Source organism: Saccoglossus kowalevskii, chromosome 2 (assembly GCF_978046115.1).
Source record: "Saccoglossus kowalevskii chromosome 2, keSacKowa6.1, whole genome shotgun sequence".
NCBI classification, from domain to species: Eukaryota; Metazoa; Hemichordata; class Enteropneusta; family Harrimaniidae; genus Saccoglossus; species Saccoglossus kowalevskii.
Window position 1 is genome coordinate 15186598 of NC_140642.1, and position 284122 is coordinate 15470719.

At 35.5% G+C, this 284122-nt stretch overlaps 8 protein-coding genes and 1 long non-coding RNA gene across 11 annotated transcripts; 3 read left to right on the forward strand and 6 right to left on the reverse strand.

Moving 5' to 3' along the window:
• Window positions 1-5032: 5032 nt before the first annotated feature.
• Window positions 5033-12038, forward strand: Gsc (goosecoid transcription factor). 3 transcript variants are annotated; one of them, XM_006820168.3, is made up of 3 exons: window positions 5033-5428; window positions 8635-8849; window positions 11227-12038. In XM_006820168.3, exons 1-3 carry the CDS (start codon window positions 5272-5274, stop codon window positions 11521-11523), a joined length of 669 nt encoding a protein of 222 aa, XP_006820231.1. In that variant the 5' UTR covers window positions 5033-5271; the 3' UTR covers window positions 11524-12038. The 3 variants fall into 3 exon arrangements, with proteins under 3 accessions (XP_006820231.1, XP_006820232.1, NP_001161560.1); XM_006820169.3 differs by having other exon boundaries at window positions 8638-8849; NM_001168088.1 differs by lacking the exon at window positions 5033-5428 and having other exon boundaries at window positions 8648-8849; window positions 11227-12030.
• Window positions 12039-37918: 25880 nt separating this feature from the next.
• On the reverse strand, window positions 37919-39930 carry LOC100370860 (serine/threonine-protein kinase pdik1l-B-like). Its single transcript, XM_002737774.3, has 3 exons — window positions 38871-39930; window positions 38614-38779; window positions 37919-38185 (listed from the first exon to the last, which is right to left on the reverse strand). The coding sequence occupies exons 1-3, from the start codon at window positions 39928-39930 to the stop codon at window positions 38146-38148; spliced, it is 1266 nt and encodes a 421-aa protein (XP_002737820.2). The 3' UTR covers window positions 37919-38145.
• A 5150-nt stretch (window positions 39931-45080) lies between these two features.
• LOC102808649 (cation channel sperm-associated auxiliary subunit gamma-like) lies at window positions 45081-104213 on the reverse strand. The gene is made up of 23 exons (XM_078011821.1): window positions 103977-104213; window positions 102665-102999; window positions 100946-101156; window positions 99460-99718; window positions 99196-99270; window positions 97361-97489; window positions 96909-96980; window positions 96624-96711; window positions 95935-96055; window positions 95506-95655; window positions 83849-83943; window positions 82911-83130; window positions 82362-82499; window positions 82029-82143; window positions 81106-81215; window positions 80226-80360; window positions 79330-79486; window positions 78372-78528; window positions 76954-77136; window positions 51825-51924; window positions 46743-46890; window positions 46552-46626; window positions 45081-45275 (listed from the first exon to the last, which is right to left on the reverse strand). Exons 1-23 carry the CDS (start codon window positions 104211-104213, stop codon window positions 45160-45162), a joined length of 3426 nt encoding a protein of 1141 aa, XP_077867947.1. The 3' UTR covers window positions 45081-45159.
• LOC102800872 (uncharacterized) lies at window positions 52792-57163 on the reverse strand. The gene is made up of 3 exons (XM_085492002.1): window positions 56905-57163; window positions 56220-56332; window positions 52792-55022 (listed from the first exon to the last, which is right to left on the reverse strand). The coding sequence occupies exons 1-3, from the start codon at window positions 57159-57161 to the stop codon at window positions 53431-53433; spliced, it is 1962 nt and encodes a 653-aa protein (XP_085348128.1). The 5' UTR covers window positions 57162-57163; the 3' UTR covers window positions 52792-53430.
• LOC146748231 (uncharacterized) lies at window positions 58819-63916 on the forward strand. The gene is made up of 6 exons (XM_085495881.1): window positions 58819-59003; window positions 59384-59524; window positions 60086-60434; window positions 60727-61121; window positions 63070-63149; window positions 63875-63916. Exons 1-6 carry the CDS (start codon window positions 58838-58840, stop codon window positions 63914-63916), a joined length of 1173 nt encoding a protein of 390 aa, XP_085352007.1. The 5' UTR covers window positions 58819-58837.
• A 370-nt stretch (window positions 104214-104583) lies between the features above and the next one.
• On the forward strand, window positions 104584-121766 carry LOC100368486 (activator of 90 kDa heat shock protein ATPase homolog 1-like). The gene is made up of 9 exons (XM_002737758.4): window positions 104584-104753; window positions 105423-105502; window positions 108147-108257; window positions 109128-109213; window positions 115259-115379; window positions 115558-115646; window positions 118295-118432; window positions 121067-121168; window positions 121351-121766. The coding sequence occupies exons 1-9, from the start codon at window positions 104674-104676 to the stop codon at window positions 121573-121575; spliced, it is 1032 nt and encodes a 343-aa protein (XP_002737804.1). The 5' UTR covers window positions 104584-104673; the 3' UTR covers window positions 121576-121766.
• A 4445-nt stretch (window positions 121767-126211) lies between these two features.
• LOC102802213 (ubiquitin carboxyl-terminal hydrolase 34-like) lies at window positions 126212-207926 on the reverse strand. Its single transcript, XM_085492011.1, has 78 exons — window positions 207648-207926; window positions 206343-206430; window positions 201580-201892; window positions 200929-200979; window positions 200635-200784; window positions 199616-199683; window positions 196116-196308; window positions 195571-195629; window positions 190186-190264; window positions 189787-190005; window positions 189440-189584; window positions 188574-188773; window positions 187838-188412; window positions 187172-187383; window positions 186497-186615; window positions 186007-186134; window positions 185817-185906; window positions 183289-183384; window positions 183118-183200; window positions 182256-182410; window positions 182035-182145; window positions 181523-181622; window positions 181061-181223; window positions 180112-180235; window positions 179578-179868; window positions 179080-179274; window positions 178881-178991; window positions 178144-178293; window positions 177286-177351; window positions 177110-177187; window positions 176840-176926; window positions 176015-176218; window positions 174400-174520; window positions 172549-172593; window positions 171768-171895; window positions 167510-167656; window positions 165740-165912; window positions 165378-165498; window positions 164820-165012; window positions 164519-164682; window positions 164067-164282; window positions 163579-163635; window positions 163057-163134; window positions 161728-161822; window positions 158431-158594; window positions 157928-158160; window positions 157188-157241; window positions 156990-157091; window positions 156117-156257; window positions 155043-155156; window positions 154242-154322; window positions 154058-154140; window positions 149455-149536; window positions 149016-149102; window positions 148255-148329; window positions 147712-147906; window positions 147295-147399; window positions 147075-147119; window positions 146329-146436; window positions 145737-145884; window positions 145404-145501; window positions 144972-145053; window positions 144275-144360; window positions 144028-144111; window positions 143370-143476; window positions 142943-143120; window positions 142547-142704; window positions 142108-142186; window positions 141732-141858; window positions 141060-141167; window positions 140706-140810; window positions 140375-140493; window positions 139331-139454; window positions 132737-132816; window positions 132472-132609; window positions 131866-132000; window positions 131444-131600; window positions 126212-127531 (listed from the first exon to the last, which is right to left on the reverse strand). The coding sequence occupies exons 1-78, from the start codon at window positions 207694-207696 to the stop codon at window positions 127242-127244; spliced, it is 10362 nt and encodes a 3453-aa protein (XP_085348137.1). The 5' UTR covers window positions 207697-207926; the 3' UTR covers window positions 126212-127241.
• Window positions 207927-217632: 9706 nt separating this feature from the next.
• LOC102808880 (uncharacterized) lies at window positions 217633-233452 on the reverse strand. The gene is made up of 8 exons (XM_085492016.1): window positions 233319-233452; window positions 231466-231521; window positions 228273-229127; window positions 226467-226679; window positions 224699-224861; window positions 221957-222113; window positions 220245-221231; window positions 217633-218811 (listed from the first exon to the last, which is right to left on the reverse strand). The coding sequence occupies exons 2-8, from the start codon at window positions 231491-231493 to the stop codon at window positions 218623-218625; spliced, it is 2592 nt and encodes an 863-aa protein (XP_085348142.1). The 5' UTR covers window positions 231494-231521; window positions 233319-233452; the 3' UTR covers window positions 217633-218622.
• A 29346-nt stretch (window positions 233453-262798) lies between these two features.
• On the reverse strand, window positions 262799-269184 carry LOC144357804 (uncharacterized). Its single transcript, XR_014931254.1, has 3 exons — window positions 268994-269184; window positions 268278-268325; window positions 262799-262877 (listed from the first exon to the last, which is right to left on the reverse strand). It is a non-coding gene; the product is annotated as an uncharacterized LOC144357804 (long non-coding RNA).
• Between the last annotated feature and the right edge of the window lie 14938 nt (window positions 269185-284122).

The following is a 284122-nucleotide window of genomic DNA, read 5'->3' on the forward strand; positions in this document are numbered from 1 at the left end:
TTTTACCTGATTCATCATCTAGCACGTTTAGAAAATTACAGAACCAATTACAAGCATTTCAAATTACATCACAATTTCGTGGATCAAATCAACTTCACCGGAACGCCTTGTCATATTTCTCAATTGATCTAAAGAAATTCACATTTTCTTATTTAATATGCATCTTACATTGTTTACAGATTAAAGCAAATGTCATCGGAACATTCACAGCACTAAAGTGTTTAATTTGTTGTATTGAAATTCATTAGTAATAATTAATATAGAAGCATAATAATAATAATAATAATAATAATAATAATAATAATAATAATAATAATAATAATAATAATAATAATAATAATAATAATAATAATAATAATAATAATAATAATAATAAGATCAGTATTTATAGTACTAATGTGTCACTTAGCAGTATAACAAGAGCGCGTGGTGCAAAACCCATACTATAAATGGTCAACTGGTTCCTAGTCGAAGTAAGAAATTAGGGAACTCTTGCCAGAACAACTGCACAAATCATAAGGACAAAATAACAGCTCCTAAGGATGGTATTCCAACATTAACACAAGTTGTTCATGACATGTAAAACATTAAGTCTCAACTCCTATGAAAGGACCAGTGACAGAGAAAGCTACTCACTGCTAAAGCCACTCATCGAAAAAGCCATTCATTGCGAAGCTACTAGTTAGTATATAAATATTCCTGTGGCCGAAATGTCAGGGTGGTGTCATTATGTCCTCTGCCATTTTTACTGGAACCACCCGGACGTTTCGTACTCTTAGTTATAGCTTGATACCTCAAACATGGGCCTGATTTTGGCTATACTTATGCGATTTACCAAATTAGTTTTTACCTCAGACCACTTTTTCGTGGTCCGACTTTTTACCGAGAGATCGCGATTACCTACAATTTGCAGATCGACTGTTGAATGGCCTCCATGGGGTTTAATTTTAAGCATTTCAAATGTCTCTCCAAGCTACAGTCATAATTAAAACAAAATTAAACCACTTCAATTGTATTTCAAATACAGTTTATAATATACACAACTATAAATTAAGGCCGCATTGAGGTTCGGTTTAAGAATTAGACATATAATATGATATGATAACTGGTGTTAATTTACATAATCTCACAACTATTTTTTTCTTATGACAGGTTTCTTCTTTTCGTTGTTTTTCGCTAAAGTTGGAGTTGAAACGAGCATTTACGGACATTTCGACCGCCGACGTCTCAGCCCGGACATTTCGGACGCAGATGTCTCAGCCCGGACATTTCGGCCACAGGTTGTCTCAGCCCGGATATTTTGTGCAAATCTTTCCATATTTGCCGATGTTTTTGCAGGGTAGATAAAATAAGCATACACAACATATATTGAAACCTTTGCAATGCTTTCAAGTAACGTGCAAACTAACAATCTTTATTTACACTTATACGAATGAATAAAAAAAAGTGGTTGGCATGGGAAGACAGATAACATATTGTAGGCGACCACAGTCACAACAATCTACGTGTATAATTTTCCCGATAGCGTTATAATACTGACAATTTAAATAAAACAAAGTTCAGATTAACACAAAGAGAAAACAAAACTATTACTAGTTTCCTGCTTAGAATATACGTCGATGTATAATGTCGAAGTATTTACTGTGTTTTATCTAGCGAATATTCCCTTAGTTTTGAAAACACCAGTTTGTGAAAAAAAACGATACATTCTATTTATCTTTACGTCGGGATGATTGTGCTCTCCACCGAGTTTTATAATATCACATTTTGCTAACAGCGAAATAAGCGAAAAAATATCACATCAATATTCAGTAATATAAGAAAATATAGTTTATAGGTAAATCTTTGTATCCACGACTTTATCGGGAATCTTAATCTGTGGAATCTCGCGTATTTGACTGGGCACTTTGACTGGTGGAAGCTGGATGTTACACACATTACATTTGAAGTGCCTGTGAAATGCCTAGGTTCTAAATTTCAAAATAGGCAGCTAATATGAATATGAACATGTGTTGGACGTTTGGACAGCGTTATAATAATTATTTGATATCAAAAACACCTTTTTTATATAGCCGGCTTGATGAATTCGAGCTACTATATGCTTCGCAAAGTACACAACTAATTGCATATTCATAAGTACATCGTGACGTTACACCAGGAACACAACGCAGAGGCGTATTCGCTGAGCTGCACCATTTTAAGGTTTGTAGCTACACAGACATCGAAGTTTCGGAGTCGATTTCTTCTCTGTCGATTTCTGGAGAGTCCGCAAATGATGACATAGCATTCATAATTAGAAATAATGAACGATTGAACCATATAGATTGGCATGTGACAAATTGCTGACATCTTCAAGTGTACATTTGACCACTTACAATGAAGACAATTTAGACATGTGCATTTTACAGTTTCATTGCCCCTTGTAAAAAGAATTACATCGGTAAATAACAACACGTAAATTTTAGTTTCATTTCAGTGTGATTATACTGTTTATAATGCGTTTAACACTATGCTATGGGTCTCTTATGCGACTATTAATGAAATAAAAAATTAATTGCATTACTTTGTGTGTGTGTGTATGTGTGTGTGCGCGTGCGTGGGAATCATTGCACCATAAGAATATAATTATAATTAAAGACATGTTTCAAGTAAGCTTATAAATATACAAGATAGATTACATAACCGTGCAACGGAAGCCAACATTAATTTGTCTCCACGACAGGAAGTTGTGCACATAAGTGAGATGCACCATGGGAGTACTACGGTATATGTAAGTAGCAACAGTAAGATATTTATACAGGTATATATCAATATTGTTTGCATTTTCACTTGAATTTACCGACGAACGAGAGCCAACAATCACAGTACTTAGCGTACGTTGAACGTACATACAGCTATTGCCTTTATGTAAAATCACGAATAAAATAATTATCACATAATTTCAATCTTTCATATTGAAAAATACACCTGTCTCAGTGTACGAGTGCATATGTGTATGACGTCATTAAGGTTATCACGGTGTATCTGATACAAAACGGTTCACTCATGTGTGCATGCGTTGGTCTCCATTAAATAGCAAGGCATGCATGTCTAAGTCCTGCATAGTTGTGTATTTCAATCGAGTTGTTGTACGGTACGCCGTATTTGAAAGTCAAGTGAGTAACACCATAGGAACGTTACTTTAATGCATTCTTTCTACGATCTAAACATTTTTCACTTTATATGTTTGTGAGGTTCGTTGTGGATAATGCTGTCTATTATTGTCCAGTCGACTGTATTATGGGACGGTAGATACGCAGGCGAGGTGGAGACGGCGCAAATCTTCGTATTCCCCTTTTTTGATAGGACAGAAGACGAATTAACTGCGTGCAAGGCAAGTCTGCATATACTGATCAGATCTTTAGAATGATCACCTAATTCCACAATGGTGCCTGCCCCGGGAAAGGCGCAAAGTACTAATTAATAAATCACTTACTGCGATTTGCAAGGAACGGCTTCTTTGAAGGCAGATCGGAGCATAACATTAAAGATCTATGGTAGTCGGTCATATCTCGACTAAACTAGCCAGCGGGTGAAACCTACTCGATTGCTGATCGGACGGAACCCTTTTTGCTGTGAATTCACTTTGTCCGAAACTAAGAAGGAATATCGGAAACCGCTAAAGTCGACTTAGCTGTCTCAATTTGATAAATTGGAACTCTTAAGGTGTTTTTTTTCTAAACTGAATCCTGCGCACTAAAAGCCACCCCTTCGCGTGATAATACGGTTTTCAAAAGAAAACACCCACTTCTAGTCTCTAAAACAAATTTTGCCAGGTACATGTATGTGAATAAGTAAAACTGTTTTGGTCAGCCTCAGGCTACTACCCGATGCACTGTTCTGACTCGGCAATGGTAATCATTCCCTGTTCGCGTAAGTGCCGTGCGAGTTTGTGCTCATTGGTCTCTTGCAAACGAATTTCAATTCCACTGAATAGAACAAAGCGCACATTACACCATGGAAGCAGCATATTATATTGACGAGGCCTTCCACAAGTTTGTGTACATAGCTGCATTACCTTTGCAAAGCAGATTAGTTCATTAGTAACAGTTCGTCCGGTTTCCTATGAACCTTAAATGCCTTCAATGTCCAAACCTTATAAAGACATATTGTTTGGGAACAAAGCACCTAAACAGGCTAGTGTATTTCTATTTTGCATGCCCAGTCCAAGTAATGTAGCAGTTAGTGTTAGAGGGCTTGGATAATCAGAATTACTATATATCGCCAAATGTCCGGTGGTCATGCCAGGGTTACGCTATTTTATTTCGAAGCGATTCTTAGAGCGCGTTAATCTTCTCAAATATTGGACCAATTTGAGTCGGTATTAAAATGTAATTAATCAGAGCCTTCGCCACCTCCTCAAACACCCATAAGTAGCCACACAAGGGCACTACAAGAAAGCCTTCCCTTGTCTTTCGTTACAAATTACAGTCACCGACGAAAGAAATAGGTTCATTCAGAAACTCTGGTTTTGCTCGAAGCCATAGAAATGAAAACCTTAGCGTGGAAAAAATAGACAAACAGCCCTGGTATAACATTCATGTTAGGAACACCGCTACGCATTCAGTCTGTAATGTACACATTGTGGACTTGGTGCGGAAATCGAGTGGGTTGGGAAAACCCATCAATCAACGAATTTAGCGATAAAGGGAGAAGAGTCGAAGTAATTATTGGTGTTTTGTTAACAAAACAACTAATCTGATTCTGACATGCTTATATTTATAATTACCCTTCGCTAAACAAGGATTAGATTTTGTCGCTAATGGGATGGGCTGTACCTTCCTTACATTCTAATTAGATATGCAAAATTCCACCAATAGCATTGTAGCACCTTTTCAACTCCGCGTCAACTGGGAGGCTTATACTTTAGAACAATAACACTTTATCCATTGACGTGACGTGCACTGTGAAAATAAATTACTGTCAGCCTCTTGTTGGTATTAGCGCTATTTTCGTTTACAAATACCCTGTTACGTGGGATAAACCTAGACATTCTCAACTCGTACGCAGACCACGCCACATCCCAACCTACTACATACTAGCACCAAATATAACTGGGCAACTGACGACACCTTCACAAGAATACATAGACGTTGTTGCCGGAGTAAAAGCGACCCGACACTGTTTATAAGTGATAAGTGAAGTCATTCGAGTTGTTTATTCTACCGCCGAGAAGATCTATCTCACACTGGTTCTTGTAGTGTTAGTTGTATATATTCGTCGTCAAGTAGCATGCTTAATATGACCAGCGCATCGCCATCAGCTTTTACGATTGAAAGTATACTTGCACCAAGACCCACGCTGATACACGCTGCCAGACCTGCGCCGTATCCGTTCTTTCCACACCCAGCACACCTACATACGCTACCACCAGAGTACCATCACTTAGGTAAGTAGTCAAAACACCTTACTTTGTCATTTCACCAGTGTTGGGACTTCCCATGATTTAGTGTATCACAGTTTTCCCACAAACAACGAAACACAGTGGGTGACCTCCCCCCAAAACAAAACAATGAAACCATGTAACACTATCATATGCGGGACACCCTTTTTTAAGTTGTCAGTTTTAGGTGTAGGTAAATCAGATAAATATGTCTTTTCTGTATAACTAGTGGTATGTGACGTGGGAGTGTGAACGGAATAATTTCTACCACAAATCTTACCGCTCCAATCCGCCATCTTTTTATTGGTAGTCACAGCATGGGCTCTACTCACTAATTAAGAACTAGATTTGAGTCGTTTAAATGAGCCCGTGCGGGAAACAATGCCACAGAAAACTAGCTTTATTGTCACGAATTAGCCCATTATTCTATTAGAAGCCATACTTGAGAGTGAAACAATTCTTACAAATACAAAATGCGCGTACATTAGCAAAATCGGTTTATTCTCTGACGCGTTTGTGATGTTCTTTCCAACGTAGAAAGATGCCGACATTACCCCCGCCTCAAGGGACGATACATATACCTAAATGCGGCTTTGTAAGCAATTCATTTTCATAATATGCGATGTTCTCTGTCATAAAATGAACCCATTTTCTTTACTAGTTATTTTTAGGACGTGTGTTTCTGTATTCGCATCTAAAACCTATAGTTGTTTCGAAAATGGGGCAGGTAGTTCCTGACATTTTGAAGAAAAAACAGAAATGTGAAATGATCAATTATCCAATGTGTATATATATATATACGGTTATCGGCTGCGTAGTGAACTGCATGTTTTATTTCATTTGGACTTTTAAATTGTAACATGTTTATTTATTCCTAATCGTGTAAAACACTTCTGACGGAGGGTGATTCTCTTTGTACGACCCATTAACAAATAGGTATTAATGTTCTTACCCTGGGAATCGAAAAGACCATGAGATGATTAAATGTTGTTTTGTTTCTCTCGGCGATTCTTGCAAAAATGGAAGAAGAAAACGCAGCCGTGGGTGTAGGTAATAATCTAAAATTGAAATAGTACATCCAGAGTAGCAGAGAGTTATGTTAAAACTTGTGTGATGAATTACAGATAAATACGAAAATATTAAAAAAAATAGTCGGAATATGACAGCGATGTACAGTTTTGAGTTGGTGCCATAAAGGCACCTAAATGGATATGGGGACCCCGGGAGATAAACCATAAGGAGACTGAATTAATATGTAACATAAACGAGTATTCGTCACCATATCCTTGAAGTGGCTTGATAGCACTGAATGTCAATTTAGAAGAGAGCTGAACTAAATTAGTTTATGCACTCTGTATATGTAGCAGTTGCACCCGACGTGGCGGTTCAGAAAATATTACACGTCCTCTACTCGCTAAGACTGTGATTAGAAAAGTATAACAAGCCGATCACAGTGCAAATTCGCAAGTAATATTATAGATAAGGCAAAAATGAAGACGAAATACGCCTCTGTCTTTAAAATGTGTGGTATTATTTTCACTCTGGTGAGCACCAAGCCTTTGAGTGTTTTCTATCTTGATGACGATTGTGTGGGTCCCTTCTCCCTCTACACTATCAAGGCACATGTTATACCTAGCGACCTTGTTTACCAAATTATATCCCGATTCAGTCTGCCATAATCCAGTTAGAAATGTTCTAACATGATTAACACATGCCGTTGTCAACTCGGCGAGACACGTTACGTGGGCTAATAGAGCTTGCCGGATATGTTGAACAAACTATCGCGACTACAGCTTGCGAGAGTATGATGACATTTTGAACGGGAGCGCAGGTGTGAACACCTGCCAAAAATTCATTCATTTCAACATTATAACAAGAATAACAAACGAACCATGCCGTTCTGGATCAAGATACGTTTTTATAAAAATCAATATACGTATAGCTGATACCATTTCATTCACAGTGTTTAGTAGATAGTTTCTGTTTCATGGGTTTAACACAGTTGTCGATACACATGTTTAAATACTTGAACCACGAAATGGTCAAATACATTTTAAATCGATGTTCGTTAGTGTTCGAACACTCCAGACCGCCTAACTGGCAATACATCACGCCGCTGTTGATTTTACAATTACGTTATCTGCATTTTAATAAATAGTCATATTCATGAAGGTAAAATATAATAGTCTGCCTCTTTATTCCTACCTCCATCTCATATTCGAGTGAGTTCACAGAATTTTTCATTCACAGTTCCATTTTGCAGAAAAAATCAAACCGTAATTCAATCGATGTAGAAATAAAAAAGGCGTACATGTATACTATTTGCTACAGTTTCAAATAATTAAACTAAAAAGATAAGCTCAGATATGCCATAGACCATCAAGAGTACACCATTAAATGTGAAAAAAAGTAAAGTTTCAACGCTCGTGTTTTACTTGAACAAGTGTGATTTCTCCAGATCACCGCGTTACGCCCGACAAATTCGTAATAAAATGGTGGCAATTTAGGTGTAAAGTAACGAAATTGCTATGACATTAATCCTAGTAAACATCTCTCACATATAAAAAAATGAAGGACCCCGTTTTATAATTTATGTAAATATCTGTCCCTTTTTTTAGACAAAATTTCACAGGATCCATCCTGGGACGTCAAATTCATTAAATAACACCATCCCCCCAATCTTCACTGTTTCTGAGCTATGCTTCCTTGCCGAACGCCACAAGACTATGTCATTCACAGCGCAGATAGTCGTAATATAATATGCGAATCCGTAGTCTTGAGATAGTAAAAAATGTTATATGATATATTACGTATATTCACATAACCTAAATTAATAAAGTTGGCGGCAACATATGTTTAACAAACCAACGATTTAATATCGAATTATAATCCATATCAATATTCGGCGAGGCTTTAATTTGCGTCCGAGTATAGTATATATCAAGTACAGCCAGAAGATATATGTTACATGATTGTATTGAAACTATACATAAGTTATTTTTTAAAACGCTCGATGCTAGTATGGACTTGCGTGAGCTGCAATTAAAAGGCTTTTATAATGTAAACAATAAAAAACAGTATATCAAATATATTTGTGAATTATTTTTTTAATTCTTAATTTCTAAAACAGCTTAGCGTGTTGTATAAATTAAATACATGTAAAATCGCGTTGATTCTTAACAGTGTTTCAACTTGTGTTTTTTTTTCTACAGCAGCGGCGGCCGCGGCAGCTTACCCGGCATTCCATGGATACCCAGCCTTGGATTTCTTTGGTCGTAACCAGAAAAGGAAACGTCGCCACCGTACTATTTTCACCGAAGAACAACTAGAGGAACTGGAAGCAACTTTTGATAAAACGCACTATCCAGATGTGATGCTACGAGAAGAAATAGCTATGAAAACAGATTTGAAGGAAGAGCGGGTGGAAGTAAGTATTAACCTAATTCTTAAAACACCGTGTTTGCTGAGCAGTTGTGTTCAGCTGGCTTGTTCAATTCACGCGTGGATTCGGTGGCACACCCACGATCGGAAAGATCGTTTAATGTAGACGAACATTGACTGGTGCATTTACTACCGTGTAGTTCAGCGTCAATTATAACGCTCGCCACCGCTCACAATGATGCTTCACATAACGAATGACCCACTGCATTCTTCCTACGCGAAACAAACAGTTTCACAGTTACGACGCTCTGTTTTTTTTATTTGGATTGGGGTTGGTTAACAAATTAGAGAAATGATGCGAATCATTTAGATTATATCTTGACGAAAGCACTAATTAAAGGTACATTCTTACTAAATGAATGTTGATAAACAATGACGAATACATTTTCCCTTCTCCGAGTTTCTCGTCAAAAAGGAAATAATACTTTCAGATGATTGATTCGATACTTAGATTGTCTTAAACGGTGGGCCGTAAAGTTATTTTAAACGTATCTTGGTCGGTCGTTAGTTAGTTATTCTGCCCATAGTAATGTTGAAATTAACCTAGTATCTTGCTATTTCATTCATTACCTGTCAACGATGGTTAAATAAATAACTTGACGACCTACGCCTTGCCCTGATAAACATCGGAACAATACTATTCCATTCAATTTTTGCATTTGCATTCCGGATTTGGGTCAACATGACGACCATTCACTAACTTTGATTTGTTTTAATTTATCTAAATCCCGGACGCGGGTAACGTGTTGGTGCTAATCCGTTGGGCTGAACAAAAACGAAAGGATAAGACAATAAGCTATCGGTAATGTGTTAATAGGTCCATTTGTCTGAGTGGCTCTATATGAATAATTAAAGCTTGATGCTAAGGGTTGGTCCATAATAATCTAAAGGCAAACATTTTAAATTCGGCTAACAATCCCAAACGCAAACACATACGTTTGTGTAAGCTGTCACTCAAAATAACTTTAACTTGCAGAGAGTTGATTTTGATCAAAATTGTACTCGTGGGAAAAGAAAATGCGCATGTGCGACGATGCCAATTTCGAACCACAAAGACAAGTCACGGCCTTATATTTCGTTCACAGTCTGTCGGTATAAGCAGAAAAAAAGCGTATCATGGGCACTGCAATTATATACATCACATCGCTTCGGCAGCTTCGATATAAATTATAGAATTAAGAAAAACAACTATGATAAGAGAGTTAATGATACATCCAACATCATCTCGTTAAATCCAGATCAACGATTGTTGAGTTCAGAAACACCTCGTCCGTGAAATTACTAGTAATTCAACAATGTTTGCTTTAAGCGGGGAGGCATATGTTTTTTTTCTTTGCTGTAAACATCCCGATTGTGAACATGTATACTCATGGTTCCACACTAACCGCATGTACTTAAACTGGTAATATTACTCGATTCGCTTCTGGAAATCGTAAAAATAAATTTAGTAATTATACCTTGAAGGAGAGAGTATTTTTTAATCAATTAACTCTGCCGGTTGTCTAGAGTTTCGCGATATTTTTTTAAAATTTCAACAACTCGGCTTCTCAATTAATGAATTGTCATTATAATAATAATTCTTATTATTATACCAAATTATCGGCCATACTATGTGATTTATTTGGTACACTTGAAACGCTTCGTCTCAAAAAGTAATTAGTAATTAGTAGACAGTAGTCTAAAATATTAATATAAAACGATCTTGTCATGACAATTAGAGATTTAATTCTGCGGAAAAAAATTGCTTCTGTTTAAAGGTTTCACAAAGTCTATCTACTCGTAGGAAATGTTAACTGTTATAATAGGATTTTTTCATGAGAGCTTGCATAAGAAAAAATAACTTATTCTTTTTTTAAGCCTAATCATACTAAAGTTTTAATAATTACGAGTGTTTTAAATACCGGTTGCATTTTTGAACGACGATGAGAGTAAAAACATTGAATGGCTTCATTGACCCTCTTATATTAATACCATTTATCTACAAACTAAGATCAATTGGCATTTTTTGTTGCCTGTAAAATCTCGATTCTAAATACACTAACATGGGAAGTCTTCTGATTAGTTCGGTCACGGTTACTAACCGTGGTTCGGTGTATTTCAACTTCCAAAACCCGAATCGCGATGCACTGTGGGTAAGAAGGTTACAGGGCAGGCAATAATGCAATTTACTTGTAAATGTTAGCAATGTCTTCTGGGTGATTACATACACATATGACTGTACAAGAGCAGTGATATTTAATTCCCACCAGTACATTTAAGCTGGAATGTAGCATTGCAAAAAACTTAAATATTGTCAGACCGTCCACAAATAAACTTTAGTTCGTATATCATTATTAATAATTTGTGGTTTTTATTATGTCCAGGTATGGTTCAAGAACCGTCGAGCAAAGTGGAGGAAACAGAAACGCGAGCAACAAGAATCAATCAGGAGAGCAGCAGTAGAAACCACATCACACAAGAAAAGCGCCGAAAAGGGGTCACAGTTGCTCGGTTTATCGTCAACGACAAACGCCGGTGAATTGGACGAAGATGAAAGTAACATAGAGGTCGTCAGAGACACGGAAGACACACGTGAACTCGATATGAGTTGTAGGCGGAAAGGTTCAATTCTTGGCAGCGACTCGGACATTGAACATTCAGTATCCAGTCCGTGCTCGTAATATTCTTCAAAGTATATAGAAAACTCATCTGAATGTATTAGTGATGGTTGGAGTAAATGAACAACACACTACTAGTCACATACCCCAACGTTATGCCATCCGCATAAAACGAAGTCCTTTGCACTGCATTCTACAACGACGTATTTTCTCCACAACCATACCGATTCGCTTTATTTTAAATGTTTTTTAATGTTGCATTGACATTATAATTGCTGCAAAGTCGAGTTCACTATTATTCAGTATTAAGGACAGTTTATTTCATTGTATATTAAAAGTCGGATCATCACAAATATATCGACCGGGTAAAAGTTACCATGTTTAAATCACTCTGCTTCAGCCGCTTTATAAACAATTCGTTAATTGTTTTCAACATTTCATACAGACTTTATATTTTCTAGTTATTTTTAGTTGTTATTGTAATAACAAGAAAAGTTTAAATATTTAAGGACTGCCCAACGATGTAAATATTAGAAAGAATAAAAATGGTTTGTCGTTACTTCCCATGTATATTGTAATGATAGCGTTTGTAATGTTTGTACTCTGTGTGGTATTATGACGGGTCTTGCAAACATCTTCATTATCACATAAACAAAAAGTTATTAATAAAAAAAGATTGGAGTAGATGATCCAAGTTTAAGAACTATCGAGTGCACACAAACTCGGCATTGATCATCGGTTAGCCCCAGGTTAAAGTCGAGTTCAATTGCCTGTGTAAGAGGCGTCGGAACACGCTTACCGCGCCTAGGTTACTCTTCAACAACCGTTTGATCCGAAATGTTCGCCTTTGTACCATTCGGTATTTTAGTGAATCGGGGAGGTGTATAAGTTACATATCAGGCTATTGGAGCGCATTGCGTGTGGTCCAATGAAGGGAAGTTATTCCATCAAACTTGTCGACAACTTTGAAAACAGTACTTGACTAAAAAGCACATAACCCCGAAGAGACCTTACAATGGGCTACGGATAGAGTCATTGGTTTCTTCTACGGCGAACAATAGAAAGTCACTACACCTGGGACACAGGGACATGCCAGAATAATCAAGTTTTCAATGGCCCTGTTAATTATTTGGGTGGTGCTGCACGCTTTCCAATGCCATTTCAACACAATAACATCCTGTGTTCGTATACACCAACGCAAGTATACTTGTCTAGGTGTGTTGTAGCACGGTTCACCGAACCAGTTTTATCTGTGAGACACCATAACATGCATTTGGAACGATTATTCCACATGTCCAACACCCAATCCACTCACCAAGAGAGTTCACACGGCCGCAGAAAATAAGATGAAAATGCATTATACCGGTAATGAACAATTCATTGATTCTGCTCGTCCCAAGTAAACGACTAATACTGCGTGCTTTCACAATATATGCACAGAGACTATTCAGCTGCTGATATTGGATATTTTGAATTTTACATAATCCCAATTCAGCCATAACTGTCGACTTCAAAACTATATGTAACATGGTAACATATTAATTTTGTTCGGTATTAATCTAATGCATTTACTGCCCCCAGCTTATCCGGCTTAAAACAAAGAGAATCATATATTTACCAGTCCGCAGTAATAATTCTATCTTGTTATTAGAATGGGGATTGCATACAATACGCCAATTTTGTGAAAATTAATTCAGGTATAGTATTCGCAGATTACTGGAGCCAGGCACCGCCGTGGGAACCTTGCGAACCACTCTGAATTAGTAGCATTTTGTATGCGAAGAATTACTAAATTCGAGTTGTAACAGCAGAAACGACCGGGAGGGTGGGACGACATTATATACACACGAGATGGGTGGTGGAATAGGGTACTTTTTTAATTCGATTCCAGCCAGAGGGAGAACGCCTTTTCACACACAAAAACTCAAACCAATTACTGGGTGAGGAGTATTTTCTATTGGCGGTAGTGATACACATTACATATAGGTGCCGACAGCGGTAGGTGCATTTCGTCTTACCGAGTTAAGTAACGCCCATGTCAGGAGAACGTAGCAGTGAAAAGAGATCCCAGACGGTGTCATTTTACTTCAAATATTGAGAAGGGCGACAGTGTTTCTATTCAATCTTTGTGATTTTCCCCCACAAGGGATGAGCGAATGAAAAAGAGTGCGGAGAAACCAGAGAACTAGCCACAAGTTTACCCGTATTAAAGCGGCTAAGACTCTGCATTAGTGTGAATGAAACGGCAAATAAATTTCAGCTTAAGAGATCAGGACCTTGCACTTAAAGCATAGTTCGTCGCCCGCAGACTCATTTCGAGATGCAATGGGATATATCTATAACCGTATGTGCATTTATTTGGCCCCTCGCTAATTCATTGTTTTCTTTTACCACATCACAGACACCCATATACATTAAAAGTATTATCCGGTCAACGGTGAAGGATCTTTGCAGCTCACAATAAAGCAATTACGTAGATACGTTATATGCATCTTGTTTTCAGTTTGTTCGTAACGAAACTCATTTGTTTCAATATTGACCAATACGATGAAGCCAGTCAAGGACCACAGTAACGTGCACACAGGTGTTCCTGAAATATTACGTAACTTGTTGACTAAAGTACTTTACTAGTACTTGATATTTATCGCATTGAATCTATAAATGTAAAAGTAAAACTGGCACTACCTGTCAAAAAATACGATTGACAGTTGCATGACAGGAACATGTTAGAGGTCACAGACGTAGAGTAAATGTATCATTGCAAAACATTGCTATCATTGCACAGGAAGAATACCTATAATGTGACTGTCGACTAATGACAGTTCAAGATGACTCTGTCCTAAATATGGCCAATGTAATGGACTTTTGATGGACGTGAATTAGGGTAGCTGCCGAACGATCTGGGGGTCATAACAGCTTCCCATTCTATGCTTTAATGTCAGCTCTAGAGTCGGAATACATGAACGGCACATCCTGTGTTTGCGATTGAGAGAAGTCTTGGGTGTATGTGCTTTTGTAGCACATATGCGATTAATTTTCAAGACAAATTAAGAGCGAATTTAGGACCATTCAAAATGGATATGTTTGACTATTGTGGAAACCATGGTGGAGATAAGAAGAAATGTTATCTCGATGTTTAAAACTCGTCGACGACGCGTAGTTTATTTGCGATACAAGCATCGATTAAGCCTGTATGCCAGCTTTACCCGTTTGACCGTATACTAAATTGACACTCATTAACAACTACTGAAATTCAATACACTCTATAAAATGAGCTCAGTCTGTTTCACCTGCCATTGTTTTGAAATTTCCCAATGACTTCCAAATCATGTAACAAAATCAGATATATCAGCGGTATTATAGTAGCAATAGAAGCCAAATGGAGTGATCAGTAAGGGTAATTCGCACTTCAGTTGGCGGCAGGTTCCGATTCGTTATGTCCCACGCATATCTCATCATACTATACAACTCACTCATGCCATTGCTTTCTACACGTTACTTTTAAAAGCTTATCGATCTGAACAGTGTAATCGGCAAGGAATGTGGCTGGTTCGGACAACACAGCCCACTTACCTATGCCACGAGTCTCTTCGCGCATGCGCACTGGCTTTCTTAATACTGATATCCACGTTACATAGAAAGACGACTTAATGACAATCTGTAAAATGTTCAAACGTTTCGTTTTTTTAAAATTATCACCTGTAAGTTGATAAATATTAATTACGTTTATTTTCGTGCCCAAGACCTTGCCGAATTCGACAAATTTCGTTAAAATTGCAATGTCACTTCTACGGCAAGCTCGAAGAAAACAATGGCATGAGTTCTTCCAATAAACACACCAGAGTAAATTACCTACTAGTCACTAGGATTAAAAGGGAAACTTATCCAACATTTTTCTCCTCATTGACGCTATTAAGAGCCAGATGTCTGATTGAATCAGAAGAGTATCGATCTGACTCAGTCTTGATTTGAACTCTGTGTTCTTGAATTAAGTCGTTCTCCGCCCTGTTTGCTCTGTTTGTGACGCGAAGCTTAAAATGGCCGTGCTTCATTCTTTCAGTTCTAAGCCATCATCATAAGAACTTTCTAAATAACATGTTTAGCAGTCGTTACTAAGAACACAATTTGCAGAAAGTACTTATAGAGAGGTGGATACATATTGAGTTCTCATGCCAGCGGCTAGAGTACGATCTTTTTATTTGTCTTTCAATTTGCCACCTTTCTTGCGAGTGCAGCTGCTCGGCGATTGGATTGATGGAGTTGTCTTTGTACAAACGTTGCCGTCTCCGACAAGTCGATAGAAGGCAGCGTAGCTGATCGCGTTTCAATATTTCGCCGGTAGTCCCGTGAAACTGTTAGGGAGTGTACCCACAAAAGCCTTTCGATGATAATTGATTTTGTGGACTGGGCTCCGCGTTTACCGTGGTGCAATCCATGCAATCGATTGGCGAAAAGAACAAAAGTCGGCAGGTCTCAGTGTCTTGCAGGTTTCACTCTTCGTATCCCGAAGCGCACTTAGCAACGTATGTTGACAACAGTCTTCGATGGTGAGCAAGCCACTTATCGTTTTGTGTCAATCTTTAGTTTTCTAACGGCTAAGTAGATATTTCCTTCGTTTTTGATCAGCTGGTTCGTATTACAAGACCGGCATGCCGTGCTCTGTGTGTTTCCTAGCAAGTTGCAGCTGATACGGCAGTCTGTCACACACACCCGATCTTTTTCTCTAAGGTAGTAACGATTATTTAAGCTTTCGGGAAGATAAGGTTTTTGACACCCCTACACTCGAGCTACAAGGATTTTCGATTGCAATTATAAAACAGTATAAAGTATAACTTGAAGTTAACGTCACATACACTGTGGGATTATTAAAGGTAGCGTTTATTAACATGAACCGGTTCGAAAAATGAGAGAAGTCCTCTCAAGTTAACACAATATTGCGCTGTATCGCCGTGGCACCTCGACACCGCATGCTCACATGAGTACAATCGTTGTCAACTTACTCTGCGACCATGGAAATGATGTCATTATCAATATCTCAATTGTTGATATTTAAATCATATAAATTAGTTCGCTAAAAAAATCGTTGGGTTATTTTTAGTTTCCATTGACTGTGAAATAACAAATAGGTAAATTGTTAAGGATTCACCGGAAACCGAAACAAGAAAGTTAAATGACCAGAGGCGATATAAAATTGAGAAAAAGGAAACAAGTTGAAACATTAATTACTTTGTATAGAAGAGCATTTATCTGCATCACACCTTTGTTAATCTGTATCACTTGCCAGGTGTTTTGTCAAGAAAAAAAAACAGATAAAAGACTTCACAATTTAGCCACATATAATTTGCCGCGTGGCTTAAGGGGCCCTGTAGGTATGAAGTCACTTTTTATGGCATTAAACATATCGATTTTCACCAATATTCGCCAAATGGAAAATCATATACGTCGCGAGTATCTTTTGTTTTTGTTGTTGTTGAGGAGAGACAATATTATTTTGAGCTTTGTCTACTTTTCTATTTTGTTTACGATCGTACTCGTCACTGTGCTTCATATTAGTGAACGGTCTGAAAGGCGTGTGTAGATGGATTTCATAACAAGAAACAAGAAAGCAGGGAAGTGCCACACATTTCGATTATCTGATTGATATCTTCTTGTCTCCTGAAGGTCAAACATACGGTTGCCGTGGTTCTACGGACACACGCACAGTCTAAACTCGGGAAATTTCAATTCCTATTTCCCTAAACAGGAACCACGTGTTAATCTAATTGTTTCACGCGAAACATTTGAGGTAGAATACTGCTGTTATTATACTACTGTGTATATACTAGTACATATAGTAAGCTACTATCCCATAAAGTACCTGGGTGAGCGATTCGTAAGGTCATATGACAATGACGTCATTTGGTTCACATGGTCCATGCGGCGAATTCTTACGCAAACTCAAGTAAGACGCAATTTGTCCTGACGTTTACTGATTGCTACCAATCCAATCTGTCCAAAACTATAAGTTACGAAAGGGGATAGTCTGCATATTTTCCTGTCTTAAATCTAGCAGATTACAAAATGTATATCCGTACAATGAAATTGAATATTTCCGGATCAAGTTAGCATTGTGTTCGCTGGTAATTCTAGAAGAAACCGTTTATAAGTTATTGGAGACAAAAATTCCTAACATTTGGTATGTTGAAAAATTATCCCACTTACGTATAGTGCAAAATAGTTGTCCCGAGTCGTTTTACCCCGTCTATCTTTTCTCTGTCTAAAAAATAACGAACGGTTCAACAAAGTTTGTGAAACTACTATATCATGACCCATCGTTTATTCCGCATGAGATTCACTGTCAAAAGAAAACAAACTCACAGTACACTACAGGCTGAAATGTATTTGCTAACATAATCTTATAGACAATGTATACACTCACATTGAATTTCAATCGTGTTCCGTGCAGTGACATGAAACTGCAAGGACCTATTCGAAATTCAGTGGCGGATCCAGCAAAATGTATTGGGGGGTCCAAGCTTCGCTTAAGATATACGGAGCGTAAATCGCAGAGAAGCTATGCGTAACCCAGATGATATGAATCATCATGCGTTTGGAAGGGGCCATGGCCCCCCTCTGGATCCGCCACTGTCGAAATTTGAACGCTGAATAAAGCACTGTTCAGTCAACAGGATATTCGTGGTACAAAGTAGAAACAGAACACTGAGGGCGTCCTTCGCCCAATAGGTACAGTTTGCACACTGGTTTAATTTGAATTACCTCACCCAGTACATCAAAATGACTGTCTATGTCACTTTCAAGCCCAATATATCTGCATGTATTACTCAGATTAGAAATGTATCATACAATACCTGGCATTCTTTACACACCATCCATGACAATACAAACATATCTCAAAAATATTTACAGGACTTGAATGACATTTAGGAACAAGAATCACGAACTGTACGAATTTACTAGTCGTGAGCTTATGGGGAATGGACTTTTAATCAATGATAATATGTTTATTTTTCCTGCAACAAAAAGAAATCCATTGTCTGACTGGTATCACATTCACATAAAAAACTAATAATACTATGTATCAAAGGCGATTTATAAAATCACTCTTTTTAATTTTACACAGTATCAATGTTGTTGTCAGTAGAATTACGAGGATACCACCCTATTGTGATACTTATTAATAGCACTGGTCGATTCGAATGAAGCCACGGCTGTATTATCCTGGAATTTGAGGTGGGTGTAATGCGTGATTATTTTAACGATGTTGATCGACTTATAGAAATACCAAAATAGTTTATATTTTAATAGTATTTTAATTTAGATACTTTCATGTTATTCATATGTTGCGGAGTTCAAAAGTTGATTTCAAGTGCTAATTATATTACATTATGTGGAAGTTTTCAAACATAGGTGTTTCTCCTTTGTGTGTACCCTTTCCTTCAGTTCGTTTTACAAACTACATTTATTTGTTGCTTGTACATGTAAATAAATAAAATGTAAATCGAATATATTTTGAAAAGTATATCATATGACAAAGACCAACATGTTTTGGCGGATGTACATATACTAAACAATGAATTATGATTTTGTTGTTGTTGTTGTTGTTGTTGTGGGAATGTCTGTATCATATGTATATGCCCACAAATATCTTTTTGAGAACTATATACACCCAGTTCCAATAAAAGCGAAGCTTATTTGGGAGACTCTAAATACGGACTGTGAAATTACTGCAGTACCATCCTGCAAATTCAGTCCAACTAGATCATGAGAGCGTTCTTTAGGAATGGGTTTCTCGCCCAATTTATCAACCCTTCGAACTGTTGTCACTCCTTACCAATTATACCAGCATAACGTTTTCCCGTGTTTTTTTTTTAATCAACACAATCGGCAGTCTGAAATCCCAAATCAGCAAATATTTTATAGAAAATACAAATGAATGTGAAAATTCGCAGTACCAACATTGGCTGTAGTGGGGGGAGGGGTTATAGAGTTCATTCACAGGGCGTATGATTACAACAGAGAAGGACTGTTTGGTGTATATAGGAACAGTAAGTCCGGGTACCTACTTTGAGCTTTAATTCTTGTAGACGTAGATTAGACATTATTTCGAAAAAAATCATTTCACATATGCTTTCTTAACGTTTTATATAATAATATAGTATTTCGAACAATAGCCCACAGAACGTGGGGTGAAACTTTAAATGTTTGGATAGAAATTGACTCGGTGTATTCGAGCGACACGCGTCAGGTTGATCAAGTAACATTGGAGACTTTAATAATCGGTCATTACTGCCTCTCATTACGCAATTACCTATACTTCCGTATGTCTAACCGTCCCACGGGTTAATCCTTCAAAGGCGAAACCGAAAAGTTGGATCAGCTTCAGTGATCAAATGCATTCAGCGAAAATGCGCTGTTCAATGGGAAAGAATACAGCCCGAAGGTGACGTGGTAGTGTGAAATGGATTGGTCGGTAAATGGACATACTGGGATGTGAACATGTTTAATGAGAGATAAATTCAGTAGCAGGGTCATTTTTTTATCTAAAAATTACATCCAAAAGCTTTTGTTTGTTATAAATTACCACGCAACTATTTTATAGCAAACATAAAGTTATGGAAAACCCCGGACAGAAAATATAAGGGCAATAGAAAATACTATTTTTAACGTGGAAATAATCAAAGAACGTCACTAATAATTAGACTTAATTGAAATATTTGCCCGGCAGAAGAAACACATAATCAACCAATCGAACAGTCTTGTTATGCTGTCCTTTCTGGGAAGATACAGAACAACAGTTGGGGGTATCATACTGATGAAAGAACATTTGTATTAACCCTCTTCGCTTTCAATATTAAAAAGAAGCTGAAATTTCCATTTGCATCACCGCATTACAATTAAAATGTATTTGCATCCTAGCTCCAGACAATAGAAGATGTACATTTTCACTATCTCCGAGATTCTTCTTCAAGCCGACGTTAAACCGTGACATATTACTTTTCTGATTGATTTTTTTCACTTAAGCCAAGTTACAGTCTAAGCGGCTATTATACACGTTTTAGTGGATTCAATAGAGGGAGTGGCTTTTACACTATGTTTCAATATATTATGGACAAACGAAAACCAAATACAACCCAGAAAATGAGCTAGATTTGTTTTGCCCATGAACAATCAATCTATGTCAGCTATACAAAATATCGTGAGGGTAATGTCCATATTGTATTAATGAACTTTTGTGGGTGATTTTGGAAACAAGAGTGAACTATTTTAATGTTATCAATAAGTGATAAAGTAATTTAAGCGATATAGTAGCCACCTATTAACGTCATAGTTTTTTTAATACACTGCTAATTGCATTATTTCAATACTATCAACCATTAGAAAAAGACAAAGCTGTGTGACTGAGGTGTGAACAATAAAAGTACGTACTTCACAACAGTAACAACAAAATCATTTACAGCCAATTATCTGTGAAACACGCGACCTACGGTGGAATTCTTGGGCTATTTGGACATCCGTTTCAAATATGTTTGTGACAACTGTCAGTGGTGAAAGTGATATTTTGTTTTGCGCTGGTGGTAATGTATTACCGGTGACACAACGTGTTTTATTTGCACAAAAAATGATACAGAGGCTTTCATTTCAGGCGTCCAAGTGGTAGGTTAGGTGAGTTACATCGTGGAAGGTAATACTACTTTTCATGGTTACACCTTAGTCAATTAGTCACACATATACAATCGTACACCCAAAACACTGTCAGCGTGTTGGCATATCTCTATGCAATCTCTTGCTTGTTTTTTTAACATTTTTTAAATAAAATATTATTTGAGTGTATAAATGGCTTTCGCCAAAAAACAAACAAACAAGAGACTGTATGCAAGCCTAACCACCACCCCATTTGCCATAGTTATTTATAGGGTTGATAGTGGCACCTAATATGCATCTATAATTCTAGAATTGGTGACGCTTTCTAGCTGGAATCGAAATTATTACTGTCGCATGGCCATATCGTTTCCCATTCCATCTTTTATTTTGACAATAACATTATGTCGGTTTGAGTAATCATTGTCGTTGTCTCTATCGTGACGTTTATCCAGTCGTGTTAGTAAGTGTCACTCTGACGTCAGAATCGATAGTGATAGAAAACACAACACGACTTCGTCTTATAGTCTTATTCAACATGTGACAAGCCACGCGATGTCTGCCTTAAAATCATATCATAGAACAACAAATAATAATGCGCGTTCGGTCGACCTACCACAATTATAGAACGTACGCACAAATACAGATTGTAGACCCATCTGAAAAAACGCTTTACCGCACTGTGCCAATTACTACGTGGGGGCCTAATGAGATGACAAAAGAAGCAATGTTTTCAAATGATTTGTATGCGAAGTATGACCATTCTTTGCTGGGACAATTTAACAGTAAACACCATCTTCATAATGACGGCTAATTAGTATGATTGGTACACGTATTTAACGACCCATTTAACAGGGTGCTCCACCATATTGTCTTTGCTCACACATCATTGCTGTATTGTGAAGTGTATCTGCGAGTCCCCGATTTAAACAATTATTACAATATGGTCGCCCAAGCAGGACCTGTGTATGTTTAAATACTTAACATTATCGTTGTTTGTAAATTATTAGGCGGACTCTCTGTTTAAGCGGCGGGTTTGTAGAACCAACCCATCGAGAGGTCACAAATGAATAGATATTTTGCATGTCAATTAAGCAAGGTGTGAAGTTCAAAATAGCACGTCTTACTCGATATACACAAGTACATCGGCGGCTTTTGAGATTGTAAATATCTACCCACTAGACATATCCCCTTTTTCGTGTTTGGTCTTGACAAATATACTAATGCACTTTTCTCCTCACTCCTTAAGTCGGTGCCCAAGGCGTTCCACTCTGCTCACCCAAACCACTATTAGTCCCATGGTAGTGATGGCAACAATATGCATTTACATTGTAGACCCGTAAAAGCCCAGCCCTTGGACGTAATAAAAGTCTCGAGGCATGCTTCACTAAAGTAAATAGTAATTTTTTTGAGAATAGCGTACTGAAAAAAAAACACCTTAGGTGGTCTCATCGAATGCTTTTATTGATAGTCGTTACCAACTTTTTTTAAAAACATCGGAACACGGGTATTACACATCATTTCAAATTTTATATATCCGAGATGACTATTTTCTAACATTCAACATATTGAATATTGCGTCTCTCGGGGCATTGAGGGCGCCATTGCACACTGATGTGCCCATAGTTTTGCACGTTCCAAATACAGTGATTCTGCCTGTCTTTCTTTCCAATTTTCGACAATATTAAAAAATAAACTACTGTACATCATGCCATAATATGACGTGCCGCTACAAAAAGTAAGATCAGACTAATATAAAACATATAATATAAACCGGCAATACGACAAGCAAGTAGGTACTAAAAACAAAAAAAACAATGCAATTAGTCGCTAGGGGCGCTATTTTCAAGCACGACTGTATGCACGTATCATCATTACACGAGTGTATTCATGTCTCACAGCGAATGCTCGACCTTAACCTTTCAGTGGTCACTCATAGATATGATTTTAAACTACAACTAGAGTTTGTATTAATACGAATGTAATTCTCTCTAAAAGAATATATAGACATTTGCCACGGTATACGATACTTGTAATCCGAAATTCTTTAAAAATGTGATACAGAATATTAAGTGTTAGATTTGTTATGGGAATTTTAGTGAAAAACCAGTAAGTTTTGAAATGGCCGCCTAACGCATCTACAGCGATTACTCAGCTGGTTAAACTGCCATTTTTGTGAGCATTAGTTTGATATTCGCCTTAATTTGTTAAAGCAGTTAAAGACCGATATAGTATATAAACAGGCGCGGGCGGAAACTACAGTATTATTCAAATGAAGACATCCTCTCCCGTAACAACAACTAAAATCTGTACAAAGGCGACTAAAAGCTCCACATGAATACGAGAAACAGCGATTCATTACAATATATTTTCTATTTTTCAAAAGTTAATGGCGCAATGAATGTTCTGAGAAAGCATAAATAAAAATAGGTGTTAATTTGACAGCACGACCATTTACTTTTGCCGAGAAAATGCATTTCAAAACTGTTGAGATAATAGCAGTGTTTACTGTTTGATTTTAACAATTATATAAACTACTCTTATTTTTTTTAAATAGTGGATATAATTGCAATGTAATTGTTTTGTAATGTAAGACCTGTGCCTGGGAACATGCCTCTTTCATTATTTATGCGGATGAGTACAATATAATGTCACGTGGCCCATGGCTGTGTGAACTTTTAACAATAACCAGATTTTGCTACATAGCCAAATTATAAACACAGTCAGATTCTGTGATGGAATCAGATTCTGCTACATAGTTTTCATGACAAATCGGAATATGTGACACAGTCGGATTCATTGATAGAATCAGAATCTGCTACATACTTTTCATGACAAATCAGATTATGTGACACAAACGGATTCAGTGATAGAATCAGATTCTACTACATACTTTTCATGACAAATCGGAATATGTGACACAGTCGGATTCATTGATAGAATCAAATTCTGCTACATACTTTTCATGACAAATCGGAATATGTGACACAGTCGGATTCAGTGATGGAATCAGATTCTGCTACATACTTTTCATGACAAATTGGAATATGTGACACAGTCGGATTCATTGATAGAATCAGAATCTGCTACATACTTTTCATGACAAATCGAAATATGTGACAGTCGGATTCAGTGATGGAATCAGATTCTGCTACATACTTTTCATGACAAATCGGAATATGTGACAGTCGGATTCAGTGATGGAATCAGATTCTGCTACATACTTTTCATGACAAATTGAAATATGTGACACAGTCGGATTTATTGATAGAATCAAAATCTGCTACACAGATTTCATGACAAATCAGATTATGTGACACAATCGGATTCAGTGATAGAATCAGAATCTGCTACACATATTTCATGACAAATCAGATTATGTGACACAAACGGATTCAGTGATAGAATCAGATTCTGCTACATAGTTTTCATGACAAATCAGATTCTAGGGTATAACCATATTTTGCTACATGGATTATGTGACACAGTCTAATTCTCGGATATAATCAGATAGATTATATGACACAATATAATCATGTGATTTAATCAGATTCTGCTACATAGATAATACGCGACAAATAAAATTCTGCTACATAGAATATGCGGCACAATCAGAGTATGTATTAGAAGATATGTGCTAAAATCAGGTTTTGTAATATTATAACGAGTTATTGTATTATGAGCCACTGTACGTAACTGTTTTGTTGGTGGTTAATATATTATGAGATACACATTTACTCGCAAATCACGGTTACACAGTAGACTGTATTATAAATTATTGATATTCGGCTTTTCCCGAACTTTATCCAAGAGTATGAGTAGACATCTAATTTAAGATAAATATAAAGGTACAACATCGCATCTCAGTGTATTCATTAAGTATTTTGATGAACGGCTTGGTGGGCATTGGGCACAACGATTTCAATGATGCGTCGTGGTCAAATAAACAGAATGCAAGAATGTTCAGGTTGAAAACAGCATTTTAGTAAAAATGTCATGGCTGATAACCAGTGACGGAGACAAGATAACAACGGTATTGCTTACGTTGGTTTGCACGTTTCCATAAACGCGTAGCTATGTCTGGTGAAAACACACGTTACTATTGCTTATTCAAATCCCCCAATCTGTTTTGTTTGAAGATAAAAATAAATATCATATTTCCCCCATACTGAGGTTGGTGTCAAGCGAAAACAATTATTCGACGTTAGATAGAGGTGCCGACTAGACGTAAGTCCTAGACACTGCAGGTGAATTGTGAATACCACTATTTAGAGCACACAGACATGGTGTCCAGGGATTTTCAGCATCGCTTGAAGAAATCACGTCAGGATGCGACAGCGAGAGAGAGACGGCGCGTTGCAAAACTGAATGGGGCTTTTCTGGAATTACAGAAGATATTGCCAGCTAAACTTTTCAGAAACAAGACTCCCAGTAAATTGGATGTTTTGCGAGCAGCTAGCACTACCATCCGAACATTGGGAAACTGTCTCGCTGAGAAGTCATCGACGTCACCAAGTGCCATACCAAGTCTACCAACACCAATGAACATGGGATTATGTGGACCAACACCAAACATGCAATCAGTCTGGCATCGGGCATTCCCAATCACTGTTAAGCAAGGATTTAATTCACACCCAGTAACCCACATTATCTACAACGCATTCGATTCGGATTTCTCTGACAGGTAGGTATATGTACTGACTACAAAAATCAAACTGATGGCATTTTAAAAATAAATTGAGAAGAAGCATATACTATTTATGTTGAACGCAGGCAAGTTTGATTTCACAGAGGCCAATTATTTGGGGAATTATAATGTAAAGTAGAAGGCTTGACTATCCGCCCGATATGATAGAATCGACTTGTATATGTCACATTTCGTAAACATGTTATATATTATAATATTTGTGTTTTAACATTAATATTGTTATTGCTTTATATTTACTTGCCGAATAATCGTGTTTGTCAGGTCTATAATTGAGTTTTTGCCTGTTGGTCGAAATAAAAAAAATCTATGTGAACAGGTGATGGTATTCGCAAGTTAACTACCACCGGGTGTAGCTAGGAAATATCCAGACAACTCATCATTTGGCAGAGACTGTTAATGTGCAAATGCACCAATGCATATTCATCATCTACCCTGTCCTAAAATAAAAACTGTTCGAGCGAGATGCATTTGTCAACACCGCAATTGCCAGACATTAGCCAGATGTAGATATCTCCTGAAATGTATCGCCGTCGAAAGTCAATCAAACCAACGATATGTGAAAAGGTAGCAATTTGAAACCGTTCATCGCGAATCGTAACTCGAATAATCACTCAGCTACGTGTATATACCAATCACAGCGTGATTATACGTATCTACATGAAATAAATAATTGCGACCCCTGTGGTTCCACAGCAACAGTGCACTGTTCACAGGAGAAATAGTTACCAGACCTCAACTTCCTGTATGCTGAATATCACACGTCCACGTATCACATACCTGGTAATGGTGTGTGATACGTGTCTGAGCAAAATATCAGACATTTCTGAGCATTTTTTGATCAAATTTATTACATAGGTGTTTTGGGGGTAATACGCAGACATGATTATTTCAGGGCCATGTCGATGCATACTAAGTAGCGAATTTGCATATTAATTATCTCATTTCAGGCCATGTTAGCCTGACATGGAGGCATGATTGGCACCTTCGCCGGCATCAGACCCCACAAACCTGACATGTAGGCGTGAGTCGCGCCTTCACCGGACGAACGGCATCAATCCCCACTAACGCCGTGTGTTGGGTTTAGAGCACCGCGGAGGGCGCAACTCACGCGACATTGTCAGGCTAAGCCTATGTAAGCAAAAGCTCAAAAACCACCTAGCGGATTTGGGGCAAATTTAATACATTGTTGCCGTGGGGGTAACGTGCTGACATGAATGGTTTGGGGGCGATTATTAAGTAAATTATGTGCATATTGTCTCAATTTAGCCTGTGTAAGCAAAATCTCAATTTTTTTCATAAAACATTGATTTCTTATATTTTGTATTCACATAGGAGCTTTGCAGAGTTTAACGTTGATTGAAAAGTTCGGTGACTTGTTTGTTTTATTTATTAAATATATGTTGTTCTTAGCACACCCTTTTCATACATTAACAAAGTTGTATATATTGGAAAACAGTCGTTGAGTAAAATAATAACACATTGCTCTCCAGCATGAGGTCGGACCTTTTTTTATTTTTTGTAATAAATAACATACAATAGAAAATTCTTTGCGTATGCAAACAATGGAAAATTCTCTCAATGTTTTTGTGTCACATTATGCCAATGCAAGCTGACTAATCCTGTTTTTTTAAGCAATCAGATACGGTTGGATTGGTTTACGCATTGTGAAAGATAAAAGTCAACAATTTTCAACGACTTAATAAATGCATTTGTAATTAGACATGTTATCACGTAATTTGCGCTCACGGTGGTCACGTGTCAGATTTATAGCATTGACGTGCCAAAGTTTGCCATTAATATATGGTGGTATCACTGAGAAGGTTATATCGGAAGTATGGGATGTCCTAACGTTCATTTTCCCAGGGAACGTTTACACAACTGCGCATGTCCACCCTTCCAGGTCGATTGGGAGTACCATGGACCCAGGTGATTATGTGTAGCTCTTACAGGCTTTCATTCACAGAACCAGTAGTTTGAACCGAAGAAGTCCACGCTTTTCTATCAAAACAGTGCTTGAAATTCGCGACGTCAAAATGACGTATAAGGGTTAAAGCATTATCGTTCAAACAGACAACTCTGTTTGGCTACGTAGTCGTTCATGACTTATAATATAACAAATCGACCACGGACAGTAGCAGCGGCACAGGGGGAGGGGTCGCCCCTCCAAAATCAAGCTGAAACCAATTGTATCAGCAAAATTCTTGTCGCTAGAGGGCGCGACACATAGGAACATGAGTATTGAACAGTTAGTTGTTCTGTTCTGTTTCAGCAAGAATGCAAATGCACTACGATCGTCGGGAGACTTCACGGCTGACTATTTGGATGAATTCTCCGAAGACGACGTGTCTGGGTATGGTAAGTGAGATATATCTTGGCTCTATGTTGCGAGAGAAGTGGTGGTTCTAAGATTTTGAACTGTTAAACGAATTCTCGTATACATGTACATATATTTTCATATTGAGATTTATACCATTTTTATTTTTTTGGGTGCATAGTGCCACCGCTAAAGGAAGATGTAGCGAATCTGCCAAAAGCCAACGTGTACTGGAAATAAACGACGACGCTGCACGGCCGACGGAGAAAACAAATACAACAATGGAATAATAATATATTATCACCAAGACGAGGCATTTAACTTTGCTGATTATGAACACGTTAGTATTTCCTTAATATGTAGAGATGTTTTCAGATATTTGAGCGCCTGTCTGCACACGTTCAGCGTGTGCAATATGGTACTGGCTTACTATTTCTCAATATTTTGCATTGATAACAACTTGAAAGCAAAGGACTTGGATTACACATTTATTGTGATTTTCGGCTGTAATCTGTGAAAACAAATCCTTACCAAATATAATGAAAATGAATCGCTACCGCGATGCAGTGATTGTTTCTTGTTATACCACAGGGAGCCCAGGAACTATGATCAACTGTACGCACTCCCTATGAGCGCGGGGGGGGGGGGGTTATCGGCTGGTATCTAGTGTAAGAATTAGACAAGGGATGAAGGCTCCAGCCAGCTAACATTTTTTAAACTCGATAAAACAGACAAAAAGAATGAAAAATAAAATCTAAAAAAAATACCAGGTTGAAGAATATTAGCTGCTCCTTCAAATTTCGCCAAAGCCTTACCTACATTTTACCGATATATGCAGAATAAATCAAGAAAACTACACAAATTTACTCCATTTAGGAATTCCTAATGGTTAGTCCGAACGCACGACACAGTTGGAGGCGTGGCCTGTTCATCATTTGTCAACAACCAATCACAAGACTGGTTACGAACCACATCGAGGTCACGACTCGGTTAGCCTTGCTCAACTGGTTCGTAACCAGTATTGTGATTGGTTGTTAACAAATGCTGAACAGACCACGCCTCCAACTGTGTCGTGCGTTCGGACTAACCGTTAGGAATTCCTAAATGGAGTAAATTTGTGTAGTTTTCTTGATTTATTCTGCAGATATCGGTAAAATATAGGTAAGGCTTTGGCGAAATTCGAAGGAGCAACTAATATTCTTCAACCTGGTATTTTTTTTAGATTTTATTTTTTATTTTTTTCGTCTGTTTTTAAAAAAAATGTAAGCTGGCTGGAGCTTTCATCCCTTGTCTATTTCTTACACTAGAAGATACCAGCCGATACCCTCCCCCCCCCGCGCTCATAGGGAGTGCGTACAGTTGATCATAGTTCCTGGGCTCCCTGTGGTTATACAAAGTTTTTATTTATTTTGGTGAATAATTTTGCCATGTAAAAACATTTACGTACTAATATTATAAAATCGCATTAGTATATATTTTGAATATTTGGTTGTTAGTTTAAACATCAATATCCACATGTATTGTCTGATCAAGGCTAATATTTTTTTATATCTACGATGGCCAGTTCGTCGAAATATCTTTTAACCGTATATACCAACGATTGATACCGTGACATAGCTGGGCCAGCCGTGGCAATTTCGCATCGGTCACAAATTGTATCATATAAAACAATAAAATTGTCATGACTGGGCCAGTCTAATCATGACACAGTATCTTAATATTTAAGGGTAGACCACTGAAAAGTTCGGGGTGAGGACAACATGATATCTACGCTGATAAAAATATAGAAAAAAAAATGATATACAGCATAGTCATCCAAATTTACACAATACTTGGAGTAAGAATAATTTGTTATGTATTTAAGTTTATTTACATGCTTAGATTTCCGTCCATCACACAAAAGTAAATTGCAAGATAATCAGTGTGACATTCCAAATGACCTATCAAAACGTTCTTGTATCTTGAAAAGATTTATAAACATAAATTGATAAATTAAATATTGTTTATCGGCAGTTTTTGAAACAAGTATTACAAAACATTTTTCGTTAGCAGGAAATATTCTGAAACAGTTATTCCGCATAGCTAGCCTTTGCCATCGTTGCCACCCCGGTATTTTTGAATTGTCAATCCTACTTATACGCGGTTTACTCAATTTTATTAAAATCTGATGTATTATACGCCGTGTTTGTACCATGTTTAATTGTATTATTTGTAATTATTTTTATTACAAACATCTGTTTTTGTATTATTTTAACTACCACGGGCTTTCGTGGTTCAACAAATTATCTGCAAATTTGAATTAAAATAAAATACATGACAAACAAATAATTACATACATATTTTTAAAAATGAAACATTTTAATCATTGTGCATATACAAAATAGGAATTTATTTTGCACAAAAAAGTCAGTAATCCTGAAGCAGAAGATAAAGATAATGTCAGTGTTTTTTTGTTTCTGTTTTTTTAAATTGTTGGGATTATCATATTTACGAAGTTTAGATCATTTTATCGTTCGTATGACATTCAATATGATCGTTTATCATTGTAATGTGACCTTATAATTATCTTATCGTTTTAAATAGAACGCAAAATAGATATGACACGTGTTTCGTGATTCTAGTTTATTTGACCCCAAAATAATTCAGAAATACACTTTTTTTTATTCTTGAAGCAGCACGGATCTGACAAAACTCGGGCCGAGTAATTTCATAAATGACCCCAAGATATTGCGCGCTAGTCCCATATTGTCATAGGGTTGGCCATACGGTCGTCGTCAGTTGCAAAGTTTTAGATATGCTCCATTTCTGCTACTCATATATTCGATATTTTAGAACCCAGAACGTCGCATGTCGTGATAGACTGTGCTAGCAATATAGTAACATTTCCTGGCAAGTTTATAGCCTAGACCAGCAGAGCAAAAACAAAACAAAAGACGTGCCACTTCCTAGGGATAAATGTGCAGCCATGTACTTGAAGACAGGGGACGGAGATGTTTACATATAACTGAAAAAGTTGAAACTGGAATAACGTACCTAGGTGTGTACGTCTCCTTGATGGTAAATGATTTAAACCAAGCCAGGATGTTGAGGCGGCCATCTCGTCGGCTACCAGAAACAATATGACCAAACAATGTCTCGACGTGAGAAACACATAGTATATATATATATATATATATATATATATTACTTGAATTATCTACTATATTTGGTTTTATTATATACCGTGTGCAATGTTCTATCATTGCCAGTGGTGCAAAATTGTTGATTGGGAAATTTTAGTAATCTTCAAATACTTGTTATTACACCAAACTTTTAGGTCGATGTAAGAGATAAAGTGATTCACGAGATTCTTTACAGAATTTGGTCTATTCCATGGTTACGTCCAAGGACATACTTTTCAGCCATGAGGTCGATGTACGTAAATACTGAAAGTGTTTGGCCCACACATCGCCATTTTTAGTGTAGAATGTGTTTTACCTACCTTTAACGCAGTCGCCACGTTTTCAAACGTTTTTGTTGTATATATATATATATCAGAGCGTGAAATGGAAATTACCCAAAACAGCGGAAAACTAAACCATATCCTAAAGATATACAGATAATGAGATATGACAAGAACAAACAAAAACATTCATGGACAGCAGACTATTCATAGACTGACTTAACGGGGGAATTATCGCTGAATAAAGCACCACCAACAAAATGTCGTTTTCATAACGATACGACAATGCAAACAACAAACCAAACTACATATAGTCTGAGTAGCAGTCTAATCTGAGTTTAGTAGATCAGTAAAATAGTTGTACACAGAAAACACGTAAAAATAGTCAAAGAAGACTCCGGAAGATAACGTTGTCCCTCAAAATCGTTATTTGTAATCCCCGAAGAGTGATGTTCTTCACATAGAAGACAGCAGACGATGTCTCAGTCACGGTTGCAAAAGAAGAACGCAGACGACACATTTAACCTGGCATATACGCTACGCGTAGCACACGAGAAATTAAATGTCGCTTGAAAAACGAAGAAACTACCAAACAACAACGAGAAAAGAGATATTGGCAGACAACTAACACCCAAGAATACAATACAACATACAATCTGAGCATTGATCAAAATAAGAAAAATGGAAAACAATTTGTACTGCCACAGAACCATCAGGAAAGTTTATATCGTGACGTTGAATTAGCCTCGCTTTCGTCTCCAGTGCCCAAATGCATGCTGGGTAATGAGTTTGTTGTTTGCGCGTGAACAGCCTGAGGATAAGGCCAGAATTTGTTTATTCCTTGTTTCTCGAGTTTTTATAAGGCATTTAGTCTAAGGCGGAAAAAATAAAATCAATTTTTTGTTTCCATTGGATTTGTTGAATTCTCAAAGAATTGTAAGTAAGATCATTGATCGGAGAGAAGAAATGAAATAAAATTTTATTCTATGTATAACCGCGAGACTTCGGTACTTTGATCATGATACTCAATGCAACTTGGATTTTTTATGCGGCGCCGGTAAAAACATGAAGATAAAAAAAATATTTTGTTAGCATATTTTTGCGCTTACAAGTCGGCGGACTCAAGAAATTACGCTGAAATAAAATTATATTTTTATTTCATTTTCGGCTTCTGTTCAAGTTGTTTAGGTTAACGTCTCAGTTGGCCACGTCTCTGTATTTTTGTTGCTTGGGTGTCAGTTAGCTGCAAAACTGCAGTTCAATGTGCATGTATCATCACCAGTGATATAAACGCTAACTTCTCGTAAGTAAAGACGAACACGTCACAAAATCGTCACTGGCCTATGTACAAAAAATTATGGCAGTAGTCGTCGCGCCACGCATATGAGAGATATGTGGGTCTCATCATGGAGGTTATATTACGGTGATTAGTGCAAGTCGCGCCCAGGTCAAACCTCATACTTGAAGAGCGCATTAGGTTGTGGGAAAATCAACACAAATTTCGCACAGAATCGAAACAACCACGTCCGTAAGGTGCTGGATCGAATTGTGCGACGTCAACGTGACTATATCGATGTAGCCTGAGTAGGCGTCGAGTATTAGAATTGTCGAGGCACTAGTCATTTGCACTATCCTGTGACCCGTAACTGTTTCTCAATCATGCCATGCTCTTATTCAGTTCGGAAATGTTGCCTGATATACACTGGACATAGTTGGGACAATCCTATACTCCGAGAAATGATGTCGGGCCCTGGTGTCGAGGCTTGTTTTTGAGCAAATCCCTGAAAACCTCTGGCCCATTGTCACATTGTCACTACTGCATGTACTACGTGTGTTTCGGGCCATGTGTATGGGATTCTATGGAGGTTCAAGTTGGCCATGGATTGGAGTATACTGCAATGGACAATCGGATTACCCTTAGCACACATTAACTTAAGTGGGTCAATATAGCCATTTTGTATCGGTCTTTAGTCTTGTGATGGTATTTTAGTCATTTCTGATTCATTTTGTGTCTATATAGATTTGTTGTTTAGATATTAGACAAGCTATGGTTCCTGTTCTTGTTTTATTTGCGATGCAATTTGGTGTCGGACGTCTGTATTACGCAAGTCATGTGAGGAACCATATACAAAGACAAAAGGCCGAAACAAGAAGAACTATGGACCCACAGCTAATATTTACCTTACTTCTAACGATTATCCATCGAATAATTTTTAGATTTTTGTCTTACTTACATTTACGAATATCAATTACAGCGAATTTCACTGTCCCACATTTGAAATAATCACAAAAAATGACAGTTTAGGTTAAAATGACCAAAAAATTAGAAGTAACGCATTATATGTGTTTATTTTGGTTTACACATGTGTAAACTCTTCAAATAGAAAAGTAATTCAATTGACTAGGCATTGATTCACGTCAAGAAAGTCATTCGACCAGTCTTCGAGAGTTTCCATAACGACACGTGTCTTGTGATCTGTCAATTTGATGATTTTCCAGCTCACCAGAAACTCACTGGTATGATCTTACATACTTAGATCGCAATTTCCACATTTCTCGGGGCTTTGTGCGATATGAGAATGTCCTTATTGCTATGAGCTGCCAGGTTTGCAGGTAACATGCTGAATACTACCCCAACATTTACGTACATGTCACTCACCCCGGTTTTTTATATCTTGGATTTACAAAAAACACACGGCAAATGGTAGTTTTTAACTAGATAACAGACAGAAAATTCTGAATTTAAATATGTCATCACATCATTCCCACTACATTACTAAAACAACGGATAACTATTTTCGATATGTGCCATACTAGTATTTAACAGAGGCGGCGACACGAAATTTTGCATGGAGCGGGGGGGGGGGCTGCTCACCATCCCTCGCACCAAAGGCGTCCATGATGTATATTTGAAATTTTAATCAAATCAGAGCTTAAAGCGCGGTAGTCGTCGCGCTGCGCATGTGTGACATTTGTGTTGGTGAACATTGATTTCCCACAATCAAATGCGCTCTTCAAATGGAAATTACAAGTATGAGGTTTGACCTGGGCGCGATATGCACTGATTACCGCCGGTGACTCTTTGATACCTTCGAATGACATGAAAATTATTTAATTAAAGCTTGGAAACCTCTCAGTTCATACTCGTTGATCTGTGCAACAGTCAAAGTCGCCATATTTGTTTATATGAGACCCATATATCTCGCACATGCGCAGCGCGACGACTACCGCGCTTTAACTAATCTAGCATTCTGGAGATTCGCCCTGATCAATATATGGTACATGTACATGTCAAACCCAATGATGATAAACGCTGTGTAGAATGTTAGTTCACTTCACTTCACAGCGAAATTAGTTCACTTTCACAAATACAAGTCAGATCTTCATACATTGGTAGGACTAAATTAAAATAGTCCCAGTCGGCTATCTTGATTGGATAGGGAAATAAACTCATGTGCGTATATGCGACGTGTGACGTAAAGTTTACACGTAATCAGTCAACGCATGTCATTGTCAGAGATATGACGAAAAACAGCATTCGTCAAGGTCGTGTATCAATGTCCCTGATGACCGATATGTGCACGGAATTGCATATTTTTATGCATAATTGAGATTTTGAATTAGAAAGACAACAATGTTTGATTTTTATGCATTTTGGTAGTAAAATGAATTGGCTCTTGTGGATATGTGTGATATGATGTATGAACTGAATTCGTTCGGCCATTTTGAGTACGATTTGTGAAACAAAATAACCTGCATTATTATTCCATGATGTAAATGAGATCCGTAAAAAACACATGATTTTTCAGCACAAAACGGCTGCCATCATCATTCAGCCATCTTGCATTGGATTATGAAACGAATGTGAGTGCATATGTATCCCAAAATGTCTGACATACCTGACCAGTCCAGACATATCCTAGACAAGGCACTAGGATGGCATACACTAAGACAAAATGTTGACCATGATGTTGAATCTACAGGGCAAAATGATATGCATCCAGAGTTCCACTAATGTTCAATGCATGTTCATGTATGAACGAAATATGTCAAGACACGACTGAGATCTGGTTTTGAAATCCTGGAATTACTTGATTTTAAGAAGTATTAATAGTAAAATGGCCGATATTTGAAAACCTTGAATCACAAAACAATGCACGTGTAAATGTATCCCAAGATATAGTATGAATATGTGTAAATTGAACGTGGTCAGTAAGGGCATGTCCGAGATAAGTCATCATAAATTTATAACTGTTTTATTTCTTTCCTTCAAATGATATATACAGTACATTAGAATAGAACACATATTGAACCACTTTGTTGTACAAATAAGAACGAACCATTATATTTAAATCGCAGATCACCTGCTGGAATAAAGCAATATATATACATTTGTTTCGGCTAGCTATTTACATTGCATAGATATTATACGCCATTAAACCCCGTATATTCATTTAAGTAAGCTGTTAGAATGAAACAGAGCATGATAAAAAAAAAAATAATGTTTAACAAGTTGACGTATATGCATACTATTATTTGATGTGCGTGAGGTCTTATTTGATATTCGTCCACATAAACAGCAAACACGCCAAAGCCTCCATTTGAGTAAACTACAATCTGATAAAAATCCAATATATTTTTTAATTTCTATGTTTTATTTATTGTTTTTGTATTTATGAGCAATTTTATGGTTTTACTCGCAATATCATATCTCGGCGACCATTCTCCTTATCGCATTAACGCCCCTACCAAAGATTTAGCTAAAATCTCCCATAGCTAGTTATTAGTTATTCCGATCGCACCTTTTGATTTATCCCGTGCGAAGCCGTGCGATCGGACGATGATATGTCACCGCAACGGCTGTCTCTTGGACATCTATTTTGGCGAAGATCTCGATCACTTTACTAATAAAAAATATGGCAAAATACTAGGGTCGTCGGATTCCAATCTATGATTCGTTATTAAACCAAGCACTGTGCAATAATTGTAACTAAATCATAGTATAAATGTTGCTGTTTGAGCAGGGTCAACTGTATTCTACGTTTGATTTTGTCTAAAAAAATCTCGTTAACGAGTTCGAGCATCCATGTAAAAAATACACATTTAGTAGAAGTATAAATCGGCGTGGTTCACAACCCAGTAGCAAACAGTATAGTTTTTTTTTTTTAGAAAAATGTATTTTGCCGTGGGCCTCGATCGCTCTGCTAATATATAATTTATAATGACTGCATGTGTCCGATGTGTGGGTCTGAATCTTTTCTGCGTCTAAACCATGTGTAAAACGCACATTCGAAACATATTATAATATTTGCTGGCGTAGCTAGGTCAACTGTTCATGGGTCGGCATCTTCCGGTTTTTCTGACGATACCATTACTTATATTTAACAAATCGCACTCTCTATCGATATAGCGCGTAGCAATGCGTATAGACAGAAAGTTGTTTTTTTGTGAGGGGGGGGGGGGGCTTGCTAGCAGGTTTCCTTAGTTATTTTGTTGTTACCATGGCTTATCTTAATATTTTACATTTATCCACATTTAAGATATAACACAAACGGTCAAGATACTAAACAAATAACAAAGCGAACTAGGGTGACGTGAGCCTGAGTAAGATATCGATCTACCAGGTTCGTGTTGCTATTGTTAACAATTTTTTAACATTTACATGTTATGTATTCGAGACAGATTGTTTATATATTGTACATTTTGCTTAGCTAGTGACTGAAATGTGATAAAAAAACAATTGTATTTAGGTTTTATAAACATTTATAGACATAATTATTTCATTCGAAGGAAACATTGCACAATGTAATATATATAGGAAACAAATCATACTAACATGACGTCACATCACATAATCATAATCAAATGTTCCATCATAACGTGTTTTCACGATTCCCCCGCCAAACATCAGATGCGCATTTACGGAGATATTAGTACATTCCAAAAAAGCACATATGACGTCATAATTAAATATAACCAGAAATGCTTGAATATCCATATTAATAAAGAAATTAATATGCACCAATATTAACATGTTGATTGCATTGATCGCTTATATGTATAAATGGGGCTAGTACATGTATTTAAATTTATTGCAATGATATAGATGTGTCGAGTGGGGTACAGTATGAACAACCTGAAATTGCCCAGAAACTTTCATTTCACTAACGTTTAAATTTATTAAATTGTCAGCGTGTAATTGGGCGTCCCACTAAAACTACCCCGAGAAGCGACAGCGAAGTATATCTGTCAAATTAAACGGTTGCCAATCATTTGCCCCATATGAATCAGAGATATACTTTATTTGATTGCCATTTTCCATAAAATATTGAAATATATGTTGTATAAATATATAAAGTGTGCACGGAATTCTATCCGATTTGTGTAACATGAGGACATTAAAACTTACAATCAAAATGAAGTGCCACGTGAACTTAATATCTGCATAAAAAAGTTAGCTTTGATTTTAAATCAGTTTGAATTATTGCGTTTGGGGCGTAAGTTTTATATTGTACACCGCTACCACTCTGTTCTTGTACTGGTGGTTTGCATCATTCTTCCAGAATACACATAAAATCACACCTAAGTCCATAAGATTCCCCACACAATGAACAGTGACATTCTGAAATAAAAAAATGTGCAATTGAAATAATCTGTATGTGTGTGTGTTGTATTGTACTGATCAAAGGCATGCTCGATTGTGAATATTACCATCCATTAAATCCGACGTGGTAAACGCGCATACATGCAAGACGTTAGTATGTTTTGTCCCCGCATGAGAATACGTCACAGTTGACAGTCATGGGTCAAAATCTGTCATCATCAGTCACATTTACCTTACTCTGCCTTATGTTAGAGTTGAGGGTTTATATCGTCAAACATATATGCTAGAGATTAGAGAATGATCCTGCCTATCGTCAAGTACACCTGTACCCCATACAAAGCCCCGTAACTGATAACCCAAGTCAAGAGGCGAAGATTTTGGTCATGAATTTTGGTCATGCTTTGAGAGGGGTCAAACAACAATATACAAGATGAAGAGATACTCACACAGACCAGAATAACAAGCACCCACTCACTCCAAAACATTTGAGTCTTACAGAAGGGTGGCAGATATCACACGGCGTATCTGTGTTTTCACTGGCAATCACCATATGGGTTGGCCTAATTCGAGAATTGACCATCTTTGCAGCCCTTACCGGAGCCTTTTTCGATACTAAAATATAACATTAAAAATATTTAGAGAGTATTGGCAATAAACATGAATTTGATGATTGCTGAACGTCAATATGATGTGTCCCTATTACCTGGTGATATCGGCACAATGCAATCGGGCACTGACACCTTTCTGTGCGTACGCGCTTGGTGGCGCTTCTCATCACTGTTGATTGAGATGGGATTAATTTTAACATCGGAACATTTCCTCTTCGAATTGTCGTCATTTCTCAAACACTGAAAATACTCCTTTGTTAGTATATACACTTGTTCCGCTGTAGGTCTCCTGTGATAGTCCCGGAGAATCATTCTGTTGATTACGTTCCTGATAGGCGAACTGACCGAGACTCTGTAGTCAAGAGCTCGGGTAGCTTGGGGGTTCTGAAACATGACCTTGCCGATGTAAGGGGTGTCAATATTATTACGATGCATGGCAAATGGATCATAATAAAATAACGCTCCAAGCCATTTTGCTTGGAATGAGAACGGTTCAATCTCTCGTTCAAGCATAGCGAGATAAATCACACCTAACGAAAATATGTCAATTTTACTGGTATAATGGCTTTCATAAACCTCCGGTGCAATGAAAGCTTCCGTCCCCGCGCCATAGTTACCATATAATTGGTTATTTGAACATTTCAAAAAGTTCACATCTTTGTTTACGGAGGAAATAACAACTCTTTGGTCAATATCAACTATTTTTGAAATACCGAAATCCGAAACTTTGATAACATCCAGCCCATCACTTCGTCGACACACCAACACATTGTCTGGTTTCAAATCTCTATGTACAATCTCGTTGTTATGAAGAAAATGAACAGCATCAGCGAGCTGAATCATGAAACGTGAATGAATGTGTCGATTACACGGTCTCTGCAAAAGATACTCCTCCAAATTCCCGCCATCACAGAACTCCATCACCAAGCATAGTTGTTGTTGGTCCAAATATCCATCGTAAAACTTCACAATGTGGTCGTGGCATGTAATTTTGGCAAACGCCTCCAATTCTTTGATTGCGCTAGTCTCTGATTTTTTGGTCCCCAAGCTGATTTTCTTGAGGGCGAATTCCGATCCATTTTTCTTCTTCACGAGATAAACGGAACCAAAAGCACCGGCTCCCAGGAAACGAAGCTCTGAGTATTTAGATGACATCAACTGTAAAATAAAAGTATAGTTCATATATAAAGTGCACTAGTATGTGTCAGATTAAAACAAACACCATCAGCTGTGCACATTATTTCTGTCAGCGAGTTACATTCTGATGCATTGAAAGTTTCCATATTGTCAATTCTTCTTTATTTCCTCAGTGAGGCCCGCTGCGTGACAATCCCTGATTGAAACCCATGTAACACTGCTAGCATTGTAGCTCGATTTCCCCCCAGTGTAATGGCTGTCGTACACTGTGTTGTACGCCAGTACGACCGAAGTCGATCAATAGTCTGTCTGAGAATGGATTTTTAGTTGCAATCCATTTTAAAGCGGGGGAGTCGTCACCTACGCATGCGTCAGGTGGCGATAGCGTGTATTTGTTTACAAACAAGCTTCTACCCATGAGCCTTTGCGTTCTTAGCGTGTGTGGTTATCATCGCTTGGGACTTAATCCCGTGCGTGCGCAGGTGACGACCCTTCCGCTTTAACTCAATGCAACGATTATCAACAAAATCAACGACCTGCGGTTAATACCTGCTTGCCGTTGAGCCTGGATAGGACTCAATTTATACACAAATACATATTATTACATTAATATATGAGATAAATATATACAATGATATTTAAAAAGAAAACATTTGCCTAGACTCAATTTCACTAGTCATAATATATTTTGTAACAGCAACAGCGATCTCCGTGATAAAGGAACGGAGCATTATATCTGGCGTGCTGGATGTGTTACAATTTTAAAGCAGACCACCATTTGTTTACTTGATAATGCGTATTCTAGGATACTTGGCGATCTGAGTGCCATAAACTTTTCTGTCAAATTGTTGGTGCACCATTCTGATGAATCGCGCCCTCCAGTGACATATTGCTTCTGTGACGCCATAATGACGTATATAGGTGAAGGAAATGTCGCTCAAATCGGGGGCGTTGTTTGGATGCGTAGTCGTTCGTCATCTGGAATATATTTAAATCTCACAAGAACATAATTTTAATTGATAGATGACTATTTATCAAAATGATATCGACGCTGTGAACGACCTTTGACCCATTCACGTCATCGAAGTAACCTTTACGAAAGGTGCATTGTCTGCCATATTTTGTTAGCTAATTATTATTATGATTCTAGACTAGTCAGTCCAAGCTTTGATAATGGCTCACTCCTGACTAGCAATGGTCGAAATTCCGGGACATTGAATTATACAAGGCTACCGCTTGGTGGCGCAGTTGGCTACGTAGTTGGACACATACAGTTGCGAAAACTATAGGAATATTTAATCGACAGTCCGGGTAAAAACTATAGCATTGAGATAAATAGAGCACACAATTGCTTGAAATTGATCGAGATTATAAATATAGTTTTATGCACTAAGATACATGGAAATTTAAAATATTTTTTGCACTAAAAATAAGATTACATGGAAATTTAAAATATTTTTTTTTTAAATAAATTTTAAAAAATTAATGATATCTTCATGTTATCCCACGTGACACGCCGTGCGATCAGAAACAATGTATGAATTCGTCGTATGAACTGCCCTGGACGTGTTGTTGGCCAAAATGCAGTTAAAAAGAATTTGACTTGTTTTATTCAACATTCTCATGCAGAGTAAGGCATGGTCGTTGGCCTGTATAATCTTAATCCTACACAGGCTGCTTTGCTACTTACTCCCGGCATGATAATGTGTATAATTCAATAACGAATTTAAACTAAAACATCACCAATAAAAGTACATGTGTTGCAATGTACTTATATTGACAATGCCACTAACAATGAACGATACTTACATTGTTGCACGTTTCGCTTTGAGTTGAATCCAAACAATTATTTGAAATATAATTTACGAATCCTGCCGCTGCGCTGGGACATCATTTGTGGTTGATCGTAGTGAAATTAACAAATCTCTGACCTCTGTCGTCTACTTAAATTAGCATAATATACTAAGAGATCGGCCAATCACACAGTGAAATAATTTTTAATCTGTCGTATTTAAATCCCTAAAATGCGTGTCTGCCACCAACTAATAATTTAAACTAAAAACAGCTTAGCTATAATAAATAATAGACGCTTCCAGTGCATTGGATTCGCGAAACTTTTATTTTCACAACGTATATATAAGCGTAAATAACGATGAATTAGTTTATTATGTATGCACTCTATTACTCTAAAGTCATAACCCTTCTGTACTTTTACTAGTATAAATTAATTTACCCACCTTCAAGATAATGGAGTCCAGTCTGGTCGACGAAACAGGCGTTGTACACCATACAGACTATAGTACGAATTTGACGTATCAATCAGACTTTTATTCAGTCAAGTTGCTACTTCTATTGACTGCAGTATTGTTAGTAAATATATTACATGATTGTCATTAATATCGGACTATATCCATCAAGCACACAGCTGTTGCATACCGCATATACGCATGGTCTTTCAGGAAGAGTAACTCAGTCGAGTACATTCACATTTGTCATGGCAACCATAGTCGCAATCAAACTTAAACCTTCGATAACCTATTGTTATCTGCAATTTCGCTCGATTTATTGACTGTTTTGGTGGGCTGTTGTTTTATTCCGAAAGTCAAAGAGAACAGATTGAAAATATCCAGTGCACGGAATAAGCCGCGCCCGCTATAGTATGGCTACGTCCCGTTAAACACTATGAAACAAAATCACGTTCATTTGTTTATGATCAGCGCTAAGATTGATGTAAAGCTCCCCTATACAGATTGCTATTTATTGGAAGTTTGATCAGTAGTAACGCTTTGTAATTTGCAATGAAACGTCGCATATCATTATCACTTCGGGTAGCCAACCAAAGCTGTAGAAGTTTAACCGGTGGCGCTTGCATATTCATTTTAAAAAAGGTATTAAATTGGTAGTGGAAAAACGTGATGAGCTTTACCATGTGGAAACTGTTGAATATAATTCTATAGAAATCGTTTATTGACCCACGTTTAATGGCAACGCCCAGGCTACGATAGCAATATTATACATTTCATATTATCAAACATCTTTCCCGCCCTCAACGGTCACGGTGTCCGCTGGGGTGCTATTTTGTATATCCGACTTTCCAATTAACGTAACCATCAGATAGTTGGATTTATCATTTATAGTAATGTACGTCAATGATATCATGTATTTCTGTGAAAGATCTAAACATCTTGATAAAAACACAAGTACCTGAAGTTGAGTTGAACACTAACAATAGTATAATGTGCAGTAAATACACACTTACAAGGACTAGCTGGACATGCGCAACTCACAGTAAGCATAATGCTAATATTTCATTTGTACTAATTTTGAACGAGTATACTAATAAAATGCACGATTCTCACATGCCATCACACATTGAGATTCTTTGACTGTAATTTGGGGGCTGTCACTGCAGCATGCACAGCCTTGCTTGGATAACACAGTCTTGCCACAGTCAATGCTACTGACTGGTGTTTTGGCAACAATACTTATGTCACCCACTTCCAAGGTTGCCTTAGTGACCTCTCAGATGCAGTTACCCTGTTGTCCATGTCATGATGCAACTCAAATGACTGAGGTGCATCATGGGACTTGGCCACTAAGACACCTGCGTATGCAGGGAGAGACCCCTCTCCTTATACTGGCAACCATGCGTCTTGCATCTTTTATTCTTCTCACATCACATCACAACAATATTAAGTTATCTCTAACTGAGATTTCCACTTGTTACAAACCCCAGTGATTGCCAGGATGCCAAAGTGTATTGAAGGTGTTCAAACAGGATCACCATTGATGGATGATGCAGAAACCAATCGTCTACATACAGGTAATAGAAGATGTTCCTTGCTTTTGTCTTATCTACCACTTTCATGAGATCAGTGGGACAGATGTGCGGACGGACACACAAACTGCAAAGACTCCCATTGTGTGCTTTGCATACAGGAGTTCAGAATTGAACGAAATACCCTGAAATGGTATATCGATTCCTCTGATGCAACCTTAGAAATGGCTGTACTAGTCTAATAAGCTTGCACCAAAGAATAAGCTTGCACCAACACCGTAACCTCAGGGTTGTTTACACACACTGGTAATAACCAGCATGTAGGAAACAAGGCATCAACCAAACGATGCCTGAAGAAAAAGTCTGATGTAGACTGTTGATGTGGAAAATCAAACTGGCAAATCACTTGTAGCAGCACAGTAGACACTAAAATTCAGTAAAGCCAATAAATGGATAGCTCTCATATTTATTATAAAACAAGTCATTGTTCAGTTTTTAGTGACTGTCAACATTAGCGTCAAATAATTATTTACATTCATATGACAGCCATGATACAAAGTGGAGCCAGTTTATTTGTGTGATTCTTTCCGTTATTCTGCCCATGGCAATCATAATTCATTTCCAGCACGAACATGATGATTAACTTTCTTGAATCAGATTCTTAAATAAATGTATGTGCAAATGTGTTGCATGATGTTAGAACATGATCAGCCCAGCCATGTTAGCAATATGAATCCCAAAACAGTATTTATTGATAAACAAAATGGTCATCAGTCAGCCATTTTGAATCAAATCTAGGAATAAAATGATGTGCATCGATTATGATTAAAGAACATAACAAGTTTGAATGAATTATGCCCATGCACGACTGAGATCCGGTTCTGAAATGGCGAAAATACCGGTACTTGATTTTGATGAATTTTTAGCACTAAAATGGCAACCATTCAGCCATCTTGAATTGGACTATGAAACAAATATGTATCATGTATGATTTTATGCGTTATGTATGTGTTAAGTTTGAATGTGATCAGTCAAAGCATGTCAAAGATGCATTTGGTAAAACAAAATGGTCACTATTCGGCCATTTTCAATTCGATATGAAAAAAAAGATGAACATCAAGGACCTATTATGTTCAATGCACAACCGAGGTCCAGTGATTGATTTTGATGACTTAGCATTAAATGGCCACCATTCTGTCTTCTTGAATTGGATCATGTGTGTGAGTTTTCGGACTATGTCCCAACAGGGACTAATTAATGGCCCTTCCTGGAGCTGGGAAAAATGATGGAAATGTACAATGTTCCTTGTATTTACCAACATGCAATGATTTTGCAGGGAAGACAGGATAAGCGCATGTACCTCAATTAAATTATATATGCAAAAAAAATATAAAACAACACAATTCATTTTATTTCAAGTTCAACTCTGGAATGTAACAAATATGGGAATAAAAAATAAACATGATGCTTTATAGATTATGAATCCGTTGTTCCTCCAATTTTTTCTTTAAATTTCTCTTGTGAAGAGACGCTGCAGAGTCAGATGCAGCACCCCTGTCAGAAACATGTAACTCACTTGTACTTCCTACAAGATGAAACATAAAGAAAATATAACTCATGTTGAAGAAATAAAATGGAAGAAAAGTACAACTAAAATAAAATACTAGGTAGGTAGGATAAACAAGCAGCCTCTCGGCTGAGATAGCTCCGCTGTTAGCAATGCACATTTCAATTAAAGAACAGAAGATATCATTAGAAAATGAACAATATGCATAGTATCAATGCAATGGGACTTGCTGTTTTCAACAAGAATTCAAAAATATAATTTTTAACCATAAATTATTGTGGTTTTTAACAAGAAGAAAATATCACTTTTTACCAAAAATGACAAAAATATTCACCAAAATTAGAAAATTAAAGATATCATTACAAAATGAACAAATCTGAGAGAGATTCACATGTAGTACCTATATATGTAATATCAAAGCAATTGGACTTGCGGTTTTTAACAAGAAGTCGAAAATATCACTTTTACCAAAAATGACAAAAATATTCACCAAAGTTAAAGAATGGAAGATATCATTTCAAAATGAACAAATCTGAGAGAGATACACATGTAGTACTTATATATGGAATATCAAAGCAATTGGACTTGCGGTTTTTAACAAGAAGTCGAAAATATCACTTTTTACCAAAAATGACAAAAATATTCACCAAAATTAGAGAATTGAAGATATCATTACAAAATGAACAAATCTGAGAGAGATACACATGTAGTACCTATATATGTAATATCAAAGCAATTGGACTTTCGGTTTTTAACAAGAAGTTGAAAATATCACTTTTTACCAAAAATTACAAAAAATATTCACCAAAATTAGAGAGTTGAAGATATGATCATGAAATGAACAAATCTGAGAGAGTACATACATACAAGGTACATATACACCAAGTACCAAAGCATTCAGGCTTGTAGTTTTCAAGAAGAAGTCGAAAAAGTAAAACATTGACATGGACGACTGACGCCGCCGAACAATCACTCATATGATAATCTCCGCTCGACATAGTCGACAACAGAGCTAAAAAACGAGATGAATGGATGAATGGACAGACACACAAAGATATACAGAAAAATGCCTGTAAATGTTGCCATTGCAGAAAATTTCCACTAATCTGACCATGAAAGTCTGAGGACATTTTATTTTAGGTTGTTTTCATGATTGAAATGGCTGCTACTTGACCAATTTTGATCATATTGTGAAACGAAATGACATGACATGATGCCAATTTTGAGTATTAACCTTCTGAAAAAGGGCTATGGACAAAGATACAGACAACTACGAAGTATGAAATGAGCATACCTTTATTGAAGTTATCCCTGGATGGAATGAGATGATGAATGGCTATGACTTCTTCATCACTGCTATCATACATATCTAGTTAAATGGAAAACAACTTATTTATTAAAACTAGAACAGAATACAAGAAATCTACATATTTAACCCATTTTATAAATAACAACTTAAAGACCTGAAAAATTTGCTTAGTTTACCTGAGGCTGATCGGGACTCAGATAGTGATTGTTCGAGCTCTTCCAGCTCCATTTCGACATTTAAAACTTTACTCTTGAAACGCTTCCAAACATATCGATTACATATCAGATAGACTAATATATAACTACAACACAAACCAAAAGTTACCTGTAAAATCAAATAACAATATTTATATATTATTTTCATTGTTCACATTCGTTACTTTATTCATTCAACTTGTCTAAATTAAGGATTAATTAAGGTAAAAATGTCTAATATCTAATACTGTTGCATGTTTTCATGCATGGAACACACACTGGCGACATTGGAGATGCTATGGGATGTGTAGCATGTTTTCATGCATGGAACACACACTGGCGACATTGGAGATGCTATGTGATGTGTAGCATGTTTTCATGCATGGAACACACACTGGTGACATTGGAGATGCTATGGGATGTGTAGCATGTTTTCATGCATGGAACACACACACTGGTGACATTGGAGATGCTATGGGATGTGTAGCATGTTTTCATGCATGGAACACACACTGGTGACATTGGAGATGCTATGGGATGTGTACGTAGCATGTTTTCATGCATGGAACACACACTCTGGTGACATTGGAGATGCTATGGGATGTGTAGCATGTTTTCATGCATGGAACACACACTGGTGACATTGGAGATGCTATGGGATGTGTAGCATGTTTTCATGCATGGAACACACACTGGTGACATTGGAGATGCTATGGGATGTGTAGCATGTTTTCATGCATGGAACACACACACTGGTGACATTGGAGATGCTATGGGATGTGTAGCATGTTTTCATGCATGGAACACACACTGGCGACATTGAAGATGCTATGGGATGTGTAGCATGTTTTCATGCATGGAACACACACACTGGTGACATTGGAGATGCTATGGGATGTGTAGCATGTTTTCATGCATGGAACACACACTGGTGACATTGGAGATGCTATGGGATGTGTAGCATGTTTTCATGCATGGAACACACACACTGGTGACATTGGAGATGCTATGGGATGTGTAGCATGTTTTCATGCATGGAACACACACACTGGTGACATTGGAGATGCTATGGGATGTGTAGCATGTTTTCATGCATGGAACACACACTGGTGAAATTGGAGATGCTATGGGATGTGTAGCATGTTTTCATACATGGAACACACACTGGTGACATTGAAGATGCTATGGGATGTGTAGCATGTTTTCATGCATGGAACACACACACTGGTGACATTGGAGATGCTATGGGATGTGTAGCATGTTTTCATGCATGGAACACACACACTGGTGACATTGGAGATGCTATGGGATGTGTAGCATGTTTTCATGCATGGAACACACACACTGGTGACATTGGAGATGCTATGGGATGTGTAGCATGTTTTCATGCATGGAACACACACTGGTGACATTGGAGATGCTATGGGATGTGTAGCATGTTTTCATGCATGGAACACACACACTGGTGACATTGGAGATGCTATGGGATGTGTAGCATGTTTTCATGCATGGAACACACACACTGGTGACATTGGAGATGCTATGGGATGTGTAGCATGTTTTCATGCATGGAACACACACTGGTGAAATTGGAGATGCTATGGGATGTGTAGCATGTTTTCATACATGGAACACACACTGGTGACATTGAAGATGCTATGGGATGTGTAGCATGTTTTCATGCATGGAACACACACACTGGTGACATTGGAGATGCTATGGGATGTGTAGCATGTTTTCATGCATGGAACACACACACTGGTGACATTGGAGATGCTATGGGATGTGTAGCATGTTTTCATGCATGGAACACACACTGGTGACATTGGAGATGCTATGGGATGTGTAGCATGTTTTCATGCATGGAACACACACTGGTGAAATTGGAGATGCTATGGGATGTGTAGCATGTTTTCATGCATGGAACACACACTGGTGACATTGGAGATGCTATGGGATGTGTAGCATGTTTTCATGCATGGAACACACACACTGGTGACATTGGAGATGCTATGGGATGTGTAGCATGTTTTCATGCATGGAACACACACTGGTGACATTGGAGATGCTATGGGATGTGTAGCATGTTTTCATGCATGGAACACACACTGGTGACATTGGAGATGCTATGGGATGTGTAGCATGTTTTCATGCATGGAACACACACTGGTGACATTGGAGATGCTATGGGATGTGTAGCATGTTTTCATGCATGGAACACACACACTGGTGACATTGGAGATGCTATGGGATGTGTAGCATGTTTTCATACATGGAACACACACTGGTGACATTGAAGATGCTATGGGATGTGTAGCATGTTTTCATGCATGGAACACACACACTGGTGACATTGGAGATGCTATGGGATGTGTAGCATGTTTTCATGCATGGAACACACACACTGGTGACATTGGAGATGCTATGGGATGTGTAGCATGTTTTCATGCATGGAACACACACACTGGTGACATTGGAGATGCTATGGGATGTGTAGCATGTTTTCATGCATGGAACACACACACTGGTGACATTGGAGATGCTATGGGATGTGTAGCATGTTTTCATGCATGGAACACACACACTGGTGACATTGGAGATGCTATGGGATGTGTAGCATGTTTTCATGCATGGAACACACACACTGGTGACATTGGAGATGCTATGGGATGTGTAGCATGTTTTCATGCATGGAACACACACACTGGTGACATTGGAGATGCTATGGGATGTGTAGCATGTTTTCATGCATGGAACACACACTGGTGACATTGGAGATGCTATGGGATGTGTAGCATGTTTTCATGCATGGAACACACACACTGGTGACATTGGAGATGCTATGGGATGTGTAGCATGTTTTCATGCATGGAACACACACTGGTGACATTGGAGATGCTATGGGATGTGTAGCATGTTTTCATGCATGGAACACACACACTGGTGACATTGGAGATGCTATGGGATGTGTAGCATGTTTTCATGCATGGAACACACACACTGGTGACATTGGAGATGCTATGGGATGTGTAGCATGTTTTCATGCATGCAACGAGGTATGTACGACCTAGAAATAGTGCCGTATGCGAGTACCAAGTTGCGAGTCGCAAGTAGCAAAATATGCCATATGCTAGTGGTAAAAACGGCATATGCGAGTGGTAAAATGTATCGTTTGCTAGTAGCAAAAAAGCCCTATGCGAGGGGTAATACAAAGGCTTGTAACGTTTGCTTATAATATAACAACGTACGTTCAATTGTGTTTTATCACAGTAAAATCAAATATTTAGCATGGTTATGAAATGATGTGTAGATGGTTGGTTGAGATTGGCATGATGCTGTATCAAAAAAGTTCGTTCAGTCGTTTGCATAGAATCGATGTCTGCTCTTCACGAAATTGCACAGGAAACGTGAAAGCTCAATAATTTAATAAACGGCCATGACCAGCCTGCACACTCCGCATAACATGTGAAAATTGTTTTTTCTTTCGGTAAAATTAGTATGAACCCGTGGTCAGCGATTAAAGAATCATAGAATTATAAGTGTAGTTAGTAACGGGTGCATGTTCACCGAAGGGTCACAGAATTCTTGTGTGACGCGCCGCCGTTTAAATGAAGACAATGGCAGGTTTCAAAAGTAGTCACACCTCGGAGAGGTGTTAAATTTGCCACAACCCAAGTGTTAACTAGCACACAATTCCATAATGCATAGTATTCAAATTTGATCCCGGTTGCGTGTAAATACATTCCATGTGTGAGGGACGTCTCGTAAACATGCGGACTTACCACTCAACATGCACTTTATTTCTTTATTACGTACTATGTATTATGGAATTGTGTGCTAGTTAACACTTGGGTTGTGGCAAATTTAACACCTCTTCGAGGTGTGACTACTTTTGAAACCTGCCATTGTCTTCATTTAAACGGCGGCGCGTCACACAAGAATTCTGTGACCCTTCGGTGAACATGCACCCGTTACTAACTACACTTATAATTCTATGATTCTTTAATCGCTGACCACGGGTTCATACTAATTTTACCGAAAGAAAAAACAATTTTCACATGTTATGCGGAGTGTGCTGGCTGGTCATGGCCGTTTATTAAATTATTGTGCTTTCACGTTTCCTGTGCACTTTCGTGAAGAGCAGACATCGATTCTATGCAAACGACTGAACGAACTTTTTTGATACAGCATCATGCCAATCTCAACCAACCATCTACACATCATTTCATAACCATGCTAAATATTTGATTTTACTGTGATAAAACACAATTGAACGTACGTTGTTATATTATAAGCAAACGTTACAAGCCTTTGTAGGGGGGGGGGGCAAGGGTTATTTTCGTTCAACGTAATTGCAATATTTTTTTGTTCGTACTACGTAAATTGAAAAAATAAATTCCGTAATTCTGTAATCACAGGCTAGACGTACAACGTAATCGATCAACTATTTTTTTCGTACACTGTAAAAATGTGTCATTTTTCTCGGTACGTACAAGAATTTACATCCAAATAAAAAAAATCGTAAAGAATAATCCAGGGAAATTACATTATAGAAACTGTAAAACGACTAGATGACAATTCACTACAAAATTGAATGTCAAGACGTAAAAGGCCCTCTAACCGAATGAAGAGCATTACGAGGGTAATATGCGCGTGCATCTCTACACACGGCGCAGCAATGGCGGAGAATTTGAGCCGGAGAGCTCTTCGGACCATTCAATGTTCCTTTTTTTTAACACTGTAAACTGTAAAAACGTCTTTTTTTCCCTTGTAAATTGTAAAAAGCCCTTTTTATTTTCCGTAAAACTGTACCAGCTACCCCCCTTGCCTCCCCTCTTTGTATTACCCCTCGCATAGGGCTTTTTTGCTACTAGCAAACGATACATTTTACCACTCGCATATGCCGTTTTTACCACTAGCATATGGCATATTTTGCTACTTGCGGCTCGCAACTTGGTACTCGCATACGGCACTATTTCTAGGTCGTACATATCTGATGCAACACACACTGGTGACATTGGAGATGCTATGGGATATGTAGCTAGATGACATTTATATACTCACACCAACAAGGATATATGACAGATGCAAACTAGGTCGGAAACCATGAACTCGAACTATAAAGTGAATTGTGTGTTCACAGAAAGTAGAATCATCTATGTCTCTAAAAAAGAAGGGAAAGGAGCTGTGTTAACTGACATAATGATGGAAACCTAAGTTATTTTGTGTTTATTGACATATTTATTGTCTTCATTCAGGGTTACTAGAAGAACGGTTAGGAAACTCTATTGTTAGATATGCTATTTACCAATGACTTCATTTTGATGCGTGTCCAACCATATTGCTAGCGTCGTTCGTTTTCTATGCGAGTCCACTAAATTGAAGAAATAGGGCTCATTAAGCCGTAAGATAGACATATAAGTGTCACTGACTTCTGTGCGAATGTTTTGTGATACTCAGGGTTTCATTGTTCTCGAAAAAAATGAAAATACAGATAGTTTGTTTTGTTGACAGATCCCTTACCGAATCAGAAGAGAGAAAACACATTTTAAACATGTTGAAAATGCGTTTAGAATACATTTAAATCTCAAAATGCCTTTTAAACACATTTGAAATGAGTTTATTTGAACACAATATTTTTTGTAAAAATGCGTTGGGGGGAAAAAAGGTGTTTTAAACATGTTTTTTTCAATCTCTAACGAAATAGCACTCACTGACTATGAGTGGAAGTTTTTCAATGCATTGTAAATGCATTTTTAATACATTTATTTCAATCTTAGTCTGAATCCACCCACAATGGTGAGCTCAATGACAAAGTCCAATTCAAACACACAAAAAAATACATTTGAAATGCATTTATTCCACACTTTAATTTTTACGTTATTCATGATTGCTACTTTTATATTCTGTAACCTCCAGTATGACACAGACATGGTACTTACTGTATGTGCATCAACAATTTAAAAGTGAACTACCCCCCCCCCCCCCCCCCCCCCGGTAAATCGCATATTCACAAAGAGAGCCTTCAATATTAACTTGCATGTATATATTGACAGTTTATTCAAAATAAAATCTATGAATTTGCATAAACAATGGAATATTAAACATGTTTATATTTGAATGAGTCTTAAGAAAACACATATGCACCAAGTATCAAAGTAATAAGAATTGTAGTTTTCAAGAAGAAGTTGAAAATTTAAAAAGTTGACATGATCAACGACACCGGATAATCACTCGAATGATAAGCTCCGCTCGACAAAGTCAACAGCGGAGCTGAATAGCACAAAATAGGACATGTAGCTTCTACACGTATGAGAAATGGTGAATTTTTGGTTTTGAATTGTTCAAAAAGAATGGATGCTACTTCTATCAGCCATTTAAATCAGATCAGTGAACATATGTATTGAAGCCTCATGTTTGTAAAATCTGAACGTCCAAAATATATATGTACAGGTAGGTACAACTGTAAACAAAATGGCCTTTTCAATGTGTGATATAAATACACATAAATTGAAGATGAAACAAGTGACCTGATAGTGGACAGAACTCATGTTATTGCTGAAGCAGTGTTATTGTCAAATACATTAACCAGACAAGACTAGTACAGGGGTATGCCATAATTCATTTATTCATTACTAGATTTTGGGATTTTAACTAAGTTCTCAACTACTCATTCTTTTTCAATATTGTTTGGTATAAGGCAAATAAACTCGCACTCTCTGTGACCACAGTTTACAGATATACAGCACTGTGTGATGCTGTGAATTGGTATTGCACAAGGAAAGGTGTTCTCTCTAATGACTGGGATTATATGTGGCAGAGTAGCCCCACTTATATCATCATGTACCAGATGTACATCATGCTTTATAGAATACTTATTAATGATAGCTCTATATACTGGGTTCAAACATATACAATTAGAATCGCATAACACTTGGCTTGGGCATTTCAAAATACACTTTGCATAATATTTAACCTGACCATATTCAAGACCATTATCTCCGTCATACTGAATAGTATAGCTATTTCGACGAGTAACTGCTTTATAATCTTGACTGTGAATGATACTACCATGAATTTGGGCTCTTTTAAACTTGAATACTGTATGAATATCCCCAGACCTTATGCTTCTTCTCAAAGCTTGCACCTCAGATCTAGAGGGATTTATTTTCTCCATCCCACCAACACTACAAACACCATTTGAAATTGTTGTTTTAGAAGCAACTATCTTTCTATTTTCAGTGAGTTTTTTGTAGAAATCATAATGAAGTGAATCAGGAGGTAAACAAAATTCTAGTTCTGGTATTTTCTGTTGAATGGAAACTCCTGTGACTATTTGTTGCGGCATGCTTTGAGTCCCATGACAGAGATTTCGCAACTGTCCGTTGTAGTCTTCATAGTAGAAACATGACATGGACCAAAGAGGACCTAAGCATTCAACTCTTTGAGAGAGATGCAACAATAGATGCACATTTGATGTTTCATAGCGTGCTCCATAAAGTGTTGAAATTTTGAAGCAAAAGTGCCTTAATAAACCTGATGCCTTCTTTAGTTGCATTGGTGATATAGATGACTGTAGCAGAATAAAAATAGCTTCAACAAGTAAGCAATAATGTTGGAAATATTCATTTGGCAAAATTTTCCATAGCACAGGGATGGAGTAAAAAAGAAGAAAATTTCTAAATTCAGATGCCTTCCAATGAGAAAGTTCATTAAAAATGTTTCTTGGAGCACGTGTTATTACATGGGGTGGTTTAATTCTAAGAATTTTTGTATCAATCAGCTCAAGTTGATTTCCTACATACCATGGGTTGTCCTTATTTGTTTTGTCAGTCCAAAGGATTAGCAACATTTTTGTTATACCCAAGCAAACACAATGCATATAATCTGCACCCATGCCATTGATCATATCAAACTTAGGGACATGCAAAAACCAGCTAACTCCTTTTACTCCCATCACAGCTGAAGAATTCCCTTGCTGAGATTTAGTGAATGCTTCCATAGCATGCTGCCTTGTTTCCAGCAGAGTTCGCAGCTGGTCATGTCCAGTGGAACTGTTATCAGTGTTGAAGGGATAAGCCAGCATATGGCCCTTTTGGCCTGTTTTAACAGTTGCTCCCTTTGTTAAACAAAATGGGCAACCGAAAAACCCATTGAACTGATTCAGTTCCATGAAAATACATCGCACAGGTGAGTCAAACACTGAGCTGAGGAGAATGCCCTTCACCAAGACTTTCTTCCCTTTAACTGAAACACCAATTCCTGAAAAGAAAAAAAAAACATGGCTTTGAATATAAAAGCTAGATTACATTTAATTTTGTGATAATGTCAATAATGTCATGATAATGTCGGCTGTATAATGAAATATCATTGAAATAATATAAACAACTGTGGTTTATGTTGCAGCTTCTAACTGAAATTTAAAAAAACCCACAAATATTCAAGAAAATTAATGTCACGTATATCAAATTTTAAACCATGAGGAACGGTTTCGGGAAGAATTATGCAGGGGTTTCACAAATGCATTTAATAGCAGGCCATTATCCTGTAACAAAAGGCCAACAAATAAAATAAAAAGGCTCTAGGCAGTGTGAAGAAGCGCTGCAGCGAGACCTGTGTTGGCAGTGGGGTGGGGGTGGGGGGTTATGGCAGAAAGTACTCTCATGTCCCAAATAAACATACCCTCGGCCAAATCTTCAAAATCTAATAAACATTATTTGTTATAAAAGTGTTGCAATTGTTGATTACCGGTAGTACTCAGTACTGATTATAATAACGTATAAAAAATAAATTTGTTGAATTGTTATGAAATGCAAGTAAAATTCAATTTAGTTTTATCGGAAGTGAATGATTTTAGTCACATGTAAACACTTGATGCAATATGATATCAGCCATATTTTTCATGCACATGGGTCCTGAAACAACTGTTTTTCTTCATCTGATAGGTCAAATCGCTAATTAACCAATCAAAATGCTGGAGGGTGCCGACATGTTCGAATTACCATAGCTCATTTAAATATGTTAATGCAGCTCAGCAACTTTATTGTGAATACAAAACGGAAGAGATTTACCGATGTTTTAGTGAGATCTTTTGGCTTTGATTTCAATGGGAAAACGGCATGATTTTTTTTTTAAGCATGGAATTTTTTAGGGAAAAAATAAACGTTCTGGTACGTTTATTTGAGACATGAAAATAGAGGGCTAATTTGGGCTTGTAGCCGGCCATATGGCCGATGGCTGGCACTTAATGAAACTCGTGATTAAGTCCAAAATATTGGTTTTGATCAAAAGATTTAAGATATTGATGAGGAAACCATACTAAACATCAAAGCACTCAGGCTACTGGTTTTCACGAGAAAGATGAAAATTGTTGATGGCCTCCAAACAGACACCAGATAGCAATGGAAAATGTGTCATCTTCAATGACAGTGGAGCTAAAAAAAATAAAGAGTAACTTACCAGTTGTAAACAACTCTTTAAGGGACACAGCAAATGGTTGCAAAAATGTTTTACATTCTGGTTTCTTAAAACCAAACCAAATACCAGCAAATATCTTGTTACACCTTCGATACCTAAAGATAAATGAAATTCAGACTGTATTCAAGTGTCTTGCAATTATTCATAGAAAAATTATTAATTAATGATAACACACAACTCAAGCCCTGAATACCACACATGTGACCCTATGATTGAAAGAGCTTCACTTCACTCTTCTACTGTAAATGAAATACTGTAAACTATTAAATTTCCACTCCAAGCAATTTTCTTGTTCTGATGATATTATGGCAAAATTTTGTGAATGACAACAGAGAAATTTTCACTGAAATTTGTCTTTTGCAGAATTAAAGCAATTTGAAGTATAAGATATTAAGTAATAACACAAACACAAGAGATATAAACACATTACAGTGAGGGCGAATGACAATTTCTGTATTACATGTATAAGATAAACACATTTTAACAAAAACAAATATATTTGTATATTTAATTTAAAAGCATTGTGAGTTTCTGTTTTGGAGAAGAGATTGAAAATACAAGTTTCAAATCCTGGTTTTGACCAAAAATACCCAAAATAATTTGTTTATACATGTACACCTCGTATAACACCAGTAATAATATTCTAGGATTAGAAAAAACAGCCTACCTCTCAGATGGCGGAAGCTCATTTATTGTATAATATACTGGCCATATGCTGAACTTCGAGGACCGGAATAGAGCAACACCATCAAAGTTCATCTGCAATGACAGATGTAATTCTGTTTTTTTCTGCTCTGCAGTTGAATGGTGAAAAAACCCATCCTCAGTGAAATGTTTCTTATATAGAATTCCATCCATAACATCTTCCACATTGTGCCTATGTCTCTTCTTTCTCTCTCTACAGTAGTTCATTTTATCAAGCATTTTATCTCCTGAAAATTAAAATAAGTCATTGTCAATGACAAGTCCCCAAGCAGTTTTTAGTGACTGTCAAAATTAGGGTCAAATAATTATTTACATTTGTGTGACAGACATGATGCATCAGTTTGAACAAAATATGTTTATGCACGACCAAAGATATGGTCAACAATATCCTGCTTGTAAAATGAATATCAATATTGCACAAACACTGTAGCAGATTCAATGAATCATAATTCAGGAAATTATTACAAACAACTTCAACCTATATGATAACCCTTAAATTTAGAATTTACATGTACTTGCAAAATTTAGATAAAAACAGATTGAGGCAGTAAATAATTTAGTTTTAATTGACCGCAGAAAGTCTGAACTAATAGCAAATTTTCATATTCAGTTTTCAGTAAAATTAATGTCCATACTTTGAGTTGCAACACAATTAACATTTAAAAATGCCCCGTGGTAATTGTATTCACATGAAAAATTAAAGTTGTTGATGAGGTCAAAAATAACAAATAAAGGTACTCACTTCCTAAAATACTCTGTAGTTGACTGAAGAGAGGCGAAATAATGAAGTAGCTGGATGATCCTTTATCCACTGTGTCTTTCAAACATACCAAACAGTGGTCAATAAGCGTCTTCCCTATGTACACCCCACAGTGTGGACAAAAGTAATGGCGTTGTATTGGTGATTTCAAACTCATGAAAAACGTCTGAAATAATTTCAAACTTGTCCGGCATAAGTTGGGTAACAAGCAGTGTAGTTGAATAAGTGTCAAGAGATCTGAAAGGGCTTCACCACTAAGACTGTGACGAATAGCAAATGATATGATTAGGAGCATACTGGCACCTACAGTAACTGGGGAGCCACTGTATAAGGGCATGTTTTCATCTGACTCGGACAGTGACGAAGGTTCGTCGTCTATATCCAATGGAGCGTCATCCAAATAGTTTTCCCAGAGATGCTGTTCTTGGTGTCCCTCTGGGGAAAACAAATCATTCTCGAAATTATCGGCATTTGGCTCTCCAATGTCACTGTCAGTAAGGGTGTTTATTTCCGGGCTAGATTGCTCGTCTGCACGTTCGCTATATATGCAAGAAATGTCAGAATTTCTATCATCCACATTAACGACCGGGAATCCTACACGCTCACTACAAACTCCATTCCCGAAATCAGAAGGACCACTAGCCTGAAAAATGGTGCTTTCGACAGAGTCATTCAAACTGGCGCGAGTATTTACAGTCGTATTCGGCGTTAAGCCGCGGCGGGCAGTGCTCGGCCAAACTCTTGCAGTCGAGCGTGGAAGTGCCACCGATGTATCACTGAGATACGACAAATAACGTCCCCGTTTTCTAGTTGATGGCTGATCGATGTGTTCATCCATGACTACGCGTAAAAACGATAACTAAAGTTTGTAAACCAGTAAGTTTACAAGTTCACAGACTAGTTTCTCAAACGCAAGTGACAAAGTACAGATGCCAAATGGCGGCGTGACGTCATAATTCCTCAGGATGAATCTTTTATCTTTTTAAATTTACTACTGAGTTAATTATGTATGTTCCCTTTTTATCTGATTATTATAAAAACAATTTGAAAGTGTGTACAATTTTGTAAACAAAAAAAAACAAAAAAAAACTCGCCATTCCGGTTCCGCTCAGCCAATCACAGCGAAGAAAACGAAATGACCCCATGTAATGACCTTACTTTCTTTTCCCGCTCTTACAATACGCGGTATTTTCATTCAGTCTATATTGTTAGTCGCTTGCATTTGAATAACAATTCGCTGCATACTTATGTTATGGCTGTTGCAAGAAAAAGACAACCACCAGCACATCTCAGAGATGAAGGTACGTTGCTATGTAGTTACGTTTATGAGAGATCTGCTATTTTTAAAAAGAATTATTGAATGCACTCTGAGTCATGATTCGACCAACTATTGACCAACAGAGGGTTCATTATTTTATCAACCCAATTAATATATTTACTCACGAACGTGCCATATACTTTTTAGAATTTGTGATGTTCTGAGAAAATTAATGGCAGCTTTACGTAAATGCTATAAACAGAAGTATGTTTGTTTGGGGGGTGGGGGTGTCGAACTATTATTTTACCATCTAGTATTTCAAAGGAAATTTAGTTTAACTTTTCAATGTATGTTGCCTTATTTTATCTTTCATTCTTATGCATTTTTAAAACTTTAATTGTCATAATTATAAATTCTTTTCAGATTTTGTCTTAGTTCAGTTCACTCAAGACAACAAATATCTTGTTGTGAAAGAGAGTGGTCTGACAGTAAATGGAGGTGTTACCACAGCAGTGTGGCCCAGTGATAAAAAGCATTATAAATGCTTAGTTCTCGGTAAAAGTGGTGAGTATTCGATAGCCTTTCTTTGTCAGTGCATGTTCTCCCCAGGATTTTGGTCACTGGTTGTTGCTAATTTGCATGGTAATTAACACACAAGTTAAATAATTTATTTATAGTGTTTGTATATTTTTTTTCACTTTTCACAAGCTATATATTGGAAAAACACTGAATGGTATCAGTGAAATGGCATTTATCATGTTTTGTCTATTAGAAGCGCATGAACTAAAATATATGTCTGTGTGTCTATAATGCCAAATACAATTCATATTTTAACATTACTAGAATTAAATTACTTGAATTAGAATGAAAATGACATTTTTCCAGAGATTGTCAGCCTTTTCTTCTAAATCTGTCTCAATTTATAGTAGTTTTTTTTCCTAATGCGTTTTCATTTGGACTTTTCTTTTTCGTCTTTGATAATTTTTTTTCACTAACCACAAATGGTCATTGTTAGGCACATCAAAATAGAACTTCATGACTTGGGTTGTGTTGTGAGACTTGTTCTTGTCACATTGATGCCTTTAAATGATTTTCTCTGATTTGACTAATGAATTTATTTTAAAGATGACAAAGATGATTTGCTACATCGCAAGTCAGTAATTGAGAGAGCCTTGAATGGTGGTAAAAGAAAATCACAACTGATTTCAACCAATGAATCTGACAAAAAGAAGAAGTCGGAGAATGTGATCCAAAGTAAAGATTCTGGGGAAAAAAAACAGAAAACTGTTGTGGATGAAGTAAAGAGAAAAGAAAAAGTGGAAGCTCAAGAAAAGAAAAAGGCAGAGCAGGAACTAAAAAGAAAAGAGAAAGAGGAAACCCTGAAGAAAAAACAAGAAAAAGAAGAGAGAAGGACAATTAATTTAAAAAGTTGTGATGATGCTTTGCAGCAGATGAAACAACAAGGCCTCTTCAGGTAAAGAGACTGTCTTCAATTGTTGTAGAAGCTCAAAAAACATATTTTCCAATTAAGTCTGAACTGCCTCTCTAAACATAATTGTAATACAATCACCAGCTTCCAAAGCACACTTCACGTTTTACAAAAATTATTGCACTGAATCATTGTCTGTACTTGTCTGGCAGCTTTGCTATGTGTGTGTACTTTTCTTTCATATGACTTTAATATTATTCACAAGAGCATATTTTTTTCTGCAGATGGCTTCAACTTTGACACAAAAGTGTAAAGATATTTTGTACATTATTTGCAGTTATGCAGAGTCATCTGTGGATGTTTTTGATGAGAACCCATTAATTACTTCTATGGATGATAATGATACTGATGTTGATGATGATGAACCACACACTTTACAAAACTTTTGTAGTGATGACTTGGTGGAAGAATCATTAAGCCTTTTAACTCCACCAAGAGAAAAACCAGCACACAAATCTCAACATCAAGATGATAGACCAACTCAAGGTGGTAAGGTGCCCCGTGCACATTTTTTAAAACAGGGTACTACTGGTAATGAAACTAATTACTCTGAACTGAGCAGGAAGTACTCAACACTTCTTCAGAGATGTGAATCAATGAAATTGGATAATGACATTCTGAAGAAAGAAAATGCAAACCTTAAAGTTCAGCTTGCAGCTGTTCGAAATGAACGTAAGTTACATTGTTATTTTCATTGTTTACTTCCCTTACAGCAAGTCTCAGAAGTATTGGGGCAGCCAATTTGCAAACTCGCTAGCGAATTGGCTAACTGCTTGGGTTTTGACTAAACATGGCTGCGTCCACTCTGAGCGAGTCTAAGTTGCATTAGGGAACATAGATGCTTTTACATAGCCTGGTAGGAGCATGTCTAGATTCCCCTGAATGATTTACTTTGTTACGAGGCGTGATAATGTAAAAGTAGTAAGCCTGAAAATGGCCTGGTAAGCCTGAAAATGGCCATAGTCAGCTGGCGTAAAGCGATAATATGATAAATGCGATTAATCCGCCGATATTTACTATATGGGGTAGCCATCTTGAACACTGCTTGAAACTAAATAAAGAGACAAGTTGATAAACAATTTCCTACAAATCAGGAAGAAAATGACAAACTTTCACAACTAAATGACCCCGTCAGGGTAACATTAGCCAACTGCTAAAAAAATCGTCATCCCCTGCTGTTATTTAGATTCGCCCAGAGTGGGCGTGACCACAAGACGGCGCCAGTAAGATTCGAAACCCAACTGTTTAGTCAAAACCCAAGCAGTTAGCCAATTCGCTAGCGAGTTTGCAAATTGGCTGCCCCAATACTTCTGAGACTTGCTGTAAGGTTGCTCAATACAGTTTCACAAAAGTATTTGGATTTTTTTTTATATTTATGAATTATTGCTACATGGTCATATGTGAAAAAAATAGGGTGTACATACCTAATTTTTTAGATAAACATACTATTACTTTAGATGGATTATGGAGTTAATACATGGGGAAATTATAATTACGTGATGAAACGATGCATCTGGAACTACATTTGTAAAGATACGTGGGTTTCAGTGATTTGCCCTATGCCAACACATATGGGTGACCCACCCATGTTCAAGACTGCATTGAACAACCTTAAAGACACTCGTGTTGAGGGCACATTTGTGCATTTTCATTTTTTAAATTGAATTCCTGTAAACTGCTCAAATTTCAAAACTATGAATTTTCGTTATTTGATAATATTACTGTAGACGCAATTTTTGGAAAGTCACTGACACAAAACTTCATGATTTTCCTATACACTACATGACAGTATAATGATCACAGGGCTTGAACTTCAGAGGCTACAAAGCAATTGGCACAATGCCCAATGAGTTTGCCTTTGCGCCTAGTGAAAAATAAACATTTTCTCAATATTCTTCCTTTATGTATTTATGTATACAATAGTTTTAATTTATAGATTGTGGTTCCTACATGTGATACATAAGCTATTTACTATGCAAGGGTTGTGGGCACCCGTTTTCATGACAAAAATTGTTTTGGACTGAATTGTAGAACTTTACGATATTTCATAGGGCACAATTGACTTTTTATAGCCATAAAAAACAACAACACAGAAGTGAATTGATAAAGTACTGTTAGCGCCCATGCCTGGTCTAGGGCCCACATCCCATTTTTGCATAATTTTTATATTCGGGGTCGCATTCAGCAAAGCACCTATTCTTTCAAAATGCCACTAATTTAATTTAAAACTTGGTCTTTGATAATTAATGATAAAGATTTTGGCTCTAACATTTTTAATCTAGATAATTTGGGTGGTATATAATTAATATTGTTATAAAAATGTGCATATTTTTTGTGACCATTTCTGTTATTTTATTGTAAAAGTCAATGAAGACGCAACTAATTTTGTATTTTTATTTTCTCTGAAAGACGTGATATCCCCCTCAATCTGTCACATGAATTAAAATTTGTTCTCTTTTCCGAGGGGGTGCTCGGGTATGTGCTCATCCTTAAAAAATCATTATTTTCCGACTTGAGTACGGTACCACTGAAGGCAGGTATACGACTCAATTTTATAGAAGTTCCAGTGATTGAAGTTGCTTTTTGCATTTTGTGCTGAAAATATTTTTTATTTATTTAGAACTGGATGAAGAAGTTATTGAAATGGCATCAACCCCAACTGGTGGGAAAATAAGTAAAGAGGTTGCTCGTTTGTTCAAGGTATGTTCCCCTTTTTAGCTCCGCTGTCGAAAAAGTCATTTCATGTCAAAATCTCAAATTTTCTATTTTTGGTGAATATTTTTGTCATTTTTGGTAAAAAGTGATATTTTCGACTTTTTGTTAAAAATCGCAAGTCCAATTGCTTTGATATTACATGTATAGATACTACATGTAGACCTTTTCTCAGATTTGTTCATTTCGTGATGATATCTTTAATTAGGGGCCCAAGCCTGTAGGGCGTGGCCCCTATTCTTATTGTTCGGTTTTTTCTTCTTTCTTTCTTTAGGGGCCCAAGCCTGAAGGGCGAGGCCCCTATTCTTATTGTCCGGTTTTTTCTTTAGGGGCCCAAGCCCGAAGGGCGAGGCCCCTATTCTTATTGTCCGGTTTTTTAGGGGCCCAAGCCTGAAGGGCGAGGCCCCTATTATTATCGTCCGGTTTTTTAGGGGCCCAAGCCCGAAGGGCGAGGCCCCTATTCTTATTGTCCAGTTTTTTAGGGGCCCAAGCCCAAAGGGCGAGGCCCCTATTCTTATTGTCCGGTTTTTAGGGGCCCAAGCCTGAAGGGCGAGGCCCCTATTCTTATTGTCCGGTTTTTTCTTCTTTCTTTCTTTCTTTCTTTCTTCCGTAACTTTTTTCGTCAAGCCGTTTGAGAAAACCACTGAACGGAATGGTCTGATAATGCTCTATACTGATAGTCCCTAATGTGAACTGGTGCAATATGCTTTCAGAATTTAGATTGGGCAATTAGTTTTGCAGCCATATTGGATTGAAATAAAACCGGAAGTGGCTGTTTGACCACTTTCTGAGGGTCTAGGCGTCTAGATTTTTTTATGGTATATAGTACAACTCATGTGTAATAGATATCAGCAATAAAAACTTTAGCGGTCATGTGAGTTTTCCCGCCATTTTGTTTTTCCTAAAAACGGCAAAAACTACTAAAAAATCTTCTTCTTCAGAACCACCAAGCAGAATGCTCTCATATGTAGTATTTAGCTTCTATATATGAATCCCATTTACGTTTGAAAAAATGTTTACGATTGGTCACGTGGTTTGGCCACCATTTTGGATTTCTTCTAAACAGGAAGTAGTTTTTTACTCTGGCAACACTTGAGGGAATATTGTCAATTTTGCTTCATGGCATCTGTGTATCAAGCCCTTTCAGAAACCTAAAAAAAAATTCAGATCAGTCACATGGTTTGGCCGCCATTTTGGATTTTAAGCAAAATTGACCAAAAGTTTAGGTATTTGTTTCTCAGAGACGATTCAACCAATCTACTAGATGTTTTTATATTTACCATGCCTGGCCTTAGCTGCATACGACAAAAATAATATTATTTTGATCAGTCACGTGGTTTGGCCGCCATCTTGGATTTTGTGAAAATAGAAATTATGCAACTACATGTTTTGTATTAGTCTGATTTCTTTCAAATTTTGTATGTGCATTTGTGTCATCAGATGCATCATTTTGCCCCAATAGCACACTGTTAGGCCACGTGGCTGGTCACCCATGGGGTGGGGGCTTCTAACCTCATTAATATGCATAACTGTTATAACTCAAGCACTGTTGTAGTTAGGATGATGAATCCTGTGTTATTATGACAAACTTGAACAAGAGATTCGATTAAAATAACAAATGACCATATATGGTCATGTGAGCTCATTAATATGCATAACTGTCACATCTCAAACACTGTTGCAGTTAGGAAGTGGAATCCTGTGTTATTATGACAACATTGAACAAAAGATTTGATTAAAATAACAGATAACCATATATGGTCATGTGAACTCATTAATATGCATAACAATTATATCTTAAACACTGTCGCAGTTAGGAAGATAAATCCTGTGTCATTATGACAACAGTGAACAAGAGATTTGATTAAAATAACAGATAACCATATATGGTCATGTGAACTCATTAATATGCATAGCAGTCATATCTAAAACACTGTCGCAGTTAGGAAGATGAATCCTGTGTTATTATGACAACAGTGAACAAGAGATTTGATTAAAATAACAGATGACCATATATTGTCATGTGAACTCATTAATATGCATAACCATTATATCTTAAACACTGTTGCAGTTAGGAAGATGAATCCTGTGTTATTATGACAACAGTGAACAAGAGATTTTATTAAAATAACAGATAACCATATATGGTCATGTGAACTCATTAATATGCATAACCATTATATCTTAAACACTGTTGCAGTTAGGAAGATGAATCCTGTGTTATTATGACAACAGTGAACAAGAGATTTGATTAAAAATAACAGATGACCATATATGGTCATGTGAACTCATTAATATGCAAAGCAGTCATATCTAAAACAATGTCGCAGAGCAGGACATGTAACAAGTGTCATTATGAAGACATTGAATGAAAGATGTAACTGACATTAGAAATGGCTATATATGATTATGTAATCTCATTATTAAGAACATGGCTCATTATATATCCTGAAAACCATATTTCGATAACCAAACCAGGTAAATACATGGTACCAACTTCATTTTGACCTCATGTTACTGATAATTCAAGCTACCTGATTGTCTAACATGTGACCACATTAATTATGAAACAGAATCTTGTCAGCTTGGGCCCCGGTGACGCCGCTTGCGGCTTTAATTTCTTCTTCTTTCTTCTTCTTCTTCTTCTTCTTTCTTCCACAACTTCTTTCGTCAAGCCGTTTGAGAAAACTGCTAAACTGAATAGTCTGAAAAAGCTCTATACTTATAGTCCCTAATGTAACCTAGTGCAACATGCTTTCAGAATTTTGATTGCCCAATTAGTTTGGCAGCCATATTGGATTGAAATAAAACCGGAAGTGGCTGTTTGACCACTTTCTGAGGGTCTAGGCTTCTAGATTTTTTTATGGTATATAGTACAACTCATGTGTAATAAATATCAGCAATAAAAACTTTAGCGGTCATGTGACTTTTTCCGCCATTTTGTTTTTCCTAAAAACGGCAAAAAACACTTTAAAATCTTCTTCTTCAGAACCACCAAGCAGAATGCTCTCATATGTAGTATTTAGCTTCTATATATGAATACCATTTATGTTTGAAAAAATGTTTACGATTGGTCACGTGGTTTGGCCACCATTTTGGATTTCTTCTAAACAGGAAGTAGTTTTTTACTCTGGCATCACTTGAGGGAATATTTTCAGTTTTGCTTCATGGCATCTATGCATCAAGCCCTTTCAGAAATCTAAAAAAAAATTCAGATCAGTCACATGGTTTGGCCGCCATTTTGGATTTTAAGCAAAATTGACCAAAAGTTTGGGTATTTGTTTCTCAGAGACGATTCAACCAATCTACTAGATGTTTTCATATTTACCATGCCTGGCCTTAGCTGCATACGAGAAAAATAATATTATTTTGATCAGTCACGTGGTTTGGCCGCCATCTTGGATTTTGTGAAAATAGAAATTATGCAACTACATGTTTTGTATTAGTCTGATTTCTTTCAAATTTTGTATGTGCATTTGTGTCATCAGATGGATCATTTTGCCCCAATAGCACACTGTTAGGCCACGTGGCTGGGCACCCATGGGGTCAGGGCTTCTAACCTTATTAATATGCATAACTGTTATAACTCAAGCACTGTTGTAGTTAGGATGATGAATCCTGTGTTATTATGACAACGTTGAACAAGAGATTCGATTAAAATAACAAATGACCATATATGGTCATGTGAGCTCATTAATATGCATAACTGTCATATCTCAAACACTGTTGCAGTTTGGAAGTGGAATCCTGTGTTATTATGACAACATTGAACAAAAGATTTAATTAAAATAACAGATGACCATATATAGTCATGTGAGCTCATTAATATGCGTAATCGTTATATCTCAAACACTGTTGCAGTTAGGAAGATGAATCCTGTGTCATTATGACAACAAGTGAACAAGAGATCTGATTAAAATAACAGATAACCATATATGGTCATGTGAACTCATTAATATGCATAACCATTATATCTTAAACACAGTCGCAGTTAGGAAGATAAATCCTGTGTCATTATGACAACAGTGAACAAGAGATTTGATTAAAATAACAGATAACCATATATGGTCATGTGAACTCATTAATATGCATAGCAGTCATATCTAAAACACTGTCGCAGTTAGGAAGATGAATCTTGTGTTATTATGACAACAGTGAACAAGAGATTTGTTTAAAAATAACAGATGACCATATATGGTCATGTGAACTCATTAATATACATAGCAGTCATATCTGAAACACTATCGCAGAGCAGGACATGTAAGTAGTGTCATTATGAAGACATTGAATGAAAGATGTAACTGACATTAGAAATGGCTATATATGATTATGTAATCTCATTATTGTGCATAAGAACATGGCTCATTATATATCCTGAAAACCATATTTCGATAACCAAACCAGGTAAATACATGGTACCAACTTCATTTCGACCTCATGTTACTGATAATACAATCTACCTGCAGCTGATTGTCTAACATGTGACCTCATTAATTATGAAATAGAATCTTATCAGCTTGGGCCCCGGTGACGCCGCTTGCGGCTTTAATTCTTTCTTTCTTCTTTCCGCCGTAACTTTTTTCGTCAAGCCGTTTGAGAAAACCGCTGAACGGAATGGTCTGATAATGCTCTATACTGATAGTCCCTAATGTGAACTGGTGCAACATGCTTTCAGAATTGAGATTGGTCAATTAGTTTGGCAGCCATATTGGATTGAAATAAAACCGGAAGTGGCTGTTTGACCACTTTCTGAGGGTCTAGGCGTCTAGATTTTTTTATGGTATATAGTACAACTCATGTGTAATAGATATCAGCAATAAAAACTGTAGCGGTCACGTGACTTTCCCCGCCATTTTGTTTTTCCTAAAAACGGCAAAAAAACACTTGAAAATCTTCTTCTTCAGAACCACCTAGCAGAATGCTCTCATATGTTGTATTTAGCTTCTATATATGAATCCCATTTACGTTTGAAAAAATTATTACGATTGGTCACGTGGTTTGGCCACCATTTTGGATTTCTTCTAAACAGGAAGTAGTTTTTTACTCTGGCAACACTTGAGGGATTATTTTCAATTTTGCTTCATGGCATCTGTATATCAAACCCTTTCAGGAACCTAAAAAAGATTTCAGATCAGTCACATGGTTTGGCCGCCATCTTGGATTTTAAGCAAAATTGACCAAAAGTTTGGGCATTTGTTTCTCAGAGGTGATTCAACCAATCTAATAGATGTTTTTATATTTACCATGCCTGGCCTTAGCTCCATATGAGAAAAATAATATTATTTTGATCAGTCACATGGTTTGGCCGCCATCTTGGATTTTATGAAAACAAATCTTGTGCAATTACATGTGTTGTATTGGTCGGATTTGGCTAAAATTGTATATGTGCATTCTACTCTTGAGATGCATTCTTTTAACCGAATGGCACGTGGCTGGGTTTTGTCGCTGGGCGCCTGAGGGGTGGGGCTTCTAACCTCATTAATATGCATAACTGATATATCTCAAGCACTGTTGGAGTTAGGAAGATGAAACCTGTGTTATTATGACAACATTAAACAATTGATTTCATTAAAATAACAGATTACCATATATGGTCATGTGAACTCATTAATATGCATAACCATTATATCTCAAACACTGTTGTAGTAAGGAAGATGATTCCTGTGTTATCATGACAACAGTGAACAAGAGATTTGATTAAAATAACAGATGACCATATATGGTCATGTGAACTCATTAATATGCATAACCATTATATCTTAAACACTGTCGCAGTTAGGAAGATAAATCCTGTGTCATTATAACAACAGTGAACAAGAGATTTGATTAAAATAACAGATAACCATATATGGTCATGTGAACTCATTAATATGCATAGCAGTCATATCTAAAACACTGTCGCAGTTAGGAAGATGAATCCTGTGTTATTATGACAACAGTGAACAAGAGATTTGATTAAAATAACAGATGACCATATATGGTCATGTGAACTCATTAATATGCATAACCATTATATCTTAAACACTGTTGCAGTTAGGAAGATGAATCCTGTGTTATGACAACAGTGAACAAGAGATTTGATTAAAATAACAGATAACCATATATGGTCATGTGAACTCATTAATATGCATAACCATTATATCTTAAACACTGTTGCAGTTAGGAAGATGAATCCTGTGTTATTATGACAACAGTGAACAAGAGATTTGATTAAAAATAACAGATGACCATATATGGTCATGTGAACTCATTAATATGCAAAGCAGTCATATCTAAAACACTGTCGCAGAGCAGGACGTGTAACAAGTGTCATTATGAAGACATTGAATGAAAGATGTAACTGACATTAGAAATGGCTATATATGATTATGTAATCTCATTATTAAGAACATGGCTCATTATATATCCTGAAAACCATATTTCGATAACCAAACCAGGTAAATACATGGTACCAACTTCATTTTGATCTCATGTTACTGATAATTCAAGCTACCTGATTGTCTAACATGTGACCACATTAATTATGAAACAGAATCTTGTCAGCTTGGGCCCCGGTGACGCCGCTTGCGGCTTTAATTCTTTCTTCTTTCTTCCGTAACTTTTTTCGTCAAGCCGTTTGAGAAAACCGCTGAACGGAATAGTCTGATAATGCTCTATACTGATAGTCCCTAATGTGAACTGGTGCAACATGCTTTCAGAATTTTGATTGGCCAATTAGTTTGGCAGCCATATTGGATTGAAATAAAACCGGAAGTGGCTGTTTGACCACTTTCTGAGGGTCTAGGCGTCTAGATTTTTTTATGGTATATAGTACAACTCATGTGTAATAAATATCAGAAATAAAAACTTTAGCGGTCACGTGACTTTTCCCGCCATTTTGTTTTTCCTAAAAACGGCAAAAAACACTTTAAAATCTTCTTCTTCAGAACCGCCAAGTAAAATGTTCTCATATTCAGTACTTAGCTTCTACATATGGAGCAGATTTAGATTTGAGAAATTCATTATGATTGGTCACGTGGTTTGGCCGCCATTTTGGGTTTGTTCTCAACAGGAAGTAGTTTTTTACTCATGCCGCACTTGAGCGATTATCTCAAATATTGCGTCATGGCATGTCTCTAACTAACCCTTTCAGAAACCTAAAAAAAATTTCAGATCAGTCACATGGTTTGGCCGCCATCTTGGATTTTAAGCAAAATTGATTAAAAGTTTGGGCATTTGTTTCTCAGAGGTGAGTCAACAAATCTACTAGATGTTTTTATATTTACCATGCCTGGCCTCAACTGCATATGAAAAAAATAATATATTTTCGATAAGTCACGTGGTTTGGCCGCCATCTTGCATTTTGTGAAAATTGAAATTATGCAACTACATGTTTTGTATTAGTCCGATTGGAATAAAATTTTGTATGTGTATTCTACTCTTTAGATACATTCTTTCCCCTGAATGGCATATGGCTAGGTCATGTGGCTACACGCCCATGGGGTGGGGGCTTCTAACCTCATTAATATGCATAGCTGCTATATCTCAAGCACTGTTGCAGTTAGGAAGATGATTCCTGTGTTATCATGACAACAGTGAACAAGCAATTTCATTAAAATAACAGATTACCATATATGGTCATGTGAACTCATTAATATGCATAACTGTTATATCTCAAGCACTGTTGCAGGTAGGAAGATGATTCCTGTGTTATCATGACAACAGTGAACCTTAGATTTGATTAAAATAACATATGACCATATATGGTCATGTGAACTCATTAATATGCATAACTGTTATATCTCAAGCACTGTTGCAGGTAGGAAGATGAAACCTGTGTTATTATGATGATGTTAAACAAGAGATTTGAATAAAATAACAGATGACCATATATGGTCATGTGAGCTCATTAATATGCATAATCGTTGTATCTCAAACACTGTTGCAGTTAGGAAGATGAATCCTGTGTTATCATGACTATGTTGAACAAGAGATTTGATTAAAATAACAGATTATGACCATATATTAATAACCTTTATATCTCAAATAAATATATGGAACCAACTGCATTTCGACCTCATGGTACTAATCATTCAAACTAATTGTGTATCATGTGTATCATTTGACATTATTTATGGCATGTATACTTGGGCCCCTGTGATGCTGCTTGCAGCTTTAATTTTGATGAATATTTTTGGTAAAAAGTGATGTTTTTGACTTCTTGTTGAAAACCGCAAGTCCAATTGCTTTTATATTACATATATAGGTACTACATGTAGACCTCTTTCAGATTTGTTAATTTCGTGGTGATATTTTGATGATTATTTTTGTCATTTTTGGTGAAAAGTGATATTTTTCCCATTGCTTTGATACTATACATATTGTTCATTTTTTAATGATGTCTTCTGTTCTTTAATTGAAATATGCATTGCTAACAGTGGAGCTATCTCAGCCGACAGGCAATTTTGCAATATTCAGTTGTCTAGGAGTGATCAGAGTGACAAGTCAAAAAACGAAAGGATTTCCATGTTAATTAATAAACCCACTTAGCAGCAAAAACTGTGTCGGATTTCTGTTTTGGGCTTATCACAAAGATAGCTGAATTATAAAGTGGAGTGTATATTTTACAAACTTGATAACACCCCTAGTTTTATTTTATGTTAAGTGTTAAATAACAGCTACATAATGTGCAATAACAAACAGCAAATTGTGTAGCCATTAAAGATTGAAATGAATATGATACACAGGTTCCCCATCAGTCAACAATTTAGTTGCTGTTTAGTGTAACAACTCTAAAGATTGTTGTGCAGAGGTAATTTTAATGTTTTTGTTATTGTATTATTTGCATAGATGGTAGAATTGACACCTGGTGATGGTGTTTATATAACACAGAAAAACTTGATGAAGGCAAAACACAAGCTTGCTTCATCGCCAACTGCTAGCGCACTGTTCCTAGCACGAACAATGTTCACAGATAAGGAGCTTATGAACATGAATATACGTGGAGTTAATGGGAAAAAACCAATGGATCCAGACATAAGGTCGTCCATTATTGGTAAGTATATTGTAATTATTGATACTAATGCATTGAAAATAAAATTTGTTTTTTTGTGAAAGTGAGTTACAGCTTATTGCACAAGTCAAAATAGCAATAGACATTTCATCCTGTTGATTGAGCTTCCATCTATGAAATATACAAAAAAATGGCTTTCACAATAACCAGTGCAGATTGTATACTTGTGAGGTTGACTGATTTTGTGTCTCAATGAAACTGCACAATGAAGGCATCATACATCAAGGTTTCGCATTAACAAACCTTTGTTCTGAGTCATATACTTAAAACAATGAATTGTTTTTAATGCATCAGTTTAAATAGGGGACACAAGTCACATGTACAAACTACACATTTTATTAAGAACATGCATCTCATTGAACTTTTACTCTATTTACTGTTTATTCCTCAACAGCTTTCTGTATGAGTGGACCAAAATCGACACCAGAAGCATCCATAAACCGTGCATTGGGCACTATGATATCAGGTTTACGGTATCAAGACACCAAAAAATGAATATTTGATATCAGTTTAGTACCAGTAATAAACTTTTTGGTCTGTTTATTCTATATTAAGTAGTAATAATTATGCATGCTTGTTAAACTTTTGAGAGTATATTACTTGCAAATTGTTTATATACATTATTTCTGAGCGTTTATACTTAATTTTGCCATGTACATTACTCCGGATTCCCAATGTGCAAGGTTGTAAAAAAAAAACATTTTTAATATTTATTTTTGTAAGAATTTTACACATTTACACATGTATCATTTGTAATAAAACGGATTGTTATTGGTATTTTTTTGGTATCAGTTCATTATTTCCCAAGTACATTTACACACACAATCTGGTGAATGAAGATGAACCAGTTCAAAATGCATTTATACTAATTGTTCCTGAGACATAAATATCAAGTAAAATGCATTTTAATAATTTTATAAATAAATGCGTTTAAAATACATTTTAAACGCATTTATTTATAAATGCGTTTATTTCCATTCTGATATGGCTCGATATAATAAATGCATTTAAAACGCATTTAAAATGCATTTATTTCCAAACGTGTTTAAAACGCATTTTGAATGCATTTAAAATGCATCCACCTCATCATCTCAAGTGTCGAAAACTTGGCAGTTTAAAAGGCGTTTTTTTCTTGTGTAAAAGGCGTTTCTAATACATTTTAAACACATTTATAACATATTTACAGTGCATTGAAAAGAGTGAAAAAAAACACATTTTAAATACATTTCAAATGTATTCTTATTTGGTAAGGGATTCGCTGTCTGTGAATCGAAATTGACCATGGCATTTTCCCAAAAAACTCTGTCTGGGAATGTTCTAAAATGTTAGTATTCGTTACTACAATATTGTTTGGGTATGTTAATGTTTCAATCTTAATTTTAGACAAAAATGCTTTTTTTGTTCAGGTTAGCGACGTCAGCCATTTTGTCTGTCTTTGTCGTAACAGTTCGAGAAAAATGCTAAAAAATCAGATTAAATATTTTAGTATAATGCATTGTTAAATTAATATTTATTGTTATCATTTCTGCGGGTTAAATACTAGATTGATGTAGAAAATTTTCATTGTTTCAGTAGATCTACGTCTGCTGATATCCAACATGGCAACGAAGATTTGTATCCAAAAAATGCATCTCTGAACGTTTCATAAGTTTATTTTGTACCTTGAATCATACTCTGCGAGTCTTTTATGAGAATGTTATGATAGTTTAAACAATATTAGTTTCAATTTATCGAAGTTTGTCGACATTTCACTTCCGGATAGCAATGTCGGCCATCTTTTTTTCCCTGACAATTGCCTGTGGCAGTGTAAGTGACACAGGAAGTTGTAATAAATATTATTCAGTGTTCATATTTCTACTAAATCCTGACAATGCTGTAAAAATTTGTTACGAAAAAAAATTACAGAAAACCCCAATCGATGGAATCGTTTTCGAAAGAATATGTAATTTTATGCAAATTATGATCACCGCAATGACGGCAGTATGCTAATTCCCTTTGTTTTGAATGTTTACCAAGACTTGCATCCTAACAAAAAAAGTGAGAGAGTTTCCTAACCGTTCTTCTAGTAGATCCAATAGATCCAATCATGCATTTCTATTTTGAATTCTGCATTGAATGCACACTAAAACACATCTAACCTCTGAGATAGTAGAAACATGAGTAAAAAGTAATTGTGTACAATCTGAAGGGATGGCTATATATACAGGAAAAAATCTATGATAGACCAATCTTAAATTTGTATTGTTAGTAAATTCTTTTTAAGCCACTGATGTGTTCAATGGCAGTGATAAATAGCCAAATTTTTTGAGTAAAAACTGAAAATTGACTCAAATTTTCATTTCCAGAAATAAATGTCAAGTGAAAAATGTACATAAATCAATAACGATCAATAATAATGTTCTGGATAAGGAAACGTCCACGTCCAATTTCTTGGTCGACTCAGAACAAGGCTTCTACTAGAGAACCTAATTAGCATACAAGGGTGATTTGTGACGTCATGGGGGTTAATTTGTCATCATTTCACAATGGCCGCTATAAGCATGCAGTGCTCGAAAAGCGACACAGAATCTATCTTATCATCGTCTGACGAGAGTTATGAGATCGAGAAATATGATGACAACAAGAGATGTCACGATTTTGTTTTAGAGTGCCAGGGACAAATTGGCCCATACGGGTTTGAACCTGCGAGAAAAGTACGCGACCGTGTACCTCCCCAAAATGACACAGCTTGCTGCAGCTGTATCTCCTCTTCTGCAGTCATCCATTTTCAATACTGTTGGCACTGCGTCCGGTTTCAGTTTGCGCCGTTTTTCATTTCCGAAACTCAAATAATTCATAATGATTTGGGCGTAAAATGGGCACTGCAGATAACATTATAAGGAGAAGGTCCATCCCAATATTTCCTGGTGTTCTTGACGGCTTTGGTCCACTGATTACGTAAATTTGAATCTTTTGGGAACGCATAAAAACTTGCGCGATTGCTGTGTGTGTTGCTACACCCGCCAACAACACAGCGTTTCCCCATAATAACAATCCTGGTAGCTCGTTGTATATGCTGGTTTACTAAATGTGTGCATATGGAAAATGATAAACAATCCTGTCTGCTCCTGCTTTATGGTCACGTGTCCCGATTTTGGAATATCATTGACTGTTTACCCAATTTATATACCCTTTTCACTTGATTTTTTTTTATGGTCGCGTGTCCCGAATTTGAAATATCATTGACTGTTTACCCAATTTATATACCCTTTTCACTTGATTTTTTTTTTCATAATATTGTTTATAAATAAATTTTGCACACAAAAAAAGTCAATTGGCCCAATTCAGTTACACTTTAATTGCATATTACAGCCCCACATGGAAACTATTAGAGAATATACACTGGTCTAATTGGAACACCCGTAACATTCTCTAAGAAAATAGCCTCAAAGGGGTCACCCCCAGGGCAATCATGCGGTTGAGGCCCTCCGTCATGAAAGCAACACCATAACTTTCATACTTTTTTTGCCCTAAGTTACACAAAATGTAAAGGGTTTTCAGCAAAATGTTGCCAACATTTCACATTCAATTCTGATGTTGTGATATCATTGATCTGGAAAATCTTCTGATTGCTGATAAGAAAATCGCACATGTGACTTGCTAATCAGCAGGCTTCTAACCCAGTATCTTGGAAATGCTGTAAGTGTTTTTTATATGACAAAGGCTTACAATAATATACAGATGACAATATTGATATTTACACTTAAGGATGCTGTACACGTTTTTGGTATTGATTTTCTAAACTGATATTTTCATATAAAATATTTACTGAACAACACAAAGCTATATATTGATGGAAAGTTTATTTCACACTGGATATGAAATCGACAAGATAGTGTGTGTATGGACGTGTATAGTCACGTGATCTCTGTGTAAACACAGAAAGCCATTTTCGTTAAAAAAAATAATTGAACCAATGAATAAACAAATTTAGTGGAACATTGGCAACAAAACAGTTTTTCAGATGACACTCACCACCATTCCGTGTTAATTGAGATATATATCTACATGATAGTTGGAGAAGAAATAATAATTTAGCTATCTTGAAAAAACAATGCGATCTGGTTCTTTCCGGTATTCAGAAATTAGAATGTAATTTCGAAACAAATAGGAAAACAGAAAAATCCCAGCGCGGCTTGAGAGGTAACATATCGAAGAGTGTCTGTGCGAAAAATTAGTATAATGCGTCCACTAAAACTCGAGATCAAAGGCCTGCAGTTGTCATGAATCGCTGTTTTGTTTAACCGAGAAAATGGCAAAAACAACTTAGCAGTAACGTATCGTCGGCTAACTCAAAATTCGTTTGTCCCATGGATCAAAACAAACTCATAATGAATAGTCATGGTATTTGTCTGTCATAATCACGCAGATGTGTGCATATGCGTGGTCGCAGATGGTTATTCACTTTTTTTCCTACTAAGTGTTTGCTCCTTGTAGTCCAGCATTGAAAAATACCAAAAAGTAGAATTTTGTGTTTCAAAGCAAAAAAAGGTGTACAGCATCCTTAACAAATTGAATTTGAAAGATAATGAATGAATTTGGTAAACCCACCCACTACTTTTTGTTATATATTTTATGTAACATTTTTCCCCTATACTAATACTTATGAAAGAATGACTGTATTTATTTATTTATTTATTTATTTATTTATTTATTTATTTATTTATTTATTCAGTCATACTGTATTTATCACTATCTTACCTATTTGATACTTCAATCAGGAAGTAATACTCAGGTGCATATGGAAAGGCTAAAGGAACGTTACCACAAGGTGACTGTGCTTGACAATGCCATATGATTCCCTTTGTCTGGTGTGTATATATAAACATACCATCATTATCTTGTTCTGAAGTGTTTTTTCCTACCATCACAGGAGTCGCGTGTCTGATTGTAAAAGAAAATGGTTAATGAGAACTGACACAAAAAGTGCAGGCAGAGGATATAGTGGTTACCAGCGACAGTTTTTATGTGCATACTTCTGAAGCTGTGATAATAATACTGTTCTGGAAGAAACATATTGTGAATTGCATTCTCATTTGCATATATGATACTGTAAAATACATTATTTTAGCTGGAATTAATTTTTCGCTGAAAAGACTTTCTGAGTGTTTTGTATGGAATTTATTTTCACTGATTTTTAACAAGTTGAATGTAAAATATAGAAAAAAAAGGTATATTCACTGAATTTTATTTTCACTGAATCATTCCTTTATCGATAATAGCGAAAATTAATTCCAAGCGAAAATAAAATATTTTACAGTAGATAAATTATTATAAATTCAACACTCATCAAACTTGTTATGTGTGATGGTCATACTGATATTGATGTGTAAATTGCATGCTGATTTGCATATAGGAATAATATAATATAATAATATAATCTATCATCTTTGAAACCTATATATGATGGACATACTAATATAGATGCGTAATGCTGATTTGCTAACCCTCAAACTACATGACATGTACTCTCTAATTGATATGTGCACTAGTGTTACTGATATCCAGTTAGAGACAGCATCAAAAGTTTAATGTAGGATAAAAAACTTATCTCCTTTAGTTTTTTCCCAAACATGGTGTCAGACTACATTCACAATTAAATACAAATTGATAATCAGACAGTAGTATTGCATAGCAGTTGGTTGTCGGGTGGGTGTAAAAAGACTTTACAAATGCACCTCATTTGACGCACATATTTACTCTTGGATCAAACCATTTTCTGGTCTTGGATATTTTTTTTCCCATTTTCTGTTATTTCTGTCCATGATTGGATAGAAAAAAAAAACGATCTACAAATACTCCAAGATTTTTTCGACTTCATTAAAAAATAAAATCGTTTTTGTAGGATGGAAACTAACTTTTTGAGGTCAAAATGCCCCCACCCCCAAACTAAAGCAAATAAGTTTTTTATCCGACATTGATATTTTGACGCCGTCCCTTACAGTCCTCCAATCAATACAGTGACCTCTACCCACTCCTTACGAAACAATTCCATCTTCTTCAACAGGTAATTTATGTAAGTGTGATTGTTTCAAATGGAGCAAACACAATACAATTCGAGATTTCGAGATATGCTTACAATTATGGTCAAAGAATTCCCAATAAATGCATATACTTACGGGCGATTAGAATTATACATTGCAATCTCATTAGAAGAGTAGTGTGTTATTTCCAATATAGAGAGACCACCACCAATGATTTTCATAATATATTTGCCAGTGAATAACTCTTTATGTCCTGTTGACATTTCTTCAATGTAGAAATGAGGGTAGAATCCTACAAATATACAGAAGATGATGATATAATATCACTGATAATATACCTTACTGTTAGAACCAATGAATTTCCTGATATAATGAACACATTGCATGTCTCCAACTCATTATATTTAACACTCTAAGAAAATGATTGTATGTCCCCAAATAATTTGATATAACACAATTACAGTGTATTTTGATAGTTACTCTAGATACCTTAGATCACAGTCCCTCAAAACCTGGTTGGGAAACGTTAATACTTCTTTTGTCTCAATGCGCGTTTCGCCTTCGTAAAATTGTTTATTCGTTGTTTATTCGTTAATCCGACGACCGAGTGTGAGCCCAAGCCTACTTAGCTTTATATTAACATAAAATTAGCATAGGGTATAACAGAAGCCTTTTCGATTCACTGCTACGCATGCATGCACTTTGTTTTGATTTTTACTTCAACGTGAGAGACGATACTTATTTTAACGAGATGTGGGAGGATTTTTTAAATTTCGACGACAGTGACATCGATTGGAATGATATATTGGAAGAAGAACCAGATTATGTTGCTGCCGAGTACATGAAAAGAGACGTAGACAAATCTGAGTCGGAGGCATCGTCGCAGTCGGTGTTGAGGGACTGCGCTTAGATGTATGTGGCTACTTGCAAAACTAAAAGTCAGTTGCAGTTGTGCAAAATTTGTCAAATGAACAAAATTTGAATGAAGAGCAGAATGGAAAAATTTAGGGAAAGATCAATTAGAAGCATATCTTGTAGTTTACCGGTACTTACTAACAACAACAACATCAAATCAATAACAGTGAATACTCACCATTTTCATAATAAAGGCATGGCATCTCAGGATCAGAAACTGGACAGTCATAAGCAACTTCACTGACAGAGCTTGAAAAGTCTAAGGATTGCTTCATATCAAAAATTAAATGCTTTCCTGGTGGACACCCAAGCATAACATTCATTACATAGCTGCCCTAAGACACACACAGAAAATAGGAAAAATTATACAAAGTGTATTTAAATGTGAATTTAGTGAATAAATGCCTTGTATAATTATACATTTATCACTGTACCTACGTAAGTTACAATGTTGTCATTTTGCAGAGAATATCTGTTTTCTACCTTATTAGGAAGTCTGAATGTAGGATGATTATAGGATATTTTAAGATGGTGGGTATGTTTTTCACCACCATGCCCAGTTCAGAGCTTCATACCACATGCATGCAATTGACTGCAAAGATAGTAAGGTTGTGAGAAGATTTGTAAACTATGCACTCAAACAGTACATGTTTGCAATCAATCTCCGCCTTTGTGTATACTTTGTGGCATTCTCCCAATAATCTCATACTAATGTCAAGGATTTATAAGATTAGGGTAGATCATACGAATTGAAAAAATCATGCAAAATACAATATGGTCACAAAAGTGGTGAAGAAATCATGCAATACATGAATTTTGCATTTTTGAATGTGGCGATAATCTCACACAATGCAATCAAACATTTTCAAGCACCAACTGTGTTCTATGATGCTACTGGTTAGAACTAAGTTTGATTGCCATTGCACTGACTGGGAATGCTTTCAAATGCAGTTCACTGCTCATGAGATCTTCGTCGCATATCATCATACGTGATTAGGAAAGTTACATACCCTAGTCTTGTAAAACCCTAATATTAAGCAAGTTGAATCAATAAGTTTTATTTAGCCACTGTACCTCAATGTGTTTTTCGTTAAATCTATGCGTGATGCATTTAAATGCTGAGTTCCATATTTGTAACATTAGTGATATTGATTTAGCTGGGAAATGACTGACCACACCAACCTCTACATCCGATTCTTGCACAGTGACCTGGTAGAAAAAAACACACAATATCATGCTTGCGACAATACTAAAAAAGTAATTAAATAATTAATTATTTAAATAAGTAAATAGTGGGGATTTTTTCCTATTATTCTAATGTATTTTTCCAAGACTTAGCTAGACATTATACTCCAACCAGGATTGAAAAATTGCATATTGGTAGCATTTAATGACAACATACAAGATTGAGATAAACTATGACACAATTGTTCAAAAATAGCTTGGTCAGGTCAGCTTGTGGTAATATAATACAAATGTCAAGTTGGATATACAATTCTGTCAACCCAAAGACAAAGTCAACAATATTCTCTGAGGGGATACAACCATGGCCAGGGTTGACATTTTTGTTATTATACCAAATAAAACACAACATTTCCCAATGACTACAACCATCCATGCCTTTGTACAATAACATCCCTGTTATAATGTTTTGTTGCAGTTCTGATGTCAGTTTTATGACTTTATTACAAATACGATACACCCACACAAAGAAAACAACATTAAATGTACTCAGACTAAGATACATAGTATGAAACACCTCTCCCTAAATTAGAAGTAAAAACAAGAAATAGTGGTTGTAGCTAAACCTATGATAAACTTTGTGGCAATCAGCCACCTGTTGAATAATAGTCTGTTGGTGGGGAACACTACAGTAATTCAAAGTAGCAAACTAATTAGCACATTCACACATGGCACACACACCTTTCTTTCATCTGATTATAATGTACATTACCTGATAAATCACAGTGTTATTAATAACATGTACTTGTCTTTCAGCAAAAACATCCAATAATTGGTCAGATACGTCTATCTGTACTTGTGTCTTCTGAAGAGCAGCTGTGCCTATATCAAGATAATAATTCCTGTCAAATATATGTATAAAGCCATTCTTAGCCTCAGCTTTGATCGCCTAATACTACACACGTAAAACAATACTAACCATAATAATAGCAAAGTAAATCAAAGAAACAGAGATTTACTCTATGCTATCATGAATACCTGTCTGGGTAAGTTGCCAGACAACATTATATGATCAGAAATGGATAATCTTATAAGGGCATGCAAGGAGGGTACTATGTGATGAAATTCTCATTGATTATAAGAAATCAACTGTTTGCTCACATGTTTATAATTACCTGTCTGATATTCCATTCATTTCCATCATCATCATCATTTGTACTAGGTTTTTAGCACAAATAAAACAAAAATGAACTCACTCCCACCAGAAATAAATGCCATGGTCACATATTTTACATAATTATTAAAAGGCACATTATTAAGCAGCAGGTTCACTATGATACTTGACGGTGACGGGCGTCCAGGACCTTCTGCAATGCAATCACCACATGAACTTTGCATCACCTGCATGTTTTATCCACTTCTGATTGTATGTATTAATTTTACAGTGATTGTATGATGAATCCATACAAACATTGTTATTTACTATTTTAACATTATAACTATTGTAACAACTTTTACTGAACCATTGTAACTATTTAACAAAGTAACTAATTGTAATTGTAACTGTCATCTATTGTAACTGTAGCGATATCGCAACTAAAATTGTTACTAATAAGTAACTAACTATTGTAACACTGTAACTATCAATTGTAAATAACTATAATATTATTGTAACTAACTATTGTGAGACTTTACCTGTGTTGCAGCTACTATCATCTACTGAAATCCTAAGACTAAACTTGTAGGACTGATTTCTATCTAAGTATATCGTGTCTGGTAATCTACCTGAAATACTGTCTTCATCATATATCTATTTCAACAGAGATAACTTGTATAAATATGTATTCCTGTCTGCAAATTTAAATGCAGTGATCTTTCCAGAATTATGGTCAAACATGGAGCTTATAAAAACACCTTCTGAAATCGGCAAATTAAGATATGTTATTATGTTATGTGAATATCACTATGGTATATAATTTGTCGACACTCCATGAATCATATCATATATTTGTTGTACAGAGACATTACCTTGTCTGTTAAATGAAGCGGTACAAACAATCCATCCAACAGATGGTTCCAGTGTAAATAACAATAATAATTACGCAGACTGAGGTGTCGCTCTCTCCATTTTTGAAGTGGATTTTCATTGTAAGGATTTTGATATGTCTGTGGATGGTAAATGATTAGTACTTTAAGCTGGGCTTCTGCTAAAAGTAACACAGTTATAATGCAGTATAGGAAGAAGATGATATTAGCTGCTAACGAATTATGGTATATAAAAACATATATTATGCATTAATTGAAATGAGCAGTTTCAAAGTTACTCACTAATCAACATGTTCAATTAAGATTTACAGATTATCACCCATCTTGCCACCATGGAATTCATGCCACTGGTAGCTATTTTTTAGTGATCAATGTGACATCATTTTTTATAGCCAAATTGAAAAATTCACAGGATTTTAAACAAGGTTGGTTGATACTGGGCTATCAAATTAAATTGGCATATGGTAATACAATTATCATCCAACGATTGACACATCAAATAAAGTCAGGAAATATGGCATCTGAGATTACCTTTGTATTAGCACAGCACTGCTGAATGATTCGATGAACCAATCCTTGATATACATACAATGCTTCAAGATTACCTGCATACTCGTACTTATGACATGGTGCTTCATATGTGTATTTTTCTATTCTACTGTAATTTTGACTGATTGGTGCCTCAAAGCGTATATCTATATATGGGCATGATCTAGAGGAGCATTCAAGACCATCAATTCCATCATTCTGGCTGTTGGTGAAATTTAACAAATATTTAGTTATATTTTTATCAATGTAAATAAAAGATGGATTAAATCATGATATGTAAATTAGATAATTAGCATTAGCATACAAAAAGAACAATTTATTTCCATTTAATAAATATGCATAACAAATCCAAACCTTGACATTACATAAAGCCCCACTGATATTTTAAAATAGTCATATTTAATCAATCTAAAGCACCTTCAGCAGTTTGTTTGCCTTTAAATTACTTGACATTAGTTATTAGCTATCAATGCAGTTGAATTATTTACAATAATGCATGAAACCATTCAATATTCACCAACATTATTTTATCTCTTATTTTATGCCTTGACCGCTCACATTTAAACTAACAAATAAAATATGTTGCCTGAGATGCAGTTCTGGAATTGCAGAAATTCATCTTAATCGGATCATTAAACAAATACATGTATATAAATATGACATGATGTGTGATGTTCATGTAAAATTTGAACGTAATTGGGCTAGGTATGTTAAAAATACTGCTGCAAACAGATGCACGGAGGACAAACTGACAGTTGTGTAAAAATCAGTTGTACCGTATATGTAGAAGAAGAAATATTTATAGACAAATTGACACTAAAGATTCAGACAAAAAGATTCATTCACAGTTGTGGCCACCTATTAAATTAAATCATTCTGAAAGTTCAATAAAAAATTGTGCAAAATAAAGTAACACACACCTATCTACAAAATTTTGACCTGTGATGATATCTGTCACTGGCACCAGGTACCGACTAATGACATCTGTTGCATTGTAAGCACTTAAAACCATTAACTATAAATGGAAAAAAAGAAACTTATTGAAATCAGATTATTGCAACATATTTCATAAAAATTCAATAAAATCTTTATATATTTTAAAACTACAAAGACCTATTCAACTTTTGATAGCAGCTTGGGATGCAGGTCATGATATGGTAAAGCAGTATATAAAAAAATTATTCAACAATTCATAATATTGTTGTTGGTTTAAACTTTTACCAATAAAACATCTGGTTTATTATTAAATACAGCTCTCAGTTCTAGCACATGTAGTACAATTTAAGCTGTTTTACACATATCCATGTAAAATAAATCGATTTAATTTGAACATCAGGGAAGAATCACAAATTTGTTTTAGCAGTGGCGTCATTTCACTAGGATCCTGGAGTCATAGTAAAATTCATATTTACTGTAAGTCACATAATAATGTACAATTATGAACCCACCATGCACATTAATACATGCAGTAAAAATCGTGAATTATCAAAATTTGCAAATTTGATATAGCCAAATTCAAGGATTAAAAATTTGATGTTCTCTTCAAACAAGCATCATATCACCTTAAAGTGCCTGTGCAATGCCCACCCTCACGTTTCCCATTTTAGATCTGTATCCCACTGAAATGGGCAGTTATTGATTTTTTTGCTGAAAATGATTACTCGTATCCAAGTAAATTTGGGATATTTCTCGTGTTGTAGCCACGCCCACCTATCCTGAAACGGTCGACTGTTTCCAGATTTCCGACTCTCGTCGAAAGTGCGCCACCAAATGCCAAAATGTGAGAGGAAGTCATACCCCTGAGCCGTAATATACATATACATTTTTTTGTCGGCGTTTTTTTTCTTTCTTTTTTTGTTTATTTTCTTTTTTCTTGAGAGAGAGAGTTTTTAGATATTGTGTTGTGGGCAGTTGCAGTGAAACGTATAATCATAGTGTAAGTATTCACACGTTTCTAATCGATCCGAAGGTGCGACATCAGTGGACAAAAGCCACTTAACCTCAGATTCATTTTTTGGAAAAACTGTCCTCGTCCATGAAAAAAATCAAAGAAAGCTTAGAAAGAACTCCCATGTGCTGAGAGTATTGGAGACACATTAAATATAATTCGAAATTACTTAGCTGAAAACTAATTATGCAAATCAGAAAATTAATATGACCAGATTTGAGTGTAAAACTAATGAGGTCTGCGCAATGTAACAGAAAATCTATGTCTCCAAGTTTAATTGAAATGTGATTAGAACCAAAAAATTATGAATTATTATGCTTATTAGGGAATTAATATGAACAGATTTTTACCCCAAACTAATTAGGTTTGTACATTGTCCTAGAGCATCTTTGTACTAAGTTTCATTGAAATGGAATAATTAGTATCGTGAAAACTCCAAAATTTCGACCCCTCTAAAAATTCGATTGGCTATTTATTTGCCGGGTTTCGGTGTTTTATTTACCTCCAAATTTTCGACTCCACTAAAAATTGCCGACTCATTCTTATTCGAAAATTGCGACCAGTTTTAGTTTTCCCCCAAACGAAAAAAAAAACCGATGTGAGCTTTCAAACGGGACCTTCCTCGAAGGCATGAATCTGGGTTTCTGATTGACTGAGAGATTTTTATTTTATTGGTAACGAAAATATATTCTAAATAAACGAAGTTTCAAATAAAAACGAACACAAAAATCTCGGCATGCTGCGTTTCTGAATTGTTGATTATTACTGTACTCAGTAGTGATTATAATAATGTACACAAAATAAATTTGTTGAATGGTTATGAAATACAAATAAAAGTCAACTAAGTTTCATCGTAAGCGAATGATTCCGGTCTCGTATAAACGTTTGATGCTGTAGGATATCCGCCATGTTCTCTTAGGTCAAATAGGTCAAATCGCTAATTAACCAATCAAAAAGCTGGATGATGCCAACGTGTTCAAATTACCATAGCTTATTTAAATATGTTAATGTTATTGAACGCAATGTGAAGAGATTGATGTTGTAGTACGATATTTTGGCTTGGATTTTGATGCGAAAACGGCATGATTTTTTTTTAAATAAAAAAATTAGTTGTTTTTAAAAAATAAACTGGTCATCTGAAGAATAATTTAACATTGTTCACAGTGATAACAGCTCATTCTCGAAAGGAAGCTTACCCGCTCACGCTAGTCACGATAAAAATCATACACGTGTACTCTTGAATAGACAGACGTCAATGACTACGGTAAAACTTAGACTCTATTTTAGCCGGCAGGATTGATTGAAATGTCCGAAAAATGACGCCAAAATACACCTTAAAAGTCCCATTTTATTTTATTAAATCCCATTTTATTTTTTAATCCAAGGGCGAATTTACGGCAGAATTTGGTCCCTCAAATAAGGGACACGTGAGCTTTGATTCTAACCGGATACATTGCACTGGGTCGGGGAGATAGTTTGCTAAACTTCCATGTATCTTTTGTCCAATGGGTACCTGTACTTCGAACATTCGCAAGTTTTCCTAGGTAGTGCGAGACAGCTTTGTCTTTTGACCTATTAGTTTTGTGCTGACCTCTTCTGCGCGTCTTGATGTTTTGTTTTGCTTGTCATAATACTCACTGATTGATGACTTTGTTTAGATTTTGAGTTACAACTCGGCCACGACTCTAAAAACATGTCACATTTCTAACGCCAATTATTTAAAACCGGTCGAAATTTTGGAGTTTTTACGGTACTTTAGATATCAGTGTGAAAGCTTAAAATTGGTTAATTATGCAAATTAGGTAATTAATATGTACAGATTTTAACCCACAATTATTCAGGTCTGTCTATTGTCCTACAGCATCCATGTACATTCATTGATATGTGATGTATAGTACCTGAGATATCAGTGTGAAAGTTGGTTAATTATGCAAATTAGGTGATTAATATGCACAAATATTTACCGGAAACTAATTGGGTCTGCATAATTCTAGATTCATTGAAATGTGATGATTAGTACTTTAGATATCAGTAGAAAAGCTGAAAATTAATTATGCAAATTAGGTAATTAATATGCACAATTATTTACCCTAAAACTAATCAGGTCTCTGCATAGTCCTAAAGGATCTATGTACCAAGTTTCATTGAAATGCGATGATTAGTACTTGAGATACCCATGGAAAAGCTGAAAATTAACTAATTATGCAAATTAGGTGATTAATATGCACAAATATTTATCGAAAACAATCAATCTCTGCATAGTCCTTGAGTATGTAAGTACCAAGTTTCATTGAAATGTAATGCTAACTACTTATATCAAATGCTGAAAATTAATTAATTATGCAAATTAGGTAATTAATATGTACTGATATTACCATAAAAACTATCAGGTCTGTGCAGTGTCGTATGACATCTATGTACCAAGTTTCATTTGAAATGTGATGATTAGTACTTGAGATATCAGTGGAAAAACCGAAAATTGACTAATCATTATGCAAATTAGGTAATTAGTATCCACGGATTATTACCAAAAACTAATCAAAACCTAGCATTAGTTCAGAGCATCTATGTACCAAGTTTCATCAAAATCCAATGAGTGGTTCTTTAGATATCAGTGGAACAGTCATAGAACAGCTAAAAATTAGCTAATTATCATGCAAATTAGGTAATTAACGAGCATGGATTTTTACCAAAACCTAATCAAATCTGCGCATTGGCCCAGAGCATCTATGCACCAAGTTTCATCAAAAACCGATGTATGGTTCTTGAGATAGCAGTGGAACAGTCGGACACACATACACACATACACACACACATACACACATACACACATACACACATACAGACACACTAACTGCAAAGACTCCCATTTTGTGCTTCGCACATGGGAGTCAACAACTATGTTTAATGAGAAACGCCGACAACATAAACCTGGCGCAACACTTTTGAAAGAAATAGATTCCGGACCATGATCACCGAGGCGGATTTCAGAAGAGAGAGAGACATCCGGCAAGTGTTTCAAATGAGTTGACTTTTTTGCGATCCTGATTAACGTTTTATAGAGACCATTTGGTCCCTGTTAAGTAAAAGGTAGCAATAATTTTGACAGTGACACGAAAACGAAGCGCCAGACAAACAGGGAATTACACAGCCCTTACACACGGCTAATTGTTTTCATTTTCGAAGGCTAAAAGTTTCTGAATTGTTTGGTGATTGGTGTTGTATGTCGAATTCATACCTCTGTTCTTTTTTTACCTCCATGCTTGCAGCTTGATCTGCGTAATAATTTCTGAAATAAGAATCCGGGCTTGGTCAATGTGTTTCCACCAAATGAAGTTATAATATGTTATAATTATGACAATCACGCCATGGATCACACTAACTCAAATCCACTCTGAATTTATCTGTATGTGTGTCGATCTTGATTATTTTTGTTATCCAATTAAGGTAGAGATGCAGTTTATTTGGCTTGCTTTTTAATTGAGTAATTAGACAATGAAGATGGTATTATATATCCAGCATGTTATATATTTTCTGAAAGCTCATTATACAAACTTTGTAAAACTTGTCTTTATTTTAAATATCCAGAATGCGTTTTTGATTTTGGGTCAAAAATATGCTTTTTTGGACACAAGTGGTTTAAAAAAAATTAGCTCAAAAACTTCAAGTCCGTTTGTGGGTAAAATTACATCACTGGATACCTTGGTATACTACTAGTTCAAATGCGTCCACTCATCTCTCTAACGGCTTTCAAAGTCGCACAGCATGACCTCAAAGTTCACTCTTTTCTATTTTTGCATAATTTATATATCCATGTTAATGGCGGACTTGTTATTTTTGCTCCACTCGCAGTAATAAACTGTCCGGACGCATTTTGAAGGGGGAACACCTTGTCAATAATGTGTGAAAAATTCGAGGCAAATGGCCAAAGCGTCTATCAGCTATTTTAATTTAAAACCCAAGAATTCACCAAAAATAGAAGACGAGAAAAAGGCTAATTTGCATATTTGCGCGTTAAACCGGGAATTACTGCTTTGTCATACTTTGTCATACTTTCTACACTATTGAAATTGAAAGTTAACGTATAGACATAGACATTTTATGTAAAATTGTTGGACCAGAACAACTGCTCTTGAATATATAAATCAGAAACACTTCATTCATACCAGAGTTTTGATGGAGTCGGTAAAAACACGTGTTAATGCCCAGTAAACATGATGTCATTTCATGAATTATTAAACAGGGGGCAGTCCTAGGAAGGTGACTTTTTATCACGATCAAAACATCATGGCTTCTCTACGATGTATTTTCAATAAAAAATCTACGAGTATTTCAGAGCCTATGGTTTACCGTGAAGAGTACAAAGTAGGATATTAAATTAATTATCCTTGATGATTTTTATGTAGTATTTAGAACCAACTCCAGGAAGCGAACGCACAATAATGAATAATCGCGTAATCCTAGAATCGAAACGAGAGGCACAGTTTTGTTCAGCGTTTCCAATCCCATTTTCCCACTGCAACATATTTGTTAAAAAAAATATTTGAATTCTGTTCGTTTTTTAAGGAGGCAATTTTTTATTTTTTCCGATTTTGGTAACGCCTTATTCAGGGATTTTCTAAGACAGTCGCAGACAATCAGCGCACGGATGTACGTACTAGTACAAAACATGCTGTTGTACTACCGGCGACGGTCGCTGCAAGGAGAGAGCTCCAGCTCCTAACGTAAAAGTTTTAAAATTTCGGCCGGTTTTAAATAATTTGTGTTGGAAATCTGACATGACATGAGCGCAAAATTAAGGTGCATTTTCGAACGATCGAATTTTTCTGAATAGAAATCAGCAAATGAAAAAATAGGAGTGCTAAACAGTGTGCTCGTTAGTTTAAAAAAATGGAATGTCCGTCAAATTGACGTAAACTTCCCCATTTTTCACGGAAAAAGCAAAGGTCGTGGCCGAGTTGCAGGCTAAAAAACTCAAAAATCAAAACAAAATCATCAATCAGTAAGTATTATGACAAGGAAAACAAAACATCAAACGCGGAGAAGCGGTCAGCGCGTCAAAAGAGTTGTTAATGTATCAAGATACATCTCTCTGTGATTTATTTTTCATTGAAATTATTTGCTTGTTTTCAATTAATTTTAGCGTACCTCAGCAATATATTTTAGCATTGTCAGTTGTTTGCTTCATTGAATTAAACGGAGTTCGTCCGGTTGCAAACAAAGCTGTCTCGCACCACCTAGCATTGGATAAAAGATACACGAAAGTTTGTATCTCCCCGACCCAGTGCAATATATCCGGTTAGAATCAAAGCTCACGTATCCCTTATTTGAGGGACCAGATTCTGCCGTAAATTCGGGATGGGATTTAGAACAAAATAAAATAGGACTTTTAAGGTATATTTTGGCGTCATTTTCAGACATTTCAATCATTCCTGATGCCTAATATAGAGTCTAAGTTTTACCGTAGTCATTGACGCCTATTCAAGAGTATGATGTTTATTGTGACTAGCGTGAATGGGTAAGCTTCGTTTCGACAATGAGCTGTTATCACTGTAAACAATGTTAAATTATTCTTCACATGCTCAGTTTATTTTTTGAGAACAATTATTTAATCAAAGAAAGCTTAGAAAGAACTCCCATGTGCTGAGAGTATTGGAGACACATTAAATATAATTCGAAATTACTTAGCTGAAAACTAATTATGCAAATCAGAAAATTAATATGACCAGATTTGAGTGTAAAACTAATGAGGTCTGCGCAATGTAACAGAAAATCTATGTCTCCAAGTTTAATTGAAATGTGATTAGAACCAAAAAATTATGAATTATTATGCTTATTAGGGAATTAATATGAACAGATTTTTACCCCAAACTAATTAGGTTTGTACATTGTCCTAGAGCATCTTTATACTAAGTTTCATTGAAATGGAATAATTAGTACCGTGAAAACTCCAAAATTTCGACCCCTCTAAAAATTCGATCGCCTATTTATTTGCCGGGTTTCGGTGTTTTATTTACCTCCAAATTTTCGATTCCACTAAAAATTGCCGACTCATTCTTATTCGAAAATTGCGACCAGTTTTAGTTTTCCCACAAACGAAAAAAAAAACGATGTGAGCGTTCAAACGGGACCTTCCTCGAAGGCATGAATCCGGGTTTCTGATTGACTGAGAGATTTTTATTTTATTGGTAACGAAAATATATTCTAAATAAACGAAGTTTGAAATAAAAACGAACACAAAAATCTCGGCATGCTGCGTTTCTGAATTGTTGATTATTACTGTACTCAGTAGTGATTATAATAATGTACACAAAATAAATTTGTTGAATGGTTATGAAATACAAATAAAAGTCAACTTAGTTTCATCGTAAGCGAATGATTCCGGTCTCGTATAAACGTTTGATGCTGTAGGATATCCGCCATGTTCTCTTAGGTCAAATAGGTCAAATCGCTAATTAACCAATCAAAAAGCTGGATGATGCGAAAACGGCATGATTTTTTTTAACTAAAAAAATTAGTTGTTTTTAAAAAATAAACTGGTCATCTGAAGAATAATTTAACATTGTTCACAGTGATAACAGCTCATTCTCGAAAGGAAGCTTACCCGCTCACGCTAGTCACGATAAAAATCATACACGTGTACTCTTGAATAGACAGACGTCAATGACTACGGTAAAACTTAGACTCTATTTTAGCCGGCAGGATTGATTGAAATGTCCGAAAAATGACGCCAAAATACACCTTAAAAGTCCCATTTTATTTTCTTAAATCCCATTATATTTTTTAATCCAAGGGCGAATTTACGGCAGAATTTGGTCCCTCAAATCACCGGTACGGTGCTCAAATAAGGGACACGTGAGCTTTGATTCTAACCGGATACATTGCACTGGGTCGGGGAGATCGTTTGCTAAACTTCCATGTATCTTTTGTCCAATGGGTACCTGTACTTCGAACATTCGCAAGTTTTCCTAGGTAGTGCGAGACAGCTTTGTCTTTTGACCTATTAGTTTTGTGCTGACCTCTTCTCCGCGTCTTGATGTTTTGTTTTGCTTGTCATAATACTCACTGATTGATGACTTTGTTTAGATTTTGAGTTACAACTCGGCCACAACCTTTGCTTTTACCGTGAAACATGAGGAAGTTTACGTCAATTGACGGACATTGCATTTTTTAAAAACTAATGAAGCACACTGTCTATCATCCCCATTTTTTTTTGCTGATTTCTATTCTGAAAAATTCGACCGTCCGAAAATGCACCTTAATTTTGACTCTAAAAACACGTCACATTTCTAACACAAATTATTTAAAACCAGTCGAAATTTTGGAGTTTTTACGGTACTTTAGATATCAGTGTGAAAGATTAAAATTGGTTAATTATGCAAATTAGGTAATTAATATGTACAGATTTTAACCCACAATTATTCAGGTCTGTCTATTGTCCTACAGCATCCATGTACATTCATTGATATGTGATGTATAGTACCTGAGATATCAGTGTGAAAGTTGGTTAATTATGCAAATTAGGTGATTAATATGCACAAATATTTACCGGAAACTAATTGGGTCTGCATAATTCTAGATTCATTGAAATATGATGATTAGTACTTTAGATATCAGTAGAAAAGCTGAAAATTAATTATGCAAATTAGGTAATTAATATGCACAATTATTTACCCTAAAACTAATCAGGTCTCTGCATAGTCCTAAAGGATCTATGTACCAAGTTTCATTGAAATGCGATGATTAGTACTTGAGATACCCGTGGAAAAGCTGAAAATTAACTAATTATGCAAATTAGGTGATTAATATGCACAAATATTTATCGAAAACAATCAATCTCTGCATAGTCCTTGAGTATGTAAGTACCAAGTTTCATTGAAATGTAATGCTAACTACTTATATCAAATGCTGAAAATTAATTAATTATGCAAATTAGGTAATTAATATGTACTGATATTACCATAAAAACTATCAGGTCTGTGCAGTGTCGTATGACATCTATGTACCAAGTTTCATTGAAATGTGATGATTAGTACTTGAGATATCAGTGGAAAAACCGAAAATTGACTAATCATTATGCAAATTAGGTAATTAGTATCCACGGATTATTACCAAAAACTAATCAAAACCTAGCATTAGTTCAGAGCATCTATGTACCAAGTTTCATCAAAATCCAATGAGTGGTTGTTTAGATATCAGTGGAACAGTCATGGAACCACTAAAAAATAGCTAATTATCATGCAAATTAGGTAATTAATATGCACGGATTTTTACCAAAAATTAATCAAATCTGCGCATATGTTCAGAGCATCTATGTACCAAGTTTCATCAAAATCCAATGAGTGGTTCTTTAGATATCAGTGGAACAGTCATAGAACAGCTAAAAATTAGCTAATTATCATGCAAATTAGGTAATTAACGAGCATGGATTTTTACCAAAACCTAATCAAATCTGCGCATTGGCCCAGAGCATCTATGCACCAAGTTTCATCAAAAACCGATGTATGGTTCTTGAGATAACAGTGGAACAGTCGGACACACATACACACATACACACACACATACACACATACACACATACACACATACACACATACACACATACAGACACACTAACTGCAAAGACTCCCATTTTGTGCTTCGCACATGGGAGTCAAAAATAAAATCTCTCAGTCAATCAGAAACTCGGATTCACGCCTTCAGGGAAAGTCACGTTTGGACGCTCACATCGATTTTGTTTTTCGTTCGGCGGGCTGATGCCTTCAGTGTAGCTTTTGCCTCTTCCGACATAGAAATCATCTGAATCTTCTTTCTACCTCTCTTTCTTTTCACACCACGCATAATGTAATGATAAAAATTAGGAAAAAAACGCCGAGGAAATATAATATTTGGTTTGCTAGCGAACGATAACTGATTCGAGAATAATTGTACATGCGCGTGAATTGAATGAACTATGACCCGTACAATCTCGATATGCATATTGTCAATCAAAGATCCTGTTATTTGCTTGCTCATGCAAATTAGGCAATTGGACATAAACATTGCCACGTGTGAGTGTTTTTTATTTTTAACCAGAAAATAAACAGCAATTTCAATGGTGTTCCAATAAGAATTCATTGGTCAAATTTTCACAGAATGTTCTTTAAATAAAAATCTATATAAAAAACGAAAAAAACTATTTTTGATTGAAATTCACAAATAAACTGCATCTCTACCTTAAACGCCGCTTTTAACACACTTGCCCTCGTTGTGACCCGATGCGTTCACCTATTTCAACAAAATTTCAATTTATTTCCACGCGGCTGTCATTTATTTAGTAACTGTGATTTGTCGTTTTTTAAATTATTTTATATTGATCACCATGGTCTAATGTTTAGAATGTCAAAATATGTTATCTTTTATTTTAATTTTGAAAGTTTTACTCAGACGATCGATGAAATAAAACAGTGTAGTGACGTGCCTAGTAACCTGCTAAATAACGAGATAATTCCAACGTCCATTTCTATTTTGTCCAGCGACAGTGTACAAACGTGCACCGCTGACGATCACGGTGACCAGCTACACCAGAACGAACATATTTCGCATCTAACTCAACCCCATGCAACAAAAATTTATACTATGTGTTCATTATGGTCCATTCCTCCTCGACGAACAAGTGAAAATTTAGTCAAAGACGAGAAAACTGCAGAAGAAATTTGCCTTATTTACGCGTATCGGCAATGCAAGCTGCCATGCGACTTCCCTTCTGACGTCACAAGGGGAATTTCCGTATGCAAATAAGAAGCTAATGAGGAGCCTCGTTTTAAAATACACAAAAATAAAGTTGCCGTGGATTGAGTTTAAAACACATTTCTTCACTTAAAAAAATAATTCATGCTTAGAAACATAAAACAAATAATAATATTTATGTATCAATGGATAATTTTAGGCGTGAAAATAGCAGCCATTTCACAGGCACTTTAAATAACTCTGCTATGATAGACCATAAAATCAGGTAAATACATGATGATTCACAAATGTCAACAATTGAAGAAAAGTACAAATTACTAGTAATAAAATTCTTCCAACTAATTCAAATAACAATTTACTTCACAAAAACAGTTCAGAATAAGTAAATCAAATTATGTTCATTTGGAATTTATTTCAGTGAATTTGTAGTATATAAGAAATATGAAAATCTAAAGTACCTGTCATAAATAATAATAAAAAAATATGGAAACTAATCAGTCTAAATAGGAAATTAGAGTTACTGTATTGAGAAAGAAGCACTGTAGATATAAAAACTATCTGGTTATTGTTTTTGAGAAGTAATTGAAAATATCATTTCAAATGAAAAAAATATTTGCTAAATACAGGAAATATGAGTTATTATCATGAAATAAAAAAATCTGAACAGAAACAATTCCAGAAAAATATGAAAATACAATTTGGTTTACTGAACCATACAACCAAAATGTGATTTTTTAATTCAATGTGAGGCACTGCATTCCTGCCGTAGGAATGAAACAACATGTTGTGATTTACCAGAAAGTAAAATTAAAGTGGTTTACATGTACTTTACATGATTCAATCACATATGCATTTCCTATATATGGTGGAGCAAATGTGTTAAAACTAAAACCTTCTCACCTGATAGAGTTGATTGTATGAATCAAAGAAGACTGCCAATGTGGTTGTATTCTCAGCATCACCCAGCATCAGATTTGATAGTAATACCGATGTTGAAGTTGGTACTAGCTTAGTTATACTGTTGAAATTACCTACAATGCCATACCATACCTAGACAAGAGTTACAGTTATTAAAATCACATAATGTCTATAAATTACAGTATTTTTCCCAAATCTATAATTCTTACATCATAAAATGATATTTCAGTCACATAAATATGTACATTAATGTACCAAGTCATGCTAATAAGTGATGGGATGATAATGTTGTTACTGGGACAGCACAGTACATCTGGTGTAAACAACCAGTATATTATACATGTATTGTAAACGTCGTGTGGGACCTATATAGAGTACATCACTGTGGTATTGTAAATAACAGTATGTTACCTCTTGCATTTGATTCAACACTGCAAATGCACCATCTAGAGAAAACGTAGCCACTGTGATTATTGACTTATCATGTACAGGGTACATAGACATTAAGTACAGAGTTCTACCATTATCGGCACTAGAAAGAAACATATATAAATATAACAGGATTTAAACAATCAAAAGTTTATTCATCAGCATCCTCTAGTTGTAATAACAAACATTTTTGGTAAACTGAAAATAAATTTCACTCATTGAATTAGTTGTCAATATGGTGTATGGTTTTGGTATTTAAAAAAAAAACAAACCTATAATACGGTAATGTGAGACTATCAATAATATTAGTCAACAGCACACTCTAGTGGTGCAATGAAACTGACAACTGAAATACTAGTATACAGTTAGACTGCCAGAGACAGGTTAGTAATTAGCGCCCTCTAGTGATGAAAAAGAACTTTTTGCAATGTGTGCATTAAGGCCAAGAAAAAAGGTACCTCACACGTTTTTTTTTTTTTCCAATTTTGTATATTTGCAAAGTGCACCAGGTTTGATAGAATAAAAAAATGTTTATTTTCTGTTTCAGAGAATGTTTTGTCAATCCAAATTATATTTTAGCCTATACTAGCTAATAACCAATATGTAATCTTAAATTGACCTTTCCCTGTGTGCTCAAAGGTCATACTCCTACCTTTGAGATAATTACTTACCTTTGTATAATTGCATTTCCCCATATGAAGAGATGTGATGAGACTAATGTTGTATATGACAATCCACACCATGACCCTACTGATATATCTACAAGTAAGTAATCAGACATACTGTCAACACGTAGTGTGAATGAATAAACAAAATGAGATCAGAATTGGAATATTGAAGACAGTAAACTAAGCAATCTATCTGGATTTCACTTAATTATTAATAAAAACAAAGAAATGAAAAAAAATAACACATCTGTGAAATCATTGAAGCATAAAAAAAAATCCAAGACCTACCTTGAAAGTCACTCCAATTATCAATATCTGCAACTGATGTGACAAGCTCCCAGCTGCCAGATCCTTGCGTACCTAGAGTAATGAAATCAATTACAGACAAAAAATATCCATTAACAACAACCACCCAAGGTAGGGCACATGAGGGGAATTTGAATCTTAAAAAATGAGTTTTTAATTTGACTTGTGAGCATGTTTTGTTGAATGAAAACACTTCTTTTATGTACAAGTACATGTACATGTATTTAAAAATTCTTCCCTAACAGAATTTTTGAGAAAAAAATTGCACTGAATTCTGGTAATACACACAAATACTATAATAATGCTATGGGTACATTTATGGGACATATTTGTACCTCAAATCAGTCAAACACATATATAACAGCCAAATATTCTCATTTCACATATATTTTTGGGATATTGTTAATGAATGTATGCAGTAATATTGTACTTACCTGCATACTCTACAAGGAAATAGTCATGTGATATATCTATGGTAACACGTAATAAAAACAAATATGTATCCTGTTGTGTGGGATCAATGCTGGCACTCACAACACTACAGTTTTCACTTTCAACTGTATCTGGAGAAGTGATAAGAAAATATTTTTGGTTAGGAAAATCAAAATATCTATTACAGTAGAAGAAATATTCACTTTAGCGGATTTGACGTTGCATGAATCACTAGGTTTTAAGTTCACTGATTTCTGATTCTATGATTACATTTGTAAAGACACTCCACACGGTAAACAAGTAAAAGGCAAAGACAAGTTTATTGAGCAAAAAACGACTTACATACACAAACTACAAAACTAATAAAATTACAATTTATAAATATACAGTTCATAAAAACTACAAAATTGGGCAGGAGGCCCACTTCTACCCACCAAGACAGCACATGCCCCCCTGAGCAATGAATTTCGGGATCCAAAAGAAGGAGGGGGAAAACCTGTATGAGGCCGCCCGACCTTGAAATGGGGGTCAGGATGAAATCCAATGCCCAGGCTGGTGGGAAGAAGCTAGCCAAAAAAAGAGGGGGACGAAGGGGATGGTGGTGGGATAACGAGCGAAGAGAATACAAAGCTTGAGCAGTAACGCGTAAAAAACAATGAATAAAAACTGCTGAACAAAAGAAAACAAAAGAGGTAGGGACGCTACAGTCCATGTGCACAAGCTGGCTATGATTGGCTGGCGAAAAGAAGCTGATTGGTTGACAAAGATGTGAGCTGATTGGTCGAAATAAACAGGCTGTGATTGGCTGAGAGCGGAGCAACCAGAATCCTAAAATTGTACCAAGATCAAGGGTTCCATGTCTTTACAAATTCACACTTGTGCAGGCACAAGTGAACAATTTGCATTTTCAGAGTTTTAATTTAGCTATTAGTAAAATAGACAGAACATATTCAATTACTGTAAAATGGGAAATTTGAAACATTGGTAGTCACATTTCTACATGTAATACAGTTACATGTAAAATGTATATAAATTAGAGTAAATAATTTGTCACAAATTTCACAAAATGAAAGAATGATTACTGAGTAACATAAGGAGTCCATGCAGAATGTTCAAATTGAGTAATTTGAGGAGCCTTTGCAGAAACGTTCAAATTGAGTGGCAAAGGGAGTCCATGCAGAAAGGTTCAAACTGAGTAACAAAATATTAACATAAAAAGCCAATGCAAAATGTTCAAATTGAAGAAAATATTACATTGTAATGACATGTTTTTATCAGGACACTTCCAAATTCTTAATTTTGTTTTTGGAGTTCCCAGGCTATCGCTACGGTGTGCTGGCCGTGGTAAACTGAATGATAAACAAGAAAAGAAAAACATAATTGCCGAAGCCATCGGTTGAATGAAAGGTGTTAAAACGTGCTAACTTTGTCCTTTGAGATCTTTGGAAACTCGCCCTAAACTTTTTACTCTGCAAGACATCCGGGAACTATGTCCGTTATATGCAGTTCAGTTGATCACTGCGGCCACTGAAACCTGGCCGTTGGCCGCGTTAGACAGGTGGACGTTCTATGGAGTGTCAATTACATGGCAAATTGCACGGGATTGCTGTAGAGTGACTGCTTCGAAGAGGGTGATCGTTCTCTGAGGGTGGCCGCTAAGACAGGTTTGACTATACAGTCTATGCCAACAGATTCAAATTAATTAACATAGGGGGTCCATGGAGAGAGGTTCAAAATAAGTAAAACAGGGAATCCATGCAAATTTGCTTGTATATAATTACAATTGGGTACAGAAGTTTTAATGAAATGTTTTTGATTTAAAGATGGTCAAACTTACCTACAACATTTTCCAGAAAGTCACAGATAGATCCTTCACTGTGACCAGCCAGTATAGAAAATGTCAAAGTGTAATCTGTCAATAGATGTACACATTGTATTTAATATTTTCTGACAATTTAACCAATACATAATCTATAATTAAAGTATGCTTTAGCTTTCATTACATTACTTATAAAATGCATATAATCAGGGAACTGAAGATGTGAGACACATTAAAATTGTTATTTCAACTATCAAAAATATTGAAAATTTGTGTTTTTACCATTTTCACTTTTATAGCCTATAGTATAGACATCACGATGCTCTGTGACGGCAAGCATATTAGAGTCTGTAATGGACTGCTGTAAGGGTGATATCAACATCTTAACACACACTTCTAACACATTTATGTAATCTTCACTTATTTCATACAAGCCTCTTGATGTGCCCAATAGTATCTTCTCAGTAAGAACTAAACTATCATAAAGCATTGGCTCAGTGGTGGAAACATTGCATACTGGTCGATCACTCGGTAATTCAATCTACAAAGAAAGAGATGAAATTAGTGAATCATTAAAGCTGCATGACCATTTGACCAAAATTGATTGTTACAATGTAGTCAATTTTCAGAATCGAATCCAAAATTATACATGTCACAATCTTGTGTTACTATGTTTGACCGTAAATTTCACATATCAATACGAAAACTTAAAATGAATATTCAGGAATGCACAAATTTGTTAAATTAAACGTTGTCTTTGAAGACAATCATCATCCTTGGTTAATTTAAACTTAAATTAATTAGAAACTTCATCAACAATTTCAAAATATGGCCGCCCTACGTAAGTGGTGGGCGTTTATCAAAGGAATACCTCTATCGTGGATGCTTATCCACGTGTGTGTTTCTCGATTCAATTATATTTGTTGTTGTTTAATTATAGTTATTATTTTTCATTCGTATTTACTTTGTATCGATAGACAACCATTTTCTGTATTTGTTCGATTTGGTTTCATTCGATTCCAAGCATTATTCTCTGAGTTATGTCTGTTAGAAGCCGTTTCATGCTTCAATTCATCTCACAATACATGTATTCCTATGACAAAGAAGCACAAATCAATTTATTGTAAGCCATTTACGTAATTTTCACAAACATGCCTTTATCACAGCGAACGCAAGAGAAGTCGCAACTTTGTAGCAGATTAAGCCGAAATGTTTATTCTATAGTGACCTTCTCACATGGCACACCAATCATAGCGTTTTTCCTCCAATTTTAAAATCCGCGGTATAATCCTATTAACCCTATATAAAGGGTGTTTTAGTGCATGTTTAGTGTGGATTGTTCTAATTGCACTTTGATACCAGACTTCTTCTTCTTTTCTTCTCTTGTGTTACCATTACACAATCACAGTGCTCACAGTTTTTTGGACCTGATCAAATGTGTGCGATAGACAGCCACAACCTCAGAAAAAATTTATTCTTTTTTGGTTTAACATTGTAACTATGTTAACAACCTCTAAAATTTATCCAAATTACATTTTTTGTTCACCATGGCGGGCTAGGGAGAATAGTAATATATAAAGGGAATATCACCACTACATGTTTATATCATAACAATACCTGTGTTGTTATAGATATTAACATTCCCAGTAGTACATATTTAAATATAAGACTTAGGGAGGATTAATTGAAATGGGGAGATGGGAGATTGACTCATTATTATCATAACATTATTTTTGTTATATGCATAGGGATGTAATTTTATCCTTACCTTCAATACATCAACAGTTTGAAAGTGGTCTTGACTAAACAGTAGAGTATTGGCCTTTCCTTTAAAGATAGATGGCATACTATCTTTGGTAACAACTATGGTAGAATCACTGGAACTGACTTCATCAATGACTGTATCATTCAGTAAGATTTTCTCTCCTAACATATTTACTTCTGATTCTGTTTCAAAGTATTCATGGTAAATTGTTTTCCTGAATTAAAACAGACAAACACAGCATACACATGAGACAATGCTTCTAAAATCAAAGGAGTCATATGTTTTAGTTTTATGATTAGATTCTTTACATACTAGTATTCTAATAATCAACAGATTATTCAAAGTCAATTTATGACTTTTTTTTTTTTTTAGAAATTCATGTCTTACAATGAATCTGCAAGAATGTCTATGTTCTGAACACTCTACATATGTTTTCCATCAAATTATTAATCCTGAAATTCTAAAAACATTTGTATACCATTTTATGCTCATTGCGAGATCCAGTGTTATGTGTGAAATCCAACGTAAAAACAGGACAAACAAACCTAGTACAGAATTCTACATATACCCCCAAAGTATTTTCACACATAATAATGTGCTATACACATTTGATGATGGTCAGTTTTGATTAATTAAGGATATCTTAATGCATAACAGAAATCACCCCTTGCCTGAGTGATCACAACATGGAAATAGATTTAGAAAGGAAAGTTAAATCCAAAATTACATCAGATATATCGCTGAAGTTGGAAAACATTTCAGTTTGTACAAATAATAGGAAATAACTTTTTGAAACATACCCATATTAAAATTTAAATACAAACGAATTAACTATTATTCCTCTGTCTAAATAAATACCTGTAAACAACACTTTATAAATAAACACTCCACCTAAGAATCAGAAAACTTGTAATATCATTATTATGTATTATTATTAATATTAAGAGTTTTGTTGCTTGGTAATGTTTACCATACTACCAGTAAACTTTCTGATGGTATTGTTCCACAAGAAATGTTACCGGTATTATTATTATAAGAATGAATGAATGAATGCACACAATGGAAGATTTTTTTGGATACTTAGCCAGCCACTTTTGTTTATAATGACACATTTATAGCTGCTTATTTTTCTAAATAGTCAAAATCTTCCATAAAACTGTAATAAAGTTTCAAACACCAAAGTCAGCTTAAGTTACCTTTCCTGACTTCGTATTTTTCAACAATTTTGAGACATGTATGCAATAAATTAATTAAGAAATTCAAGATATACTGTGTTAGGAAAGGGGTTATTATTCAATGTTTTTTTTTTTTAATTTAAAGGGCAGTGGTCAGCGCACCACGCATGCACCAGATATGGGTCTCATATAAACAAAGATGGCGATTTTGACTGTTGAACACACCAACAAGTCAAACCAACAGGTTACCAAGCCTTAATTTGGTATTTTTGGGGGGGATTTTAGGGAAATGAAGGAGTCGTCGATGGTTATTAGTGCAAGTGACGCCCAGAGCAAAGTTCTTACTTTTGATTGCATTATTGAATCATACTGGATTGTGGGAAAATCAATGTTTATCAACACAAATATCGCACATGGGCGGCGCGACAACCATCATCCTTTAATAAGAATTGAATCCTCAATTTCAAATGATTTCCACTTTTCCACACGTTTTTCAACCATCCTCACAAAAAGTGTGTATATATTTAAAAAAAAACATCCTGTATACCTGTATACATGTGAAAATAGTCCTATACCATTGGTAGTAACTTCAACATGCACAGAATGTGTTTGGTTATCTAAAGGCAGTGGTACAACCCATGCAGGATGACACAATGTGTGTTGACATTCCATCTCAGTAGACACTCCAAGTTCAACTAAATCAATCAGAATAGCTGACAATACATGTTGCACAGTACCCCGAGTTTTGTTGGTAGAACTCACAATAACTTTTGGAGACATCCCTGTAGCAACTGAATTTCTAATGACTGATGGTGTAATTTCATTACAGCATGTAATCTGTATTTGCAAAGCATATGGGTACGAGTAGTAGGCATCCACAGTCTGTACAATAGAATCAGATATATAATTAATATAATATGCGTCATAAGGTATTTCCATTTCCAAACTATATCTAAGTCTAAACTTTACCTGCATGTTTTTCATAACCATGTACGGTGATAATAATAATAATAATAATATTTATTGCATCTTTAGAAATACAGTATTTCTATCAGTACAGTAGCAATAAAAGTATAATAATAATGAAATAATAAAGAAAGAGAAAATATTATAATGTTAAGTATAAAAGTAAAATGTAATGTGTTAAATTTTTCTTTTTACTAATACTAATAAGTTTAATAATAATAAAACTAAGACTAATAATAATAAAATTATTGATATGAAGATCTCATGAGAAGCAAACTCTAGCAATGTATTAAAGTGGTCCCATTAGTACACAATACCCGATTGCAGTTCCAATCAATAGCATCGCAGAAAGCAATAAGTATGAGATTATCGACCCACTCAACGCGTACGTATTACAAGTTTTACATATAAGCATGGACACTTCTTTCACACTCATTAATTTACTTTAGGATTTCTAGAAATGTTGGTTTCTTGTGTGATTTTGTAATCATCTTGCAATTCATGTAGCTTCCTCATTTCCTGCAAGACTTTTATGGTCTATCACACTCTAATCACAGTTGCTTGTATCCAAGGAGAAAATGTTGTTTATATGTTTGGACAACCTGAATAACTGATGAGACTATCTTGCCCTCTCTCATAATGTGCTAGTGAATATAAACCCTGATCCTCCCCCAACTCGTGGTTAAGTGGGGACAAGAAAAATCACTGGAGCTGTTAAATATATTGAGCTATCGCGAGATAAGCCAAATGATTACACGACATTGACTCGTGCATAAATCTTTGTCAGGGCCGGATCGTCCTGATACCACTACATGTAGTATTCACATATGTACCGGTAATTATGCATATGTAACATTTAACTTAAAAGTTGCCGCTACGAGAATATATCTTACCAGTTCGTCTTCAACGACTAGGTTCAGCGCTTTATCAGAAATAATGGAACTAACGGGTATAAGGTCAGCTGGTTTAATAACGCTGACTGTTGTTAGATTTAGATTTTGCTGTACAACGTCCACACGCCAGGCACAGTCAACGCGAATGTCATAATTCGGGCAAACTTGACCGGAGTACACTATTTGCAATAGAAAGAAGAATAAAACACGGAATATTCTATTGCCGAAATATAGCATCGTTCGCCTTATAACCGTGTGTACCTTGCGTAACGACGTTAGGCAGCATAAAATTGAGAACTGTCAATCGTGTTTAGGTCGACATCGAGCCTGATGACAAACCAGCGCTCCGACACGGTACTTGCCACATTCTGTGAGTTGTTTACAGGCTACATATATTCTATACATGAATTTCTACATCGGATGGCTTGAAATGCTCTAGTTTGGGTAAGTAAGGGACTGAACGTCGTAAAACTTATTCATGAAGCAGCAGACGGCGATCAGCAGACAGCCATCTCACACATGTAAAGAAAGGACGCCCTCAAGAGCGAAACAAATTCACGAAGCTCGTCGTCTCGCGTTATTTACCGGTCTCTGACTTCCGGTTCCTGTGTTTTGTCGAGAACATTCTCGTCGTGGTTTGTTGCGACAATACTCGTGGTTGTGATTCATTCCGAGTTACAGATTTCATCGCGTCAATATGGCTAAATGGGGAGAAGGAGACCCACGATGGATCGTCGAAGAGCGTGCTGACGCTACAAACGTAAACAACTGGCACTGGTAAGATCACTACAGACAGACATCAATCTAACGATCTTTTCGAAGTCCACCGTACTCAAAAGTCGACTTTGAGTTTGACGACTGAGCTGGAACTTGAACTTAGAAATCCAATTTTATGATTCAGTATTTTTTTCTGTGTTCAGAGTTTTCATTTGGTGGTAATTTACTCCATGTTATTATATTTGGCCAAAAATCAAGTAAAGTAATTTCCAAGTATGATTTTGATGCGTATTTTTAGTGAATCAACAACAATAAGTGCTGTTTTTAATTTAACGACACCCAAAAATCATAATAAGGATACGGGATCATCATTACTTTTGAGGTTGTTATTTCACATGTAATTTAGTATTATTGGCGAGTGTTTATTTACGATTATTTGCAATCAAAATCAAGCTACCCAAACAAATTATCTTCGCCAAAAAAAAAAAAAAAAATGACGTTGTCAACCTGTTTTCATGGCAACACATTTTTAAGCCCATTATCACTTTATGAAGATACTTTCAAGTTATAGCATGTACTTAGTACTAAGATTATATTAGAATACATGTAGTTTACTATTGCCCTGTTATACAATTGTTGATATATTTCTCTGTACGGTAATAATAACTGCAACATGTAAGTGAATTATTACACTGTAACTGACAATGTACTTGATGATTTGTTTTACAGGACTGAGAAAAATGCATCTAACTGGTCAAAAGATAAAATCAAAGATCTGTTTCTTGGCATCAATGTTGAAGATGATAGAGGTTGTGTTTTATTTTTTCACATTTTCAACAATGTTCCTTGACTTTGCATCATAGAGAAACTAATTATAAAGATGTGTTCATCTCGATATTTTTAATCTACAATAAATCAGTCCAAACCACAATTCATAATTAACATACATTTTCTAAAGTAAGCTTCACTCTGATTTTGTCCTTGATTTGATTCTAAAGTAGGTGCTGCGTGACATCACTTCAATTAGATTTAAAGCAATTCTAGGCACTGATTCGACGCTGAAGTAGTGCTAATATATAGATAATATTCTACAATATGTCACACACTTTGTTTTCACTTTTACATAAGTAGTAACTAGAAATATAAACATCGGCGGCAAATCAGAGGAATGATTGACAGATATTGCCCACATTGTTTTCTATTTTTGCTACAAAGTCAGGTACCCCTAGACTTTGCGACGCATCTGTCTTTTAGTCACTTTTGGTCAGTCGTCGTGTTGATTGCGCGTCTACAAATCAACGTCTGTCGAAAATTATAAAATGTTGAGACAGAGCATTTACGGACGGGAAGTTCAACAAAAACTACTCGAGGACGGTGTATGTACGGCGGCAACCCTCCCCAGACGTGTGATCGTTTGTTGCAAGTGAAAAGCTGTTTAAAGCGATTATTCTGTGGCACATCAATGTTTTGGTTCTCATCGAGAACTAATAATCAAATGACACCCTTCTTACTCATGTATTCAATTTCATTATTGATATACTGGATGAAGTCTTCATAGGACATTTGTTGCAGGCAGCTTTCAGTTATATAGATCGGCGTGATATGGATATTTCCATAGTAGGAATAATGCGCTTTGATCAACAATTCTGCCATGATCAGTCGGTCAGCTGGTTCTGTAAAATAACTACCGGTAACTAACGTTCTTTACAGTGCCACCACTTTATGCGCCCCTCTCACTGAAATAACATGTGAAGCAAATTGAAGTAGGAAACTAAGTTGAGAGCCTCGATCGTTTATTGGAAAAGAAATTCAAAACTAATGTACCGCCACTTTTATGGGTGGAGCTTCCTTCGGTGCGCTTCAAATTGCAGACATGCTGTCTGCATTATTTGTAACAACTTCTGTAAATTTGAAAACAAAGTGTGTAACCTATTGTAGTAAGTTATCAACATCTAGCACTACTTCGGCATCAAATCAGTGCCTGGAATTGCTGTAATTTTGCTGGTAATGACAAGTAATATAGAGCAAGTTTTAAAGAAAAAGAAAAAAAAATCAGTATTAGTATTGAGTTAACATTTTTAGAATGCTGCACTACCATCAGTTAAAATGTATCTAAATACCAAACATGTAATTCGACAGTTTGCTTTCATAGTTTTCATGGTTCAGAGAAAAAACTGTAACTGTTTGACTCCCGTGTGCGAAGCACAAAAGGGAGTCTTTGCAGTTACCCTGTCTGTATGTCTGTATGTATGTATGTCACTTTTTTTGTTCCACCGTTATCTCAAGAACCACTAATCAAATTTTGGTGAAACTTGGTACATAGATGCTCTGGGATAATGCACAGAGTTGATTAGGTTTTGGTAAAAATCTATGAATATTAATTACCTAATTTGCATGATAATTAGCTGATTTTTAGCTGTTCCAAGACTGTTCCACTGATATCTGAAAAAACAACTCATTGGATTTTGATGAAACTTGGCACATGGATGCTCTGAACTAGTGCGCAGATTTGATTAGTTTTGGGTAAAAATCTATGAATATTAATTATCTAATTTGAATGATAATTAACTGATTTCAAGCTGTTCCATGACTGTTCCACTGATATTTGAAGAACCACTCATTGGTTTTTGATGAAACTTGGCACAGGGATGCTCTGAACCAATACGCAAATTTGATTAGTTTTGGGTAAAAATCTATAAATATTAATTACCTAATTTGCATGATAATTAACTGATTTTAAGTTGTTCCATGACTGTTCCACTGATTTTTGAAGAACCACTCATTGGATTTCAATGAAACTTGGCACATGGATGCTCTGAACTAATGCGCAGATTTGATTAGTTTTGGGTAAAAATCTGTTAATATTATTAATTACCTAATTTACATTATGATTAATCCATTTTCGGCTTTTCCACTGATATCTCAAGTACTAATCATAACATTTCAATAAAACTTGGTACATAGATGTCATATGACACTGCACAGACCTGGTAGTGTTTAGGGTAATATCAGTACATATTAATTACCTAATTTGCATATTTTGGTAAACATGTATGCTTCTTAATCACTTAATTAACATAATTAATTAATACTGATATCTCAAGTATTGATCATCACATTTGAATAAAACTTGGTACATAAATGCTCTAGGACAATAGATAGCCTGATTAATTTGGGGTTAAAATCTTTTCATATTAACTCTCTAAGTAGCATAATAATTAATATTTTTGGGGTTCTAATCACATTTCAATGAAACTTGGTACATTGTGCAGACCTTATTAGTTTTACACTTAAATCTGTTCATATCAGTTACCTGATTTACATAATTAGTTTTCAGCTATTCCATCAATATCTCAAGTACAAGTAATTTTGAATTAATTTTTAATGTGTCTTCAATACTCTCAGCACACGGGAGTTCTTTCTAAGCTTTCTTTGATTTTACTTTGATTTTAGGTTTCTGTGAAATCACATCAGTTGTCAATTGTGAAGGGGAAGCCTCTGCCAATAACAGAAAAGCAAAACTTATTTTCTTTTATGAATGGGAAGTTAAACTAGAATGGACAGGTATGTGGTTTGTATTAGGTCTCTTAAATGAGGCCACCATTATATGATGTCCATTCTGAAATAACAGCACTGTTTGTTGTTGTGTATTTGTCTAACACACATCGGTACTATTATGTGTTACTATTGTGTATCCTCTTCTAAAAATTAGAAGTTTTTAAAGAATTTTTATCAGCATCACAACAGACTGCAAGGAAGTCAACTTTTAATACAACAAACATAAAATAGGTTTTTGTTATTTTTTTTGTTATATGACTTAAATTTCTTTATTGTATCAAAATTGGGGGGGTGGGGGGGTGGGGGGGTGGGCTCTTACCCAGATAAATACAGTGTTCTTAATATGCATAACTGTAATGAACTAAGTACTATTGTAGATAGGGACATGTAACTGGTGCTATAGTTTTGTTGTCTGACAAGATATATGACCAAAATCCTAAATATTATTATTTTATTAAATATTTATAATTGTTAAATCATAGCTACTTTGAACCAGTCTAATCATTTGCTCTATTAGAAGCACTTGTGCTTACTGTGAATATAAACTACAAAGACAAGTCTATGGTCAAAATAAGACATATTTCAATGGTTTTGCATGCAATAAAGATGTGCTTCTAATATAGTAAATGCAGTATTTTTTAGTTGTACTTCATGTCTCCAATACCTTCAACACAGAGTTCTTTCTAAGATTACTTTGATTTGTGATTCTGTTTTTGTTGTAAGTAAAAAAAAAAAATGTTCACATTTGTTGAAATCATCATTACCGGTAGGTATGTTTATGTTGTCACTGGTATGATATTGTGATCTCTGATTGGGATCACTATATCAATAATAAATTACACAACAATAAATAAATGATTTATTTTCTGTTTACAGGTAGTCTCACAGACTGTGAAGCCATTTTAAGAGGCTCTATTGAAATTCCAAATTTGAGTGATGAAAATGAACCAGATGAAGTTGATGTAAGTATCCACTCGCCTACTAAACTATTACAAGCATAAATAATAAAAATAATAAGCTTATTAGTATTTACATGATCTGCCTGATCCAGCAGCATTATGTATTCCTATTGGATCCAGTGTTCTCCCTAGACTTCATGTCAAGTGTCGTGGCTAATTTGCGTAATAGTGCATCTAATTTGCATAATATGTTTTCCCAACAAAATTTGGGATACAGTAAGTGTTATTATTATAAAAATGTTGAACCTATCTGCAATTAATTAAAGACGAGATAGTCTGATATATTTTATATCACTTACTTCATTGTATTTTATGCATGTATCAAGTGAAAGTTTGAAAGTAGAGCAGCAAAGAAAAAAGCAATGGAAATATTTATGTCATATGCAGTCATTAAATAGTTATCCATTGAGGTAACTACAGAACTGCCATCCGTTGCGAAAAATTCATATTTGTTATGAAAATACAACGAGAAAGGATAATACGAAAACGCATCAAATAAATTTAAAAATGCATAAAATGCAGTTTACGCCACTCAAGAAAAAAAGCGTGTTTATTGTGTGATTGGGTAAAATATATTTGAATCATGTAAAAACTCTTTTTTCAAGACCTATTTTACCTTTTAAAAATTGCTAATCACCTCTTTCGAAAACCATCATGCAGTTTTCAACTGAAATTGATGCCAACACATCTAACTACGACATCGCTTTACTTCCGCAATGTTATTTTTATGATCACTATCATTCGGAAAACTTTTACTGGCAATACCATGCAGCATTCTGATTGGTTAATGGCATTCTTGACCCATCTGGTCAAAGAACACATGCCAGTCAACCAATGCGTCACAAACATCGTGGCGGGACAAGGCTTTTTACCGAAGCGATCAAGTGATCAAAAATAACTGCTTTGATGACTGTTTGGATATTATCTTAAAATTTAATTTTGCAACAATTCAAATTTTCTTGTTTCTTGTTCATTTATTAATTAAATCAGTGCATTGTAATATTAACTTGTACAGTTTGCTGTATTGTTTTGAGACAACATTTACTTTAACCCACCCACCCTATGGTATGCATTAGCACTGTGATAACACATGATCAAGTCTTTATATAGGTAATTCACTGCAACTTAATAAAAATACAAATTTTGGATTGAAAATACAAATTTAGTAGGTGCTGAGTACTAATTCTGATTTTCCAAGGTTGGCAACTCTGTAACTGTGGTTCATCCTCATTTTGTGTATAACAAGTACAATCAGTTTTAGTGCTAATTTGGTCTGCAAGATATCAAAATATGAAGAAATTAATAAATCAATAATGACAAATTTTTTTCTTTCTACATCAGCAATTCAAATACTCATTGATCTATTTATATCTTAGGCATAATGCTAAAATCACCATAACATTGTCGGCATTGAATGGGTATTCATCGCTGCTGTTGCGATCATCGGTGCCTGACTTTTTCGTTCAAAAATACACAAATTTAGGATGTTTTGTTAATTAAAACAATTAAATGACGATTATCTTGGACATTATCCCCAATGAGATGTTTTTAAACATGGAAAATCATGCACTGTGCCGCCATCTTTGTTGCCCCAATACCCCTTGTAACCCAGCATGCGCATCTGCCGCGATGTCACAACGTACATGATGTTGCTTTAGGGTGGCGGCTCGGTTCTACGGCACTCTATGAATGAGGTATTTCCATGAGTCAGGGTTCGTTTTTTTCTTCAGCCATCTCATCTGCTGTTGAATGTTTTTTGGCTTTCATTTATTCAGTTTTTCTTTCCAATGCGACTTGTTTTTTAGCTCCGCTGTCGGCTTTGTCGAGCGGAGCTTATCATATGAGTGATTGTCTGTCGTAGTTCCTGTTAATGTTTTGCTTTTTCGACTTCTTCTTGAAAACTACAAGCCTGAATGCTTTGATACTTGGTGTATATGTACCTTGGGTAGACCTCTCTCAGATTTGTTCATTTCATGTTGATATCTTCAATCTTGGTGAATATTTTTGTAATTTTTGGTAAAAAGTGATATTTTTGACTTTTTGTTAAAAACCGCAAGTCCAATTGCTTTGATATTATATTATATATAGGTACTACATGTGGACCGCACTCAGATTTGTTCATTTTGTAATGATATCTTTAATTCTCTAATTTTGGTGAATATTTTTGGTAAAAAGTGATATTTTTGACTTTTTGTTAAAAACTACACGTCCAATTGCTTTGATATTACATATATAGATACTACATGTGAACCACTCTCAGATTTGTTCATTTCATGATGATATCTTCAATTCTCTAATTTTGATGAATATTTTTGTCATTTTTGGTAAAAAGTGATATTTTCTACTTCTTGTTGAAAATCGCATGTCCGCTTGTTTTTATATTACATTATGTGCAATGGGCAAATTATTACTACTCTATCTCTAGTACTGTAAAATCTGTATTAGTAGCCATGGCTTCTATTAAAATGGTACAATGCAACATAGAGGCTGCGGCTTCTATTGGAGCATCGACATATATGAGAAATAGTGAATGTTTGGTTCTCAATTATCAAAAATAATAGGTGAAACTTGTATTAGAGATGTGGCGTATAATACAGATTTTACGGTATTTGTTTTTAGATTTAGGGGCGCTGCACCTGTGAACGACTTGGTAACTTCTTGCAGACTTCTGTTTTTATCACTGTCTTTGTATGGCTAACAAAAGGTGGGATTACATGTTATTGTTTTAAATTTGTTCAATCCAGACTGACACTTGTGAACAAAGCAATAAGCATCGCAGGAGAATGACCAAGTGTCACGGACAAAGGCCAAGCATCGTGAGCGAGTGTCCAAGTGTCACAATACCATGGCGCTTCAGAGGCCTGGGGACAACACTAGGATCATGTCTTATTGTCTACATAGGTCTGCCATCTCTATGCAGTTGTGCATAATTATGAATATATAACGAACGAACATATTTAACATCCGGGTACTTTTCAAAGCTATGACGTTTTAGTATCTGATCGCATTCGTATACTACGCCATTGTACATGCCGTTCATGCTGCTAAGCATTGTGTACTACTAGTATAAACTCATCTTTTATATGCACAACATGCTTTTTAGAATTTGGGTTAGAGCATTATGCGTTTGAACCACAGTATTCTGAGAGTGGAAGCCCAATTGAGTTAAAGTACCGTGCTTCCCCGATTGTAAGCCCCTTCCGAGTATGAAGCCCATCCCTCTATTTTCACTAGGTATTTATCAAGTTGAGGGTATTCACAATTATAAGCCCCGCGTTTTTTAATTGGGCGTCGACGATATTCTTTAAAATATGCGTGTAAAAAGTGTTTCATTTCATAATGATTGGCATGGTAGTTCGGTTCGTGCTTTTATGAGAAAACTCGCATTAATTTCAGAGTGCATGGCAAACGTATACACCGTGGTTCGCATCCTTTCTATTCTGTCATTTACTCAGGATGAACCCTGATGTTGCAATACTGAAGTAATCCATATTTCTTTGAGTAGTAGCTTTCGAAAAGCCAAAAATGTGATCGTTAAGTCGTGTACCTGGTTATTGGGCATGATTTACTTTGAGACTATCATGAAAGGTGAAAGGTGTTTAAATTCTTCCTCCACACTCAGTTTACCCACGGTTACTATTAACCGTCGTTTACTTTTTGGAAATTGCGAATCGCCGGTTTTTAGGGAAAATACCATCTTTCTTTTCGTTGCAATCAGTGCTACAGATCGCATTTTAACATTGCGGTAATTCACTTCCGCATTGCGTTAAGTGTTGTTTCCCCGCAGACCCTACCATTATTTCACTGTAAATTCAGACGGTATGTAAATCGTATTGTAATAAAATGTCTGTTTGTTGTTTCTTCATTGTAAGTGTCGTGGAAATCAATGACGCATTTTTTTTCCAAAATGAAGTATTATTTTCCCAAGCCCGGCGTGGTGAACGAATAATTTTTCGTTGTTGGCAGTATGGTTACAGTGTTTAACCCAAAAACAAAATCATCTTTTCTGAGTTGGTCCTCGAGTAAAAGCTCATCCCTTACTTTTCCCTTGCGTGATCATGCCTCAGGGAAGTACGGTATACTGTGAAAATTCAGATCAGTCCAGTGTGAGTGATGAGAGTAGATCGTTGATGATGCCCCTTGTTCGAATAATAGTTTTATTGACTCCCGTGTGCAAAGCACAAAAAAGGGAGTCTTTGCAGTTAGTGTGTGTGTGTGTGTGTCCGTTTGTTCCACTGATATCTCAAGAACCGTACATCAGTTTTTGATGAAACTTGATGCATAGATGGTTTTGGTAAAAATCCATGCATGTTAATTACCTAATTTGCATGATAATTAGCTGATTTTTAGCTGTTCCATGACTGTTCCACTGATATCTAGTTTTGGGTAAAAATCTGTGCAATATTAATTATCTAATTTGCATAATGATTAATCAATTTTCGGCTTTTCCACTGATATCTCAAGTACTAATCATCACATTTCAATAAAACTTGGTACATAGATGTCATAGGACACTGCACAAACCTGATAGTTTTTAGGGTAATATCAGTATATATTTATTAGCTAATTTGCATAATTAATTAAATTTCAGCTTTTGATATTTCAAGTAGTACACTGACACAGACACTGCACAGACCTGCTAGTTTTTAGGGTAATATCAGTATATATTAATTAGCTAATTTGCATAATTAATTAATTTTCAGCTTTTGGTATTTCAAGTAGTAATCACATTTCAATAAAATTTGGTACATAGATGTCATAGGACACTGCACAGACCTGACAGTTTTTAGGGTAATATGAGTACATATTAATTACCTAATTTGCATAATTAATTAATTTTCAGCTTTTGATATATCAAGTAGTAATCGTCATATTTCAATGAGACTTGCTACATAGATCTTCCAGGATTATGCAGACACCTGATTAGTTTTAATTGGATATTAATTACCAAATTTGCATAATGTTCCACTGATATATAAAGAAGCACAAATTGGATTTTAATGAAGCTTTTAAAGAGAACTATGCAGAAACCCAATTAGTTTTTGGTAAATATTTATGCTTATTAATCACCTAATTAACATAATTAATTAACACTGATATCTCAATTACTGATCATCACATTTGAATAAAATTTGGTACATAAATGCTCTAGGACAATAGACAGGCCTGATTAATTTTGATTAATATTAATTCTCTAATTAGCATAATAATTCATAATTTTTTTGTTCTGTTCTGTTCATATTAGTTACCTGATTTACATAATTAGTTTTCAGCTTTTCCATCAATATCTCATGTACAAGTAATTTTTAATTAATTTTTAATGTGTCTTCAATACTCTCAGCACACGGGAGTTCTTTCTAAGCTTTCTTTGATTTCAAATTACACTGAAGTCTGTGAACAATCTGCTTGGTGTTCCTGTGACAATTGTCCCATGATTTATCAGTGCAGCCCCGTGAATACATGGACGAAAATGTTTCCACCACCACCCTACGAACTCAAGATTGCACACTCCAGCACCCAGACTTTGAAATAATTTGCACGCACAGTGCAGTACTGGAAACAGCATTTATTAGACAGTTAGACAAAAAACAAAACAAAATGCCTGTCTCGATCAATCCCACATCCATAATGTTTGTATGTTGATATGCTTGTAAATAACATTAACTTAAAAGTCGAAACAACCTAGACTAGAAGTCAATTCAGTCATCCAGCCAACTATGGCTTCCTAAATTGTTTATATTTAATCAGATACTATTTTGTCATCATGCTTTGTTACCTTTCCTGTTTATACTGCAGGTTTATGGTTTCTCATATTTAAATCATCATAACTCTATAATCATTTTTTTTTTCAAATTTATAATCAATATACATAACTTGATAAATACAAACACCAAATTAGGCTCTATTTAATTCCCCTTTAACTTGGTTTATACTCAATAGTGCTGATTACCGGTACCTGCTCCTTTACTCCCTGCTGGATTACCTAACATGTTGAAATTCACGACATTGGAGTAATTTATACATTAAAAAATTGGTTTATTTTCACAGATTATTGTGACAGTTAAAAATAGTACGGAAGAAAGTAACATACTTAAAGACATTATGCGAAAAAAAGGGATGCCCAGAATTAGACTAGCTATAGCAAAATACATTCAAGACTTGAAAGAAGGTATGTACTACTATACATAGTCACTACTATAGATGTATTAGTTGCACTCTGCTTTATCAACAAATTTAAGTTGTACAGTGCTACAGCATCACATTTTAAAGATATAATACATGCTATATACTAGGATCATTTATTATATTCCTGTATACTGATTATTATACTGTATTATTATTTTCAGAATTCAGCCAAGGAATGATATTACCTTCTCAGAAGAACACAAGTACATCTAGCACTGCAACCAAACCACACAACCCCCCAATCAATAAGGTACTGTTCTGCAGCATCATACTATATGCATATTCTGTTACCACCTACACAGAACGTTCAGATTAAGTCTTGACAAATTAAATTCTAAATACTTCATTGCGACATAAATCATTTATATTGTTTAATCACTTTTCATAAGATACAATGGTGCAAAAAACAATAAAATGTACATTATAGTCATTAATCAAAGACAATAGTTTTTGTTGCATACGAGTTTCCACCAGCTCTAGCGATATCAAGAAATAACCTTTTCATCCCCTTACCAGTGCTGACAATCAAGAAACAGAACAGTCTCTTGTATTATGATTACCAATCATTATGCTATAATTATACATTAATCAACTAATCAGGTATACGGTCAGAGATCCGATGTGTTCGTGACAGTTTTCACTAATCAACAGACTATTATACTCTTGTAGTAATATCTTATTATTGAGTTTAAAATTATCATTTCTACCAGAACCAGATTTCAGCATGCTTAAATGTATTTTTTTTTTGAACTACCGGATTTGACTTGTACCCCACCCTGGGCGATCTTATGGAAGTTTCAATTTCTTTTAAGAAAAATGTGGACCAAAAGATCGCCCGGCGATGTTATGGCACATATTACGAAGCCCATCTTGTCTGGGAAAAATAACCCTGCATTGATAAAAATGGTCTCGGGGGGGGGGGGGGGGGATGTTCAGAAAAAATAATGTTTCGCGTCGACCAAATATAATCATGCAAAGTATAAATACAAAGTGTTTTAATACAAAGTCTAAACGGGTACATCATGGACATGACACAACACATGCTGCGACAACTGAGTGATCAGCCACATCATCTTGGGACACAATTGAACTTCAAATACTTCTTTGCAAAACTTGCTGCGCGGCGATGCTGACATCAAGTGTGTGTTGACCAAGGTTTGACCCTAAGTCATGCACTGAACTGGTGCGTTACTTTAGCAACCTTTTTCTTTCGTGCTCCTCGTGCCGATCTAGTAAAATTGTTATTATATCCGACGGTACTGTAATTACGCAACTTGTATGCAACTCTCCAATGGCTTTGAATATTTCAACATCGTTTACTTAGTGTGCTGCTTTTCTAATAATGCAAATTTGTTTACAATATTGTACCGGCTCTGAATATTTCAACTTTGAAATGTATTGCTTTCATGATAATTACGCAAACTCAAGTTATTTTTTACTATTGTTAGGGCACTGACCCGGGATATTGGGTCTGTGAATATTTCAATATTACCGACTTGATAATGTTTTGCATTCGTAATAATTACGCAAACATAAACAGGGGCGCATTTAAATCACTAAAAAGGATAGTGGTCAGGTATCTACGGAAAGTCAAGAAAATATTTTAAATACTTGTGATTCATCCATGTTCCAATGGTGAATTATTCGAAATGAAGTGAACATGTAATATAAACCATACCATGCGTCAAGTTAAATTTTACTATAATATAATAAACTCTGGGCAGCGCACTTCGATCGCATTATTCACGTACATTTCGACTGAACTCTAATAACCACGTGTTTGAATTACGTTTGAATTACTTGTTGGGCAATGACCTCCAGAGTTCACGCACTGATATTTAAATTTGGGCCACCCAACTTGATGCAAATCAATATAGTTACTTGTCATTTATTCAAAAAATCTGAACGCGAAGAGTTAACTGGGGATTAGCTGAAAGGGAACATCTTTTTTCGGACAAAAAACACGTCAATACAAGATTATGTGTGCAAGGTTAGCTTTATAGAACGTACATAGACGCTTAACTCTGTGTTTTTTTAATAATCATGTCGCATGTGAAACGCAGGAGACATTTTAGTTCCCCCATTTCTTGTTTACCGATCTTGAACTTTTTGTTGGAATGCGATACAGACAAAGATTAAACATTTCTGATTCCTACCGTTGTTAAATCAACCGAATCAGGAAGGCTTGGCTATTTTAAACTCTGTAAATAGCAGTCTTTTCAAGCGAGTGTAATAAACGTTATATGCTTTTCGACTTCACAGTGAATTATTTTTAGTGTCATATTTGAAATAGCGAGCTTGATGCAAGATGTTGGACGGGAAAATTGGGGTCTGTAAAAATGTTTGTTGGTTGTTCAGTCAGGCAATGTGTGGACGAAAACATCGTCCACTATTTGAAACATCGCCCATGGGGAGGGTTTAGAATGGGCGGTGTATCAGCCGAATCTGGTACACGTACATGGAATACTGTATGCATTAAAACATTTCTCTACAGTGCCAAATTAATCCATCTGTAAAACTGTCAAGTACATCTACATCGGTTTTAAATTCCCATATGTGACGAGTACAATGTAAGCTCATTTTGGGTGTACAAATTATTCAAATCAACTATATTACACTGTATCAATGTATAAAACAGCTGGATACATGGCAATTTTATACCCATAATGTTGCTACATTGTACTTACTGTATTTATACTGTGGGCATTTTGTAGTAGTAATTGGAACAATATTTAAACATGTACATGTTTTTGATGGAGTGGCTGGGACAAATGAAAGAATGTAACAACCAGTCTGTTTTGTTTACGGTAAGTATATTTTATGTGGGTGAGGTAAGGAAGATGGAACCAAAATTCTAGGGTTAGTTTCACCCATGTGTTCATTTTTTTCTTTCTCCAGGCTGCTAACAAAAATGGTGTCCCAAAGGGTATGTCAAATTTACAAATTGGATCGAAAATACAAACATCTAAACTAGCAGACAAGCAAGAATTCAAATGTGCAGCAGATGATTTATATGATGCATTAACAAATAAACAGGTAAATGTAATCAAATGACTGAACAGTTCAAGATGTGGATCAATTGTGTTATCATTGATGTGCCTGATTATTCAGGCTTCCTAATTACTACATGTAGTATGCACTTTTAAGTTTAGCTGACCAAGCATATGTCAAAACTAAGTTATGTCTTTGTTTTCTTTTTGAGTTGTTGAGCAAGAAATTTGTTTTGAAAGTATTTTATTTTCCTTAGTCTATTTCATGGCTATTTTAATATATACATATATACTAGTGTGTATTTTATATATATATATATATATATATATATATATATATATATATATATATATATATATATGTATGTATGTATATATATATATATATATATGTATGTATGTATGTATATATATATATATATATATGTATGTATGTATATATATATATATATATATATATGTATGTATGTATATATATATATATATATATATGTATGTATGTATATATATATATGTATGTATATATATATATGTATGTATATATATATATGTATGTATATATATATATGTATGTATATATATATATGTATGTATATATATATATGTATGTATATATATATATGTATATGTATATATATGTATGTATATATATATATGTATATGTATATATATATATGTATATTATATATATGTATATGTATATTATATATATGTATATATGTATATGTATATTATATATATGTATATATGTATATGTATATTATATATATGTATATATATATTATATATATGTATATATATATATATATATATATGTATATATATATATATATGTATATATATATATATATATATATGTATATATATATATATATATATATGTATATATATATATGTATATATATATATATATATATATGTATATATGTATATATATATATATCTACATCTACCCAGGGTTCTCCCCAGGGCTTTTTATCGTCGAGGTCGAGGCTATACTTTTGAATCTCGGCGCTTTACTTGGGACCTCGGCGCTATGTGTTCCAACCTCAGCGCTTGATTTCATATTTGACATGCCAATATCAGATGTGCAAAAGCTTTGTTCGCCACGCTGGTCAGCCCGACAGTCACCCAAAATTAGTGACCACAACGGAAACGCTTCCGATTAGGACTGTTGTCCGATTGTTATTATAATTACGTACCTACCGGCACGCATCCTGCCAGTCGTGGATTATAATTTGTAAACAATAGACCTAGTCGCACGATACATAGTGGCTAGTCAAATTTGTGAAATTAGCACCTCTTTGTTTGTAAGTAAATACTTTCTGCGATAGACAGTCTTTAGATTGTAAGCTAAAATTCTTTCAATATCAATTCCACCTTGATATAACATGGTCAAAGCGGAGTTCACGATCAGTTTACGCTACTCAAGAAAAAAAAAACGTGTTTATTGCGTGATTTGGTAAAATACATTTGTACTGTTATCATCGCGAATCTTGTAAAAACTCTTCTTTCAAGACCTATTTTACCTTTTAAAAATTGCTAATCACTACTTTCGAAAACCAATTGAAATCGATGCCAACACATCGTGCTACGACATTGCTTAACTTCCGCAATGTAATTTTTATGATCATTACCACTTGGAAAACTTTGGATTCTACCGGCATTACCATGCGGCATTTTGATTGGTTAATGGCATTCTTAACCCATCGGGTCAAAGGACATGCTATTGTTTCACAAACATGGCGGGTCTATTTTTTTTTACCAAAGCAATCGAGTGATCAAAACTAATCGCTCCCGATAAGAATAAATCTGATTTTACTTTAGTTTCATATCAAAAAAAAGAAATAACATTTATTGAGGAATTACCGGTATTGGTATAACCGGTGTATAACGTCAGTTATGTCACGTCGTAACTTTGATGATTGTTTTGAAGTTTTATTTGTTCGCTCATTACTGTAAATGTAAACGTTTTAGAAGTTGATGGTGCGAATAATAAATTACAAAAATACGCCAATTAATTACGTGGTCGATTTTTTTTGAAGGTGAATGTTTTTAGAGTATATAAAATCATGAAATTCGTGAACATATTTCTGGCTTAACGTTTCCAATGCGTTTTGTTCAACGTTTTACAATAGACAATTAAATTGCAAAAATAATTTATCTGTGTTTGTTTTTATTCAATTGTGAATAAGTTCTGTTTATTAATGAAGGAAAGGTGTGTGAAATGATATGAAAATTAATATGCAAATTAGTTGCAGCACTATGCATTTTTTCTGGGGAGAACCCTGCATCTACTGGTATATAATAAATTTCAAATGTTCATTAAAAACAACCAATCATAATGCGTTGTAAATAGTCCAGCCAATGAAAGCATATTCTTTTGATTTTTTATATATAATCCCATGATAGTTTCTTAGGTTGATATCAGCAGACACAAGTTCTTGTTATTTGCTCAAATTCGTCAAATTTAAGATTTCACTGTTTTTGGTGGGACTGAAATATAATTTCGAAAATACTCGTGTAAGCTTGCCAAAATGAATCATTATTACCGGTACCACAATCTGTGATATAAAAATTAATACTGTATGTAGTTGCTCAACCTGTTCACTTGGCATCATTTGTTCTGGTATTTCGTAGTGTTTGAAACACTGATTTAATCATGATCAATCTATTGCAGAAAGTGTGTGCCTATATGGGCTCAGGAGTGGAAATAGAGGCAGTTGAAGGTGGAAAGTTCTCATTCTTAGATGGTAATGTGACAGGTGTATTCACACAGCTGGTAAGTTTAACAAGGTGTAATGGCAACAAAAGTAGCATTGGGCTGATGGTTCTTCATTATGGTTATGTGTGTTGAAGATGATACAACATGTTTCTTTATAGATTTGTTGTGTCTGACTAGTGCCCTCTATGGCAAGCATCCTACTTGTCATGCAATTTGGATTTTGTTATTTTATATTACAGGTAAGAAATGAAAAGATAGTTCAAAGATGGCGATGCAAATCTTGGCCAGCTGAACACTACTCAACAGTCACCATAGAATTACAACAAAAATCAGATTGCACTTTATTACAATTGACACAGACGAATGTTCCAACAAATGAACTGGACAGAACAAAAGAAGGATGGATCCGCAACTACTGGGAACGGATAAAGACTGTGTTTGGTTTTGGTTCTAGGTTATTTTGAGCTGCAGTCTACCACCGTAACATTACTATATGAATACTTGTGTAAATGAATAGCATGCGGAACACCTAAAAGCAGTGCATGCAGTCAGCTAAATTGCATTTTATCAGAAGCAGATTTTTCAGGAGTAAAATTTTTGATGTAACGTTTTCTTTTTTAAAAGAAAAAGAATTTTGCCTTCCACTTATCTGAAACCATTATTCTTTATTCCTTGAAATGGTAGTACCCCTTAACTTTGTAATTTATTTGAAAATATTAGATACTTTAATTAAGAAACTTGCTCATAAATGTTAAAGATTGCAATGTTGGCACATATCCATCTCAGATACCAGTACCATTGCTGTGAAGATCTGTGAAGTATCGGATACCATATTTAAAGCAGTGATGTAAGCTTTCTTTCTTTGCAACTTATGTCTAATATAATTTTTCAATAAACTGTATGTGTATTTTAGCAGGTCATTTTTTGGTTGTATTTGCTTTGCAAACCAGAATGTATTAGAATGAACTGTCTACGGTTGTTTTGGGTCATTTAGTTTCATGAAAGTACAATGTAAACTAGATACAAATAAGTTGATTAGTGGTCTTATTTGAAAGACTACAAAAAGCTGGGTTTCCCTGAATTAACTGTCTGCCACAAGAATACAATTTAAGGTAGAAGCCTACTCATAATGTGTAAGAAAGTTTGTCATAAATTGCATGACAATGTTGGTTAAAATGTAGATTTTCTGAAGGAAAGCAAGGCAGCCTCAGTAGTGTTTTCCAAAATCAACAACACAGGTTTAATCTGTGTGCCTATAAGTTTCAAAGATAAATTCAAGACAAAGCAATGTTAGGATGTGTTATCAATAGCTATCTGACACACAATGAGTGTTTCCAAAAATTTGAGTGGTTTGTCTCCGCCCCTGTTTGTTTCACAGATTAGTCATTTGCATATGAATGTGTCAGACATAAGGTCACACAGCCACTGAAAAAAAATCATTGATTTTGGTGTTTTCATATGCCGAATTTATCCAAATATAGCTATCCCATTCCTTTATTTTTTTTGGTTTCCAATAGCCTACACATTTGGATGTCCCTACACATGTTAAAACAGACCTTGATGGGAAAACAAATTTATTGTGCCGCTAAACAAGCTTGAAAATCTTTGCTGTTACTTCATGGACGTTTTCTAGGATTATGTTTTTCAAAATACAAGGTCTTTAACAAAAAATAACGTATACTTATTGTCGTCAGATTAACACCAAATTTTCACAGCTTTAAGGTGACAATGAGAGGAACTTGAATGTGTCCAGACAAACTATTTCATCGATTATTAACCAACGAGTTGTGGTTTGAGTTGGGGGCAATGTGACTAAAACAGTAATTGAAATTCAGCACACTATTTTTTAAAACGTGTTGCTTGAATAAAACTGACCAGACACATTCAATTTACCAGACTATTGAACAACTAGGAAAAGTGAAAAAAAATACTTCTTACCGCCAGCATAAATGCGTAATTATTTTTTTAGCTCCGCTGTCGACTTTGTCGAGCGGAGCTTATCATATGAGTGATTGTCCGTCGTCGTCGTCCGTGTCAATGTTTTACTTTTTCGACTTCTTCTTGAAAACTACAAGCCTAAATGCTTTGATACTTGGTGTATATGTACCTTGGGTAGACCTCTCTTAGGTTTGTTCATTTCATGTTGATATCTTTAATTCTCTAATTTTGGTGAATATTTTTGTCATTTTTGGTAAAAACTGATATTTTCGACTTCTTGTTAAAAACCGCAAGTGCAATTGCTTTGATATTACATCTATAGGTACTACATGTGGACCTCTCTCAGATTTGTTAATTTTGTAATGATATCTTTAATTCTTTAATTTTGGTGAATATTTTTGTCATTTTTGGTAAAAACTGATATTTTCGACTTCCTGTTAAAAACCGCAAGTCCAATTGCTTTGATACTACATATATAGGTACTACATGTGGACCTCTCTCAGATTTGTTCATTTCGTGATGATATCTTCAATTCTCTAATTTTGGTGAATATTTTTGTCATTTTTGGTAAAAACTGATATTTTCGACTTCTTGTTAAAAACCGCAAGTGCAAATGCTTTGATATTACATATATAGGTACTACATGTGGACCTCTCTCAGATTTGTTCATTTTGTAATGATATCTTTAATTCTATAATTTTGGTGAATATTTTTGTCATTTTCGGTAAAAACTGATATTTTCGACTTCTTGTTAAAAACCGCAAGTGCAAATGCTTTGATATTACATATATAGGTACTACATGTGGACCTCTCTCAGATTTGGTGAATATTTTTGTCATTTTTGGTGAAAAGTGATATTTTCGACTTCTTGTTAAAAACCGCAAGTCCAATTGCTTTGATACTACATATATAGGTACTACATGTGGACCTCTCTCAGATTTGTTTATTTCGTGATGATATCTTCAATTCTCTAATTTTGGTGAATATTTTTGTCATTTTTGGTAAAAACTGATATTTTCGACTTCTTGTTAAAAACCGCAAGTGCAAATGCTTTGATATTACACATATATGTACTACATGTGGACCTCTCTCAGATTTGTTCATTTTGTAATGATATCTTTAATTCTCTAATTTTGGTGAATATTTTTGTCATTTTCGGTAAAAACTGATATTTTCGACTTCTTGTTAAAAACCGCAAGTGCAAATGCTTTGATATTACATATATAGGTACTACATGTGGACCTCTCTCAGATTTGTTTATTTCGTGATGATATCTTCAATTCTCTAATTTTGGTGAATATTTTTGTCATTTTTGGTAAAAACTGATATTTTCGACTTCTTGTTAAAAACCGCAAGTCAGATTGCTTTGATATTACATATATAGGTACTACATGTGGACCTCTCTCAGATTTGTTCATTTTGTGATGATATCTTCAATTCTCTAATTAATTTATTTTGGTGAATATTTTTGTAATTTTTGGTAAAAAGTGATATTTTCGACTTCTTGTTGAAAACTGTAAGTCCGATTGCTTTGATATTACATATATAGGTACTACATGTGGACCTCTCTCAGATTTGTTCGTTTTGTGATGATATCTTCAATTTTCTAATTAATTTATTTTGGTGAATATTTTTGTAATTTTTGGTAAAAAGTGATATTTTCGACTTCTTGTTAAAAACTGTAAGTCCGATTGCTTTGATACTATTCATATTGTTCATTTTCTAATGATGTCTTCAGTTCTTTAATTGAAATGTGCCTTGCTAACAGCGGAGCTATCTCAGCCGATAGGCTGCTTGTTTACAGAAAAAGTAATTTTTCACCTTTGATTGAGTAACGCGTCGTAGAATGCAGATACGGGCATGCAAAATACACTTGTGAAAAGCTTGAAGTCTGGCGATTCTAAAAATATACTTTCCCGGGTCTATTTGTAGTCATTTAGTCACAATTAGAAGATGAAAACAAGTATGCAAATAATAGTCCCGCTACCTTAATTGCCCAGGAGTAAAAGTCATTGCAATATGAATAAATTCTGGGTATTTATGACTAGGTTTCCACCTTAATAACCATTATAGTCCCAAACAAAGGTACATTTTCTTAATCATGTGTAGACTACAGCTCCAGGTGCTACTTCAATTCCTGCATTTATAGTTTGTGTGCGTCCTGAGGTCAACAAACCAGAAGTCTGGTCAGATTTCAAATGTTCCAATGCACAGAGTCTCAATACATCGCTTATCTATGTAACCAACTCGCAGCAAAGCAACTCAAATACATGTAGTACCATTATCTTTCAACTACATGTAACTGGTATCAGCCTCTGAAAATGTGCTCACTATTCTGCCAAAGCAAGAAAAACAAACATTTAAATTATCTTTGGTTTTAGCGTAATATTTTTGGGATTAAAAAACTGTTGGTCATATTTACTCAGCGAACATGCATGTACCATCTCAATTTTCATTGAAAAAAAAAAACTTTTTCAACTAGTAATCCAAGTTTCTCAGTTGTATTACATAGTTATTCTAGCTGCCTTTTTTGTACCCATCAGCTATCTTTTAAAAAATATGCCACTGACTTCCGGGGTTGCATGTTTTATATTTCTGTCCACATATGCGCAAATTGAATGACATCGCATCTGTTGGGAATCTAGAATTGCTTTGACACTTGGTCTAAATCAGACAACAATGATCATCATCATCTAGGAGTCCTGTTACTATTTTAAATTAAATTTGATAATCACGACCACAGAATCACATGTATCATTGCAATCAACTTGGTTCCTTCTCCAGCTAAGACTGGTATGTCAGCCATCATGAAAATAACTGCTGATCAACGTAAACTTCTTACAAACTTGATGAAACTGACGAACACAGGCACAGCATATAAATAAATGGCACACTAATGAAAGTGAAGATCTTTCTCATAATCCCTGGATGTGCTATTTACCTGGTGGGTGATACCATCATTTTTAATTCCCGGGGTCAATTGACTGGAAGTAGAACTCCCTTTGTCTAACAGACAAATATCTCACTTAAACTAATAGTGGTAGTTTATTGGTGTGAGGCTATAAACTGGTAATTAGCATGTATGCATTTCAACCCAAAAAGAATCGGGATAAATATTATTCAAAGACATCCAAGTCATTAGAGAGAAACACAGCGACTGAATTTATATACTCAGACATACATAGGTTTTATTTCTTTACTAGTATCAAAGCAATGGCTTGCACTTCATATCATATATAAAACTATAGAAAAAAATTACTTTGCTTCAAGCACTGCACATAAAAACAAATAAAATATAATGCAGGAACTTAACCATTCCATTCTCTTTTTGCGCGAGTAAACAAAAAACAAACATTAATCACAATTTCACAATAAAAATTAAACAGTAAGGCAAATCTATGAGCCTGTATAGACTATTAACCCAGTGGCATCGTAAAACCGATAACGTGACATGGAGGGAATACAGCGATACAGTGTAAATCCAGGTAAGTGGTAACCTGATTCATTAATTTGCCAAAATAATAAAATATGTAACATTTCTCATACTCATCAATAATCTGTTATCAGTGATTGAAAACCTGGCTGGACAACTGAGAAAGCACCATTAGTTTGATACCAAGATCGTATAATTTATTTAAAGTACATTGAACATCACAAAATGGATACAAACAGAAGGTTGTTTAACAACACACACACACAATAAAAATTAAAATTACAGATGATAGAAGAGCACCACATTTTGTAGCTTAGCACCATCTGAATCAAGGAATGCTTGGCAAATTCACATTTATTCTTCACCCATACATAGTAATATTGTTGCCAAAATCATTAATACAGCTGCACCAAAAGAAAAAAAAAACAGCACCTTTCTATTAAAAGAAGGGATACCAGAAGGAAGATAAATGATGTAAGTAAATGACTAAAAACCAATAATAATTCCTCTGCACAGTATTGGCACACAAAGATTATTCCCAGGAAAGCAGCAATGTCCCATTACTATACTGTAATACATTTTTCTAGTTTAAAATTGATATGATTCTCTGGATAAAATATCTGACAGCACCATTCAATGATTACACAACCCCCCTTCACATATGGCAAAATGGAAATGCATTGATTCTGCTACACAAAATAAACCACTGCAGTTATTCAAGAAATCACCTGCACTAGAAACAGTTATTTGAAGTTGCTTCTATGACTCAAATATCTGTAATGTTGATTCAATTGTCTTGACCAACACATCAACAAAGTTGGTTTGTCTTGTAGCATGCCGAAGTATGTTGTCATCTGTATTTGACTGGACACTTTCACTTTGCTGTGAGGTAGATGGCTGTGGAGATCGTTCTACATCAACTTTATCATCATCATCATCATCATCATCATCATTTTTGTCATTGTTCGTTTTTGCAGATTTGTCATCTGCATCTTCTTCTTGTGACCTAATTTTTGCCTTTTTGGCTGGAATTTCATCAGAATCAGCTGCTGCAAGGGCAATAAGATGAATGATGGGTTAAAATTGAACAGGACAAACAATTGACAATGTCACACCCTCTCTCTGGTAAATTTTTTCAAATACGACAAATGATTGGTCAGAATTTATGTGGGGAAAATTAGCAAAAATAATGGATGCTTTACAGTAAACCTTTAGGTAGCACTGCACAATTAACATTCAGTGGTTAAAGAGTTGAATTTAGACAACAGAAAGCCATTTGAATGATACCAAAGAGAATTAAAGTAAGCTTAAAAAGAACTCTTGTGTGCTTTGAGATTAATGAAGACACATTAAAAATTAATTAGCCTTCCAAACAAGAAGCTTAGCAACTAATATTTGTCTGCTATTTGAGATGTACAACATGAAAACAATGTGATCCACATTCATGAAGTTAAAATACTTAAATAAATACTTTTACAACTGTGGTTTTCAGTCAACCCCAAACTAATTATGTCTTTGAATAGTTCCAGGGCACATATGTACCAAGCTTCATTATAATATGCTGTTAAATTATTAAAAATGAGGGAATGCTGAAAACTTAAATTATTATGCAAATTAGCACTGAGTATGACTGCTGCAAACTATGAAATGGACAGACATAGACTAGCACTGAGTATGACTGCTGCACACTATGAAATGGACAGACCCACACTAGCGCAGAGTATGACTGCTGCACACTATGCAATGAACAGACATAGACTAGCACTGAGTATGACTGCTGCACACTATGAAATGGACAGACATAGACTAGCACTGAGTATGACTGCTGCACACTATGAAATGGACAGACCCACACTAGCACAGAGTATGACTGCTGCACACTATGCAATGAACAGACATAGACTAGCACTGAGTATGACTGCTGCACACTATGAAATGGACAGACCCACACTAGCGCAGAGTATGACTGCTGCACACTATGAAATGGACAGACATAGACTAGCACTGAGTATGACTGCTGCACACTATGAAATGGACAGACATAGACTAGCACTGAGTATGACTGCTGCACACTATGAAATGGACAGACATAGACTAGCACTGAGTATGACTGCTGCACACTATGAAATGGACAGACATAGACTAGCACTGAGTATGACTGCTGCACACTATGAAATGGACAGACATAGACTAGCACTGAGTATGACTGCTGCACACTATGAAATGGACAGACCCACACTAGCACAGAGTATGACTGCTGCACACTATGAAATGGACAGACATAGACTAGCACTGAGTATGACTGCTGCACACTATGAAATGGACAGACATAGACTAGCACTGAGTATGACTGCTGCACACTATGAAATGGACAGACCCACACTAGCACAGAGTATGACTGCTGCACACTATGAAATGGACAGACATAGACTAGCACTGAGTATGACTGCTGCACACTATGAAATGGACAGACATAGACTAGCACTGAGTATGACTGCTGCACACTATGAAATGGACAGACCCACACTAGCACTGAGTATGACTGCTGCACACTATGAAATGAACAGACATAGACTAGCACAGAGTATGACTGCTGCACACTATGCAATGAACAGACATAGACTAGCACTGAGTATGACTGCTGCACACTATGAAATGAACAGACCCACACTAGCGCAGAGTATGACTGCTGCACACTATGAAATGGACAGACATAGACTAGCACTGAGTATGACTGCTGCACACTATGAAATGGACAGACCCACACTAGCGCAGAGTATGACTGCTGCACACTATGAAATGGACAGACATAGACTAGCACTGAGTATGACTGCTGCACACTATGAAATGGACAGACATAGACTAGCACTGAGTATGACTGCTGCACACTATGAAATGGACAGACATAGACTAGCACTGAGTATGACTGCTGCACACTATGAAATGGACAGACATAGACTAGCACTGAGTATGACTGCTGCACACTATGAAATGGACAGACCCACACTAGTACAGAGTATGACTGCTGCACATTATGAAATGGACAGACATAGACTAGCACCGAGTATGACTGCTGCACACTATGAAATGGATGGACAGACATAGACTAGCACTGAGTATGACTGCTGCACATTATGAAATGGACTGACATAGACTAGCACTGAGTATGACTGCTGCACATTATGAATTGGACAGACATAGACTAGCACTGAGTATGACTGCTACACACTATGAAATGGACAGACATAGACTAGCACTGAGTATGACTGCTGCACACTATGAAATGAACAGACACAGACTAGCACTGAGTATGACTGCTACACACTATGAAATGGACAGACCCACACTAGTACAGAGTATGACTGCTGCACATTATGAAATGGACAGACATAGACTAGCACTGAGTATGACTGCTGCACATTATGAATTGGACAGACATAGACTAGCACTGAGTATGACTGCTACACACTATGAAATGGACAGACACAGACTAGCACTGAGTATGACTGCTGCACACTATGAAATGGACAGACACAGACTAGCACTGAGTATGACTGCTGCACACTATGAAATGGACAGACCCACACTAGTACAGAGTATGACTGCTGCACATTATGAAATGGACAGACATAGACTAGCACTGAGTATGACTGCTGCACATTATGAATTGGACAGACATAGACTAGCACTGAGTATGACTGCTGCACACTATGAAATGGACAGACATAGACTAGCACAGAGTATGACTGCTGCACACTATGAAATGGACAGACACAGACTAGCACTGAGTATGACTGCTGCACACTATGAAATGGACAGACACAGACTAGCACAGAGTATGACTGCTGCACACTATGAAATGGACAGACATAGACTAGCACTGAGTATGACTGCTGCACACTATGAAATGGACAGACCCACACTAGTACAGAGTATGACTGCTGCACATTATGAATTGGACAGACATAGACTAGCACTGAGTATGACTGCTACACACTATGAAATGGACAGACACAGACTAGCACTGAGTATGACTGCTGCACACTATGAAATGGACAGACACAGACTAGCACTGAGTATGACTGCTGCACACTATGAAATGGACAGACCCACACTAGTACAGAGTATGACTGCTGCACATTATGAAATGGACAGACATAGACTAGCACTGAGTATGACTGCTGCACATTATGAATTGGACAGACATAGACTAGCACTGAGTATGACTGCTGCACACTATGAAATGGACAGACATAGACTAGCACAGAGTATGACTGCTGCACACTATGAAATGGACAGACACAGACTAGCACTGAGTATGACTGCTGCACACTATGAAATGGACAGACACAGACTAGCACAGAGTATGACTGCTGCACACTATGAAATGGACAGACATAGACTAGCACTGAGTATGACTGCTGCACACTATGAAATGGACAGACCCACACTAGCACAGAGTATGACTGCTGCACACTATGAAATGGACAGACATAGACTAGCACTGAGTATGACTGCTGCACACTATGAAATGGACAGACATAGACTAGCACTGAGTATGACTGCTGCACACTATGAAATGGACAGACATAGACTAGCACAGAGTATGACTGCGGCACACTATGCTGCACACTAAGCAATGAACAGACACACGTTAGCACAGAGTATGACTGCTGCACACTAAGCAATGAACAGACACACGTTAGCACAGAATATGACTGCTGCACACTAAGCAATGAACAGACACACGTTAGCACAGAGTATGACTGCTGCACACTATGCAAAGAACAGACACACACTAGCACAGCCAGATTGTACCAACATAACTAGAAAGACTATGGAGCAGGTCTTGCAGGGAGTCATTATTCACTATTTATTTTTACCTGGGGAGATACTACCTTTGATCATAGAGACAGTTGCCAAGTCGGCGTTTTTTCATACACTGATAATAAATAACTTACTCCCTTCCGATTTCTCATCCACCACTTTCAATTTTTGATTTCGTTTCTTCTGATAATCATGGCACTTTTGTAATATATACTTCAATGCCGGAGTTAACATTGAACTAATCTGTTTCGGTGGCATCACTGAACACATCAACAGAAGAACTCTCAGATCCTATAATAGAAACAAACAACTATCAATTCATGAACAGATAATTCCTATTAGTCTCGTCCATTTTTTTAGAAATTTTGGCCTTGAAAATGAGAGCCCTTAGAAAACTACAAAATAGTACAAATCAACACCAGAAAACTGAAATAATAGGCCAGAACATTAAAAACAGTTATTCCATATAACACAGCACTAATCATAAGGCATACTAATGATTTGGAAACTGATAATTAATGGTTCAATTCACAAACAGCTTAATAAGATATCTTACCCCATTCATTCTTGTTGCTATTGACAACAGCTGCTGCGGACTACAATTATCTATTTCAGTTCTGTCAGCAATGATTGAAGTAGCAATAGTGTTGACAAGAGGGTTCCAGCTGTTCTCAAGTATCATGCTATATACCTTGGATAAAATAAGATGTAAATATAAAGAAATTTAAAGGAGCATGAGCTGTTTTTTTTACTGTATGTATCAATTGCATACAGGTAACATATGTAAACAGCACCTAGACAGCTGGCTATGCACATACAAACAGCACCTAGACAGCTGACTATGCACATACAAACAGCACCTAGACAGCTGACTATGCACATACAAACAGCACCTAGACATCTGGCTATGCACATACAAACAGCACCTAGACAGCTGACTATGCACATGCAAACAGCACCTAGACATAACTAATGTGATCAACAGAAGTATATAACCTGACACAGCATTATACAACACAAAAGTACTGCAAAAGATGTCTCAATCGAACTATAAGTCACACAGAAATTTGTTTAGAATAAATAAATGAGAGTGTGTCCATATAGATTTTACTGCATAAAACCTCATGTAGATAATAGATTGCTCAATGCTGTCAATACTAACCTTGGGTAGGAATATACAGAAGAAGGAATGCACCGCTGCATTATTTAGCATCAGACGTTCATCCAGGAAGACCGTTTCTATGTATTCGTGAAATGCCGGCATGCTACACAATAGTTTTATACAGTTCTTATCTGCAGCCTGTAAATGTACAAGATATACACATGTGTTCCCAGTAACTATTATGATCATATAGTCTAAACTAAATTAAGACAGTACATGTACCTTTAGTATTTTAGTTGTCAAGAACAGCACAAAAAGGACCTACCTCTGAATGGTAGATATCTTTCCATAGCTCTGCAAACCATGTAAAGTGTAATGGTATAGCTTCATATGCTACGAGCACACCTAGAAAATAACAAGTATGACATTCAGTCTTTCACATAGTGGTTTTATATAGCTTGTTTTGATTGCTACTGCAAAATCAGCATAGGGTCAATATATTTCAAATATAACAACTTAACTACTACAAAACTTCCATACATAGAGCTGTTACATACATTAGTACATCGTAACATAGTTGATTTGTATCATTTTTAAATCCAGAATGAGCTTACACTGTACTCACTACACATATATTCAAACCGAATATTTAACAAGCCATGCATGACACAGTTCCCGTTAGTTATCGTATTTAAGATATATAGTTTTGATGGACATTTGTATCTGATCATCAAACGAATATTGAGAGATAACAGCATTAATTAAATCAAATTCAGCCATTTTGAATACATGTATAATGAATATATAAAATTTTAACATAGTCAGTCAAAGCATGTCAGAGATATGGCTCAAGAAGCCCATGCATTAAAACAAAATGGCCACTAGTCAGCCATTCAGAATCCGATCTAAAAAATAAAACAACGTGCATCAGGAACCCGTAATGTCTAATGATGTACCAAGTTTGAACAAAATCCATCCATAAATGCCAGAAATGCTTGATATTTGATGAGTTTTCAGCACAAAAATGGCCACCATTCGGCCATTTTTAATAGGATCGTCAAACCAATATATCTGTATATCTATGACATGATGTATAATGAATATTTAAAATTTGAACATAATCAGTCACAGCAAGTCAGAGATATGGCACTAGAACCACATTTAATGAAACAAAATGGCTGCCAGTTGGCCATTTTGAATCTTATCGTAAAAAACAAAATGATGTGCATCAAGGTCCTATAATGTCCAACATATATACCAAGTTTGAACAAAATCGATCAGTAAACAGTCGAGAAATGTTTGATTTTTAGAACATTCGGCCATCTTGAATCAGATCGTGAAACAAATTGATGTGCATATGTATAATATCATGCACGATGTATGTGTGAAGTTTGATTGTGATTGGCCCAGGCATTTCTAAGATACAGGTCCGGACGCACGCACTGACACACTGAGGTCAAAACTGCGTTCGAACGGGGACTACGGTAATAAAAACAACAACACTTTTAACCATATTTAGCATCTTTGGTATCATGGCTATCTTTATGGATTTTAACAAGGTAACTCAAGAATATATTTACAACACTGAGTTTTTCTTTACATAGTACCATAATCATCGATACATTTCAACAAATTATCTTATTGCCAAAACCAAATGCATTTAATTGCATATTTTTAAAATATCTAGTCAAATAGTATTTCAATCAATACAGTACAGTTCTCGCGGAAGCTTTGGCTTTTGTGGCATCATTGTCGCCTACGCATGGATTCATTGTCGCCTCAGCATCGCATCATTGTGGCATCAGCTTCGTGTCATTGAAAATTGAAGCTGTGTTCGCCCCGCTTATTTTGTGGCATCATCGTGGCCTCAGCTTCGCAGTTTTGTGGCATCATCGTGGCCTCAGCTTCGCAGTCTCATGGCATCAACATGGAATCAGCTTCAACATATTGTGACATGAGTATGACCTCATTATTTTCACATGGAAAGGCAGTAGAGAAAAACACATGTACAGAAGTTCGATATGTAATCGATTTGAAATTCAAAGCGATAAAGGGAATAAAATAATATGACCAAGAGTAAAATGACATTTTAAACAAATATCTTGTTTAATTATTTAATGTTGCGAGTATTGGGTACCAAAAACTATGTGAAGTACATTGCAATCTGCAAGGTGACGATTGACTGTGTAAGCTACACACACAGTAACGGTAGGATACAAGTAATATTTCGGGGCAGTGGGCTAAATGCGGTCGTGGGGACTCGGGTTCGATAACAAAATACCCAGCTCAGTGTTGCATGTAAAGTTAGAATGTTGTATTAACGCTGAACAAGCAAAAACACAATCGTGATTATCGCTACTTGGATACAGTAATACACAGTGATGTGTCACGTAACGCAGTTATTTCTCAATAAAAGTCTCAATAAAAAGTAGAAAATACAATTACAAGTATTTTGTAATGTGCTATGAAAATGTATTACAATATACTACTCATTACGTTGTTACTATAATGACTAACAGGAATATCTATGCACAGTAATGTATAGTGCCACAAACTGCTACAACCATATAGGCCAACACATCAGTACAGAGTACTGAAGAGAATGTATGGCATACACAGTAATCCTAACTTACTCAATACAAATGGCTACCACATACACAATACAGTATTTACTAACTAGAAACACTGAATGCAGATAGATACTACGTAATAGGTACTAAGGCTATGAATGCCTGAGTATTCCCTCAGTACATAGAAGTATATACTAGTAACAACAGAGATCAGCACTCGGATACTAAATACAGGTAAAATAAAAGGAAAATACTTCAAAGTTACTATAATTGAAAAGATTACTAAATACAACAGTATGCATTAGCTTAACTGTAAAATACTAAGGCTATCGTAATGCAACGTATGCTCTCAAATAATACACAACCAATGCGGTCATCTACAATACCGTAACAGTAGGGAAGTACAAATAATTCCCACACAATCACTGAAATAGTATAATCACAGGTTTATATAAACAGAAAATAGTTAAGTATTCAATAATAAAATATTGTTTGAGTTCAACTACTGAATACTAAAGACATCCAAAATACAAAATGTTTTACACATGCAAAGCAGACCAAAGTTCCAAATTATGCACGTAACACTACAAGTATCAACTATAACAATAAGATACCTCAGAAATAGTTTGGTTTAAGTGAATACCAAAATGACACAATTTAAGGTAATTATTCAGTAATATCACTCACCAGAATGGTAGTCACAAGATGTATGTATAGTAAAATACACAAATCCAGGTAAAGTACTCTGGACTAAATAAATGTATACGACACAAAATAATTATCGGTAAAGAAATATCATGCAAAGTGCAAACTACACACTGGCTTACGCAATGCCAGTGCAGGCGAATTACACTAAATGCAGACTAACGTTATAGAAAATAATAAGTTTGATCACAACGTAGGTCCGGGAAAGGCACAACAGTGAAATGTCACAGTCAATTTATGCACTTTCTACTTGATGCTGAATGTCACACGGATCAAAGTTTGGTAGATGTCTGGGACGGTAAACAAGTCAGTCCAACTGGATGACGACAACAGAAAGTCACGTGATACGAATGGCGGGAATTTCCACAACGAAGAACAGTCTTTACTTTAGTTGAAATCTCGACGGGACAACATAATTGGTCGAGTCGATCTACTGGAAACAGTTAATACTGGCGTACAGAACTCAAAATGTCAACGATTGTACTCACAGGAACCTGGATACTTGGTTCAACCACAGTTTCGTTCAACACAATGGCAACAGCAGACTGCAACCTCTGCGGTCGATCCACACAACCACAACTTTCGGAAAAGACTTCTGCCAGCCACTAAATTCCACGCAAACACGATTTCGCCTGTCCCAAGCGTTCCACGACATCCATAACCACTTTAGTTCAGACTTTAGAAGGTATTCAGTCGATTTAACAGGAAAATCGACTTGCCCACACAGACAGAAACATTCGTACATGACACACTAACCCGCCATGTTGACCGACACCCCGACGCACAGACTTAAGCATAAACAAAGTTATTCGCACACCATACTATAGATGGCGCTCTCACTATAGACCGCCACAACTGCATATTATGGTGTCATATTGACTGCAAGGAAAATAGTGATAAATTTAAATCACACGATGCAATCGTCGTTCGGATAAAACACAATTTGCTATACGAAATGAAACTGTTCTTGTTATAAAATTACCTTATTTTCGTTCATTTTATTTGCTGGTAGGAGAACAGATTCAGATTCCTCATTTCGGTGGTATTTTTCTGTGTTTCGTTTAGTTTTAGCCGAGTCCGATTCCATGCCTGGTCTACTAATACATGCAAAACACGCGTACGCCGCCTGGTGCATTGGCGTTGTCGCCTGCCATCTTGATACAAAGTTCCAAAACATGTGCGTACATTTCTATGATTGAAGCCTGTCACAGCACAGTGAATCGACACCGGAGATTGGATGGTACGACGACCCTTAAATTAGCGTCAAATATGCTTTGTTACAACATCATTGATTGGCTGAGAGTCACCTGATCAGAGCACGACCTGAGTCACAGAACCATATTTGTCCGTATTATCAACGGGACTTTGCGAGAGAACCACACCCACATTTTCAACCATTTTTAGCGCGGAAATTGCCAACAAATGTCGAAAAACTCGTGAATTTTATGGATTTGAATAAAATAAAGCTAGCGATTGGTAAGGCTGGTTAATAATATATCCCCCGATGCTCTTCGAATTTTTTTATTTTATTTCAAGGCGAGAAATGGATAATTGAAGTTCCATCAATTTCAAGGCGACTGTTTCACCGCGACAACTCTACGCTGTGTTGTAGTTTCACAAGGTAAAAAAAATATATAATAAATAATACTTGTTTAATTATTTGGTTTTACAGCCCGCAAATTACGGGACATGATCCCCATGAATTACGATAAATAAATGCTGATTGTGTTGAATGATGGACGTCGGGACCGTTTGGAGAAACCAATGGGGATCGATATTCCAAAACTCAACACAGTCAGGAAAAGAAACCCGGACAACCATGTCGTACTTCTGTTGAAATACATTTTGTAGCAGTGCGTCACGTCAGAATATTGTTTAAAACAAGTCATTGTCAATGACACGTCCCCGTTCCGTTCATATTTGAGATACATTCAAAGCAGATCATGACCGAAATGCACCTGCATATGTACAACACATTGTGCTAAATCTGAACAAAATCCATCCATGCATGACTGAGATCCGGTTCTGGAATTGTGAAAATACGTGATTTTGATGCATTTTCGGCCTTAAAATGGCCATCATTCAGCTATTGTTAAACAGATCATGAAACAAATGCACATATCTATTTGTGACATGATGTACCATGTGTGTGTGAAGTTTGAACTAGATCAATCCAGACATGTCTTGGATACGGATCCAGAACTGAATTCTTTAACAAAATGGCCGCCAGTCGGCCATTTCGAACTTGATCCGGAAAAGAAAAGACGTGCATCAAGGTCCTATTATGTTTAATGTATGTACCAAATTTGAACAAAATCCATCCATGCATAACTGAGATACGGGTCCGGAATGGTGAAAATGTGCGATTTCAATGCATTTTTGGCCTTAAAGCGGCCCCCATTTGGCTATCGTTAATGAGATCATGAAACAAATGCACATACATATTTGTGACATGATGTACCTTGTGTGTGTGAAGTTTGAACTCGTTCAATCCAGGCATGTCTCGGATACGGATCCAGAACTGAATTCTTTAAAACAAAATGGCCGCCAGTCGACCATTTCAAACCCGATCCAAAAAAAAAAATGACGTGCATCAAGGTCCTATTATGTTTAATGTATGTACCAAATTTGAACAAAATCCGTCCATGCGTAACTGAGATCCAGGTCCGAAATGGTGAAAATGTGCGATTTCAATGCATTTTCGGCCTTAAAGCGGCCGCCATTTGGCTATCGTTAATGAGATCATGAAACAAATGCACATACATGTTTGTGACATGATGTACCTTGTGTGTGTGAAGTTTGAACTCGATCAATCCAAGCATGTCTCAGATACAGATCCAGAACTGAATTCTTTAAAACAAAATGGCCGCCAGTCGGCCATTTCAAACCCGATCCAAAAAAAAAATGACGTGCATCAAGGGCCTATTATGTTTAATGTATGTACCAAATTTGAACAAAATCCGTCCATGCATAACTGAGATCCGGGTCCGGAATGGTGAAAATGTGCGATTTTGATGCATTTTCGGCCTTAAAATGGCCGCTATTCGGCTATCGTTAATCGGATCATGAAAAAAATGCATGTGCACATGTCCCATATAATGTGTGATGTATGAGTGAAGTTTGAACTTAATCGGTCCATGCATGTTCGAGATACAGGTGATCACGGATGGACGGACGCACACAGGGCAAAACATAGTCCCTGTTTTCGGACTGCGTCCGAACGGGGACTAAAAACAAAAAGTATTTGAACTTTTGAGGGTTGTTCAACATCTATGCATCTATGAAAACCAGAAAATTGTTAGTAGTCCGAATTTTTGCAGTCGAAAATAAAGCGGAAATTCAACAAGCTGTCGCAAAAGCGAGCGATTTGAAAAGCGGAAGCGGGCGAGAGGTTGGGCAAAATGAGTTCTGTACTTCTGTGTTTGATGAAGCGATGCTGATGCCACATTGTCACCATAATGAGGCCACAATGAAGCGAAGCGATAATCGCCTAACTTTTTAATGTCGCGACATTGATGCGATGCTGAAGCCATAACAATGCCATAATGATGCGATGCTGAAGTGAAGCCAAAGCTTCCGCGAGAACTGTACTGTAGGTTTCCAACTACAGAGGTTATAGATAATGAGAGAAATGATTTACTCACTTAGATGTATAACTGGTTCCGTCATACAATTCACGTTAACAGATGTACGGCAGAACAAATCAATAAATGAATGATATGGAAGGAAGAATTCATTGAGACACTGATCATACACATCATCATTACCCTGGGAAGAGAGAATTGAAAATCATATCATAACACCTTATGATGCCAAAGTAATTTTTAACACACATTATTCAAAAAACTCTTAAAAATGTTGAACTTGAAATCAGTTCAATCATTATTCGAGTTGGTATTTTCAATTTTTCTTCAATTTCCTCCGAGTCCAATGATTATTTTGTGCCAAACAGATTCTCTTTAATATTATAAAACTTTGATCAAAATCTCTTGTGGAAACCAGAAGATTTGTAAAGTATCTATTTTGTAGACAAAAGCTACCGGGGTACGAGAGGTTACCGTAGTCAGGCATCATTCTTTTTAGGGTTCAGGAAAAAGTGAAAGGCTTTAATTTGGTTCGAAAATAGACATCACAAAAAAAAAAAGTAATATGCATTGGTTTTAATAAAAAATAATACAAAAAGTATAGTATGCATTGCTCAGTAGCAAATAATCACAGTAATGCAAGTTGCTCATGTTGCGTTTCACAAGCAAATAACTTGCTCAATTTAAAATTTATCATGAACTATTGTTTTTGGTCATACACAAACTCTTGAACAGTACAATATCTGCTATGATTAGCGAATGCAGATCATATATCAATGTTATATATCATATATCAATCTCATACATCAACATTTATCAATGTTGTAGTACTATTTTTTGCTATTGATTTTGGTGGAAAATACACGTTTTTTTTTTCGTTTTTTTTTACAGAGATTGAAATGTTTGAAAAATTGCACCTAAATTAGTGTATTTATGACCGATCAGTTATGAGAATTAATGTGGAACATTGACCTCTACGAGCCAGTGAAAACGAACAGTAGTGTTGTTTTGGTGCAGACTGTATAATTTCTTGCAATCTGGCAACGAGAGAGCAATCCATGAGTGTGTGTTGAAGCATTTTGCCATCAATTAATTAAAGCTTACCAATGCTATTTCAATATGATTATGATGAAGACACATCTGTAGTTCTGGGCATGGTGGTCTGATATTTGCTTTGTTTAACATTGAATGCTGAACACGGCGTGGAAAATATGGGCCAGAGGCTGTAAATATAAATATAATTTAATGAAGTCAACTAGCAATGAAATCTACAACAAAACACACAAATGATATAACCAATGTTCACAAGTCATTTATGTAATTCATATCATATCAATCAACTATGCTAGTGTTTGGAATGGTTAATTCGCTCAATTGCAAATTGAGAAAATCATGTGGTCGTGTCTACAATAATTTAACTGTTATTCCTACTCACCAGTAACTGGGGACTTCTTGAAAGACATGTGAGAATGATGGATGATTGGTATAAGATGTTGAATGCACTCTTTGGGATAGTACATCACAATCTCTTTGAGCAGTTCTAAATGATGAAATCAGAATAACAATCAAAGAACAGAAATAAGATATGAAACAAACATCAGAATGTAATCAAGAATGAAGACTTGGAAAGTTCAACTGTTGAACTGTTATAGATGGAATACATTATGGTTTTCTACAATTAAAAGCAGTTATAAACTGAGAACCTCTATGAAGTGAACAATTACATTGGTGTTCTACATAGACAAGATTAAATATTGACAATTTAGTTCAAAAAAAGGTTGCCACTCACCATAGCACTCATGCCGAAGCTCTTCTGGGTTGTATGGATTCAATAACAGTAATAATTTCCTGGCAAAGTCCATTCTTTCCTTCCAAGTACCTAATGCCACTTTAATTTCTGAATCAAGCCAATAATATAATGAAGTAATTCCCCAGAAATGAAAAACCTTTTTAAAACTTATTGCTTATTTAAATTCTCCGCTATAGGTAGGATATAAATGGAAAAATGCACACTATTTTGCTTGTATACACAATTCTTTTGAAATCATGAAATCTCCAAGACAACAAGGTTGACTGTATTCTTCGATGAATTATAAACACAAGATTCAGAATTCAATATGGTCTTGAAAGATGTGATGTCTAAGTTGCCAGATCTGCTCTTGGCAGGCCAACCCCACATAAAAGACAAACCGATACTTCAGAAAAGTCAATGTTGTTATCTATCTGACCTACTCCTGTCACTCTCATAACAGAAGAGCTGTATATTATATTTCAAAAGCTTAAATAAGGTACAGGTGGCACTGCAAAAAGATCCACGTTTTGTGGTTTATTTATTATTTTCTTTTGTTGATTTTAACTTTTTTGTATTGTATTTATGTTATATATTTATATAATTCATGCATAAAAGTTCATGGATACATTGTTCTGAAATACATAAATTATGAATTACTGGTATACCAACCTTTGTGATCAGAGTAAAATTTACCACATTTAAACACTGAATAGGTTATTGCAATTAATTCTATTAAATCTCCCAGCACATGGCAAGCTGTGGCTTCATGGTACATCATATGTAAAGTACTGAATGCCTGAAAAGTTAAAACAGAGAAATACAGTGTTTACAAGACTCTGGATATATATTGTGCCAAATATATTGATTTTTTATTTTTGGCATTCAATGTTCAAATTATATGCACAGAAATACACCACAGAGCAATCACAGACATTGAAATCCTCCTAGTTTGGTAGCTCACACACAACTTGTTGAAAACTTAATAGTCATAATTACACAGTAGTTTGAATATCACAAGTTATGAAAATGAGAGACTTGTACTCACATCTGCAAGTCTGCTCAAACCTTGGTTGCAAATTACACAATATCTGTCATTGTTATCATCAATTAGAATCCGGAATGCACTGCAAAATGAACAGATTGTCAATACATAGTCCATGTCTTTTATTTAGTGTCTTTGACACCTTAAAAAGACATCAGTATGCCAACAGTGTGATGTTCACACAAAATTTTATTGATTTTTTTATTTTATTGAAATTTGCACCTGTCTGATAAACAGGCCAACATTGGTTCAAACTGGATTAGATAAATCACATATTCTCAAATTATATGTGCGGTTTTTGTACTAACTTTAAACAGAGTTAGTCAAACGGTAAAATTCTGCAGGCCACATAGTCTGATGTTTTGTGTTACACACACAAGGATCATAGAAGGACCATAAACTAATAGATAAAAACGCAAATATTTAATTTATTTGAGTATACCTAATCAGAGTTGTCCAGCATGAATTGCGCTCTAGACATTCTAAGTAACATAACAAAGTTGCACGTTTAAAATTGCTTATTTCTCTCAATTCTTGGTCACTCATGCCAGGTCTCTTGGTAACAAACAGCTTCATCAGACAAAACAGCTCATCCACAGCCTATGAAAAGAAAATCATTTCAAGAAGTCATTGACAGATGTAGTCCAAGATTATATACAATTATGTGCTGTTTTTAGACAGACTAACAAGTGGCCACTAAGGTCAACAAGACAAAAAATACAAATCGATGTGTCTATTTCAAGCATAAATACACAGAAAGAAACCCATTTCTGAATATATCTGACAGGTACTTTAATAATGTAATAATCTGAAGAACACAAAAAGACATTAAACTAACCGTTGCATATTGACTAGCATAAGGTGTTAAGTTCTTGAAAGCCCATTGTAGGTTTTGGTGTCCAGCTAACTGCCTTGTAAATGACGGAGACTGCTGACAACACAGTCGTAATAAACCATAGTAAGCTGGTAACATCACCCGATTAAATAGTATTACTTCTTGATCATCATGATCAGCTCTGTATAAAATATTACACAAGAACGTTGACATATTTCGCAATATAGGGGGGGGGGTATAGTACAGTTGAGAGAACTCATTGAAGAATCCAAAAAATATGCTTTGAAATAAAGATTCAACCATTGGTAAATTATTACACATCATTTACCCCCATGGAGCACTTTCAGACTGTCGCCAACAAGTTTTTAATGAATGAAGCGTTTATTTACCATTGATAAAAGCATCAATTTTTTAGAATAGACCTACTTACAAGATATAGTTGAATGCTATGTTTTTTGTAACAGAGACATTATCTACTATTAACTTGACGTTCTCTGGACAATCACAGCACACATTGTACCAGAACAACAGCAGTGCCTGAAAAACATAAACAGCTGCAGTCAGATGTATCATATTAAATGTGTTTAAAATATCACATTTTTTTTAGTAGGTTAGTGGTCTTATGCGAATCGCGTTTCTCAAAATTGTGTACCAGACACCAGGCAGGGCAAGTAAGTTTAAAATTTGACCAGCCAAGAAATTAACAGCCCTGCATTAAAAATTATTCCAAATCTAAGTAAGCAATACAATAATAGATTATTTAAATTCTCTATTTTAAATTTTTTCATGATTTTTGTAGCAGCCTTCAAAATTTTATCCAATTATTTTATTTACCAGTATTAAAATAGCATTTTCTAAATTTTCATTGAAATAGACAATGAAAAAACGTTTTAATTTTTATTAGCTCGACAGGCATAAAGTAATTTCAAACACAGGTCATTGGCTTTTTAACAATACATTCTTGTTTTCTTCTAACATCATAACATCTAGAAAATCAAAATCAATAGCATTGTCAATACGCAGGATAGCCTCATTGATATTATTATGGATAATAACACAAGTTTAATAAATACATGTTTCATATTTACCTGTTTATTATGGTTGGTGGATATGGCAGGTTCAGATAATTTGGGTTGAAACAATTCCCAAAGATCACTGAAGTATGGCGAGAACTAGAAACGATTAGAAAATAATATATGAAATTTTATCAAATATTATTATTGTACAACAAAGCAACTCATAATTTATTTATAATCATATAACAATATATGATAAATATTTTGAACGACTGTGTGGAAGATATAATATGGTTTTGCTGACAGACAGATAACTCACCATTAGTTTCTCTGTTCTACTTAATAGACAGTAGCTAAGCAATGCAAAATATGAAACCAACTTGCCAGTACCATGAACATTGGAGTCTACAATATAAAACATTCATAAGACAATCCATGAAAACAGACAAATTACATGACGGACAAGACAATCAATGTCTAACAAAGTGATCCAGTAGACTAACACTATTGAAATTACCAAATACTTTTTAATATCAAACAAATTAAAAATTCTTATTATTCCCTTGACTTACACACAACAAGTAAATTCCTTGTGTGATTACAGTGTTCTTATCAGTATTCCAATAACCCCATTAACTTCCCCCAGATGGTTGAATTAAGTGCAAAAAAGATTCATATGAATAATTTCAACTTTCTTTGTAGTCACAATAATGTTAAAATAAAAACAGACAACAACTAAGCCATAGTGCATACCAAGACAAAAGTTTATTAGTTCGAAATAAAGTGGCACCAGGGGAAGGGAGATTGTTACATTAGGTCATTTGATAGTGCCAATAAAAAAGTCCCTTGCTATATTGCAATGTTTGTAGGGGAGTTTGCTAACTCTCCGTACCAATCTGCCTGCTGTAAATACACATCCACATGATGACATAAGGCTAATATATGCAGTAAACCACCCCGGAATATATTGTTTGTCACCACCATGCTTGTATGGATCTAATGATTCATATACTTACCAACATAGAGCCTTGCTCGACATAAAAGTCTTAGAAGTAAACTGTAAATTTGATGTAAAACTGATAAAGCATCTGGACTCATCTAAAACAGCAAAAGATATACAATAAGGTAGATGTTAATGCTATATACACTAAAGTATGTGTTTTCTTGTAGTTGGGACAAGAAGCCCAGGAAAAATATTTTCTTTCACAACTGATGCCCAAAGCAAGACCATCATGAGATGTAATGCAGTGTATTAATTCTTGGAAATTATCGATCCACCATCAATTTAACTTTGCTGACAGACAATAAACTTAATCACTGAGTTGCATTTGTCACAAATGACAAAAATACTAGATTTTTTCTTCAAGTTCACACATCACCTTCTGCAAGCCTCAACGGATAGGTGATGTGTTAACTGAAAAAAAACATCATATTAAATCAATACCCACCCTAAGTTCTTTCTGTGGACTATGAATACTCCTGGCTGATCTGAAAGCTTGTCTGAAGTGATTATCGGGAACCAGAGACACCAGGAGAAATGCAGCAGCTGAAAATAATAGGACAGAGATAAATGGGATTAGTAAACCAGGCAATGCTTACTGTCAATGTGTTGACTCATATACCTTCTCATCACACTATTTCAGTGATATTCACCAACTGTATTATACAAGACACGGGTCAGTTACAATGTATGTCATAAAACTTCCGTCATCTTGTCATGATAGGAATACTGTCCAATAATTCCAGTATGTCACATGCATGAATGTTACGTGAATACTTACAGTTTCTAACCCTTGGATTATTATGTGATATCAGGAAAGGTTCCACCCAAGACTCAATATTTTGTAATACATATGAGTGAGCTATTCTATTACGTGGTGTCTGTGCTGCTAACCATTCTAAACACTGCTGTGGACTGCATTCAGCAACCTGTAAGCAACAAATAAACAAAGATGTCTCAGTACACTAGGACAACTAGTAGGTGTGAAAACGACATTCAATTTTACTGATTTGATAATTTAAGGGCTTTCTTGAAATAAAATTTGAAGCCAAAATGAAAGTTTCAGTTACAAAATTTAAATTTTTGAAAATTTGTCTCCCGCAAAATAAATTGATGAGTCGCCAAATATCATGTAAACAAACACATCCATGTGAAACACCATGACCTTTATAGTTTAAAGTGTCAGTATGTGCTGTATCTCTGTTTATTGCATGCATGCATGGTCAATCCATTTCAAACACAGCAATAATTTTTTTCAACAGATGATTGATTGAGAAATACACATGATAATAATTTGTTAAGTGACCATAAGTTCGTTGAAAATCTTGAATGCTGCATCAGAAGCCTAGAAGCTTTGAATTAAGATGACTTACCTCCCATATATTGTGTAATATCAATGTTGTAAATGGAGGCATCCCTGGTGGTCCTCCACCAACCAGCTCAACTAACATGGATAATAGCTTGAAGAAGGGTTGGGCAGCCTTAAAAATAAATTAATTCAATACATGTTCTATTACTGTACTTCTCATACTGGAATTGGTGATTTTATCATTCACTCCAAGATCCCACGTTATATGTAAAGTTGAATGTAAAAACAGAACATATGTCATAATGCTGCAGTGGTGTCAAAACATTGCACGGGATTCAACACACACACGGAATTGTTGTGCAGGTATTTCTCTGCTTAATAAATAAGCTATACACATTTGATAATGGTCAATTTTGATTAAGTAAAGATATCTCAATGCCACTTTCCTCTCTGAAAAATAGTAATTTTAATATTGAACTATAAAAAAAAAGTTTAAAATCAAATTAGCTGATTTTTGCGGGCAGATTCGGTCCGCAAATTTGACACAATACACAAGATCTTGCAGTGAACAGAAAATTGTCTATTAGAGACTGGATTGTGTGTACATACAACAGTGTTCATTTGTAGGTGTTCTTTTCTCAAGCAATTTAATTTTAGATAAATATAGTTACATTCATGATGTTTCGCTATTAAACAAATATTACAGCATGCCATTTGAAGATGAAATAAAGCATAAATCTCATGAAAAACTTTTTAGGGGAGTTTAAATAGTCTCATATGTTATCTCAGATTAATGTATGTCAGTCTTACCTCTGGATTGGTTTTCCCAATGGATAGAAATATCATTCTAACAATCTGAAAAATAAAATATTACTTAATAATGAACAAACATTTTTATATATTTCCCATATGAAACTTTTCCAAGGCCAGATATGAAAGACTTCAAAATGTAGCTAAACACGAGAATGAAGGTCACCACAATGGATGACAATAACAACCTGCAACCACATTGTTATATTTACCAGCTTACCTGTTCAGCTAGCCGTTGATTGTGTCTACATAGACTGAAGATCAGATTACATGTGTGTCTGATATTAATGCCATCACGGATTTGTTGAAACAGAAATGGAAAAGACTGTAAAATAAGAAAATATTGAGTCTAAATTTTGCGAAACATGTATCGTCAGGATTACAATGGTACTGGTAGGTAGTCTGAATTCAGATGTCAGTCAGTTTATAATGATCCCCATATTAACTGGCAATTGCAGCCAAGTAATTTGAAGTAATTTTAATAACATGATCTACATTGAAACCTTGACTGAGATATGGTCTGATAAGAGTTGCTAATAAAATAACAAATTTTTTGTGTACATCAATGTGTACTCAATTGTTTTTGCTGACCTTGTTTTTGAAAACACTTCAAGAATGGATTTCAAAAACAAAATACCTTTCCCCCTGTCAGAACAGCCAGATCACTCTGTGCTAGAGTTAATCTTCTATCAACTCGTGAGGATTCTACTAACATAGCTATCAATGTTATCATTTTCTCTAGTGATGCTGGTCTGTATTTCTCCTCAGTCAAGGAAACAACATCCTCTTCTTCGTCATCCTCATCGGGATCATCATCTGAAACCACTTCAACCTGTAATAAAAGCAAAGTTATCAAACATCCTGCCATCCTGAGTTGGTTGAAGTATTAATCCTCTGAACAATCTTTGAATGGCAGCCCAATCAAAGTACATTTATTACAGAGATAACAGAGTTACAACAGATAGTTTGCAAGCATTCAGTATTCCAGTAGATGTTAAAATAATCCACACAATGCAAGTAAAAATGATAAACAATGGTGGTAGATAGATCAGGATTGTAAGAGCATAAACTTGCAGAGGGGACAACATTTATTTTGATCAAATTAACAACACTTTTTTTTAAAAGAAGCATCTTGGAAGAAGAATGACTTAATAAAAATCAACATCAAGACGATACTCACATAATCTGGAGCTTTGGATCCAAGATAAAAGTTAGCCATAATTGTAATTGCTTCTATTGATAACAGGAAGTCACTCTGTGGAGAAATGATCATGTTAATGAAATCTACATTAGCAATCAATGTCAATAAATGGACACATAACAACCAATCACGTGAAGTGAACACACTGGAATCAATAAATGGACACATAACAACCAATCACGTGAAGTGAACACACTGGAATCAATAAATGGACACATAACAACCAATCACGTGAAGTGAACACACTGGAATCAATAACTGGACACATGGCAATCACTGAATAAATACATGGCAACAAGATTGAAAACATGGTAATAGATAAATGATTACATAGAAAAAAATCAAATTACTTGAACACATGGCAACCAATCCCACAAATGAATACATCGCTATCAATGAGTGAACACATTGATTGCCAATCAACTGAATATATTGTTATCAATCACAAAGATTGTACCAATCACAACATAGAACTCAATCTCACTGCTGAACACAAGACATCAAATTCCTCATTGCAACCAAACCCACAGCATACAACAGGCCCTCAGTCTTCTCTTTATGTTCAAATTATGTATAAATAAACAAAGAATTTTTATCCAGTGATGAAGTGAGACTTAAATGTTTGGTTCAGTCATTAAGAATACGAGTTTTTTTTATCACAATCATTAATGATATTTGTTGTGAATGAGATAGCTAGCGTCTTCTATGAATAAATACAGAATAATTAATAGGATTCTCACCTCAAGTTTTCCCATTCTGGCAAAATTATACAATAATGAAAAATATTCTGTAAGGTGTTTAATATGTGGTTTAGCACCATGTTCAATCTGAAATTAATAATAATTATTAGGATATTAAAAACATTACTGAACGTTTGCTAGACATGACTACGGTTGCATGTGTAGCATTCCTTCTCGAGTCAATCAAATATATTATGCAGCAATACAGAAACTGATTTACATAACTTAATTATTTTCTCATGTTCTTCATATAGCCATGTAGTTCAAGCATCAATATCTATATTTATCACTTTTTACAAGTCAAAATCTGCACAATTGTTTCCAGATTACTTAAAAAAAGTCAATCAAGACCTTCAGCAAATTAGAAAAATACATAAATATGTGCAAAATGATTCACCAAAATTATGGCAACTCAAAGGGTTAAGATTAGAAAACTTACAATTGATAAAAGTCTCTTGATAAATCTGGAAACACATGAATAATTCTCAATTTCTTCTGCTGCTATCTCGACATCTTCATCACTGAAAATTGTCAAAATACATGAAATTAATAAATCCCTCCAAAAATAGAAAATGCTATGCTAATACAATTTGGTATGTCTAGTTTTATCGTTATCGTGATACAGAAATTTAACCACTGACATGACCAATGACACCTTCCTTCATTTTATTTTCAGATGTTGCACTATCACAGCATTTGTTTCTTGTTTTTTTAAGCCATGGATGGAGCCTATCCAAAATATTCATGTCCTAATGAAAATACAGAATCGAAAATATCATCACAAAATGAATAAATCTGAGAGGCACCCACCCAGGGTATGATTAAAATATGAATTTCAAAGCTATCTGACTTTGTGAAAAAGTTATGTAAAAAACAAGTCATTGAAAATGACACATTCCCTGTAATTTCTCTTTGTGCTCGTCATATTAAAGCGGAGGGGTTGTAGCGAGCATGTCCTTGAAACTTGAGTTCCAAGTGGCGTATACAACAGACTGTTTATTTACATCAAAACACGTGTTTCTTGTCATAGTAATATGGCCAAAATAAATTTAAAACAGCCGTTATTCGGCCATCTTTGATCTGATTATGAAACACACTGATATGTATGATGTATGTGCCAAATACGAATGAAAAAAGTACATAAATTGTGGAAATATAGTAGTAAGGCCAAAAAGTCAGATGGCTGTCAATCGGCCATCCTTGACCAGATTTTGAAACAAATTGTCATGGACATGCATCCTAACATGTATAAAGTACATGTATGTGCCAAATTTGAATGAAACCTGACAGAGCACGTCCAAGCTACCGCATAAAAAAACAAAAACAAGATGGCTGCCAGTCGGCCATCTTTGATCCAATTGTGAAATAAATAGTCATGGTCATGTATCCTAACATGTATAATCCATGTACCAAGTTTGAATGACAACTGACAAAGCATGTCCAAAATACAACATTTTCAAAAAACAAGATAGCTGCCAGTTGGCCATTTTGAATTGAATCGCTAAGCCACTGCATGTGCATATGTCCCACATAAGGTACTAGGCACATGCAAAGAATGAACAGAATTGGTCCACAGGATTCTGAAATATGACGTTGGACAGACTGATGCACAGACAGACGGACACACGAACGGTCGGACGGACAGACTCAGGAACTCACGGACGGTCGGGGACATGTATTCTAACATGTATGATCTATGTACTAAATTTGAATGAAAACTGACAAAGCATGTCCAAAATACAACATTTTCAAAAAACAAGATGGCTGCCAGTCGGCCACCTTTGATCCAATTGTGAAATAAATCATCACGGACATGTATCCTAACATGTATAATCTACAGTACAGTTCTCGCGGAAGCTTTGGCTTTTGTGGCATCATTGTCGCATACGCATGGCTTCATTGTCGCCTCACCATCGCATCGTTGTGGCATCAGCTTCGCGTCATTGAAAATTGAAGCTGTGTTCGCCTCTCTTATTTTGTGGCATCATCGTGGCCTCAGCTTCGCAGTCTCATGGCATCAACATGGCATCAGCTTCAAAGTATTGTGACATGAGCCTGACCTCATTATTTTCACATGGAAAGGCAGTAGAGAAAAAAAACACATGTACAAAAGTTCAATATGTAATCGATTTGAAATTCAAAGCGGTAAGGGGAATAAAATAATATGAACAAGAGTAAAATGACATTTTAAAAAGATATCTTGTTTAATTATTTAATGTAGCAAGTATTGGGTACCAAAAACTATGTGAAGTACATTGCAATCTGCAAGGTGACGAGCGTCATATTGACTGCAAGGAAAATCGTGATAAATTTAAATCGCACGATGCAATCGTCGTTCGGGGACAACACAATTTGCTATACGAAATGAAACTGTTCTTGTTATAAAATTACCTTATTTTCGTTCATTTTATTTGCTGGTAAGAGAACAAATTCAGATTCCTTATTTTGGTGGTATTTTTCTGTGTTTCGTTTAGTTTTAGCCAAGTCCGATCAGATGCCCGGACTACTAATACATGCAAAACACGCGAACGCCGCCTGGCGTTGTCGCCTGCCATCTTGATACAAAGTTCCAAAACAAGTGCGTACATTTCCAACTATGATTGGATGGTTGTGGTGGCGTCGGTCTGGTAAAATGTTACATCCAATTTTCAAAATTAAGCCACGATCAGTGACCTGAGCTCGATCTATACATACTTTAAAAGTATTCTCACAAAAAATATTTTCAAATAAAAACGAGCCACAGGCCTGGTAAAAAATCGAATAGCACTTGACGTGCAGAAATAATTTATTGGGCTTCAGAAAAAAAGTGTTCATTTAGTTGTAGCCGTAAATATTTGGTGACCAGTCGATGAACAATTTGAAACTCATTATACACATGGAAGTCCTTCGATACTGAATATCATCGACCCCAATCTGGTTTACCTTATTTCCCAACTTACAAAACTGATTTGTATCTCCGCCCAGTTTTTCTTTTTTCTTTTTTTGAACTGAGGTCAAATCCCAGCCGTTTGTCAAAATATACCGATGTTTTTCAGTGAATGATTGTGAAGCCTGTCACAGCACAGTGAATCGACACCGGAGATTGGATGGTACAACGACCCTTCAATTAGCGTCAAATATGCTTTGTTACAACATCATTGATTTGCTGAAAGTCACCTGATCGGAGCACGACCTGGGTCACAGAACCATATTTGTCCGTATTATCAACGGGACTTTGCGAGTGAACCACACCCACATTTTCAACCATTTTTAGCGCGGAAGTTGCCAACAAATGTCGAAAAACTCGTGAATTTTATGGATTTGAATAAAATAAAGCTAGCGATTGGTAAGACTGGTTAATAATATATCCCCCGATGCTCTTCGAATTTTTTTTAATTTTATTTCAAGGCGAGAAATGGATAATTGAAGTTCCATCGATTTCAAGGCGACTGTTTCACCGCGACAACTCTACGCTGTGTTGTAGTTTCACGAGGTAAAAAAAAAAAACATATAATAAATAGTACATGTTTAATTATTTGGTTTTACAGCCCGCAAATTACGGGGACATGATCCCCATGAATTACGATAAATAAATGCTGATTGTGTTGAATAATGGACGTCGGGACCGTTTGGAGAAACCAACGGGGATCGATATTCCAAACAAATTATTGGGACACGGTCGGTAGACATTTCAAACAAATGAAATTATTAACGAAAGACGAGATTTTTCCAGATATTTACGAACATACTGTCACAACAAATATATGCAAAATTGACAAATACACAAAGAGATATTAGGTTTTATTTTAGTCTTAGAAATATTTTCTTTCACTCAGTCCATGCGTGGGACTTCTATTTAGCTTCATGATCCTTCGGCTTGTGTTCTCCTTGGGGGAAATAACAATAATTATACAAATCGTAAACTCAACACAGTCAGGAAAAGAAACCCGGACAACCATGTCGTACTTCTGTTGAAATACATTTTGTAGCAGTGCGTCACGTCAGAATATTGTTTAAAATAAAATAGTCAATCCCAGCCAAATCTAGGTCAAAGGGTCAGATTGCGTGCATATAATTATAGATAGTTAGTTAGTTAAAACAAAAAGTATTTGAACTTTTGACGGTTGTTTAACATCTATGCACGGTTACTAAACTAGTAACCGTGATATATGAAAACCAGAAAATTGTTAGTAGTCCGAATTTTTGCACAGTCGAAAATAAAGCGGAAATTCAACAAGCGGTCGCAAAAGCGAGCGATTGAAAAGCGGAAGCGAGCGAGAGGTTGGGCGAAATGAGTTCTGTACTTCTTTGTTTGATGAAGCGATGCTGATGCCACATTGTCGACATAATGAGGCCACAATGAAGCGAAGCGATAACCGCCTAACTTTTTAATGTCGCGACATTGAAGCAATGCTGAAGCCATAACAATGCCATAATGATGCGATGCTGAAGCTGAAGTGAAGCTGAAGTGAAGCCAAAGCTTCCGCGAGAACTGTACTGTATGTACCAAGTTTGAATGAAAACTGACAAAGCATGTCTAAAATACAACATTTTCAAAAAACAAGATGGCTGCCAGTCGGCCATTTTGAATCAAATCGCTAAACCACTGCATGTGCATATGTCCCACATAAAGTACTAGGCACGTGCAAAGAATGAACAGAATCGGTCCAAGGGATTCTGAGATACGACTCCGGACGGACGAAGGGACGCACAGACAGACGGAGACCGAATTATAAGTCCCCGTTTTCAGACTTCGTCCGAACAGGGACTAACAACAGACAATCAGTAATATGATTATCCCATGCTTTTGACAGTTTGGCTAAATAGATCATATTTATAGTTACTTTAGCTAATGTAGTGTTCAATGATACAGTATAAGTAATGATTACATTTAAGTGAAGCATGATAATACATAAAGGTTACTGTAAATGTTATAACACTCATGATTTTAATGTCAAAGAAATTCATTCAAGAATATGTATTGATAAACTGAATCATGTTATTGTGTTGAAAACATCTAATGCTGAGTAAATAAAGTTTTAGGTACAGTTATTAGTACTCACTCTTCCAGCATAGGATGTAAATATAAAGGGGAATGTCTGTCACGAAGTTGCTGTATAACATGTACACATAAACGTTGAAACATCTGAAAACAAATACACAATATCAGTGAATGGTGAAGCACAGATAGAATACTGATGCTAACAATATACAGAGGATCATTAAACAAGACATTAAAGACATTACCTGTCTCACTATTTGATTTGGACACTTGATCAGAATCTGCATCGGCCAACAGTCATCTCTAGCCATGAAATCCAAAAACCACTGAAAGCACAAAATGAAGATTATTTTACAAACAGAAGCTTATAGCTTTTTTTAAATACTGTATTTGCTCTATTAGAAACACACTGTAATGTACATATCTGAAGCTACATGTACACTTCTAATGGAGCAAATACAGTATTCTGTTTCTCAGTTTTCTACATACAACATTTGAATTGAGCAAAAATGTTTCCATCCGCACATAATAGAAGTAAAATTGGCGTAATCAATGAATGCGATGCAACACATAAAAGAAAACAAACGAGGACAACATGTACAGATGTTTTCATTTTCAACAACAACTGCATTACTTTGCTGTGATACTCTGTGTTATGTTGTGAATCCCTATGATGTTCTGAGGTAGATATTTTAATGCCAAAACAGTTATAAATGTCACCATTTTAGGTGTTTTTAAAATTTATTAGCCTGTCTGAATGACATGAAGTGAAGCAACATTATTAGAAACAAACACTATTCACAACTAATAGGTCTAGTATTATTTAAGTTTCATAAATTCTTCAATATCTTTAACAAGACAGCATGATATTTTTTGTACGTTTTAGAGACCATTACATCTCATGCAAGTAACCTGCTACATCTTAAACTTGCTCGATAAGATGATAGGTTTATTCATAGACTCAAACTATTATGCAACATTTATAACCCATTTGAGTACCAATGTCAATTTTTGTTGTCATTCATCTATAGAAAAACTAATTGTACCTCGCATGCTGCTGAACAGGTGTTGAAATGCTTAGTCATCAATTCTATCCACTGTAACATTGTAGGTTTCTCTTTGGCATGTATTAGTGTCTCCAATACAAATGTTGTACTCAGCTGAAATGAAGCATAAGTCAGTGAAATCCCTTTTCCCCATATCAAGAGCAGCGATATGATCAACATGTGACTGTAAACTAACTGCACTGATAAACTCGCTGAGGAATGCCAGTATCACATTGGGTGTGGTAAAATTTAATGCATATAGCGTGGTTAACGAATTCATATGATGAACCCCGGTAACAAGTTATTTAAAATATTGTTTTTAGATACTACTAGCATTTGATGATGACAGAATGAAAGGCAATATTCAAATTGTAGGACAAAACTAAAAGGAATGTCAAATTAGTGAGCAGAGTTGACTAACTTGCTGCGCAAATACTTCTGAGACTTGCGTTAAAAACATTTTGAGCTCAGCAGTGTTTATCAACTCCATTACTTAACGTTATTAAACACAATATTTCTATGTAAATTCTAAAGAGTTTAGGTCATTAGTCTCACAGTACAATAGGTGATTTACTGTACAACTGCGAGATCTCGCGAGATGCATGAAAGACACGCGTCGAACGTCTGCCGCAAAAATCAAACGATTTGATTTTGAACTCGAATTTTTTTTATTTCGTAGCTCACATCGACCGGCCGATCTTTGACAGAGGAATATTGCATTCGAATATCCTCACTTAATCAAAATTGCCCATCATCAATTGTGTACAGCACATTATTGACATGGAAATGTCCCCCAAAATATTTTCGCGTTTGTCGAATCTCACGCGATGTTTGACGCCACTACGACGCTATGACCTTTGTTTGTCTTGTTTTTTACGTCTGATTTCACGCATAACGCGTGATTCTCGCAGTGAACAGAAAATGGTCTATTAGTATAAAACAAGGGGTATTTTTACTTCAAATTCAAATAGCCCATTCATATGAATTACTAAATCATACATTGGCCCGAATTTGCTATAATAGCATGGAGATAGTAGACGGGTTCTACTTTATTTGTATGGTTTTTAACCTTACCTGAGCAGCCATCAATTGCACTATCTTTGGTTCTGGCAGTGTTGTAGGTATAAAACTACACATACTCCACATGAGATTAACATAGGCATGGTCAAATATGTTCTTGTCTTGTTGAAACTGCATGTTATCTTTCCAAATCCACTGTAAATATTCAAAAATTATATTGTAACACAATATTATCGAACAATTCCAGATTCCCAAACTATTTGTGCGTTTGCGCATATTGCGTGACCCGCGGTCAACAAACCGGAAGGTAGGACAGATTTTGAATGTTCAAAATGCAGTTGCAGTACACCAATCATGTGTTTCCAACTCGCAACGTGAAAAATCCTCCCAAAATAAAGTGCCATCATCTTTCAACTAACTCGTATCAGGCAGCCTCTATTCTGCCTAAAAATCAACTTTTTTAACTGGTAATCCACCTTTCTCTACTGCTTATATAGTGCTTCTAGAAGTCCTCTTTTGTACCCACCCACACTAACTCACTCTGCTATCTTTAAAAACTATCTCTTACAAATGCTGCCGACTTCTTCTGGGGTTGCATGTATATTGTTCTTTGACTTTTTATATTCTGTCCTACCCTCACTGGTTGCTAGGTAGGTTACGCATATGCAAATAGAATTACATCGTGTACATCGTGAGAATTAAATTCTAGAATCCTCATTATTGAGTCAAGGGATCCTAAAGCTCTGTTTAAAGTTTGAGATTAGCCAATTAAATGACCTGTTACAAATGCACTTGACATGTGCATGTCCAAGGTGACTTCTTGAATTGAAGTGATTCATTTGTCAATGCTCTTTACGGGTCATTCAAAAGAAGCAATTAAACAAGATCATCATTACAGAAACATTATAAAAACTATGACATTCATACCTCAGCTAGTTCTTTGGATAGTTCAAACTTTGGGAGTGGTTTATTCTTAGCTGCTTCATCAGGTTCACAACGCTCATAAAATAACATATATGCACTATGTGTCTGTAAAACACAAACATATAGCCACAGACAGATGGTTATTAGTTGAAAATCACTGAGTAATCATTATGAGATTCACTTTCAACAATTTTAACTCACCTTCTCAAACGAGAAGTCCATGAACTTATCGGTGACAGAATCGTACGTCTTCGTCTGCAAAAGCGGATAAATATTCTCATGAAAAAAAAATAACTAGAACACACATGGTTTTAAAATAAATCTGTAGATATTGCAATGGTGGTAAGGAGATTATCGGGTATCACTGTAAAACATAAAGCCTATCAAGGTATGAAAAGATGTACTACAATGACTATCCTTACTGCATTTAATACAGACACACATTTCATTTGGTGATGCAACTACTGTAGAATACTTTATTTTTGCTTGGAATTTATTTTCGCTGAAGGGATGATTCCGTGAAAATAAAATCCAGCGAATATACTTTTTTTACTATATTTCACATTAAACTCATCAAATATCAGTGAAAATAAATTCCATATAAAACGCCCAAAAAGCCTTTTCAGCGAAAATTAATTGCAGCGAAAAAAAGTATTCCACAGTATTTGTAATTGTGCTAATTCCCTGGAGCATCATTGATGCATCAGAAAAACACAAATTGGTATAATGAGTCTTTATAGTAGTACAGTATTACAGTCACATACATGTGTATAATCTTTATTTTTTTTCTTAGAGACCTTTTCACTAAGTACCAACAGTCAACAAGCTGATCCAACTTGATTTTGACTCAAAATCTACAAAATCAGTGGCATTATGAGACACACACTGTTTGTCATTTACTCAAAAAACAGTCAGAATATATTGTCATATCTTAAACTTACAGTCATTTCACCACCAAAACACTCTGATGCAATCTGTGTAGAGTCAAAGGATTTGACCTCTGCATCATTAAACATAAACCATTTATCTTGTTTGCCTTCTTTTCTGTGGATACGATCTCTAATAAAACTATAGTAATGACCTCCATCAGCCGTTCCAGTGTGTACAGTCACACCAATTAAATTATACAAATATTTAGTACTGCTCTCGGATTTCTTCTCATCTTCATCATGGACTGTGTGTGGAAAGAAAGATATATGAAAGGTTATATTACCTTGTCCAGTTAGTTTCCAATATTAGTAAAACAGAAAACTGCCATTATCAAAAAGAGTTCTACATTTTGATGTAAATTTATTTTAATAACTTAATGTTTTTCATGAATTTACTGAAAATTATGAACAAAAGTGCCATGATTTGTCAGTTGTCATGTATGCGTTTCAATCAAATACCATCCATATATTCGTCTGCAATTTATCAATATGGAATTGGGATGAACATCACCTACCTTTGTTGTCAGACATCAAAGCTTCTTCTGTGTAACCATACATATCAAGTTTAAATGGAAATGAAAAATGTGTATTGACTTTCTCTTTCATCATTGTGACCATATTAAATGTATATCTCATGGTGTTGAAAGACAGGATACGAGGTAATGTCTTGAAACACGCCCTAAATTGAACAAAAAGCATATATTACATGTAAACGTTAATAATTTCACTCATTTCATGCAATCAAACCTTTCAAATCGTCTTCTCAATTCAGTGATCCTATTGGGTAAAGAATATGTTCAACTGATGCGCATTAAGAACAGGATCTTTGCGAGACACTTGCAAATTCAAATAAATATCAAAGAAAGCTTAGAAAGAACTCCTGTGTTCTGAGGGAATAGGGATCATGATGTAATATTCGGGAATATTTGAAAATGATAAACAAATTATGAATAATATATTAAATAAGGAGCCACCAGTAGTCATCTACACACATAGATATCTTTTCCTACAATAAGCCTACTTAAAAATATGCATAAAAAAAATTCTACACAAAATTGAAACAATAAAAAGAAAACTGAAATAATTCATAAAACGTTGGGGGAAATGAAATGCAACGAAAATAGTAAACAAATAAATGCCCAAAATAAACTTATAAGGCATTTAAAAATATTTTAGGAATTCAGTTAACACAGAAAACGTAAAGTAGCAAGAACAACTATGTAAATTTCTGACAAACAATCACAATCTAAATATCTAAAATTCAAACCACTATCTTAATATCAATATGTGTGTCAATAAATATTATATTTATTTATTTTCAGTTACGTATATTAATAAGGAAGGCATCACAATCTTTTCGATTGGTTCGTATATCCCGAAAATCGACATGGTAAAATTACAACCATCATACAGCTCAGTACCATAACAAATATTAATAATTTACGGCAGACGTACTTCTCGGTACAAAATTCAAAGTAATTCCCAACGCGTCTCATTTGTTACTGCGTATAAATTTACACTATCTGGGGCACGTCGCACGCAATGAGTACCAACCAAAAATACACACAGGACATTTTAAGTGGCTTGAAACAAAACCTTATCGCTAATTTTCGTTTCGAAAACATCTACGATGGCTTAAAACCCTGCAGCCCGTCTCGCATGTTTTTTTGTTTACCAGGCAGGAGATGCCAGTCAGCGTGGCGTTGCCCCAGTGGTTTCCACTGTGCATCCAGTAGTTAATGCCAACATCACGGTCTATACATGAAGCATGGTATATCATATTTTCTTTTTTGCTTCATGGCTTAACTTAATAGGAACAGTAACTCGAGCAATAAATGTGCCTTCCGATTTGAGGGATATCGTGCCGTGTAATATTCAATGAAAAAAATAGTGAAACACGAGGCTTACGCTGGGGGCCCACATAAGGTGTTGCAATAGTGTAAATATAACAAAGCCAGACACCAATTGTTTCCTTTGCTAGGTAAAATCAATGTACCGAATAATCGGATGAAACAACAAAAGTAAACTAGGATATATTAGAGCCAATGAATTCGTAATTTCAGATGAAAAATACCCCTCATAACAAATCGCCGTCATAACAAATCATCGTGTTGAGGGGCGGTGAACAAATGAGACACCGATTGTCAAATTGTTTTGGTAATCATCGCATGTCGATTCATGTCATTTGTACAGAGTACTCTGACACAAAAATAAGGTAAACCAGCTTACTTAGTGCTAATGATTTTGTGATTTCCCACACGAAGAACGTTCTCAGAAATAATCCGACATGCTGATCAGCCCACCAAAAATCGGCACCAAAATTGATCACTCCTGTCACTGTAAATTCGGTATGTTTTACAAGTTTTTTTCTCCAAATCCCAACATATATTTACACATGTAGGCGAATTTTGTCAGCTCTGTGTAAATAAATATTTTTACTGGAAATGTGCTCCATTTTACGTACGAGAAGCCCTTACACAATGCAGTAGTCATCAACACACATAGACTTCCTATACCTACTAATCGACTTGATAGCTTCGTAATTCGGGGAAGGTGGGGGCGAAAGTGCACCATGCAAGTTTCCAAATGTATAAAAGAAAATAAAAGAAAGAAGTACAATACAATGTTGGTAAGCGATACAAAGGAAATATCTCCTTACGGCAGCGACTTGATACAACTACATTGATGCTGGAGGTCACCATATTTGTTCTCGCGTTCAATAATACGGTGATAAATCAGGATTCACAAGTACAACGAATTTACACAACATTTTACCATGAAATCGAACCTACCAACCATTTTCATATCTTCAACACTACCATGGTTTTGGCGATGATGAATCTCACATTCATTATTTTCTTTACTGGGCTCACACAGGGTTCAATGTTCCGTGGCTTGAATGTAATTGTACACCACACGTGAATGTAAACTAGCTTGCACAGTAATTCGTTTCACAGTCATTGAGGTTATACATTTGTTCAATTACTTATTTATTTACTTATACGATAATATTAAATCATACATGTAATTTCTTAGACCTTTTCATAATGTAAACTGATACATTTCATCTCCCAAGCGCTTGCTTCATTTTTGTACAACACACTGGAAATAACAAAATGGCTGACGCCATCATAAATTGCTGGTCATAAAAAATAGAATACGCATGCGCATCATTATGCAAATTAGTCCACTCACTGATTCCTATTAGTTGTATTCATGCAATTGGGCATCAAAAAATACATAAAAAATGCTAAATTTTAATTAAAATGTAAAATACAACAATGAATTGCAGCAGCCAATCATTAGTAACATTCTTACCAAGTTACATAAAAATCGTTTTAATGTTTCTTGAGATATAACTGAAATAGCTTAAAATTCACACATTATGCAGATGAGCTCATTAATATGCATGGATGTCAACCAAAAACTAATCAAATCTGCGCATTGCCCCAGACAAGCTATATACCAAGTTTCATTGATATCCGAACATTGGTTCTTGAGATATCGATGGGACACACACAGACAGACAGACAGACAGACAGACAGACAGACACACAGACACACAGACAGACAGACAGACAGACACACAGACACACACACAGACACACAGACAGACAGACAGACACACTAACTGCAAAGACTCCCTTTTTGTGCTTCACACACGGGAGTCAAAAACCACAAATTTCAATTCTAACACATACAATGTAGTGGAAAGTAATTAAAAGTTGAAAACTAGATACCAGCTGAGCAGTGGACATGCTTGTGGTTGTCATTGTACTAAAAAAATGCAGATTTTTCAATGAAGAACAAACCTTTTTTCAGCTCTAACTTTCTTTCCACATTGTGAACACGTGTACATGTTGTCCCCTTCCAGTGTATCCTTCACAGTGACTTCATCCAAAGATTCCTAAAGAAAATTATATAATTGATTTCACTTTGGAATAGACCTTAGTAAAGATTCTCATTTTTGAATGCTAACTCCTCATTGCATATATACAATGCAATACGAGAGAAACTATGCGCAAGCTGGCTTTGCCATTCATAAAAAAACTGATAGTTTCTATAGTGAGTATCATTTTCATAAATAATTTCAACTCCTTCTAAAAATGAATTTAAGTACGCAACTAAAGCCAAATAAATTGGCACAATTTAGATACACATGTATAAGATGATTGTTGCCAGCATGCTAAGTAGCTGAAAGTTAGATGTTATGATTGAATTGCCCTGTATGTTGAAAAGTGGATAGATGCACACTTTGTGTTTAAATACTCATTGATCAACATGGATAAATTGTAGTGAACTAGCAGCCTGTTGGCTGATATAGCTCCGCTGTTTGGGATGCATGCTCTGAAAGCAATGACTAAGAAGCAATTTAAACTTAATTAGCAGTTTTCAAGAAGTTGAAAAATAACGTTTTTTGACCAAAAATGACAAAAATATTCATCAAAATTAGAGAATCGAAGATATTGTCACAAAATCAACAAATCTGACAGAGGTCCACCTGATATACCTACATATACAATATCCAAGAAAGTGGACAAGCACTTTTCAAGGAGAAGTCGAAAACATAATTTTTTACCCAAAATGACAAAAATATTCACCAAAATTAGAGAATTGAAGATATTGTCACAAAATCAACAAATCTGACAGAGGTCCACCTGATATACCTACATATACAATATCAAAGCAACCAGACTAGCAGTTTTCAAGGATAAGTCGAAAATATAATTTTTTTACCAAAAATGACAAAAATATTCATCAAAATTAGAGAAATGAAGATATCATCACGAAATGAACAAATCTCAGAGAGACCCACCTAAGGTAACTACATACCAAGTATCGAAGCATTCGGGCTAGCGGTTTTCAAGAAGAAGTCAAAAATAGCATTTTTGACCGAAAATGACAAAAATATTCACTATAAATAAGACAATTGAACATATCCACACGAAATGAACAAATTTGAGAGAGAACCACCCAAGGTACCTTCCTAGAAAGTTTCACAGCTATACAGTTTGTGGTTTTTAAGAAGAAGTCAAAAATGTAAAGTTGACAACGGCGATGGACAATCAGTAATACTATAATAAGCTATGCTCTACTTCGTCGACAGCAGAGCAAAAAATGAGCCTTATTCTACAACTTACACAGAGATTCTTCATATCTGCAACCTGACATCTGACAGTGTAAAATTCTTCCAATGTGCGGCTGACATGAGGACAGTCCTAGCAAATGAACATAAACTGCTTATTAAATAGAACATTTAAAAAAGGACACAGTAGATTAGGAACAAGACACTGTATATAAAAGTATGTGCATCTGTTCTTGTACACATTATATGAACACACCGTAAACTTGGAAATTGACAAAACCTTTTATCAGTGACAGTGTCCCTGGGATTTTTTGCTAGGCAGGGAATGAGTGACTTATATGAAACCGAGGTCCTGTCAACTCGCATACAGGAAGCTCTTAGAAGCTAAACCCACAAGTATAAAGTGTATGACAATTATGCCATACTATTAGTAGTATAATTATATGACAGTATAGTAATAAATTATTTTATTGTGAAATTTTCTGATTGACAATCCATATTACATTTGGCTCTGAAAATCTCTTTGCTAGCATTGCTGTATGAGATGCATATTGGTTATAGTGGTATGAAAACTTACTAATGATACAACATTATTGGTGATTACTCCATGGAAAAGACTTCTTACAACATCTTTCTGCAATTAACAACATCAGAGCAAAAATTAATACAAGGTGAATGTCAAATAAATCAGACCAAATCATGAAAATGAATAAATCACAGAGACAAATTGATGTATAAGTTAGTATGGCCGATCAATATAAAATGGTCTAGCTATTTTATTCACAACTATAACTGCAATCACTTTTCTCAACAACATTGCTTGATGTTTTGATCTCTAATTTTGAAAAGGGGTGGTTATTTGATCTGTAATTATGACAAACATGTCATAGTAACATCAATAATTCATTGTCCAGTCACTAGACATCAAAGTTAACCCATAAATCTAGAGACATTACTTTCTCTAGGATCACTATCAAATACATGTGAATTACGTTCTTACATACTGGAATCAGAATTGTTACATGAGTAATAAAACCATTAAATGCATTATTGGATACAACTTACTAAATCTGGTGACATTTCTTCCATTTTACTGATAAGATCAGTGAAGAACTCAGTCATATCTTTCTGCTCCCCTGTATTCAGCGGCTGCTTATCCATCACATAGACTTTACAAAAACTCCTGGGATTGTAAGCTTTGTGCTCACTCTCCTGTAAATATGCAAACATTTTCTGCAGCTCTCGTAATATACCAACATGCTTTACATCTTGTCCTGAAATCTGAGAAATACAAAAATAATTTGGTATCATACACGTGCAGATGATCTCTCTCCTCCAGATGGATACACATGTTTAAATGGTCTACCAATATGTAAGTTGTCAGTCCAGTATTATCAATCGAATACTAAGATCAACATCTGTTGCTTCAAAATCCAAGCGTTAGTTGGGCTGGCATTTTTATCAAAAGATTCATTGCAATTTCGCTCATAACTACAACATACGACAAGTATACAAACCTTAGCACTGAGAACTGAATCCCTGGCCTCAGACATCATGAATAACTGTTGTACACAGGATGCCATGTAGCATGTAGCACCTAGATTAGTTAGACCAACAAAACCACAAGAAGCTCTGCCATCATCATGAGGCCAGTAATTCCACGGATAATGAGGGTGCTTTCCTGCCGAATAAAGTAAACAAAGAATAGTACTCATATACATGTAGTCAGTAATATGGGACATAGCTTTACAAAGATGCACTGAATTAAACCCCCCCCCCAAAAAAAACAACTGAGATACTGAAATAAATGACACTTACCATTATGACCAGGAGTGTGTTGACGTAACATCTTACTGTGAAGTAACTTGTAATTAATAGCACTACCTTTGACAAACTCTGTCATTAGCTCATATGCAGCATCTCTACTTTGTTTTGATTTGCATTTTGGTAAATATCGGGTCTCCATAGTGGGGAGAGCAAACAAACAATTGAAAATGTCTTCCAGAAAATCCTAAGTGAGAAGAAGATACAAGCGTCAGAAATGATTTGGAAACATTAACAGTGAAACCTGTCTAAGAACCAAACATCACAGAAACTAAAAAAAACACTTTGAATATAAATGAATGCACGCTAATGTGATTTTTTTTGTTATTTATTTGTCATTGAAATCCATCAATCTATCCTTGATCATAATTTTCTTAGCATTCTTTAGAAATATGTCATTTCTTTGGTGTATTTTAAACTGGGTGACCTAGCACTGCAAATAAGCATTTTGATTCCAATATTATTGGTCATACACCACTATTTAAAAATGAATACACTCATACTTATAAAATAGGAAATATACTGAACTAAGATTCACCATCATATCCTCACCTGTCCGTCTTTACCATATTTGAATGGTGGATTATGTTGGATGACAGCTGAACAGAGTTTCAATAAACCAGTGAGTGCAACATCTTCTATCGTGTTATGTCTTTGCTCCAGTATGTCACGACTGAAATACAAACACATATAATCCAATAAAGATGAACGACAACATATTGGATTATGTCTAACGGGTTAACTTGTCCCATCACTGTAGTGAGATTTGCTCCCATTTACAAATGTTCAGTGTGTTTTTGTTTGCTGAAGGAGAGAACAATGGAAATTAAAAGTCAAAGATGTTTTACTTGTAATTTATAACTAGTACATAATAATCAAATGACATACAAATGCATAATTATCATCAGACTCACTTCCTGATTGATTCAGCTAAATGTTTTGCCATGTTGTCTAATTCTTGTAATTTCTGTTCCGGTGGATCCCCATCTTCTTCTTCAGAATCCACATTATCAACAAGTAAACTGAGCAATCTAAAATAGTTCTTACACCCAAGATTATTTTCTTCTACCTCATCATGATCACAAACCTGAAAAACAGACAGATGTCATGATGATTACCCTATAATGGACACTGTTAACATTTGCATCAAAAGAATATCATTTGTGAAGCCTGGGAACATACTTCCACTATCAGGTACGATAGTAATCTTTAAGCAATTATAAAGCCAAATATATGATAATTCATATTTATTGCCTGACTCGCCTCTACATAACCATAACTGTAATCTACCCATACCTACAACTGTTACCCACCTACACAATTGTCACCCACCGCCACCCACATACATTGTACACCAACAACTGTTATCTAACCACACACAATTATTACCCATCTATACCCACAATTATTACCAACATATAACCACTATAACCCACCTACACCTAGAACTGATGACCACCTACACCTATTATCCACACATACCCGAAACCGTTACCTACCCACACACACAAATGTTACCTACCCAAAAATGTTACCCACCTAACCCACAACTGTTACCCACCTAACCCACAACTGTTACCCACCTAACCCACAACTGTTATCCACCTCACCCACAACTGTTATCAACCTCACCCACAACTGTTATCCACCTAACCCACAACTGTTATCCACCTAACCCACAACTGTTATTCACCTAACCCACAACTGTTATCCACCTAACCCACAACTGTTATCCACCTAACCCACAACTGTTATCCACCTAACCCACAACTGTTATCCACCTAACCCACAACTGTTATCCACCTAACCCACAACTGTTATCCACCTAACCCACAACTGTTATCCACCTAACCCACAACTGTTAACCACCCACTCACCCAACTGTCACCCATTGCCACCCACATACACCAACAACTGTTATCCAACCTCACACAATTATTACCCATCTATACACCACAACTGATGACCACCTACACCTACAACTATTATCCACACATGCCCAAAACTGTTACCTACCCACACACATAAATGTTACCCACTAACACCCACCTTACCCACAACTGTTACAAACCCAAACACCCACCCACCTTTTTCCAATACCCACAACTTACCCACCCATACTCTCTAAATTGTTATACCACACCTGTTACCCATACACTAACAATTGTTATCTACCTACACCTACAACCAACTTCCACTGACAAGTTGTACTCGCAACTGTTACCCACCTACTATCACAGATGTTACCTTCCCATACTGTTACCCACCACATACACCAACTAATGTTACCAAACACACAAAACCCACCTACACCTATACCTGTTACCACCCACCCACTCACTCATGTTACCTTGCCATACCAATAACTGTTGACAACCTACACCCACAACTGTTACCTGCAAATACCCACCCATATCCACAACTGTTACCCATACTCAGAATTGTTATCCACCCAAACCTGTTACCCACATACACCTACGATTGTTATACACTTACTGTTACCACCTAAACTGATACCCACCTTTACTAACAACTTTTTTCCACCCACACCTGATAGTATTTTTTTTAATATTAATTTACAGTCACTGTCAGCACTATCTTGAAAGTTGAATGTCCCATTTACACACCTGGAAACATTAATACTACTATGATTAAAGATTGAAGTACTTTGTTCTGCTACATACCTGTTTAAGAGGTGGCTTGTAATTCTGAGCAGCAGTGAGAAAACTTAGTAGACTTGACATAAGTGAGTGAGAGAACTGTCTGCTAACGTTACTGTTACCAAGACATAACCTGAACAATGCATCACATGCCTCACGCCTTACAAGTACCTACAAATTAGACCAATTAGAAATAGAAGATCTGATATTCAGTAAACCATTTTTCTGCCAGATATAATTTCAGAATTCAGTGACCCTGTCTAAAGCCACCGTCAGTGACTGTCTGAAGCCACCGTCACTGACTGTCTGAAGCCATCGTCACTGACTCTCTGTCTAAAAGCCACCGTCACTGACTCTGTCTAAAGCCACCGTCACTGACTCTCTGTCTGAAGCCACCGTCAGTGCCTCTCTGTCTAAAGCCAATGCCAGTGACTCTTTGTCTAAAGCCAATGTCAGTGACACTTTGTCCAAGGTCAGTAACAGTGACTGTGTCTAAAACCACCGTCAATGTCTCTAAAGCCACCGTCAGTAACTCTCTGTCTAAAGCCAATGTATAGTAGACATTATAATAGTTTAGAGTGTAAAACTAATGTTAGGTTATCAGTTCTCCTGTAAGCACAAGTAACTGAATCTGACTGCATACACACATTAAGGTAGCGAGAAGGGAAATTTTCACTTTTTTCTTGATTTTTCAAAAATTGATAAAACGGTTACTTTAGACCTTGATACATCACCCCAGGTTTACAAAAGATCGAAATTGCGAAATAACGTTGCTCAAATTAGTGTTTTAAAACACTAGCAGAAAAGACTACAACTGCCGTTTCGTGGATATTTGCATAGTGTTTATCTTTGGAAGGAATTAAATGATAAAATCTTATCTGTATACTCTGTTGTTGACGATTCTGATATAACGGGTGATAAGCTTCCAGTTGCAAACAATGCGTGTTTATCTAATGTCCATTGTCAGCATTATTGTCAGTCGAGACTTCGTCGGAGAAACATGGTCATACAGTACTCATTTCGCCCAACCTTCCGCTTTAAAATCGAACGCTTATCGCTTAATTTCCGACCACGCGGTCTTGTCCGATCGGAAACCGACCGCATTTTAATCGCGTTTTTTTTTTTCGCTTGCTCGCTTATTGAAAACATTGACCGCTCACCCAAACACTGAAAACTGGCACATGGGTGGTCGAAATGGTGGTTTTGATAGTGAAGTGTGAACATACAACTAGTATTAACTATTATTACATTCTGAACGACACTTCAAATCTAATTACACTTGTATCGTGAAAGCAACTGAACTGGGACCTCTTGTTACGTGTTTTGGGTGCTTGTTCTAGATGTAATATTTTTATTTTTATTTTAATGAGACAGTTACGTGAAAAAAGCCTAGGTAACTCCTTTTGACAGAGCAGAGAAACGAGGAAATGTTAGTGATTAATTCCAAAAATAACGATATCGAATCCACATCGGTCCACGTCTGGTAAAATTTGACATTCAATTTTTAAAATTAAGTCACGATCATTGAATGAGCTCGGTCTATACTGTATACGTACCGCAAAAGTGTTCCCACAAAAAATATTTTTGACTAAAAACGGCCACATGCCCTGAAAAAATCGAACAGAGCTTGACATGTATGAATAATTTATTGGGCTTAAAAGAAAAACGTGTCAAATTTAGTTATAGCCATAACTATTTGGTGGCCAGTCGATGAACAATTCAATGTCCTTCAGGGCTGAAAATCATCGACACTACTCTGGTTTACTTTATTTCACAACTTGCAGAGAAAACTGATTCGCATGAGCTCTAATGTATCTTAGCCTAGTATTTTCTTTTTGAACTAAGGTCAAATTCCATCAGTTTGTCAAAATATATGTTTTTCAGCGAATAATTTTGAAGCCTGTCACAGCACAAACAACTATGTGAATCGACGCCGGTGATTGGATTGTATGACGACCCTTCAATTAGCGTCAAATATGCTTTGTTACAACATCATTGATTGGCTGAGAGTCACCTGATCGGAGCACGAACTGGGTCACAGAACCATATTTGTCCGTATTATCAACAGGACTTTGCAAAATAACCACACCCACATTTTCAATCTTTTTTAGCGCGGAAGTTGCCAACAAATGTAAAAAAAATCGTGAATTTCATGGATTCGAATAAAATAAAGCAAGCGATTGATAAGGATGATTATTAATATTTTCCCCCGACGCTCTTCGAATTTTTAATTTTTTTATTTCAAGGTAAGAAATGGCTAGTTCAAGTTGCATTGTCTTCAATGCGGTTGTTTCACCCCGAACAACTCTAGCTCTGTTTTGGGCATGGTTTAGTTTTGCGTAAAATAAAATATATATTAAAATAATAATACTTGATTAATTATTTGGGGTTTCAGCCCAAAAATTTCAGACATGATCTCCATGAATTACGGCCAATGTTTGTCTTCTCTCGGCTGATTGTCACGGTGTTGATCGACGCCCTTCCTAAACTCAGTATGGAGAAACCAATGGGGATAGTCATTCCAAACAAACAATCGAAATTATCAACGAAAGACGAGATTTTTCTAGATATTTACAAACATACTGTCATGACAAACATATGTAAAATTAACAAATACACAAATAGGTGTAATATTAGGTTTTATTTTAGGCTTAGAAATATTTTCTTTCACTCAGCCCATGCATGTAACTGCCATTTAGCTTTACGGTTCTTCAGCATCGGGAGAAAACAGCAATAATTATACAAAACACATTGCGAAGACTCAACAATCAGGAAAGAAACCCCCGACAACCATGTCGTACTTGTGTTGAAATACATTTTGTATTTCACGTCAGAATATTGTTTAAAATAAAATATTCAGTCCACGCCAAATCGAGGTCAAAGGGACAGGTTGCGTGCATATAATTATATATAGTTAAAACAAAAAGTATTTGAACTTTTGTCAGCTGTTCAACATCTATAAAAACCAGAAAGACAATTATAAGACAATGCGAACCTCGGAAATTATTCTGTTAGTCCGAATTTTAAATGCGCGCGAGCGAGCAGGTGGGCGGTGATATTTCGGGGTTTGCGCGGTCGAAAAAAAAGCGGAAATTGTCCGGTTGAATTCAACAAGCGGTCGCAAAAGCAAGAGAAAAAGGTGATTGGAAAGCGGAAGTGGGCGGGAGGTTGTGCGAAAGGAGTAGTACTGTAACTTTGCACAACTTTCTTTTAAATCGTTTTATTTTCCAAGTCAATATTCTATTTTACTAATACATTTTTTTTCTAACGCAATGGCGAAGAAAAGAAAGAAAGCGTTGACAGATGAGGCAAAGAAAAATCTGCCACTCAGTGTCGCACTCTGACACAGCAATTTTTTTTCAAACATCGGCCATTTTGTTTCACCATGAAAACCGTTTTATTAGATGTCTTATCTGAGACACTTGAAGGATTAGCTTGTTTGTAAACTGTCAGCGTGTACAGTGGGACAGTAATGTTTGTCAGAGGATTATCCCTCGTTGTTCGTTTGCATAACAATGGAAAACCCGAACGTTCCTGGAGTACGGACTTAAATGTCAGCAGTTTTCTTCATTTTTCACGCTCGAACTTGAAATTATTCATTATCTGACACTCTTTATGAGTTCTATGATATCAGTGGTTAATATGTTTGGCCATTTTTAGTGTATATTTATAATAATGCAGCAAATCTACAGAGTTTTAATAACCAAAACTGTTTTTCGCGTTTTTCTCGAGTTGAAGTTTTGATCGAGAACGACTCATTGGAAACACCGCCAAATCAAGTGCGTTTGGACTAGGACATTCAAACTCGCAGTTATCGTTCAAAAGATGATGATGGTGCAAAATATGTCTGGGTTTTTAAAGAAAATGCCTTGACACAGAATAATAGTCTGTTAAAGGTGCCAAGTATGAAATAATTTGGGGACAAAAAAACAAACCTGCATAGAAATCGGAATAATAGGTCTTTTGATTATCGGAGACGCATTTCAATGGACTTGATTACGTACAATGCATAACTTAAATTTCACCAGGAAATTCCGCAGTGTGCTCTCGCAATCGCGTACTTAGTCATTTTTACAAGGTTCGCCATTTTTGATGTCACGTGATAATTATGTAAACAATGTCTGTCCAGTTTGTGCGAACTTGCACCTCTATACTTAGTCTTTTGATATATATAACCTAAATTACTGTTCTGAACGAGACAACAGACAGAGAATGTTTTATTTAAAAACGTCACAAAACCTTCTCGCTACCTTAAACTACTTTATATAAACAAAACACTTACCTCGGGTGATTCTAAAACTAGTCTTTTTAACCATACATCAAAATTATCAGTATTGCACAGTTCCAATTTAACTACTGCTGGCCGAGTGTTGGCCCAGGCTATCAGCAATAACAGGGAATATCTTATAACTGAAACAAAAAGACATTCAATACTAATACAAGTCCATGTTTACTGCATCTCATTTGATGCCTCATAACCTGATGCACATAGCTCATGAAGGGAAGAAAAAACTATTTTTTTATCATTAGACTTGTAAGACTAATCATCTTGTATACATGCAAGAGTAAATTTCAGTGATTATCATGGTAATCTACTTTATGCCCCTCTAACTAGATATCATTCTCCCAATCAAAAACACTGTAAGCTTGCAGTGCATTCTATTATTTTTAATGCAAGGAGAGCGGCCCACAACATGTGTCCAATTTCACTGAGTGAACACACTAAACGAGACAATTTCACTAACAATAATTTTACTCAATCTTTTGACAAGTGTTTCAGGGTAACAGGGTGACTAAACATTTTGATCACATACATCAATGTACTCCGTTAAACATGAACCAAACAGATTACTGCTCAAGTTGCGCAATATACAATGACGTTGGTGAATAATGTGGATATCAAATGAGCAAAGATGGAAAACACATCGCGACAACAGTTCATAAAGGCTATATGGAAGATGTAAGCAAATGGAGTTGGTTAAGACAGGTCTCTATGTCCAACTACATTGTAGTATTGTAACTAACATGCAACATGTTACTACGTAACATAAAATGGTGCTCACCTTCAATTGCAAAGAAATCAATGTCTTGGCAGAGATGATACTGAGCTATAATGATAAAATGGCAAATGGAAATGAAATTTAAAGAGCTTTTTAATGCATCTGCTTCTTGAAGGAGGTACGAGTGGTAGCCATGTTGAGTGACATATCTTGAAGACCATACTTGAAGCACATGATAGTTAAAGGGAACACATTATGGAACATCAGGTCTGTGATGTAGTTAATTAATACTACCTAATAAGATGCAAGTTTCATACTTTGAAAGCAGTGTAATTTGATAAATTAATATTATCATTACAATCAAAGAAAGCTTAGAAAGAACTCCTGTGTGCTGAGAGAGTATTGGAGACACATTAAATCAAAACTACTTGTACCGGTACTTGAAATATTGATGGAAAAATTATTTATGCAAATCAGATAATTAATATGAACAGATTTGAGTGTAAAACTAATAAGGTGTGCACAATGTAACAAACCATCTATGTACCATTGAAATGTGAAACATTATAAAATATTATGCTAATTACAGAAATAATATGAACCGATTTTAACCAAAAACTAATTAGGTTTGCACATTGTCCTAGAGCATCTACGTACCAAGTTTCATTGAAATGGAATAATTAATACTGTAGATATCAGTGTGAAGGATTAAAATTGATTTAATTATGTAAATTAGGTAATTAATATGTAGAGATTTTAACCCATAATTAATCAGGTCTGTCTATTGTCTTAGAGTATTTATGTACCAAATGTTATTAAAATGTGATGATAGTACTTGAGATATCAGTGTGAACGTTGAAAATTGGTTAGTTATGCAAATTAGATAATTAATATGCACAATATTTTACCCAAAAACTAATCAGGTCTCTGCATAGGCCTACAACATCTACAGGTGCATATCTATGTCATTGGTGAAAATGCTCAAAAGGTAATTAAACTATGTTGTAGAAATGATTTTTAGCGACTTATTTATTTTTGTCATTATATCAAGTTATTAACTATTAACATGTATTGTATCAAGCTTAGCCTTTTTTGTCGACACAGATGCATCTCTTGACACTCCATCTGTGTATTGATAAAGACTGAACAGAGACTTAATTCAAATGTAAGATCATTATAACAACTTTGATCCAAATTGGCCTGGTCATCTCCGAAAAAAAATTTCCAGACAGGTAAAAAATGATGACACTTTAAAATAAAATTGGCTGTCAGTCAGCCATAGTGAATCAATCACAACAAAAATGTTGGAAGATGTATATCTTTTGATATTCTATCCATGAACTAAGATTCAACAGAAAAGAAATTTCATTCAAGAGAAACGTGCATGAAACCCATTAAAAGTAAATGGCCACCAGTTGATAATAGGTATATTATGAAAGGAACAATTTCATGTAATTGCAAAACAAAGTAACGACTTTTTTTTGGGTGTTAGTATTTTGGTTAATGTACCAAATTGGTACCAAACGTGTAGGAAATGTGCCCATACACAAGCAAGTTCTACATCAAGAACTTCAAAAATGTTTGACTTTGATGAATTTTTAGCACTAAAATGGCCACCATCTGGCCATCTTGAACTGGACAATGAAACAAATACATGTGCTTATGTATGTATGTATGTATGATATGCTGTGTGATGTATGTGTAAAGTATGTGTAAAGTTTGAATGAAATCAACAGAGGCATGTCTGAGATACAGGTGTGGACAGATGTATTGAGATGCAACTACAAGTTCTGTTTTCAGACTACATATACAGTATGTGTACAGACATATCAAGCTAAAACCCCCACTATATGATTAACACATAGCAGACCATGAATGGAATCAGATAGTGTATCGACTGATGTGCATACTAACCATCAGATCTTCCTCGGCATCCAGAATGATTCTGGTTAAACTGTTTAGGTGCTGCTGCATCGTATATGAGACTCATGAGTCGAGTCAATGCACCGTCCTCAGACAACAATACTAGCATGTTCTGTAAACAAAGATGTGTAAACAAGAGAATGTTATGTAGCATATGTAAATACATTATAGGAGAGAAATTACCATTTATTTCACAATATTAGGATTCACATCAATAACAAAATATGTTTTGTTCATTCTAGCCATTGAGAAAAAAAATTGAAATACAATTAAATAGCAATGCACAAAGATAGAATAAATAATTTGCTATTTTTAATTCTGTGTGCATCTCCTTAACAGATAGATATCCATAATGCAAACCTCTCTGCATGTTTATTATATATGTTTTCTTGGCACGATCAATAGCTAGAGTTTTCTTGGCATGATCAATAGCTAGAGTTTTCTTGGCATGATCAATAGCTAGAGTTTTCTTGGCATGATCAATAGCTAGAGTTTTCTTGGCATGGTCAATAGCTAGAGTTTTCTTGGCATGGTCAATAGCTAGAGTTTTCTTGGCATGATCAATAGCTAGAGTTTTCTTGGCACGATCAATAGCTAGAGTTTTCTTGGCATGGTCAATAGCTAGAGTTTTCTTGGCATGGTCAATAGCTAGAGTTTTCTTGGCATGATCAATAGCTAGAGTTTTCTTGGCATGATCAATAGCTAGAGTTTTCTTGGCATGATCAATAGCTAGAGTTTTCTTGGCATGATCAATAGCTAGAGTTTTCGTGGCATGATCAATAGCTAGAGTTTTTGTGGCATGATCAATAGCTAGAGTTTTCGTGGCATGATCAATAGCTAGAGTTTTCTTGGCATGATCAATAGCTAGAGTTTTCTTGGCATGATCAATAGCTAGAGTTTTCTTGGCACGATCAATAGCTAGAGTTTTCTTGGCACGATCAATAGCTAGAGTTTTCTTGGCACGATCAATAGCTAGAGTTTTCTTGGCATGATCAATAGCTAGAGTTTTCTTGGCATGATCAATAGCTAGAGTTTTCTTGGCATGATCAATAGCTAGAGTTTTCTTGGCATGATCAATAGCTAGAGTTTTCTTGGCATGATCAATAGCTAGAGTTTTCTTGGCACGATCAATAGCTAGAGTTTTCTTGGCACGATCAATAGCTAGAGTTTTCTTGGCATGGTCAATAGCTAGAGTTTTCTTGGCATGGTCAATAGCTAGAGTTTTCTTGGCACGATCAATAGCTAGAGTTTTCTTGGCACGATCAATAGCTAGAGTTTTCTTGGCACGATCAATAGCTAGAGTTTTCTTGGCACGATCAATAGCTAGAGTTTTCTTGGCATGATCAATAGCTAGAGTTTTCTTGGCATGATCAATAGCTAGAGTTTTCTTGGCATGATCAATAGCTAGAGTTTTCTTGGCATGATCAATAGCTAGAGTTTTCTTGGCATGATCAATAGCTAGAGTTTTCTTGGCATGATCAATAGCTAGAGTTTTCTTGGCATGATCAATAGCTAGAGTTTTCTTGGCATGATCAATAGCTAGAGTTTACTTATGCAAACATCTCACATATTTGCATTGTGGTGTGCTCTATGATCAATAACTCACCTGTTTAACTCTCAATGACATCCTCATATAAGGATCATTGTTATGATAATGCTTTTCTCTTCTCATTCTTTTACTCATAGATTCATAGTCTGAATTAGACTGCGAGTAAAATACTTCATCCTGGCCTTCTGGGTCAGTGTTAGCCACATCCACACCAAACTGATACATCAACTTTAGCAGACACGCTAAGCAGTCTTGTTGCCACTGTAACAACAACAATAATAACAATATTCAGTTGTGCTTTTGTTTCGGAACTCAATCTTTAGATATTCCAACACCGTAATGGCCAGCACTACACTCTTTTCATTCTACAGTAGTTAAGATTATGAACACAAATTATATTCGAACTGTATGCAGTTCAGTTCAGTTCTGGTTAATGTTGACCATCTTGATATACTGGTACTATAAATGTAGTAAACCACCTAATCAGGGCAGTTTGCAATGAGTACATGTAAGAAGTTCTAACTTAAATTTCCGCACACAAAAAAGCATCAGTCAAAAGTATATTCTTTCATGATCTAAATATAGTTAACAAAGTAACAATAAATTCAGTTTGGAACAACAATGCATTTAGTCATTTTGACAATTATCTTCCCACTTTGACTTCCTAAGTCACTCTTTTTTAGAGCCAACATGATAATGTTAATTTCACGATCTTTATCGCATTTTATTTGTCACACGAAAATGTCAGTGAATGAATTGAGGATTTTAGCACTTGTTCAAGATTTGACACTTTTTTTCTGTTATTATTAACACTGTTTAGAACTCCTAACTTGGTTTGTAATTAGGATGCAGTTAATAATCAGATATTAACAGTAAACTTACCTCATCCCATTCTTGTTCTGATGACACCTGCAATGTTCCTGACATGAAGACATGGAACAAATGTTTCAGTGCACCGTGTGTTACAAACTACCAACAAAAGAAAATAATAATTATATACCGGTAATGCAGTGTAAACAACAGACACACCATAGAATGTCATTCTTTATCATGTATGTGTTGCACCATCTCATTGCACTATTGATTCAGAGAATAAAAGATGGCCCAGTAACGAATGAACAAACTAAATACAAACCCGAAATGACAACTCACAGTTTGCATCCAGGCATTAGCATCCTCATAACCAGCTTCAGTGTCAATTCGACTAGAATAAGCTTCACCAAATGAACCCTACGTCCAAAAAAAGAGAAATTATTTGAAAAAATCAATTCAAACAAGTGTGATTGGAAATTAACACATCTCTGAATACACCTTATCGTCATTCCTACCTTAGTATCCAGAATTCCAAACTCAGATTTACTACCCATTGTGGAATCACCACCTCCCACACTAGCCTAGAAGGAAGCAAAGAAAGCAAGCAAATTGAAACCTGCACTACAGCAAGCATGGGGCAATTACAACTGACACTTATAAAGCTTAATGCACACAAAGGGCATGAAATGATACAGGGAAAGCATGGCGGAAACAACAGTACGAAAGATTACAGTGATTACATTTATGAGATTGAACATAAGAATAATACTTTAATAGCAAGTATAATCACATGCAAAACTTGTGTGCACAATTACCTATTTGCACTAGTAAAGTTTAATTTTGCAGAAATATTTTATTTATAGGATACTGCACAGTATAAGTCTCTTACACAGGATTGGGAGTAAAACGTTTACTCCATCATCTCAAACTTTTATATGGTGTGAATTTTAATATTACCAATATCATCATTTTCAGGGTACAGATATTTCTAAAAGTTATTTGTATTACAAAATTTGTGGATATGAACCACTGAATTTGTTTTGTTTTTGTACCGTGTTACTATTAAGCAGAAAACAACATTAGAGCCTGTTGAATACACTGACAAAGTAATAACATGATATCCACTATTTTGTTTGTTATAGCTCCATTCTGTCATAATGTTAGGTAAATGGCCAGAGTACTGTCATATACAATGTAGTCTCAAACGTGGAATGTGTACATGGTAGCACTTGCAATTTGTACCCCAAGAAAGTACAAAGAAGTGTGACCCTTTGGAGGTCATGCACGAGGCCTATTGGAACAATATTGTATATTATTTTAACCTCTGTTTTAACACCATTTTCCATTGATGTCAAAGTTCAGATAAAACTTACCAATGATTTTGTCCTCTTCCTGTGTGGATTGGTTAATGCTTCAATTATATGCAGTGAATAGAGTAGTTGTTGTGGGTTCTCCTCACTCAGTAAATCACTCCAATCTACTTTACTCTCATCATTATTATCAGTATCGCCATCACCAGAATCCTGGAACAGTTTTCAAACAGAAAAAAAAATGAAATCAACACAAAACCATTAAATAATGCTGTAAACACTTAAGTATATAATATTTTCAATACTGATTTATAGTTTTACATTTACTGTATTTTCCAAGCAACTGGTCAAGCTACTAGATCCATCACTGAGTCATTCTTCACTGTTCACTGGTTGCTACATGATGTCCTTCACTCACATAATTTATTCATAACACTAGCATAATTCCCAATGAGCACTAACTACCAGTACACATTGTTACTAAATATCTTGAAAACCAAATGAAGTACATAGCTGAGTTTTTTTGGCATCACAAAGAGTGATGTCAATGCCCAGGTATGCCTGACAAATACTAAAGACATGTTAAAATATTGATTTTTGGTGTTTTTTGGTCAAATTTCATTGAAGTGAAAAAACATGAACATGTATACCTCACTACCATTATTACCTGTCATTTCAAACTTTGAATCAAATCAACACACACACAGACAGATGCACAGAGAAGGAATTTAAAATATAATTCCTCGTTCCAGACTAAGTTCAATAGGGACTAAAAAAGTAATAACATTGTGCAAACTTACTTGGCCTGACATAAGAGACTGGAATTTTCCCAATTTATCTGGACTTGTTGGAAGTAACATCAACAATTCCCACACTCTTCGTGACAATAGTTTGGCTTCCTTCCTGTTCATCTGAAATGCAAGTGAATCACTTTTAAAATGTTCATAACACAACAATAAAAAAAAAAAATGTAAACAAATTCTGAGAAGTCAAACTTACCATGCAAATAGCTGTGTTGTTACCATGGTTATTTAGTTGTTGTAAGAGACTAAAAATTTGACTGAAGTGTGGTTCATGTAACAAAACCATCATTGGTAATTTCTCCCTTAGTGGTGCTGGCATACAGGAAGCAGGAAGTTGGATGCCTTCTCGTTTACGATCTCTTCTGATGTTGCCAAAAGATACAAACACCAGCTGCAATCATAGAGAGTAAATTAATATTGCATTTTGTTCAAACTACACATTGCATACAATATAACACTCACCAGTAGTTCTTTGAGTGCCATAATTTTTTCACAAAATGATGGTGCATCATTTTGCATATTTGTAAAGTATTTTTCTACAATTATTTTTACATTTTTTACCTTATGAACATAAGTTCACACTGGCTGGAGATCATGCTGAAAATTTTGAAAAATTTACTTCGACAATCAAAATCAACGGATGCAGAGAACACAGGAGATAATTTCAAAATTGAACATTGACATTGCTTCTCACCTGCATGTCTTTAAATCCAGTTTCAGTTAAAGATCTTTCATCAATATCAGGGGTTAATTCATGACCTAATGATATCATCCGAACAGGCCCTTGACCTGGCCCACCACCAACTGGCTGTGCTAACAACTGCGGTACCACCCCACCGAGTGACGAGGATGAACTCAATCGTCTACTGCCATTGTCTTTACCATCTCCACCCTTATCGTCTTGTTGATGGGTGACCTCACACCAGTGTGTGACCTCGGCTCTCAAGTCGGCAACTAAATCGTTACAACTCATTTCAATGGTCAACTGTAATAGTGGAATATAAGCCTAGCATAAACTTTATGAATTTAGGTTTTTTTTAATGAGAAGGAGAAATCAATGCATACAAAACAACTGCCTTTATAGTTTATAGGAAACAAATTTCTAAAGTGGTCTTTGTTCAGGAAAGCACATGCAAACTTATTTAAATGGAGTTAAAAATAATACAGCACTGAACACACAAAATAGAACTAGGTCTATTCTGTGCCTATCAACGCATCTTTACTGCACCTTATCAGACATTCCAGCCATCTGACAAACCACTCTCATGGTAGCCACGTTACCACTTAGATTCTGCTGATGACTTGAAATACCATTGCCTTCTAATTGCCACATACGTAAATGATATGCATATCTGAGTACCGGTAATTTAACAAAACAAAAAAAACCATCAGGATTTGACACACAGATGAAATCTCCATCAGCTTAGCATAATGTAATGGCGGCAGTAGCAGCACTAGCAGGGAATTGTTAAATAAGGGTCGGATACAAGATGAAGATTACAATTTGAAGTCGCATGATTATGATATGATCACAGAATCACAATACAAATGTACATTTCTAGAAATACTAAATGTGAATGTGAGTTTGTGAAAGAACTAGTTAGTATTCATCTTGGGCTTTGCTAGGGACTTATTAATATTAAACTTAGTTTTACTACCATGATCAATATTCACAGACCTGGTAATGTATGCATATTGAACTTCAATTACGTATTCAGAGTACTAGTAAATGTTTGCAAGTCCCACATACCATAAACTACTGTTTGTAGAAAAACGAATGTCACATCCCCTCCTTTCATCCCACCTCTTAGAGTCAGTCACTGATTGATTACAAAATCATCAAAAGATGTCATTTTTAAACTGCAATACACATCTATGTTCTGTAGCAATAAAGTGTTTTCAGTGACTTAAATAAGTGTCAAGAAGTCTGATCACAAGGTCAATATTGTTTTGATCTGTAGTTACCAAGAAAAAACAAAGCTTTTAAAAGATTTACTACATTTTAAATGACAAATGACTTCACAACCAAACAATAGTTATTTCTTACACCCATATACATTGCCTTGTTACTAGACACATAGAAATGCTGTATTGTATTCTTAGACCAGTTTCACAGCCTACCAACAAATATTTTTGGATCTCTTTCAAGAGTCCCAAATACTTTGACCCACACCCACCTTTTTCTGAAAGTTTCAAGGTGTGTCTTGAGAAGTAACAATCCTCTCTGGATAATCAAAAGACTTGCTTCTTCACAATCTTCAAGGTTTTGTGAAGCATCTACTAGACTGTCCATGCATCGATGGATAAACTCTTCTTCCTTCTCCAGTGTGCCATTCCCAGCTACAAAACACAAACATATATTTGTGATATCGACAGCTCTACTGTGTACAACTGCTCTATATCCAATATAAGGGAAAGCACACTTCTTTGGAAAGTACAACCCCAGTCATTTGTTATAGTTAAGGGTTTCACAAGTCAAGTACAATACTTGCTCTTTTAGAAAAGTATCTCTAAACAAAGTAGTGATAAACAATCAAGTATCATGGTCAATTTGTTTCATGTGAAATGGTTTCGTGTCAATTATCGTTTTCATCCAAGACAAAGAAGTAAACGCAAGTGTGGGATTCCTGGCATCTTACCTTCAATATAGAATGAATTTATATATTGTATTGCTGACATACTGACATCAGTATCTTGTGCTCTTAATGCAATGCTCCATAATTGATCCATACCACTCATCTAACATTATAAGGAAGAGAGGAAATCTCACAATTACAGATGCACTCAGAATTCACTCAAATCAATTTACTTGCATTATTATGGCATAAATATAGTGAAATACAGGTATTACATTAAGATAAGTCCTTGTTATTTGAAGTGCTCTGTGGTAATTGCCAACAACTGCAAGTCATTGAATGGAAAGCCAAATTATCAGATATATTGACAATTGTTAACACGTTGAGTACCACTTTAAAATGTGATTTTGTTGAAGTAGTCTTTTCCACCACTACAGCTAAACAGATTGTATTCTTTTTCTATTACAAGAATAAATAATATCCAAACAGATTGTATTCTTTTTCTATCACGAGAATAAATAATATCCAAACATTTTCTATGTTAACACTGTTAAAGATATACTTGCAAGACTTACATCAGTACTAGTTCCATCATAACTTGAATTAGCTATTCTTGCAAGACTACACAGCTGATGAAATAAATTAAGACCAGTCATGCTGATTGTTTCAGGATTCAATTGCGGCATCTGTAGAAAAAAACAAACAATGGCAAATGTTTTAGTGATTTCAGAAAAACGAACCCTGGCAATTCACAATAGTGAAAATATCAATAAATGTCAATACATAGATTTCTCACCTTTTCGTAAAATATATGTTTGAACGTCTCTAAACCCATGGCATGTTGGTCTTTATTTCTTGCCTGATTGAGGAACCAGTTTAGAGTTTCATCACTGCATTCTGAGTCAGTAACCATACATGACCACAGAGTATCCACTTGCTCCATTGTTAACCCTGAATCAAAAAGTTGAAAACACAAATACTGTATCAGGAACAAAACATTTGATAACTGCATGTAGTTTGGCCAAATAAATATTAGTTACAGTTTTTAAAGACCAAATTTACTTGTGTGATAACTGAATGAGTTGTAATGTACAGAATTTTACAAATTTCAATGGCATCGAGACAGCTGGAGGATTAATCTTTAACAAAAATTAATTTCCAGCTACCAGCATGCCATGTTACCTGACTAAAGACTGTATGTTTACATATTTGGTGCATCAATGTTCTTTTTGTCAGGAGTTTACAAGGAATAACAAATATGCAAAAAATCAGTCATCAATGACAATTTCACAAACCAGGGCAATCAATCCAAAAGGGACTTATCTCAGCTGACAGATAGGAACAGGGCTAAAGTCTAATTATATCCATGTAGTAGAATTTTGTTTGTGGGGTAAAAAAAGAAAGAAAAAATTGTTTTATTGTCCAGGGCAAATTTTAAAATGATGCGGTAAGAAGATTTTAATTTTTTTATATTAAATTTATTCAATAACACAAAACAAGATACATGTTCAACATTTAGCATATATTGCTTTTGAATACATGGGCAAAAAAATCGATTTGAATCCACAAAAAATTGTGAAGCACATTCAAGCCTTATTTGCCCAAAGCACAGATCCATGGATCATGACTAAAGACAACAAAATAAATAACAAACTTACGGAAATCATCGGGTGATCCAAGAGTAGAAAATACACATGTCAAGAATTGTAATCTGGCTTGTACTTCTATGGTATGGCTATACCTGTATGGAAAAAGGAAACATTTGGGATAATCGTAGCCAATGAAACAACAATCACTGATGGACAATACGAGATATTATGAATACTTACAATTCTTTATCAAAATTCAGTTTCTTTCTGGTTTCAGTATAGCACCTTAGATCATTAAAAAAATGCTCCATCATATGTAGCTCTCTTTCAGCCCAACTAAAAGAATGACATAAATTTTTATTTTACACAAGTAGATTAAGCATGCAACAAAATCAAATCATGTCATGCAACAGCCAATTAAAGAATTAAAATGCACTGTTTAATTACTTATGCAAAGGTGCAATCTAGTTCCAAGTTGGTGAATGACATGCACATCAATGGGCAAATGTTTACCCTAATTTTCAAAAAAATAAAAAATACACATTTCCAGTTCACGATACTGTAAATTAACAGTTTACCTGCAAGCACTCAATGGTATATCAACTTGATACTTTGGATTATTTTAATTCTTGTCTATCAACTAACTATGAACAATGACCACATTATGGCGAACAATTCAGACAAAAATATTACATTACACAGAAACCCACAATTGGTTTATTGTCGTATAAGATTTAGATGGATTAGTTCATCTGAAATTGTTGATCAGCCATGGTAATGTGGAGACGGCCGACCATCTTTGATTATGATAAAATTGTGACTCATTTATTTAAGGTAGAGATGCAGGTTGGGAGACTATATTTCTAATTGCCTTTAATTACTGTAATTACATGAGTAAAATATACTTTTTACCAATCAAGTTATATATCATTTGAAAGAGTTTTATTTAAACTTTTGAGTTTTATGGTGTACAATAATGTACAATGATACCATATTAAGTGGTGTTGATTTTGGGTTAAAATCATGCATTTTAGGTGAAAGAGCACTTAAAACTATTTAACTCTTGAATGCATACCCTGATTTTAATTTAAGAACACTTATTTAAAACTTCTGTTTACTAGGAACATAATGGCTTATTTATTAGTGCTTCCATTGAAAAGTTTTTACACAGTGCTCTTTGAAACATTCACATTTTATAAATCGTCCACAGTTAACAGAGCAGAGCCGCTAATTGGCAGCTCTATTGTTTCTGTTTCTGAAAATTTCATCGAAAACAAATGAACCGTCTAGAAGTTAAATAGTTTTAAAGTTGAAATTTGGAGTAAAAAATGAAACTGAGATAATCGCCATTTTGTACAAAAAAAATTTAAAACGAATTATTCGCTTCATATGTGTAACAGAAACTCCTAGAAATACACCATAAACCGTAATTTGCCGATGTTAAATCGTCAGGTAAAAAAAATAAAATAAAAACATTTACAATTCGAGGGCAACGGACAAAAAAAAACATCCGCGAAGTCTCAACCTAGCGTGAAAACTGTCATGGCGTCGTGTTATCAATTCCACTGAGGGAGGGGCACAATGGATTACGTAAAGCCGATGACTTATTCATACAGTTATATAAACATAGCGATCGCCATTGTATGGGTTGTGTCTAAATTTACCTTCCCTCAAACCTTTAAAAAATACTTTGTATGACGCAGTTTTGGCATCGCAGAGTGCATGATTTTTCCGCGGTGTTTAAAAACAGCATCTCATTGCCGATTTTTCGGTAATTCCCAGGGTATTTTTTTTATTTTTAATTAACCGAGCATTTTATGTTTGTGTATTTTGGCACTGAAAAGTTAGTTATCGATGACAGCAACAGCAGTGTTGTTTGTCAATTGCATCACAATTCTATCAGCACGATAATCATTACATCGAAACGAAAAATGTTTACTTCAGTTTTAAAATGCTGTTGGAGTAAAAATTTGTGGAAACATTTTTTAGTTTCGCCCACAATGCGAAAAAGCTTGAAATCTATGCACCAAGAAAACAAGAAAAATTGTGGCCTTGTTTTGCGCAAAAATTAAATCGCCCTATCGACGCTAACTCCTACATGAAAATAAATGAAAAAACAATTTATTTAAGGGTGAAAAATTTTACTTATCAGTTACAAGTGTATGTTTTGTTTCATTCTGCTTGCATGCTGGAAGCGTCTACGTCTTGTCTGTTTTTGTAGTTTGCTAGTTAATCGCGCTTGAGGTAAGTAAACAGAGAGCCAGGACAGGAAGTCGCACACTGGCTGCTCTGTAACTGGGGCCAGCACTCATTTGCATATAACATCAACGGTGACTTGTCAATCAAAGAGCAACGCAAACAAACTTTCGGGACTTTTAATCACATACGCGTGCCTCGGTTTCCTATATTTTAAAATTGATTTTTGAGTATGTTCCAACAATGACAATGCTTCGAAATTTTAACACTATCTAGCCAAGACTGTCTGGGTGAGAAAAAGCAAAAAAAAAAAAAAATTCACAAAAAATGCCCACGAACCTGCATCTCTACCTTAAGTGTGTGTGAAAGTTCATAGCTAATGGCTACATGACAATTTTACTGGACTAGATAAATGGCCACTACTTGGCTCAAGGTTTTGTGTCAGTGATTTAAAAAAAAAAAAAACTTCATTGTTGCCAAAGAAAAATTGAATGGTAGGTGGGAAAACAAAATGACTTTTACATACAGCCTAAACATGAATAAATAAAACCTAGAGAAGTCATTCCACTTACATTGTTATCCAGTGTGTGTCATATGTATTCCTGTACTGTTGAAATGATCCAAACAACTTTGGTAGAAGACGAATTGAAACAACCACAGACCTAGCAAAATAAGAAATAAATAGTTTGTCACAAGATTCAAATACAAATATTCTGTCAAGAGTCAAATATTATAACTGATAGAGAAAGTGGTAATACCTACCTACTGTTAGCAATATTATCAAGACAACCCTCAATAAATTTCATTCTAATCTGTCTGTCAGTGAACCAGACCACCAGCTGACAAAGTAGTTTCTCTGCTTCCATCGCCAGGCCTTCTCCAAGAAAAGACTGAAAACAATCATTTACAGATAATTGTCGGTGATGTATGTATACTGAATTGAAATTGTAGGAAGTTTATTTCAGAACATACAAAGAGGGTGTATCATGTCTTTATTCTCGAACAATACATTTTGTTGTTGAAAGTGGAGTGATGGAAGTAATTGTCACAATGTGCACATGATATCCAAATTATTCTAAAACTTTTAAAGTCAGTATTCGTACTAACAAAATCAGTCAAAGAATCTGAATATAGATATGTGGTTTAATAATATAAAGTATTGTCTTAGTACCAATAAAATCAGCCAAAGAGTGACAGAGAAAATGGGAATAAAACACAATGTACACCAGACAGCCAGCCAAACAAAACTTACAGCTGTGTCTTCTTGCACTAAATCCCAAAGCAAAGTGTTCCCTTTCTTGCAAACATCTTCAAAGTTAAAATCAAAATGCTGTAATGAATGCTCCTGAGTTATCTTGTGTTCTGGTAAACCTGCAATACAGGAAGAATATACATGAAATATGTGCTTTCTTCTTAACAGCTACCAACTTATTTTTCTTGGTTGTGCAAACTGTGATTTAACATGCAATTCAATTATAAGAAGGGTATAAATTAAATATGTGCACAGCAATGTCTTTGACTTGCATTCAACAAACCAAACACTTCCCCTCATATGAACAATACGTTAAAACATTCCATTTATATATATATCAGTAACAATTGATAGACATGTCTACAATGTTTTAACAAGAACACAGATTCAGTATGAAGTAGACGAGTTTTATGTTCATTTCACCTGGTTTGTCGCAAAAATATAGTGAGGAAATAAGACACAATTTAAACACATCTTCAGACCTCAAAATGTTCATATAAACCAAATGAACAGTTCTGGCATCATGTTCATCATGTGATGTTCAAAACGAGTATATCATTTTGTTGTTTTTGCATAATGGGGCTAAATTGCGACTTGCCAGCACTTTGTGAAAAGTTCCCATTACACAATTACATGTTCCTTATACCTCAGTGTCTTATGAAAACTACTTCTTACCTTGTACTCGGTGATAGATAGTGGTCATTTTAACTAACTGATGTTGCATTTGCGTGTTTAACTGTGCTCTTTGGTGAGCACTGAGTTGTGCTAATTCCTCTTCACATAGAGACTCCTCACCATCAAAGTCAGCCATGTTCTTTTCTGATTTGGCACTGGCTTGCGAACTACTACAACTGATATCTTCAGTGCTTAAAACTTCATCCATATTACTGCAAACAAGTGTTCAGTTAAACAGGTAATTTAATTTTGCAAGCTATAACTGCATATCACAATCATTAAATCATACAGAATTCATAGACTAGATCATATAAGTTTCCAAAAGTGATATAAACATGACACATTTTCAAATAAGACACAAGTAACAATTTCAAACAAGCCCATGTTTATGGAATACTATATTTCATTGTTTCACTGCCAATATAAATCTGGCAGTGAACACAGATTTGTTCATGAAGATTAGCAGCAAAAGCCAGCAAATGAAGGAAATAACGTCGTTCTAACTAGACAAATATTACTCCACAGCCTATGACATCACGGCAGACACTCAGAACAATCAATAAATATTGAATCTTTCAAGTTGTTATCCATATCTTCCATAGAAGCAAGCAGATTTGCAACAAGGCCATATTACCAGTGAAAGAAATATACCATAAATATAACTACCTTCTAATGGCATGATGATGACCAGCTAGTAATCCTCTGCAATCATAAATCTCAGTTTCCATACTTCTATCAAAATACTCTTGAGTCTCGCCAGAATCCTCCAATGGAGGCATGGAATCATTAGAGTGTTGAGAATCACTCTTATTCAAGGCTCTTTGCTCACTATCAACTCTAGTCCGAGCACCCACTTTACATTTCACTCGTATTTTTTGGCTTTCATGATCTGCCATTTCAACATCTGAAGTCCTCAGTTCATGGGGTGAAGGATGTGATCCGTCACCATGACAATGATGAATACCACGTTGCCTAGCACCAAATTCACTACTCTGACTGTCAGGACTCAGTGATGCATGTTCACATATTTCGCCGTGTTCAACTTCATCACTAGGCACGTCCTCGCTACATTCGTCAGCCTCGCTCATACCACTATGTTGTTCATAATCGCTATCAGATTCATCCTCTTCTTCCACGCCACTACTATTATGACTACGTTCCACACTGCATTCCTCACTACCACTGGTTTCCCTACTCTCCTCTTCCTCCTCGATGTCTTCTTCATTCTCTGCACTGGATTCCTGAAGATTTAACAAATTATTTGAAAAAGGGTTAAAACAGGTCAGACCAGCTTGAGGACTTGTGATGTATAAGCCTACAGTGGGCCAGAGCTCAAACCATAGAAGAGCACACATGACAGATTAAAAAAAAGCACTGGATAAACATTATATAAAATACTCACCAACTGCTGCCGGGCCCTTTTCCGAGGGCCAATCTGCCTGTGTTTGCATTTTGGATGGTGTCCATGGCGATGATGATGGTGGTGGTGGTGGTGGTGGTGGTGATGACGATGATGCAATTCTTCCTCTTGCTCAATATCACTTACTTCTGCACTCATGCTGTTTTCACTGCTACTCATACTATGATGACCAACAGCAACACCTGTTTTTTGTAAGAGCAATATCATCACAAATGTCAAACATGTAGAAGCACATTTGAATTAATATTTGTAGCTTTGAAAATTAAATCTGCTTTTATAGTATTAGGTTGTTAGACTTATTTTTCCATTAGCAAAACTAAATTCAGGTGATAAGACATCATGTGAAAAAAGCATTGACATCGCAAAGTTTACCACTAGCAATGATCTAAGAGTGTAAGTGTACCATTGGCTAAATAGGAATGTGATGCAAATGGTCATTGTAATGTGCAAGCAAAATTCACTATGTAGAACGAGTCCATCTTGGAAAAACTGTTGTTAGAATGATGTGCACCTGTAACCCAGTATGCATGATCCTGATCAAGGCCTTGTTCATCTGTGAGCAATGGTTCTAAACATGTTTACGGGCTGCGATTTTAGACAAAATGACTGTTAATTCAACAAGTTTGATCAAGTCGCACACATCCTATAGTATTATCTATGAGTATATTCAACTGGATCAGGCAATCTATTAGTAAGGAATTGGCATAGAAATGAATAAAAAATCTTTGCCTGTGCTATACTTGAAGGTAGGATATGTACTGGAGACATTCAGACTTCAATTCCTGGAAACTACTGAAATTTATAGAATAGTGAAAGACACGCATGTTATGGTGTGATAAGAAACTCACCTTCTTCTAGTGATGAGTCTGCATGTGATGACTTGACTGGTGTCGAATGTGACTGTCTACTCAGCTGCTGGGTGGCAGTTACCGCCTGTGTTCTCAAGGCATTGTTCCACAAATGTTTCGTCAGCACTGATGCCAGATACAAGGTCTGAAAGAGAAAATACATTCTCAACATGTAAACAGCTCCATTAGACTAAAAAAACAAACCTCTTCTGTAATTACATATTTCCAACACAGACAACCAACATAATAAGGATATAATATGATTATTAACAAACAGTGAATGAAGCCTTAAACTCCCATCATAATATAAAGATCATATTAAAAACGCATGTGATGTTAACACTTACTTGTTCAGTATGAGTAGATGGATGAAGCTTGGATACTAGTTTTAACATATATCTCAAAGGGACAGGCTCTAAATGTTTTATAAGTTGAGGCAGTAAATCATAGACATAACGACTTGAGTGTTTCAGCTGAGCTGCAGCCCACACACAGTCTATATGCTCTGTTGTTAAGTAACCTTCTGCAGCCAGGAAGTTTAGGATAACTTGGCACTGCTTTAAAATCTGGGGAAAAAATTACCAAAAATGTGTTTTCCATCAGTTTTATTAAAGGTCATGTCTATATAGAAGATAAACGTATGAACCATGCAAGTGGCAGGTTGCCAGTCACAAGAGCAGGACTCACAGCTCACAGTAGCATATCATTCATGATAACCAGAAACAGATGATGCTTTGTATACTCACCTCTACATGTAAATTGGGTCCAAAAATATGTTCAACAATCTTTTTTTCAATAAGCCACTGCGCCAGTTGAGCACCAACACTACAAATAAACAATGAATATTGATAACAAATATCTTTTATTAACTAAATCGTGATCCCAACTTTCTGCAAAGCAAAGGAGCTGTATACACTCTTTGCTCTATCAGAGGCAAATCACAAAGAAAGCCACATGTGAGCAGATGTTTTGGGGGGATTTTAAGGAGTCTGCACCCATTAAACATATTGCCAGATTTCTGTGACTTTCAATGTGGCTGTAATTTATTCTGTTGGTCACCACACTACCTTTAATGCCTATATGTATAATATTGTTTTCAACAAGAAGTCAAAAATATCACTTTTTACCAAAAATGACAGTACCGTAAAAATCATATTTGAGGTCGCAGCTTTAATAGAAGCCGCACCCCTAACTTGAGACAATGTTTCATGTTGAAATTGACAAGTTTTGATCCCAGGAAAAAGCCTGCAATATAAGCCGCACCCCAAACTTTCACAAACCAAACAGCCATCACATATTTCAGAAAAAGATATACCATTTAATTTTAAATTAAGGCATAATTTTTCAAACATTTCAATGATTCCTGACGCTTAGATTAGCGTCTAATTTAGGTTTTCCGTAGTCATTGACGCTTATTCCAGAGTACAAGTTTATTGTGGGTAGCGTGAATGGGTAAACTGCATTTCGACAATGAGCTGTTATTAGTGTCAAAAGTGTTAAATTCTTCTTCAGTGCTCAGCCTATCTTTCGAGACAACTAATTTCTTGATTTAAAAAAAAATTATGCCGTTTTCCCATCAAAATCAAAGCCAAACGATTGCACTACAACAACGGAAAATTTCTTCAGTGTTTTGTTTACCATGAGGTCGCAGAACTACATTAACATATTTAAATGAGCTATGGTAATTTAATCACGTTAGCACCATCCAGCGTTTCGATTGGTTAATTAGCGACTTGACCTATCAGGTCAAAAAACAGTTTCAAGTCACTAAAGAAGTTTTAACAAACATGGCGAGCGTTTATATGTGACAGAAATCATTCGCTTACGGTGAAACTAAGTTGAATTTTAACAACAATTGAACAAATTTATTTTTTGTACGCTATTGTAATCACTACTGAGTAATAAAGCAATTGTAACACTTTGAAAACAAGTAAGTATTTCACTTGTGTGAAATGCAGCATGGCCGTTACTGTGATCATTTGCTACTAAGAATGCATTGGTTTTTGTTTTTACTTCTTTTAGAATATACTTTTCATTATCAAAAAAATAAGAAAATAAATATATTTACATTAAATAATTTACTGAGTATTTTTTTTTTTATCGTGCGAACATTTTTTTTTTATTGACTTTTTTTATATTTTTATTTTAATTTCCCCGATGTCTAAATTAAACATGGAATGTACAGTTACTCTGCCGGAAGTCAAACATGCCAGTAGTTGAACGCAATCGACTGTGTCAGACGGCTGTCTCTCAGTTGTGACCTATACCGATGCTAACGAATTAGTCTATTCAAGAGATTGTAGTATACAGTACCATAATCTGCAAATGCATACAAATCTATTTGTAGATATTATTTATTGTGCAGTATACAGTGTGAAATTTTGTTTGTGTACAAGTTTGTCTTTGTGTAAAAATCCGAAAGTGCGCTTAGAATCGCAACAAAGTTGCAATCAAGTGTCGTGCATCGTATTAGCATATCTTTATCCCTTCTGGCCTTTGTTTTTTGAAACAATTTTGCACTGTTACCAAAGTGAATGCTGTAATTGAAGCCGCACCAAGACTTCACGCATCTGAATTTGTCCATTGAAAAAATGAATTTTAATTAAAGCCGCTGCCTCAATTAGGAATTTTACGGTAGAAAAAGTAAAAAATTTACACGGTGGACGGACGATCACCAATACAATAGCACCGCTGTCGACTTTGTCGAGCAGAGCTAAAAAAAAGTATAATCAAAGAAAGCTTAGAAAGAACTCCCATGTGCTGAGAGTATTGGAGACACATTAAATATAATTCGAAATTACTTAGCTGAAAACTAATTATGCAAATCAGAAAATTAATATGACCAGATTTGAGTGTAAAACTAATGAGGTCTGCACAATGTAACAGAAAATCTATGTCTCCAAGTTTAATTGAAATGTGATTAGAACCAAAAAATTATGAATTATTATGCTTATTAGGGAATTAATATGAACAGATTTTTACCCCAAACTAATTAGGTTTGTACATTGTCCTAGAGCAAAGTTTCATTGAAATGGAATAATTAGTACCGTGAAAACTCCAAAATTTCGACCCCTCTAAAAATTCGATCGCCTATTTATTTGCCGGGTTTCGGTGTTTTATTTACCTCCAAATTTTCGACTCCACTAAAAATTGCCGACTCATTCTTATTCGAAAATTGCGACCAGTTTTAGTTTTCCCCCAAACGAAAAAAAAAAACGATGTGAGCGTTCAAACGGGACCTTCCTCAAAGGCATGAATCCGGGTTTCTGATTGACTGAGAGATTTTTATTTTATTGGTAACGAAAATATATTCTAAATAAACGAAGTTTCAAATAAAAACGAACACAAAAATCTCGGCATGCTGCGTTTCTGAATTGTTGATTATTACTGTACTCAGTAGTGATTATAATAATGTACACAAAATAAATTTGTTGAATGGTTATGAAATACAAATAAAAGTCAACTTAGTTTCATCGTAAGCGAATGATTCCGGTCTCGCATAAACGTTTGATGCTGTAGGATATCCGCCATGTTCTCTTAGGTCAAATAGGTCAAATAGCTAATTAACCAATCAAAAAGCTGGATGATGCCAACGTGTTCAAATTACCATAGCTTATTTAAATATGTTAATGTTATTGAACGCAATGCGGAAGAAATTGATGTTGTAGTACGATATTTTGGCTTGGATTTTGATGCGAAAACGGCATGATTTTTTTTAAATAAAAAAATTAGTTGTTTTTAAAAAATAAACTGGTCATCTGAAGAATAATTTAACATTGTTCACAGTGATAACAGCTCATTCTCGAAAGGAAGCTTACCCGCTCACACTAGTCACGATAAAAATCATACACGTGTACTCTTGAATAGACAGACGTCAATGACTACGGTAAAACTTAGACTCTATTTTAGCCGGCAGGATTGATTGAAATGTCCGAAAAATGACGCCAAAATACACCTTAAAAGTCCCATTTTATTTTCTTAAATCCCATTTTATTTTTTAATCCAAGGGCGAATTTACGGCAGAATTTGGTCCCTCAAATAAGGGACACGTGAGCTTTGATTCTAACCGGATACATTGCACTGGGTCGGGGAGATCGTTTGCTAAACTTCCATGTATCTTTTGTCCAATGGGTACCTGTACTTCGAACATTCGCAAGTTTTCCTAGGTAGTGCGAGACAGCTTTGTCTTTTGACCTATTAGTTTTGTGCTGACCTCTTCTCCGCGTCTTGATGTTTTGTTTTGCTTGTCATAATACTCACTGATTGATGACTTTGTTTAGATTTTGAGTTACAACTCGGCCACGACCTTTGCTTTTACCGTGAAACATGAGGAAGTTTACGTCAATTGACGGACATTGCATTTTTTAAAAACTAATGAAGCACACTGTCTATCATCCCCATTTTTTTTTGCTGATTTCTATTCTGAAAAATTCGACCGTCCGAAAATGCACCTTAATTTTGACTCTAAAAACACGTCACATTTCTAACACCAATTATTTAAAACCGGTCGAAATTTTGGAGTTTTTACGGTACTTTAGATATCAGTGTGAAAGCTTAAAATTGGTTAATTATGCAAATTAGGTAATTAATATGTACAGATTTTAACCCACAATTATTCAGGTCTGTCTATTGTCCTACAGCATCCATGTACATTCATTGATATGTGATGTATAGTACCTGAGATATCAGTGTGAAAGTTGGTTAATTATGCAAATTAGGTGATTAATATGCACAGATATTTACCGGAAACTAATTGGGTCTGCATAATTCTAGATTCATTGAAATGTGATGATTAGTACTTTAGATATCAGTAGAAAAGCTGAAAATTAATTATGCAAATTAGGTAATTAATATGCACAATTATTTACCCTAAAACTAATCAGGACTCTGCATAGTCCTAAAGGATCTATGTACCAAGTTTCATTGAAATGCGATGATTAGTACTTGAGATACCCGTGGAAAAGCTGAAAATTAACTAATTATGCAAATTAGGTGATTAATATGCACAAATATTTATCGAAAACAATCAATCTCTGCATAGTCCTTGAATATGTAAGTACCAAGTTTCATTGAAATGTAATGCTAACTACTTATATCAAATGCTGAAAATTAATTAATTATGCAAATTAGGTAATTAATATGTAATGATATTACCATAAAAACTATCAGGTCTGTGCAGTGTCGTATGACATCTATGTACCAAGTTTCATTGAAATGTGATGATTAGTACTTGAGATATCAGTGGAAAAACCGAAAATTGACTAATCATTATGCAAATTAGGTAATTAGTATCCACGGATTATTACCAAAAACTAATCAAAACCTAGCATTAGTTCAGAGCATCTACATGTATGTACCAAGTTTCATCAAAATCCAATGAGTGGTTGTTTAGATATCAGTGGAACAGTCATGGAACCACTAAAAAATAGATAATTATCATGCAAATTAGGTAATTAATATGCACAGATTTTTACCAAAAATTAATCAAATCTTCGCATATGTTCAGAGCATCTATGTACCAAGTTTCATCAAAATCCAATGAGTGGTTCTTTAGATATCAGTGGAACAGTCATAGAACAGCTAAAAATTAGCTAATTATCATGCAAATTAGGTAATTAACGAGCATGGATTTTTACCAAAACCTAATCAAATCTGCGCATTGGCCCAGAGCATCTATGCACCAAGTTTCATCAAAAACCGATGTATGGTTCTTGAGATAGCAGTGGAACAGTCGGACACACATACACACACACACACATACACACATACACACATACACACATACACACACACATACAGACACACTAACTGCAAAGACTCCCATTTTGTGCTTCGCACATGGGAGTCAAAAACACATGTGAGCATTTTTCGGGACTGATCATTTATATAAGTCATATTCCACAAGCACTTCTAATATAGCAAATACATTACTAAAGAAGCGGAGGATGTGAAAGTCACGAAGGTTCCACAAAACATGCTATCAGTTCCTGTTTCTATCTGCAGCCCTGTAATACTTTACAGGTTGTAAATCATTATCATTTCCTGATGGCAGCTCTGTATTTTACATATCTGAGTTTGCCAGTGTTTGTTAGCAATCAAAAACAATACATGTATTAGGTACCGGTACTTACTTATCAATATCAACTAGTGACTCATTATTACAAACTTCATTAAACATGTGCAACTGGTTCTGAAATATTAATAAATGAGATATCAGTTATACTGTGTAGGTATTCTAATTTAGACATCAAAATAATTTAGGCATCAGACGAGAGTGAAAAACATTGATTAGATTCTAAAATTTGTTCTTTGACCCGATAGGTCAAGCGGTCATTGTTGTGCTAGCCAAACATATTCAGGAATTGCCCAACATCTTTGAATTTTATTATTATAATTAATATGCAGAATAATGGTGAAGTACTAAAATAATATAATTATGGTTATGTTTATTGCATAGAGTATACAAATATTGTTGAAGTTGTGGGCATGTATAATACATGTTTCCACCTCACACAAGTCAACATACTGTTCATTGACCTATGATATGTTGATATAAACATTACCGGTAGTATTATAATTTTAAGCATCACAATTGAAAGAGGCTCTATCAAACAGAAAACCTGGATGATGGCTCATCATGGCCATAGAAACAGATTCAGCTTAGTATACAACTCACCGTAATCTGACTCAATCCAGCGAGTCGCATAGTTAGTGTCGAGGAAGTGAAATATTTCAACGCCAATTCTAAACTTTCTTTATCAAAACACAGCGGTGTATCTAATGGTTCTTTCATTGCGTTCCACATCATGTCAGCCATATTACGTGCATTCGTCATGCGTAGATCTTTATCCGACAGTTTGCACAAGTAGCTTCATTAAAGCAAAGAATAAAAGTCAAAATTAAACATGATGAGCATTCACAGGTTTTGACAGATCTGCTGTTGTAACACAAGTGACATGACATGACATGACCTTATTTGATGATTTTAAATAAAGTGGAAGTGAAGAATAGATAAGGTCATTCCATGCTAACTTTACGGTCCTACTATTTAACGCCCGGACACGCGAGGGAGTGTCCGGGCACGCGCGGAGGCGAACAGGGGGGAATACCTAACGCGCGGGGCAGCGGCAGCAATCCTTGTACTGTATAATATTTGTTTATGCTCAAAATTTGAACCGGAGTGGCGAATTCGAGCAGCTATCCACACTTTTTATGATCGACGCCCGGGCATTCCGGCGAGTCGAGTCCGCCATGTTGTTTACTAATTTTGGTTTGCGTTTAACAATAGGACAATACCATTCGATCCATGGGGGTGACAGTCCTACGAATGTGCCGACATTGTCGAAGGACAAGGACAGGACAAGTTTGTGCAAGTGTGGCGAGACTCCCGTAGTATTGTTTAGTAAGATTCATTTAAAAATGACCATGTAAGACGTCTGTTACGCAGAAATTATTCACCTCATGTTGTTTTCTCATTGTTATGTGTCCCCGTAAACACAGCATTGTATGCAGGTGACAATGCTACGCACACTTGCAATAAAGTCGGTATCCTAAGAATATCGCATACGGTTAAATATCGTGAACGGTACAGAGTTCGGTAAATCTCGTGTACGGTACAGAGGGGATATTTTCGTCCAATGTTTTTATACTTTGTAATGTAATTCAAACAAATAAAAAACGTATATTCGTAGCCATGGACAAGATTTAAATTGTAATCAACCGTTTTATTCATCCATGATTTGTACAAAGATCGTATATTTTGTAAGTGTATAAAGCATTTTCCACATTAAGCTTTCAATATAGATTCTTAAACACAAAATATCAAATATATCTTTAAGTGTAAAAATCGATTTTTTTACTGTAAATGGTAACTTCCTGTAAAAACTTAAGATGCCTATTTTATTTCCTGTACCAGTCACCCACCCCCTGTCCCCACTCTTACAGCATGCGGTAAATTTCTTATTGTACACGCAGTTTACGGTAAACCTGGTTTATACCTCTTGTCGAAAACACAGAGTTTGGTCAATCTCGTGCACAGTATAGCGTACGGAATATATTACGTTTCGTCCACATATTTCAAAGGTTGACGCCGCGACACGTATTCAGCTGTGATTGACACTCTATTGTACAACTACAACAAAGAGGGGAACATACACTGTCCCTAATTCAGTTCAACCACGGTCACTATTTTTTAGTAACTGTGGTTCAACCCAAGCAAGGCACGTTTTTTTTTCAAATAAACATGACATACCAAATATGATGAACTTGTGTAATTCAGAAAAAAAAGGTTGTCATTTGTTCCGGCTTGGAGCCTGATGGTAAGGGAAAACATTTACATAACCAGGGCGAGTTGCGTCGAGAGACAAAGCATTTGTTGTTTCTGTTTGGAGCTATAACAGGTAACAAAAGGTCTTGAATAAATTAATGGCGTGATAAACGCCACCTTGTATTTCTATTTTTTTTTTTTTTTTTTTATGGAATCTCTTGTAGTTTGTTTGTGCAGTGTATAGTTACAGTAGATTATTTACAAGCTGATCCCAGACCAATTTGTAACGGCCGGGCTCGTAACACAGACCACATGATCCCCGAGCAGGGTGTGAGTCCGGTATGTGAGCTACTATAAAATCGCGATGCGACGGCTATGACCTCTATTCGCACACATGCTTCCGGTGCGCTAGTGTAACCTGCCGTTAACAATGAAACTGAATGACGTTCCCACTTTTATTAAATATAGCATGGATATAGGTAGTAATAAAGAGAGTATCACAACGCCTTGGAAGCGACACATCGAAAGGTCAAGTTTAGTTCATCGCCCGCTGTACGAATTCACGTTTGCAAATGAATGACTACTTGACGCGATGGAGAGATCCCAAGCCCAGTTGGCGAGCTACATACCAGTAGTTTTCTGTATACACGCCCCGTGATCGATCTTTTCCAAACCTGTCTGTCTATTTACTATACATGTTTTAATTTTCGTTTTAGTTGACTTGTACTTTAATAATTTTGAATAAAAATATTTTCCACAAGGGCGGGGTGTCTGTCTATTTACTATACATGTTTTAATTTTCGTTTTAGTTGACTTGTACTTATTTTTAATAAAAATATTTTCTAAAAGGGCGGTTTGTTTACTATACATGTTTTACAGTGGGCGCAAACAAAGCGAGACTTTCTTAGCGGCACGGCACTGTTTTGAAAACGATTTGCTACATTTTGCGACAATCTCACTTTTTCTTGCAAGACTCGATTATCGACAAATTATGTTTGGTCTCGATACGTATGCTCGAAAATGCTTTTTTTTTCACATGAGGTAAATAATTTCCGCGTAACTACGGGAGTCTCGCCACACTTGCACAAACTTTTCCTGTCCTTGTCCTTCGACAATGTCGGCACATTCGTAGGACTGTCACCCCCATGGATCGAATTGTATTGTCCTATTGTTAAACGCTAACCAAAATTAGTAAACAACATGGCGGACTCGACTCGCCGGAATGCCCGGGCGTCGATCATAAAAAGTGTGGATAGCTGCTCGAATTCGCCACCCCAGTTCAAATTATGAGCATAAACGAATATTATACAGTACAAGGATTGCTGCCGCTGCCCCGCGCGTTAGGTATTCCCCCCTGTTCGCCTCCGCGCGTGCCCGGACACTCCCTCGCGTGTCCGGGCGTTAAATAGTAGGACCCTAACTTTACAAGGACTTTTTATTTATGAAAGGTGCCACACCCACATAGTGGTTCAAGGTGAACACAATAATGAATGTGCATTGTTATAAAACTACACTGCAGGTAGAGTATCCATAATATAACTGCTGACACGAAAGCATGTTTTAGGACTTTTGGAGTCATAGAAGCCAAATTTGGACTCCATGTTGAAGACTACACATAATTTTTCAGAAAATTCATCATAAATCACATGGCAATGTTTATTGGTCTCCAGCCTACAATTTGAGATATGACATAACATCACTGCCCCAGGAACTAAATAGCCACTATCTACGAAAACAGAACAACAATTTTTTTTCGAAAATGAAACCCAAAGTGAACCCAAATTTTATTAAAGCCAATATTGCCAGAAAATGAATAAATTCAGGGTGATGTTTGCATTTATGAGTAGACTTCTACTTTGATATAATCTACAATTGTTGCAGACAAATTTAAAACAAGTATGAATGCTTACTGGATAACTTGACTTCTTAGAGGAGACACATATTGCATTGTGGCATGAGCATGCAACCAAATACGAAGCTACAAAAAATCAGATAGAGATTAATGATGAATTATAATGGGACACGCCAACAGTAGGTATCTATTTATAATAAGAAAGTCATCATGATCACAGCACTTCCCATTGTACAAATGCATCAGGAAATACATGCATCAATGCAATGATGGTGGAATATAGCAACTGTCGTCTATACTCGCCTATACACAGGATTGATTTAATTTGCATTTATGGTTAAAGCGCGGTTCCACAATCCCAGACACCAAAAATACTTGAATATATGTGCGACTTGTATGTTACAAAACACGGACATGCATACCTATTTTACACAATGTTGTCAGCCAACAATCATTTCATTGCTGGGATATATTTCAGGGTACTTGACATTTTTTGCGGGATCTTTCAATTTATTTATTTCGAGACACTTCGGACTTTTAAAATTGCTTTTCTGTTGCTTTTACGCAGGAATCATACTGATATCATCCTGAACTTGTGAATTAACATCGAAATTGTATTGCGGATATATTCATGGTTGTGTGGGACATGAAAATAACGCACCACAGGCGTCATGATTGTTGAAAAGAGTGATTTTGGGGAGCACCCAGAAGAGATATTTCACGCTTGAGTGTCATTTGCATACTGAAAACTGGCAGCCATTGTTCCTTTTATATACCAGAAGTCGCGGTTTAAGAGAATCAATGTTTATGTAATGGTCATGTGTGTAATATGTTCAATGTTAAAACTTCCATCAGAAAATAGCAGCATAGTAATCACTGTAAGGTCATAATTGCGTTCAAATATTTGGCTTCTTATTAACTACCCCTCTCCCTCTTTCCTGCAATGTCACAGTGGATAACCATGCAGACCTTTAACCCATAACCTTCTGAAAGCCTCTGTAGATCAGTGCCAGTAGATGTGTAATTTGCATATACAGTAATACAAAGTATATATGAATGACAAGGTTAAGTACTTACATTAGCTACAACACTGATAAGTGCAAATGCAACATTGAATGGCAGTGTCTCAGGAACAGATCGTTCAAAACAAGCTTGTATGGCAGTCATACCATTGCTATCACAGAAAAAACACACATTACGCAGCAAATACAACGGTACTTCCATATCCTAAATAGAATATCAGAAAAGTAACATCAGTTCATGGAATATATCCAGCATGTGTGATTGAATCAATTATTTGTTTAAATATAATTACAATAGTAATCCAATATGAACTATACAAACCAACAATGTAGTATAAATGATACTCACATTCATATCACAATAGTTGCCTAGTGCTTCAGCTTCATGAGGTGAAATGTCCTGTGAGTTATGAAGAGGATTTATTAAAATATCAATACAAATACTGTACTATGGAACATCAAATGAAACAGTGATCAACTCAGATACATGAAATGACATTACAAATGTTCACTTAGGCTATAGGATAAAGTGAGGTCACATTGTACGTTTGGCCAGTTTTTGCATACAAAGTGAATGATCTGGTCCTAGAACAGCAGAAATGAATTCTTAGCACAAAAATGGACACCATTCGGCCATCGTGAATCAAATCATGAAACAAATGAATGTAAATATGCCACCCCAAGATATGTGATGTATTTGTGAAGTTTGAAAGTATTATTATAAAATTTTAGGTTATCTAACAAATAACAGTTTTAAAAATGCTAGAAAACAACCCATATAAAATTGATTGTGCATGTGCAACAAAGTGTCTGTTGGATTTAATAGTTTTTACAATGGGGATTTTCTGTTGACATTGTTAACTGGTCTTGGTAATAGCCTGCTAGTATTATTACGCAAAAGCCATTATATACAAAGAACATCACAAATTCCTAGTTCAACACATTGGCTACCATATAAATAACAACACATTTATATGCAACACAACGAAAAAAATCTTACCTCCATGCCAGCATGGAAATTTTGTTTATGAGCAGAATACAGAAAGAAGTTCAGCTGAAACACTTTAGAAACACAATGTAAAAGTTTATCTTTTTCATCCATCGTCCATAACTCAGACTCATCTATCTCTTCTTCCTCTTCTTTTTCCTCTTTACAGTCTTCGTCAATTTCATTATCATTCTTAGAGAGTTTTTTATTTTCTTCAGGCAATGATAATGATGCAACTGCATCAATGGCAAACCTTAGCAGCAACTGAACTAAATTGTTAACCCGGTCAAAATTTCTTATATCACGAAAACAGCAGCCACATTGCCTGGAAAAATAATAAACAGAGGGCAAGTGATAGTTTACTGATTGACACCAACTGAAAGGGCTAAGGCATAAAGGTAACGTTAATTAAGGTGGCGTTGCAGGGAAAAATGCATTTAAAGGTGGAATTTCACTTTTTTAACTTTTTATATAGCAGAAAACGTCCTTGTTCTTGAGTGAAAATTTCAAAATTCTATTGTGGAAGAACACCTTATAAACTAGGTTTAAAATTATTAAAAACAAACTCATGTGCCACGGTCTTGGTTTAACTGTTTAATTTGCATAAATCTTGCCTAATTAATGTTGATTGATCACTGGAGTTTAACTGTAGTATACAAATCATGTTTAGGAAAGACCAGTTTCGTTTCCTGAGTACTTCTTTCTCCATGCAGCTACCTTGATGGTTTCACAAACGCTGTTCATACGCAATACATCAGCTATTTTATATCCCGAGATTTATTTATTATATACAACAATGCCACACTGCGTAAAAAAAAGAACAGGTGTGAAAAAAGAAAGCCAGACACTATTTTAGAGGAAAAAAAGAATGTTATTGAAGGAATCAGATCATAGTTCCTATCATAACCAAAGAGAAGACACGATTTTTAGTGCATACTGTACCGAAAGTGACAGCTCCCCAACAGAGTCCAACTCGTAGTATGAAACAGACACGGGATCATACATCTGTACAACAGAAGAAACAGATATGCCTCGACGAAAAAAGTGGGCCGTAATGACAATATAATGGAAGAAGATTCTTAAGTCCTGAGAATAGTCGACCTAATGTCCCTGAAGAATGCTTGGAGAAAGCTGTGACCTGTGCACTCTGTGGGAAAGAAACTTTGACCCTGCATGAAAAGATGCGACAAGGCGGGGGAGTTTAGTCGAGTTCAGATGTTTGAACGTCGAGCTGTGGAGATGACTTCAACAAAACAAAATGGAAAACACTTCAAGATTATAAAAAAAAAATTTTGTTGGACTTCCGCCACCAATTTCCGCTCCCCCATACAAAAACCACAGCACCATTTTAGCTTCAAATAGCGAGGAGACGACCGAACAAGAATTTCTGTCAGCTCTCAGAAGAAATTACGGAGACAATACTATTGTGATGCATAGTATACTTTGGCACAGTCTATTAACGTTATTTTATTTTTATTATGACATCTGCGAGTCGGATTTTACCCCAAGCCCCTGGCGAGTCGGATTTAGGAACAATCAGTTGATTGGTAATTTGCATACATGTGCACCATCCACTGTTGACTTTGTAAACATAGCGGGACCACAGACAGTTTCGTTTTGTAGAACAAAACACTCACACAAATAGATTTGTGCAGATTTAATTTTTTTTTTAAAACAATGTTGTTCCAGTTGTGGTACTCGATCATGGTGTTTAGACAGTGTCCACAAGGAAGCGAAGCGACATTCGTGGTTTCGCGTAAATTTAAACAAAATGGCAATTATCTCAACTTCAATTTCGACCTCAACCAGGTCCTTCAAAACTATTTAGCTCCCAGACTATTTTGTCATTTCCTTTGAAATTTTCAGGAACAATAGTTACGGTCTGGCACATTCAAAGTGTATCGTGTGGATTTATTGTTTCGAGAAGAAAAAAAGTAACCGCATTGTCAATCGGCAATAGCGTTAATTACGCATCACTTTTAGAAGGCATTGTGAAAAAACTATTAAATAGAAATACTATAAACTTTTTTTCTACCGTACTTAAATTAGGGAGTGGGCTTATACTTGAGGACCACCTCAGAAAAGATAATTTTTTGAGGGGTTTAAAATTGTAACCCTCTTCCCAACCTCGAAAAATCATCAAAATTATATTTTTCTTTCACAGTGCCGGTCTTGGAGAAATATTACGTCTTTTTGATTTCCACAACACTTTTTACAATGAAAAAACAAATATGTTCATTAAAATACACACATTTTATTACAGTACGGTTTACATACCGTCTGAATTTACGGTGCAAAAATGGGTAGGGTCTGTGGGAAAACTGTTGAAGGCAAGATCTGTATCATTATCTTCGTTGTGGAATGTTTTTGATCGCTCGCACACTCTCGATACAAAGCAATTTCCGCCATGGTGTTTTTCATCATGATTTGACCTGAACAACTTCCTTTGACCTAACAGGTCATGTCTTTCGTTAACCAATCAAAATGCTGTGTCGTACAGACGAAGTTTTCCGATTATTGACAAAGAAATTTGTTCACCGCAATGCGGAAGTGAATTACCGCGATGTTAAAATGCGATCTGATTTCGAAAAAAAATTTTTTTCCCTAAAGCTGTTGATTTGCAATTTTCGAAAAGTAAACTGAAGGTGGAGGAAGTATTTAAACGTCACGGTCGCGAACAAGTCATGTTGAAGAATAGTTTGCTCATTCACGAAGGTCTCAATGGACACGATTATTCGGAATAGTAAAACGATGTTCAATGACCATTTTTGGCATTTCTAAAACCACTACTCAAAAGGAATAGAAATTAATTACTTCAGTATTGCAACATCAGGATTCATCGTGAGTAAATAACAGAATAGAAAAGGTGCGAACCATGTTCCGTACATTCGCCGGCCATGCACTCTGAAATTAATGGAGTTTTCTCGTAAAAGCAGGAACCAAACTACCGTACGAATCATGATTATTATGCAATGAAATACACTTTTTACTTGCATATTTTAATAAATGTCGTTGACACTCAGTAAAAACCCCCTGGGCTTATACTCTGGGATGCCCTCAACTTGTTAAATGTCTGAAAACAGGGTGGGGCTTATACTCGGGGAGGGGCTTATACTCGGGGAAGTACGGTATAATCCTAGTGAACATATATTTTAAACTAGTCAAACTGCCATTCGTTAAACCTATGCGCTCAGAAGTTAAATAGTTTTAAACACAATTTAACCAAAAACGGACATTTTCAACCCATTTTCGATACCGTTAGCAACCACGAAAAAATGCATCATACTGTTGAAAAGCTGGCAAAATAAGCTTTCATATGGTATACAACATGACAAAATTAACGTATTTGTTAGTAGTGTAATTTATTGTTTAAAATTTCTATAAATCAGGGTGCATCGCCACCTCAAGGGACACAAGAATGTGATAGTTGTATGGTTGTAGAAATATCAATGAAAACGATTTCTAACACTAACTATCAAAATATTATAATGCTCATAAATAGATTTTTATGGTGGATTACTTAGCAAATAGTTCTCTTTGTGGAACTGCGGTCAATATTCAATTTTTAATGGCAGAAAGATGGAATTATTGACTAGGGCACAGTAGAGGTCAATAACTCCTGCGAGTCATTAAAACCGAATAATGACAACAATGAGGTAACTATATGTTTTAATATGCTGAATAAATAAACACAACATGAATCACGTGATGACCAATAAACATGACAATCTTGAACACGAGCTATAATATTGTAACTTTATATATTTGTGAAAATCTTCTCAAGTAACAACAACTATATAAAATTTAGGTCATGTTTCAAATAATTGTTTCAGTCTAGTATTGATGTTATAAATTGAATCCATTTTATTCTATTGTGAAACCTGATATCAAGGATTTATAAGATTAGGATATGGTCGGATTAACGATGATGATCTCATGAGAACTGAAAAAGAGTCATGAAAATTGCGAGATGATCACAAAATCACCTGACAAACGTACATTTCTTTAAATACCCTTGCATATATCATGGTCGTATTAACACAGAATGTTATAATGTGTTTAAATGTTATAATTAATAATATTATGTTATAATATAATTATTCTGCAAATCCTCATCTTACCAATAAACATACAGATAAAAATCACACAAAAACAACTGGATGCGACTTGTCATGGTTGACGCATACATGAGACAAAAAATAATTTTTGATATTCGCCACACGTTTTAATTACATGACCTTTCAAACACCAGAAATAAATCAGTTAGGTAAAAGTTACCTAATGTTGTTCTTCGTTCTTTAAAAAAAAAATTTATCATATGATATTTTTACCTATCTTTATACACAACAAATGCTGCAATTTAGAGTATTTTTTGTTGATCTGTTTTCTCTTTTTCATCCAAATTTCTGATGTAATCAATGAAGTTGATAGACGTTTTGTGCTGGTATCAATTTTTTTCTAACAACGGTATCGAAATGACATTTATTTTTGTCATTCACAGAAGATCACATAAAATTCCTAACAACATCTATGCCTTTGCTACATGCTTATGATGATCATTAGTGTAATGTAAGTAAACTGTGTATATTAAATTAATCAATGGCAAAGCTGATAAGATCCCCCAAAATATAGTCCATTCGTTTATCCTGTGTTAGTACATCCATGCATATATGCAAAGGATGTATTATGTATACATAGGAGTCGTATAAAGCCTTGATAAAATCAACCAAATCATGACTGACGGATGATACAAAATGACATAAGCATAAACGTACCTTTGCGGCCAACTCTGGATAAACAGCAGAAGAGTAACAATTTCCTTTTTGCTCAAATGATTGTTTTCCTTCCTATTTTCCTCATCAACTATGATAGAAATTAAAGAAACTATACAATTAGTAAGAGGATTATGTAACCAAGTCTGGCAATACATCAACAAATTATATTTGCAGGCTTGCTAAACACATTTTGGCAATGAAGGCTTTCAGCAGGTGATGTTAACTAGATATGATTACCAGTCTAGGTCGCCATTTGGAAATCCAAAAAAATCTGGCTGGCAACAAACTTTTTGCAACATAAAACATATTATACCTCATCATATTAGTAAATCAGTATTGGGTGATGATATTACAGGGAAAATAGCATCTGATGTTGAAAATGAAAGATAGTTAGTCATCCAGGCTCGATTTACAATATGACTATATCCTATCGCTCCTGACCCTGGAAGGAGGGGCCTATAGCTCTGATATATTACGGCCTTAGGGCTTCTATATGACCTACAACAGCAAAGAACTTTTCCTAAAAAATAAAATCTTCAAATATTGCGACAAATGTTGATCCCTCCATACAGGGGCATTTATGGACAATCCAAGGCTGCGAAATTTATCAAGTTTGTGTGCATTTAGAACAATTCAGTTTTGAGTTCATTTCAAGAGAGGTATACAGATTTTCAAAAAATAAATAATGCCAAAAATAGGGTACAAGTCTTCTCTGATTTGGAGATATTCTTCCAAATACATTAACCCAATCTGTTCATATATGGAACATTTATTGGTAGACTTGTCAAGAATACAAAGCACTGTAATGGATACTAATTGGGAGAATTGCCCCTTGCTTGGAGATGATCTACATTTCTTGGAAAAGTGCCTTATAAAAGTCAAGTCCTATTTTTAATATACTTACTAAACGACTTTTCAACGAAATCAACAAGCAATATTATATTTATCAGATTATACATATTAACAATATGGGGGTGTGGCGACATGGTGGTGGATATATAGTATGGAGAAAAGGTATACATTAATCCGTAAAATACATTTTTTTGATAAAATACATCTCACATATATTTTTGGGATGCAAAAAATAAAATTAGTCGGCACTGAGAGACAAGATCTTGTCATTATTCTCAGAGTTGACTGGCAGTTGCGACCTCATTTTGGCAGGCATTGTGCAAATTACACAATTGTCAAATTAAACGTCTTATCAATTGTGCCCGTGCAACGGCAATGGTGTGTTTTACTTTGAATGAAACTACAAATTCGTGAAGCAATGAACTCGATAATGATTTGTATGTATGTACTCACATGACTGCAGGATGTGATATAAATCGATGCATGCATCGCAAATATCCATAGTACCGTCTCTTCGAATATTAGAATTTCCCCAGATCTCTAAGCCCGTTTGTCGTCGGATCGTTTCTTTGCACCATTTACTATTCCATCTGTTTCGACACGAAGTTAATGCATATTTCCTGAATGGTGAAGTGTTTTGCCACTAGAACACCCGCCATTTTGAAAACAACTTCGTAAAGGTATTCGGCTCGTGTCGAATATACCAAATGGTGGGCTCTGATTGGCTGATTCCTTAAAAGGAAATTATCGGAAATTAAGATCAGCTGAACGTTTATATTCACATTTCAAAGCAGCCCTACTTTAATTTTTTTATTATTTTTCCAAATATTAATAGCAATGGCAAATCTACGCAGAAGTTAACAATACGTAATGAACTCTGATAATAGTAACATGATTTCGTCTCCCTCTTCTCCCGTCTTACCCCAATTAGCAGTCACATAACATATGGTTTGCCCCTAGTTACGGTCATTTATGACAACGTGTGAGCCTCAATAAAATAGATGCGCAATGAAAGTTGATCGCCTATTGTAAATTATTGCGGTTTATACTGAGGTCGTGCGTGCATCTGAGGTCAGCAAACTAGCACAGGTATATTTTGGACTAGTGAGGGCGCAAACATGCAACTTTTTGTACGTACGCACATGGAAGGTAGTTCCATGAAACGATTTCTTGCAAAAAACCTGGAAAAAGGTGGAAAAGTTTGTGCATGTTTTCTTGACTTTAAAAAAGCCTTTGATTCAGTTTGGGATCAAGGCTTGTTTCACAAACTAGCACAAAACGGTATCACAGAAAATGATATTAAAATTGAAATAGAGCAGTCCATAAGCCACACACAAAACAAAGTTGAAGATAAAAAAAAAAAAAAAACACTCTGTTATGAATTACCCAGCATACAGGGCACATGGACTACATTTATTTAACAAAGCAGAAATTCATATTAACAATTTTGGAACCAGTGGCAAAAGTGATGAATTTATGAGCAATTTATTTTGTTACGTGTGACCATTTTTATCTTGCCCCAAAAAATATTATGATTTAATAAATAATGTTATTACAATGTTTTACAGCAGGCGCAAAATAATTGCATACACCCAACCCCACGCCTGGTATATAGTTACCGATGGAGTGATTTCGCAACACCCCAGACACTTTTTTGAGAACTTATTAACCGATTTTCAAAACACCGGACGGGGTATGCCTTTGATGTGAGGACGCATGGGATGGCGTAGTTGGACTATTCCATTATCTTTGTAGGAACAAAAACATCGCCGAACCACGTGGAAGAAATGAAACACGAACATAAAACTGAGAATGAATATTAAGAAGCAAGAGCTATATAGAATAGAATAGAATAGAATAGAATGGAATAGAATAGAATAGAATAGAATAGATTAGATTAATGCTTTATTAATACCGTAAAGAAAGAGTTAACATATCTTTTTAGGTTTTCAGATTAATAAAGTAAATAATAAAAGTACATGAAATGTAACAATTTATTTAAAAAAGAACTCAAAATTAATGAACGACAAAAATACTACAGACTATTATTAATAATATAAGAAATATTAAAATACTGTGATATGTAAGTATATCTGTATGCAGCACAGACAGAATATGTATAAAATATAAAAGAACATGACAAAATAAAAGAATTAGTCTTGTTTATATTTAACTAAATATTTGCAGAGAGTGATAAGATGGTTTGTATTTGGTGACTGTAGTACAAGTTTAAATTGTTCTTTTTTGTTTAAGTTTTGGTAATCACTGTTAATTTCTTTAAGAATATTATATACATGTATGTCATCTCTGTGTTCTATGTACAGTTTACATTCTAGTAAATGATGTAATTCATCCTCTATCTCTTTACAGTGGGTGCATAATCTGTCTTTTTTGTGTACTGCCATCGTGGTGTTATAACATTTGTGTTCCATGACATCACTGTGGATAAATGCCAGTTTCCAAGATGTGGTTATACATTTGTTGTAAAGCTTGTTTCACTATTTTGTTGCTATATTTCAACAGTTCTCCTGGTATTCCGTCTGGTCCAGTTGCTTTATTGTTTTTCAGTTTTCTTGTTGCATGAATAATTTCCTGTAATGTTATAAGTTTGTTTAGTTCATGATTGTTGTCAATTTCTTTCTCTAGCTGCAACAGATTGTCTTCAATTTCTTTTATTCTCTCAATGGGAGTTGTACATTTCTACTGATTTCCTGGAAACATTCAATCCATGCTGTATATGGAATTTCTTTTATTGAATTGTTTTCTTTTGTCTTTATTAATAAGTTTATCTTCTTCCAAAAAGTTTGTACTTCATCGTTCTCACCTGCTTGTTCAATGTTTGATAATATTTTTAGTTGTTTCTCTTTCTGTAGTTTCTTGACATATTTTTTAAATTTCTTTTTCTTAGTGTAGTACATTATTCTTAGTTTACCATCTGTTGGATTTTTTTGTAACATTTTTGAAAGTGTTTGTAATTCCTTTTTCATTATATTACATTGTCTATCAGTGAATTTTACTTTGTTTTGTTGTGTTTTCTTCTTTACTTTTTTATGTATGGAGCATTTATTTGCAAATATGTTCATTAATGTTTAAATTCATGAGCGATCTCATCACATCACAAATGTTTTCAAAGCAAACCTTTGCAAAACCACGGTTCCACTATAGTATGGCTGTGGTCAAATATGGTATCATGCAACGTAGAAACGAGGCAGCAGTGAATAGCGCCACCATTCGGTAAAACTAGTATTTCTTGCAAATACGGCCATCGAGGGCATATCATACTAGTATTGTGATGTTACAGTGATACGCTATGATAAGGGGGGGCAAGGGTTATTTTCGTTCAACGTAATTGCAATATTTTTTTGTTCGTACTACGTAAATTGAAAAAATAAATTCCGTAATTCTGTAATCACAGGCTAGACGTACAACGTAATCGATCAAATATTTTTTTCGTACGTACAAGGATTTACATCCAAATAAAAAAATCGTAAAGAATAATCCAGGGAAATTACATTATAGAAACTGTAAAACGACTAGATGACACAATTCACTACAAAATTGAATGTCAAGACGTAAAAGGCCCTCTAACCGAATGAAGAGCATTACGAGGGTAATATGCGCGTGCATCTCTACACACGGCGCAGCAAGTGGAGAATTTGAGCCGGAGAGCTCTTCGAACCATACAATGTTCCTTTTTTTAACACTGTAAACTGTAAAAACGTCTTTTTTTCCTTGTAAATTGTAAAACGCCCTTTTTATTTCCCGTAAAACCGTACCAGCTACCCCCTTGCCTCCCTTCTGATAAGCAATTTACTGCCACGGGATTAGGAATGGAAGCATTTATCATACAATAGCTTTGGTTTGGCAGCAAGAATATCAGTATTCTTTCGACAAAAAACTATACAAATGCAAATAGTTTTGTATTTATTGGGATGTTTTTTTTTTCAAATATAATAACACGACTCAAAATATGTTTACTTCCAGGTCCTTTGATAAATTATAAAATCATACTACATTCTTTCAGAGCGACAAAATTCATGTTGAATTATAGACCATGTATTTAAAAATTACGTGTTATTACCCTGGCTAAATACAGTTACGTCAACATTATGCAAAATACTTTCTTATTTGTATTATAACTGTACTTATCAGCAATTGGTTTGATACGTTTAGTTTATGCATGGAGCTCCATGATGGAAGGTACTAACGGATTGTGTATGTGATATCAGTCTGAGATATATAAAGCCCTATGTATAACGTACAGATCACTCCATTACGGACACTTCACAGCAATGCAGATTGACGGTGATCTACGACACAGTCCCCCGATTTAATCGTTACGTTATTTGTCCGGTAATACAATTTATGTAGTATTGTATCGAACTTGCTCGTACTGTCACATACCATCTATCAACTGTGACATGACTGACCGATAACTTTCTCATTTGTAGAAAATTGTATATTTAGCAACTCGCTCACACATTAGATAAACGTTGCGGACAAAGCTAGTATCAGGGGGAAATTCTTCTCCTCTGGGTTCTCCACACGTGTCAGGGGGAAATCTCGTCTCGTCTCTCTATCGCGTCCCCTTGAGGTACGGGATCGGGAATGTCACTTAAGCTTTTACAGTCAAATAAGACACACACAACGAAATATGTTTCAACTCTCGTCTTTAGTCAGTCAGTCGAGTACTCTATAAGACACAGCGCCCTGGGGAAAAGTCCCCAAGACTATGGCAAGGCTGACCCAAGACTCTCCTAGACTGCCTCAAGACTGTCTCTCCTCGTGTACTCGCCAAGACCAACTAAAACAACTTTATTCATTTTCAAAACCTTAACCAATTACAAAGAAGTATAAAGACTCTAAGGCGTGGCTTTCACACATTCGACCTGCATACAGCCAATCACACTAAGTACTGGACACGTCATATCTTTTGATTAATCGTTCGCTATATTAATAACTGGAAATACCAACTGTCAGAAATAGTAGTCCGGATAGCGACGGTTATCTCGTAATTAGTTCCAAATCACTGAGCCAAGTTCCGTCCAGGACCTCGCATGGGCCTAAACGATGACAGATATAACACAGCCATTCGCTAGTAATCAACTAAATAAGTCGATCAACAGATACATGCAAACAATTTCATTATACTAGCATGAAAGACTCACATTTTGTTGAAATGACTTTCCATCATATATAGCTTTGTATGGTTCAGTAAATATTTTATATGAAAACATCAGTTTAGAAAATCAATACCAAAAACGTATACAGCATCTTCAATGTTAGAGACCCATTTTTAAAGGTTGTTCGAGAAACGGACGTGAAAGGGGAAATGCTTTGGCACGTATGATTCGTGTCTGATCCGCAGTCAATTGAGACTGGATCAAATATATATATTGAAGTTTACGCGTCAACAATTACTCGCACTTTGGTCATATGGGGGTCAAGCCCCGGGCAATTTTATAGCAGTAAACTGTTGCCTTTCTCGGAAGAATCTAATACAACACAATGTTGCACACGATTTGAATATTATTCTATGGTCTTCGTTTGAATGAAGTATTTGTGATAAGTAATTCACGATTGTTATTGTGTATATGCCCTCATTAGTGAAACCACGGAGGTCTATCGCATGACCACGAATTAATCATGCTGTTTAACTGTGTTGCCGAAATACACATGGAAAAAGTTGGTGACTATTTCTTTTGAGAAATTAGCACCCCCCCTTGTTGCATTAAAAATGGATTTCGTGGGAAAATGTAACTCTGGATTTAGGTAGAAACCCAGTACTCGTGGATAAAAATACCCAGAACAAGTCATCTCAAGACGACACAGCCACCACTGGTCAGATGGGATTATAGCTATGAATTATAAAGTTTGAATGTATATGTATAAAATCGGGTAGGAAATTAAGTTGAAAATCAAAAGTATGTTACTCAAAGTTAACAGCTAGGACATCTCTATTAAATTTGGTAAAATTTGCATAAATTTTAACAAAAATTCACAATCAAGTGAATATGAAAATTCAATTGAGTCAATATTAAATAAATACATTCTCAAGATATTAACAAAAATTCAAAATTAATTAAATATTCAAATTAGCTTATTAATTAAGTTGAAAGTGAATACTGCATAGCACATATTGTATATTGACAGATCAAGTCTATACTAACTTTAGTCTCATTTGGACTATTAGTTCACAAGATATCAACAAAAATTCAAAATTCATTAAATATGCAAATGAGCTCTTTATTATTATGAAATTGAAAATCAATATTTCATAGCGTATATCTTATATTGACAAATCAAGTCTCTACCAAGTTTTGTCTGATTTGGACTATTATGTGATATTAACAAGAATTCAAATTAATAATTAAATGTGCAAATGAGCTCATTAATTCCTTGAAAAAATAAATCAATGACCATCTGTACCAGTGGTCACTCTGTCTTTGTACAAATTCTCAGCAAAATTGGTCCAGGCATCTCCGAGAAATGATGGACACACCCAAAAAACAGGTTTTTACCGATTTTGAAATTCAAAATGGCCGCCAGGTGAATTTGTACTTAGCATCATTGAAATCAGTCAAGGCATCTCTGAGAAATATCAATGTACAGTCAAAAGCCATGATTAACAATCAAAATGGATACCAGTCGGCCATTTTGATTGTCAATCAAAAAAGTAAAACAACGTGCATCTGTATGGGTGGTTCATTTTTCTGTGTAACAAGTCTCAACAAAAAAGGTCAAGCCATCTGAGAAATGATGATGGACACACAAGGACCGAATTTGACTGAACTTTGGCATTAAAAATGGCCGCCAGTCGGTCATATTTGATCGAATTGGAAAATAAATCGACTCCCACATGTATGGTTGACCACTATGTCTTTGTACCAAGTTCTCAAAAAATTGGTCCAGCCATCTCCGAGAAATCACTCTGGACGGACTGAAGAAGGCGAAACTGTAAGCCCCCTCCCGGACTTTGCCAGGGTGGAGGCTAATAATATAGCAGGTTTCATTCATTTTGCAAGATTGTCGATGAATATATAGATATTATTTATATTAAACAATTTGTCGGCATTACAACACGTTGTTCATTGGTTCCTATGGTAGGGATATTATGCCATATTTCAAATAGTGAGCTGGTAACAAAGTTAAAAAAATGTATGATACATATATTTTTTCTTATCCTGAAATATCGGTATTAGAAAAATCTGGGTTTTAAAAGTACAAAAAATGCAATTTTTGAATAATATTTGGCCAATTTCCTCAACAGAAGGGATGTCAACGCACGAAAGAACACTGTCTGATGAGACAATAGCACAAAAGCTTCCACTCTCGCGAGCCAGAGCATATCTTCCGGCGGCCTAACAAAACACGGATGACGGCACAGGTATTAGCAATATATTTATAATGAATGTAATATTGAAATAGCCCTCACAGTTGAAGCGATTGTAGATTAGAATGTTAATTCAAATATTACACATTAGTTATACAGTGTCTGAATCAATCAAATGAATTTCAATACTCCAAATTGATCAATGCAATTTGTTTTATCGTGATACGTTTGCATATGCACGTATTGACCTGCACATATTTCATATTTTTAAGAAACCCAATTAAGACATACAAACAGTAGACATTGCCATTTCGAGATTGTTACACTTGTTAGAACAAACTATTTACAAATGTGCGCAGTTACTAGCGTTATGCCACACAACAATCATGGCACTGTACATGAGAACTGAGGGAAACAGTTTACTATATACTGGAAAACAGAAATAACTAATGAAAATAAAATTACAAAACAGCAAATCCAAACAGCAAAAATAAATTTAATCAAAGAAAGCTTAGAAAGAACTCTCGTGTACTGAGAGTATTAGAGACGCAGTAAAAATTAATTCAAAATTACTTGTACTTGAGATATTGATGGAAAAGCTGAAAACTATGCAAATCAGAAAATTAAAATGAACAGAGTGTAAAACTAATAAGGTCAGCGCAATGTAACAGACCATCTGTGTACCAAGTTTCATTGAAATGTGATCAGAACGAAACAATTATGAATTATTATGCTAATTAGGGAATTTATATGATATTTGTACATTGTCCTAGAGCATATATGTACAAAGTTTCATTGAAATGTGATTAGTACTTGAGATATCAGTGTGAAAGTTGAAAATTTATCAATTATGCAAATAAGGTTATTAATATGCATAATTATTTACCCCAAAACTAATCAGATCTCTGCGTAGTCCTATGTACCAAGTTTCATTGAAATGTCATGATTAGTACTTGAAATATCAAAAGCTGAAAAAATTAATTTATTATGTAAATTAGGTTATTAATATGCACAAATATTTATCCCAAAACAATCGATCTCTGCATAGTGTTTGAGTATCTATGTGCCATGTTTCATTGAAATGTAATGCTTACTACTTGAAATATCAAAAGCTGAAAAAAAAAAATTATTATGCAAATTAGGTAATTAATATGTACTGAAATTACCCTAATCAAAGAAAGCTTAGAAAGAACTCTCATGTGCTGAGAGTATTGGAAACACATTAAATATAATTCGAAATTACTTAGCTGAAAACTAATTATGCAAATCAGAAAATTAATATGAACAGATTTGAGTGTAAAACTAATGAGGTCTGCGCAATGTAACAGAAAATCTATGTACCAAGTTTATTCGAAATGTGATTATAACCAAAAAATTATGAATTATTATGCTAATTAGGGAATTAATATAAACAGATTGTTACCCCAAACTAATTAGGTTTGTACATTGTCCTAGAGCATCTTTGTACTAAGTTTCATTGAAATGGAATAATTAGTACTTTAGATATCAGTGTGAAAGCTTAAAATTGGTTAATTATGCAAATTAGGTAATTAATATGTACAGATTTTAACCCACAATTATCCAGGTCTGTCTATTGTCCTACAACATCCATGTACAAACATTCATAGATATGTGATGATTAGTACCTGAGTATGAAGATTGGAAATTGTTTAATTACGCAAATTAGATGATTAATATGCACAAATATTTACCGACAACTAATTGGGTCATTGAAATGTGATGATTAGTACTTTAGATATCAGTAGAAAAGCTGAAAATTAATTATGCACAATTATTTACCCTAAAACTAATCAGGTCTCTGCATAGTCCTAAAGAATCTATGTACCAAGTTTCATTGAAATGCGACGATTAGTACTTGAGATACCCATGGGAAAGCTGAAAATTAACTAATTATGCAAATTAGGTGATTAATATGCACAAATATTTATCCGAAACAATTAATCTCTGCATAGTCCTTGAGTATGTAAGTACCAAGTTTCATTGAAATGTAATGCTCACTACTTGAAATATCAAAAGCTGAAAATTAATTAATTATGCAAATTAGGTAATTACATGTACTGATATTACCATAAGAACTGTCAGGTCTGAGCAGTGTCATATGACATATCTGTACCAAGTTTCATTGAAATGTGATGATTAGTACTTTTAGATATCAGTGGAAAAAACGAAAATTGACTAATCATTATGCAAATTAGGTAATTAGTATCCACGGATTATTACCAAAAATTAATCTAGCATTAGTTCAGAGCATCTATGTACCAAGTTTCATCAAAATCCAATGAGTAGTTGTTTAGATATCAGTGGAACAGTCATGAAACCGCTAAAAATTAGCCAATTATCATGCAAATTAGGTAATTAATATGCATAGATTTTTACTAAAAACTAATCAAATCTGCGCACAAGTTCAGATCATCTATGTACCAAGTTTCATCAAAATTAAATGAGTGGTTCTTTAGATATCAGGGGAACAGTCATGGAACAGCTAAAAATGAGCTAATTATCATGCAAATTAGGTAATTAATACGCATGATGATTTCTACCAAAACCTAATCAAATCTGCGCATTGACCCAGAGCATCTATGCACCAGGTTTCATCAAAAACTGATGTATGGTTCCCGAGATATCAGTGGAACACACACACACATGGTAACTGCAAAGACTCCCATTGTGTGCTTTGCACACGGGAGTCAAAAACTTACAGAAATTTCAAATATGACATTAAACAAGCAAAATACATTTAGAAAGCATTCAATATCATGAATAATTAAGCCGAATTTGATTAGGCATCCATTGTGATTGAAAAAGGTAGACACACAGCATTTTATTTTATTAGAAGCATATCTCAAATTCACAAAAACCAAAAATTTGATTTATTGCATGCAAAATCGTGCATCATCAATATAGCATTGAATAGCCATTCCCGACTTGTAACAGTGCCCAAGATATCACGGTTGTGTATATTAATGAGACTGTAAATATGGAGTATATAAGTGGTATCTTAGTCAAGGCCAAAATAGCTCTGCTGTCCTACAAGAGACAGCCAGCTCAATTTGATACCAAGTATAAAAGCAATTGAGCTGGTAGTTTTCAAGAGGTTGTCAAAATTAGCATTTTATTATAAACAGCAAAGACTGGTTACATGAGGAAGCTTCAAAATCCATCCCTAGCTTTATGAATCAAGAGAAGAAAATTTTTTTTGATAATGAATGAAAATGACATTATTACTGAGAAAACTATATTTATTAAATGCAACTATTCTACAAGGCAACAACATTAAATTATTATATCAAGAGAACAAGTTACATGTTAAATGTTGTTTCAAAGTATTGTCAGCAAAATGTAGTTTGAAGCTTTTGATAAGTTGAGTAGTACGCGTACAACCATGTGCCATACATCAAGCAGTTTGATTTTTTTTTGTAGATCAAGTTTCCAGCGTCGTCGTCGTCATGATCATCATACATACAATTCTCTTTTCGCGGATTGAAGATGAACTTTATTACAAAAGTAATATTCAATATGATGCACACCAGATGTTACCCTTTTTCAATTTACAGAACTATTTAACTAAAGTTACTACTATGTCTGAATGAACTGCAAACACTGCATACTTCCTAGGCTAGTTTTGTTTAGTGAACACTCAAAGAAAAATGTGAACAGCAATGCATGACTGGATTTATTGTAGTGAAAACAACAAATAAACAGAGCTGTCCATCAGATTTCTATCAGGAAACAAACACTCTTTTACATTTAATTTTTGGCTTAGTTTTACCGACAATGCAACTTTAATGCTGAATTTTTTATGTAATTTATTCAGTGTCAAGTTCACACAAATTATTTTAATTTTTTTTTTTTTAATTTACAAAATACTGACAGAAAAATTAGAAAAAGTTACTGTGCCACAAAAAGAAAATATTGCATATTGTCCTTAAATCAGTATGTTCATGTTCGAGAAAGCATCAATAAAAACAGAAACAACTGACGTGATTTTACATCAACTTTGTGTAATAAAAGACAGAAAGAAATATTGTTCAACAAACCATAGTGCCTCCTATAATAAACTGGTAAAACTATGATTCAACTCTCTGTTATACTAGCTATAACAGCATAAAACATATCCCTGGCTAGGCTTCTATCATGTGGGTTTAATATATGACATTTTCTCTTGCCATTTTCTAGCTGTTTCTTTAACTCAAAGAATGCCTTATCTCCAGATAAAATAGAGAATGGAATATGTATTGGCAGTCGTCCATCTAATCTACCTGCCTGTAAGAGAAAGAAAAAAACAGATATAAAAACAGAGACAATATATATGTATACTATGATGTAAAATTGGACAGGGACATGTAAGCAGTGTATAGAGTGTATTCAACTACAAGAGAGAAAAAAACAACATCCCAAATATGACTTGAACTATGATGGTTAACAGAAATTATAAAAGACCTTGGATATGGCAAATATGCTAAGAAACATCTTGAGATCAGTTAGTTAATGTGGATGGAAGATGTGTCCATTGATTGGGTGATAGATATAGCAAGACCTGAATGAAGGGGTTGGGTCAGATCTACGTGTGACAGGCTTTCACAATAAAAAATGACAAAAATAATAAAAGAAAGTGATAAATTATACTCAAAAGGTAGCAATAGACATAGCAATATTCTAATCAGATTGTCTCCTTCCTTAAATTCTTGTAATTTTTCAACATCAATACTTTTATTACTTGATGTGTTAATTGTATATTACTAGATGAGTTACTTATATATTATGTGATGTGTTACCTGATGTGTCATTTGAATATTATGTTATGTATCACTTGTATATTACTTGATGTATTACTTGTATATTGCATGTGTTACGGTACTTGTATATTATATTATGTGATGTGATGTGTTACCTGTATATTCCTTGATGTATTACTTATATATAACTTGATGTGTTACGGTACTTGTATATTATATTATGTGATGTGTCACCTGTATATTACTTGATGTATTACTTTTATATTACATGACGCGTCACTTGTATATTATGTGATGTGTCACCTGTATATTACTTGATGTATTACTTTTATATTACATGACGCGTCACTTGTACATTATGTGATGTGTTACCTGTATATTACTTGATGTATTACTTTTATATTACATGACGCGTCACTTGTATATTTATGTGATGTGTCACTTGTACATTACTTGATGTATTACTTGTATATTGATGTGTTACATACTTGTATACTATGTGATATGTCATTTGTATATTACTTGATGTATTACAGTACTTGTATATTATGTGATTTGTCACTTCTATATTATATGACGTGTCACTTGTATATTACTTGATGTATTACTTGTATATTATGTGATGTGTTACTTATATATTACTTGATGTGTTACAGTACTTGTATATTATGTGATGTGTCACTTGTATATTACTTGGTATATTACTTGATGTATTACTTGATGTGTTACGGTACTTGTATATTATGTGATGTGTTACTTGTATATTACTTGATGTGTTACAGTACTCGTATATTATGTGATGTGTCACAGTACTCGTATATTATGTGATGTGTCACTTGTATATTGCATGATGTGTCACTTGTATATTACATGACATGTTTATGTTTTACATTTATTTTTTCCTTATTGGGATCCATAAGAACATTACTACTAACCAATCCTAAACCTAAAATAACATACCTGCATACAAAGTGCAAAATCTGCTGCATCCTTAGTATTACCACTCTGTGGATGAAGCTGAAAGCATCCCTGTTGACAGATCTTATCAAAAGCCATACAGTTACGTGGTTGGTACCAGTTAGTTTTCTGAGCATGGAAACCCCAAACAAATGTTTTGTCAGGCAGTGGTGCCATGAGTCGACTGAAGAAACTTGGCCAATTATCAAGATCCACCAAAATAATCTGGGCCATTGATTCCAAAAATTTCATTGATGGTCCAATCCAGTTAGTGGGTGTTGAAGAATTACTGTTCTTATGACTGGAAACTGTCCCAAGAACTTCCTGTGAAGGAACAGAAGCACTGGCGATATTTTGGTTGACATCACACTTGCCGAGAGATCCAGGAACAGACAGAGTTGCAGGCTTGCTGGTACTACTGGAGTGATAAGCTCTGGTACCAAAAGGTCTTGCATATCTGTTACTAGAACCATACAAAGCTGTAGTCTGCATTCCACCAAAACATAGAAATGGGTTCACTGTGCGATTATTAAAGTTAAAATTTCCTGGCACATTTTTCTGAGCCTGAAAATGATATCCCAAACCGGCGGGATAAGGGGGAAGACTAGGTAATGGTTTCTTATTTCCATACACACTTTTACTGTTGTTATTATTTCTGTTTCTTCTCCTATGAATGCTGAAACTTGTTAAGGGAATACTAGTGGAAGGAAGTTGTGGATTTGCAGTCTTCAGAGCCGCAGCTTGACTGGTTTTGTTGTTCAATGTCACTTTGATATCAAGGCCTTTTTTATTTACAGTTTTATCTTGGAAAGCACTGCTCAGAGGTGGCGTCTCCATACATGGCATTTCTAATCTACGTTTCTTGGAGGATGAGTTCTCCTCTTCACATTGTCTCTTCTTTTGTGTCTGCAGATAACTGTGTTGTGAAAGTAACTTGTTGCAGGTGACAAGGAGATCCTTAATTGTAGTGCATTTTGTCCACAATGGTTGCTGGAATGTAGAACAAATAAATCTTAGTAGCTTTATGCTTCAATGTATTATTAGGTAAGTGCAGAAACATTACATTGCAAAGCATCTTTCAGAATAAATATCAGATAATGGTTTTAAATTAACAAATGAGCATTAAAGCAGCAGTCTATGTGCACAAATCTGAAACAAAAAATTGTATTGTTTCTTTCACAAACCAATAAATTAAAGACTATTGAATTTATCTGCCAAATCAAATCACCTGAAAATTAAACTCAGCGAATACTTCTCGTTTTACAATTATGGTAATTTTTATCATACTGCTGTGTAACACGCTCAGTTCCTCCCTTTAAATAGAACGGTTAATTCCCTCAGATATCACTAAACAACACCCACAATATATTTCAGATTTTTATCATACTGCTGTGTAACACGCTCAGTTTCTCCCTTTAAATAGAACGGTTAATTCCCTCAGATATCACTAAACAACACCCACAATATATTTCAGATTTTTTCAAAAATTTTGATCTGTAGCTAATAAAAAATATGTTAATTTGTTCCAAAACTAACAAAAAAAAAAGTGTGCAAACCTAAATTTTGGACAGAAAAATCGATTCTGCTCCACTATTTATCAAATAGAATCACTATGTATTAAACATTCTAAAAACTGGTCATATACAAATGTAGAAGACACCAAGTGACTCCTTACACACTACAATGTATATAGCACTATGTATTAGAGTTTTTACCTGTGGATTATTCTTTGGGCACACATCATTATGAGTGTTCATCTGACTTTTAGTCAAAGTAGTACCGCAGTGGAAACACATCCATGGTGAAAGGACCAGAGTGTCTAATATGGATGTCATACTACCAGACGGGTTTGGTATAAACCGTGCTTTGCATCTACAAACAAACAGTTGATAGTAGATATATCAGGCAATAGTACATTTATAATCAAACCCAGAAATAAGTGCTTGATATCATACTTTCAGATTATCCGCATTTATACAAAATTACAATTGGTGTGGGGACTAAAGTCTCTCTGCCATTTAGAATTTTACAATCAAAGCATAATGGCAAAAAAAAATAACCGTCTCTTAATATTTGGTATACAATGGTATTTAGAATACTACTACGTCCATGTTGCTAAGCAATATTCAGAGTGACATATTAAGAGCTGATTATTTTCAGTTTCAAGTTGTATCAAATCACATTTTATTGCCAATAAAAAGTTCAACTGTATTAAAAGTTAACGGTATCAGTGATCTTACATGCATGCATGCAAACATGTGTTTAGTTTTAGTCCATGGCATCTTTGATTTTGTACAATAGTGTGCTGCAATTAACTGAATAAGTACACTGCTCATTACTTCACACAAATTGTTATGGATTATGTGAGAATCACTGGGCTGCAGGTAACTGACAATTATTTGGTTCAAGGTGAGTTTTGAATTAGCGATATCGAACTACCAGTATAGGAAATCAATCAAGGTGAAATAACATGACCATCTGTAGTTGGAAGATATTCTAGTCGCTTGACAGTTATAACAAGATATGAATGTCACAGTCCCCATCACTTAAGTTAGAAATGCAGTTTACCTGACAGGTATTTTAATTAGTTAATTACGAAACCAAGATGACCTCCCTTGTCCACAAAACTATATATTTTCGGAAAGCTTATTGTATGAATTTTAAAATTTTGTTAGTATTTTTTTTATGGACACTGTAGTTTGAAATATGCACAAAAATGTGCTTTTTTGGTCAAAAGTGATTTATAAAAAAATAGCTTCTCAACAATACTTCTGTTTCCTGTCAAAATTTGTTTACGGGTACATCTTTTTACTATGAAGAAAGTGCCATCTTGAAAACTGTGTACCAGCTGTCAATTTTGCAGGGCAGCAGTTCAAATTTCACTACTTCAAGTTTATGCATAAATTAACACCCAGGCAAGTTGTCTGTACGATTGTTGTAACACTGTTCAACCAAAAACAATGCCCTGACGGCGTTTTGAAGATAAACACATTGTCAATAATTCGTGAAAATTTCAAAACAAAAGGTCAAAACGTCTAGGAGCTATTTTTTTTAAAGTTCTGGGATGTGCACTGAAAAGAAGCTGAGATAATTGCTAATTTGCATAACAATTCACTCAGTAAGAAGTTTGCTAATGCTCATAATTAAAATGGCTGTAATAATTCCAAATTTAAATGTACATGTATTATCATTTTGTAAAAAGTTAAATATAGTGCATAATATGGAGATCCCGTCATTTCTTTTTTTCGCCATGTTTCTTTTTTATTATTTATGTACAGCCTTGCTAAATCTTGCTAAGCATTCAAAAGAGAGAATGTCTGCACCTGTTATCTATATTTTAAAATCGTCTTTTGAGTATGTTCAACTATTCACAATTCAACAAAATTTTAACAGTCTATAGCCAAGACTGTTTGGATAATAAAAAGCAAAAAAAAAATTCACTCCTAAGTGCCCAAGAACCTGCATCTCTACCTTAATTATGAAATTCTCATGTTAAAATAATACATGGAACATCTGAAAACAGGTGAATTAATATGTACTTTATGTGGGAACAACTCATCATAAAGAGATTTCCCTTAATCTAGTATTGTATAGATAACTGAAAACTTCCATGAGTTCAAATAAACTATGTCTCATACATGCTCAAGAAACTGCATTCATAAATCTGAGTAAACCTTTATTTATCTGTTATAACAACTTGACTTCTTTGTTAATTCAGGTCTTTGTATATTACCAGGACCTGGGTTTGTTTCAGTATCACCACTATAATTCCCATCAAAGTGATATTGGAAATCATTTTTTACAGTTTAAAGATATAATATACAACAACATTTCTGACCACTTTTTTCAAGATTTTGTTTTCATTATCTAACCCAATTATTTATTCTGTGTATGCTCAGTTGCTCTGTCAGTGCATGGTGCATGGTGCATGGAGCATGGTCAGCGCAGTAGGGAGCGGTAATTTTGGATGGAAATCTTTTCAGATTTGGAAAAAAAAATTATGTGCATATTCAACAGAGACTTGTTCATCAACCTGCCAAGTTTTATTGATATCTGCTGCAGAATTTCTGAGAATATGTTAGAGACATAAAGGGGAGTGGACAGAAGGAAACCAGAAATAAGAAATAATAGTCGCTTTTCTAGCATTCTCAGTGAAAACTGACGGCCAACATAACATTCGTAGCAACTAACAACCTGTGATTTATTGTAAATTAATTCTTGACAAAGTGTTTGGGTAGAAAGGTACAAGTCAGTCAAGTATGTTTCTCCATATCTCACATGGCGGTGACACCCATTACTCACATGTATGGCCGCTTATAGTGTGAAGGAACTGAACTTTTTTTTTTTTACAAACACATATCCTCAATAAGCATGTATATAAGGGGGTCTAAAAACTAACTCTGTAACGTGATAGTGCGGCTCTAGGGATGTACATGTAAATTACATGGTAGCCTTACCCTAAAATATGAGTGTTCATTTCAGTTTTGTCCTTCAGATCAAATCCTTGGTTGCATTCAACACAGATAAAACCAGTGACATTCTTTTCTAAGATTATGTCCATAATGGCATCATAACACTTTTCTTGAATTGGTAATGGTACAACTGTACTCTCACTATCACCTGCAAGCACAAATGGTAGAACAATCTTGTAAACATTAACACAAACAAGTGTGTCTTCAAACAAATCATTCACTGGCCTAGCTAAAATCTTCAGTACTCCAAAACAGAGGTACGGAGATTCGACAGCCTAGGATTCATGTATGCACAGCCATTGAAAACCTTTACAATATTCCATAAAGGTCTCACACCACGGAGCATGCCTAAATTATAAGTTTATCATAATCTCATTTCCTGACCTGAAGTTTTAATACAATTAAAAATAATCATTGAATAAACAACCATTGCTAACAAAAAGCGCTATCATCCGTGACATCAGTGCTTTATTTTCAAATTTTAAATACTGTATTTTAATTTAAGTATCATTTTTGGAATATTCCAATCTTTTCTTGTACCTAAATTACAGTCAAATTTAGGTTTTTTAATAAAATAGTTTTAAAAGCTAATAGAATATTATTATTATTATAGGGACTAGCAAGAATGAGTAAACTTTGTTCCAACAATGAACACTGCACATAATCAATATAATTTAAAACAGCTATGATATGGATATGAAAACTGACACACTGACAGTTAGTTGTCAAATGACACACCAAATGAATCAATCACAATTACATGGTCGTATATACACTTTTTGCAACTGCTAATACTAGTATGCGACTAGTTAGTAGGTACCGTACTCGACCGCGTTAGCGCCCAGGGGCCTCAACTCAGAAAATCACGATTTTTTAGGGGTGGGCGCTTACCCGAGCACCCCCCTCGAAAAAGAGTGCAAATGAAAAATTTGATTCATCAAGCGACAGATTACGTCTTTGAGGGAAATCAAATTACGAAATTAGTTGAGTCGTCATTGATTTTCACAACGAAGAAACAGAAATGATCACAAAAAATATGCACATTTTATTACAATATTTATTACGTACCACCAGAATTTACGAAATTAAAAACATTTGAGTCTGTTGGAACACAGTCGAAGTCAAAATTGTCATATTATCTCCACTGACGAAGGTGTTGGATCGTACGCAAAGTCTCACTTTCCGCCATGATGCATTTGCAGATTTCACCTGCAGCGGCGTCCTTTGACCTAATGGGTCAAGTTGGTTATTAACCAATCACAATGCTGTGTTGTACTGACGCAATTCTTCGGAAATTCCCGAAGACTTTCCGGTAACGCAATGCGGAAGTGAATTATCGATGTCGAAGTACGATCTGTTGGAATTGATTTCAGCAAATAAACGACATGGTTTTTCCAAAAAACTAGTAACTAGCCATTTTTGAGAGGTAAACTGAATATGGCATGAAATATTTACCGCATTTTACTTGTATTAACAGGTCATTGTCGAAGCGTAGTTTACGCACGGTTACCGTGTTCTACGCATTCACAACATGTTCACAGCGGTCGATATCCACGCTCTATCATATAAAAACGGTTACCAAGATTCGTTACGCAAGACCAAGTTTTAAATTAGTTGCATTTTGAAGGGGTGGGCGCTTTACCGAATGTGACCCCAAATATAAAAATTGCGCAAAAGTGGGGGGTGGGCGCTTGCCCGGGCATGGGCGCTAACGCGGTCGAGTACGATAAATTATACTCTTCATTTAACTTACCTATCAAAGGAAAAACATGGTGTCCGTGTTTGGTGAAATCCATGTGTTGAAAACACTGTGTGAAACTAGGGTAAAGAAGAAAGCATGATGGACATGCAAAACACATTACTGTACTCAGAGACACCTTCTGTTGGTTTGAACACAGTGGATGACTTTTAGCTTCAAGGTCAGTTAGGAAAACATCTCCACAGTCCAGGCAAATTTGTGATCTATCTAGAAGAGAAAAGACAAAGATTACCATACTTGTCCAACTTGGCACTCATGCACAACCCTCTACATTTGGGACATATTTTCTGTTTTTGGGGTCATGTTTGGCTAAATTCAAACAATGCCCATTACAGGAGATCGAAGACGAATTACACTTTCTTTTAGTTTGCCCACGATATCAAACAGATAGAAATGATTTTATTTCCAATATTTTATTCCCCAAAGAAATCATTACCAACCTGCAAAAATTCACATATTTAATGAAAAGTAATGACAGAAATATAATAAAACTTTTAGGGGAATTTTTACATAAATCATTTATTTTAAGAAATGAGCTTTTTTTGGATATAATACTTTGACTCTTTTTTTCTATTTTTTACGTTATCGTACTTTGATTTTTTTAATCACTTATATATTTATTGCTGTAAACCAATAGAACATTTGTAATTCTAAGGATGCAATAAAGTTATTATTATTATTATTATTATTACCCTCCAAAAATGCCCCAACTTGACTGTCTTTGATCAAAATTTGACATTTCTGAACACCGGTAATCAAATTGATACAATATAGTATGGATTATTAACCGTCGTAAATCTGTAGACTATGTTAACCTAGCGTAAAACTATAACAATGACTTGTCAACAACCGCTAAAGATGGCAAATACATAACTCTATATTCAGTTTACTTTTTAAAAAAATCATGCTGTTATATTTCGCCAAAATTAATTCCAACAGAATGTACGTCACGTTGATTAATTTATTTCTGCATTGCGTTACCAGAATACCAAAGAATTTACATGGTACAATATAACATTCTGATTTGTTAATACCAGACTTGACAATCAAGCTAACTGACATTGTTGCAGGTGAAATAGTGTTAGAAAACATCCAGGCAGAAATTGCATTTGCATACCATCAAACACATGCGATATTTTGGTGTTATGTAATCAATATTAGTTTTTGCGACCATTTTTGTTTCTTAATAGCAAAAGTGTTGTAGAACTAACTTAGCCATTTTATTTCCCCCAAAGCGATGTAATATATCCTCAATTTGGCAAATGGTTAACTAAAATTGGCATTTGCATACTTTTTCAATGGGAGTCCTCAGCTGATCACCCACTCCCTAAAACACATAATTTTTGGATCTGAGTACCTTGGGCACTAAGTTGAAAAAGTAAGGGCGTAATGACCACAGAGCTTGTTAGAGATTTTTCAGCATTAAGAATTTTTTTTTATGAAAACTTGTTTAGACAACATACAGGTTGCAGGTTTTCCGCAATTCAAACTAAATTCTATAACAGCTTATATGAACATACATCTAAAATACAGATAAAGCACTAACATGTGTTTGTGAATACCTTTAAATACACTTTGAATTAGTCAAAATATAGCGTGCAAGTTAAAAAGATGCATATATTTAGCACTTTGAAAAGTATGCAGTCCAAAATGTTACGTTTTGCCTCTGGTTTTTACCAAAATACTGCAAAAATGGAATATTTTGTATATATAAGTATGGTATACATGCATATAGTGTAGCTACCTTAAAACCAAGATTAACCATCAAAATAACGTTTGGGTTTGTAGTCAGTTACTCACCTTCATTCGCTGATAACTTGTTAGCAAATTCAAAGATTCCAGTAAAGTTCAATTGTGTATGGTTAGCCTGCTGAAGGTGCATCACCATGGTTTCTGGAAATAGCTTCTGTATACATGTAAATCTACAGCCAATAAAAGGACACTTTTGTCTAGTTAGCTCAACAGGACAACTGGGCAAAGTTTTTTGAGTCTGAACTTGCTTCTCAGCCACAGTTTGTACAGAAAGCTTGGACGATAATTCTGTCACCAAACTTGATTCATTGAATGAACAAAGTACTTTTTCTGATGACGGAGGGTTATTTTTAACTTTGACAGACCGTTTCTTCAATGATCCAGGCACACATATCTCCAACTCAGCATTCTGAATAAAAGACTTGTTGGTTTCAATAAGTGTGTTATTGGAATGTTGACTGGATGACTCCATATTGCTCTCACTGTGTACTAAACGAGTTTTAGTTTGCGTTACTAGTGAAAGTTGGTTGGCTGACTTTGATGTGTTATCGACCTCCATTAAATTGTGAACAGGAGATTTCGTCACCATGTTCTTGTGTAGAGGAAAACTGTGCGTTTGTTCAATTGATGATGTTTGTTTCATTGATGTTGGTACTCCCATACATTGCACAGAATGTTGCTTTGATGTGTTACCAACTTCTACCACCAAATCATGACTGGGCATCATTGTCATCTTGCGGTTATGTAGTGAACAACTGGGAGTATTTTGTTTCAATGTTTCAATTGGTGTGACTGGCTTCATTTTGCTTTTTATAGGATCATCCCACTGCTTCTTAGATGTGCCAGAAACCTCTTCAATGAAAATGATACTCTCATCACAATCATCATCTGACAAGCAGATAACTAGAAGGAAAAAAAACAGTATTGAAAAAAGAGGGTTAAACACATAGTTGTTTACAGAAATAATCAATGTGTAATGGCAGTATTTGATTATATACAAATACTCAGGTTCTACACATAACTCACCACAAGATAATTTACAGTTTTCAAAAGTTCATTCCTGACAAAGAAAAAATAATCCTTTATTTGTGTAAAAGGTAGTACATACGTGGATGTAAGTTACAATGATGAGGAAAATGAAATAAAACAAGTTATGTCGTGTCACTGACATGAAATGGACAAAAGTGAAATAAGTCAACACATAAAGCTGAAATGAGTCGGCCATTTTGAATCGGAACTTGAAACAACCATACGGTAATATATGCAACATTCTGCTCCACAAATGCATTATAATGCCAAAAAAAGCAACAGCTTATGTTGCCCTCAAGTCGGGAAATTGAAAAATTGGGTCGGTCGGTCGGATTTTATTTTTTTGTAAACTCATAAAAACTAAGGGTATCGTAAATAGCCGAGGTATATGGGAAAAAAAACGCTAACCAATATTTCATATTTTTCGGTCGGTCGCTGAGGGCAACAAAACAATTTTTTTTTTGCCTAATGATTGTTTTTTAAATACCCCTTTTTAATTTTCTAGATATTTCATCAGTATATGTAGTTAATCTTGATTTTCCAGCAAAATAATTAAAAGTTTAGAACATGATAGCATAATGACAACCATACATATGAATATTTTCAGTTGTGTTGCCATGTTGCACATTTGTTTACCAATGCTCAATTTTTCATATATTTTATACAATCATTCAATGAGAGTAGCTTATACCAGTAAACCGAAAAATGGGGACAAAAAAACTGTCAAAATAATTATTTTCATTTATTTTACCTTTTTGTCAATTTGTTTATTTTTGGTGTCTTTTCAACATTCTAATTTTTATATACCGGTATTTATAATATACATTAGTTATACGCAGACTCAGAATTTGAAATCATTTTCTTAAATTTTTGGCTATGTTGTCATATTTTACCCAAAATTCCTTGCTTGTATATCAAAATGGTGGAAAACATTTCCTAATTAAAAAGTTAAATGCGTATAGAATGAAAAGTGAAGAACTGTAAAGCTGTTTCATGCTGTTACTGTAGCCTAGTCATTATGTTCAATGTATGTATCAAGTCAGAACAATATCTGTGCATGCATAACATAGATTTGGGACTGAAATAGCATAAAAGGTTGATTTTGATGTAATTTTAACATTAAAATAGCCGCCATATGACAATTGAATCATGAAAAGAATAAATACGCCTATCACTGACATGATGTATCTAAAGAGTTTAAACATGATCAGTGAAGCTATTTCAGAGATATGGCTCTGTAACAGAATAAATTAAAACAAAATGACTGCCAGTAAATAAAATAATAAAAAGTGCTAAAAAACAAAGTCATGCAGGTTTGATTTGATTTCATCACATCTGTACAGAAATTATAAATTTTCTACTTTTTATAGAGAAAAGAGAAAATATTTCATCAGTAATGTAATGTAACTGATATAAAAAAAAAAAAGCAATGCAGCTTTAATCAAAGTGTGTTTCAAAACATGGAATGTAGGTACTGTAGAATACTTTATTTTCGCTGGAATTAATTTTCGCTGAAAAGACTTTTTGGGCATTTTTGTATGGAATTTATTTTCACTGATTTTTGACGAGTTTAATGTGAAATATAGGAAAAAAAGTATATTTGCTGGATTTTATTTTCACGGAATCATCCCTTCAGCGAAAATAGCGAAAATAAATTCCAAGCGAAAATAAAGTATTTTACAGTAAGTCCTCTAATCTTACATGGAAAGTTTATCAATGACATGTGGATAGTTACTCACACATAGATGCATAAATACATGAAAGCACAAAATCATGATTGTGGCCCTAAACATCAAATAATAACATGATATAACATGCAGCCTCTTGGCTGAAATAGCTTTGCTGTTAGCAATGCACATCTCCATTAAAGAACTGAAGATATCATTAGAAAATGAACAAATCTGAGACAGGTCTACCTGAGGTATCTATATGTATAGTATCAAATTCAATTGGACTTGCGTTTTTTAACAAGACGTCGAAAATATCACTTTTTACCAAAAATGACAATATTCATCAAAATTAGAGAATTGAAGATATCATCACGAACTAAACAAAAAGAGAGGTCTGTCCAAGGTACATATACACCAAGTATCAAAGCAATAAGAATTGTAATTTTCAAGAAGAAGTCGAAAACATAGAAAGTTGACACGAGCGACATGCAATCACTCATATGATAAGCTCCATTCAACAAAGTCGACAGATAATAACTTACCATCATCATCCACAGTCTGAACTTCCATTCTAGGAATACTGACTGGTGACTCACTCCTACGAAGAGAATAAACTCATAAGCAAAGCCAAACAGCTGTGAAGACAGCATACAGTTTGATTCTTGTACGATTGATACTTCCATTGAAATACCTATAATTAACTCAAATGTTGATATATAACAATTTCAGCCAACGCAACATATTTTCGTGCAGAAAAATAGGGATCAATTTATTATTTTCCATGGAAAACAAGGTTATAAATACTTTCATCGTGCGCATGACAGTTCCTTGACAAATCTGCTAATGCCAGGAAGGTCAAAAGGCAATAAATATAAATATAAATAAAAACATGGTCAATGTTCTTGTTTCAAAGATTTTATTTGTTTTTTTAGCACTGACTGGTGATAATTTGAGACTATATTTTTCACATATAATTCATGTTTTTTTAAACATATTTATACATTTCTTGTGTATTTCTATTACTGTTTTATACTTGTTTGTGTCATGTTTAGTACTGGGTAACTGACAAAGACATTGTTTTTAGCTACTACTGTAAAATCTGTATTAAAAGCCGCGGCTTCTATTAAAATGGTACAATGCAACAGAGGAGATGCGGCTTCTATTAATGCATCTACACATATGCGACCTGGTGAATTTTTGGGTCTCAATTGTTCAAAAAGAATGGGTGCGGCTTCTATTGGGGATGCGGCTTCTAATACAGATTTTACGGTACTACTAAGAACTGATTTATTCAACACCAAACAAGTATAAGTAAACAAGCTTACATAATTTGCATAATGAGAACTTCCTGTGTGTACAGGGTCAATTGCCATATCTTAATAATTAACATGCTTTGTTGATTACATATGACAGTTTGAGCATGGAGCTAAAAAAATCTTTTTTTAGCTCCATGGTTTGAGCTAGCCCATGTAATTTCCAATGTGAGCAAGACTGTGGAACTAAAGTAATTTATAACCATAATTTTCTCCAAAAGAATAAGTTATTGAACTTCTTTTGGATCCGCAGTCCATGATAGAACAGTAGATCATTTTTAAAATTTGCGAAGGCATCCTCTACATGGAACCACCTGTGAAAGGATTAATTATTCACTTTGTTTTAATTTTGCTTATTTCGCTGACTGGAAAATGCCCTAAATTAAAACCCAGTGAATATGTAAAATTTAGCATAGAACACATATCTAAATGATAAAACCGTGAATTTAAATCCCACTGAATATGCCTGAAATGATAAATCAGCGAAATTTAAGCCAAGTGAAAATTAGTCATTTTACAGTAATCCCTATTTTTCCTGCACAAAAATTGCTTTATATACACATTTGTGTAAATTATTTCAATCGTATGTAAATCATTCAAGAATCAAACCATACGCCGGCTGTCTTCACACTCATGGTAATAATTCAATATATATAACTTGTTATTTCGTGTAATTGGCCTTCATTAGAATTTATGAAGAACCATTAGCTGATAGACCTTGTTTACTCGTGCGAATCACGTGGTTCATCTGGTCATTGGTACCATGGAGCTCTCTTTTTACCTCCATGTTGGTACGTACATGGTGGGATGATGTCCGAAAAAAACGTCCAAGTCAGTGTTTAAAAAAATTTAAATATACAAACACACTTCCCAAAGAACTGTAATACATCATACGTTCTTTCCACTGTAGTAGTGGCGTTAATAGGTGCTGTGACGTCTCTGGTCTGTAGTGTGCAATATTTCGACGGTTTCATCACACATACGTTTTCAAAAATTACAGCGCTGCAACACTGCAGGTTACTGAAACGACATAATATTACACATTCTGACACAAATGACATTTTCTTGTTAAGCAAACTTACGAACAATATACGGCCTGTAGTACAACACTTCTAATTCACAGCACGCAAATGCCAGAGAGGAACAGCGACGTCGAAAATGACCTTGTTATGATTTCTGAATTTGGACGTTAGATAAAACCGGAAATTATATTTTTAGAACAGCGCTCTCTAGTGACAAAAAGTGATAAACAAAACAAAAGTTTTCAATATTCCGACGATGGCGCTACAAGACAGGGCAGTGGTTTGGTGCGCTGTTGTTATCATCCAGCTCTATGAGAGCAGTATATTTAGCTTCACTGACGACTTTGTTGAACGAAGTGTTTGTCGGTCGTCCGCGTCAACTTTTTTGAGTTCTTGAAAACTACAAGCCCGATTGCTTTGATACTTGGTGTATATGTGCCTTGGCTAGACCTCGTTTAGATTTGTTGATTTCATGATATCTTCAATTCTCTAATTTTGATGAATATTTTTTAATTTTTGGTAAAAAGTGATATTTTCGACTTCTTGTTGAAAACCGCAAGTCATATTGTTTTGATATTATATATATTATATATAGATGTGGGAGTCGATTATTCCAAAACAAAAGTGCTCAATACAAAGTATAAATACGGTAATAGAGGAATTAATACACAACTACATGAATATTGAAACTCGACAGCACTGTTTCGTAAGGTACAAGTACCTCACTCATGAGCTTTATGTTTAATAATTCACTGCACCAAAGAGCATACATTATAAGCTTCGCAAATTAACGTATTAATTAAAATTAAATAGAAAGTTTAATTGTTACATATTAGAGCTTTTAATCTGTGTCGGCATGATGACACGAGTTCATTTCTTTTGTTTAGTGTGGAGTGGAGGGGTCTAAAAATTATGATAACTTTTTCCTTCAAACAAAAAATGGCATCGTTTGCCATTCTATTTTATTATCAATATCTTTTTCTTTGAGTGACCAGACGTGTTTACTTAGTTCTTTTGCATTTGAGGACCGTCCCTCAACACCAGTGTTGAGGGACGGTGATCCGACGTACGTTTCGCTGGTGTGTATGTCTAAACACTTCCCGTCTAGTGGACCTGTTTTTTCTGGCAATTGCATAACTTGTTTGGCTTTCGTTTCGTCAGTGGCAGTGTTACTTTCGGTCGCCAGTTGGTGTTTGTTTTTATTGTTGATGGTATCTTTGATGTTGTTTACACAGCTATAGCTGACTTTGATTGTATTTCTGTTAAATATTTTCTTGAGATTGTTCCAGGTAGGAAAGGGTTGAACCTCAGACTAGTAATACTTGTGTTACTATTGTAAACAGTGCTGTCGAGTTTGTATAGTAATACTTGTATTACTAGTCTGAGGTTCAACCTTAGTGGTCTGAGGTTAAACCAAAAGACGTTGCTACGCGGCCGGTTTTTTTACTCTTCTCCGTGGGGGGGGGGGGGGGCAAACTTTAATTGGTGTTTGTAGCCGCTTTCGCGTAGAGCTATTTGGTAGGGTGGTGCCGCGATGTCAAACATCTTCTTATCTGACGATATTGAAGAAAGACGCTTGTTAATCCCGGCCGAGATATTCTTTGTAATGGCGGGTGGGTGATTACTCCCCTTGTGTACATATACCAAGTTGGCATTAGGCTTTATGAAGGGACTGCACGAACTTTCAATGAGGTTTAGCGTGACATCAACGAAGTTTACGATTTTCTTGTTTGCTTCGATCGTGATCTTTAGACCGCTGTTTTTAAACACGCGACAGATAGCTTTGTTCAGTCTCTTTGGTTCTATTTTTATAGAAGAACCTTCCCAAATAAAAGAAATTCTAATATATATATATAAAATAAGAGTTAGTCACTAAACCATGTACTTTCACATTCAAGCAAGAGAAGAGACATGTTGGTGAACTAGCCTTGCACTGTGTTTTATTGTTTGCAGTCTTTAAAATACCATTTGTTTTCACAAGTAAAAAAACAAAAAAAAACAAAGAACTGCAGACATCACAACTTTATATTTTTGAGTGGGCCAGCCAAGTTTCCACCCCCGGGGGGGGGGGGTACTTCCACATTAATTGGGCAAGGGTGTGTAGCCCACCTCTCGTAAACCATACTCACTTCTAAACCATTTTTTCTATTTATATACCCACTTCTAAACACAAGTATTTTCAGTGAAAAAAAACACCTAGCTCACAACTTTCGCGACCAGTGAGCGCATTCGGGCGACGCATTTTATTTAGCCTTTTCCGGTATCTGGCTTTGAATATAAGGGCCTGTGAAAAAGTAAATAAATGCTACACACTTCCAAACCAAAACATTGATAAATGAACACCCACTTCTAAACAAAAAAAAACGTGAAATGACACACCAGTTGGGCGGCACATACCCGTATTGCACTTCTATGGAAGTAGCCCCCAGGGGTTTCCACATACAAAAATACACATATAATTTCTATTTAATTCATTTTATTTTATAATATTTTCACTGAATTCTTTAAAATGAATTTACCATATACAATCTAATTTGTTGGACACTATTTCATCCTAATATTTTATAATCCATATCCTTATATTTGAATCTGTTTCAAGACATTTGCAAAATTTATTTTAGAAGCATAACAATACAACGACTAGATTTGGTGTCACGGTTTGCTCCCAATTCATATTGGGATATTGCCAGCAATAATTAATAAAGCTTGTTCAGAATACCATTTATTCCCCATATCATATTCAGTGGCTAGTTCTCAGGATCTACAACAGTAAATAAATAAACAGAAATCATTTTGATGCCATGTTTTTAGAAGACACCGCCATATCAAATTTTGATTTGGACCATACTATTTGGAATGGTTTAGGCTTACTTAGGTATGTTTCTGAATTCCAAAACATTAAAAGCACTACCGTTTACTGAACGGAAAATGTCAAGTTGTTTCCACGGAAACTTTGTAAAGTATGACTTTCTAGGATGACCAAAATAACCAGTACTACAGAGTACTCCATTTTTTTTTATTCAGACGTTCAAATAGCCACAGGGAATAATTTAAATGTGGGGCGTTTTTCGACCAACGAATTAACCAACACAAAATACTATTACATGTATATACAATTCCCGACTTTCTAGTTATTGGGTTTCGCCAGAGCACCACTAGAGGGCGGAACACAGTACCCGGATGACGGTGAATTAATACAACATTGTATGCACCCGATTAGCATCGTGTGGGAAGTGTATTATTTCCAGATTCGGACTTACAGGCATATAAAATGGTTATCTGGTATTGCAATACTCCTGCTATTCTTGCAGTACAATCAAGAAAAAAAATCTAGCGAAATATCACCGAATCTCTGACGTTACTTTTCACGACTTTCCAGGAAACAACTGTTCATCATTGAAACTTGCTTGGCGCATTCTTTGTTCATTTAGTATGGCACACTTATTTTCAGGAGACATACGAACAATGATGATAACTAAACCCACGAATGGCCATGTTTATATTTGTATGTGCAATGGCAGTGACGATAGCCGCAAACGCGAATCTGAAGATATCAGCGATGGAATCGCAAAACACAAATTTATCATGATTAGCGAATGGGAGAAAAATGAAATTCGTAAACGTAGAGACAGTCAGTTGATCCCAGACTGGACATTTTCAAAAGTTACTTGAGAAATTGCAACACGCAGACGAAGAGAAATCGAGAACTTGATTGAAATTCTATAACTATGAACACCAAAATTGAAGACAAGAATTTAATGTGGCGCGAACTGAGCAGCAAACTTAAACGCTACCAGACTACGATTACCAAATATTATCTTCTATATATCATATTTATCAGTCCGAGCAGCGTTTATTTATTTATAAACTACTAAACGCTACCAGAGTAGTTAAGGATGGACTATAGGTACGACCGTGAGGGCACTGTTCATAATGGGATGCGATGACGTCATACGGGAGTGGGATGACGTCACAATGGGAGACCGCGCATAGATTAGCACAAAAGATGACGTCACAATAGGAATACGTGCATACATTAGCATAAATGAGTGACCATGGCCGTAAAGGAATTAATTTGCAAGAGGAGGACATCACAATGAGATATCCTCGGGGGGCGGAGCTACGTCACATACGTTCTACGTTGCTAAGACGCGCACCACTGTACCACGTATTTCTATGGGCTTTGTGCGCGCTGTTGTGGAACGCCGGTGGAACCGGTGAAAACTCGAGAAAACAACACAAACTCAACTTTGAAGTAATCCTGAACAACCAAATTCATATATGTTACACACGTAGGGCTAATCTTGTTACGCTGTTCAAGGGACTCTCAACAACCACCGCAAAGTACCGTTTTCTGCGAGTTTTTGGTCTTTGTTTTCACCGCGAGGGTTGCCAGGTGGTAAAAAATGCCCGGATGTCCGCCCCCCCGAGGATTGTGATTACATAAAATAAATTTGAATACCAGGTCGTGCCGAGGTCATCGTGAATACATTTGCATAAATTACCATCATTTTTTTTAATTATTTTTAAATTATTTTGTAATTTGATTTTTTAATTATTTTTTAATTGGACGAGCATGGGCGTCACGAAGGATTTTTCAGAATGAATCGTAGAGGGCGCTCACACACACACGCTAATAAGTACACGGCATTTTGGACGGAGTTTATTGCACAAAAGAAGTAAACAAGAATGAAATATTGACATGGAGTATACATTTATGGTGTGCTTGAGCCACGAAACAAACATACGATGTGAGTAAAAAAAATAGTTGCGTAGCATATTAAAATGTTTTGCGTGATTCAATATTTCCTTGTTAACACCTCGAAAAATACGTACATAATGTGTAAATGTGTGGCGTGGTTCAATTTATTTTTAACGCTTCGAAAAATACGAGTACATAAACGAGAAATGAGAAAAGTCAATAATAATAAACAGTGAACAATAAAAAATAATTCATTCTATATATATATATGTTGTTAATTTTTTATATTTTCTTACTTCATACCAATGAGTCAAGCAATCTGTACACTTTTTTTTTATTCCATCACTCTAATCTGTCGTAGAAGAAAAAAAAGAGAGAGAGAGAATAATATTGAAAACCGATAGTTATATAAACAGGGTATAAGTTATGTGTTGGAAATTTAAAAGTATGAGTCACCCGGTAAAAGAGATGGATTGAATCCGGTAAAATGTGAAGCATGCAAAGTATGCAAAGTTGGTTGATTAAATATATATATATTTACCTGATCGTTTCACAGAATAACTTTTGACATAAATAATCATCACACGGAATCAGTTTACGTAGGGATTTTCGTATTCCTTGCCTTCTTGCCAAAGATTCAATGGTGGTAGGACAAGTTTGACTTTTCGTGAAAGGGTCATCTCATCGATATCTACACAACGAGTAATAAAGAACGTATTAGTCACACATGGCTTGGAATCAAAGTATTCGATGATTGTAGATCCACATACGAGAAATCTTTTAAATTACGTGACATGACTACCGTACGAGTAAAAATAGTCTTCGCGAATATCATCGGTGTTTGATATGAGTGATGTGTATTACTCCAAAGCACACTCGTGAATGCCAGTCTGAACTGACGTCATATGTGTTCCCAAAGTGAAATAGACCTCCCACGTAGATGATAAACAACAGATGTTGGTGTATTTGTATATTTATGTTGTCTAAAACATGAACACTCACAAACAGGGATATCTAACAGGGTTTCTAGTTGAAAGCGTTACCTGAATTTCGACCTGCGTGTATGGGATGGCGCCTAGACATATATAACATCGAGCAATGACGCAAAAACAATTGTTTATCTCGTTGTATACTGTTCCTTTTGTGGCAGTGTGAATTACTCGTGGCAGAGTTAAAATTCACCATGAATGAAAGTCGATCTACTCCGTGGCATATTTGTAACACCAGTCACTGATAACAGGACTCGACATTATGTTGACCCCGGCGCTATCAGTCAATTCACTGACTGAAACTTATTTTTATCGATTAGCCTTTGCTAAAATACTACCGTCATTTTCCATGTCATAAAAGAACATGGTCCGCAGCAGAGGGATTTGATCTCCCAAATAAATGAAATAAAACACATACTATGAACATTATCGAAACGTTCAATCCCGCTTTTTTTTCAGATTCGATGACGCGTTCTCTGTGCCAATGTTACGATTAAAATCTATGGGGGATATACACGGGGTCAACTTGATTAGGTCAACATGAAACAGTATGGTTCATGTCCATCACCAATTCACTTTTATGAAAAGGCACACCTCCAGAGTGTATCGGCATTCCACAGCCACGACTATCGAAGTGCTACAATTGATTTACTCATTACAGTAGCTCTATGAAATGGTCCATACATCCATGGATTTATATGAAGAGAGTGAACTTTATACCCGTTAATTTGGATTAGCTTTCTTCTCATCACTTTTCTCATCACAGTGACGTCTTGTATGATTATATAGTATCTTCACATATGCACTAAAGATTCCTGACCTGACACCATTCAGTTACTCTGATCGTTTCTGTATCATCGATAATTCAGTGTACTGCTCGAACGCAATGCATCAATCAATAGTTTATTTTTGAAGGTTTATTTTACAACGACTGCAAAACCGACCGAAAATCAAGACTATTCAGTTCATTCTCTCTTCACTAATGAAATCCCAGTAGTCAGAAAACTATCGTCGTTTTTTTAAACATGATTTCGAATATCCACGATTTCGAAATTCTAGAAGAGGCAAGAACGAACGTTACATTTGAATGGTCAAATGCCAAGGGACTGACCCCGCTTGAATGTGCAACAGAATGTATTAAATACAATCATATTCACTATTTCGCGTTTTTAGTTTCGACCCATTTGAAGGACAGGACCGGTCTCGAAAAACTGAGAGCTATAGCCGATGCTTCAAAAAACGAGTTTCTTTTCCAATGGCTCGAAACCAAATTAAATGAAGCACTATGATTCTTCACAAATTACGCTGACATCCTTCGCAGCCTGGCAAAAGAAATTACTCAACTAACCTCACCACCCGATTCAAATTTCATAGGCGATCTCCTGTTCGAGGTAACAGGCTTGGCTCAGCTACAAAGAGACAACTGAAGTTACTAGCTCGCCAAATTGAACACTCTGAAACGGGACATCTAGCCGATCATCATCGAGACATCGACTCAGAGACTGTACACCGACTGACGAATTCGTAGACTCAAATTCCAACAAGAACAATCCTGACATATTACTCAAAGAACATGTGAACGTCAACGCAACATTTCTGGAGACCCACGAGATGAAGGACATAATTTTAGTATATCTGTTAATTACTTTGCGATTGGAAACTGTCGGTAGAACACATTTTATGAATGAATGAACTGGTGTTCCGATTTGAAAAACATTGAGTAGGTATTCATGCGTTAAATAATAATGTTCACCCCATGTCTCACCCCCCCAAAAAAATCAGAACAGCATTACAAGACATCTCCATATTTCTAAGACAAAATTATCCAAATTTCGAAATTATACATATTTTAATACTAAACTTTTTTTCCATCAAACTACTAAATCACTGTACATATAATTACGTATACCATTGACAAAGTCAGACTCCGCTTATAAATTATACTCGATTATGTATTTACCAATCATTATTCCGCCCATCATTCATGACTCAATTGACCACGTTCTGAATAATTCGTACACACAGATAAACGGATTTTTGCGATATACATGTACTTCTTGTTTTCACTCCAAAACTTACTGCTTTTGCTCCCTCAATCAAAAGCTGTTTCACTTGGGATTAACCAAGAGCGTATTTCCATGTTAAACTGTTGTGACGACATGTCGGTCATCAACGATTTCAGAAAGGGTGACTTTCGAAAAGTGGGACACCAATAATTTAAAATAAACAGTTATACTGGAGAAAACGGGATATTTTATTATTATCACTGTAGACTCAATAAGCAAACGTAATTGTAAGAAAGAAATCGTAATTGTTCATTATTATAGAGATGGTGCATAGTTCGCTCTTTGACAGTAAGCATGTACGCATTGCATACAGTCTTTTCAACGACGAAGTAATACTGCTGTAACGTCTGTATTGATAAATCTACTCGAGAAGGTCTGTTTTGGATAGACGTATATTTATTGACAACTGATGGCGGCCATGCCGTTCAGGTATCCCATAATGCTACAGAGTCATCACTATAGTAACATATCGTGTGATGTCAAAGGTCATGCATAAATAATGATATAGGACATTACATCCCCTTCCTTGTGGTTACTAAAATATCACAATACAATTTTGATCTGATAACATTTGTTGTATACGAACTATCATTTTGTAAACGAATAAATCGAACATTGTATTGATCTTATCAAGTAACAAACAACAAGAATCATGACGAATTTCATGAGTTCAAAAGTCTGAGATATACTTTAAATGTTATGAATCGACTAAGCGAGTGTCTCTAGATTACAAATCAAGTATTTTGCGTGGAACTGGCTTTCTTGACGATCTGCGAAGTGTAGGAGCGGGTTTTGTAGAATCATCGCTGTTAGTCAATTTGTGTTCTTGTCTTGGACTGTTCACTGTTAAGTTTTCACCATTGTTAAGATTACTCGTCTTTGGCATATTTATTTGCAATGGTGGTGAATTTGTGGAGCTAGACTTTGTAGATTGTTGAGGATATACCGGTGTCATAATCAGTGAGCGAGGGGTCATGATCATCAAAGTCAGAGTTGTTTTGAAGTAATGATCTATCTAACTTCTTATAGAATGATAAGTTTCTTGTGACCGTGTGTCCATCATTTTCAGCGGTAATCATAGAGCCTTTTTTTCGCACTACTGTCATTGGAGTAGGCTCATACACTGTGGGACCTTTGGTTTAGTTGTATGGTCGTTTTACCAATACCTTATCACCTGTCTCTATATTACATGGTTTCACATTTGATTTGTTGTCAGCACGAATCTTGATTTTGTGCTTCTGCAGTGAATCATATTTACGTACGATTTCTGATACTGGGTTAATATCATTTATTTGATTGAGCTTGTTGCGTATGATACGTTTCAGAAACAAGGTTGCCGGTGATACACTGGTTGTAGCATGAGGGGTTGTGCGGTAGTTTTGTAGAAATATTTGCATTTCTTTTCTCCAATTTTTTCCTTCTGTTTTTGATGCTTTGATCGACTTCTTCAATGCTTTAACAAATCGTTCTACTTCTCCATTGGCTCTAGGCCAAAGTGGGGTTACCTTGCGATGTCTTAGTCATAGTATCTAAGCAAATTTCTCAAATTCCTCACCATTGAATGGTGGGCCATTATCAGATTTGAGAATTCCGGGAGTGCCAAACATCGCGAATAAGTAGTTGAGCTTTGGTATGACACAACGTGCAGCAGTTGACGATATTGGCTCTACAAATGGATATCGTGAATAGTCGTCAATGAGTAGAAGTAACGTTTCACCTTCTGCGTATGCAAAATCTATGCATTTGCAATGGTTCTCTGGTGTAAACCGGGGTTACCATCTGGCAGGGTAAGCATGACTTGATTTTGGTTTCTACCATTTTGTCCATATACGGGAACCATACTTTCTCACACATGAGACCTTTTGTTTTCACCATGCTGAGATGAGCTTCGTGAGCTATGTCTACTGTTCGCTCTTGCAGTGCAGCGGGTATTATTATGCGATTTGATTTCAGTACTATGGTATCGGTACAGGTAAGCTCTTCCTTCACTTGTTCATAGTGAGATAATTCAGATAGTGATACTGTTGGTGGAGCTTTGTGCCATTTACCTGATCTAATTGCAGACATAACAGCTGGTAGTGCCGGGTCATTGGAAGTCGCGATCTCAACTTCCTGCAGTGTGATTGCCTTCGGCACAGCATTTTCTGTCACATACGAGATATACTCTTCTGATGTATCGATAAAATCAGAATCAACAGGATATGGAAGCATAGTCTGCTGGGTTTGACGTGCCTGGTTGATATTCAACTATAAAGTTGTACTGTTGCCATTAGCCATCGTTCTATTTGCGCAGTGGGTTTGGAAGTTGGGTTGTTGAATAGTGATACTAACGGTTTATGATCCGTGACGATTTTAAACTCGTTTCCATAGAGGTATAAATGGAATCGTTTAATGGACCAATATATCGATAAGGCTTCTCGATCAATTTGCGGATATCTGCTTTTAGTAGGAGTTAGTGGATAGCTAGCGAAGTATAGCAGTATGACTTCTCCTGTGGTTTCATCTCTCTGGGTTAGAACAGCACCCAGTCCTATGGGACTGCCGTCAACAAATACTGTGGTAGGTTTTGTAGGATCAAAATATCCGAGAGTTGTCTTAGTTGACAGAGCAGATTTGAGAGATTCAAACGAAAATTGTTCTTTCTCAGCCCATTGCCATTTAACGTTGTCACAGGTGAGCAATCGGAGTGGTCTGGTGATTATTGCGAAGTCTTTGATGAATCAAGAACAGAATGCAGCGGAGCTATAAGTAAACTACGTACTTCGGTTACATTGGTCGGAGGAACGACTTTTTGTAGTGCTTCACCTTTCTTTGGGTCAGGTGAGATACCCTTTGTGGAGAACATGTGCCCAAAGAATAACATACTAGAAGCTCGAAATATACATTTTGGTAGGTTGATTGTGAAGTGATTGTTGTGTAGTCGCTAAATACTTGGTCTAGATGCTTGTCATGGTCTGCTTGATGTAGATGTCATCACTTATATTTATAGCACGAGGTATACCACGGGTTGCATCACCGACTATCTTTTGAAATATTTCCGCAGCACACGATAGCCCAAAGATGAGGCGTATATCGATAAAGTCCTATGTGTGTTGAGAATGTGGTCAGGTGTCTCGAGTCTGGATGTAGTGGAACTTGGTGATAGCCCCGATTGAGGTCAATTTTACTGAAAACAGTGCAGCCATTTAAATCTGATATCACGTCATCAATGGTCGGGATTATATGGCGTTCGCGGATGATGGCCTTATTTACTGAGCCCATATCAATTTCATTTTTATGAAGTGAAATTTTATGTTGATGGGGGAGAACTTGAAAATACAAAATCTACACATACCTCATAATAAAAACAAACAAATCAGGAATCTTCATCGTAAAACAAGAAGTCCTCAAAGCTAGAGCAAAATGAAACTTATGCAGTTCTCTGAAAAACTAATTCCAATCAAAACACACCTAAAAATATTCGATTCAATCGAAAACCAATTATTTGTTACAGTGAAATTGGTTAGGGTTAGAGTTAGAGTTAGGATTAGGGTTTAGGAGCATAGTTTTTTTGATACGGTGCTACATTTTTTGGGACCCAATTTGATATTGTGCTACTGTGCATGGCATTTTTTGGAATTGAGCTACATCGAGTAGCACAATTTCAAATTGTGGTAGCACAATGAAAAAATATGTAGCACAAATGCTGAATATGTTGCTACTCATTTGTATATGTGCTACTTGATATATTACTACTATTTTTTTAGTATAATCTTAGTCAAAATAAGCTATTATTGTCGCTGATGTAGTCTAGTGTAGTGAAATGCATTTTATTTTTCATTGACCTTGAAATCGTTGCACCATTACCATTTTTTTTTAGTTTTTTGGGTGTGTATTGCGCCATCTCACGACTGGTTTCGTTTATCTAATGGAATTATGCTACAAAATGAAATATAGTGCTACTTAATCTAAAAATAAGAACATAACTCCTTTTGGAATGGATTTTAATATTGGGATTACATATCGAAATTTGGTAAACGTTGACATTGTGTACTTCACCTTGTGCAATATTAATTTCTCGCAAAATAAACCATCTACAATCAAGGCATATTACAATCGAAATATTGAGTGATATATAAAATATTGGGTTTAAATATCCATTTTCAAAATATTCCGATATGACACATAGACATATGATGGGATATGACAATGGGAAATCTGCCAATACATAGGATTACCTCTTTATATATGAAGCTTTTCAGATGTGCCAAATTACAGTTGTGTTGTTGTGGGTTACAATCAGGGCATTTCACAAAACCATACAGTAACTATATGAGTACAGAAATCATGAGTGATGGATATTAATATTAAGACTAAATATCCATATTCAATACAATTCGACATGGTACAGAACAATGAATTTCCTATGGGAAATCTGCCATAAATAGCATTAAGTCTGTAGGTAATATTGTTGTCAGATGGGCTAAGTTGCAGGTCTGTGTGTTGTGGGTGGCAGGCCCGTAGCCAGCACTTTTGAATAGGGGGTTCGAAAACAACAATAAATGATATATTTATTTATAATATTCAAAAAGTGTTTTTGAGCTCTGTTACATACATTTTTATATTCTCGGTTTTAAATTCATTTGGTTTACTTTGTGTTACGTTGGTAAGTTATTCCACATAATATTTTTGAACTATTTTACCATTTTAGAGAAGGGGTCCTAGGCCATTCCCCACCGACAAACACACCCACACCCTTGATCCATTACAGCAAAATGTTGTACACAAGAAAGACAAGACTGTACGTATCTTAGCCTTATTGTCCAAGCACTTTAAGGTAGAATGCTATTCACGAGCTTTTTCGCTCTTCACAGATGTTAGCGCACATAAAAGTGACACAATTTCATGTCGAAATCTGTCTACAATTATTCATTTTAGTATTCGTCAATTATGTAATTCTATTTCTGTACGGAGCCTCACCACACCGTACAAAATGTAATGGGTAGAAAAGTGCATATCACGTTTTAAAAACAATACAACATCCATGTAAACATATGGTACTAAGTTAAGCTGAATTCATATTTATCTCGTCGCTTTAAAACTTTTAAAAGATACAGAGCTAGTTGATATATGGTGTGGCAGTTTGTGTAGTGACGAAGTAAGCCCAGACTGTCAGTATTTGCATAAATCAGCCCTTAGATCATTATAAAATGAACATATGCTAAATTCAAACGTATCACTGCAAAAACTAAAAATTTATTGATCTAACTGTATTTTTGTGTGTCTGCCTAATTCAACATTATGTTTATGGCCAAAACAGCGAAAACTCGTCAGTATATATTTTATAATTGCTTGCCAATAAATCTCCCAGGTTATAATACTACATTGATTTTCCCGAAAGTACACAGCCTGGATGATTGTGAAATTGAGGCATGCCATTCTTGCTGACAACATTTTTTTTATTCTTTGAGTAAATATCTCTAAGAAATTTGCAGTATCTACAACATGTTTTTCAAACCAGGCAATGCCGAAACCTTATTTGAACAGGAGATTTTTTTGTGGGTTTCCCAAGTAAGTCTGCCGGTCTTGTCTAATCGTTTAAGCATGATATAACATGTTTTGGAGTTCCAGCTATTTATTATTTAATTTTAACCAATATAAGAGACAACGCTTGAAATAACCACAGCATAATTGCAGCCTTCCACATTCATCCAACATCGCTATATTGTTTGTACAACTATTAATGCCAAGTAGATATCTTCAAAATGTTGTCTGTACCCTCTCGATTTCCGATAGTTGGTACCCCCATATCGCTACCATAAGAAATAGCTGGCACAATGATTGTATCAAACAAATTAAATGCACTAACCAATAGCATACTACCAAGTTTCTTGCAGTACGTAAATTTGTTGGTTCACTGTAAATCTTATTTTAGATGGCGGTAAAATAATATGCATATAGTAGCAGTTTAGCAGTAAACAAATAAATAAACTTCAATGACTACATCTCCTTTTTATGAACCCACTAAAAACATAGAAAATTTTCTAAGACATCAAAAAAAAAACGTGTAAAACAATATGTTTGAAAAATATGATTTATCGCATAGTTTCAGTGCTGAAGCAACACTGTGGGATAATTTTTTGGCTGCAAGAAGCTCTTCGAACTTGTGATGATAAATCTTCATCATTTTTTTAATGATGTTTTAAACCCTTAGCTGTACATTATATCCAACAACACAGGCTACACGTACTAATACAATAAGTTGACTACATTTGGCTGATACACTTAGAACAAAACAGTATATATGCCATCATTAACTTGAAGAATACAAAACTAATGAACCAATATGAAAGTACAGTGTCGTGTTGTCGTCTCAATCCCGTTCGAATCCCACACTTTACTAACTGAGCGAACACTAGCACAAGACAAACGGACCTATTCAGGACCACCACATCCTTCAGAGAGTGACTACCATTACATTACAGATGACTTGCTTCTCCTTTCAGAAACCAATACAGGTCTTCAGAATGCGATTAATTCCCTGCAATTATACTGCCACAAATGGAAGTTGGAGATCAACATTAAAAAATCTAAAACAATCATATTTAACAAAGCAGGTAGACGCCTAGACAAATATTTGTTTTTTTAAAACCAGGATGTACTGGAAAGAGTGACATCATACACTTACCTTGACATAAATTTAAATACAACAGGGAAATTAGAAAAAGCCCAGGTACACCTAAAAAACAAAGCTCTTAAGGCCTGCTTCAAAATGAATCGGCTATTATTTTCGGCAACTTGTACACCACTCAGAATTCATTTGAAGATGTTTGATGCAGTAGTTAGACCAATTCTCTTATACTGCACTGAAATATGGTCTAGTGATATTGCCCACACAAAACAGCTTTGGAATTTGACAACACCCATGGAAAAACTCCATACCAAATTCTGCAAGTTTTTATTAAAGGTGAACAGCAGAGCCTCAAACTTGCCATGTTTAATTGAATTAGGGAGGTACCCTCTTACAATACAGGGTACAAAACAATTGTTAAAATATTGGATGAGGGTTCAGGAAATGCCTGAAAATACATTAGTATGTGAAGCATACAAGCTTGGTATTAAGATGCATGATTCTGGTACTAAAAACTGGGTATCTGGTGTGAAAAAGATTTTGGAAAACCTAAATTTAAGTAATATCTGGAAAGATGGGCAAATTAAATACAGCAATGCTACTATTGAAGACATTACAGAAAAACTTAAAATGCAATTCCAGAAAAAAAGTAAAGAATGCATGTTTGATGATGATAAGGGCATGCATAACAAAAACAAATTGAGAACATACAGAGAAATAAAAACTGATTTTTCTTTTGAGAAATACCTCCAAATAATTAAAAATCCACTATATCGTGCTGCAATGACTAAACTTAGAATAAGTGCCCACCGTTTACAGATTGAATCAGGCAGATACAAAAACATCTTCATCTCTAATAGAATATGCCCTGTCTGTGATCTTGGAGAAATTGAAGATGAGAAACATTTCCTTTTCACGTGCCAGCTATATGATAAAGAGAGAACCAGCCTTTTTACTAAACATAAAATGTATGGAGAGACATTAATAAATATATTAAATAATAAAAACGATCACATAATTAAAGACGTTTCAAAACACATTTATACTTGCTTTATGCTTAGGGAGCAAAAAATCAAACAATAACTTCAGTACCAGCTGCCTCAAAAAAAAGAAAACCCACAAAACACAGATTTACATTTATTTATATTATATTACAATTATTCATTTATATCTTATTGTGAGATATGTATTTATTTCATTCATTTACAGTATTTCCTTTTATTTTCATTTTTTTATTATTACATGTTTTTGACTTTATTGTATTAAGATCTCAAATGGGATACGATAGCAATAAAGAATTACTTACTTACTTACTTACTTACTTACATTATTGTTTCAATGTTGCTTTAATATTTAACATCAGCTGCTTGAACGCGATCTTCATTACACCAGCGCGGAATCACCGAATAAAAGCTTGCCCATTTATAACAAACTGTTTTGATTGGCTGCTGTTGAACTGAGACGGCGTAACTTCACGATTGACATTTAAAGCTCGTTGCCACCTAAATGCTCATTACTATGCTATTTCGACCGAGTCTGAGTCAAGTGATTTAAACGATGATAATTATTTTAATTAATACTGTTTGTTTTATTATGTTCTAATCTACGATCATATATCTATTCACTTCCAAAATTTAGGGGGTTCGACCGACCCCCCCCCCCCCAAACTACGGGCCTGGGTGGCAACATAATGTTATATATATTTGGAAAAAATACTAGGTTGATTGCAAGACGATTTGTGAGTAGAGATAGTCTGAATGAGTGTCTACTGTCATTCAGATGTAATACTCCTCTTTTAAACTGAATAAAATGATTGTGAAAAAAAACAAAGGAAGTATATACAATGGTAATTTGCGGCCCTCTACGTGGGCTCTAAATATTTTCTTTATTGGCCAAAAGTAGACATTCTTGAATCTATTTGTCTGATGCTCTCATGCATAATGTTCGATAATTGATTACGTAGTCTGAATGAGTGTATATTATCATTCAGATGTAATACTCATTTTTTAAACTGAATTGAATGACTGAATAAAAACAAAGGAATTATGTAAAATGGTAATTGTGCTACCATTGATTTCTCGCTTACATTCCCGGCAAAATACACAAGCTGCAATCGAACCATTTCACACAAACATGCAGTGAATACATGAGAACAAAACATTGAGTGGTGCATATGAATATTGGTTTTATTAACACAATTCTATACAAATTGATACTGTTATGAAATTTGTATTTGTGCTACTATTAGCGCCATTTTGTCTCGGGAAAATCGTGACTGGACCAAATGAATTTACTTACATTTCTCCAAAAACACATGAGATACAATCAAGCCATTGCACACAAACATGCAGTAAATACACGAGAGCAGAACTCTTAAATGATGGATAATAAAATTAGGAATAAATATCAATATTCAATACAATTCGACATGGTACACAACAATCTATTTCCTATGGGAAATCTGCCATAATTATCATTAGTTCTGTAGGTAATATTGTTGTCAGATATGCTATGTTGCAGGTCTGTGTGTTGTGGGTTACAAAATAATGTTATATTTATTTAAATGTGCCACCATTTGCGCCATTGATTTCTCGCTTAAATTTCCGGCAAAATACACAAGCTGCAATCGAGCCATTTCACACAAACATGCAGTAAATACATGAGAACAAAACATTGAGTGGTGCATATGAATATTGGTTTTAATTATCACAATTCTATACAAATTGACACTGTTATGAAATTTGTATTTGTGCTACTATTAGCGCCAACAATCTATTTCCTATGGGAAATCTGCCATAAATAGCATTAGCTTTGTAGATAATATTGTTGTCAGATATGCAGGTCTGTGTGTTGTGGGTCGCAGAATAATGATATATTTATCAGAAATAAATTTGCGAAGTTGATTGGAGGACGTTTTGTGAGTACAGATAGTCTGAATCTTTTATCACACAGATGTAATACAACTCTTTTAAACTGTATGAAATGATCGAATAAAAACAAAGGAACTTTGAAAAATTATAATTCATTATTGTGCTACCATTTGTGCCCTCTATGTGCACTTTTTTATGTTTTCTTTATTGGCCAAAAGTTGTCAATCTTGAATATATTATTTTAAGGATCTCATGCATAATGTTCGATGAATGATTACGTAGTCGTATAAGTCTCTAGTATCGTTCAGATGTAATATTCCTCTTTTAAACTGAATGACAAGATTGAATTATGAACCTGGTAATTGTGCTATCATTTGGGCGATGTTAATAAAAACAACGTCATTTTGAAAATTGTAATTGTGCTACGAAAATGATAATTGTATTCATGTCTTTTAGTTTTGTAAATTTACATTAATTAAACCATATTAAATTTATTTATCGCTTCAATTCTCAATATGAATCTGGTTGAGAGAATGGTTTCGTCTGTATTACCTTTGAAACAAATCTAAAACTGTATAAATATATATACATTTATATATTCTAGCTTGAATTTGGTAGTATCATATAAATGGCAAGTCAACAAGACCTTTGTGAAACTGTATGCATACTATTCAATTAATTACTTTGAACTAGTTCATGATGCACCCGGATAACCTATTGTTCATTGCATGTATAAATAAATATTTTCTTTAAATAAATTATTGTAACACTGTAGGGAACAGAATACTACGATGATATAGAAAAGGTACCAGAATGGATGATTCCTTATCCAGAAATATATGGCAAGTATACTTGGTAAAATCATATTTTTGTTTGCACTAAATATTGCTTTTGCCTTGCAAAAAATGTTTTTCTTTTTTGAATGATCTATTCATTTGTGTGTTCTGTCCTATTCTTGAACTAAAATTTGGATATTAAATTTAGCACTTTTTTCAAAGTATACACACAAATATATCTGTACAGTTTTTGGAAAGTAATGGAATATGCCACAATCGAGCCGCCATACCGAACTTTATAGTACAGGGGACGTATAATGATCTCTTAAGTCCGTGTTCCGTCCTCATTAAAGGGAAATACAATTTCAAAGTGACATTCATTTAGAGGTAATCATAATTATAGTCGGGTTCCTATTGTGCAGAGAATATAATTATTTAGTATGACATCTATGTTATAACAACAATATTTGTGTGAGATTTACTAATAACTGATTTCGTATCAAGTGTTGATTACTTTCGAGTCCTGGGAATTATTCATTCTATCCCCCCTGGCTGAAGTACAATCATACACGTACAGCCAATAGGAAACATTCACCATGTATTTATATTGACAAAAAGTTTGTCCCAATCAGTGTTGTTTCTAAATATGCAATTAAACGACAATTGGGAAAATCGAAATACCAAAGGCCGACAAGTGCTAACAAATTTATAAATGATTTTGATATTCCATATTCGAGTTTCAGAAAGTTGTATATTTTACCATTTTATGTCACGATAGACACTAAATTATACACAATATATAGTACTTTAATTCAGAGCTTTTTAAATTTAATTCTCCACTGGTTGACAACCCTTTATGTACTTTTTGTAGAACTGAAAAAGAAACAATGTATCATTTATTTTATCATTGTATCTTCTTCCGTAATTTTTGGACAACATTCTCGAGGTGGTTCCCAGAATGCATTCCAACAGATGGTTTTTTCGAGTGTTCAGGATATAATACTTGGTTCAACGGAATTGTCCCAACTCACAAATCATCTTCTCATTCTTGGCAAAATACACTTGTATAAATACAAACTTCAACTAATCAATCCAAATTTTAATATTTACATAACCATGGTCAAATATATATAAGAGATTGAGGAATATATTGCAACGAAGAATAGTAAACTCGAGGTACATAACAAAACTCAGGCTTATTAAAATAAAGATAATCAATATTTATTTATTTATGTATTTATTTTCCAGCTAGCTAGATCTTACCACACACAGTTTCTTTTGAAATCATATCTTGAAATTAGGCCTTCTGTAATGAAATGTATATGTTTTGTTTGTCCATGTATGTTATATACATAAAAGTAAAAAAATAATAATAATAAAAAAATAACTGATTTCGTAAATTTCATTAGCCAATTTTTACAAGCATTTACAGTTGTCAACTTTTCGTTTGTAATGTAAAGTCAAATATCAATTACCCATGAATATTGTTTGTGATACAGGCTTATATTAACATTCTCTTTCTTTTCATTTTAAATTTAGGGTTTACATGGCCAGTGCGCTCCATTATTGACCGGCGTGCTTTCACTGAAGAGCAATCCGTGTGTGTTATAAAACAGAAAAGCATTTTTGCTTAATGATCGACAATTTAACTGTGCAGATAAAAACACGCATCTGGACATTTGCTGTGAATGTTTCTCAGGCCCGTAGCCAGCACCTTTGAATAGGGGGTTCAAAAACAACAATAATATATTTTATGTGAATTTTAGAATATTCAAAAAGTGTCATTGAACTTGAATTTTTATATTTTCGGTTTTAAATTCAATTGGTTTACTTTGTGTTACGTTGGTAAGTTATTTCACATAACATCTTTGAACTATTTTACCATTTTAGAGAAAGGAGCCATTCCCTACCCACAGACAAACAAACACACCCACACCCTAGATCCACTACGGCAAAATGTTGCACACAAGAAAGACAAGACTGTACGTATCCTAGCATCATTGTCTAAGCATTTTAAGGTAGAATGCTACCCACGAGTTGTTTCACTCTTCTCAAATGTTAGCGCACATAAAAGTGACACGATTTCATGTCGAAATCTGTCTACAATTATTCATTTTAGTATTAGTCAATTTTGTATTATGTAATTTTACAGGCCTCAGCCCATCGTACAAAATCTAATGGGAAGAAAAGTGCATAGCACGTTTTAAAAACAGTACGACATCCATGTAAACACATGGTACTAAGTTACCTTAGATTCATATTCATCTCGTCCCTTGAAAACTTTTAAAAGATACAGAGCTAGTTGATATATAGTGTGGCAGTTTGTGTAGCGACGAAGTAAGTCCAGACTGTCAGTATTTGCATAATTGCATAGGGTTATTGACAAAAGTTCAGCCTTTAGATCATTATAAAATGAATATATAAAAACAAAGTGAATGTCATTTTCCACCATGCTAAATTCAAATGTATCACTACAAAAACTAAAAATGTAGTGATCTAACTGTATTCAACATTATGTTTATGGCCAAAACAGCGAAAACTCGTCAGTATATATTTTAGTCTATAATTACTTGCCAATAAAACACCCAGGTTATAATACTACTTTAGTTTTTCTGAAAGTATACAGCCTGGATGGTTGTGAAATTGAGACATGCCATTCTTGCTGACAACATTTTTTGTATTCTTTGAGTAAATATCTCTAAGTAATTTGCAGTATCTCGAACATGTTTTTCAAACCAGACAATGCCGAAACCAGATTTGAACAGGAGATTTTATGTGGATTTCCCAAGAAAGGCTGCCAGTCTTGTCTAACGTTTAAGCATGATATAACATGTTTAGGGGTTCCAGCTATTTTATACTTCAAGTAATTTTAACCAATATGAGATACAACGCTTGAAATAACCACAGCATAATGGCAGCCTTTCACATTCGTTCAACATCGCTTGTACAACTATTAACGCTAAGTAGATATCTGCAAAATGTTGTCTGTACCCTCTCGATTTCTGAATTTTCGTACTCCCATATCGCTACCATAAGAACTGACCGACACAGTGATTGCATCAAACAAATTAAATGCACCAACCAATGGCATACTACCAAGTTTCTTACAGTATGTAAATTTGTTGGTTCACTGTAAATCTGTTTTTAGAGGGCGATAAAATAATATGCATACAGTTGAGCAGCGGTCTCGATAGACTTCAATGACTACATCTCCCTTTTATAAACCCATTAAAAATATAGAAAATGTGTAAAAAAATATGATTCATCGCATAGTTTCAGTACTGAAGCAACACTGTGGGGTAAATTGTTGGCTGCAATAAGCTTTTCGACCTATACAACTCGTGATGATAAATCTTAGCTGCACACTATTGTCCAATAACACAGGCTACACGTACACGTTGAGTACATTTGGCTGATACACTTGGAACAAAACAGTATATATGCCATCATTAACTTGAAGAATACAAAACTAATGAACCAAACTAGGAAAGTACAGTGTCGTGTTGTCGTATCAATCCCGTTCGATCCCCACACTTTACTAACTGAGCGAACAGTAGCACAAGACAAACGACCCTATTCAGAACCACCACATCCTTCAGAGAGTGACTACCATTACATTATTGTTTCAATGTTGTTTTAATATTTAACATCAGCTGCTTTAACGCGATCTTTATTACACCATCGCGGATCACCGAATAACAACTTTTTTTTGATTTGCTGCTGTTGAGCTGAGACGGCGTAACTTCACGATTGACATGTAAAGCTTATTGCCACCAAAATGCTCATTACTATGCAATTTTGGCTGAGCCTGATAGTTACCTCACTGATGAGTCAAGTGATGATAATTATTTTAATTAATACTGTTTGTTTTATTATGTTCTAATCTACGATCATAAATCGACCGAACCCCCCAAAAAAACTACGGGCCTGTTTCTGCTCTATGTTTTATTTTTAGCTTAACTATGTTTTAATTCAGTTTATTACTTTTGTGTTACAATTGTTTAACGCAATACAATAAAAACATTTGTACATGCCTGATGCGGAAACAAATACAGAAACGGTGAAAAGACATGTCCAATAGCTATGTTTTTTGTGGTTGGTTATGACTTTAAATTTGCCAGCTCATTAGACATAGATGTTGTTACATGTACACAATCAGCGAGGAAACATGCAGGAAAACGTTTTATTTATTATGCTGCATTTATTGTCAAAACGTGTAACATCATATATTCATCGTTGTTCATTCATATTGACCAACATATAAGGTCTACATATTGGGTGTATTGTAGTGCAGTACTCTTGCGAAAACATTTTCAATTCTAACTGTGATGGAGCATGATTACAACATTGATTCACAATTGTAATTTGGCTATCTTATAGCTTGCAATTTCTGGACCTGCTTGAAAAAAGAATGTCACCTGTAAAAATAATTGCATTATGATCTAATTACCAATTAAATTTTGCAGAAAAATCGAAAAGAAACTGATAAATTAGTTTTCCTTTCAATATAAAAACAATTAATATTTCCATCACTTGGTTTCTCTATAAGATACTTAATTGGTAATGATCTAATTAACAGTGATATTCTGGCAACGATTACATTTTTAAGAATAATTCCACATATTTATATTACATTTCTGATTGACTAACATCCTCATTAGTTATTCATGCAATATTAATTATTATAAGTATGTAGCTATTTTTTCTCTGATGCATAATAAACAAACCGAATGTGTCTATCCATATTATTTTTCGTTTTATTAAAGAAACAAACAAATCTATGCATTAGTTAAAACCTAGGGTTTCACAGCTTGGTGTTGTAATTGTGCTACTCTTAAGTTTTTGTGCTACTGATAATGACAAGTCTCGGGACATGCTTGTGTGATCCTTTCTTACTTAAGTGTATTAAGCTTGCAATAAACTTCTGGTAAAATATTATATAATATGTTTATTGTGTTTGTATATGAATTTACTAGTACGACACCTATGCATATACTCTGGTCATCTGCAATCGCGAATTAAGCACATGCCCAAACGTATATGCATACGTTTTCTATTTACTTTATATTTCAGACTTGCACATCTGTATACATTTGCAACACGAACGGATTAAATATTTGCTTTTTTGACATCCATAGAGCTGGATGATTAGAAGACTTTACTTGTAAGTTACATATATAATATATTCTAAAGTTAAAAAGTCTTTACTTCTCGAATTTGAGGTTCTTGGCCAATCAGTTACCTGAATCTCAATCTCAAACTGGACCAATGTTGCAACGCAAAAGGTGATTTAAAAAAAAAAATGAGTAGCACAATAATTGATTGAAAGAATAATCATTGGCATTGCTGTAATATACTTGTACATTGTTATTGTGCTACTTGTACCTTGAATTGTTTGGACATGTTTGAATAACACTTTTTCACTAATAAAGTGATGTTTTCATTCTCATTTATTTCAGTTATTTTCTCTCAATAAAAAACTGTACAGGTAAGACGTGTTGATTATTCAACCACTTACATAATATCAAACAAGTCTGACTTGTGGTTTAAAAATGATAATTGTATTCATGTCTTTTAGTTTTGGAAATTTACATTAATTACACCATATTAAATGGATTTGTCGCTTCAATTCTCAATTTGCGTTCAAATGTCCGTAAACTTGAAACAAAGGTAATAAATATGAAACAATTTTCTTAATTAATCTCATATTGAGAATTAAAAGGGCAGTACTTGAATTTCCTAATTACATTATATAACAAAATGTCATCTGAATGTTATCATTGTCATTTCTCACCGAATTTGAGCATGAGTGTAATATGTCATTAATTGGTTCCTCAAAATAATTCATATTTGGCATTAAACTGAAACTACTACTTTTTAAAAATTATAATGCGAATACATGGAAAAACTATTAACACATGTTCATATGTAAACAACCACCCTGTTTCCCCCATACTAGCTTCACAGCATTACAATTAACATGTTTACCAATTTCAAGACTTTTCAGAGATTTTTCTAATGAATTAAGTAATGCTTTTTGTCTCATACAAAATATCAAACAATTCTGACTTGTGGCTTGAAAATGATAAATTTGTTCATAGTGCTTACACCATATAAAATGTAATTATAAATTCAATATTATTATGAAACTGGTTGAGAAATGATTTCTTCTGCGTTAGATTTGAAACAAATCTAAAACTGTAAGAATGCTGAATGCAAAGATAGTATGCAAATGACTTTACTTAATATGAGCTTTGTGACCAAACCAGTATGCATGATTATCATTATAAATCTCCACTTAGAGTGACATATGAATCATCAGTGTATTTTTGTCTGGAAATAATAATGTTTCTTTTTCAAATTTATTTCATTTAGTTCCTTGAGAACAAAAGCACTGCATGTAAGTCATTAGCTTCTTAAATTTCGATTCTGATATGTGTTTTAGTACATAATTATTTCATTCTATATTTCGTTAAAATATACAATATTCCACCATTTTAAATTTATCACTTTATTGCTCAATGTGAAACTAGTTGAGGAAATGGTACTTATTAATTACCACCGTTCCAAATCCCAAACCATATCAATGTCGTTTACAAAAGTTAATTGTGAAAAAACTTGGTAGCACAATAACTGATTAAAATATTAGACGGAGGCATTTCGCTACAAGTAGCACAATTACTGTCATTTTTGTATATTGTTATTGTGCTAACTATATCTTGTTTTTTTTTCTGAAATGCTTGAACAATTGACTGTCATTTCTCAGAATAAATGCATTGCAACTGCACTTGCATTTACAAGGTATTCAGAAATTCTAAAATTCGTGTTACTAAGAATAAATCATCACTTAGATGGACATATGATGCATTTTTCATGTTTTTGTTTTCTGGAGAAATGCACATACGTCTATGTCTCATAGAGTTTAAATCAATCATATACTTTTGTTCTAATTTATTTCAGGTATTTTCTCTCGATCAAAAGCTGTGTAGGTAAGGCATTTTCATTGTTCTATTCTAACAACTTATGAAATATCAAGCAATTCTGACTTGTGATTTGAAATTGATAATTGTGTTCTTGTCTTCTTAGTTTTAAAAATTACAATACTTACACTATATAAAATGTACTTATTGCCTCTATGTTCGATATGTAACTTGTTGAGGGGATGGTTTATTCTGCACTACCTTTGAAACAAATCGAAACATCTATAAATGCTGAATGCAAAAGAGATAGCTTCCAAATGCTGTTTCCTATTACGCGTTTTTTCAATCAAAACTAGTAAGCATGTTTATTATTATAAATCTCCACTTAGGGTGACGTGTGAAGCATCTGTTTATATTTTTATTTTGAAAATAATAATGTTTCCTTACTTCATTTATTTCGATTAGTTCCTTGAGATTGCAAACTCTGCAAGTAAGTCATTAAATTCTTAAATTTCGATTCTGATATGTGTTGTAGTACATCATTATTACATTATATATTTCGTTAAAAAGTACAAAAATGACACCATTCAAAATTTATCAATTTATTGCTCAATATAAAACTAGTTGAGGAAATAGTAATTATTAATTACTATTGTTCCAAATTTCAAACCATATCATTGTTGTATGCAAAAGGTAAATTTAAAAAAGTGAGTAGAACAATAACTAACTGAAAGCATACTCGTTGGCATTGCTGTAGTATGTTTTATAAATTTTTTTATTGTGCTTTCCCAATACAAGCCTTCTGATTAAATCTCATGAGTATGTTTATTATTTACATAACGGTTTTCTATTCATTCATTTCAGTTAGTTCATCAAGATCAAAAGTTCTGTAAAGTAAGACATTTTCTTTATTTTCTTCCAACTACTATCTTGGTTATTCTTTATCCTTAGTATGTCATCCACATAAGCTTTAAAGGAAAAGGTCTGCAAACAAGTGGTTGTTAAGTTGGTAAAACTTGATAAAAAAAAGAGAAATTGTTGGCAACAGATTTTAGACAGAAGAATAGAGCAGCACGACGAGTATTAATGTTGGCAAAAAAGAGACAAAGCAAGCAAAAGCAAACACTGTGAAAGAAAGGAAAATTGATAAAAAAAAGACAAGTGAAGAAGAAAGAAAAACCAACATACCAAAAGCATAATCAGTTAAAATGTGGAATTGGTGGATGTGAGGATGTGATGCAAAAGTAATACATTTAAAGAGACTTTTTATTACATGCCATCAATACAGTGAGTCAGCTGCCAAAGAGCTGGTTGTTAAGAGAAGGATATTCCGCAGGAAATGCAAGACAAAATCATAACTGAGTTACAGATCATGCCCTTTTTTCTGTGGTGAGTCAGTGCAGCGTCTTGACATACATTTAAACAAAATTCATCATCTAGCACAGGATAGTTCTTTGTACAGAAAATTGATATTGTTACGTTTGAGTTTATTTTATGTATTTGTTATTTGTGTAATTTGTAGTTGGGGTTTTATTGAAACGTCATATTGCCCTCGGTCGCTTATATGTTGTGTTCTTTTGTCAATTTATGCCTATTTTGCATATTTATTTGTACTGAGCTAGGGAGTCTGCTTTGGCTATAAAAGCCTTTTGTTTTACGTTGACGTCAGAAGACTGCAATTAGACGGTAAACTGATAGCAAGACGACTCCAAATAAATGGTAAACTGATAGCACTATAATTTTTACTAGTATCACTGACTGGTTTATCAGTTTATAAGGAAATGGGGTCTGTTCTTGAACATTGTTAGCTGTCCGGGCTGGTTTGTGTGTTTGCTCTGGCGACGTGTTGGAGGAAGCTGCAAGAAGTCCACGTGTGAGCTGAAACTTGGTACGCTTCGACGGAAATGAAAGAATGAAGATTGACACCACCTGGGAGTCGTGACAAAAGTTCGAAGACGACGGAGTGACAGGGCAGCACAGAACGAACTCTTTGATTTGATTTGATAAGTATTGTTAATTTTGACTGTTTGTTCTTTTTGCAGTTGTTAAACGGAAGTCTATATTGGTTGTATGTTACTGCTAGCATTTTTGTTTGAGGTGTGGTGTAGCACACAAAGTTATGTGACATTTGAATAGAGCATTGAAAATATACTACCGTTCTATCTTGCACACTGCTTGCGTTCAGGCGTTTTATTTGTTATACGAGTCGAGTACTAGCGTCTGAACGTAACAGATATGGATGGATAAAACTGCGAAGGAAGATGAAAGGCATTATATAAAGTCGGAAATGAAGAATTTGCAGGAGAGAGAAGACAGTAATGTTGAAGCACCACTGACAAAATTTAGTCCACCGGTTAGAGTGAGAGGCCACACACAAGAATCACTGTTGATTGGGATGGGAATACCTTGCAAGTCTGGATGGTGGCAACATTGCAGAAAAAAGATGCAAAAATGACAAGACGTTGGGTGGAAATGATAATGAAGCAACTTGGATCATCGGTGTCGTCAATGTTCAACCAAGATCGTTTGAGGGAATTCATAAAGTCATTGAGACATAAATATAAGCCAAAGACACAAACAGTATATATATATGCATTGAAAAACCTTTTCAAGTATTCGCAACACATCGGAGTTGGCAAGGATGTTACTCCGAAACTAATAGTTATCATGCAGAACTGGGAAAAAAGTTTACGCCGTGACAGAGCAAACAGGTAGTCACAGCAGCAGGATGAAGATTTATTTGAAATGTTGGATGCACTAGAAATGCAAGATTTCTTCAAGTCAGAGCACTATAAGATTTGTATTAATCTTATCCGGGCTTATCATATTGATGTGAACGATGGTTTGCTAACTAAGGAGGAATTCGAACATACTCAAGACTATTTAATGACCCACTTGCTTATCGACAATGCCTGCCGATCTGGACCCCTTAAAACCATGACCTTAGACCAATTCAGAGGTGCAAAGGAGATAAAGGGGGATTAGTGTGTTGTTGTGCCTGTGCACAAAACCTCTTCAACATATGGTGCGCAAAAGATAATATTTTATAGAAATGTTTATGAATTGGCATCTGTCTATGTAAATGATGTGATCAGAAGAACACCAGGGTACAGCGATGACCCAGATACGCCCTTATTTTCTACATATAATGGTGTTATACTTTCCTCATCGGATTGTTCGAAGGCAGTTTGAGAATGTTGAAAAAAAGCCGGAGTATCTACAAAGAAATTAAGTGCCACAAATATAAGGAAGTCTGTGGTAACAATAGTGATGAAGGAACATAGTAATCTAAGCAGCTCCTTATCGAAACACATGGGCCATTCGACAGCCACGCAACAGTCATTCTATGCACTTAACAAAGGGATTGCAGAAAGCCAGGATGTTACTAGTAACATTAAGAGAATAAGAATAAAGGTGAGGATAGTATGTTATATTATGCATATTTACTGATTTCGCCAATGCAAAACATAACACATTTTATAATTATAATGTTTAATTATTTTATATTCCAGCAGTCAACACGTAAACAAAATGTACATACCTCACTATCAAGCAGCACAAAAATACATCAACTGGAAGAAAAAAAGTAAGTCACAAACATATGCCAACAGAACATTAATAGACCACTTCATACCGTTTTTAATAACAATCCTAACACAGTAGCAATATTTGATGATGGCATGCATATTACTTTCTCTGCATAATTTATTGTTAATTATATTGTAGCATAATTTATAATTATTTAACATTAGCACTCAAGGTCAAGAACACAGGGATATTTACCAGAAGTAAGATGTTCTGACTCTAAGACAGATCATGAGAAACAATATATAAGTCATATATAAATACAAAAAAAATGTCGAAAAAAAAAGAAGTCATGTCATATGAAAAAATGTGAATGCGCATAATGCTTATTTTTCTTTATGTTGTTATGATGTGTTTTTTTCAGATTACCAAGAAGTCTACGCAACTAGTAAATAGTCAATCACAATTGAGTTATTTATCGGAAAGTGATGAAATGGGTAATGATAAAAGAATGAGAAAAAAAGGTAAGGATAATAAAATAGTGAATGTAATATTATGCTTATTTACTGATTTCGCCAGTGCGAAGCATAACACAATATGTTATTATAATGTTTAATTATTTGATGTCACAATTTAGTTTTTGTTTGAATAGAGATCACTGTAATATTTATGAATACGTTGTTAATTCTCTAGAAATGAGTTTTGGCACACTTGCAATGTTCCCACTTGACTAATGAGTGACATTTATATTAAACCAGGTAATGAACTGGATTCAAAACTCACCTCTGGATGAATGTAAGCTAAGTGGTACCATAAATTATTGTATGAAAATTTAATAACATTTTTCTAATATATAGTCATATTATTCATACCACGTAATTGCAAAATAGCAATACTATTGACACCAATTGAATGTACGAAGTGATTTCCTAAACAATCATGATCATCCTCCGTTTCCTTTATTAGACAACTGCTGTTTCTGGCAATGCTACTCGTCTACTCGTACCATACAGTGATTCTGACAGTGACCAACAGGTATGAAAACATAATGTATATAGAAAATGTATATGTCAGGCACAGAGGTTTGAATTAACTGATATTTTTTTATTTTTTTGCAGGATGATGTTTCTGGTGAGGTTGTAGTTTCATCTGATCTTCTATCTGAAAGAGAAAACGCAAGTAATTAAATTGACTTTTGAATTTAGTTCTGCTCTGCTGTTATATAGTCAGTGAAATATAATAACAACACTTGTGCACCATATTATCAAGATTGCGGCCCCCATATAAACCTTTCTGTTTGCTCTGCTGAAGTTCGTTTTTATCGATTAACTCTGTTGCTGTGTTCGTGATTGTTGTCTGTTGCTTGAGACGTCGTCATTTAGGTAATTATTGCGTGTAAGGATACTGATACTGACTGGCTGTGTGTACGTGGCCATTGAATATGGCAGCCACCTGTGCTAATGACATTGTTATTTGTGAACTGGCGTGTTTTGTTGTGAATAAGTTGAGCTCTGGAATGACTCGAGCGGCGATGGAGAAAGGTATTAAAGAATTTGGAAGTTGGAAATTGACCAACCTAAATCTGCGTTTTTTTAACTGGCGGGTTATCGTGTGCCATCTTGACATAAAGCAACACTCACCATTCGTGATGTTATTGATTGCATAGCTAACAAATTACATGCCGGTCGATACTCAGAAGAAATTTGTTGCACAGCAACTTCATCGTCTTCCTCCAATTAAAGGGGAGCAGAGGTGTGGCTTTTGACACTCTGTACATGAAATCTGAGATCTATGAATGAATTCTGTCGATAAAAACAACTTGTATGTGCTGCGAAATGCCCTAAATATCGGGTATAAAACGGGCTGTAAAGCAGACGACAACGTCCGCTTTTCCTGGCGTCAGTTCGCCTCTAGAGGGCCAGTCAAATGACGTCATCAGTGAACACTGATAATTGAACCCATTCATGCTAGTACGTCAATCCCATAGAAATGCTACTATGAAAGACCTTGTTAACTGACTACTTAAAAGTTGAAACATGGCGAGGTGTTGTGTTATGAATGCCATAACGATTCATGTTAAGTTTCTCGAAATTCCAAATAAAAAATCACGTTGTTGGTTGCGAGAAATCGGCAGAAGAACTAACCTGAAAATGAAGACACGTACAGCGCTCTAGCTATAGTAAACAGTGAGTAAATAAATATTGTTTGAGTTAAAAACTAAATTAGAAATACGCTAATATCACTTGAACTACAGTAATCATTTCGCCCAACTTCCCACTTTTAATCGACCGCTTATCGCTTAATTTCCGACCGCACTGTTTTTTCCGTCCGGAAAACGACTGCATTTTTATGGTAATTTTTCTTTCACCGACCTATTGAAAACACCGACCGGTCGCCCTAACACTGAGTGGTACAGTTTGGGGATACAACGGGTACTAACTATTATTAAATTCCGAACTACTCTTCAAATCTATACCACATTGTATCGTTCGCGGACGAAACTTCACCTGTGTCCAATATTAAATAACTGACTTTGCGTAATTATTATGAAATCGATATACAGTATTACAATGTTGAAATTTTTAGAGCCGGTACAACATTGTAAACAAATTTGCGTAATTAGAAAAGCAGCGCACTAAGTAAACGACCTCAAAATATATAGGTTTGCGTACAGCACCGTCAGAACTAATAACATTTTTACAAGATCGACGCAACGCGCCTGTTCAGTGCGTGACTTGGGGGTCAAACTTCTGTCAACACACACTTGATGTCAGCATCGCCGCGCAGTAAGTTACGCAATGAAGTACTTAAAGTTCGTCAATTGCATCCCAAAATGATGTCGTTGATCACTCAGTCTTTTGCAAAATATTATAACTAGTTTCCAAGCTTTTGATGCAGCCAGATTTATTTAAATTTGTGGAAATGTAATTTTTTTAATTTCCCAGTCCTTTCTGTTCATTCATTGTCTTGACAATAAGTGTGAATCGCTGTGCGAGCTTTTCGTACCCGACCGCTGTCAGACTGCGTCATGAAATCTATGAGGTATGTAAATGTGTCGAAATGGGCGTAGTGCGAGTGGTTAGTGCTAGTAGCACTAATCCGAAATAGTACTAGATCTAGCGCTAAAATGGCCCTAGATCTAGCGCTAAAATGGCACTAGATCTAGTGCTAAAATGGCACTAGATCTAGTGCTAAAATGTACATAGTACGAGTGGCATTGATATCGCATTGTCAACGACGTCGAGACATCCCGTAATTGTCCGAAAATGAATTAATATTTATGTAAATTGTTGTATCTTTCATTCATTGGGAAATGTGCTGCAGTGGGAAAATTGAGAATGTACATGAATGTCATTGTCCACGTTTGTCGTAATCACGGTTACTAAAAGAGACCTTTGAAACAACGCGATCGGCCGGGAAACTAGCTCCACGGACAGTGAAACTGCAGGTCAAACTTCGCAATTTTTACAAATTGTGAATAGATACACTGTATGAAATCGTATTGTGTGGAAGTTTGTGTTTTCAGCTTCGGTGGATATAAACTTGTAACTTATATGTAAATGGTGGAATTCAGCGTTGATTTTTTTTAAATCGCTGACGTGCCGTTTTATTTCTAGTCGGCGCCACATTTAATGAAAATAGATCTTCGAAAATGAAATTATGATGCCATATGTGAACTAAATAAAAAATGTGTATACTCCTAGTCTAAGTCCCGGGTCCCTGTAAAGCTCGGTGGATTTTGTCTGTACGGCGACCTGTGAATGGGCATGTCGCTCAGTACCGCTGGGAACCAGACAGAAAATGAACCGTTGTCTGGTTGTCATGACATTGACCTTTGCGGACATAATCAACCAATTATAAAAGTGGATTCACGCAATCCTGTTGTTACATTGTACCAAGGAGCATAGACCTTAGAATGTCTATGCAAGGAAGTACTAACGGAAGCAGCGACAACCCCTCTCAAGTGGCCATTTAAGCCTCTTAACTGGCTTATTTCCTTTCGTTTCAACCCAAGTTAATCCTGATAAGGACACTGTCTAGCTCATCTTTGATGCCAATGATAGTTTGCGATTGCTTACACAAGTAACCAGTTAGCGGAATATGATATAACCTCGCTGATTTTTTAACATGACCATATAATATATGTCTAGACACTTTCTCAGCAATAGTATTTTTTAGGAGTCCTATTATTTGTTCTAGACTCTCGAAATTTTGTTCTTGTTACAGTTGCTAATTATTAAAACATGCGAAATCTGTGAAGTTACAAGTTAGTCTGTTGAATTTCCGGTTGTGAAATGCGTATTTTAACCCTTCACAGCTAAACAAACCCAGTGCGCATACGTGTTGACCGTAGTTTCGTAATGCGGCGATTTTTCGGCAGTTTTTAAATATTTTGGCGTAATTTTTTAGACATTTCAATCTTTCCGGACGCCTAAAATAGTCTATTTAAGCACCGTCCCTCAACACGGACGGTGATTTAAATTTTTATTCAAGAGCGTGTTTATTGTTACAAGCGTGAATGGGTAAGCTTCTTGTGGACAAAGAGCTGCTATCACTGTAAACAATATTAAATTATTCTTCTGATGCTCAGTTCATCTTTTGAAAACAGCTATTTTTTGACTTGAAAAAAAAAATCATGCCATTTTCCCATCAAAATCCAAGCCAAAATATCGTACTACAACATCGGCAAATCTCTTCCGCGTTGCGTTCAATCTATTTAAATGAGCTATGGTGATTTGAACACATGGGCATCCTTCAGCATTTTGATTGGTTACTAGTAATTAGCTCAACTCATGCAAAAGAAACATGGCGGATACCCTACAGCATCGAGCGTTTATATGCGATCGGAATCATTTGCTTACGATGAAACTAAGTGAATTTTATTTGAATTTCATAACAATTCAACGAATTTATTTTTTGTGCATTATTATAATCACTACTGAATAATATTCAACAATTGTGAGACGCAGCATGACCGGATTGCGCAACCAGAATCATTTGCTACTACACAATGCAGTTGTGTTCGTTTTTATTTGAAACTTCGTTGAGAATATACTTTCGTTACCAATAAAATAAAAACAAATGTATTTGAAAAATGACACTGGGCGATATTGTAATGAAATTGCAGGCGGTCTACTTTTTAATTCAACAAGAATTATTAATTATTATTGTTAATTCTGCAATAGTTTCTTTCGTCTTTGGTGGCCCAACTGACGGTGTTGAAAGTCTGCGTACACTAGTTAGATACTTCAATGATGGAAATGGAAGTCCTCAAAAAATATTTGATGATTATTTTTTGAAATTCTGAGCCCAAAATAAGTGCCCACCAGCCGTGAAATCCCCAGGCGATTTTCGGATGGCTAATTTACGACGGCATATAAAGAAAGTATTATTATGGACATCTCGCGTATATTGCCGATGTTTTATACTGTTTGTAGTTTGCATATGAAAGTGGTTGTTGATGCCTCTCCTATTATTCGACGTCGTTGACAATGCGATAACAATGCCACTCGCACTGTGCACATTTTAGCACTAGATCTAGTGCCATTTTAGCACTAGATCTAGTGCCATTTTAGCACTAGATCTAGTACTTTTTCGAATTAGTGCTACTAGCACTAGCCACTCGCACTACGCCCATTTCGACACATTTACATACATGAATCTATGCATAAAAAGCAGGCGACCTGCGGCTGTTTGATTTCTTACTCTCTCCTAAGCTAGCGATTGGTGAGAATGGTTATTAATATATTACCCGATGCACTTGTAAATCGGACAGTCATACCGCAATTGTGTTGAAACATTTTTGGGACAGTAAGTAACGTCAGAATATTGGTTAAAATAAAATATTCCATCCCAATCAAATCTAGGTCAAAGGGTCAAATTGCGTGCATATAATTTTAGATAGTTAAAAACTAAATATATTTGAATGTTTGACGGCTATTCAACGTTTGTGCAAACCAGAATAAAAACAGTAGTGTATACAATAGCGATATGACTGAGATATCATGGCATTTGTTTATAATATTGTACCGGCTCTAATATTTGACACAGATGAAGTTGTTCGCGAACGATACAGAGTGGTATAGATTTGAAGAGCCGTTCAGAATTTTCTTTGTATATCCCCAAACATTTTGACTACTCCTGTGCCGGTGACCAGTGTTTGGGCGAGCGGTCGGTGTTTTTAATAAGCGAGGTCGGTGTTTTTAATAAGCGAGCGAGAGAAAAAAAAAAGTAAAAATGTGGTAGTTTTCCGGTCGGAAAATACAGTGCGGTCGGAAATTAAGCGATCGTTTAAAAAGTGGGAAGTTGGGCAAAAAAAAAAAAATCAAAGCCATTAAATCTTGACACTTGGGTTAGTATAGCTGGTTATTAGCAGTTCTCGATACATAAATAATCTCAACAGCAACCCCATTGGTGAATGTATTTACATGTAACCAAGCAGTTGTCAAGAATAAATGTTGAGGCCCAAATGGTTCAACGGCTAAATGTATCATGCCAATCACTCACCCAATTCACAACTCATGGTTTGAAAACAAAGACTTAGATAATACTTATAATTACCTCTGGGACTGGTGCAGGAAGGTTTTCATCTTCACTCACGGTTATTATCTGATTGATGGGAAAATATATTCACAAAAAAGTCTAATTAAGCATCCATTCTGGATTGAACTTTTATACTTATCCATGACTGATTTTTAGATTTTGTAAAAACAAATTACCGATAACTTCACCACAAATACCTTAGAAACCTTGTCAAACAAAGTATTTTTCTAAGATGGTATCAATGGGAAATTAAACACTAGAAATACATGCATGTAGGTAAAATATTGTGATCTTTTATGTTTTCTTCTCCACGTTTGCCAAAGCTAAAAATTGGTTTGTATTTGGCTAGAAACCATATCTACCCTGACAACAATTCTACAACTAATTGTAATTTATCAAACTTATAAGGGTCACACAAGTAAACTATTTTCCCCTCACCTCTGATGTCACACAAAACACAAACACAAACATCAGATTGATTGTTTCTGATAAATGACTAATATTTCTTAATTTGTCCATATCTATATCCATTGAACGGTACAATGCTCAGGTTTTAACTAACAATCTTATTTTGCATTACAATTAAGTGATCGTGCTGGAGGTGTGACAATGACAACAGAAATGTTTCCATTACTACCCCCCCCCCCCACCCCAAAATCCAAGCTTGACATCAAAGATGTAACTGTACTTGCCCCTGGATTTATGTCAAAAAATAAGTATTACAATATACTCACCTCTTCATTTATATCTGATTCAGTTTTTTCCTTCTGTCTCAGTATTATAGAAGCACTCACAACTCCACAAATGTTCTCTCAATTTCCTCACATCAATTTCCTGGTTGCATTCCTGACACTTTTCTTTAATAACTGGTACAACACTATTGGAGACACTAGCGGTTGGGTCGACAGATTCTTTTGTATGGGCCGTAAATAGATTTTTGACTGGGACCCCAAATTAGCCTTGAATGAGTTAACAGACCACGTGCATGTGGTGAATACTGCATCATTTCAAATCCACCTTCAATTGCAGGAAACCAATACTATCACCATGTTTATCCTTGTCACTACAGGTTACCATCTCCATTACTTCGGTCTGATTTGAATTTGCGTCAAATATAATTTTTTTAAACCCAAGCCCAGTCCTAGCTAAAATTTGTTTTCCAGTAGAGGTCGGCACATTAGACTTGCAGCGATCGGCCAGACAAACAAAATGTCCCGTCCAAGTGCGTTTACGAGCATTTGCTCGGTGCTGCACTAACCTTCGCCCGAATCTTTCCGAGCCTCTCCTTCTGGACCCGCTAAAAAGAAAACGACGCTCTTCTAAAATACTGTGAACTGAATTAAGCGTAAAATGGGAAACACCACCAGCCTGATCAGACGTCGACGACCCGGGAGATTCAGCGACTGCTTTGCACAATTCACGTAAATTTACTCTGTCTCCTATCGTCGCTACCCCTAGGCGATTTAAGTCTCTGTCAGACATAAGTAGCACAGTTTAAAAAATCTATGATGTAGCGTGGATAGGTCCACTTGATCAAGAATTGACTGCATGTACGCCTGTAATTCCCAACAAAAGCAAGAATGGTGGTCGACTAAAGTGCAGGGAATCAGTGGTTAGACAACGTAAAGACGAATTGATATCGTATAATGGTGTAACGACATCATATAAAGACGCATGCGCATTGTATAAATATAAATTGACTTTGTATATTGGTGACAGCACATCTTATAAAGGTGCATACCTGCCGTATACTGACACGAGCACATCGTTTACAGGTATCAGCTCATCATGTACAAAAGTACAAATGGATATAAAGGTATAATGAAATGACATACTCAAATGTGGGTATCGCATTGAGGGATACACATCCCATAAACCATAAAAAACACAAGATGATATCAGCATATCGTGTAATGACATACACACGTCGTATAAAGCTATGCTTTCATCGTATAGAGGTATGTTGACATTGTATAAAGGTTTGTTGACATCATGTAAAGGTTTGTTGACATCATGTAAAGGTATGTACCCATCGTATAAAGCTATGTTCACATCGTATAATGACATACATATATAGCTATGTTTACATAATATAAAGGTATACACACTTTTTTTGTATTTATAAACTTTTATTGGAGTTTGCACTGAAATTAACATCTTACATACCTGGTTTGTACATTACAAATTGCAATTAATCTACATATTGTGAAGTGGATTGGATAACATTTTTCATAAAATATCCCCATTTCTTGTTATGAGAAGTCAACTTATTCCGTCGGACAGCAATGAAGTACTCTATCTCCAGGAAATATTTTACATATCTTTTGTATGCCATGAATTCTGGCTTTTGATTTTTATGTCTACACAAGTAAATATATTTTTTTGCTACCAGAAAGAGGAAGTTGACTAAACATGTAAAGTTTTCACCCCCAAAAAGGATTTGTTGTGCATTCGGGAATGCCCTCAGGCAAAGCTAACCCCCCCCCCCAAAGCATATACAGTGTTTCCCAAAAATCTTGGGTGCATTGACATTGGTAAAACAAATGGATAAGAGATTCAGAGCATAATGAACAGAAAGTACACAGATCAGACTCCACAATGGGAGGGTTCATCTTAAATAATGTTTTGTTTGTGGTCAGAATATTATGGATTATTTTGAGTTGAAATTCTCTGAGACGAGTATCAATTGTAGTACGAAAGGGTAACTGGTAGATTGGCAACCAAGACATCAAGTGTGAAATATTCAATAATACAGTAAAATAGGTCTCAGATCTTCTTGTTCTGTTATTTCTTCAATTTGTTGTGCTACAGCTCTTGTTGGGTTCACAGCAATTTCATTATTCAGTTGTTTTAATTTTTGTTCTAACTGAGCAGTTTTTGCTTTGCGTTCTTTTGCTTTTTGCTTACTGAACTTAATTGATTCTTCCTTAATTTTGTATTTTACCCAGTCCCACTTCAGGCCAATATTGTTCAACTCGCCCCCCTCAGCTAGCCAAGTTGTAAAATTTTCGTGAATTAATTTAACATAGTTTGGGTCTTTAAGCAAGCTGTTATTCAATTTCCAGTATGATGGCCTCCTTTTTGTGTCGTCCCAGGATAATTCTAAAACAATAGCGGAATGATCAGTGAAGGCACATGGTATAATGTTAGTATTTTGAGTATCCACTTGCAATGAATCACTGGTAAGGAAGAAATCTATTCTACTTTGGATAATTTCAGGACGAAAAGATCTCCATGTAAAGTCCCGCTTATCTAAGTTCATAAGCCGCCAGATGTCAATCAACTCAAGTGCTTCCATTGTTTCTTTAAGAATTTTTAATGAAACCGTCCAAGCTTAGGATTGCCCCCTCTTCTATCTAATTCTACGTTTAATGCAACATTATGATCTCCGCCCCACACGATTTGGGCATCTGAATTGGAGGTGATTTGTTCTATTGTTTTAATTATGTCTTTCAGAAAAGCCACATGTTCCACTTGCTTATTTGGGGCATATGAATTAACTAGAATAAGATGTTTATTGGCTACCTGTGCGTCAATAATTAGAAATCTCCCCTCTTCATCTCGGTAAACGTTGTTAATGTCAAAGTCAACACTTCTAAAAATAGTAAGAACCCCTCTGCTATTATTTTGCCCATGTGAAAAAATCATGTCTCCTTTCATTTGCCTCTCCCAATATTTACTAATTTTTTGGCTACTATGAGTTTCCTGGATCATAATGATATTAGCCTTCGTATTAGCTAGCCATCTAAAAGCAGTTTTCCTTTTTTTGTAGTTTCCCAGCCATCTCACATTCAAAGATAAGATTTTTAGGTTAGATATAGTTTGCATGATAATATTGTATAGTTTTCATTATCTAATAACAAGACCCAGGTTTTCATTTTAATTTGCACTCCAGTTTTGTATGAATAAAGATAACACAAACGAACACGAACACATAAGAAACACAAAAACAACTCATATTTAGAGACTGACCACAGGAGGCCAGTATCCAAAGAGAGGATGGCAAAAGTCAACAAAGTCGCTCGAATGCGGTGAACCATGTTGACAAGGTCACGAGACTACACCTGGCCGAAAAGTGTTAAGGTCGTCCAAACGAAACACTGAGCGTAATGGGTGTTGCCACCCCCGAACATAGATTCACCTCCAATTGAAAAGTGAAGTAAAGTGTCACGACAGAAGTCGCTACACACCTTTCCCCCCACTATGGTGAATGAAACCCTTATGATTAAAACACGAAATAGAAACAACCCTTGTTCATAAAGTGAAAAATACAATAAAGTATAGTGGTGAAAATGCAACACGCCGTCTCCCCACAACGTACGGGTAGCGGCTCTGATGAATAAATACTGTAATATAGCCATACACCGTTCACCTTAAAACTTACAGGCACTTTGTAGTATCATAAAGCATCGTTGTACTCGTCGTTACCGGAGTGAAGACAATCATGAATGTCACAAATACAACGTTCGACAGGTCGATACTTGAATGGAAGAAAACCCTGATCAAACGCGAACCCGCCAATAAAATATCGAAAAGCAGGTCGACCGCAGCATGTCGGGTCAAAATAATGTTGTAGTTCTCAAGTCCCTGAAGTCTCTAGACCACTCGGTGAAAGAACTTTCAATCGCACAGCTCAAATTTTCAATCATTCGTTTCACTGTAGGGTTTTCCATTGATATACAATGTTCCGTTCTGAAACCTTGGTTTGTTTCCCTCGTGATACGCCTTTTCCATAATCGGTAACATTTTGCGCCGTTTCTCATAGTCGTGCTGACAGAGGTCTTCTTTTATATGAATATACGTACCCATCATCACTTTCCTCGCTGAAACCAGTATATTTCTTCTTATCGGGCGGTATAGAAACTTGGCAATCACTGGTCGGGGTCTTTTCTGTTTGTCAATTTTGCGTGGCCATGCCGGGGTACGATGGGCGTTTTCCACTGAGTGCGGGTCCACACCCAATTTTTCCTGAACAAGTTCACGGACAGTATCTAACTATTGGCCCTCTCCATCTTCTGGGATTCCGTAAAATCGGAGGTTGTAACCATGTGAATATCTTAACATCTTGATATTTTAATTTTGGAGTTTGCTATAATCCCGCCGAAGCAACTGTAATTCGTTTCTAAGTGTATCGACTTCTCGCGAAATTTCTTGAACGTCTGCACTGTTTTGAGTAACAGCCTCGTCCAGATCCCGCTGTTTTTGTTCAACGGTTTCCAATCTCTGTACTAATTTGGCCACATCTCTGAATCCCTCCTCTACGGTTTCTTTTAGAACATATAGGTCTTGAAATCCGTCTTGCACAATCTTTGTCAGATTTTCTATCGGTCGTACATGACTTTCAGACATTGCGTCATCGATCGAATTATCACTCGCCTCGTGGTTGGATCCCCTGGCGAGTCGTCTGTAGTAAAGCTTGTAATCTTCTTTTGATCGGTACTTTTCTTTACTGTCACGCTTTTTCCCTCCACCTGCCATATTCAGTCCATGTATATTTAGCAATATTTTGATAAGGTCATTCCCTCATACCACAGTGGGTAGATCTGGGAGCAGCTAAAGATCGCTCAGTTCACATTGTTGCCACACGTGACCTCCAGGTATACACACTTAACATAATATTATATACACATCGTATATAGAAATATGTGGTTCACATAATATACTACATGATATTAAGGCAGTCATGGCTTTCCATAGATATGTGTGTTCTGGTACATACATGGGGCTGGTCAAGATGCCAGGCGGCTGATAATTTCTAAGCGAGCTATTGGTAGGGTACTGGGACAGTGTAACCATCATTTGTGGATTATATGCATTTGGAAATTCTGCAAATGATCCACCATAATATAGTTGTCGGTTCACGAAGCCATGATATATGTAGGGATTTGTGTACTATTGTACTTGTGGAACGCTTGGCGTAACAGACTGTTTTCCTCAGCATAATTCCGTGGAGGAAAGCAAATTGCACTGCTATTTCCAGAGAATTTGTGTTAATGTCACTTTTGTCGCGAGTAGGGGATGGAAATCAAACACTGTATTTAGGATCGTTCTCCAGCAACTTGCGAATGCGATTTTTTGGTTTGACGCTTGGTAGTTTACCACGAATCCTTGTGTTATGTCTATTTATTATCTGACTGAAGTTATCTTTCTCACAACTCAAATACTTTGTCAATTTCCCGAATAATGTCTTTTCAAAATAGAAATGTCCTTGTTCAGGAGATGTTGTTTAGGCTGCAGTCCTGAAGATGTGTTAACAAGGTATTTTTCTTGATCACTCCGAATTAAATAGCTTTCGAAAGATGAACAGAGACTCAGATTTAACTCACGCTTTTGCTGAAGCTCTGTTTCCGTTTTCATAATAGATTTACTCAGATCGTCGTGATGCTTAGCTAGCACATTAATTACAGATATTTCATCTGCATGGTCCGGGTGTGTTATCATCTTCGCTAGCCAAGGTCTAAGTTTATTCGGCCAAGCTTCTAAAGAGACCTTGGCAGAACGACCATCAAATATGCGTATTCTAACAGCGCCCCCAGTAGTCAGTTGCGGCTAATCATTGTCCAATTAGCTTGCGTGTAACAAATCCCTCTTTGGCGTTTCATTTTAAACAAAATGTCGGCGCCCATGAATCGTGATACTTGTGATAATAAAATTGCGAAAGTTTTCGGTGTTGGTGCCCTCAAGCCTCATCAGGTACAGGCAATCGACGCAGTTTTGGGTGGGAAGGTTTTCTTCATAGCGACAAAAACAGGAAGTGGAATTTTGTTTTACAATTTGGTACGTCCAAGCTCATTGGGCGCCTTGTTTCGAGGCGCGCCTAATCAGATCTCACTGTTTAATATACGCAATTAGCCTATGCGATCCCGCACGGCATCGTGTAGAGGCCTATAGATCGAAGACCGTGCGATTCGGACGATGGTGTGTTATATCACCACAGATTTCAGCAGACTTGCACGATTCATATGGGCAGTTGCAACGTGTATGTGTTTCGCGCAGATGACATTTACCGCATCGTTTTCTACTTGTATCGGATGGAAATGGGGAGGAGTACTTCTTGTTTCCTCAGTCAGATTATACGCCACAATCTCAGGTTCGCTGTGCAGGTCATGCAATTCTCCTTCTTTAATTGCAATGTCAAGTTCTAGAGGAGACCTGTAAACAAATCAGGATCTTTCGTCTCGTCCGGACAGCTCGTTTGGCTGGACTGGAGAAATCAAGTTGTTTGGGTTGGTGCCGCGCATCCTGACTTATTACCGGTGTGTTGGTCACCTGGATTAGCAGGCTTATTTGGAAGCATCACAGGAGAACATCCCTCGACTAATTGAACTTTTATCCGTCTGTAGTCTGAACCGGGAACTACCAAGGAGCATCGAAACATGTCACCGATGTCAAACATGTTGTCTGAGAGAGTTATGGCAGTGTTTTCGTCGTTTATGAATACGAGTTGAAAAATACAGTCCGATGATGACAGGATATTTATTTCATGTTACGAATCAATTCGTTGTAGCCAACCTGGTGCTCCAGGTAGAATTGTCAAACTTTTCCGCAGTAGTTTACTTGTATCTTGTACGCCATACTCAGAGCTCGAAGAAAACACTAATTCCCCAGATTATTTCACACACACAAATGCTTTTCCAATGATGACTATACACGCTCAACGCATGTTCAGAGAAACTTCCACTTCCTAAACTCAGATGGGTCCCAGACTGGGGTGCCAGGTAGCCCCAGCTTATTACAGGATTTTGAAAATTGTCGAACTGTTGCCATCCAAATCTTGTTTTTATACGAACGATCCCTGTCACATTCCGAGTTTGTTCAGCACAATGAGATCACAATTACCACTCTTTTGAGTAAAATGGTTTGTCTCATTAACCTCCGCCTTTTCGTCACTGATTGTTTTTAAAATGTAGCCAGTTTGTTGTTACAGTTATACCGACCGACAAGCAATCGACGGCACCAGGTGCCTGGCAGGACAAACGCACAATCAATCAAACGGACCGACCGTTCCAAACTAATTTCACGCAATTATGCGGTTCGTTGTAATGTTTAACCAATGACACTTGATTTCCACCATTTCTTTGCAGATCATTTGCATTTACTTTAGTTACGTTGGATTTACAAAAAATGATGTTCATATCGAAGAAACAACTAATCTAATAAATGCTAAAAAAATGAATAAAGCTAACGGAGTGAATACCCAGCACCAAACTACGTTCTTAGATAGTACCCAGCATTGCATTGCAATGGAACAGAATACACGTTATCCATCTTGCGATATCAGGGCAATGGTAAAATGTTCCTTTAATAATCATTTACAATATTTACCAAACCACCTTCATTCAAATCTTGGATGTATTAAGGTTGATAAATATACCAAGTGAAACGGAGATCAATAGAAAATGAATATTATTTCCACAATTTACCACACTAAGAAAGACCACTTACATTTCTGTTGTGACGCCTTGAAGATGGAGTGACGTCACACCTCGCGCAACAAGAAGTGACATCACATTACGCACATCAGCTCCGTTGATGGCGCACTATCGCTTGCGTTCCAGACACAAAGCCTATTGCTTCCGCAATACGTTATTTGTGTCTGGAACCCATTTACACAATGAAATACACCTGTATTTGGCTGAAAAAAGGACCACAACTGGGTTACCGTACTTTGGATACCCCAGTTGTGGCCGGTTTATTCAAAAACCCTAACTATTTTGGTAAAGTGAACAAAATGCTTGAATAAGCGAAAAAGTTATTGAAAAATCTTGAATACAATGTAACATATCAAGTTAATTGAATAAACAAAGTTTTTCTAAAATCCCTAACTCTTGACTAAAAGTAGCAAGTCAAGTTTGTTGAACAAATTACAAAGTTAACGTCACTGAGTGTGGGGCCAAATCATGCTACCAGACACACCTTGTGTCAGCCCCACACCAAAAAATAAAAATTAAATTATATGCAAAAATGAGAAGATACCTAACACTCAGGGATAACATAAGGGCTGCCCATGCTAGCCCAATCAGAATATAAGAAAACAACTATTGCCTATGCTAGTTGCTTGACTAAAATTGTGCATGTTGACGGGTGTACAGTTTAAATGCATCCGATTTCCACCTTTCCAGACTTCTGATTTGTGCATCAGACAAGCCAGAACTTGCTGCCTCTGATGCAGCTCCTATACGGAAACTATGGCCCTTATAATATTGGGGGCTTAAGCCCCCAAAATGTAGACCTGCATTGAATTTAAGCATAAAGTAATCACGTTTTATAGGCTGTTGATCAGGCATACAGAACAGCGGCCCAGGTTTTTGCTCCCTAACTGCAACAAAAGTAGAGATTGCTGCAATTGGACAGTAGGGGACACGTTGACAACCAATAATAACGACCTGAGGGGCATAGCCATGCTTGTATTTGGTGAAAGTTACTTTCAAAGAGCTATCTGCAAAGCACCCCTGGCGCAAAATGGCAATGTCGAGTAATTGCAATATATGTGAAACATTATTATTGGTGGTAAAAGTTACCTCCCCAATGCGTGTACATGCATAGAACATGAACAGGAAGAGAGCTTTAAATAATCGATGGTTATAGCCTGAATTGACAATGTATGGCAAATAGTCAACAAGGGTGTGCAAAATGGAGCGTGATATTGGTAAACGCCTATCTATAGTCGGTGTTTGTTTTCGCATGGCTGATAACAATTTTTTGACAACAAAAGAATCTGTCGGATTCTTATACCCCTGTAGCTTATGTAAGTAACTAATTGCTGATGCAGTTGTGGTGATTGTATTTGCCGCAAACCCGTTCATGTGCATGTCTGTTAAAAACATGGCTATCAAAGCCTCGCTGACTGGCAAAGTTAAAATTCCTGATTGACACGGCGATGATGATGAGGTTGAGTTAGACCCAAAGTCAAATCAATTAGGTGCCTTAAAAAGGCTCTCCTCGGGGTGACAACAGTACAAGCAAAATTAAGCGTTCCGACCAAGGACTGGATTTCTTTAAGAGTTGCCTTTTTGCGTCCCAGAAACTGCTGAACTAGAAATATGCAACGTTGTATTTTTTCAAGTGGGAGACGAGCTTGCATCAAAACAGTGTCTAATTCAATACCCACAAAACACAAAACAGTAGCAGGGCCCCCCGTTTTCTCCTTAACTAATGGTACTCCCAAATCATTACATAGACTAAAAGTAGCAGCCCTCACCAAATTATATAATTGCCTGAACCGCGTAATCCACTCGTGCATAATTAACTGTAGCTAGCTCAGGTGGAATGCCATCAATAATGGAGTTACCTTGTGGCCAAGACAAATGATGAATTAGTCTAAATTCACCTGGTACCTTCTTAGGAACAACACCCAATGGTGAACAATGAAAATTATTAAAGGTTTTTTTTCGGAAATGTTCCAGCAATCCTGTCTGCAGATAATTCTTTCTGCATTTTTTTGTCAACAACCCCTGGTTGCTCAACAGCTGATCTAAGATTAGGCGAATCAAACGTTATGTTATTCCCAGAAAATCCAATAGAAAAACCACAACTAAAACCATCAATAAGGTATTGAGCCAGAATAGGGTCATAGCCAGATAACCTTAGTTGTAACTGCTCAATATTTATTGCGGTGGGTAATAGACATATAGGGAAAACTGGGGTTGATTGAGCTATATCCAACGCCAGGTCCATTTTGCAAATCCTGTTTGCGGGTTTTGCATTCCAAACCTGGGTGTGATCCAAAGCACCAGCAACATGTGTGAGGGTAGTTGCATCTGGAACATGGCTTTCCCCTCTGGTACTTGTAACATGCTCCTCTTGGAAAGAAGCGCTGGGAACGAAAGGACTGAAAACTGTTTGGGAAAGACTGGCGAGGAGATTGTTTTGCTCTCAAATACAACTCAATGTGCAACTGACCCCAAGGTAAGGCTGCCTGTTGAAGTAATTTGCGAAAATTCGTGTCATAGTACTTCCAATCTCCTCCTCCAGTTGCTATGTCCCTGACAGTATCCATGTATTTCATAAGACCAGGTGTATCAGAATTAAACTTAGCTGAATAAATTGCTATGAAAATTTGAAAAGCAGATGACCATTTTGCAATTAAGTCAATTTCAGTAGGAATCAGGCGGAAAGATGGACTGTCACTCTGAGAAGGGTTCATAACTGGTAATGTATACTGATCCTTGTCAAATTTTGACAACAAACTACCCAAATCAACAAACTCATTACACCAAATTTTGTTTTTAACTTTGTCTGGCACCCAAGCGCCTAATGGAACAGTTACACTTGTAAAATGACTAACTTTCCCTCCTTCCACCTGCTCCTGTACCAAATATTGTGGACAGGAACCTGTTATTACGTTAACTGTATTCAGAACAGCATTTTCAACCACTGTTGTAGTAGCTGGGATGCTCGTACAAGTTGTTGGTGTTGCAATAACCGATTACCCATGTGTGTTAGCTTGACTTGTTTGCATCGAGTTTGGTAGGTTGGTAAATGTCTCAATACCCTTCAGTAATGCTGAAGTAGACTGTTGAAAAAGTGCTGCTGTTTCTGCTAATGCTTGTGATGTGCTTGGTTGACTCACTGGTACACCCTGTGTCGATACTGGTGTTGCACCAACATCATATATGGCTGTTGTTTCCATGGGAACAGGTTGCTTGGTTTTCCCTCTCCTGGTTGCCATGGTACGCTTCCGTGGTGGTGACACAACTTTTTTCAGTGTGTTACGCTTTCGCGCAGGTGCCATGATCTATGATAAAGATACTAAGCAGCATTACTGTTACAAAACATACTCTCTGAATCTGTGCAGAGATGCACATAAACAGATGATACTATTTAGTGAACAATTATTTTGAAGAAGGCAGAAACTAGAGCAAGATGTTGAATCAACTGCCTACTTGTACTGAGCTAGGATCAAGCAAAACATTTTAATATTAAAGCACTCATGAAATAGAAATAGGATCAAAAGTCTGCAACATTTACAATATCAGTCTGTAAAATATAAAATAAAAGCAGAAACTCCCACGTGTGATCAAGATAGGATCAAAATTCAGCAAAAATTTAAAATAAAAGCAGAAAACTCCACACTCATGTAATAGAGATAGGATCAAAAGTCTGCAACCTTTACAATAAAAGCAGAAACTCCACACTCATGTAATAGAGATAGGATCAAAAGTCCACACTCATGTAATAGAGATAGGATCAACAGTCTGCAAAATATAAAATAAAGCAGAAACTCCACACTCATGTAATAAAGATAGGATCAAAAGTCTGCAAAATATAAATAAAGCAGAAACTCCACACTCATGTAATAGAGATAGGATCAAAAGTCTGCAAAATATAAATAAAGCAGAAACTCCACACTCATGTAATAGAGATAGGATCAACAGTCTGCGAAATTTTAAATAAAAACAAAAATCACACTCAAGTAATAGAGATAGTATCCACAGTCCAATAAATAAAAATAAAAACAGAAATTCAACCCTTAATTGCAATAGAGATAAGATCAACAGTCTGCAAAATTTAAAATAAAAGCAGAAACTCATTCATGTAACAGTCTGCATTTAGCAACTACCTAACCACCACCAGTTAAACCTGTGCTGCCTTTAAAAACCTCTATGCCTGCAAGAGTGCCCCACGAACACTTCGATAATATCCATAATTACCCAATTTATTCAAGTGAATGCCATCTGGTAACATTATAGTTAAAGAAGAATTCCATAAGCCAATATGCTTCCAAAACATGGCAAATGAAAGTTCCTCTAAGGCAGACTTTAACGCGTGATTTAAAATATCTACCCTAGCATTGTAAATATGAAACTTATGAAATGGTCTCATCCTGTGCATGACTTGACTGACAATTATTTGTTTTACCCTGAATTCCCTATGCATTTGATGAACGAGGTCTACCATTTTGCATGTGATTTGCAATGGCTCCACGCAAAAGTCACACAGATCATTGGACCCTAACTCTAAGACCATAATATCCGGCGAAACCCGGCTCACCACACCAAGGTCAAAGTTTACCAGCGACGATACCGTTCGTCCACCAACACCATGGAAATAAATAACCATTTGACTCAAATCGAAAGTTGGTGACACATTATATTGCTGTTGGTCCTCATGCACAACAGTTTTGAGTCGCCTTACAAACGAGTGTCCTAAAATAAGAACCGTTGTTTTTTTGTTTTTTTGCCGCACACATCCTTCACCTTACACGTAATAAAATGGCGGTCGAATTAAGCAAAAGAAACCGCCGCAGACTACAAATTCAAAACGCTTCTAGGAATGAAATTCAAATGATATACCACACCAAACCACCTTCATTCAAATCTTGGATGTATTAAGGTTGATAAATATACCAAGTGAAACGGAGATCAATAGAAAATGAATATTTTTACCACACTAAGAAAGACCACTTACATTTCTGTTGTGACGCCTTGAAGATGGAGTGACGTCACACCTCGCGCAACAAGAAGTGACATCACATTACGCACATCAGCTCCGTTGATGGCGCACTATCGCTTGCGTTCCAGACACAAAGCCTATTGCTTCTGCAATACGTTATAAAGCTAACGGAGTGAATACCCAGCACCAAACTACGTTCTCAGATAGTACCCAGCATTGCATTGCAATGGAACAGAATACACGTTATCCATCTTGCGATATCAGGGCAATGGTAAAATGTTCCTTTAATAATCATTTACAATATTGTTCAGTATTGTGGGGTCTTGTTTCCAGCTAAGTAAAGAAGTACCAGAATTTATTCACCTTTTTCAATCGAACCAAAGTAGTATATTGACTCAGAGGAAATTGATTTTACTTCTAAAACTTCAGTTAATCCTAGGAGGGTCAAATGCCAGAATGTTGCAGAGTAATGTGTATGCACTCTTCATGATATACATAAGGGAAACTGCAAGTAAGTACAAGTTACAAGTTTATAAACTTGAAAAGGGCCATAAGCTTGGTGTATTTTTGTTATGGTTCGGTTGTTAATTTATATTGTACTAATGATGTCCTTATGAACTGTGGGCGAGTACAAAAAATCCTGCTCTACGTGTTTCCCCATTTACACCAACCAATTCACGGGCTTATTTGAGGTTTATCTGCCATCTTGTTTCACATCGAAAATAAATGATTATAGTGCCACCCAGTGTTCAAACTAACAACGCACAAATCCCGCGCCCCTATAACTGCGATTGTGAATTATTTTGTTTGACGACACAATTAGCATTTTTACTGTATACATTATGCTATTTGGCTTCCTTTCAAGTAAACACCAGATTGATCGTCAAGAACTATATATAGTTATCGGTGGAGTGACACAGAACTAAAGTCAGTGAACAAAAAATATTTTTCCCATGGCTGCACTGAAAAACAGGTACAGCAGTATTTGTTTTGTAACAGGCCAAATTTCATAAGGACGTCACTAGTATAATATAAGATAGCAGCCCCGAACCATAACAAAAATCATAGGAAAAATGTGTGTATAAAATTAAATTCACAGACACCTATCCCACAATCCCATCTGGAGATGTACAAAGGAAATACCATTCAGGGTTTAGTTGAAGGCCACTGACGGACACACTCAGGTTCTCATAAGTGACTTGCTGAGCTTTTTCATATTATCTTCTTGCCACATCTGGAATTTACAATATAGTAATAATTAACATTATTATACATATGTCAGCGTAACGCCGTAAGTTACAGTGTGCCATAATTTTGCGGTATTTCACAGGGTATTTTCATCCTACCATATTAGGAAATGCGAATTTCAAATATGGAATGATTACGCGTGTGAGCGTTCTCTAATAATAAAAACAAACATGGCTGCCAGCAGGGTTTGACCGAACTCCACACAATGAAGTTCGCTGATACTGTTCTAAACATTTCGGTATTCCCATGATGTATCCTTAGAAGGAGAAGATGTATAATAATAATGTTATGATACGAGCATACCTCAAAGTATGCATGAAGACAGTACGCGACTATTTCCTGGAACTACTTTCCAAACAATGCACACAATTTCCCATCCACTGAATAATATCGTCCGCCATTATCGAAAGGTAGACGATATTATTCAGTGGATGGGAAATGTACCGAAAGACCAGGATGACATGAAGAAACAGGATTATGAACCAGGATCGCTCTCTGCAATTAAGCATAGCTTGCAAAAATCTACGAAGTATCTCTGTCTGAAACATTTTTCGTTAACAAATGATGCCTTGAAGGCGAAACGGATGCTTCTCAAGAAAACTGGCCTCCGTTGCCAGTGATGCAATATCTCCGAAAGGAGGTCAACTCGTAACTGCCGTTGGAGACGCCCTAAATTTCATGCTGTGGTATTTATTTACCAAACATTTCAGACTTCGTGGCTGGGTTGAACACAGAAAGTTGTATCAGAGAGATATTACTGTACAATGAGATGATGCGGGAAAAGAATTTCTGCAATTCAAAGAACACTAAGACTCGTGATGGAAAGTATGATGATCGGCGTGTAGTTCTTCCTCGCATGTTTGCCCTTCATCGGCAGTTCCAGGGCCGGGGTCCAGTCCGAATTTATAGAGAGCATGTTTGACGCAGTCTGATAAATACATGTGGGCACGACTGTTCGTTTTACATCATCAGCGCATTTCAGATATTCTTAGTCGAGCTACCCCCATATCTAGAAAAGTTTTTAACAGTTATGAAATCAACTTGTTCCTATTCGCGGCTACAACATGAACTCCGAAAAAACGTCCGTTTGTTATGTATAATTCGGAGATTGAGTAAACAACCAACTTAGTTGATAGAGGGACTGTGGTCGGACATTCATTCTTAAGAAAAAAAGTATATGACTTTGTATTTATTACCGTTAAACTATTTACGCTTTTTTG

Coding starts and splice junctions, on each gene's coding strand:
- Gsc (XM_006820168.3), top strand. CDS start 5,272: ATGCTTAATATGACCAGCGCATCGCCATCAGCTTTTACGATTGAAAGT. Junction 5,429..8,634: donor ACCAGAGTACCATCACTTAG/GTAAGTAGTCAA, acceptor TTTTTTCTACAG/CAGCGGCGGCCGCGGCAGCT. Junction 8,850..11,226: donor TGAAGGAAGAGCGGGTGGAA/GTAAGTATTAAC, acceptor TATTATGTCCAG/GTATGGTTCAAGAACCGTCG.
- LOC102802213 (XM_085492011.1), bottom strand. CDS start 207,696: ATGGATATTTGCGATGCATGCATCGATTTATATCACATCCTGCAGTCA. Junction 171,896..172,548: donor TGATTTCTTTGCAATTGAAG/GTGAGCACCATT, acceptor TTTTTGTTTCAG/TTATAAGATATTCCCTGTTA. Junction 127,532..131,443: donor GGATGAGAAATCGGAAGGGA/GTAAGTTATTTA, acceptor TTGCCCTTGCAG/CAGCTGATTCTGATGAAATT.
- LOC100368486 (XM_002737758.4), top strand. CDS start 104,674: ATGGCTAAATGGGGAGAAGGAGACCCACGATGGATCGTCGAAGAGCGT. Junction 115,380..115,557: donor CATTCAAGACTTGAAAGAAG/GTATGTACTACT, acceptor TATTATTTTCAG/AATTCAGCCAAGGAATGATA. Junction 118,433..121,066: donor ATGCATTAACAAATAAACAG/GTAAATGTAATC, acceptor AATCTATTGCAG/AAAGTGTGTGCCTATATGGG.
- LOC102800872 (XM_085492002.1), bottom strand. CDS start 57,161: ATGCTTGATAAAATGAACTACTGTAGAGAGAGAAAGAAGAGACATAGG. Junction 56,333..56,904: donor GAGCTTCCGCCATCTGAGAG/GTAGGCTGTTTT, acceptor ATTTATCTTTAG/GTATCGAAGGTGTAACAAGA. Junction 55,023..56,219: donor TAAAGAGTTGTTTACAACTG/GTAAGTTACTCT, acceptor TTTTCTTTTCAG/GAATTGGTGTTTCAGTTAAA.
- LOC146748231 (XM_085495881.1), top strand. CDS start 58,838: ATGACCCCATGTAATGACCTTACTTTCTTTTCCCGCTCTTACAATACG. Junction 59,004..59,383: donor AGCACATCTCAGAGATGAAG/GTACGTTGCTAT, acceptor AATTCTTTTCAG/ATTTTGTCTTAGTTCAGTTC. Junction 59,525..60,085: donor CTTAGTTCTCGGTAAAAGTG/GTGAGTATTCGA, acceptor TTTATTTTAAAG/ATGACAAAGATGATTTGCTA.
- LOC102808649 (XM_078011821.1), bottom strand. CDS start 104,213: ATGCTATATTTCGGCAATAGAATATTCCGTGTTTTATTCTTCTTTCTA. Junction 83,131..83,848: donor GGTCAAAATTTTGTAGATAG/GTGTGTGTTACT, acceptor TTTCACCAACAG/CCAGAATGATGGAATTGATG. Junction 51,925..76,953: donor CTGATTGAAGTATCAAATAG/GTAAGATAGTGA, acceptor CTTCTTTTTTAG/AGACATAGATGATTCTACTT.
- LOC100370860 (XM_002737774.3), bottom strand. CDS start 39,930: ATGTCATCTAAATACTCAGAGCTTCGTTTCCTGGGAGCCGGTGCTTTT. Junction 38,780..38,870: donor CATTGTGCCGATATCACCAG/GTAATAGGGACA, acceptor GTTATATTTTAG/TATCGAAAAAGGCTCCGGTA. Junction 38,186..38,613: donor TGCTTGTTATTCTGGTCTGT/GTGAGTATCTCT, acceptor TTTTTATTTCAG/AATGTCACTGTTCATTGTGT.
- LOC102808880 (XM_085492016.1), bottom strand. CDS start 231,493: ATGGAAGTTCAGACTGTGGATGATGATG. Junction 229,128..231,465: donor TCAGACTGTGGATGATGATG/GTAAGTTATTAT, acceptor TTTTCCTTCTAG/TTATCTGCTTGTCAGATGAT. Junction 221,232..221,956: donor GCCCAAAGAATAATCCACAG/GTAAAAACTCTA, acceptor TCTACATTCCAG/CAACCATTGTGGACAAAATG.